This window comes from Bacillus rossius, chromosome 5, assembly GCF_032445375.1.
Source record: "Bacillus rossius redtenbacheri isolate Brsri chromosome 5, Brsri_v3, whole genome shotgun sequence".
NCBI classification, from domain to species: Eukaryota; Metazoa; Arthropoda; class Insecta; order Phasmatodea; family Bacillidae; genus Bacillus; species Bacillus rossius.
This window is the reverse complement of record NC_086333.1, coordinates 79,978,901-80,267,258: the sequence shown is the minus strand read 5'-3', so window position 1 is coordinate 80,267,258 and position 288,358 is coordinate 79,978,901. Positions and strand designations below refer to the sequence as shown.

General features: G+C 40.9%; 6 protein-coding genes across 34 annotated transcripts; 3 read left to right on the top strand and 3 right to left on the bottom strand.

Annotated features, from left to right (window-relative positions):
* Positions 1–80,613: 80,613 nt before the first annotated feature.
* Positions 80,614–118,592, bottom strand: LOC134532099 (tetratricopeptide repeat protein 17). Of its 2 annotated transcripts, none has more exons than XM_063368383.1 (20): positions 118,404–118,592; positions 116,923–117,197; positions 115,374–115,482; positions 113,293–113,522; positions 110,621–110,788; positions 108,744–108,863; positions 106,659–106,795; positions 105,637–105,779; positions 102,548–102,774; positions 101,423–101,639; positions 98,281–98,505; positions 96,747–96,947; positions 92,814–92,958; positions 90,822–90,994; positions 89,345–89,399; positions 87,081–87,219; positions 86,423–86,642; positions 84,906–85,063; positions 83,839–83,944; positions 80,614–80,926 (listed from the first exon to the last, which is right to left on the bottom strand). In XM_063368383.1, the coding sequence occupies exons 1-20, from the start codon at positions 118,506–118,508 to the stop codon at positions 80,789–80,791; spliced, it is 3,291 nt and encodes a 1,096-aa protein (XP_063224453.1). In that variant the 5' UTR covers positions 118,509–118,592; the 3' UTR covers positions 80,614–80,788. The 2 variants fall into 2 exon arrangements, with proteins under 2 accessions (XP_063224453.1, XP_063224454.1); XM_063368384.1 differs by having other exon boundaries at positions 89,345–89,396.
* Positions 118,593–118,965: 373 nt separating this feature from the next.
* LOC134532097 (zinc finger protein 143-like) lies at positions 118,966–152,054 on the top strand. Of its 20 annotated transcripts, none has more exons than XM_063368369.1 (10): positions 118,966–119,157; positions 121,829–121,914; positions 125,617–125,811; positions 129,788–129,937; positions 130,812–131,071; positions 136,731–136,932; positions 138,833–139,041; positions 142,105–142,356; positions 143,652–143,780; positions 151,807–151,991. In XM_063368369.1, the coding sequence occupies exons 2-10, from the start codon at positions 121,833–121,835 to the stop codon at positions 151,852–151,854; spliced, it is 1,527 nt and encodes a 508-aa protein (XP_063224439.1). In that variant the 5' UTR covers positions 118,966–119,157; positions 121,829–121,832; the 3' UTR covers positions 151,855–151,991. The 20 variants fall into 20 exon arrangements, with proteins under 20 accessions (XP_063224439.1, XP_063224428.1, XP_063224421.1 ...); XM_063368358.1 differs by having other exon boundaries at positions 119,074–119,157; positions 151,758–152,054; XM_063368351.1 differs by having other exon boundaries at positions 119,074–119,157; positions 136,677–136,932; positions 151,758–152,054.
* Positions 152,055–152,906: 852 nt separating this feature from the next.
* On the bottom strand, positions 152,907–167,935 carry LOC134532098 (uncharacterized). Of its 9 annotated transcripts, none has more exons than XM_063368382.1 (7): positions 167,754–167,934; positions 167,552–167,580; positions 166,926–167,158; positions 166,294–166,532; positions 156,727–156,854; positions 155,986–156,163; positions 152,907–153,222 (listed from the first exon to the last, which is right to left on the bottom strand). In XM_063368382.1, the coding sequence occupies exons 3-7, from the start codon at positions 167,134–167,136 to the stop codon at positions 153,091–153,093; spliced, it is 888 nt and encodes a 295-aa protein (XP_063224452.1). In that variant the 5' UTR covers positions 167,137–167,158; positions 167,552–167,580; positions 167,754–167,934; the 3' UTR covers positions 152,907–153,090. The 9 variants fall into 9 exon arrangements, with proteins under 9 accessions (XP_063224452.1, XP_063224444.1, XP_063224451.1 ...); XM_063368374.1 differs by having other exon boundaries at positions 167,358–167,580; positions 167,754–167,933; XM_063368381.1 differs by having other exon boundaries at positions 166,926–167,169; positions 167,754–167,933.
* Positions 167,936–190,586: 22,651 nt separating this feature from the next.
* Positions 190,587–201,089, top strand: LOC134532096 (transcriptional adapter 2-alpha). Its single transcript, XM_063368350.1, has 2 exons — positions 190,587–190,824; positions 197,596–201,089. The coding sequence occupies exons 1-2, from the start codon at positions 190,761–190,763 to the stop codon at positions 198,867–198,869; spliced, it is 1,338 nt and encodes a 445-aa protein (XP_063224420.1). The 5' UTR covers positions 190,587–190,760; the 3' UTR covers positions 198,870–201,089.
* LOC134532315 (DNA-directed RNA polymerase II subunit Rpb4) lies at positions 200,011–207,923 on the top strand. The gene is made up of 4 exons (XM_063368733.1): positions 200,011–200,059; positions 202,020–202,200; positions 205,316–205,441; positions 207,845–207,923. Exons 1-4 carry the CDS (start codon positions 200,011–200,013, stop codon positions 207,921–207,923), a joined length of 435 nt encoding a protein of 144 aa, XP_063224803.1.
* An 11,281-nt stretch (positions 207,924–219,204) lies between these two features.
* Positions 219,205–279,939, bottom strand: LOC134532313 (neuroligin-2-like). The gene is made up of 8 exons (XM_063368732.1): positions 279,612–279,939; positions 248,844–248,990; positions 245,086–245,286; positions 239,288–239,475; positions 237,781–238,203; positions 231,637–231,776; positions 223,712–223,827; positions 219,205–219,614 (listed from the first exon to the last, which is right to left on the bottom strand). Exons 1-8 carry the CDS (start codon positions 279,937–279,939, stop codon positions 219,205–219,207), a joined length of 1,953 nt encoding a protein of 650 aa, XP_063224802.1.
* Positions 279,940–288,358: the final 8,419 nt, after the last annotated feature.

The following is a 288,358-nucleotide window of genomic DNA, read 5'->3' as shown; positions in this document are numbered from 1 at the left end:
ACGAAAAAAATGATTTATTGGAAGTTTTATTTTACTTCACATCTACATCGCATTTTCACATATTCACCATTCAGTTCCAGGCACTTTACACAAAGCTCTACCAGTTTATTTTACCCCTCTGCATAGGAGTTCGCTGCCTGGATATTAAACCAGTTGACAATCGTAATTTTGTACATTTTGCTATAATTTTTTACTCACGTTTTATTAAATCAACCAAAATGAAGCCGTTTTCGTCCCAATAAATGGTAGCCATCATTTTTCGAATCGAGTACGGAGATCGCTTAAAAGTTTTCCGGAGATGTTTACTGAGCGCCTGTACTTAGGCTACACGCATTGCGTATTAGAAGTCCATGATGCCTATGGCCGAGGCATCCAGGGGGCGGACTCCTATGTAGAGAGGTTAAAGAAACTGGTAGAGCATTGTGTAAAGTGCTTGGAACTGAATAGCAGCTATGTGAAAATGTGAAGTAGATATGTAGTTCACCAAAACTCTCAATAGAACCTTTTTTCATTAGTTTATTTTTTTTTGTAATCACCAAACGGTACTTACTTTCCGGACACGCCGTATAAGTGACTTTCAGTGTGGGATACGAAAAGTAAAGTATCTGACCACACTCCACTGAACTCCTCTAACGTGTTTCATTCTCAGTTTTCAGTTTACTGTCTCTTTCCGATCCACTGTTTATTTTAATAGCGCTGTCCTTGTTTCGGTGTGTTCTGTTACTAAATTTACGCTATAGAGCACTACAGTTATAAATTAACCTTTATAATATATGAATTTCTTTAATCGATCTTAAAAATGAAATTTTTTTAAAGGAAAATTTGGAATGGAATTTTTGTAAATACTTTTTTTTTTTTACTTCTAAGGAGACGCAACTGCAATACGCCACATTCGTTTCAAACGTTTTTTTAAACGAACATTTTTATATTATTTATTATTAAATATGTTGTTTCTGTTGGAGTATGGCACCTAATTTAACGGAATGCCTTGTTTATCATAGTGATCTACGGCTAAAAATAGTAATAATAATAGGCTTTTAAGATTGATATTTATTTTCTTCCTTCAGGAGGACTATTTTCTTAGAGAAACTATATAAATGCAAAATTAAAAAATATATATACTGTAAACTTTAATTAAAATAAATGACGGTATGTAAATAATATTTGTAAATTTAACAAGTAGGATAGTATGAATGCCATTTACTCAGGAAAGCGTGAGACACACTATAGCTAGAGACCGGAAAAATTCGCGAATACATTTCGCGATAGGCTAAAATTTAAATAGTTATACCTCAATGCTGCCTCTGCTATTGGCTCACAACTCACCTGGATGACTGTGGGCCAATTAGAAACACCCAACCAAAACTTTAAAGAATTACATGCTGCTACGTTGGGAGTCTCACAAGACAGCATCCAATGAGTGGGTGACATTTGACAGAGTGTACGCATAACTATGGAGTTCATCCTGCAGGTCATTGAAACCGCGAATTTTTCCGGTCCCTACTAATGGGCAGGGAATGGAAAAATTCGCGGTTCGGTGACTTCTACGATAGACTCCACAGTCATCTATGCACTCGGGAAGATTACACCCCTATTCATTGGCTACTGAATCGTGACACCTTTTGAAAGGAATGATTTTGATTCGATACTTCTTTTTTTGAGGGTTTTTCATTAGCCCTGTGTCCTTCAGATAAATTCTGACCCAATAACTGAAGCAGAAAACCAGTAACCAGTTTAGTCTATGATTAGAGACATGTAAAATTCGCGGATTCATTCGGTGATAGGCTAGAATTCAAACACATATACCTCTTAGATAATTTTTCTATTGGCTTACTGTTCATCTGGACGAATCTCAACCAGTTAAAAACCCTCAACCAAAGAAGGATCGAATCACAGACAAACCAGCTGAGACGACTTACAAGTCAGCAGCCAATGAACTTGCGTTATTTGCCCGAGTGTACAGGGGTATGTGCAGTCTATCCTGAAGGCCATCGAAACCGCGAATTTTGCAGGTCTCTATCTATGATTAAATTAATCCGAGAATTTATTCGGTCTCTACGCGTGGGTCATGGGTACATGCATATTTTGCGAAAAGATTCCGAGACCAGCTGAAAGTTAAAACACTTTGGTATTGTCTTTGTTTCGTGATTGGGTGAGTTTCAGGTGCATGTCTACTGTTGTAAAACCAATCACAGTGATTCCCTTCGGTCTAATAAGAATAAGACAACGACTTCTCTCGCAGACGGCCGCCAATCACAAGGGAGAAACCGCTGATGCGGGTATGCCTTGTCGCAGTCTGATAGGCGTTTCTACGGCTTTTATTTTTTCTCTGTTGACTGGTCCTCTGAGAAGGAATTTGGCGTATTTTTAAACTTCTTGCGATAAATCTTTGTCTTTACAAGCAAAAATTAAATTGGGTAACTCACATATTAGAGTAAATGCTATATTTGTTCATTGGCTGCTGACGAGAAGTCTTAAATGTAACATGTGATTGTGATTTGGTTATTTTATCAGTGGTTTACCAATGGCTGGAAGCTCACTAGGAAAAGTGACACAGCCCAATTTCTGACTTCCCACAGTCGTATCAATAAATTAATAAATGCTCCTTTTTAAGTGATTTGACATTACCGAAAATTTTCGTTCTATTATAATGAGGGGATCAGAAATCACGCTGTAAGCTAGACTACTATCATCTATACACATGGATGATATGTACATGTTCATTGCCTGTTCACGAAAATACTTTGTTTCTCTTGGCAAGTTTTCTGATTGCTCAAACAATCTTAATTCCAGCATAGCCTCATTAATGTCAAATGAAGTCTAGTGAAGTTAATTATTTCTTAGCGAAAAGCCTACATCTTAATCATTGTACACACCAAACAGTTTTGTAAAATTCACAAACTTATTTAGGATATGGCCTACCACATAAAAAAAACTCAATTTTTTTGTTCTTTTTTTTTTAAAATAATTTTTGTTTTCAATTAATAGGGGCAGGCAAATTTTGAAGTTCTCATTTATGTTTTTTAGACAAAAAGGCTTAGATTGTTTTTTTTTAACGAAGTGTCACTTTATCAGTAAGGGTTTGTCGCATAAAAATCTGTTACAGACAACCTTTTTAGGTAGTATTTAGTTTTATCAATCACAATATATATTTTTTACTTCCTAGAAGAAATAATTTTCTTTAATTAAAATATATTACTTCCTTTTAAGTGATATCTTAAATTTGACGTTTACATTTGTCTTAAAATATTAATTTACAGTATTACGACAATTCATAGTCATAATACAGCTTATCGCCAGTGAAATCTCGTGTATTCAAAATAGAGAATACAAATATAATTAATTAAACATTTATTTTAACAATATAATATGATAAATGAAAAATAATTTACGTTTTATCAACAGAATAGTTGCGGAGCGGGGGAGAAAACTATCTGGAACTGTCATATTATTTCATATTAAGCTAAGCTCCTTATGTTTCCATGATATTTTTGCTTTTAAGTAGCTAGCTAAGTAGAATTTCCCCAGATACTGAAACGAAGATGTTTATCAAAATATTTCCATTAATAATTAATGTTTTCTCCATTTACTTTATAGTTTATTTCTCGAGAATGTTCTATTTTCCAGGCATTTCATTACAAACACTATAAAAGTATGGAGCTGTAATAATGAAGTTTAAAGCTCGTTCATATTTCGTACACAACTCTGTTAATGACAAATGACTTTCTTTGTTAGCGTAGGGTACATATATGTAGTTCATCGGCATTGATACGAAATCGTTTTGATGAACTGGTTCTGTGTGAGACCTATGTGCGTGTAAAACTCTTAAAAAGTTTATTATAACTATTATTTGCAATCTATTTGGAGGAATTTAGTTTGTCATGTTAATTTACTAAGTAGCTAAGACATCGTTTGTGAATAAACTTTGAAACTGTAATTTTCTTAAAATAAACACATTTTAAAAATCTTATGTTTAGACGTTCTTAAATTATTGCTTAACATTTCGTGTACTAATAGCACCTACAGAAAAAAATCGGTATTGATATATACTTGTTTTGGTGAATTTCATTGTTGCATTTGCGAATTATATTTAAGAACGAATAATATAACATATTTAATGCTAAAATCGTATAGTGGACATTTTTATCTACCTTTTAAAAGATTGCTTTAAGATTTATTATTTAGAAGGAAACGATGAAAATAATTTTGACACTATTCTATGAAGCTTAAGCTACATTAAAATAAAAACCGTTGGAAATTAAAAAGCCATTATAACTTAAATGTTTGGCTATTGGTGGACCTTCAAGATTTAATGCAAATAATGTTTGTCTATTTAACACTACAAATATAGGTCATTGGGTATTTTTACGCTCGATTTACTGGAATGTTTATTAGGTTAAAAAATTATAATAAAAGAAACAATTCCCTATGTTTATTCTAAAATATTATTTAATATAATATAATATTAGTTATTCGTGTACTTACATAATGTGAAACTATATAAATAGCTTCACATGGTATAGAATATAATTCTTGCAAAGAAAGCAGAGAAAATTGTAAAGAAAATTATATCTTGGTTTAGATGTGAAATTACATATAAAACCAAATTAATATTATAAGAGTATATTATTAATATACATCTAAATCCCCAGAATATTATATATACTGAAATTTGTAAAGTTGTTTGTATTTTTTAATACACAGGTATAAATTTAAGTGCCACTAAATAATTTTTTTTTATAAAAATTAACTATAAACTATTCTAGTATCTTCAAATTTTGCAAGCTTATAGCTTTTAGCCTGTAACCGACGAAAAAATTTCTAAAACTTTAAAATTGATTGTTTTAGAAGCAATTGCATCACCATATTGATTTAGTGGGATATATAATTTTGGCGCTGTTATTTTTGTCGCATCTTCATTGAGCTAGAAATTAAATTTTAGTGTAATTTTTGCACATGTTTTACAGATTCCTTTGATTTTCCTAAGGTATTTCATACAATTTTGATACTAGTAGGCCTACTCATGATAATGTGTTTACATAGGCATTCCAACTAATGATAAAAAACTAGTGTTTTAAATTGATACTAACTCTTTTACCTTTAATTGTGTATGATAAATAAATTGATTTGTAGCTTTGAAGCCTGATAACCAATATAATCACATACTTCAACCACGCTGCTTGAAACCAACCAACCCTGCTTGAAACATCAATCCCACACTCCTCTAGTTTTTTCACACTCGTAGTGAAACTAGAATGATAAAATTATGCACTCTTATGGCAGTAGCACTGTAAAATTTTTTTTGTAAATGTAACTAAATTATTCATCTAAAATTACACATGAAATTGTACATTTACATTGAAGCAACTGTACTACTACAAAAATATGTTATACTCTTTCCCGGGAATATATGCTTTGTGTTGTCCCAGTACCTCCAGTGGTTAAAGACTATTATCTGAAAAGCTTTCCAGTATTAACTGAGAATAATGAAACAAAATATAACCCAATAGTTGAATATTCGTTTAACTTTTCAATGGTTTCAATCATTTATGCTTGAATAAAACATCAGTCTTAATTTAATAGTATGCGCAAATTTCGTAAGCACGACAAGAAACATTCAGCATTGTTTCAGGAAAGTATATCACATATGCAAAAATACCCATAGCAATTTGTTTCGTCTTTTCGTTTTGCTGTGTTTTTGACTCGTTTCAACTGTTGTGCTGAATTTTTTGGGTTCGGTATTTTTGTTCTGTCATCATTTGTGATTTTTTTTCGTTCCGTTAGTCCATTTTTCTTTTTTTTCTTTGTTTGTTGACCATATTCCTGTTGTGGAGTATTGTGTGGCGTTAAATCCTGACAACAGCAATTTTTTGCTTAATTTTTGTTTTTTGTCATTTGTGTTTTTTTGTAGTTTTCTTCTACAGACATACATGTGCTAAGCAATGGCATATGTCCAAAAGCTTATATCAAGTTAAAATACACTGCTGTATTCAGAACTGTTTTTGACAAGTCTAAGGAATACACGGAATTTTAAACTTGGATTATAATATAGGTAATGTATGTAAATCAAAGTTTCAACCAAAAATATCATAATCACCCTGTGATTTGGTTGCGAATAAAATAATCTGTTGCAAAGAACTTAAGTTAAAATATTTTACATTATTTGATACTTGTATGGCATTATTTATAAGACATACAAATTTAACGTAACTAGCATGCCAAATTATCAACCACTGTAAATCTCTCATCCGTGTTAGCGCCAAACCAAAGTTTCAAATTCGACAGTCAGGAAGTCAGTTACTTCTGCACAGACATAAATGACAATTGACCTCAAACACGACACAGCCAATGATATGGATATCAAGTTTATATTGTTTTGAACAGCAAAATTTCAAATTAAATACTTATTGATGTCTGAGTTATCGTGTTTTATACGTATAGTGAATTTTGGTAACAAACATTCCGTGTGAAGCACAAATTGTCAAAGTGAACCTTTGCATGAGCATGTGGGAATGTTGCAACTCGGGCAAATGAGTTTGAACATTAGGGAATATATATTTATTTATGTACCCCTGCAAGATATTTTAAGCGAAAACGTATAGTGTTGTCGGGACATGACTGAAGCAGACAGCACTGAAACTCGCTGGTCTGTAAGGAAGTTCTCGAGCCAAACGGTATTCTGGATCGACATAGAGGTGATACTGCATAATTCATTGTTTGTAACTGCTAGAGACCGGAAAAATTCGCGGGTTCAATGACCTCCAGGATAGACTCCACTATCCTCTACACACTCGCGCAAATGCCAACTGTTCATTGGCTGTTGACTTGTGAGTCGTCTCGACTGGTCAGCCTGTGATTCGACACTTCTATGAGTGAGGGTCTCTAATTGGCCCTCATTACTCCAGATTAACAGTGAACCAATGTCGGAAGCAGCACTAAGGTATAATTATTTGAATTGTAGCATTTCACTTAATGTATCCGCGAATTTTTCAGGTCTCTAATAACTGCATAATGGAGTTGTCAGTATGGTCATGTTTGTTTTCTACATTAAAAGAACGTTACATTTGAAATTTTAACACACACTACAATTTTACTTATGTTCATGGAATGATACCATTGAAATACGTGGATAATACTAAAGTGAGTATATTGCTATGCAATCTACACCTGAGAATAGGTCGTTTTGATCTTCAGTGTATCCTCATATACTCAATATATGTTGAAAATAATTAGTTTCATAAAGAGACATAATCATATCACCAAAAACTTATACATAATGACAGGAAAACTTGGGAAAAATAATCAGGTCACTCTATCCCATAGTAAACCTACCGATGCAACAAGATTCAATTGAAACTACAAACTATTATACTCTACTGCATTACTATTGAACCGGGTCTACCTTGCTGCATACCAATTCACTATCATGCAACTTGCAATGAATATATACTCGATCGTTAATATAAATGAATTTCGTAGTTTCAACTAAGTGACACCCACTTTGTTTATCGACATAAAAAGATATTGTTTCTGTGTGAAAATGCGAATTATTTAAATTCATTAATCATAAAAACTACAATAAATTCAGCCTAAGTTGTATATATAAGAATGTTGGTGGAAGTAGTTCGTGGTATAGAAATGGGAGACCAGCTTATATTGGTTGCACTTGTTTGTAGAAACAAAATGTGGTTTAGTTGTTATATCTCCGGCTACCTTCATCGTAGCGAGATAATATATATATATAAGTTTTTAAGTCTTATCACAAGCCTTTAAACACAAAATGTTTCATAAAAATCAGTTCAGTAGTTTTTTTGCGTGATACTCGAACAAACAAGAAGGTAAACAGGCAAATATTCAATAATAACATGGACATTCAATAATAAACTATTTAATACAAATTATTTTAATTAAATAATAATGAAAAATATCGATATAATGACATCAAATTTATGTGGTTTAACAGCGTGGTTTTTGCTAAAAAGAGATAACTACATTTGAGTTATTATTGTATTAATATATATGATTGTATGCTGAACAAGGGAAGTTGTTGTTCGAAATATAGGCCTATATATCAATACTATGTTTTCACTTCTTTCTCTTTCCTTATTCGTAGATTATAATTCCTGTCCGAGGTAACTCCTTTTGGTGTTACCGCGTATTTCCAAGAACCACACTGTCGGATCTGACTGGCCTTGTCTGAAAATGCAATGATTTATCACGCTGATAACAAACAATGGCAACAGAAACTCTGTCGTTGAACGCATTTCTGCGCGTAAAATATTTAAATATTCCGATACTCGGAAAATTTTGTAAAAAAAAATTCGGTGAACAAGAAATACCGTTCTATTATGAACTAGAAATACATCTTCGCCTCTACAGACCCTGCATTCTTTTGATAGCGGGAGTAGTTAGGCCGTCCACATGCAGCGCATAGACTCTGCACACAAAGTACTTTACATTCCTTTAATGATCCCTGCAATGGAGAAGATTATTTTGGACAGACGCCATTGCTAGGAACCAGAAAAATTCGCGGGTTCAATGACCTGCAGAATTAACTCCATAGTTCTGCGTACACTCGGTCAAATATCACCCACTCATTGGCTGCTGTCTGTAAGACGTCCCAACGTAGCAGCTTGTGATTCGATAAAGGTTTGGTCGGGTGTTTCTCGTTGGCCCAGCGTCATCCAGGTGAGTTGTGAGCCAATAGCAGAGGCAGCGCTGAGGTATAACTATTTGTATTTTAGCCTATCGCGAAATCAATTCGCGAATTTTTCCGATCTCTAATAATAATCAATACATTAACTCTTCGGCGTGCTTCTGATCGCAGAGACAGCGACATGATTCACTTAGACCATTGACTTCGAGAGAACATGTCGTGTTCTGTTCACTTTGCGTGACATCCTATGAATGGTTTGTTTCAGAGCGGTCGGGTTGAGGGCGCGTGCGTGTGTTGTCCGAAGATGCTGACAGCTCGCACACTCGAGTGACACTGTGTCCCTGATGAAGTCCTCGAAGTCACACGTCACGTCACACTCGCGAACAGCTTCGAAACGAACCATCAGCGATGGAGTGACGCTGCTGTGTCGAAGTGCGAACATGTGGGTGTTGTTCAAAAAGTCAGTGCGAAGTGACGTGGAGTGACCATGAAGATCTTCCATCGAGTGAGTGAGTCAAGATCAAAGCCCAGCTGTTCGTGTCCTGCGCGTTCTCGCTTTTGGAGAATTTCCCGAACTGGTATGTGCGACGAACAGATACAGCCTGCATGCAAACGGCCTTGCCTTATTCAAACAATCTGCAACTTAAAGTAAAAGCCACTTTAGATTTATTTCCAACCACTTAATCCATACCAAGAACGAGACGCATTCTAGTACTATAAGTCTATTGTTGCAAAGCTACAACGCTGAATGGTCAGACAGGACGTTAAAAAACAGCCATGCTGTGTTACGAATACTTTAAATAAACAAGAAGAGTAAAGAATTCTTTGGAAATATGTAGGCCTACAATGAAGAATTTTCGTACTGCATAATAAAAATTTTACATATATCGGGAATAAGTGTATCACATATCTCAGTGGCACATAGTTGATTATTTAGTTTTGCCACTGTGATGAAAACGTAAACTTTTAATTGACTGCACAATTTATATATGTATATGTATATGTATATATACCAATCTAAATACCTGTATATAATGCAATAGTATAGCTTCCGTTTTTAAAACTGAGGTGCTTTGGAAGATGACTTCTATTATGTCTCAAATAAGCTACAATAAAAGTAAACTTTATTAAGGATTTGTTTTTGGTTTGAAGATTATCTAAAAATGATTTAAACAATAAACACATTGGAAATAATAAAAACAGATTATAAAACAACTAGATTTTTAAAATTCCATTCTTCGATTATCATTTTACGCAAATGAAAGTTATAGCCATCGAAGTTTCAGGCACACATCTCAAATTCCTACCATTGTGTTCCGACTGACAAAACCCGACTCATGTTTGAAATATTTCTTAAAATAAGTTTGAGGGTTTTACTAATTGATTTGGCGCCACAATTTCTCGTTTATTATGTAGCAATAAGTAAGAGCCATTTATATTTTAATATCGTTAGTGACTGCCGTGTGAACGACAATTATCTAACAGTAACTAGACCGTTTCTGAAACATAAGCTCTAACGCAGCCACATAAATCAGGAGGTACTTTTACGTTTTAAAGACACTGTGAATTAACAATTTATCGCCATTAATCAAGACGAAAGTTAAACATGGTTCCTGGAATAAACTAAATCCCTAAGCATAGGGTATCTGTTTAAATATTTTATTTAATTCTATGGCCGAAATGTATATGAAAGTTGAATCTCATAACAATTTCCTAATTTTCTCCATTTTGAAAATCATTTTAAGTTTACATATAACAATTCTTATAATAATTATTCAATCTAAATTCTTCTTAGGTGCCAGATGTTTCTTAGGTCTATTTGTCACGTTAAAACACTATAAAGTACTACTTTCTTATTAAATTGCATTCCGTAAATATCCGTCCTTCACTAGCACGAAACTAATGTCGTGTGTCAGTTAGCGTTTACCATTGCGCCAATCAAAAAAAAAAAATTCAAGCTCATTTGGAGGTTAAAAAGTAATATTTTTTTCTTAAAATTAAATATAAGATGGTTTGAGTTTTCCCTATTATCAACTTTGGACTGTTTATAAAACTTTAAGACTAGGAAACACCTTATCTAGTTTGCTGCCAACTTAACAGCAAAAACTGTTTGCGTGAATCCAATCGCAGTTGTGCGTATAACACTTAATTTAAAATTGTATCCGTGTAATTGTAAATGATTGTTGGCCGGGAGGAGTCACGCGCAGGCGCGCATGCGCGGTGGCGCGAGCCCACGACAAGATGGCCGCCGCGCGCAGGGCAGCGTCCGGCCCCGGCTGATCCTCGTCTGTCGGGGGCGGCGTCCGGGGGCAGTCGGCGCCGCGGGGCCGGCGTCGAGGCCAGACGCCGCCGGTCCGCCCCCGGGCCCCGACAGTCGCGCGACGAGGGGCGGGCGCGCGTCAGAAGCGCCGCCGCTGTCGGCCCGCGCGCCGCCGAGTTGAGGTTATGTGCGGCCTCGCGGCAGTGCGCCAACTTGAGAACTTTCAAGCTCGGCCGTCTTGGACGTCTTTCCGAACGGAATTTGTTTTAACTCTCCGGCGCCGAAACCCGAGCTGTATCTCAACGGTGAGTCACTCATGCGCAGTCGAATTATAGTAATTATAAAAAATTACAAACTCCCTACAAAATTACTAAACGCAACAAAAAAAAACCCCTTAACGAGTAAAACTCGTCTGAAACTTCGAAATAACAATTATTTGTTTAAAGTTCAACAACAGATATCATATAACTCTCGATATAGGTTATTAAGTTATGTTATAAACAAAAATTTAATATCTAGGTGGAGAGGGATATTCAAATGAACAATCAGCATACCTAATTTACAATTTCGAGGGAATATTATGAGATTTATAAAATTATTAAAAAATTAAAAGTTTTAAAATTAAACGCATTAATTATGATAAATAGGCCTAAGGAACATTTACCACTTATGTGATTTAATGGCACAAAATTTTCAAATAAAAATCTATTAAAAGATACTGAAAGCTCAAGAAACATTTAACATTTTAACTAATAATTATTTTATATGTCTATAAAAAAATTTTCTTTAGAAGTTTTAATGCAGTTTAACATTCTTAAACTTTTTTACATTAAAAAATTTTTCCGAACATTTAAATAGTTACTTTTATAGGTCTATCACAGGTAAGAGCTTTGGAAATTTCTTTTTTATGTGAATATCATTTAAAAAGTTTTAAAAAATTCCTGACTTATCAAATTTTAGTTCACAGATTTCTGAGATTTACCTAAAGTGTTAAATAACTTTTATTCAAATTTTTATACCTGTACACAAAAACGTGTTAGTTGTTTGAAGTTTAATCAAAGTTAATCTGAATTCATTTTTCAAACAATAGTTATTTGAGACTTAGACATGAAAATTGTCGTGCACAGTTTGAAGGTAGGCCTACTGTTTTATTCCTACACGAACGATAATATCTCATTTGTTTTATGCGACCCTGTGATTAGCTGGAAGCAGGTCTCAAGTATCACGAACAGTGTCGATGTAGCAATGCAGACGATCATCTTTCGTTTATTGCACTCAGTATCTGTTAATAATCTGGTATAATTAAAAACAATTTATTTCTAGGGTTTTACAAATGTTAATATCATAATGGACCTCAAAATACAACACATTCAAAGCATTATTTTAAAACGCTACCTGCGAATATATGTATAAACCTATTAATTTCTGTATTAGCAGTTTTCATAAAATGCGATCACAGAGAAACGCAAAAGATGTTTTAAGTACACAACTCTGGTGGATTTTGTGGACAGTTGTGTTTTTTTATTCCATAAAATTACCACGAGTAAAAAGCTTTTGAACAAATGTGTATTACCTCTATTTAATAAGTACTGGAATTGTTATTTTATTTTCGAATTCGAAACTGATTTTAAAGAATGCTTCAGAGAAAAACAAAAGGCTGACATCAACGCAAGACAACAGCCGACATTGTGACTGAGAATCACAAGAGGTGAAGAAAAACGTTGGACTGGCACAATCAGGACGAAAGATGTTAAGAAATAGATCTTATCGTTGTGGGAACATCGGTTTAAATAATGTTAATGAATGCACAAAGTCCAGTTTCTCACATCATTTAAAATATACGTGTATTTGAATTTGACTTTTCGTCTCATCGAAAGGTCATAATATGCGGAACTATGTAAAAACGTTCAGGGTCTAGCGGGTAATGGAAGGAATCAGTCCGCCATTTGCTTCAACTGAACTCTGGAGACCGTTGGAAGTGGCAAATTCAAATTAACAACACACAATTGAAAACATAGTATCGGACCTGACACCTCTGTACACACTCGATCATTCATTGGTTGCCCATACAGCTGGAATACATCTCTAAGCCCAAACTGGCTACAGTGAATTCAATGAAGAATGAGAAAATGTGAGAGATGTGGTTCTTATAAAAGATCACAAAAATATACAATGTATAAGTTAATTAAAACAAAACAACTGAAGATTCAACATTTTGAAATAAGAGAAGAAATAGAGAATGTATAAATAGCCTAAAGAAGAAGAGCCAGTGAAGTTTTATTGGTTTCAAAAAAAATTAAAATGTTTATGATAGCATTGTGGATAGTTTAAATACTATGATATGATATAATATTTTATGATAGATGGAATATATGTATAGTAATAAACACCGCTTGCCCCAGAAAACTAAATTACTTTGAGATAAGCTCGCACAAAAATAATAACTACAAGTAGCAAGAACGGAGGACATCAAAATTCCTAGTATATTCTCACCAAGGTGATTCTATGTGGTTCTAGAAAACCCGATTGTATTATTTACCTTAATAATTATTGAAACAATATGACTGAAGTGAATTCAAGCCCTCTATCCATTAAATAATTGCAACTTGTTGAAGAATCTCAAATACGTGTCAAATCAACGGTGGTATCAATAAACCAGACTGAGAAAAGTAAATATATTTTTTTTTTACTTAGCACAACTTAGGTATAAACCATTTGCCTCCAGCTGCAGATATTAGATCAAACACTTCACATGGAATGTCGAACGAGTTCAAATGGCTGCCAGTTGAGTGTTGCCCACGAACTGATTCAGCGAGAATACATAATCTCTCTTAGGCTGCAAGCGAGGAAGGACCACAGACACGAAAAAGTGCTCTACAGAGCCCTGAGGGAAGTAGTTGGGCACCCAGTCGGTGATCAGGCAAGGCTGCCAACTGCAGAGGTGTCAGAAAGAGGAACAGCCGCCAGTCCAGAACAATCACGAAACCCTCCGAATGTCCGAGACGCTCTGTTGTTAGTAAGTTATTCATTAACGGACCATTCCTGCAAAGAGTTAAAAATTGAAAATGGTTTCTATTTTGAAAGATTCACTATAAAAATAATGTTCTCCTGGGTTTATTCTTATTTACTACAGGTGAAGGTTTGAAATGGACTGAGCTATCATTGCAACCCCAGAAACGTTTTCCAATAACTAGTACTGAAGTTGGAAATTTTTTGAAATGGTTAATTTCTGATAAAATTTTCTGATATTTATCTTGCTGGCTCATGTAAGGAGACACACTAAACTTGGAGAGAACCAGCTTTGATTTATTTGTAATATAGTTTATTGTAACTACAGTAAAAAATTGTATTTGTTATGAATTGTATATATTTTCGAAACAAGTTGTTGAAATGTTTATATTTATTTGAAAACAAGTTATTCTGAATTTACAATACAATCTGTATGTAAGCCATGTTGGCTCTCAAGGTTTAGCTGCATCGCAGAGGCAGAATGCCATGTGATAGAGAGAGCTACTCAACCTACCACTTTGAAGGGGGTTAACCAGAAACCAAAGACAGCATAGGACTACATAGAACTACATAGTACCACATAGGAACACATATGGCTACATAGGCTTACATATGATTACATATGACGTAAGCCTTCTTAACTCTATGTATGACTACATATGCCTAAATAGGACTACAAAGGATTACATAGAACTCCATAGGCATAAATAGGACTATTTAGGACTACATGTAAGCACAAATTAACACATAGGACTACATATGACTTCATATGAATACATAGATCTACTTTAGACTACATATACCTACATATGTCTACATAGGCCTACATAGCTCTACATATGACTACATATGTCTAAATAGGACTACATAGAACTATATAGAAATATAAAGGACTATGTAGGACTATATGTAACCACAAATTACTACATAGTACTACATATGAATACATAAACCTAAATATGACTACGTAGGCTTACAAAGATCTACGTATGACTACATAGGCCTACACAGAACCGAATAGGTTTACATAGGACTACAAGTGTTTAATAATGACCACACATGAATGTATAGGCAAACATATGACTAAATATGGCTTAATATTACTACATATGACTGCATAGAACTACAAGAAATAAATATGCCTGCATAGGAATACATAGGCCTATGCTTAAATAGGATTACATATAACTACGTAGGACTACATGTAACTAAAAATGGCTTCCTTTGAATACATATTACTACATATGAATACATAAACCTAAATATGGCTACGTAGGTTTTAATAGATCTACGTATGACATAAGCATAAATATAACTAAATATGGCTATATAGGATCAAATATGACCATATAAAATTACATAGGCTTATATATATAGGAGTACATAGAACTACCTAGGACTACATAGTACTACATAGAACTACGAGAGACCAAATAGGCCTATATAGGACTAAATAGGCCTATGTAGGACTACATTACCCTACATATCGCTATATAGGACTACAAATGATTACATAAGACTTCATAGAACTATATGGGATTACATATGACTACACAAAACTGCTTATGACTAGATAGTACTACATGTAACTACACAGGACTATAGAGGCTTACATAGGATTGCAGGACCACATAGGTCTATACGCCTTTGATCGTGAAAGCATACCTTCTGTAATGTTAGTAATATGTATTCGAAACACTTAAGTTTCTGCTGAAACGCTAATGATTTAACTGGGAAAACTATTTTTTGTGGCAAAACATCTGTAACAGTTATAAAAATTTGAGACGAAATATTGTATCTTAATAGATTAAAATTTTACAAAATTGCAAACTTGCGAACTTTCTAAAAATGTCACATATTTACGCTTGAAATAGAATATCTATGACAGCAGTCCACCATGTGACTCCTCACGTCCGGACAACTGAAACAAGTGTCACGAAGGCGTGAGATTCTCCGCCAATCACAGCCCAGGGCTGCGGTCCCTCGGCATGTCGGCGGGAGCGCTTGTGCGACGCCTCGCGACCACCCATTGGCGCTGAGATGTTGTTCCAAAAGTAATCTGGTGACTAGCATCGAGTAGACACACTGTGGCGGAGGTTAGAAAACCTTTCAGTGGACAATAGATGAGTAGAGACCGGAAGAATTCGCGAATTCATTTCGCGATAGGCTAAAATACAAATAGTTATACCTCAGTGCTGCCTCTGCTATTGGCTCACAACTCACCTGGGCCAATGAAAAACACTCAACCAAAGCTTTATCTAATCACAGGCTGCTACGTTGGGACGTCTCACAAGACAGCAGCCTATGAGTGGGTGGCATTTGACCGAGTGTACGCAGAACTATGGAGTTCATCCTGCAGGTCAAGGAACCCGCGAATTTTTCCGGTCCCTAACAATAGATGAGGACAAGACTGTATTGTAGGTTGCGATTAAACCGAAATAACACAGCAAAGCATGTCAACGCAGCGTGTAACATCGAAATGCAAGACTACGCACCATTGAGCACTGAAATGTAACGAAAAACCTTAAATCAATAAGAAATTTGACAACACGAAACTCAAATTATACAAATGACGTATTTTATTACTGTGGAACTACTTAATGTAAATTATATAGCATAATTTTTGTACCAAAAGGTTCAACGAAATGGTTTGGAAAAAATTATTACTATAACGTTGTTTTAATCTTGCATCGCTTATTAGTGACATGTTTTACATTAATGTCGTTGGAACATTTGACAAACACACAAAAATTTGCAAATTTATTTTTATTTTCCTAGGTATTTCAGTTTTATACAGGATTATCAGTAAAGTTTTTATTGAATAAACGCATTATGTGTCAGTCAAAATCAAACTATTTTGGTAAAAATTAGTACTAAGAAATAAATTAAATGAATAAAGAGAATATACATAAATTAAAACAATAACACCGAAATGTCATGTTTTAAAAACGAATTGATCTTATAATTAAGCATTATAATTTTGTTTCTATAAATTAGTAATTTTATGATCTGTGACAATTCTTACCAACACATGTAATTAACTTGTGAATCTTGAATACTTTAATTTTTCATGTACAGTTTACTTGCCGACACAAACACTGACCATCCCTCGGAGCAGTCGTGCATGTTGAGCAGTGCTCTAAGTTCCAAGCTCTAAGCGCTAAGCTCTAAGACGAGTACTGCAGTGGCCAGTACAGGTGCTCTCAGAGACAGACAAGTGTCGAGTCTGAACAGTCCGAGCTGGAGTCCTTAATCAGTGACAGTTTAGAGTTGTTTGTCCATGTCTGGTGCGACTGGCCGCGTGGTCGTGCATGGACACGATTGTCACAGAGCGACAATCATTTTTAGAGACAGGGTTTTTTTTTGTCTCGGAGAAGACAAATAGGGACCGGAAAAATTCGCGGGTTCAATGACCTCCAGGATGAACTCCATAGTTCTGCGTACACTCGGTCAAATGTCACCCACTCATTGGCTGCTGTCTTGTGAGACGTCCCAACGTAGCAGCCTATGATTCGATAAAGTTTTGGTCGGGTGTTTCTCATTGGCCCAGCGGCATCCAGGTGAGTTGTGAGCCAATAGCAGAGGCAGCACTATTTGTATTTTAGCCTATCGCGAAATGAATTCGCGAATTATTCCGGTCTCTAGTATTACCATTTACTATGCTCGAAAAGATTTCCATACAAGCTGTGTGCTAAAACTCTGTAGCATTGTATGTGTTTCGTGGTTGGCTGGGTTTATTCCAGGTGCATGCCTACTGTCAGCGCACCAATCACAGCCATACAGTGCGGAAACAAACGCGTCCTGAGTGACCCGGTCAAACAGGGCAATGGCTTCTCTTGCAGATGGCCGCCAATTGCAAGGGAACAATCGCTAGCGAGGGCGTTTCTAATTAGAGTTCATATTATGTCGCGCAAACTACTTGCTTGCCCCTACCAAACAACAATCACTTAAGAAGAAAAATCGCAAAGCTATTTAAATGCACAAATCACGACATGTCAGGCTCACTATTGATATTGCAGTTTGTAGCGTCAAAACACTTATTTTCTTATGTTTTTTTAATTGAAGTTGTGGTATACAGCGATAACAAAAAAAATTACTTACGGAAACCCTACTGTTTTGCGTTACGTTCATCAAGTGACTAGAATTTACGTCTTTGTGTGCTCTTGGGTACCAGTAAAACATTCACATTCAATTGGATACTTTTTTTTGTTAGAATACGTATCCAGGTTTGATTTGGTTCTATAGAATTTTGCCATTCAATTCACAACTATGTTCCATTACAAGAAGACAATATCTATTGTGTTTGTTTTCGTGAAATAAAGAGCTATGTAAAACGCGAGAAGAGAAACCAACATAAATAAAATTCTAGTATGTCAAACCGTATTAAACTAAACAATTTTTTTCGTATGAAAAAGATTGGTAATGTTTTCAGAAAAATAACGATTTGAATGAATACTGTAACATTTTGGTAGGGTAAATCAGTACACTTACCTTTGAATGTATTGCTGCTGAAATTTTGTCACTTGTTTAAATACCTACCAAAACATGGCGTTTCCGTTTATACAAACTTTCATTTAAAAGGATAATTTAGAAAGGAAACAAACATTATCCACTACACAAAACATTTTTTTGTACTTTTAAAAATATTTCTTTGGAAACCAGTTTGTAATAATACATACAGTGAATTTTTGGACGAATGTTTCTCTTACAAAACTTGGGGTATAATTTTAAAATTTGATTGGTGTTTTGTACAAGCATTTATTTTTTTAAAACATATGAAAGATAATGGAATATTCAACAATTTTACTTTATTATTTTATCATGTTTATTAATGTCCGCAGTTAATACCGGAAAGCTATTCAGAGAAAGGTTTGCAAACAACTTTAACTCATGTAGGTACTGAGGCAACACAAAGCATATATTTCCGGACACGAATCCGAACCCAGTACTTATTACTGCGAACAATTTTTGTAGCGATAGAGTTTCTTTCATGTAAATGTAAAAAAAATTACAGATAATTTGATTTTACGTGATTAATTCAGTTCAATTTACAAAAACAAAATTACAGTGTAGTCTAATTTTTACTGACTTTATTTTCTCTTTCCGAACTAATACAGTTTATTACAGCTGAGACTAGCGTGTGTGACCTTGAGGTAGCCAGTACTTCTCCAGCAACACGCACATTGCTGTGTGCCGAGCTCGCCTGTTTAATAAACTGGGACGAATATGTTACTTATGTCACGAGCTAAACTTGTAAAATGGCTCCTAAATCGGTCGAACTTAGATCGGTATTAGCTGTTGAAGGTATCATAATGGTTTTCTTAGCAATTATTTATTCTCTTTGTCTTGGGGAGGAATGAAACCATTTATTACAAAATAAAACAAAAAAAAGGCGCGTGTACTTAGTTTTCGTTTCACGGCAAGGGTTGATGTAAAAATAATATAATAATAACTTGTTTAGGTGGTATACTATAAAAACCGTTATAATTTATTGTAAAAATTATAATCATTATCTAAAAACTTTGGCTAAAACAGTTTTCGGTTAAATGAAATATTACCGCTAAAAAAAGGGTTGAAATAATAATAAAACAAACCAATACTTCATTACCATCAAATTCGTTCGGAATTATTTTAAACCAGCTTAATATTATTTAAACCTTGGTCTAAAGCAAAATTTAATATGACTATGTATTAGTATTAGTAGTGCAAGGGATAAAAATAGTAATTGAAGGTCAAAAATTCATAACTACCTTCGTAGGCATAATAAAAAAAATTCGTTTTAATCTGTCTAATGATGCATGCATTGGTTAGAAGCATTCTAAACAATTTCGTTGCATGGAATATGATAAAACGTTTTATGAATTATTTTTGAATTTTGAAAAACATATGTGATGTCTAGTAAATTAAGTTCTTAAATTTTTTCCAGAAGTTTATAGAAGTTCCTGAACGTTTTCAGAAGAAATAGGTACTTCGAAATATACCTACAACTATAGGGTATGCCAAAGTGATTTTTTTTGTTGTTTTAAGACACTGAACTATTTTTAAATTTATTGTAAAATAGTTAATTAAATAAATACTGAGTCTTTTATATTAATGTAAACATGTGTATGAAATTAATTATTTTTAGACAAGTAATTTTATCAAAATTCTTCCCACCTTGTTTAAATTCATTTGTAAGTTAATACCTAATACGATATAGTTTCCGCGAATGTTAAATGGCTTTAAATTATTAAAATCAAATGATAGTTGTACTATGGTAAAGTTATATTTTTATTACCTACACAAATTCATTAAAACTCATTTCTTATTTAGATGTAATTAATTTATTACTACTTTAAGTAAAAATATATTGTATAGGCCTTCCTAGTATGAAATAATCAATCCAATGGACTGAGCTATGTTTAATAATATTATAGCAATACGATAAACAAATAATATTAATTTATTAATATTTTCTCAAAGCACCTTTTGTATAATAAATAATCTGTAATATAAAAAAGTTAAAAAAATTCCATTATCGAGCTTTGAACACGGTCTTCTAACTTTTTAACTCCCCACAATAACTACTGCGTTAGGATGCTTGACAGAAGAATATGAAGAGAAAATATATTATAATTGTAGTAATACCAGTAGCCTTAAGTTTATTGAAACTTGAAATTACTCGTTACTATACTATTTTAGTTTACCAAATATATTCCAGAGTAGTTTCACTATCATAAAGTTTTATTTGGCACACCAAGACGTTTGGTATGCCTCCTAATTATTTATGAAAGTAACTATATATGGGTTTATTTTACGGAAAATTTTCAAAGCAGTTTTTACTTATCTATCCAAGGATATTTGGAAAATTCTAAAAGTGTTATATTAAAATATTGTACATTAGAGACGCAGTAATTGTTTCGTATAGGAGTAAAATCAAAAACAGTTAATTTACACAGTTCACAATAATCCCTCGGCCTCTACAGATAGTTTCACCCGTTTATTTGTTTCACAAAATATTTAATATTTCACAAAAAAAAAAATTAGAATTTTTGCCTCCAAAAATGGCTTAAATTCCTCAAAAAAATCAAATAAATAATTATTCAATTTATGTTGCGTTTACTTTAATATTTAAGTGGGGTTTTCTTGTAGCATTTGTAGATTTATTTTTATTTTTATTGTATATATGTTTATTCAACGAATTATAATGTGCAAATCTTGCATTAAAAACTATTAAAAAAAATTTCTTATTATTTCATATAAAGGTACATAAAATATACCACACACATACACGAGCTAGCTTTATAACTGCTATATTTCCTGTAAAACTAGTTGTAGGTGAAAATGGTGTGTAAAATGTGAAAATGATGTATAAAAAGGAATAGTACAAACATCAAAATTAAATTTGAAATAATTTATCTGACATCAAATACAAATTTGAATTTTGTTACCTTTTTAATTATTTATTTACTGACAATTCAAACCATACTTTTGTTTTCGCCACATAAATAATACTTTCACTTTAATTTTTAGTTTGTATACACATTTTCTTTGAACAAAAATATGGATATGTTGTCTCTAAGATGTCGTTAATTTTTCAGTTTCTCTATGAATGGGAACACATTTATTCTCTTCTAGCGAAATGCCCATTGCGAACTTCGTGGTTTCCAAATGTTCCATTCATTCCGGAAGTTGATGGACTGTGAAAATAAAACAAACAACAATCAAGAACGCTAGAGTTTCTGAAATGTTTGTACGTGCACGGGGGACGACAAAATGCAGTAAAAATAGAACGTATGTCCGCTGAATTCCAGATTATCGTTACACTGAGTAACCAATGAAAATATTTCCGACTGCATACGAGGACATAATACATTGAAATTTAACCTGATGTTTAAACTTTTGTTGTGTAAGTCACTGCAGGCTTTGTCTGCAGAATGAACTCGGAGCATATAAACGTTCATTGTGGTCGTCTGCCTAAGCTAGCACTCATTGCAGTTGCCTGAGTAGACCTGAGACTTAGTAGACTTGAGCCTGGGTATACTGGAGCCTGTGTAGACTTCAGCCTGAGTAGACTTGAGCCTGGGCAAACATTTGATGTCCAAGTGTCTCGGGGTTGCAAGTTATGGCTGCTAACGCAAGTTGTAGATGAACAGTTCACTTGTTTGCGGTTGCTACACAGCGTTTAAAGAATGAGCTTGCGATCATGCATAACGCATAAGGTGAAATATATGCAGCTTCAAATATTATAACTTTGTATTATTGAATTAAAATTTATTATTATGTGATTAATACACTTCGTATTTGTGACGCAAACAATTGACAAGTGGACGAAGATAATATGTGAAGACATTTAAAGAAACCTCGTTAGGGAAGTTCACAGCACAAAATTTTTGAACTATTAAAACAATTGATGTAAAAACCTTTTACCAAAATAATTTTAAAACACGCGAAGTAAAGTATCTAGTGTAAATTTTTACAATAGATTAATAATCATTATATCAACTAATGTATTAGTTATGTGTGTAACGAATTAGGCGACTGCTATCGCCAAATTCATTATAAACACAAAGCACAAATAAGATATTATTTACTAAAAAAATACAAAATTATTTGCTTCCAGTGTTGCAATAAATATATTTAGCTGCTAGTTTCCGAAGAACTATTTTCTAACACGTCAATTATTGCGTTATATTTGGGTGACTAACTGAACAACCATTCATGGTATTATCTTTGAAAGATTTGTACAATGGGAGTTCATGACTTGATGTAAGCTTTTGGACATTCGCCATTGCTAAGCTCATGTATGTCTGTCTGTATGTATGTTTGTTGACCATATTCCTGTTATGGAATATTATGTGGTGTTTATGTCCTATTGACAACAGCAATTGTTTGCTTAATTTGTGTTTTTTGTTTTTTCTTTTAGGTTTTTTGTAGCTTTCTTCTACAGACATACATGAGCTTAGCAATGGCATATGTCCATAAGCTTACATCAAGTCATTCATGGTAGTTATGAAAAGAGAATCATGGTAAGTTATTATGTGAATAAATTATCTCTGATTGGTGAAAGAAACTCGCTCTGCAGGCTACTGGCCCAGTGAGAACAAGAGTGACCAGGGCTCACCTGGAGATGACTAATCCATGTTAAAATATTTATTCTAATAATAAGAATAAGAAGTTACACTGGTATTTTGCCGTTTATCTTTGAGCAAAACTATTTGTGATGAACCATCGTCTAAAATTGACAACGTTTCTACAAGAACTACTTAAGCGTAAAATAATTTTAAGGATAATGTAAATTTCATGGTCATTATTACTTTGTGTATTATTTTTTTATATTTAAGGTAGACTTCACTGCCCATTTTTTTTTCTTTTCTAGTCACTTGGGGGAGCTCATTACCAGGACCGTGTGTTGTTGCTCGGTCTACCGAGGTGAGTCGCACTAACGTTACTCTATTTGCACCAGATTAACAAACAATAAACAAGCAACAATGGTGCATCAATTTCTCTGCTTCCACACAGTATACTCTCTGTAACAGAATACAATCTTTCGTTAAGTTCCGATTCCTGTTCCTTCCGAAACACATTTCTGTCCAGATGTATGCTTGGAAAACAATATCTTTAAAAAAATGCATTAAAATAGCTGCCATTTAATACCATGATCATTAATACCCATAAATAATCAAAGCAAGTAATATTAAAAGGTTTGAATTATGGAAAATGACACAAATAAGCAACAATAAAGGCCACAAATTAAAAAAGGGAATGTAAATGAAACATTAAATTACATTTAATTACAAACTGAAAAAACACAGTAATTAGGAAACGACTAATAACTAGAGACCGGAAATATTCGCGAATTCATTTCGCGATAGGCCAAAATACAAATAGTTATACCTCAGTGCTGCCTCTGCTATTGGCTCACAACTCACCCGCGAATTTTTACAGTCTCTACTAATAACTAGGGACCGGAAAAATTCGCGGGTTCAATGACCTCCAGGATGAACTCCATAGTTCTGCGTACACTCGGTCAAATGTCACCCACTCATTGGCTGTTGTCTTGTGAGACGTCCCAACGTAGCAGCATGTGATTCTATAAAGCTTTGGTCGGGTGTTTCTCATTGGCCCAGCGTCATCCAGGTTAGTTGTGAGCTAATAGCAGAGGCAGCACTGAGGTATAACTATTTGTATTTTAGCCTATCGTGAAATTAATTCGCGAATTTTTCCTGTCTCTATATATCACCAAAGTGGATTCTTTCATGAATTATTCCAAGTCGAACTTCTGCTGGAAATATTCCATCGCCAATTTGGCTTTTCTCAGAAATATGGCTAAGTATTGTTACTTGACTGATGGAAGTTTACTTAAACGTGGACTCACCGATGTCTTCACGACAACATGACCTGGACTGGGGTAGCGGCGTCAACTATTCCACTCGGAGGAGGACTGCGCCTGAGCGATTTTTTTATTTATTTCCTAACCTAACTAAAATAAAAGTGTATTTGGGAAGACTCCGGGTTAGGGAGAGACTATAAGTGCGTCTCAGGTCGAAGCCTATGCGCTCTAATAATGCAGGTTGTGAACCATGCAGGATAGGTAGCATGCATCATGTGCTAGGAAGGGATTGGCCAGCCATGGCTTCGATTGGCGCCATGACCAACTCCCCTCACTTCTTGACTCTAGACTAAAGACTAGATGAGTTGGGCCCAGGTAAAACCTGCATATAGACACAGGGCCCTTTCATGCGGGATGCAAAACTTCAAGCAGGTTGGTTACGGGAAACAGAGGGATGGTTCTGGAAGAAGAGTTGGACAGAGTAGAAAAGAGTCTACCATGCGGGGGGGTTTGGGCACTTGGACTTTATGTCCGCATTGGGTTTGGAGGGCGCTGGTTCTTTCGAGAGTGACTTTGTGTTGTTTCCCGCCAGGCTGCCAGCCAGCCTATACTAAGCTAGGAGGGTAAATATATTTGTGTACGCCTATAAATTAGTTTATACAACTAAACATTTAAATTAAGAAATGTTTTTGTTTGGTAACATTAACAATTCGCAAGCTACGAGTTATTTAATTAATACGTTTGACGCCAGCTGGTGGGTCGGGCTACACTCAGGAGTGGATAGAGCCGCAGGTTGACCGAGGTCGGTTAGAGAAATTGTCCATTTTTTATACAGGCAGTAACACTGGTAGCCTACCTGTCAGGAGCAATACCTGGTCACATAGGAGAGTATCAACAATAGCCTAGCTTCAGGCGTCAAAACAAACACATTAAAGTTACAAAGAGACCAAAATAGGGAAAGAATACATTGGGCTATCGGGCGCAACAAAATAAATGTACAAATTTGCAAATCTCTGTAATTTTACATGTGTATATTTATGTTCCATTTACAAAAAAAATCAGAGAATCGTGTTGTACTCCCAAGGTCATTGAAGCTGCGAAATTTATCCCACCCCTGTTTTTTCTAGAAACAGTGGTTAATCGCGAGAATCTTTCGCACCACATAGGCATATTATCTTATTCTTACGCTTGTTTTTAGGAGAAATAGTTTTTATTACGTCATGGTTTGTGCAGGCTAGTCTTGTATGTTCTATAGTTTGAAGCCTCGTCCTTATTGGTTAAAAACATTTGTATGGACATAGTTTCATCGCTGGGTTCACCTGAGTGTCGCCGTGTTGTCATTGTGCTGTCCAGATTATCTGTTCTTGTTTCATCGTTGGGTCAGTCTGTTTTGTTGCTGTGTTGCCCCAGGTTTTTGTTTGTCTGAATTTTCTGTTTTAATACCTTTCACGGAATTATTTGCGTTATGTACATCCACACATTTTACATAAACTAATTTTGACTTTTTTTCTCCCATGTGATTGTGTGTTCATGACTAGGAAAAAATTGCGTTTTCAGTTACCTCCAGGATAGACTCCACAGTCCTCTGTACACTCGGGCAAATACCGCCTGTTCATTGGCTGCCGACTGGTGAGACGTCTCGACTGTGCAGCCCGCGATTCGGTGATTCTTTACTTGAGGGTTTCTCATTAACCAGAAGTATGCCCTATGAACTGTGTGTCAACAGTGGAAACAGCGAATAGGTGTACATATTTGAATTTCATCCTATCACGAAATTAATCCGCTAATTTTCGCGGCCCCTGTGCATGCCATGTAGTGAAAACCAGCAGTGAGGTATGTCCATTAAAATGTTTTAAATGAATCTTCCCTATCGCAAGAATCATTCAAAGATCGTAGCCTGATTGGCTAGCCTCTTGCGAAGCGAGTTTCTTCCCAGTAGAGTCTAACTAGGAGGTAAATGCTCGTTCAGACAATTCTATTTCATGAATACGTTTCGGGCAATGATTGATTACTAATATGTAGAGACCTGCAAAATTCGCGGATTCATTCGATGATAGGCTAGAATTCAAACACATACACCTCTTAGATAATTTTGCTATTGGCTTACTGTTCATCTGGACAAATCTCAACCAGTTATAAACCCTCAACCAAAAAAGGATCGAATCACAGACAAACCAGCTGAGACGACTTACAGTCGGCAGCCAATGAACTTGCGTTATTTGCCCGAATGTACAGGGGTATGTGCAGTCTATCCTGAAGGCCATCGAAACCGCGAATTTTGCAGGTCTCTACTGATATGGTTGGTAGAGTAGGTAATGTTTATCTTAGGGACCCAGAAATTTCTTGGTTTAATTTGGCGTCAGGCTAAAATTTACAGTCCTACATATACTATGCCCACAATTTTTTTTTTTATTGGCTGATTTCTCACTGCGAAAACGTTCTTTCTTTTAAATAGGTTAACTAACTTCGGACAGTCTCATGCTACCTGGGAGATAACTGGTCTACAGTTGTGGAGGGAAGTGTCGAAAGAAAAATAATTGCAGCCCAATCATCGAAGCAATGCAAAGATGTGTATGTTTTTAAGCCTGCTTTGGGACGAAAAATAATCCGGGAAATTTCCGTATCTCTGGTTCAGCATGATGTAGCTTTATTCAGACGAGTCATGGACGTTTTATAGAACAGTAACCGCTTTCTCATTGACCAAGTCAAGTGCGTAAAAGCGAAACCTGTAATGGCCTTAGAGACCCGGAAATTTCGCGGATTCTTCTGGCCTCAGGATAGAATTCAAAGTTATAGGTGTGCTGGACCCATGTTTACTTTCCCATTGGTTGATTTCTTAGCGAGAACATTTTTATCCTTGTTATTTGGCACTACCTGATTCGCTTACTTCTCTCCTAGCTGGGCATCATTGGCTCACGGTCGTAGAGGGGCGTGTCCAGATAACTGCGGTCCAATCATGAACACAGTGCGAGAGTGTGAACGTTTGCATTCTAGCTTGCGACTAAATGAATCCGCGAAATTTCCGGGTCTCTACCTATAATAAAACATAACAGGCAAAAATTAAGATAATTTTTGGGACTCTAATTAATGGTCACATTTCCCCGCCATGTAGAGATGTATATAACTATACAGTAGAACAAATTGTGTTGAACTACTACAACAGTTACATTTAGATAGTTATTTTGGACATATGCCATTGGGTTAGCATACAGCTCACAGGGATGAAAGCCACAAGCACAACCCGAATAGTTCCGAAGTTTACCGAAGTAAAAGGTTAGTTCCCGAAACGTCGAAACTTTTGTCACTGTTAAATCTTCTGTGTTCGTCAGTGCTATAGTCGTTCTCTTGTCCATAATACTTGTTTATTTCATCGTTGGTTCCGTTTGTCTGACATCAGCTGAGTCAGTCTTGTTTTCTGTCGGGGTTTTATCTTAATATTTTTATTTATTTTTGATTTTCGGAATTTTTCCATTACAAACAGAGTAAAACTGCAATGGCGAATGTCCAAAAAAGATGTATTAAATTAATAAATAATAATAGCTCTTTATTTTCTTCCGGAAGGATAAGTTAGGTTAGGTAACTAAAATGAAAGTTTGTTTTGGTTAGGTAGGCGTTATTTAAAATATTCTATGACAGTAAAATATATAAACTCTTGCTATATGTTGTTTTTCCACGAGCAATCGGCGAAATTCGGAGAACTTCCTTCGGAACGGTTCGGGCGTGTCTCTAATCCCTGAGAACTGTGGGCTTCCAGGTGTCACTGCTAGTTTACATTGCATGTCACTGCCCGAAGCACGGACAGAGAAAGATGAATACAAAAGCCTACAATGTTGACCAGTGCTGTAATAATTGTGTTGTCAGAATACCTGCTTAATTTCATCTCTGGGTTCGCATTGCGTCCCTGTATTGTCGGTGTGTAGCCCAGATTATCTGTTCGTTACCACCACTGTATTCCTCTGTCTGTCGCTGGGTTGCCCAAAGTTGTTGTTTGCCTGTGTTAACTGTCTCGTCGTTGTCAGCCTACCGTAAGATGTGATATTGTTCTGATTCCTTTCACGGAAGTCTTTGCGCTATCTTCACATTTAACATCGGTTAATAAAGGCTTGGTCACTGTGTGTTTGTGTTTCCATATTTATTTTTGAGTTATTCGGGTTTCCTCCACGACAACGGATGAACATTGGGCTAGCATACAGTTCACATGGATGAAAGCTATAAGCACAACCCGAATAGTTCCAAAGTTTACCGAAGTAAAAGGTTAGGTTAGGTTTTGTTAGTGTAAGAAATAATAGTTCTTTATTTTCTTGCGGAAAGGTAAGTTAGGTTAGGTTAGGTTAACGTTATTTAAAATACTCTGTTACCGTAATTCGGGTTTTCTCCACGAAGGCGTATAAACAAAAGAAAATTTAAATCGATCTCCCGACCGCATTGCAAGAATCGTTCAAAGAACGAAACACTCACGTTTTCTTCGCGATGAATCAGTATAGACCGGAAAAATTCGCGAATTCATTTCGCGATAGGCTAAAATACAAATAGTTATACCTCAGTGCTGCCTCTGCTATTGGCTCACAACTCACCTGGTTGACTCTGGGCCAATGAGAAACACTCAACCGAATCACAGGCCACTACATTGGGACACCTTCACAAGACAGTAGCCAATGAGAGGGTGACATTTGACCGAGTGTACGCAGAACTATGGAGTTCATCCTGGAGGTCATTGAACCCGCGAATTTTTCCGGTCCCTATGAATCAGCACTGAAGTGCCGTCCGCTGGTGCGCATGTGCGGGGCAGGGCGGCAGGCCGCCATGTTGGACCGGCGGCGTGACGTCACCAGCCGCTGGCGGCGCGGGCGGACCAGTTCTCACGGAGAGACACACTGTGGCGACCAGTGGACCAATGACGTGGCTCCGTGGACGGAGCGGTTCTCGTCAGCCACGCTGCACATCCAAGATGCCGTGCTCTACAAGTCGCCACGAGTCAACACGCCATGTCGTTCCGAGACGAGTTTGCAACATCGTGCAGACATTTTAGCGATTATTAATCGCCGATTAACCACGTACGCTTCAATATCGTGAGTCAAGCGAATGTTGCAATGCAGTTTGATATTCAGTTCTAATAATTTTAATTTAATAATTTTTTTGTTTATTACGTTAAGAATCAAGCAATTTATTTTTATAATAAAGTTTTAAAAACATAGACAAAATATTTCAGGAAACTGCATATTTTCTACCGAGGGAAAATTGTCGCTATGTTATTTCTAATAAAAACCTTTGTTTGTAGCGCGGTCAGTGGGCCGACCAAGTTTCTTACTTGGATGTTGAGTCCAGGGAATACAATTGGAGCTTAAAGGGTACTGCATTTCGTAAGTCAACTTTGTACCAGTTTTACACCAGCAGATTATTACATGTTTAATTTTTTAATTTCCCTTAAAATTATGTTGGGAATTATCATTGATGATTAGTGTAAATGTTTCATGTGATTGTGGTTTTGTTTTTTTAGTCACTGTTCTCCGTGTATGGCCTTTCCGAAAGTTTTTCGCAATCGCAGAGAGATCACCAACCATCTTACCACTAAGGCTGATCAAGGGAATGGTTCTGAAAATTTATTTCATAATTTTTTCAAATATACAAAATATTTTAGTTAGTGATTTTAATGTATTACTTATATAGTTTTTAGCCACTATTAATGTATAATATAAAAGTTAACTTAAGTTGGGTAAAATGAATATTTTGAACAGTTTTTTAACGATTGCTATTTTTAAAGCTTGTGAAGATGAACTTACGTTTGGTTATTGTATAAAATATTATTTTAACCATTTTGGTTACTGGAATATAGTTTTTCGTAGTCAAACGAATTTACGTATATAGAGGAGAGAGATAGAGAGATTTAGAGGGAGATAGATACATAGAGAGATAGAGAGATATAAAGAGGGCTTGTGAGAAGTAAATATATATGTAAATATAATTATAGAGTGAAAGAGCAAGATATCGATAGATATAATATAGCGAGAGATAAAGAAATAGGCTTTGTATCTAATTCAAAAAAATTACAAAAAATAACTGATTGAGGAATTGCAATGCATTCCGGGCTTCAGCTTGTTTGTTATAAAACCGTGCAATTTTATGGCTCCCGCGTCAAGATCTATAGCTAGGGACCGGAAAAAATCGCGGGTTCAATGACCTTCAGGATTAACTCCATAGTTCTACATACACTCGGTCAAATGCCACCCACTAATTGGCTGCTGTCGTGTGAGACATCCCAACGTAGCAGCCTGTGATTTGATGAAACTTTGGTCGGGTGTTTCTCATTGGCCCAGAGTCATTCAGGTGAGTTGTAAGCCAATAGCAGAAGCAGCACTGAGGTATAACTATTTGTATTTTAGTCTATCGCGAAATTAAATCGCGAATTTTTCCGGTCTCTATCTATAGCAATATTTGCGAATAGTAGGACAGAATGCGCCGTCAGGTTAGTCCACCCGCCTCACAGCGGCGTCGTGAGGGAGAGGGAGTCCAGGCGCTGGCCCTGTGTCTACTCACTGGCGGCTGACTGCTTCGAAGAAGGCGTCGAGAAGCTCGTGTTTCGATATGACAAATCCCTTGATCGTTTTGGCGATTATGTAGAAAATTATGTAAGAGCTGCTGAACTTTAAATGATAAAATTATTATGTTATGTAAATAATTATTTTTATAGCACATCGGCGTTTAAAAAAACAGTCCTCGTATATATATAAATTAAATTATAAAATTTATATATATATATATATTTATATATATTGGCATCTGTTATATTTACCGATAATTTTAGCAGCAATAAATTAATTGACCACAAAAGAATAATATAATATAAAAATTCAAAAGGGCGTATCTACGAAAATGCATATCTGTCAAAAAAAAACTTTCGTGCATACAAGCATACATTTTATACATAAGAGACAAAAACTACAGTGTTTTTTTAATAAAATTTTTATCTTCAAAGATATAAGCGTATTTAAAAAAAAGTATTTTAGAAAGGGCATAACGCATAAGTACAAAATTCAAAATACCATCAAAAGATTCCCAATGACGCAAACTGAGATTTCCAATAAGAGAAAAAAATTTTCACCGTTTTTCGTTTAAAGCTAGTCTTTCTAAGATATAAGTTATTTTTAGTAATTATAAGCATAGTTATTCGTAAGGCGCCTAAGTCACCAATTGAAAAATGATAAATCCAACAAACACTATTTGAATAACTAAGGCGCCTTCTACTTATGTAGCTGTATTTAAAATGTTTCTCTATCGTTGCACTTTCATTTTATATTTTATACACATCTCTATGGAGTATTATGTACACATCTCTATGGAGTAGGCTAATATTTGTGCGTCATGATACGCTTGTCTCCAAGGTATACATATGTCTTTTTAGTTACAGAGTCAGTGAGTCAGTGATGAACATAACGATATAGATAGAGACCTGAAAAATTCGAGGGTTCATTTCGCGATAGGCTAAAATCCAAATAATTTTGTCTTTCTTGCTGTTTCAGTGATTGGGCCACAGTTTATCTGAAGGACTCTGGACCAATGAAAAACGTTCGACAGAAGAAGTATCGAATCACAAGCTTCCCAGTTAACACATGTCACGAGTTATTAGCCAATCAGCAGGTGTAATTTGCACAAGTACATAGAGGATCATGGAGTCTATCCTAGAGGTCATTGAAAACGCGCATTTTTCCGGTCCCTAGATATAGAGGATACTGTGTTATGCTTCGAGACGGTAAAATTTCGCTAGTTCATTTCGCGATTGGTTAGAATCCATACTGCTACTTTAGTTGTTGGACAGCAATATATCTGAGGACCCTGAGTCATTGAAACACCCGCAACAAAAGAAGTATCGAACCACAAGCATCCCAGTTTGTAAGGGCCACGAGTCAGTGGCCAATGAGCAGGTGTCATTTGTTAGAGTACATATAGAATCGTGGAGTCTACCCTGAAACCGCGAATGTTTCCAGTTCCTAGATAGGTTTAACTTCAATTCATTATTATTTTTGGCGAAATTTCTGATTTTCTAGTAATGAAACAAATATCTGCTTGCTTCGTGCATTTAAAGCGATAGTGGGCCTAGCTGATGCTTAGAGGTAATGATGTTTCACGAATAGCGACCTGAAATATTTGCGGATTTATTGACCTCTAGTATATCTTCCATTATCCTCTGCATTTCTCAAGCAAACACGCGTGTTCATTGGGTGCTAACTTGTGAGGCGTTTTCACTGGGTAGCTTGTGATTCGACGCTTCTTTGGTCAATAGTCTGCCATTGGCCCAGAGAACTCCAGTTAAAATGCGAGCCAATAGCAGAACCAGCAGAATTTCTCAGATGTTTGAATTTTAGCCTATCACGAAATGAATCCGCGAATTTTTCCGGTCTCTATTCACCAAACAATACTAACGCTCTTTAAGGCGACAATGCGGCATGTCCGCGTCGGAAGTTGATCCTTGTGGTTGGCGGCTGTTTGTGAGTCCCAGAAGGGCACGTTAAACGGAATTTTGCTGCAACAAAAAAAAACACTGAGCATTAACACCAAGTGGCTATTAAACTTTCACGTGTTGTGTGCGCAGTATCCATCCTTTAAATGATTCATGCAGCCCGATATTCAGACATGAGTGCACCATGCAATGTCAACAACTGTTTGTACTTGATGACTATTTGTGCATAATTCCCGAAACTTCGCAACTTTTGTCCATAATATCTGTTTGTATTCATTGTTGTGTTCGCATATTTTCTGCGTTTTACAGGTTTTGTTGACTTCCTGCATTCACAGTTATTTTTGAAACTGCCTCGTCGTTGTTAGACTAGTGATTTTTCATGTCTCAATTCCCTCCACGGAATGCTAGTTCTGTCTGATATTTAATTTTGGATGTGTTCGTGTGTGCTGTCGCCGTTGTGACGTCCACAATTAGAGACCGGAACAATTCGCTGGTTCAATGACCTCCAGGATACACTCCAATATCCTCTACACACTCGGGCAAATGCCAACTGTTCATTGGCTGTTGACTTGTGAGTCGTCTCAACTGGGTAGCCTGTGATTCGACACTTCTATGAGTGAGGGTCTCTAATTGGCCCTCATTACTCCAGATTAACAGTGAACCAATGTCGGAAGTAGCACTAAGGTATAATTATTTGAATTGTAGTGTTTCACGTAATGTATCCGCAAATTTTTCAGATCTCTATCCATAATGCCTGGTTAGGTTGATCTTCGGGTCTAATTTTTTTTTTTGGGATTTATATTTTTAATTTTTTTTTACATTTATGAATTTTTACCATGACAAAAACAGTACAAAAATGCAATGGCGTATGTCTAGAGTCCCGGAAATTTCGAGGATTCCTCTGGACTCAGGCTATAATTCAAACTTATAGGTCTTCTCGACCCATGTTTACTTTCCCATTGATTGATTTCTTAGCGAGAACATTTTTATCCTTGTTATTTGGCACTACCTGATTCGCTTACTTCTCTCCTAGCTGGACATCGTTGGCTCACGGTCGTAGAGAGGCGTGTCCAGATAAATGCGGTCCAATCATGAACACAGTGCGACAGTGTGGAGGTTTGCATTCTAGCTTGCGACTAAATGAATGCGCAGAAAATTCCGTGGCTCTACGTATGTCCGATAAATTGTAATGAACAGCAATACAAGTAATGGAGATGTTCATAGAGTCAGTGTTGAAGTACACGAGGCGAGCTGGCTCGTAGTCGGCATGGAGCGACGGGTAAGAGTGTAGGACGGGTGGGGGAGGGGTAGTCCCCAGCAGGGGTGACGTGCGAGCTGACGTCACGGAGGTGACGTGGCGGCGATCCATACCGGGCGCGCTCCGACACTGCACTGCCAGCGACCCGACTGCAGTCCGCGGGCCCTGAGGGAGGTTCATCCAGACATTGCCTCCTCCATGCCCACGCGACCGGCCGGGACGAACACCCCCGTCTGTATCTTCTGGATCGTGTGTCATCGGTAGACCTGTAAAATTCGCGGATTCATTTCGCGATAGGATGGAGTCCAAATATTTTTGACATTATTTTGCTTCAGTGATTGGGCCACAGTTTATCTGAAGGACTCTGGAACAATGAGGATGAACTCCATAGTTCTGCGTACACTCGGTCAAATATCACCCCTCTCATTGGCTGCTGTCTTGTGAGGCGTCCCAACGTGGCAGCCTGTGATTCGATAAAGCTTTGGCTGGGTGTTTCTCATTGTCCCATCATCATCCAGGTGAGTTGTGAGCCAATAGCAGAGGCAGCACTGAGGTATAACTATTTGTATTTCAGCCTATCGCGAAATTAATTCGCGAATTTTTCCGGTCTCTAGGTACAGTAAACACAGGACCGTAATGTTTAGCCTGACATGGAAATGAATCCGCGATATGAATCTCGGGCTGGGTTTCAGGGATACAGCCGGTCTGCACGTAGTTCCACAAGCATCCGCGGCGCGCAGTGCGACTCGGTCGGTCGAGCGCCAAGATGGCGGCCTCGAGTCAGCGTCCAGTGACGTCACGCGGACGGCGGCAGCCGCTATCTTTAGTTTTGGGGTCGCGGAACAAGGAAGCCGGCCGCTGGAGCGACCTCGATGTCTGCGAGGGGCGAGGCGACAGTGGCGCGGCGCGGCCGCGTGCGGCGCGCGGCGGAACCACCACCGCCGCCGCGCCTGACGGCCAGAGCGATCTAGCGGGCGTGCTCTCAACCTCGTCTCTCGAGCCTGTCGGTGACATTGCTGGTTCCCGCTGTACGTCAGCACACAAACTCACATAACTAGGGGCATGCAGATTTCGCGAAAAGATTTGGAGACTAGATGAAAGTTAAGAGACTATAGCATCGTCTGTGTTTCCTGATTTGGTGAGTTTCTCCCATGTACATATCGGTTGTAACAACACCAATAAAAGTGATTCATCGCGGAAGTAAACGCCTCCTGAGTGGCATGGTAAAAAAATTCAACGAAGTCTCTCGCAGACGGCCGCCAATCACAAGGAAGAAACCACGGGTGCGGGTGTACCTTGTTGCAGTCTAATAAGTGTACAGATTTTTTCGCGAAAAATGCCTGCCCTACACATAACGCAAGAAGAGAGAATTTTGTGCAAAGAAATAGTCGGAAATATATCACTGTACAGACTCACTGTAGGCTGAAAAAAACAACATAAAAAGGGGCTTGTCTGTAAAGTCGGTTTACGGACGATAACTTTACGTGATAACGTCATAAGAAAAAATTGATGAAAAATTGCATACTTTTTTTAAATTTGAAATATTATTTACAGTTTTTGCAAATTTAATTTAAACAATTTTTTTTAAATATAATCACGAACAATTAGTTAAAAAGTACGCCTTAACCTGTTTGATATCATAGAAGATTTCCTCGCACGGTGGTTGGCCGTTTCTTGCACGCTCGGCTCAGGCGGAACGTGACAATTTTTCTTGCGTGCAACCGGTGTTAATCGATTTAATCGCGTTCAAAAACAAACACCAGCCTTGGTCTCACAGGCGAACCCAGCGATGAAACCAAACAGATGTTCTGGACGACACGTCGGTAGACTTACCAAGACCAACAGTTCTCCTCATCGGTAGGGACCGGAAAAATTCGCGGGTTCAATGACCTCCAGGATGAACTCCATAGTTCTGCGTACACTCGGTCAAATATCACCCACTCATTGGCTGCTGTCTTGTGAGACGTCCCAACGTAGCAGCCTGTGATTAGATAAAGCTTTGGTTGGGTGTTTCTCATTGTCCCATCGTCATCCAGGTGAGTTGTGAGCCAATAGCAGAGGCAGCACTGAGGTATAACTATTTGTATTTTAGCCTATCGCGAAATTAATTCGCGAATTTTTCCGGTCTCTACTCATCAGGTAAGGCACGGCAGCATGTCTGCAAGGCTGGACTGTAGACAGAGGGAAGAGGGAAGTTGCCCGTGTCTGGCAGGGGCGGCGGATGCAACCCGGCGGACCGGCGTGTCCCGCGCGGCTGCCTGCATCCCAGGGGCGGCACCGCGGACGGCCGGAGGGTAAGAAATAGCCGTGGAAAGTGGCACAGCGCGCTATTCCCGGAGCCCGGAGGAACAAGAGGCGTGGCTAAGTGCGTGAAGGGAGGGGGAGGGGGTGCTAGGGTCGCATCCGGGAGCTGGGCCTTGCTTGTCCGAGGGCTACTTCTGTCCATCATTTGTTTACGGCGGCCTCGCGGTAAACACGCGCGAACTGGGACGCGAGCGTACACTGACCTAGTGAGCGTGTGAGTGGGGTGTGTCCTCCCTGGCTGACTGCCGTCCGTCGATACGGAGAAACACCACAGCCTGAAATTAATAACACATTTATAATGTATTATTACTAGAGACTTGTAAAATTCGCGATTTCAAATCCCTAAAGGATAGACTCTATGCACTCGTGCAAATTACATCTGCTGATTGGTTACCGACTCGTAACACCTGTTGACTGGAATTATCGTGATTAGCTAATTCTTCTGTTAAAGATTTTTCATTGGCCCAGAGTAAATCAGATAAACTGTGGCCCAATCAGTGAAGCAAAATAATGTCAAAAGTATTTGGACTCTATCCTATCGCGAAATGAATCCACGAATTTTACAGGTCTCTAATTATTACTAGAGACCTGAAAAAATTCGCGGATTAATTTCGTGAAACGCTACAATTCAAATAATTATACCTTAGTGCTGCTTCCGACATTGGTTCACTGTTAATATGGAGTAATGAGGGCCAATTAGAGACCCTCACTCATAGAAGTGTCGAATCACAGGCCACCCAGTCGAGAAGACTACCAAGTCAGCAGCCAATGAACAGTTGGCATTTTCCCGGGTGTGTAGAGTGTAGTGGAGTCTATCCTGGAGGTCATTGGACCCACGAATTTTTCCGGTCTCTAATTATTACTTACAAAATAATTTATTTTCCAGTATGTGTTACATCACACTGCTGCCATATTGAAAACATTGTGAACATTAAAATTATTATTTTTTACGTCAACGCTAACTGTAATTATTTTTAATATTTTTTTATTTTAATTTTTATTTTATTTTTCTAAAACCATAAAATGACGTATTTTAACGTATTATTACATTTCCCGTATTATTGATTTCATTCTGAAAGAAATCAGCATTTTACATCAATTATTAATTCACAGGCGAAACTATTGGCTTTTCATTTTATTATGTGCTATGTTCAAACAGTGACAAAAAATTGAATATTAAACTATATACAAATTTGTTGAAAAAAGCTGTCTTAAAAAAGGTGGCGTCTTTAAGTTAAGCCTTTAGAATAAAAAAAAATGCATTTAAAATTATTTTCTTAGTAAAATACAACACGATAATGTTGTTTCCGAAAATTCTCATTCCAAATTTTATTTTGAATATTACAATTAAAATACATTTAGAAAATAATTATTACATGAAGCTGTGTCTAAAACTTTTGTGCTCTTTGGGTGTATCTGGCGGCATATACAAGGACAGCGCTAATGGCGCAGATCGTGCGTCGGAGAGAGAGGAAATGCCCAACATGGAGGCACACTGCAGTCTGAGGACGAGAAGGACAAGACAGGCGAGAGAGCACACAGTGTACGCAGTGCATGCTGGTCCATCTACGCCCACCCGAGTATCGCTGGCTCGGTTATAACCGAGCACGTCGAAGTATCGTGGTTCGATAAGTGTAAGCAGCTCATGAGATCTGTCCTGGCCATGTACAGTCGTTTGCAGTCTTGCCGAGACAGGCACGTGAGCAGTACTGGAGGCTAGGTGGGAAACATCGCCCATTGTCTCGCTTCATTAGCGCCAATCCTTTCTGCTTAGTTTCATCGGGAATGACACACGATATGAACCATATGTGTCTAGGACAAGGTAGTCACTCCTTTGCGCCTATACGGCCAGTAAAATTAGCAGGCCTACAGTTCTTCAAGCCAAAATATTCTTTCTTGGGTTAAATATTTCTGTCGAAGTAAAAATAGATCATTCCGTTAAATTATTTTTTTTCTTAATGAACCTAATTTTTGTATTAATTTAGGCCCCAAAAGTTTAGCGCAAGGCTCGATGTCTTGTCAGACTTTGTAGTTCCTAGCGTACTTGGGAAAATGCTCGACTCTGATACGTCTGTGTTCTACTGAACCACTCGGAACTAACCCGCCCGAGTGGCTGTTAATCTGACGGCGAGTGTGGGAGGAGCCAGCGGCAGCCGGCGCTCAGTGATTGGCTCTACGCGCGTGTGGGTCGTGCTTGACCGCGAGACTGCCCTCACGCGTTTGTTCGCCCTCCAGAAACTGTGAAGACTCCGCCCACACACGGAGCAGAGCTTCAGAACAAACCACGTGATTTGAAACTGCTTAAGCTGACTGTTTACAAAAAAAAACATTAAATAATGCGCTGAAAGTGGATGAGTAGGTGTGTTTCCATACTGCGTTCATAAAGTGTATTTTTAAAATAATAAAAAATGCTAAAACGCGTGTTTTCAGAATAATTTTTAGTCTTGAAACATCCGGTATAGATACTTGAAATCACTCAAGGGACTTGAACTATATCTGTATCTTAATTTTTGTCTGGCACATAAGGTTAAGGTTGCCGCAGATATATCATGGTTGCCCTGTGCACTGCGCGCCAGTTCAGAGGCGATACCGCCCTTGAAACACCAGCAAGCATCGCCAACGCAGACACGCCCCTTAACGCACGGCTTGACTCGGAGACAGCGACTCTGTAACTACAGTTATAACTCCCAGCTCTGACCGCCGCGCCTCGAGAGATGCGTCCTGATGGCACTGGGCTGTTTCTCAGCTCGCCTGGGCTGCTCTGCGCTTTCATGGGTCGTTACCACAACGCCGAAATACCATAACGCCGAATGTCAAAGTTCACCACAACGCCGATAGCTAGAAAACTGCTGTGTACCACAACGCCGAAATAACAACAATGAATTTGTGTGTGTTCCTTAAATGTACCTTAACGCCGAAAACCACAATCAAACCTAACCTTACCTAACCTAACCTAACCTAGCGTAAATTAACCTAACCTAACATAACATAGCCTATCCTAGCCTAGCCTAACCTAACCTAGCCTAACCTATCCTAGCCTAACCTAACCTAGCCTAACCTAACCTAGCCTAATTTAGCCTAGCCTAACCTAGCCTAACCTAACCTAGTCGAACCTAACCTAACCTTTATGGCAATCCTGCAATGATATTTTTCGGCATTAGTGCATTTCGGCGTTGTGGTACACAGCAGTTTTCTAGCTGTCGGCGTTGTGGTCAATTTGGCATTTCGGCGTTGTGGTGCGTCCCCCGCTTTCATTTGCAAACTGCCCCACGTCAACAATTACTTATATCAACCAGAAACGTTTAGAAGTGTTTGACACGAGGATATCTGTTCCTGATCGTCTTCCTAGTCCGTGTCCGTGCTTGAGTGCAGTTCAGCGATACAACGTGAGGATAATCACTAATGTTTCGATGCATTATAAACATTTAGAACACTAATGTTACATTCTTTAATGATTTTTTTTCAATGGGCCTCAAAACGGGAAATATCTCAGTTCCCGAAACGTAGTAACTGTTTTGTTTTAGGTAGCATGCTGTGTCATTCTGCGCTTCTAACTAATTCCTTGTGCGGAATTCTGTGTGCAGGCTATGCATTTAAATTTTGACATCGGCTGGTTTTCGTTTGTTTTCTTATAATTAGGGATAATTTTCTTCATAAATATGGATAAGCCAAATTATAACTTACCACATCTACCTGAATCCATATAATTTCTGGTTGCATTCTAGTGCATTCTGAGTGTTGTCTATTGCATTAAGTTACATAGTTTTTTTACTAAATCTTATGTTATTTACAACCAAAGTAAACCTTAAATACTCATTTAATAAGTGTGCTGTCATGGTGCAACACTGTGCTGATACTTATTTATGATACATAATTATGTTAGCATATTCATCTTTTTTTGTCCATTACTGAGGTTTGTTATGATATACGGTGTAACAAGCAATGGTGTACGTTTTAAGTTAACAATAATTTGTATTTAACTGTAATGCGGTTCTACTTTCTCAAGAACTACGCCTACTTTTGTTGCTCCACTTGTTAGTTTTATCGCTCGCATGGATATTAATAGAGGGAGGACGGGCTATATTTAGCTGCCACCCCTCCTCCCCCGCGCAGCCCCCTCCATAACGCAGCGAGCCACTGATGGGTGGGGGAGGGGAGGGGAGAGGATCTGGCCACTGCGCATGCGCGCAGCAGGTAGGGACGCCGTGTACAATCTTACAACACTGCCCACCAGATCTGGCGACATTTCCTCGCCTGTGGTGAGGCCCCGCGTTCTTACGCCCTTACACCGCGCGGCCCCAAGGGAAAGTGCGACGTTGCCTGATCGCCCATCGCAACTTACTTACCTTGACGAAACCTTCCGTATCCTTAGCGACCTTTTCGGAGTCGACCAGCTGCGTTGTTGCCACATGAGAGGTATCTTGGCAAGGTTCACCGCTTCCTTGCGAGATATCGTGAGCGCTAATGTCCGTAAATAATAAACAAATTAAAAAAATTGGTTGTCTGTAAAGTCGTTTTACGGACGATAGTTTAACGTGACAACGTCATAACAAAACATCGATGAAATGATTGCATACTTTTATGAATAAAATTGAATCATTTTTATTGAATTATCACTATTTTGTATGGATACAAAGAAGGAGTGTAATGAAATCTACAATTTAATTGATAAATTTACTTTTATTTGCACTCATTAATTCAAATAGGCCTGTGTTTATTACTTTAACGAAGAGATTATTTTAATTATAACGTTTATACAAGTTTGCTATTTAACTTCTTCCAATCTGTGTTATTCTTTTAAGGATAGGACGATGATAGGAAAAGTAGGAAACTAATGGGAGTGTTTCAAGTTTAATGTGCCTCGAAAATGTCAAATCGATGGTTGTTCCAATCAAGTAGAAGATAGATAGATGCGGCACAAGCGTACAATGAGCGCAACGGGACACAGTGTAACGGGAAAATGTGCGTAACGTGACAATGAGTCATCCTTTTTCGTGCGTGCAGCCGGAGTTCATCGATTTATAAGACGTTATCACGTCAAAACAGTAGAAAAACGTAAGCGATATAAGACTAATATAGAAATAGCTAATATAGCATTTTGTACAAATGCATATACTATTGTGTGATTTACCAAGATTTAAAAAGAGTGAATTATAAAATAAATATAAAAAACGTTTTAAATGTTGCGAGACACGGACTTCAGTGAGAACTGAACTCAAACGGCTATAAAGTCTCGCTAGTTGGCTATGGAGAATAGGCTTGAAACAAAATGGCCACGATGGATACAGACAGGGGGAGAGATCTCAGAATGCTGGATATCGTCACAAGCAATCCCTCGCGCCTGATCGCCAGGCAGCACGCGGTGCGTGCGAGCTCTGCCCGCGGCCGGCCTCGCCGTCACAGGGGCAACTCGCGCAGCCGGGCCATAGATCCTCGTGACTACGGCAGCCGCACTGTTCACATTGACTCAGTGACAGGCCGACCAATGCAACCAGGGAAGCCTTCCTTTCACAGATGAGATAGCCAAAACCCGAAGTTCCCCGAAGTTCATGCTTTTTTTTTCCGTATTTTTGATGTAGCTATACTAACAAAATCAACCGTCCACAATGTCTTAAAGTATTTTTAATGTAGCTAACCTAACCTAATTGACCATTAGTATCATTTTATCAACACCGCCATATTTATTTACATTGAACAAAAAAAAACCGAAGATGCACGATCGGACGTTTGGCTCTCTCGTCTGTGAAAAGAAGGCTTCCCATGCACCCAGGCCTGTGCCCACGGATGGAACTCCATCTACAACTTCGTATATCAATGTGAAAAAAATAATATTTTCGAAATCTATAATAAGAATGCAAATGTTCGTTCAAAATATTAAATCTCCGAAAGTTATTCGCTGAATGTTTTGAAATTTTTACACAACGTTCAATTTGAATACGCGCGTGTTTTTATGTACCTATGTCACACCTGAGACAGGTAAAAAGAAAGATATAAAGTAAAGATAGTTAAAAACAAAGATTTCTTTTTATATTTTCATTGCTATGCAGTAACGTATATAGAAATATAGAGATATATTTAAATAAGTATATAGAGAAGAGATATAGAGTTGTATAAGATGATATAGATACACACACATATATAGAGAGGTGTAGTTTAGTGTATATAGAGATATAGAGATAGAGATATAGAGAGATAAACATACACACACACATATATATATAATTAGAAATAAAGCAAGAGAAATGCTTTATATGTGTGTACCTACTTAACAAAAATTACAAAAAAAAATATTGAATCATTGCAATGCATCCCGGACATTAGCTAGTTAATAATAAATAAATATTTCCATAACTGAAGGCTGTAATATTTCATGTTGTGTTATGTGTGATGGATTCGGGACTCAAAACATCTGCTGGAAAATCAAGAGCATGTCGTTTACTGATAAATTTTACACAATACCAAGTTGTTCCTTCCGTTATTGTGGATATTCTTGTGACATATATTATTCTCCAATGCGTGCCGATTGCATTTGTCCGAAGTGCAACAGAGTAGAGTAGGGACAATCGGCGCCGCAGCGCGCATACAGAGCGCTGGCAACACGGGCCGAGGTACAGTCACCTCGAGTTACTCATCTACAGGCAGGAGAAGCCTTAGGTCCGGCACACACGCAGTGCGTGTGGTCTGCAAGCACTTACACGCACTGTCTGCTGCTGCGCGATGCACGGACTCACTAGCGACGAACAGTTCCCGACCCGCCTGCGGGCAATGCGGTCGGGCGTAACTGCATCTCGGCCCGTCGTGGAGATTCTCATTGCACATTGGCTGCTGGGCTTGTGAGAGTTGCTGAGTGGGACTGACTAATGTCGCACTTCCTCTCAACGCTAGTCTCCCGCCGGCTCAACAAGGAGTGCTGGGAAGACTATAAACATATACAAGAATATAAATATACTAGACTATAAACTGTATACAAGACTATAAACCATATACAAGACTATAGACAATATAAAACACTATAAACGTCAAACAATCATGACATTGTCCGGCTGTAGAACATCCACAAGACTATAAACGTACAACAATCATGACTTCTTGTCCGCCTGTAGAACATCTACAAGAATATAAACGTCAAACAATCATGACTTCTTATCCCGCTGTAGAACATCTACAAGACTATAAAGTCCAACAATCATTACTTGGCCTAATCAGCTCACGAAATCTTGCGGCCTTTACGCGTGACCATTTTGTGTCAGGATAGATTTCAAATGGGCGTGCACCTTCTTTGCTTTAAGACACACTTTGGTGGACCCTGATATAGAAGCGAATAATTATTACAATTAAAGCAACATATAAACAACGTAGATACAAACCCTATTGGTGTATACTAAAGCTTTTAGTTTTCCAACAATTTTTTTTTAAATTTTTGTTTTTTGACTTGATAATGTCTAATAAATCGATGAACGCCGGCTGCACGCACGAAAAAGAGTCCCGTCACGCACATTGTCCCGTTACGCTGTGTCCAGTTACGCTCATTGTACGCTTGCGCCGCATCTATCTCTCTTCCATTCGATTGGAACAACCATCGATTTGACTTTTTCGAGGCACATTAAACTTGAAACACTCCCATTCGTTTCCTACTTTTCCTATCATCGTCCTATCCTTAACAGAATAACACAGATTGGAAGAAGTTAAATAGCAAACATGTATAAAAGTTACAGTTAAAATAATCTCTTCGTTAAAGTAATAAACATATTTGAATTGAGTGCAAATAAAAGTAAATTTATCAATTAAATTGTAGATTTCATTTCGCTCCTTCTTTGTATCCACACAAAATAGTGATAATTCAATAAAAATGGTTCAATTTTATTCATAAAAGTATGCAATCATTTCATCGATGTTTTGTTATGGCGTTGTCACGTTAAACTATCGTCCGTAAACCGGCTTTACAGAAAACAAATTTTTTTTTTCATTAGATCTTCCCTTTCATCTTCTTTATATGAGGTTTTCTGGGGGCCTCTGTCTTCATTCTCAGTGTGTGTTTTATTTGTGTATCGAACTATTCTCTTTAAATTTAAACTTCTAATACTTGTTCATAGTTATAATTCATAAAGAAGAGAACAGGGAAACTATGACGGACCACGTGAGCCTGCCATTGAACTCGCGGCTCTCTGTCTTGCGCAGGGCGGTGAAGGTTATACCGTGTCCCATCCTTAGTTGGCAGTGTGCGTTGTAATGGGCATTATCTCGCTTTACAATGCACGATTTATGCCATTAGCGTTATCCTGTTTTCAGATTTTTCCGTTTCCATATACACGTAAAAAGTACAAAAAAAAATTGGAATCAGCTTTATAATGTAATCAAAAAACTTTAAAATATTAAAAGACCATGCGTGTCCGGAAAGAAAGTGCCGTTTGGCCATTGAAAGAATAAACTCATGAAACGAGTTTTTTTATTGAAAATTTTAGTTTGCTACATATCTACATCACATTTTCACATAGTCGCCATTCATTTCCAAGCACTTTACACAAAGCTCTAAAAGTTTCTTTAACCCCTCTACATAGGAGTTCGCCCCCTGGATGCCTCGGCCATAGGTATCATGTACTTCGAATACGCAATGCGTGTAGCCTAAGTACAGGCGCTCAGTAAACATCTCCGGAAAACTTTTAAGCAATCTCCGTGCTGAAGTCGAAAAATGATGGCTACCGTTTTTTTTTTTACGAAAAGGGCTACATTTTGATTGATTTAATGAAACGTGAGTCAAAAAATTACATAAATGTACAAAACTACGATTGTCAACTTTTTTAATGTCCAGGCGGCGAACTCATATGCAGAGGGGTGTAATAAACTGGTAGAGCTTTGTGTAAAGTGATTGCAACTGAATGGCGACTATGTGATAATGTGATAATGTGATGTAGATATGTAGTAAACTAAAACTTACAATAAAACCTTTTTGTAATGAGTTAATTTTTTTAATGATCAAACGGTACTTACGTTCCGGTCACGCCTCGTGTGAGTTTATATACATAAACACACACATATATATGTGTTTATATATTTATTCTGACAGGAAAAAATTGAATGAGAATTTTAAATACAATTTTTTCTATTCATCAAGAGCATCATCTAATAATATTCCATTTTAATATAAATAAAAAAAAACTTAAAGACGTCATCTTGGTTTCAAACATTTATGCCTAAATCTTTTTCCATATAGGCCTAATTTAATATTAAATTTTGTTGGCTCTGTTTAACCATGGTACAGGATTAATTTAAATTTCTTGTTATTAACAGTTACCGACTGCTGAAAATATTTTCTCTTGTGAAATAATAATATATGTATTTATGACTGAAAACTTTTCTTTCAGAATGTGTGCAGCTGTAATGATAATGTCAACAAATAGGAAATTCGAAAATATTTAAAGAGCTTATTGTAATAAACGATGGTATTGGAAACAGTATTCTTAATGCTGACGAGCCAGTCGCTCTGTGCTGCACTCCGAGCGTGGCACAGCCTGTAGCAGGGTTCGCTCTGAGCACAGGCGTGCAAGGGGGGGGGGAGAGGGGGTAACCCCCCACCCCCTCCACACAGGCTACAACTACTAGAAAATATCGATTCCGTCTGCTCTGCCGCGAGGCGCATCTAGCCTTGGCGCGCTGGCAGAGGCGATGAGCAGACCCCCCTTCCCCCCCACCCGGCCAACAACACCCCCGTTAATGCCATGCCCAGCAATATCTGTAATTGTAAATATCTGCAAATATAATTATTTTTTTTTCCTAACCTAAATTAAAACTAAGTGTGTTTGGGAGGGGTCTGGGTTAGGGAGAGACTCTAAGTGCGTCTCAGGCCGAAGCCTGTACGCTCTAAACATGCAGGGTTTAAGCCATGCGGGAGAGGAAGCATGCATCGTGTGCTAGGAGGGGGATTGGCCAGCCATGGCAACGTTTTAGTCATGACTAACTCCCCTCAACCTGCATAGACACAGGGAAAACCTTGGGCACTTACATGCGGGATGCAAAAATTCATGCATTATTGGCAAGCAGGTTGAATTCGGGTATGGAAACCCACTCTTTATAAATCCTCAAAACATAGCTCCACAGCCAACATCAGACAGATCGCCCCCTTATTGGCAAAACGAGCCCGGCCAACCAGGTGAAAGGAAGGCTCTTGATTGGCCCACAGCAGCAGCCAGTCAGGAAACATCCTTCCCCTCAGGCGAGAGCATATAAAGGTCAGGACAACTGGTAAGAACCTCAGTTGGTTAGCTGCTCCCTGATGATGGCGACTGCTATGTCGACCAGAAACGTCGGTGAATTATTCGCCAAGGACACGCGGCTACAACCCAGAAGCCAAGCTACTTCCAGACAATGGCCGTGAAAGCCTGCGAACATTATTAATATTTGTAAATGAATTGACTTGAATATTTCTGTTCCATTGACGGAAAGGAGCGTGGAGGAATCCGCGGTCCAAGGATCTTGGAGCGCGGGCAACCGCTGCAAGACCTCAAGGAAGGACTTTGTTGTCCCAGGCGCTTGGACAGTACTGTTTCAGTCACCGCCATTCCCAGACACGAACTCAGTACTGACCGCCCGTGAACTCACGAGGATACCTTCCGATAGCAGCCCAGTCGCTACAAACGTCGGACACTTCTTATTAATTATACACACTGTGCACTAACTAAGTCAACATTTCGTTATGAAACGATAAAAAAAAAATGTATAGGTGCGTGTACTTATGTAGGCGCATTACTTGGCGTAGTAAAATATTTACTTTAATTTTGCATGCAAATAATTAATTGAAATGAAATAATATAAATGATCTGGAGTGATATTTTAAATACTGTTTTGTAACGTATAAATTCATTCAAATTAAAAAAAGTAAAAAAAAGGCTCATTATCAAATATTAATATAAACACGTGTATATTTAGTAACACAATTTAGATCAATTTTAGTTAATGATGAAAATCAATAAATATGAAGAATGTCTGTTCTTATTTATTAATTTTAAGTATTTATTAAATAGTAATGTAATATTTTTAATGCAAATGAACACATGTAACTAACCCAGTTTCCGATAGCAGCAAAGGCCTTGGGTGAGGTCCCGTGTGCAGGTGAGTGTAAGCGTTTCCCCGCGCTTAACTGAATCCATCAACACATTTTCTCGATGAGATTCTTCATTAGAATTTCCCATTAGTAATTGGCCACGATTCAATAATTTACCTTTTTTTTAAATTATGGTATTCGAACACTTCAACTTAACAAATTAACATAAAATATTTTTATTTAAACACATTTTATAATACCGATTTTCGCAAATAAAAATCAGTTTATGCAAACACTCGTTAAAATTTTATTTTCTAAAATTTTTGGTAACATTAATTTGTTTTTACCTTTATATAGTGGGAATATAAAATTATCTTTGAAATATTTGTGCAATGGGAGTGCGTGACTTGATGTAAGCTTATGGACACTGGCACACTCGCGGACTGTGCATTGGTTACGTAGATCCACCCGAGATGCAAACACGACCTCAAATCCTGAAGGAGGGGGAGGGCACATAGTGAAAACCATTCTTACATACGTAATATTTTACTGCGCGTGGAAGACTGTTTCAAATATTACCTTTAATCGTAATACGCATTTTACAAAATACTAAAAATATTTTTTTTAGTGTAACTGAACCTTTTATAACGGAATTGAACTATTTAACGCTTCTCAGGGTAACTCTGAGTGGAATCTCATGCAATAACAGAAAGAGGGGTCCGGGAATTCTCACGTGTCCTCACATTTTGGTGCTGGTGGTCGGTGGGAGGGATGTCAAAAATAGCAAAAACCGTCATTACTTAATTAATGAGCGGCGCCTAAGACCCCCGCCTACCCGGGCACACACACGGTGCGCAGAGCTTCAGGAAAAAAACAACGCGTTTTAAAAAAATACTATAAAATATTCTAGTCTGTTTACAAAAATCATTTAAGTATTCTCCGAGGGCCGATGAGTACGGATTAAGTTTTTAAATTTTATTTTCAGAAGAGTTAAAATGGCTAAAAGGCGTATTTTTTTTCAGAGTTATTTCAGAGTAAGAAAAGAACTTGAGGGACTAGCATTAGACCTTTAGCTTCATTTCTTACGGTAACCGCTCAAAGCTCTTAGTTGTCCTGTGCACTGGGAGAAGACTGCGCGCCAGTCCAGAGGAGACACCGCGCTAGAAGCACCAACGAGCGTCGCGCTTATCATCCCGCCTCGCTGACATAGGCGGGCCCCTTAAACATTCGGAAGCATAGTTACGCACGATAGACTAAGGGTGTATTGATTCCAATATGGCGCCTGGAGGCATGGCGGTGCTGGCCAGCTGCACCGGGCATCCACAGTTGGCACTCCTGCTGCAAGAAGACAGGCGGGCAGGCCGCTGCTATCAAAACCCCTGAGCAATCAAGGAAAGCGAATTAAAACCGTATTACGGACACTTGAATACCCTGTCGCGAGGCCGCCGGGCGAAGGGGAGGGGGGGTAGCGGGGCGGGAGCGCTGGAGGGGGGAAACTGGGGCGCGCGAGCTAAAAATAGCCGGCGGAACAGCGGAGGGTGGGAGGGGCGATGGCGTCACAGTGACGTCACACCACGTCATTGCCTCCCCTCCCCGCTCCAAGGGGTGCAGCGGGCGACACGTGTGGCGGCCCGTGACGTCATAGCGGCGGCTCGGGGTCACCGCAGGGCTGCCAACCTGCCCGTGTCGCCGGAGATCCTGGCAGGGTCGCCAACCTCAATGACTTGCATCTGGAGCTGTTTTAGGAGCGTGCTGTGCATTCCTGGTCGCTTCAGTGCTGCCAACCCTCTTTAGACGTCTGTCATGTTGCGACTGAAGCTATCCTTTCTGGGTACTGTACCAATGATACTGGCAGGAACATTAACCGCCTTGAGTTTCATCTGGAACTGTTTTAGGAGAGTGTTGTACATTCCTGGTCGCTGCAGTGCTGACAACCCTCTTTAGACGTCTGTCATGTTGCGACTGAAGCTATCCTTTCTGGGTACTGTACCAATGATACTGGCAGGAACATTAACCGCCTTGAGTTTCATCTGGAACTGTTTTAGGAGAGTGTTGTACATTCCTGGTCGCTGCAGTGCTAACAACCCTCTTTAGACGTCTGTCATGTTGCGACTGAAGCTATCTTTTCTGAGTGCTTTACACTGCTAGCAATCACTTTGCTGCCCACACTACTTATGTGGCTAAATTGTTAAGATCAGTTACATTGTTTTTGCTGCTATAACGCTCGACATGAATGTATAGGGCACAGTTCTGACTGGAAAGCGCAGTAGATATTTATCATGGTCAATACCAATGTACTGCGCTGGCTTGGTCAATCAGCATCAATATTCGTCGGATTGATTCACAGGAATCACGTGTTACCTCAACATCTTCAAAAGCTGTTGCATCGTGCAGCACGACAAGAAGCAGTATTTTCCTCGCGTAAATGAAACTACTTTCTTCGCAACAAGGACGCGTGGACTACATCTATACGCACGGCTGTGCATTTGAACTACTCTAGATCATTATATCTGAGCGTTTGTACGTTTTTTTTACCGCCAGGCGTCAGGAACTTATGGCGGCGGAGAAATAAAACTTGGGACAGGAAGATGCAGAGGAGGAGATCAACGTAATTCTGCTGGTGTTTCCTGAGAAAACAATCGTTGCGTGCATTTTTAAAAAAAATATATATGAGTAGAGACCTGCAAAGTTCGCGGATTCATTGACCTCTAGGATAGACTCCACAGTCATTTAAATACTCGTGGAAATGACACCTGTTCATTGGCTACTGACGCGTGAGACGTCTCAACTAGGCTGTCCGTGATTCGGCACTTTCTTGGTTTAGTGTTTCCCATTGGCTCACAGATCCCCGGATAAAATGTGGGCCAATCGCAGAAGCGGTACGAATAGTTGTTTTGATGCTAGCCTGTCGCGAAATGAGTCCGCGAATTTTGCATGTCTCTATATATGAGACATGCAATTATGTTCAGAGTTTCGTTTATTGGTTAATTCCTGTTACCTGATTAAAATTTATAATATTTTATGTTAATCAGGTTAAATTAAAACATTCCTTATTCAGGCGATTGCTATGCCATGAAACTGCTGAGAAACACTAACGTTGAAGACGATTTCCCTTCCCTTGAGGTCTATCGAAGCCCTCCTTGTGTTGCAACCGTGAGAGAGCATCCCGCACCTAAAAAAAAAAAACATGTGGTGACATCTGTTGGTAAAAACGCAGCACTACTTGGCCATGAATCTTTCAAAGTGGGTAATTAACTCTCTTGATAGATGACTGAAATTCGTATTTAAGTTATTGTTTCAATTTAATAACTCTCAGTATTCATATGGTGTTTGTCGCAAAGCTAATATGGCTTCCGGACGATGCCTGCAATGTTATCGAAAGGACACAGGTGTAATTTCTGTAGCAAAGGATTTCCATCGAGAAAAAATACCAAGCATCATGAGAAGACCGAATGTAGTTTGTGTCCTCACCAAAAATCATTTCTTTACAATCAGTGCAAAAAATCCTTTGGTCGAAGATGTATCTTAAATAAACATCTCAAGATCTGTGACTATAATGATATCGAAGAATTTAAAAACGCTGGTGCCAATTTGGAATTGAAAGCTAACGAAGGGAGTATCATCTCATGGGAAATGAAATAACATTTACGTCAAATTCTAGTCGTCTCCGCGAATTTGAGAACAATGTAGAAGCGTCTGAAGCTGACAAGATATTAGACTGTATTGAAACACCTGAAACTGACAAGATAGTAGGCTGTACTGAAACACCTGAAGCTGACAAGATAGTAGACTGTTTTGAAGCACCTGAAACTGACAAGATAGTAGGCTGTACTGAAACACCTGAAGCTGACAAGATAGTAGACTGTATTGAAGCACCTGAAGCTGACAAGATAGTAGACTGTACTGAAACACCTGAAACTGACAAGATAGTAGACTACTGAAACACCTGAAGCTGACAAGATAGTAGACTGTACTGAAATACCTGAAACTGACAAGATAGTAGACTGTATTGAAGCACCTGAAACTGACAAGATAGTAGGCTGTACTGAAACACCTGAAGCTGACAAGATAGTAGACTGTATTGAAGCACCTGAAACTGACAAGATAGTAGACTGTACTGAAACACCTGAAACTGAGAAGATAGTAGACTGTACTGAAACACCCGAAGCTGACAAGATAGTAGACTGTATTGAAGCACCTGAAACTGACAAGATAGTAGGCTGTACTGAAACACCTGAAGCTGACAAGATAGTAGACTGTACTGAAGCACCTGAAACTGACAAGATAGTAGGCTGTACTGAAACACCTGAAGCTGACAAGATAGTAGACTGTACTGAAGCACCTGAAACTGACAAGATATTAGACTGTACTGAAGCACCTGCAGCTGACAATATATTAGACTATACTGAAACACCTGAAGCTGACAATATATTAGACTATACTGAAACACCTGAAGCTGACAAGATCGGGGACAGTGATAAAGTACTGAGACCAAAACGTTAGAAATGGCGCGTTAAAATAAATTATTCTAATCAAGATTATTCTGATAAAGATTTTAATGACTTTGAGGTTCGTCTTAAAACAGAAGAGTTCAGAGATCTTCAAAAAACATTAATAAACTTTTAAGGAAGACGACAGCAGTAGAAGAGATTGATTACGTGTAATGGGAAGGCCCTAACATATTGTTCGACAGGTTAAGACTTCTTCTTGCTTCGCAAAATGCTGAAAATTTATCCATCACCAAAGAAGCATGGACTATACTTCAAGAACTGAAAAAAATGCGAGTTACATATAATACTTAATTATATAACCCGCTTGATGCTGTTAAAAGTGAGCCAGATGGAGCCAAACCCAGATGGAGGTAATGTAGCAAGGTGGAGCCAAATGTCGTTACTGTGGCGAGATTTTTTCAAGCAACGGTAATGCACTCCGACTCGAGAAGAGAGAATGTGCTAGGAATACATCTTGCAAGAAATTCAGCTGTGATAAATGCTATAAGCGGTTTGCCAGAAAAAAAATTGCCAGTCATAGGGACTGTCAACAGAAGTGGAAACTTAAAACTTTGTTTTTAAATATGTAATATGACATCATTTCTACGTCAAATGTACGTAAGAAAATGATTTTGGTATTATATCAGTACGATGTCACCATGATATAATTATTTATCCTTGCATCATTTTTTAGTCACAACAGATGTCAGTGGTATGTAAAAATTACGTAAAAATTCACTACCCAGCTATGACTTACCAGTGATGTCAGACCTAGTTAATGTATTCACGTGGTCAATTTAACTTCACTTACTGCTACTGCAGCATGTCGGTGACCCGAACTCACAAGATTTTACCCATACAAAAAATTAGTCCAACACGCACCTGATACAGTCGAGTATATACAATGTATTAGTGTATATATGCGTATACATGCACACAGGCCGCTGCGCGTCGCCAATCTGGCGCAAAACGTCACTAGCATGTCGGTGACGCAAACGCGGCCAAAGAAGTTTTCACTTCACTAATATGAAAACATGCAAAGGCCGTGTTGGGTGGCAGAAAGAAAAGATTTCGCTGCTACTGCGATATTTCGACGTGCTTAAGAGTACACCGGGAGTTGGTATACCACAGCAGTAACATCAGCATCTGGTCCAGGCCTGAAAGGTTCGTCTTCATCGACTAGATATCCATGTAGCTACTGTGATACGTCGTTCGCATCTTCCCATGACGCACGAAAACATGAGCGGAGTAAATGTACGAAGAATCCTTCACATATGAAGCAGGGCCGCAACTAGGGGGGGGGGGGGAAGTGGGGCATACGCCCCGGGCGCAAAGCTGTGGGGGCGCCGAAATCGCTTGCATTGTAATTCCTACTACAACTGGTAACTGGTAAAAAGTTTTTGCATGGAAGTTACAGTAGCACAGAAACTGTTACATGTAGGTATGGAAAATGCTTAAATATCACCATTTTTCCGTGGGAGGGCCCCCGGACATCCGCTTTATTGGTGTGGTATGTACAAAAACAGAGTGGGGGGCGCATGAATCCATTCATACCCCGGTTGCCAGAGACTCTAGTTGCGGCCCTGGTATGAAGGTTCGCTGCGATAAGTTCCATGTTTGGTTTACACATATTGATAATCTGAGACGACCTGCTGAAAACGGTTTAACGATGGAGTTCGATTATCTACTGTGGAACTTCCTGCGGAAATATCATCACCTCGGTTTAGTTCAGAGACTCGCATTCGTACGAGCACACAAACATATGTACAACCACCGATTGCGACGATGTCTGGACATGACCCAAAACCTAAGACTGTCGTTGATGCATTGCAGGTAAATGATAATGGATTATACCTAACTAAATCCGCATTTCGTGGAACACTGAAATACTACTATTCTTTAAATAACTTGGGTGAATAATAATACATTTGTACTTTTACAGATGATATCATCTTACTGATGAAGTAGCGACACACGAAGCTTTAAAAAATTATTTATGGTTGGACTGCTTCTCAAAATGGCCGACAAGATGGTGGTTGCCATGGTGGTCTGGTAATAAATTCTACTACTGCACTCTAACGAGTAAAAAAAAAACAATATGGCAGGTGCACACACTAGCAGATGCAAACAAGATGGTAGATCCAAGATAGCTGTCATGACATAAATGCGTTTTTAATTAAAAGTGTTCAAAAAATATTTCTGATATTTTTATATTTTTATTAAAATTTTATTAATTTTCTCTTGGCGAGATCGAACCGAGGACCACCCGGAATAGATGGAGTAAGAGGTTTTATTTTTCATTTTTTATAATTTTCTGAAATTTTTTTAATAAAGTTTTTTTTTCTAGTTTTAAGGTAAAAATTGAATCGTGGTGTCGAATTTCACTTGAGGTATTATATTTCATTCGCATGAGGGTCAAAGTTCACGATCCTGGCTTAGATGCTTATTTATTTTTAATTTTCTAGAGTCTAAAGCCTCTTATAGGAATTTTAAAGCCTCCGGAATTTCGGAGGATTAAAACGGGAATTTTTTCCTTAAAAATTAAAATTTTTCCTTAGAAATAAGCGAATTTTTAGGGATTTTGTGTCATTTTTGAGGAATTTTGAAGAATCTTTCTCTATAAAATCCAATATGGCGGTCAGTCATTGGCCTGCATCACGCACCACAGCCTGAAGCCTGCACCAGACTTCCCATTACCCGACTACTCGCGTAGTGTAAGTTAGTAGTAGTTGCCATAGTAAACTTAAATAAGAAGTGAATGAAAACCATCTCGCATTTTCATTTAAGAAGTTGGGAGTTTCTATGAAGTGTTAGTTTATGTAAAAATTTATAATTCATGGGTATTCATTTTCTAATAAACGTAGGTTTTAATCAGAGAATTTCTAATTACAAGTAAACATATATTTTTGAGTAAAAATAAAGGAATGAGGCCAACCTAGTATGAAATATTCAAACCGATGTACTGAGTTTAGTTATGTATTTAATTTTACTATAGCAACTAAACAAAACATTTTAAATGGTTAATTCATAATGACTTAAAGCACAACTTTTATAATCCAATAATTTGTTATTAAAAAAATCAATAATATTTCCGGATATAAGGTTCGAATCCCGTCCCACGCTCTTCCGTTGTCATTAAAACCACACGCACTGTCGCCGCGCTACCAAGACTGTGGTGAAATTGAAGGAGACTAGCGTCTTTTAATAGAGTAATGCCAGTTTTTTTTTCTCGCGTGTTTTAAAACTTGTGGCTACTTCTTTTCATGAATATTTAAGTTTTCCAAACATACTCCAGGATAGTTTCACTATCACAAAGTTTTATTTGTCACACCAATACGTTTGGTGCGTCCCCTAGTGACTACGAAAGTGAATATGTACGGATGTATGTTGCTACACGTGTGTCCGTCCATCTTGACTACTTCGACTCGTGGGTAAAGTAGAAAAATATAACAAGTTCTAGTACAGTTTTGGCTTAGACTTCGGATATGAAAACTTTTATACCCAGAACCAGACCTCTTGGAAGGGGTACTAACAGGAGATGGGATGAAAACTGTTAAGGAAGTGTGTATCGAGTGGGGCTGGCTTTATCACCTGGCCCCGTGACCTGGCTTAGGACGTGAAGAATCCGGCTGTAGCGATGTCACACGCTTAGACTGCAGTGCAGATCACGTGATGAGCACTGTTGCCAGATCGAGGTCAGTGGACACTCACTACGATGTACCTCAGCTAAGGGAATGCAGTCTGCGCTAAATCAAACAACGCGTGTTTATCGGCTTGGGTAAACGCGACATTTTTTAGGCGCGCTCGTCTTCACTGACTAATTACACACAAAAAAATATAATTATACATCTTCCTTGATATCCACGCTTACTTAATACTTCCTAAACTCCAACATTTTCTCTGCACGTATTTGAATTACTGTGCAGTTGTTTACGCGACAAAAGACGATCGAAAATGACAGGGTGTTTTCCTATACTCATTTGAAGTGCTATTGGTAAGTACGAATATGTGCTGTGTGGCCATGTTTACATATGAGGTGGATGTGGAAGTGCTTTCAGCTGGCAGTCATCCGGAAAAAAAATTTGGTTGTCTGTCAAGTCTGTTTACTGACGATAGTTTAACGTGACAACGTCATAACAAAACATTGATGAAATGATTGCATACTTTTATGAATAAAATTGAATCATTTTTATTTTAATAATAAAAGAATAAATACTTGAAATTATACTAGTAATCAGATTTTTTAAATGCAAGAATAATTAACCTTTATTGCCGAAATTGTTGTTTTAATAAGCAATGAAAACCACATTAACTTTTCACTTCACTTTATAAACAGTCGACGAAAACAGTTCACGTGTAGATGGCTTGTAATTAATTTTAAAAACTGGCGTTTAGCTATAAAGTTTAAATATAATTATGAACAAGTTTTCATATAAATAAACTGTAGTCAAATATCTATCATAAATTATATGAATCACCATAATTTTTTAGTCAATTGTAACATAACCTATTATTACTGCACTCGCCGACAGCGTAACGGAACACAGCGTAACGGAACAATGAGCGTAACGGGACACAGCGTAACGGAAAAATGTGCGTAACGGGACACTTTTTCATGCGTGCAGCCGGCGTTCATCAATTTATTAGACGTTTTCGTCAAAAATTAACCAGTGTATTAAAAAAACTCGTTACTAATAATTGCTATAGACCCTAACACACTGGACATATGAGGCCGTAGGTATCGAGGCTTCTCGCACGCACAGCAACACAGTGTCTTCATTACGGGTGTTGGAGAGGGGGGAGTATATCCTCCCTCCTGTCAAACAACGCCCCTGCCAGGCTGGGAACACCCATTGGCGGGAACGATGAACGGATCAGGTGATGAAAGGCTGAACGGACGAAGGCGGAATGAATGGATGAATGAATGAATGAAGAATGAATGGGTACTGGAAGTGTCTCAGCCAAGTCAATGCCTGCGGATGTGGGCTGACTCATATTATTCAGACTCTTTGCGGCGTTGTTTGACCAGACTTTCTCTCTGTCCTCCTGGATCAGAACTCTGGTGTGGGTACGCCAGGAGCTTGCAATAATCTCGCAATTAAATTGTCTAGGTTTCTTCTGCCGTGGCTTGAAATGACGGTTGTCACAGGGACGGGACTTAGGCCGGAGAACCCCGAGAAAAAAAATAACACCTAGGGATTAGAAACGTCCGCTGCGTTCTCCACTTGGAGTTACCCGACAGCAAGTGCAAGAGAGCTCTGCTGTGAGGAATGTATGCGAAATAAACATATTTTGTTAATTCAAACAAATATTTTGTAGTAGGAAAGATACTGTTGACCCAACAAAATGATTTTGTCAACTCAAATGTATATTTGGTTAGGTGTAACAAATTATTTTTGTTACTTACCGAGTTTGGTTAAACTAACAAAAAATTTTGTTCCACCAAGTAAATATTTATTTCGCCATATATAAACAAATATTTGTTTGATTCAAACAAACCTTTTTCTCTGTTTTTACAGTAGTAATGAAGTAGAATTGATATAGCCAACTCCGTGCGTGTAACAGAGCTTAAAGAAGTAACCTTTGTGATAACTTTACGAAGTTTCATTTTGCCTGTATTTGACTCCCGTTAAGGTACTTCATTCAGAATTATTGACATTTTCAAAATACCTGAACATATCAATGTTCGCAGGCGGCTTTCGCGGCCAATTGTCTGAAGCAGCTCGGCTTCCGTGGGTTGTGACCGCCTACTCTGGCGAACAAATTCACCGACGTTTCGGTCTCCACATTGCATGCAGTCGCCATCGTCAGGGAGCAGTTACCTACTGAGATAGGTTCCTACCTACGTCGGTGGATTATTCGCCGTGGACGCGGCTGCCTGAACGTATAAATGTAACGATTGCGACCGAAACTGCGGGACGTGAAAGTTGGGGGTCGCAGTGTCGTGTCTCGCCGTCGGGAACAGCTGGGCTGAAGACCCTGCGAGGACTCGCGGACGGCAGGTGGTCTCTGGGCGACTCCCGGGGACAGGCCGCGGTGCGGCTCCAGGGACGTCGCCCCACGCCGGAGTTGTGAATGCCGCCTCTCCCGGCGCTGCGCCCCCCAGGCTGCAGGTATCGCCACGTGCCGGGCCGACCCCACCATTGACGTCAGCGGGGTGAGGTGACGTCAGAGCCCTCCACCCCCACCCCTCCACCCCCGGCGGCACGGCCTATTTTCTTTTCCGAATCCGTTTTGCGAGGCAGGGTCGGTCGAGTGGAGGGGGGAGGGGGGGCGGGCATATAGGTCACAGCCTCGGCGCCCAGGAGCTGGGAGGCCGTTCATTCACGGGCGGGAGGGGCGGGAGGGGCGGCCGGGTTCCATTGACCTAACGGCGGCGGCACGTGTGCTGCTGGCGCATGCGCAGAGCTGCGCGGGGTGGTCCCTGGGCCGGCAGGCCTGCCCCCGCGCCCCCCGCGCCCGCAAACCCGGCACCATTCATACTGCAGGCTCTCCCGATGTGGGTCGCCGAACTGGGTCAACCCCCTTCCTCCCCCCTCTCCCCTCTCCTGGGTTCGAGTCCAGCCCTGGTTGCCTCCGCTTCCAGAGGGATGCCGCAAGAGTCGGGATAACATGTGCGTGCGAGACATCGCACTGTGGTCAATTCATCGTTCATTCATTCATTCATTCATTCCGCCTTCGTTCATTCCGTTATCCGTTCAATGGGTGTCCCGAGCATGGAACTGGCGCTGTTGTTTAGCACTATGGTTGATCTATCCACCCTTCTGACCGAGGCGCATTCCTCCGGACGTGGCTGGTACGTCTCCCCAGCTGCAGCTGAGTGCATCGCCGAGTGCACCCGGCTGTGGATGCACTTCCCCACCCCCAACCCCCCCCCTCCCTCCGGGACAGTGCAGGGAATGCATCACGCGACTCGCCTGACGAGGCGCGAGTCTCATTATTTTATCAGCCCGAGGTGTTCCAGAAGTCTGGCCGCCCAGCGCCGCGTTTATCCACTGCCGTCTCTACTGAGACATTTTTAAAGGATTATTATTGGGAAAATCTTAAGACTTTTTTAAGAGTCCTTATTCAATTAAATATCTACTAATGAAGGAATTATTTTTGAAAGATTTGTGCAATGGGAGTGCATGACTTGGCGTAAGCTTTTGGCAAGCAATGGCGTATGTCCCAAAAGCTTACATCAAGTCACGAATGAAGGACTTTTCAAAGGACGTCGCAGGAGCTCGACGGCCCAGCTCACGACAGCTGGAGGACTCTCGTGTTGACGACACGACAAGTGGAAGCAGGTCGGCCCCTGTCTCGCGTGTCCTGCCGGGGAAGGACGCTGGACGTGTCCTCGCGCTAGGCATAGTGCGGTGACGACGTGACGGCGGCTTGTGCGGGAGTCCTCGCCAGCGCCGAGCGCTGATAGCGCTTATCAATCGCCGCGCTATCAATGACGGCGCCGATCAATGGTTGCTCCCTCCTCCGCTCCCCCCCCCCCCCCCACCCCCCCTTCCGCCCCGACTAGGCGCTCCCGTCTCAGCGCGCTGCAGGCCAGCCAACAACGCCGGTTCAAACGTCGCCACAAGCATCCCGTAAAGGTGTCCACTAAGTTGCTAAAAACATCACTGAATCGTGACTATTTACTTGTATTTATAATGATTCTTTCTACAAAAAATCTTCATTCTAATGACATTTGCCTAGCAACTAACATAATCATTATCTTCTACTGAGCTCATTTAATATTATTATAAAATTTTTCTAAAAGCTCAAATAATTACTCTCAGCACAGGCAAGAGACACGCTTTGTACCGAACGGCTGGTGTTGAGATATTTCCCTTCAAATGTAGGTTTTTATTACTGAAAATAAAGCTTGATAAATTATAGTATTTTTAAGAAAATGTTAAATTTGTTTGAAACAACATTATGATTTGAAAATATTAACTTATAGCCACATGTTCTTCAATCCTTTAAAAGTCGGAATGGTCCTAGAATTATAGTTTTTCTTGGGAAATCGGGGAAATGTGCTTGAATTTTCACACGTGTCCTTGAAATTTTGTGTTTCATAAAGTTATTTTGCCTATAGAGTGAATACATATTATAATAAATCTACGTTTCAGTCTGGATCACGTTTCCGTAGTAAGAGAGAAAATAAACGAGGTATTGGTACGTAAGCGATGTGAGCTTCTTTTTTTCAGTATCAGTCAGTGTCCACATATCACTGGGTTTACAACCGTGTTAAGGGTAATCGTTTCTTTTGAAACTTTTAGTGCCTGTTAATTGTTTGATACATGGTTATGCTTTGGATTATTTTCATCGTTTTTCTTTTATTTACTGAACCTCTAAAACCCAATATTGGTCTTTGATATCTTTGGAATGCTCTTGAAGTTATTATTATATATATATATCTTTGTGGCCATCCTGTACATTAAATTGTTAGACTTTAATAACAAACGCAGGCAGTTGTGAGGAAGTAATGGCCAAACAAGTTGGTATTGCGTTTTGAGAGCGATAAGTTATGAACCAGCACAGGCTAAACCGGGGACTGGGGTGTTCGCCTGAACATATAGACTTCCCGCAACACGTACTCGTCTTGCGTGATGCGTCCACCGCCTGACCCATGACTTTTTTTCATGGCAACCTGCACGTGTTGGGACGGGTACTATGTTTGAGCTTGGATTAATCTGGAAACTTTATGCTGAAAAAATATATATGTAAAGTCTCAACTTTTCATAAGCAGTTGAATATTTAGTAATATCGATGACGTCTTATCCAAGAGCAGTGCAATGAAATTATATCGTGCACAAAATTATTTTTAAGTAGTCTATTATCTGGGGGAAAAAAGTAAATACAATACGCAACACGTGGTGAAATAAAGAAAAATAATATTTTAAATATTTAAAAAAAAATTAAAATCTAAAAATATTAACATGATTACAAAAAATATATTTTATATATTTCAATAGTTCTGTAAAAGTATTGTAGCTTCTGAGCACAATTATCCTACATATATGAAAACAAAAACGGCTCATGCATTATAGTACACTTGATAATATGTCTTAGTTGAAATGCTCGTTAGACGGGCCGTCGTTGACTTCTGTGTACTTGAGTGTATCTTGCGTCTAGTGCTATCTCCACTTGATGACTCCGTAGTCAAGCACAGATAAGTAGAAACCCATCTGTCTGCTCTGAGACAATACGTACATACAATATAATTCATTAGTCCAATGTTTAGGGACCGGAAAAATTCGCGGGTTCAATGACCTCCAGGATGAACTCCATAGTTCTGCGTACACTCGGTCAAATGTCACCCACTCATTGGCTGCTGTCTTGTGAGACGTCCCAACGTAGCAGCCTGTGATTAGATAAAGCTTTGATCGGGTGTTTCTCATCGGCCCAGAATCATCCAGGTGAGTTGTGAGCCAATAGCAGAGGCAGCACTGAGGTATAACTATTTGTATTTTAGCCTATCGCGAAATGAATTCGCGAATTTTTCCGGTCTCTACCAATGTTCAAGGGGCACGCATAGTCAGGAGTGTATTTATGTCAGTGAGGCGGGATGATAAGGGCGACGCTCGCCGGTGCTTCTAGCACGGTGTCGCCTCTAAGCGCAAGGCTGTGAACTGGCGCGCAGTCCTCCGTCGTGCGTAGGACAACTGTGAGATCTCAGGGGTAACCATGACATTTAATGGCCCTTGAGTGCTTTCAAGAATCTCTACCGGGTGTTTCAAACCTAAAAAATTATTCTGAATACACAAGTTCAAGCGCTTTTTACTCTTCTAAAAATGCAGTTTGAAAACGAAATGCGGAAACAGAACTACTCATTCGCGTTCAGACTAGGCGTGAGCGCAACTGTGCGATGTAAAACCATTGTCATCAGCGTTCTCATTGTTCGGGTTTCTGTGTTTCTTAGTTGCTATGGTCACCGCTCAAGTATAATAGTCTCCCTGTGCGCGACGAGAAGACTGCGCGCCAGTCCAGAGGAGACACCTCGCTGACACACAAACACCCCTGAGTAGTCGGACCACTTGAATACTCCTGGTTGTATGCCCGCACGCATGTTTTATATGACCTCATTACCACAGCCTGAAACTACCGTTCGTAATCAGCTGTTAGTTGAGCGAATCAACAGAGGAGTTCTAGTTGGGAGTTGAGAACTCCGTCATTCCTTTGAAAACAGCTCAGCTGTGAATACATAACAACTTCTCGCGGCTTTTTCGTTTTTTGTTTTGATCGCAGCACTGAAAGCAAAACCTAAAAATAGTTACTCTTTTTTTTTTTTTGATACGGCCCTTCACCTGCGCCGACCTCGAACCAGATTGTGAGCGTTTTCTCCTGTAAATGTAGGCTGCGATGCGGCAAATTTCCCACTGTTTTCGGTCGGTAATTAATGGCCGCCGCCCCCCCCCCCCCCCGCAAGCTGCGGAACAAACCGCACGTGACGTCAATCGGCGAGCGGTGACGCCACAGTGACGTCACAGAGCCGCGCATGCGCACGTGCCGTTGGATGACCCCAGATCCCCGCGGCCCGCGACGCGATCAGTGGAGTCGAGGATCTAGGTCACTTTAACCTGCGCGACCGAGTGCACGCATGCGCCGTGTGCCGCGTGGCGTTCCGTTCCGTTTCCCTGCCCCGCGCGCACCACCTCGCACCTGTGCGTCCAGTGAGCGTTATCGTTCACGGGATGTGCGGTGTTAGTCGAAGTTTCATGGCAATGGTCCAAAAAATAAATAAAACTATAAATACATTAAAAAACAGTAAGACACAAATGCAGGCCCCGAACCTTGTGAACTCTTGTGTTGTGCCCTCTCTGCTCAGTTCATTACCCTGCGACTGCTATTTTGTATTTCTGGTAAAACACCTTTTTTTAATCAATTTTTTTTCTCTCGGTAGTATTTCCTTTTACAAGTCCCCTGAGAGTTTTCAAGACTATGCGCCGTATGTTTCATGCCTAAAATTATTCTGAAATTACGCGCGTTTTAACCATTTCCACTCTTTCAAAAATACAGTAAAAAATGATTAATGGAAACACAACTACTCATCCACCCTCAGCGTATTCTTAAACGCTTTTCGTGAACTGCACCATTCGGATATGTTGAGCTTTTTTTTTTTGTTTATATCGCGTGTGAAAGAAAGTTTAACGCAGGGACAGAACACAATCTCTCTGTGGAGCGTGGCCCTCGTGAGGGGAAGCCTTCTTTTCACAGACGAGAGAGCCAAACTCCCGATCGTGCATCTTCGGGTTTTTTTTATTTTATTTTTGACAACTCATGATAACTAATGGTAAATTAGGTTAGGTTAGCTACATTATAAATACTTGAAAACATTGTGGATGGTTGGTTATATTAGGTAAGTATAGGTACATTAAAGATACTGTGAAATCATGTAAACGGTTTCATAGCCCTGGATAACTACATATTAAAAAGTTATTTGCTAAGCAAACATAAAATGATTTTACAGTATTTTTAATGTAGCTATACTTACTTAATATAACCAACCATCCTGAATATTTTTAAGTATGTATAATGAAGCTAACCTATCCTAATCGATTGCAAAATTTAATGCCACGCCGGTTTATACAATGAGATAGAACGGGGGGGAAAAAGCGAGCAGTAACTTCGGGGAACTTCGGGTGTGGCTCTCTCGTCTGTGAAATGAAGGCTTCCCCCCTCGTGAGCCTCAGTCAATGGCGGCGAACTGTACTACCGGGGTCAAAGATATTGGCGTGGCACTGACCCCGGAGCCGTCGCAGCGCTCGGCCAGGGGGACTTCCTGCGTCCGCGGGCGAAACTAGGTGTCATTTTATTTCCCTAACCTTACTAAAAAAAAAAAACTAAGTGTGTTTGGGAGGGGCCCGGATTAGGGAGAGACTCTAAGTGCGTCTCAGGCCGAAGCCCATACGCTCTAATCATGCAGGGTTTAAGCCATGCGGGAGAGGGAGCATGCATCATGTGCTAGGACAGGGATTGGCCAGCCATGGCAGTGATTGGCGCCATGACTAACTCCCCTTACTGAATATTCTAGATTATAAACTAGATAAGTTGGGCCCCAGGTAAAACGTTCATAGACACAGGGAAAACCCTGGGCACTGACATGCGGGATGCAAAAATGTCATGCATTAATTACAAGCAGGTTGGTAACAGGAAACAGAAGGATGGTTCCGGAAGAATAGTTGGACAGAGGAGAAATAAACTACTAAGCAAAGGATGGGAACTTTGCACTTTGGGTGGCGCTGGTTGTTTCGGGGGCGACAGCCAGCCTATCTGTAGAGACCGGAAAAATTCGCGGGTTCAATGACCTGCAGGATGAACTCCATAGTTCTACATACACTCGGTAAAATGCCACCCACTCATTGGCTGCTGTCTTGTGAGACGTCCCAACGTAGCAGCCTGTGATTCGATAAAGCTTTGGTTGGGTGTTTCTCATTGGCTCAGCGTCATCCCGGTGAGTTGTGAGCCAATAGCAGAGGCAGCACTGAGGTATAACGGTTTGTATTTTAGCCTGTCGCGAAATTAATTCGCGAATTTTTCCGGTCTCTGCCTATCGGTGTCAGTCACAGTCCAGCAGGAGCGACTCCAAGACCGGACAACGGCCCAGGGCAACACGGCCCTGTGACTAGCAGGGCCCCGCACCAGCTCTCTTCATTTGTCTTCGTTTTCCTTGTTTGTATGGCTTTACGTGAAACATTACTGCCGTTAATGGGGAAGGGAGGTACTGAACTGTTATTACTATGTATTTCAAAGCGTTGGCAGATACGTTTCGATTTCAATTCAGTTTCCATGGATTTCGTATTATAAAAAAAAATTCCAAATATGTTACTGCCTCAAGTAATGACGCGAATTCACCGAATTTTAACATTAGTATTTATAAAACTTGCCCATTAATAATTTATCAGGAAACATTACCAAACATCATCTTCGAAATTTAAGTTCCATGTTGTTTTCAAAAAAAAAAAATTTTTTTTTCTAATTATCCGGGAGAGTTTTCACTAACCACACTATTCTCTGGAGGGACTGTCCCATAACCTCGCAGACCCAATGAGACCCCTCACCAACATATTAAGGCACCGCAGCAGTAAGTATCCCAGTGAAGGGCCGCCTCTGGAGTGAGATGTCTTACCACTGCACCGCTAATCCACGACTTGGTTTTTCCACAGCTTCTTTGAATGATCCTGCGATGGGGGAGACCGATTTTAAACATTTTACCGGGCATGCGCCACTGCTTGTTAACACTGTACGTCATAGGAAAACCTCAAGAACTTGTGCCTTATGAACGGGAGCAGATGTCATTTCCCGAGTCGTCGAAACTGTTCTGTGTTCGTCTGTGCTGTCGTCATTAAACTATCAAGAATATCTGTTTGAATTCTTTCATGGGTTAGTCTGTGCTTCGCTGCGTTGTCAAAGGTGGTTGTTTTTCTGTGTTTATTGTTCTTGCTGAAATTTTCTCGTTGTTGTCAGGCCTCTGTGTTCATCTTTGCTGTAATATTTTTGTGACTTATTCCTAATTCTCTGTGCTGTCTAAGCATTCAACATTTGGTATCAGCTGTTTTCGGCCTGTTCACCATGTGTTCTTCTTACGTTCATCTTATATCGTCCGTTCTTGGGGTTTCTTCTATCACAAACCAGTGTGAACCTGCAATGGCGAACGTCCTTAATTTTTTTTTATAAATAATGAGCTTATATCAGGAGAAATGAACTGCAACCAGGTAAAGCACGACCCTCCCCACTCGAAACTCCAAAGAGTCTTGGCTCTTTAAGATAAAGTTTCGCTCAAACTTCTCACCACGACCGCCAGTATGTGGTGTGTGGTGTGTTATCTCTGGTAGGATGTACATCGCAGAATAATTCTTCGGTTGAAAAATTAATTTACACACATATTCTGTGTTTATAGTTATGAAAACAAGGGGAAAAATATTATAAAATTTATTTAAGACTTTAAAAGAATGAACTTATGTAAAACATGAAACGTATAAGTAACCTTCAGTGATCATAGACGTATTTAAAAAAAAAAAAACTGAAGTTTTACAATGATTTCAAGATTCAAAATATTGGATTTTTTTTTCCAGGTAGCAATTTTCTAGGAAGAATTATGTCAACTTACTAACACAATGAAAAACCTAAATAAAGTGGGAAAACAAGTTACATCCCTACTAATATTATAAATGCGAAAGTGTGTTTGTATTTTTGTCCTTCTTTCACGCAGTAACAAAGCAACGGATCGACATGATTTTTGCATACAGATAGTTTATGGGCCGGAGAGTGATGTAGACTACATATAATTTTGTAATTCCATCTTTAAGGGAGTGAAAAAGGGGCAAACTCAGTTTTATTTTAGAAAAACCAAAGGGGTTAGGTCATAGACACTACCGCCACCAAAAGTATGAAAGGTAGCCTTTCCGAGGGGATACAATTCTGCCAAAAGTATGAAAGGTAGCCATTCCAAGGGGATACAATTCTACCAAAAGTATGAAAGGTAGCCTTTCCAAGGGGATACAATCCTACCAAAAGTATGAAAGGTAACCTTTCCAAGGGGATACAATTCTACCAAAAGTATGAAAGGTACGGGTCGTTACCACAACGCCGAAATACCATAACGCCGAATGTCAAATTTGTCCACAACCACGACAGCTGGAAAACTGCTGTGTACCACAACGCCGAAATAACAATTGAATGAACTTGTGTGTCTTAAATGTATCTTAACGCCGAAATATCACAATCAATCCTAACCTAACCTAGTCTAACCTAACCTAGTCTAACCTAACCTAACCTTTGTGGCAGTCCTGCAAGGACATTTTTCGGCGTTGTGGTATTCCGGCGTTGTGGTACACAGCAGTTTTCTAGCTGTCGGAGTTGTGGTCAATTTGGCATTTCGGCGTTGTGGTGCGTCCCCTGGTCAGCGACGGGGCGACGGGTGCAGCGGGGACAGAAGACCCGGACGGGACTGAGCGGGTCTGACCCCAGGCTGGTGTCACGTGGGTCTCCCGGCACGTGCAGGCCACGTGCAGGCCATGGCGAGGCGGCGGGCGGTAATGCGATAGCGGACCCTGAGGGGTCACCGACGCGGAAGCCAGGCAAGTCAGACTGCAGGCTAACACGACTATACCGCATTCCCCACCAGCTCAGCTACCCTCGCGCCCGGGTGTGGCATTTCTAGAGACCGGAAAAATTTCGCGAATTCATTTCGCGACAGGCTAAAATACAAATAGTTATACCTCAGTGCTGCCTCTGCTATTGGCTCACAACTCACCAGGACGACTCTGGGCCAATGAGAAACACCCGACCGAAGCTTTATCGAATCACCGGCTGCTACGTTGGGACGTCCCACAAGACAGCAGCCAATGAGTGGGTGACATTTGCCCGAGTGTACGTAGAACTATGGAGTTCATCCTGGAGGTCATTGAACCCGCGAATTTTTCCGGTCCCTAGGCATTTCCTTTTTTCCCGTGAGTTTGTGTGATCTCCTGAGTATGAACTGTCGTCCGTTCGTTCCCCAACTTACCGGCATTGTGTTGTTCGCGTCGCGTCGGTCTGACACGACCTCGTCGTAGCTGCCATGTGTGTTTCTGCCAAGCAACTTGTGAACAAAACATGATACATAAATTCGTGATTAGTGGGGTTGTTTTTTTTTTTTTTTTGACGTGATAACGTCTTGCAAATCGATGAACGCCGGCTGCACGCACGGAAAAATTGTCACGTTCCGCCTGAGCCGAGCGTGCAAGAACCGGCCAACCACCGTGCGAGAAAATCTTCTATAGTATCATACAGGTTAATGCGGGCTTTTTAACTAACTGTTCGGGATTATAAATTAAACAATTTTTTTGAAATTAAATTTGCAGAAACTGTAAATAAAATTTGAAAGTTAAAAAAGTATGCAATTTTCCCATCAATGTTTTCTTGTGACGTTATCACGTAAAATTATCGTCCGTAAACCGACTTTATAGACAAACCCCCCCTTTTTTTTCGAGGGCTAAAACAACGGGAAGAAACAAAGGATTGGTGTTGAGAGTATGTCCGTTGCAGCCAGGCGGCTGTGTTAAACGCCTCGTGAGTTTGGCGCTTGATGAGTTACACCTGGCGCTGACCGCCGCTCCTATTGGTCGCGGCCCGCCGGGAGGGGGGGTGTATGGAACAGCTTTGCCTGCTGTTTTATTTCAAATCCTTCCCCTGTTGTTGGTGGGAATGATAGATGTTGACAGATGTTCAGGGTCACTGCTCTCAGCTGTACTTCAAGGATGTGGATCCTAGCACCCCCCCCCCCCTCCATCCAGGAGTTAGGAAGCCACTCTCTCCTGGGTGGAGGGGGGTCGCAGAGACACTGCGCCTGAGCCGCCCCCAGCGCCGCCCCCAGCGCCGCCCCCGCCGCCTCCCTCCGAGCCGGTCTGGTTACCGCTTCCGGCGGAAGCGTGGCGGACGTTGCCGTCAACTGGCGGGTTTTCTCGGGTTACTCCCGTCCTCCCCCCCGCATCACACCTCGTCGACTCTGCCGCCCTCGGTGTTGACGGGGCGTCGACCAAGGGCGCATCCAAGAGCGACCATTGGTTAGGGGTTTATGTGCAAACCCCCCCTCTTCCCCGCTCAAGACTGTCGGAACTAGAGGCAAGGGAGCTCTGCAGTTACAACATTTGTAACTGAACTTATACTCAAGTTATACTTCTTTAGGCGCGTTGTGAATAAAAATACATTAATTTTTTACAATGCGTGCGTACCTTGCATCGTAATATTCACAAGATAAAAAAAGAAGCTACAAACAAATAAAAATTATTTGTGCTTTTAAATCTTATACTTTAGTGAATGATATCGAATAGTGGCCCATATCATTAAAAACATTTATTTGTTGTGAATATTAGTGATAGAAATTGTGTTTATAAACTTGTAAAGTGTATTTATATAAGTGAGGTGCTGTTCACGTTTTTATAATTTATTTGCATTCAGCATATTACGTTATTTTAATTATTAATTAAAATTTAATTATTCAATTTTACTAATTTATTTAATTATTTTTCACGTGTTTGTATTAATATAAAATACCGAGTGTTTATTAAAAAAAATTATATGATTGAATTTATACTTTACCAACCGTATTTAAAATTTCACTCCAGTCCTTTTATTATATATATATATATATATATATATATATATATATATATATATAGCTATATATATAAATTATTTGCATGCAAAATTAAAGTTAGTTGTTTAAATATTACGCCAAGTAAATGTAACTTCTAACACGCGTGCCTAAGTACACGCACCCATTTTTTTATTTTTTAATAAATGATGTCCTTTCTTTTGTTATTGTGTATTGTTATTGTGCGCCAAGGAGCCTCCCCTCCTTCCTCCGTGAGCTGCTTATGCCCTTGCGACAATCCCTGATTCTTTAACTCATGCCCTCGTCATCACAGTTGTGATTGTCATGTCCAGTAGTTGTTCGACAAGGGCCGGCGAAGCCCCATGCCCCCTGGCGGAGAGCTGCCATAAGGACTACTGCAGCACGCGCGACGAGCACCCCGTGGCCCCTATGCGCGAGCGGCGAGCTGGCGCAGTGGTAACACGCTGGCCCCGCGCTCCGGAGGACATTGTTGGCGCGTGCTAGCACTTGCACGACGCAGAACTAGCCACTCGCAGTCGCTCCGCCCTGCCCGGAGCAGGGGCGGTCTCCTGGGAGGGGCGAAGGGGGCAGTTAGCCAACCATTCTCCCCCCCCCCCCCCCCAATCACGCGCCAACCTTGTAGCTACCTGACATTTGAAGTAAGTTCCATTATTTTTCCTTCTGAAAACGTTTAATTCTCTCTTCTTTTTTTTTTTACCGTGCATACGACTTTTTTTAAAAAAAAAAAAACATTAATTTTTTTAAAGACTCAGAAATGCATTTTAAATAGCCTTAAAAATAAAACTGGCTATTTTCTTGGTGTGTAAAATCTAAGCTCTCTGATGTATACGGTATTTGGTAGGAGTAACTTCGCGACAGGCAACGGAAGTCGCACGGAACGGAAATGTGTAACCACGCTGCTGCCATCGGTGGCGGATGGCACCAAAACCAGAGTTCACAAAGCCAAAGGGAAAACTTTAAATGTATTAGCTGTTTAGTGAACATTAACAAAATGGTCAGTATTTAAATTAAATTACTTTTCGAATCAGGTCCGAAGCCGGGGATTTAGAAATTTTTTCAAGTCTTTTTGAAGTGCTTTTATCGGAGCAGTTTGATTATGTCGTTTAAAATATTGGTCTGCAAATAGAATGACCCGATAGTCGACGTATCTGCTCCGGTAGCGAACTTTATTCGCGTCGATAAATGCAGTTGAAGACACAATTTGCGTGTATTTATCACGCTCGGCACTATTTTAAAGAATTCCACGCTAAATTTTATTTTCCGGGTTTCGTATTATAATTAGGAACCGGAAAAATTCGCGGGTTTAATGACCTCCAGGATGAACTCCACAGTTCTACGTAAACTCAGTCAAATGCCACCCAATCATTGGCTGTTGTCTTGTGAGACGTTCCAGCGTAGCAGCCTGTGATTCGATAAAGCTTTGGTCGGGTATTTCTCATTGGCCCAGAGTCATCCAGGTGAGTTGTGAGCCAATAGCAGAGGCAGCACTGAGGTATAACTATTTGTATTTTAGACTATCGCGAAATGAATTCGCGAATTTTTCCGGTCCCTAATAATTAGCCTGGGGCGGTCAGAACTCTTGATCACGTAGAAACCTGTAAAATAAGCGGATTCATTACGTGATATGATAGAGTCCAAATACTTTTGACATTATTTTACTTCAGTGATTGAGCCACAGTTTATTTGAATGACTCTGGGCCAATGAAAAATCTTTAACAGAAGAATTAGCGAATCACGATCATTCCAGTCAACAGGTGTTACGAGTTGGTAACCAATCAGCAGATGTAATTTGCACGAGTGCATAGAGGATCATGGAGTCTATCCTATAGGGATTTGTAGAGACCGGAAAAATTCGCGAATTCATTTTGCGATAGGCTAAAATACAAATAGTTATACCTCAGTGCTGCCTCTGCTATTGGCTGACAACTCACCTGGATGACGCTGGGCCAATGAGAAACACCCAACCAAAGCTTTATCGAATCACAGGCTGCTACGTTGGGACGTCTTACAAGACAGCAGCCAATGAGTGGGTGACATTTGACCGAGTGTACGCAGAACTACGGAGTTCATCCTGGAGGTCATTGAACCCGCGAATTTTTCCGGTCCCTACTAATTGACCATTAGTCCATTAGTTATCATTAGAGCCACGGAATTTTCGCGCATTCATGTAGTCGCAAGCTATAACGCAAACCTCCACACTGTCGCACTGTGTTAATGATTGGCACGCAGTTATCTGGACACGCCCCTCTACGACCGTGAGCCAATGATGCCCAGCTAGGAGAGAAGTAAGCGAATCAGGTAGTGCCAAATAACAAGGATAAAAATGTTCTCGCTAAGAAATCAACCAATGGGAAAGTAAACATGGGTCGAGCACACCTATAACTTTGAATTCTATCCTGAGGCCAGAGGAATCCGCGAAAAATTTCCGGGACTGTAGTTATCATGAGTTACAATTAACAATAAAAAAAAACCCGAAGATGCACGATCGGGCGTGTGACTCTCTCGCCTGTGAGAAGAAGGCTTGCCTGGCGACACGCGAGCTACTCGACACTCGACACCAGGCACCGCGGGGCCGGGAAGACGTAGAGGGCGCCGCGTCGCTCTGGCTTCCGGCGGGCATTACCCGTAACCCGAGCGCGGCATTAGCGCAGCCACCTAAATGTCCCGCGCCGCATATAACCGGAACAGCGGCGGCGGGGCGGCCGCAGTTGTCTCGCGCGCGCGCCACTTCCGGTCCCCCGCGGCGGCGGGACACCTGGCGCGCCCGATGGTGAGTACCTGCTCGCGTGCCTGCCCGTGCCTGCACGTGCCTGCACGTGCCTCTCGCGGTGCTCACGCAGCCAAACTGTCCGGTCAGCCGAGTGCGGCGGTGACTTGGGTGGAGCTGAGGCTACAACACCTTCTGTCCAATGGCGGCTTCAGGATGACTTTTCGGGAGGGGGCTATCGCACAAAGAAAGGTCGTGGTTGCAAAAAAAAAATGAAAATTGTCAGATATTGGTAGGGACACCTGTATTTCGCGATTTCATTTCATGTCAAGGTATTTCACAAAAAAAAAAAAAAAAAAAACTGTAGCTTTTTCTAAGAGTCATGGCAAATTGTGAGGGTGCAGCAGTACGGTGACCACATTCTCATTGGCCCCGTCAAGAGCGGGACGACACCTCTCACCGACCTCAGCCAATAACCATAGGAGAAAAGCTACAGTATTTTGTGAAACACCTTGACACGAAATGTATTCGCGAAATACAGGTGTCCCTAGATATTGGCCTTGGAATATTATTTACAAATTACAGGTTTCAAATACATACAGAACCTTAGTAGCTCCATGCAACTTTTGATGAGATAAAAGTTTAACATACAAAATTAAATATTTAATGTAAACATAAATATACACTAATCAATGAAATTGGTCTCGGGAGGGGCTATCGCCCCCACCGCCCCCCTTATGGAGCCGCGCTTGCTTCCCGATCAAAGTCGGAGAGTCATCCCTTGACACCCCTGTCGTAATTTTACTTGCTCTGGAATGAAAAAGGAGGGTTGTCTGTAAAGTCGGTTTACGGACGATAATTTTACGTGATAAACGTCATAAGGAAACATTGATGAAAAATTGCATACAAACCACATTAACTTTTCACTTCACTTTACAAACAGTTGACAAAACAGTTCACGTGTAGGTTGTGTGCTGCCGCTGTCTCTCTTCCACTCGGACGCATCGTCCGATGGAGTGGAAGAGAGAGAGATGCGTCACAAGCCGATCGTGCCTTTCTGTCGCTTGTTCCGCGCTCTCGCTTGTACGCTCGGCTCAGGCGGAACGTGGCAATGAGTCATACTTTTTCGTGCGTGCAGCTGGCGTTCATCGATTTATAAGACGTTACCACGTGAAAAATGGATCTGCAAGCCACTCCCATTCTACCCTTATAGGGCGCACATATGGGAGGAGTGGTGGAGGATGCCGACATAAAGGTTGTAATATAGCTGTCCGCACCGAGCCGTGTTTGCTGTGTTGGCGATGTTTGCTTCTCGGCTGTTTTTTTTTTCTGAACGTCGCCGACTTCGCGCTTGCGCAGATGATCAAACCCAACATCTGTTTCCGCGTGGTATTAGTAGGATCTCTAAAATTTAGCATCTATTATTTTGTAAATGAGCACATATTAAAGGTGAAATTAGCATTTTTAATGCAACTGATCCAAAACTTTTAAGGTTTATTCCTCAATGTTTTTAAAATAAATATCCATACATACAAATAACACTCTATTTCAGTTTTGTACAAAAATCTTTTTTTTCTATGCCATTTTCAATCAAAACAACAAAAAAAAAATTGAATGCTTTCCATACTTCAAAAATGGGTAGCGCGATATGCTAGCAAATCATTTAAGTCACAGGTTTAATTCATTGAATAATTAATACAAAATTAAACTGGATTAAGTGGGGCTTATATATTTAAGTTATTTCTGATGCATGTAACTTGGCTGCATCACGAAGTCATGGAAATATCATGTATCATGATGGTAATGAATACGTGTTGAGAACAGATACCAGAAAATCACCACAGGGTTAAGTGTGACATTTGGGGGAACGCCAGTAGGTACCTGTAATACTGCTGTGGTTTACTTCATGCTCCCGATAAGGCCAAATGTGAGTGTGGCCTGTTGTTTTCGTCTGCGAGTTCAGAAAATTTGGGGGAAAGATGGTGAACGTGGTATGTTTGTGTATTAATTGAAGTGCTAAGTCTTACATGAAAGACATTAATTAAAATAATTTAATTATACAATCACATGTGTTCCAGACAAACTGAAAAGTACGAATATAAGGAGAGTCAGGTCTGAACCGTAGCTCTGTGTCGTGTCTAAACTCGCCACAGATGAGGCAGATGTCATTAGCTGATCCAACAGTCTTCTCTCTCGATACTGCTGTAGAGGTAGCAAAGCTGAAGGGTTCCACATCATCCATTTCTTTGTCGTCACAAAAGTTCAAATTATCATTTCCATTATCTTCATAAGACAAACTGAAAAAAAATATTTCTATGCCATCCTTTTTTATTAATCTTCCCAGGATCAACTTTTGGTACAGAAAGGCATTTAGAAATTGTTTTTCTAAATCTTTGTCCTTTTGGTTTCATGTTGTCATTTTCTTATCTTTTTTTTTAAGACTTTTTTTTTCTTGTTTCTCGTTTTTCTAGAGAACAGCTAACTCTAATGCGATTTTATTAGGTGTAAGTGTAAAAACTGTAGTGTGTTGCTTTCTTGGATGTATAGTTTTTTTTAGGTTGTGGAACAGGAGAAAATTTAGAAAAATGTTCATGGTTTAACTTCTCTGCTGCTGGATTTTTACTTGCACTATGCAAAGAAGAACTGGTTGTAGACACGTTCTGGTGAGAAGAAGACGGCTGGGGTTCAACATTTGGGTTGCTTTGTTGTAAAACTACTTTAGTCACCTCTGCAGTGAAAGTTGAGCAGTAGTTAGCGTCTGTTGTTTTCGTCAATTTTTTTTTGTTTTTATGATGGTTTCCTTATAATTTTTGCTGTTAACACTTAAATTCAATATGGACGGAGATTGACCTGTACGGAACAGTGCCGGGAGGGAGGGAGGGTTTACCGACATACGCCCCCCTCCCCCCCGAACACTGAATAATTTTTAAATTTTCTCATTCCTTATCATAATTTATCAAACTTAGGGGAGAGCGGGGTATTGCAGTACCATATCATCACATCCTTAGTAGTCGATACTCGAGGAAAAAAAATCCTAACAAAAATATTAGAGGAAATAAAGTAAATTAAAATAATTTAACAATGATAACCTTCAAATTTTATTACGTCGACTTTTTTTTCATTCCTATCCTAATACCATTCTACAAGATATTATATCTTAACATATAATGGTAAACATAAAATTACAATTATTTATTGATTCCGGAAACTTGGTGAAACAAACTACTACCAGGTTGAAAATTTAAATACTAATGATAACATTTTTTTTTCTTAGGCATTATTTTATTTTTGAACTTTGAGACCTAGATTCAGAATCGAGTGGTATATTCAATTGGGTTTCAAATTCAAGATTCGGCATAGAGAAAATTGGGATACGACTCATCACTATTGGTTGTGCTACTGAATGACATAGTGGAGTCTTACAAATGTGGACTAGAATAAGCCGGACCCTGTCCGGATCACAGATAGTTTGGATTAAAATTAATTCACCTTAAATTGCACGTAATACAAGTTTTTTTTATGAGCAAAACTATAATAATCATGTTTTTTGACGTGATAACGTCTTATAAATCGATGAACGCCGGTTGCACGCACGAAAAAGCATGACTCATTGTCACGTTCCGCCTGAGCCGAGCGTGCAAGAACCGGCCAACCACCGTGCGAGAAAATCTTCTATAATATAAACAGTTTAAAGGCGGACTTTTTAAAAGCAGCAATTTTAAAATTTTTTATTTATTTGTCCAATTTCGTCATTTCAAATTAACAATTTATTGACATTGATTTGATTTCAGTTTATTTCTATCACTAATTGTTCGTGATTATATTTAAACAAATTATATAAAATTAAATTTGCTAAAAAACTGTAAATAATATTTGAAGATAAAAAAAGTATGCAATTTTTCATCAATGTTTTCTTATGACGTTATCACGTAAAATTATCGTCCGTAAACCGACTTTACAGAACACCCACTTTTTTTTTACCTACATTAACACAACTTTACCAACAGCTGTAATATTAGTTTTAATACTACTCTATACGTAGACCTAAGTATTAATCTAGGAAATGATGTAGACCAACAAAAGAAAGCATCTCGCTGCTGGGATTGGCCGGAGGTGCGGACGAGCGGGACCAGCTGTTTGACTGAGGGGCGTGTGTTCCAGGGACCGCCGAGAGGGGAGAGGAGAGGCCAGGGCAGGTCAGGTGCGACAGTTGACCCCCACTGCAGCTGCTGGACACTGCACAAGATTAGAGACTGGAGAACTCTTGTGCGTGTGACAGCGGCTATTGTGGGCGGCTCAGCGAGCTGCGTGCCGTGCCTCAGCGCCGTGCCGTGCCGTGCCGTGCCGTGTCGACCGCACGAGCTCAACCGCCCCGTGCACCTCACAGGCGACAACTCTCCAGTTGCAGCATGAATTAAGTATAAAAACCATTAAGTATTCCTACTCACGGTATGCACAGTTTGCAGTTGCTCTCAATAAAACAAATGAAATACCAACAGTACGGAACTGCCAGTTACCAATTTTATCTTAGTCAGGGTGTTTACTCAGTGTGTATTAAATTCTCCCCCCCCCCCCCCCCCCGACTTTATCTGACCAAAATTTTGATTTTCCCAAACAATTTTTTTTTTTAAATTTTGTTCCACTATGCAAACTTACAGTTGAATTGATTACAATCGTTATACTTAATTTTAAACTACAATAACTTAAGAAAAAAATGAAAATGAAAAAAGAGAAATCTTGCGTACACTATTTTATAGTGTGTTCTGAAACTGCAATAAAACAATTTGGAAAAAAAAAAACATTGCTTCCAGTGTTTGGGAGATGACAGACTGCACAAGGTATTTCCCCTTCATATTACTGACAACCGCTGTGATATTTCCATAACTTTTCCATGATTCTGATTAAATTACCCGACTTTCCCGGACCAAAACAAACGTCCTTGACTTTTCCCTAACTTTCCAGATAACAGACACCTTATTAGACTATAAATTTAATAAATGAATTATATTATTAACTAACTCAAAAAAGTAAAATTCTGTACGAGTACTTTTCTACCACTATGTCTTTATTTACTATTGATAGAGACCGGAAAAATTCGCGAATTCATTTCACGATAGGCTAAAATACAAATACGTAGTTATACCTCAGTGCTACCTCTGCTATTGGCTCACAACTCACCTGGATGACGCTGGGCCAATGAGAAACACCCAACCAAAGCTTTATCTAATCACAGGGTGCTACGTTGGGACGTCTCACATGACAGCAGCCAATGAGTGGGTGACATTTGTCCGAGTGTACGCAGAACTATGGAGTTCATCCTGCAGGTCATTCAACCCGCGAATTTTTCCGGTCCATAACTATTGATAATTGTGGTATTTCAGAACCATGCACTTCACTATGGTTAACAAAGCTTCATGTCATCAAGGTTAGTAACTCCTCACCGGCGCCAAGGTCCTCTAGGACCGAAGGACGCGGCCCAAGGACTTGGCTTCGACCTAAGGCCAGGACTTGAACCCAGGTCCTGCAGCGCTGCACACCTCGCTACGTGGTTTCCCCGGAACACCATCACCTGCCTCCGGGCCAGGTTCTGACCGGAACTTCGGCCGGATGAAAGTGTACATTTATACTGTGTTTGTGATTATTGTACTTAATGTTATTAAAAATAAATACTAAAAATTAGAATAATTAAGGGTCAAATCCAATTTTTCTTGAATCTGAATCTCAAATTTGTATCCCAAAGAGTGCTTCAAATACATCCCTGATATACCAATTTAGATCTCAATGGTCCAAAATACAATAATGTACAAGAAATTAAATATATTAAGTATTCAGGTTGGTTTCGATGCAATAAGAGTCAAGGAAAAAATGCACGAAGTAATATTTTATTGATTCGGTCACACACATTGTTTACAGCACTTCCCAGCTGTGAAGACATCACATCAACGTGGGATAAAACACAGATAAGGATGCCTCATAAACACACATCTGTGGGTAATTATTTTCAAGCGTATGGGTGCAACGACCTTCACTTTCAGAAACGTGCAATTTGAGCGAAGCACTTCGCTTGCTATCCACATCTAGAGTTTGAAGGACACGTACAATACATCATCAATCTTGACTGATGGAGAATTTCTCCAGGAGTGTTTGATTTAAGCGTAATAAGCAAAATTTGCAAGTCCACCCCGACAACTGTGATTTTAAGTACACGCTGCCATTTGTTCACAAATGTAAACAGCTAAACACATGCTTGATGAACATCCACACAAAATACAATGGATCCATGTTAATGTCAAACAGTTTAAATCATTTAAGCAAATATGACAATTTCAAGACACAAGGTTTACAAACTGAAATAAAAAGGATGGTGCAAAAAAAAATTAAAACTCTATCACTGCAACACAATGTGTACTTCAATATAAAAATAATTAAAAACATCTTTCACAATCTAAAATTTTTTTTTTAAAAAAATGCAAAATTTTTATTGATAAAGAAATGGAATGTGATTTTGACTTGGTACTAGCATTAGCAAGCTTCAAGTCATATGAGCCAGTGCGCTTTCACACTAAAATGAGAATATCATTTATAAAATATATATTCAAAACACTGTCGACAAAGGAAGACAGGTCAACATCAAATGTTGCACATGAACTTGAATCGATGGGACTTTCATTACAACTTGGCAGCCTGAAGCATTAGTTTCTGTCCCATTCACTATTTCTTTAAAGTTCACACATGTACTATTTATTTGGAGGGAGTGAAGAACTTTAATTCACAAACTATTTTCTTTTTTAAAGAAAAACGAATGAATAAACTAAACGCTGTACTACTAGCTCGCTGTAGGAAAGGTTTTGATGGAGATTAAAAACTGACGAAAACTAGCTTCTACTGCGCAGCTTAGGTTCCCCCTTCCCTTCTTTGCGACAGAGAGGGGAGTGACGGAAATTCTCTGTCGCAAAGAAGGGAGGGGGGAACCTAAGCTGCGCAGTAGAAGCTAGTTTTCGTCAGTTTTTAATCTCCATCAAAACCTTTCCTACAGCGAGCTAGTAGTACTGAAGTATTACACACCTGAATCGTCATCGTAAAAGCACAGCCAAAGTACAGATGAACTTGTTTAACTCTTTACAGTGAATCCCTTCGACAAAAACTGCAGTCCGACAAGTTTTCTGCCTAGCAAGCTTAATAACTTCGCTTGTTAGTAATTTAATGATTTTTAATAAACCTTTTTTGGTGACATATTAAGTGTCTCAAAGGGCTTAACTTTTTAACTGAAATATATGTTTTGGACATGGTGCATTGATTAGCTTCATTTAGGACAGTACAATCAGTGTCAAGTGCCCTGTTACAACATTCCTGATGGACACATCGATTTATTGTTAGTATAATTACGTGGCTATGCAGAGTTTGCTGCCATCTTCCACAATACTGCTTCCACACACTGCCAAGAGAAGAACTTACTATGTAAAAATCTTTAGGGGGAAGTTATTAAGATTTCTGTCTATTGTTTCCAACATTTAACACATTTAACACATTGAAAAATATTTAGAAACACAAACCTACAGTAAATTTCTTTAATACTCTTTGAAAAACATCGAGTTGGCATTACACATTATGGATTGTGTTTGACAGCGATATTGTGAGGTTGGCTGAATGGCCTCGCGAAGGTAACTACAGTAGAACCCTGTTAAAATGTTCCAGCTTAAAACCTTTTTCCTGTTTATCACACCATATTTTTTTTTAAGTCCCACCATTTCCCCCTATAAGGATAATGTATTTATTTCCTGCGCATAACATTTCACGAATGATGCATTTCCTGTTTATAAATGTTTTCTTTCTTAAATTCAATAAATGCCAAAAAAAAAATGTTTAAAAAACCTATATATTCCCAATTATCTATCTGTAAGTTTAACATGTTAAAAGGATTAATTTACACTTTGTACATTTTTGTTTGCAATTGCTGTTGCACCATAGATGTAGATTGTTCAAACAGGATTGTATGCAAAAACAAAATGTGTGCTATAACACTAGCGCGTACACATTAGTATGGGCTAACGCTGTGTATTCAATATATCGAAGGTGCATAACGTTCCCAGTTACGTTTCTGTTGGCACCCTTGTCGTGAAGGGAAAACAAACAAATCATTCCCTTCCTTGCCATTCTAGTGTGTTTTCAGATGTACCTAGGTAGTACAACAATATTTTAGTTTGCAAACTATTCTGCGATGGCAAAAAAAAAAGTTTTCTATTGCTAATAAAGAGATTAATTTATTTCATTCATAGGTAGAAATCCCAAAATTACAAATTTTCAAGTAGCCAAGGAATTGGAAAAAGGCATCCCCGCTCTTAAAAACGTCATCATTGTGAATCAGGAGACAATTTTTACAGAAATGTGGAAGTGCGTCTTCAAAGACAAATAAAATACAAGCTGGAAGCACGACAAAGTGAAGAAAAAAATTGTTCGCTTGGTTCGCCCACATTCCAGCATCGAGTGTATCCAGCAGTGGTTTTTAACATTAAATTTGTTTACCTAGCTTGATGAGGCCTCTGGCAAAAGGTTCAAACATCCGAGGCATGCTAAATTGCTATTTCCAGCTTATAAATTTTTTGATGTGATAACGTCTTATAAATCTATGAACGCCGGTTGTACGCACGAAAAAGCACGACTCATTGTCACGTTCCGCCTGAGCCGAGCGTGCAAGAACCGGCCAACCACAGTGCGAGAAAATCTTCTATAATATCAAACAGGTTAAGGCGGGCCTTTTAAAAGCAGCCATTTAAAAAAATTAGATTTATTTGTTCAATTTTGTCATTTCAAATTAACATTTTATTGACATTGATTTGATTTCAGTTTATATCTATAACTAATTGTCCGAGATTATATTTAAACAAATTATTTAAATTAATTTTGCAAAAACTGTAAATAATATTAGAAAATTAAAAAAGTATGCAATTTTTCATCAATGTTTTCTTATGACGTTTTCAGGTAAACTGACTTTACAGACAAACCAACCCCCCCCCCCCCCCCCACCCTCTTGGCTTTTTTTTTTCCTTATGCTCCCTTGAAAAAACGTTGTAACAGGGTTCTACTGCAGCAAAGTGAACCCCCGCCTCAATGCCTGGCAGGCAGGTGAGCTGAGGAAGGTTCACACTTCTGGCCACAGCTCTGCACCTTCACTCTCGAGCGAGGCAGACGACCGTCGGGCACGGCGAGTCACGGGCCCGTCCTGACGGCGTGCTCCTCGAACATGAGCGAGCACAGGATGGACTGCAGGCGGCGGCGGGCGGGCTCGAAGCCGGGCCGCAGCTGCAACGACACGTGGTGGTGCGCGATGGCCTTCTCCAGGTCCCCCTGCAACCACGCAGCCCGTCACGCTCGCACGCCCGGCGACGCTTCCCAGCTCCCACACCCTAGTACCCTCTTTATGAGGCGTTGGTGTGCATGTCACCACTGTAGTAATAATCATCATCATCATCAATCCATCATCATCCATCATCATCATCAATCCATCATCATCCATCATCAATCCATCATCGAATACATACGGGTACACATTTTTTCGTTACTTTTACACCTCTAGTAGGCACTACCGTATTTATTTCCAAATCGCTAGGACAGTTTTCTTGTAACTTTTGTTTCAGTCAGTTGTTGGAGTATCTGTCCGGGAAAGGGGTGGTGATAGTTTGAGTTTAATCCCAAATTTATTTTCTAAAAAAGTTGACAGGTTTCTTTAAATGAAAAAAGTATAGTTTTCCAGCGACTATTTCGTTTGAGGCGTACGTGCGTTGCCGCAGCCGCACTCCTGCGTTTTGTAAGGAATTAAATCGTCGCGCTACACTAGCACCACCTGTTTGCAAAATCCCGAACCAACATGGCCGCCAGCAGACAGCCTGCGTCGACAATAGATAGCAGGACAATGCTGCGTCGGCCGCGGGCTGAGATGCTATACTTACGTGGCATGGTAGGGTATTCTGGTTATTTTGACGCAATCGGTGATCGCATCCGTACTTATGGGGTATCGTTTTAAAGAGAATTCACACATATGCTCACAGAAATTAAGATTTCGTTAATATAACCTGTTATTTTCCAATTATACAGGTTTAAACACAATTTTTATTTTATTTTCGGTTAATTTTTATTTTTTGGGGGCCAAAATTTGTCCAATTCGGTTATAGTGAGGACACGGTTATAGCGAGGATCAAACCCGGAACCGAGACACCTCGCTAAAAAGGGACTCTAGTGTATTTATATAAGTGAGGTCATGTTCCAGTATGTATAATTTATATTAAACCTTCAGCATATTTATTGAGTTTCATTATTTATTCAAATTAATCACTATTATTTTACTATATGAAATAATTAAATTTATACAGATGTTTATATTAATATTAAATAGAGTAATTACAGTGAAACTCCGTTGTAGTGAATACGGTCTATAAGGTAAAGTCCGCTATAACGATAATTCCCATCGGCACCGTCAGTTTTGCATATGCTGCGTAGAATAAAAATTTCGGAAATAACGAATGCAGCATGGGCTCATTTTCGCTACAGCGATAGATTACACACCTGTAATTTTGCTCTAAAACAATGAGAAAACATCTACAACGTCCTTAATAAATGAAAAACAGCTTCGCACAATTCCATGCGTCCGGCAAATGAAACAACGCCCATGAAGTGGTCGTCTTGGCAACACCGCACAAGGTGGTGCCCCACAGCAAGCATAGCTTGCCTCGCGGCGACGATAGCAAGACAGGGCCCCTCTGCGAGCATTGTTTATTTAGAATCACGCCGACTGTAGCCCGTAAATGAGCATAACTCGTCACACACTTGCATCGTAAGCGTGCGGGGAGTTGACGAACACGGAACTTGTCGAGCTCGTCTCTTCTAATCAAAACGAAGCGGCGTCAGAAGATGATGACAATAATGACGACGAACCAAATGACGTATCTGTTCCGTCGAAAACGTCGATGGAGGCACTTGACACAATCAGTCGTTTTTATCAGCATACAAATGCTTCGATGAAAGATTTGATGAACTTCCAAGAGGTCCAGTCGTTTATTTTGTTCGAAAGTCTAGTGAAATCATGGCAAACGAAAATTGATTCGTTTTTTAAAAAGTGATTTTTAATTTTGTGTTATTTTCCAAGGGTCTGTACGAGTGATTATTTTTGTGTTACTGACCAATTGTCGGAAAAATTATTTAATATAATTTGTATGTTGTCCAACGTAGTTAGTGATTTTTTAAATTTTTTTTGTATTCAAAACTACGCAAATATGCACCCGATATCATCAGCTTAGAGTACGTCTCCAGCAAACCAGCTGCAGTCAAAGCGGCAGGAAGCAGCTGGCATGACCTTGCGTGACCCCGCCCGCCCGTCTCCACATAAACAAACAGCTGTGCGCTTAGCCACGATGTGCGTGACGGCCTTATCACAGCCACGCGGTCTCATATTTTGCAGTCTGCAAGTGCTGATATAGCTTAAAAATGTTATTTTAGTAAGTTTTATGTATATTTCCTTTACTTTTGTTGTGAATTTGCATAGTAAAAACAAGCGAGAAAATAATATATTTTAAAAATGCTACAAAAATAAGATTTTTTTTTAAAATTTAGGCTATAACGGAAATTCGCAATTACATAAACTTTTGGCACCGTTATAAATTTACGTTATAACGAACTTTTACTGTATTTCAATGATTTTAAATAGAATTAATTTATACTTTGCCAACCGTATTTATATACCACTCCAGTACTTTTATTAATTTATTTGCATTCATTATTTGCATGCAAAAATAGTTAAGTTTTTTTATTACGCCAAGTAAGTATAACTTCTAATGCACATACATTAGTACATGCACCCTTTTTTTTTATAGCAACGGGATAAGGATTTACCGATATTTGTTAGACAGCTTAACTCTTGAGAGATGTCTCAAACTGTTCACATTTAACATGCAACTATAAACAACTGAAGAGAGGTGTGATAAAATACATAACGCAAGTTAGCAAAACGCTGCTGGTAAATACATATACATATGTATATAGTCTTGTGGCTTCCAGCAGCACTGCTGATTATTCAAGGACTTCAAGACTTTCGTGACTAGTTTTTTCAGTTTCCTTAAATTTTTTTCCTTCATTTTTTGAGACTTTTGTAACCTGTACAATCTAGTTTTTTGTTACTGTTCTACATCATCAAAAGGACCCCCTCCCCCCTACGCGATGACAGTTTCCAAGCCCGCCGGTGAGGAAAGGTCGTCAGCCCCGCTCACCATGGAGGTGTGTATGTTGGCTACGGTGAAGTGGGTGACCTCCGACCTCGGAGCAGCCTCCAGCGCCAGGTTGGCCACGACGAGGGCGTCGCTGTAGAAGCCGGCCCTGCAACACCCGGCCGGCAGTTGGCACCACTGTGCAGGTAAGGGGTTTCTACTGCTGTCTGTCGAGTTACGCAGGCCGCTAGTACATTCATGCCAAATTAACTAGGAAGAAGGAACACTGGTAATATGGTAATCTACAAACACTGCTCAACGTTTCTGAAGAGTTGCTTGCAGGCTTCTGTGAATCCTGAATTTCGAATCACGTATATAATTATCCACAATTGCTGAATAATTTCCAAATCAAATTTGAACATAAAAGAATTTTTTTTCTCTCTCATAATTTAGAGGAGTCCAGGAAAAATTAATTCAATATAAACAAAATACAGTAATCTCAAAATGAAATTAATTTTCTTAAATCAGTAAAGTATTCAATTTCAAAATTTTTTATTGATCCGCTGACATCATATAGTACGTACATAACAAGAGTATTTTATATAATTTTTAATCAAAATCTAAGTATAGTTATTGCATTTAAAAATTATATAATGTACTAGGAAAAAAATCTTAATTTCTCAATAAATCTTAACTTCAATAATTTACAATCTTTTCGTATATTTTTTTTTGTGTATGAGTCTCACTTGCTATATTTATTGAATAATTAAAAACGTTTTCAAAAGAATATATATATATATATATATATATATATATATATATATATATATATATATATATATATATTTATTGAATAATTAAAAACGTTTTCAAAAGAATATATATATATATATATATATATATACACACACACACACACACACACACACACACACACACACACACACCACACACACACACACACACACACACACACACGGTATTAGATGATTTCAACTGATAAAATAACTTCACAAAACAAAATGAACTATTGTTGGACACTCACATAAAGTTTTAATGTGAGAGGTAATTTTTAAACCCAAGTCTGAATACTGTGTATTCCAACAAGTCCAGCTCGCAGGTGAAGCTACCTGTGCAGCAGGCTCGCCAGCCCGACCAGGGGAATGTCTCGCTCCGCGCCGGGCACGTACTGCAGCGCCTGGCGCAGGCACGCCACCGCGCGGTCCGTGTCGCCCACGGCCCTCCAGTAGAGCGCCGCCGCCGTCGCCAGCACCCACGACGTGGCGTTCTGCGCAACCCACACGCCCACAGTCAGCGCCCGGGCGGTCCATGCGTTTAATTTTATATAAAAAAATGCAATAAAAATATGAAAACGTTCAGGTAAACAATTATACATAAACTTCAGTATGATTGTTTTTACATGCTTTATATTAGCTTCACCTGTATGTTTGTCTGTCCGTCTGTAACTCTTTCGACTAAGAGTGAGTGGCTCATCACTGTAAAATGTCCCACCAATTTCATTACGTTCGTTAGCCGAGCGGTCTAAGGCGCGCGATTTCTGTGACATCAGCTTTCGGATTCAGCGATCGTGGGTTCTACTCCCGGCCACACCGAAAGAAAAAAAGTTTTTTTTTTTTTTTTCCGGTAAATTCTAAGATTATATCCATACATCTAACTGTAAATGATTCGGAGAGACTTTACCATTTCTTTGTGACGTTGCAACTCCAAATAGTTATCTCAGATGGTAAAAGGTAGTGTCGGTAACTCATTTCCCTATGATAATTATACATAAATATAGTTTAAAAAACTAAAAAAACATGCTTTAAAAGAATATCAAACTCAAAAGTTAAAAATAAATATAGTTTAAAAAACTAAAGAAACATGCTTTTAAAGATTATCAAACTAAAAAGTAAAAAATAATTTTAAAATTTAATTTATGACAATAGTATATAAGCAATACTAGTATAAATGAGAAAAAAGCATGGGGCGCTTAATATACAAAAAATATGGCACAAAGCGCCTCAAGCTTTTTTCTCATTTATACTAGTATTGCTTATATACTATTGTCATAAATTAAATTTTAAAATTATATTTTACTTTTTAGTTTGATAATCTTTAAAAGCATGTTTCTTTAGTTTTTTAAACTATATTTATTTAAAATTGCTAATTTCATGTAACTTGCAGTGTTTTAATAATTCCTATTTTAATTTTTTTGTTTTCTAGGAAATGGAATAATATTTTAAAAGATAAATTAAATTTTAATGATAAAGAAGGCATACAGTATAGAAATAAAAAGTTAAAAAAGTAGTTTGGAGTTTACTCATAAAATAATTTATCTAATACAATTTCTTGGACATACATTTCATTAAAATAGCATATGTCCAAGAAATTATATTAAATCAAAATCCCCCATTGCTTGAATCACTTAAAGTATGTATAATAATTCAGTTGTGACCAATATCCTATGGTAGGACTTAAGGATTAGTGTGAAAAGACATTTGTGAGTTATAATTTCAAGTTGTGGCAATTTTTATGTAATGTTGAAGACCTCCGTATGTCTCCTATTTCTGACGTGTACACACATTTCCATGGTTAAATGTCCATGTGCAATGTGCATGTGTCGGCGCAGCGAAGCGCGGCCACCGACCTCCAGCAGCGCGGCGGCGACGCGCGTGCCCAGCTCGCGCGTGCCGGAGCCGCGCAGGCCGGCGATGGCGGCCAGGCACTCGGCCGCGCCGCGCTCCGCCTCCAGCCGGGGGCCGTGTCCCGGGCGCAGGCCGGCCAGGCGGTCCAGCGCGAGGGACGGGGGCGGCCGCTGGCGGCACAGCGGCTCCTCGTCGCCGTCCCGCGCGGCCGGCAGCTCCACGCTGCGCACAGACACCGGCGCGTCCACACAGGCGAACCAGGCAACCGCCCAGGGCGCCGAGTGGCCGGGGGCGGCGCAGCACGACACACAACAGCTGATACAACATGTTTAACCATTATTGAAACTAGATGAAAAATGGATTTTTGTTAACAGTTTGGAATGTTTACATTGATATAAATAATTATTTTAAAGTCCACGGTGACCTGTTTGTGATTTTTGATGAGTAAAAAAAAAGTAAAAAAAAAAAAACACAAGCCTGCTTACATTTGATTGCTGACAAAATCTTAGGGGATTACGTGATGTATTTTGAAGGCAAGGAAAATTTTTTTTTGTGGTGTCCCGGGGGGGAGAGGGGGGGGGGAGGAGCATTAGGGGTTTTCGCCTAGGGCACCAGTTTACCCTGCACCGGCCCTGGGCGCACGTCGCGGCGGGGGCTCACCTGACGTCCCTCAGGGCGGAGCGCTGGCCCGCGGCAGCCACCTCCTCCCAGTCCGTCGCGCCGACGCGCTCGCACTCCGCAAGGGACAGCGGGTACGTGTCGCCGCGCGGCCTGCCCTCCGGCGCGGCGTCACCCGGCACTGCGCACGTCACCATCGCGCCGGCTCGCCCAAGGTCTTCCCTCGAGAGGACACTCACTTCCATTCCGCTTATAGCGATCAAAATTAGAACACCAGAGGACAGCTACGTACTGAGAAGGACGTGTTAAAAGGTTGCCGAGGCTGGAAAAACTCGAGCTAAGTCGAGGACCTTCAGTTAAGACTCGACCACAGAGACGAGTCTTTTGTGTACTCGACAAAACGAAGTAGGTTTATCACGGCTTGATACATATATTTGACATGTGCAATGAGCATGTAAAGCACATACCATACTACTACTTTGCAACTTTTTTTCCATAAAGTGTATTATCGTACATAACTACACTGCCTATAAATATTGTACATCACGCTATTACAGTTTCAAAATGCTGGAAAGCAAACACCACATTGCAGTGAAAGACCCACAATACCTGATAGATTTGGAACACCGAAAAAAAAAAATAGTGATACAAATTAATTGATTTAATATCCAGAATGTCAATTTCGATTGATAGTATCAATGTTAGGCACACATACATCAACATGAAAGTTATAAATTTTGCATCTTCATATATATTACGATCTGGTCATAACCCAGGACCACTAGGTTGTGTTTAGTTTTTAAATTTAGTTTAATGCCCCCATTTTATAAAAATATGTGACGTGACTTTTGAAAATGCTAAGTAGTGTCACTTTTCTTAAATGGGAAAATAGTTGAAATCCTATAATCGCAGAAAAAAAATAAAAATTAAGATTTAAGTTTTTGTTCTTTAAATTTAATTTTGGTAATTTTATAGTTTATATACAGTTTTTCAAAATCTTCATGAATGGCAATAATTACATTACAAACATAACTTGATTACTATGTATACTGTAAGGTTAGTGATCATCAAATATTTAATACCACATGCTTAAATAATTTAGCTTTTAGCATGAAAAAAACTATGATAGTTTACCACTAACATATATTAGCTCATAAGACTAACCAAAACTACATTCCAACCATTTAACAGTATTTTCACTGTACTGAACCAAAACCAAACTAATCAACCATTGAAATGATTTTCATTAGTTCAATTTTTTAATGTTCCTAGTTTAAAGCAACAAACTGTCCATTGAGCAACTAAAATACTTTGAAAACTTATAAGCAGTGAAAAATACAATTTTGATTTTTTTTTATGAATTAATTTGCATAAGTCTATAATTTAAAAAAAAAAACTTAACTTCTCAAGCTCAATTGATTAAGGACTGAAAAATTATGAAAGCTGGCCTTGTCTCATTTTTAAGTTATTATTAGCGATCTCTGATGAACTCAACTCAAAAAAATTTTTTTTGGCTCCTCTATTTCTAGTTAATTTTACACGTATCATTGATTAAACTCTTGATTTTTTTTTCAATGTGAAAAACTCACTGATATACTGTATTTACCTGAAAATAATGCTATGATATTTATCAAAACCTTTTTAAACAAAGAGTGTGTGGGGAGGGGGATTACATTATATGCGCAAACTTGTATCTTACCATTAGAAAACAGCTTAGTTGAAAAACTTAAGACTCTACATCTTAAACGTTGCCACTTCTGCCACTTTGGTTCGGGGCATCCTGAACTTCTGCACAGGCTGACAAGAAGAGGTGTAAATGGAGTGTCACTGGGTTCTTCCTGCTTCTCTTTGCTGTGGCTGTTGGGGAAGGCACCCCCTCCTTTATGCTTCCACCCCCTCAGCTGACCACCCACAGCATATCCCCTTTCAACTAGTCTTAAAATACAATTATTTTTCCCATTGTAGCTAGGTGTTTCAATAGAGGTCATGTAGATCACTCTACTGGCGAAAGTGGTACCAGAAAAAAGAGTCCAGTAACTATGGAACAAATTCAATAATTTTCATGTGCTATGTACTTGAATTGCAACAGCCTATCCATAATTTCTTTTTCACAAACTCACAATCAAAAAGGTTTGGGGTAGCATTACATTAGGAGTCGCATCATTTTCATGTAAATACGGTAGTCACTACTTCGCGAGCTGAGAGACGCTGAGGCAATGAACCCCTACAGTTGTAAGAGGAAAGTCTGAGCAGGGCACTTGAACTGACTCAATGGGAATGTTCACGACCTGCGCGTGATGACTCACCAATCACGTGCTCCTGGGAGTCCTCATCGGTTAGCGATATGTGCACGTCGAACTGCTGCAAAACAAGGGCACATCGACATTACCAAGTAACTGTATTCCCCCGAATCTTGGACACCTTGAATGTCAAATGGATCCCTGTTTCGATCCTGAAGTTGATCTAAAAGTAAAGTTACTATCTACGTATATAAGATGCACTTTCTTTATCACTTTTAGGTTTTTAAGTTGTGTGCAATCACTGAACTGGTTGATCTTGATTTGTTTGGCTGCTTAAACCTTATATAAGGAAATAATGGTATTTTAGTGTGCAAAATTCTCCGGTTGTTTCTGAAATAAACAGCAGCCTTGCTTACACAGTGGTGCAACCACTTGTGATTATGGCAACATGGTTGTTACAAGCTTGTGATTCCAAAATTCCCTTGACTTTTCAAGGTTTTCCAGACCTGAATTAACAAATTTCTCTGACCTTTCCAACACAAACAAGCCTGCAGCACCAATCGATGTTGACGATATTTCTGCAGGAAAAGAAGGTTGTATCAGCCGTTCAAATGTCCCATTTTCATCTTAAGACGTATTCATACCAAAATAAATTAATAATTACATTATAAAACCTCTTTTATCAGAAGAAAACACTAGCAAAGGACTTTGACTGCACTAATATGTTTTTACTCTGTAAAACTTACCACATTCAAATTAATTATTGATAATTCTGAAGGAAAGCTTTTTTTTTACAAATTCATACAATTGAGTAAATTATCAAACTATTTACTTTGCCTGAATATTAAGTGCAAATGTTTCTAAATTTCTAATAAAAAAACTAAACCTTACCCAAAACTTTGTGGATAAATAATGTATAACATTTTCGTAAAAATACTTTGTAACTACTGTATTGTATTGATAATAAAACTCTAAAAGTAATTTATAATTTGTACATCTGCTACAATTTTATTTACAATCGCAATGCTTACGTGACAAACAAGAAAAGCTACGATTTTATGTCAATTATGAGTGTATTCAGTTCAGAGAATAAAAATTTATTTTGCTGAGCTCTTATACAGTGAGAACAGCACCAATAACAACAATAATAAAAAGGTACGAAATTAAAATTAGTAATACAGTTTCATTATATTAAGTGTTGCATTAAGTAATTAAAAACCTTTAACTGAAACAGAAATTCAACTGTCTCAAGGTTTTTTTTATTTTACAAATTCTGATAAGTTTTTTATAAAAATCAATTTTTTTTAATAAAATGATTTGACCTACATGCAAGCCCACATATTCGAGCCAGTAAGAAGATATCATCGAAACATTTGGGCCATTACGTTGTTACTGAACGACAACAACATCGGGCCAGCACAGTATCATTGAACCCCTATTTAGGACATGCAAGATGTCACTGAACAACCAACGGGCATGCGCGGCAGTCAGGCTTCGCGCTGGGGGGGAGGGGGGGGGGGGGGGGTCCAGAGACGGCACGCACCTCGGGCAGGCCGCTCTCGTCCGTCATGCGCTCCAGCTCCGTCTCATCCGTCTCCTCTGTATCGTCTGTTCCGGTCCAGGCGGGCTCGGGCAGCACCATGCGGCCCGCGCAGCGCTCCACGCCACGGCTCAGCAGGCACGATACGGCTTCTCGCGCCTGCGAGCCCGCGCTCCCTGCGGCACGGGGCACACACGGTCTTGTCGTGGCGACTAGGGACAACTGCGACACTCGAGCGACACATGCTGGGATGGGTAGCCTCAGCCCCTGTGTACAGCCGAAGCTCCAACGCCCTTCCCGGTTGCGAATGCGGCGTATCAGCATCCATGCCCATGGGGGCCCCAGGGCGGAAGGGTCTAACGGCTAAGAGCGCTGGGTCAAAAAGATAAGGGGGAGGGGGGGGGGGGGAGAAACCCCTTGTACGGAGTGATGTGATACTTAAGCGGTAATAATATTATACGGAGGAGAAATGAAGATGGAGGAATAACGCAACAGCCTGGAGTGTTTTACCGTGTTGTATCGCATGATCGTCGCACATTTTATATTGAAATAAAGTTCGAAAAGTACAGGTGCGACGTTTATACGGAAAAAAAAAAAATTTTTTGTTAGATAATGTTATTCATGAAAACAAAAACCCATTCGTGGAAAGTACATTTATTTAATAAAAAAAGTGGAGTATATAAAAGCAAGCCGAACAATTTAAATTAATAAGTCATGCAACGAAAACCTTTCTTCAACTTTGAATGGAAAAACAAAATGCGAATGCGAGCCTGAACTAACGCAGTAACTAACGTAGTACACAACACGGAAGAGTGCGGGCCAACAAATGTAGTTGCTCTCGACGGAGAGCGTGCGTTGCATGCAGTCGGCGAGATATAATTATCGATATTCGACTACGTGTGCGCACTCTATACAGGAAGCAACATAACCAAACATGAATGATGCCAACTAGCGCTGGATTACAATTTTATAAGCGGTACACCGCAGAAACGCAGACGAACAGATAAAGGTTAAAATGTTTCAAAATGTCTTTAAAAGAAAATTTACACATCAGACAACTTCGTACTTCCGTTAATTAAATAAATTATTGGTAATGTCCGAATAAATATTAGCTTTCTACTTTAAAACACATAGTTTTATATAGAAAAGATACACACACAAAGTGCTCGGAATCTAATAGCGGGACCAAAAACATCATGTGATGCTTGCGTGAGATGTTTTTTTTTGACGTGACGTCTAATAAATCGATGAACGCCAGCTGCATGCACGAAAAAGAGTCCAGTTACACACATTTTCCCGTTATGCTGTGTCCCGTTACTCTCATTGTACGCTTGCGCCGCATCTATCTCTCTTCCACTCGATTGGAACAATCATCAATTTGACTTTTTCGAGACACATTAAACTTGAAACATTCCCATTCGTTTCCTACTTTTCCTATCATCGTCCTATCCTTAACAGAATAACACAGATTGGAAGAAGTTAAATAGCAAACATGTATAAAAGTTATAGATAAAATAATCTGTTCGTTAAAGTAATAAACATATTTGAATTAATGAGTGCAAATAAAAGTAAATTTATCAATTAAATTGTAGATTTCATTTCACTCCTTTGTATCCATACAAAATAGTGATAATTCAATAAAAATGATTCAATTTTATTCATAAAAGTATGCAATAATTTCATCAATGTTTTGTTATGACATTGTCACGTTAAACTATCGTCCGTAAACCGACTTTACAGACAACCAATTTTTTTTTTATCCAAATTTTGACGCCCTAAAATATAGGTGCGACGATTATGCGCGTGCGACGATCATGCAATAAAACAGGGTAACCACTTTCAATCTTCTTGAATTACAGTTTAAAAACAAAATTTGGAATCAGAACTACTCATCCACCGTCAGCAGCATATTCTTAAACAGACAGCAATCACATAGCTCCGGTGCCCGTCGCGAACGTGCGCGGACAGTGGTAAGTAGGGAGCAGCGCGCTGTACCTGTGACGGGGTCGTCGCCAGCGGAGAAGCACTGCACGGCGCGGCACTGCTCGCCGTCGGGGCTGCAGACCAGCGCCTCCCCCTCTCCCAGCCCCTCCACCACCGTGCTGCTGGGGTCGGGCGCAGGCGGGGCCCCACAGGTGTTCTGGACACACGGCCCGCGCTCACACGCACACCCGTGCCTCCGTCGCGCGGTCACGGCGGAGGACGGGGAGCCATAGCAAAACTTAACTTAATCATGACCTTTTTCAAAAATTTATGCTTGTTTTCACACTGTTCACACACAGACATTTCTAACTGCTTAATTTTTTAAAAAAAAAAAAGTGTGTTGGGAATTTATGCGTGACAGAAGTGAAACTGCTTGTTTATTAGGTATAGATATAGATAAATTATTAGCATTTTTTTTATCGAACAAGAATAGAAAAGGATGCGGGTCCAATGTCAAGTGGAAAAAATCCCTTTTTTCCGCAGCCTGTACACTTGCACTTTTTAGCGCCTCTTTTGGCGGTTTATTCCCACGTTGCTTTTGATAATACTTACCTGCTTCCGCCTTTTTTATTATTTATACGCACGATGTTAAATTACGTTCTGCAGCTGAATAAAGTTAAAGTACAAAAAACACTCCGATCGAACATTTATTACAATTATAAAGTTTATATCACGAGTCTTCGTCCATTTGACATTTCAAATACAATGTTCACATACCAAAAATAAATTACACTCATGAATATAACCTCTTCAGATTATAGTATTTTTTTACATCTTTCAATCACACTATTCACATAAAAATTAATTATGCTTATAAAGTTAATTGCACAAATTTATAAAAACTCTATTCCACACAAATAAATCAATTGTAAATATGTACTTTAAATAAAATAAAAGAAATATGGTAGCATTAATTAATCGTTAGCCGTTACGAAATTGAGGAGTAGACAAACACAAGCAGCATTACAATAATTCCGTAGCATTACTCCTGCGTAACATTTCTGTCCCCTGCCCTTTCCCCTCACGGACGTTACAACTATAGCCCGTCCCACTCTTAGATTGCAGTACACGGCTTATGGCGCGCGCTGTTGCCAAATCTCTAACATATTACGAATTTCAGGAGATGCGTGTCTTTGTAATTTGGATCGAACAAGAAGCATTTTAAGAAATCATATCGTAATTTATAATAATGTATTTTATACTATTACACATATAAATTTGTAATAATGCCACTTTTATGTAAATTTCAAATAAAAACTACCTATTGTAGACGAAAATTTCTTATAGTTTTATTTTCTGTTATATTTTCTGATATATATATATATATATCACATTTTCATGGGCCTGATAAATGCCGTATTTTTGGACAAGTCATGTCCAAAATGATAAATAAAATATGGTAATGGAAATTCTCGGTCGAGTAAGTTATGGGAAAAATCTGAACAATTGGTTCGAAATGGGGAAGATTTTTTGAAAAACAGAAAAATCGCAACAACTCCCATAATATGAATAATATCGAATCCGTTTTAACGTATGATGACTCTGATTACCTAATTCCGAAAAATGTTTTCTAAATACATTTTTGATACGACCAGCCATAACTGCATGGGTTCGAAAAAAATTTTCAGCGGACAAAAAAAACGTAACTGCCTTAGTAGACACCTTATCAAATCTGTTTAAATTGTTTGTAATAATATCATAATTATTTTCCAAAACTTAGTCTAAAACAATGTTTGATAAGATGCTTGGTGTTGAGAAGGATAGAAAAATAATTCAAAATTTTGTACCATGATCGCTATTGAATTCCTTCGTATTTATTTCATACATTTTACATATTATGTTCAAGAATCGATTATAATATTTTTTGTTGACTAAGGAAGCCATGTATTTGAAATTGCTTGTAGGACAGAACCCCACTTATCTAAACACACGACCCTGTTTCCTCTTACGACGGCAGCGCGCGCTCTTGTACTGATAAGACACATCTTTAACAGCTATTTCCACGGAAACTGTAGAAGCAATTGAGATGGGGCTGCTTTTAAAAACAAATTCAATTCATTGTGAACATTTTTCTCGCTTTCGTCCCCCATCTATCTTTAATAGAAAAAAAATTTTCCACGGGTCGACTTTTTGATGTGTCAGTTTGTGAGAAAATGCATTTCAATATATAAAAAAAATTATTTAAGTGAAACCTGTACAGTTTTTGTCTTAACATTTGTTCGGTGGCGTCCTAAGGCATTAATTTACTAATAAAAAAAATCTAAATGAAATACACATGTAGGTTTTCTTTTTTTGATGTGAAACATATAGGAATACTTCAAAACAGTTCGCAGCGAATAAGTTATGTTTTTTAATTTTTTCGGACACTTAAAATATTGTTAAGTATTCAAAATAAGCATTGCCTGATGCGTATTTTGATTCTATACAATATGAAAAAAAGCTTGGTCCAAAAATTAAAATTTTTAATTTCGTTTGATATTTGGCAACAACGCACGAAGAAACAAGGACAGTGCTAACGGCAATGGCGTGTGATAGAGAGAGAGAGAATGCGCCCATTTACTTCCACACTGCAATCTAGGAGTGGGATGCTCTATAGCATATAGCATGCTATGTTACGTACTTGTACCCCTCCCCTTTTTTGCAGTGTTCCCATTCGACTGCTAGTGCCTGCATTGGAGTGTCATTGCTGCTGATTCAATCTCCTCGTCTAACGGTTCCTCTCATGCGATCAGAATTTTCGTAATGCTCAACTATTTTAGCCCCATCAGCAAACAAGTTTCACTTCAACAAAAATAAACCCAACATACCTTGCATTTTTTTTAAACTAAATAAAATATACCAAGAAAAACAGAATAAGTACGTACTAAGAAGCAAAGTGCAATTCAATCAACAAAGGTAGTGCAATTGTTCGTGCATTCAATATGTATTCGAGAATTCAAAACATTCATTTTCAATTTGGAAGAGTAATTATCTTAATGGAAGTCAATGAAACAAAATATTTTCGAGTGCCTAATAAACACTGCTCTATGAAATAAATGAAATATTATGTGAATATTAAGCTTCATATATAGCCAGCTATACAGGATGAGCTGAACAGTAAGATGCCCTTGAGTTTATTTAGTAGGTATACGTTAATACAAGATACACTTGAATATAGGAAGAACTCGAATGTAAGATGAAGCAAAATTTTTAATGAAAAAAACTTAAATATACGATAATCGCGACCTCCACTGGAAAATGACAAATAATAAGATATCTTGAATACAAGAAAACCCAAAATTCTAAATTAAAAACAAAATTAATGAAAATTTTACTTAAACTAACATTCAAAATAGTCTTTACTTTTAATTTTATTGTCACAAAATGTCCATATTTCTTTATAACATTTTTTTAAAAAATAAAAGTTCCTTTATATACAACCAATAAAATTTAAATTTTAAGTTTGATTAGCTTATTTTGTACTGTAAGTGTTTGATAAGTTTACATAGAAGTGAACGTGCATTTCAAATACATTTTAAAATTTTTTAACTTTATTTTAAAAGAACTAACAAACTTTTATAATTTGAAGACCTTGAGCGTAAATATTGGTACCACTTTAAAAAAAAATTCCAGTTTAAGGTGTCCATCATAAATCTTTCTATTTTCTGAAGTTAATTTTAGGGTGTAGGAATTTTTGGAAAATACAAAGAAAGATTTATAAAGATAAAATTAAAAAATTATTTGGTTCTCACTGATTTCATGAATAACTTGTCTGGCCACAATTCACAAGAATGTTGGTTATCACTATTTACACCTGATGTTTTTGATCATCATTAGGAGGTGAGCCATGAGCCGATAGGTGAGAAGCGAGACATGAGCCATGAGCCGGGAGGCGAGCCATGAGGCGGGAGGCGAGCCATGAGGCGGGAGGCGAGCCATGAGCCGGGAGACGGGAGGCGGACCGACCTCTAGGCTGGGGTCGCCTGCGCCGGACTCGGCGTCCCGCCCGAAGTGCAGGCGGCAGGAGACGCCCAGCAGGAGGCGAGCGGCGAGGCCGTCCGAGATGTAGCCGGGCTCCAAGCGCAGCACGTGCCTGAGGTGGTGCGCGGCCCCCGACCAGTTGCCCCGTGCGCTCAGCACGGCCGCCGCCAGGAAGTGCGTGGACGGCTGGGGCAACGACAGGCTGGTCAACGCGACACTGGACACGGGCACGCGCCTGTACTGCCTACCAGACTCGCGCGGTGCACACACCAGGGCACGCTCGTGCCTTGCTGCGAACACGCTCGAAAGTTACCCTCATGCTACACCCACAGACGAAATCACGTCGAGGGTTAGATGCTGCTGTGAAATAATGTTTAGTTCGGAGCAGTATGATAAAGTGAGTATGTCTGACGCTCCTTTTTACAAAACATCAACACACATGAGTATTCACACATGCAGGCATATGAGACAATGTCTGAGATTCTTTGTTCAACGTCTGAGATTCTTTGTTCAACAGTGGTCTTCAAAACCAGCCAATACGTATAAATAATTTGTATTAACATAGACCTAATATTTGTGTGTCAATCTTAATGCTTACACGTAACTGGTGGAAACCTCTGTACAGTTACTTGTGATGAAACAAGATAAACTTATGTAGGAAACAGTTGAAAAGTGGACAAATTACGTACATTTATTGTATCCTGTTACCATTCTTCAAGATACGTATTGAACTTTTAATTTGTAATTATATAATTAAAATTGCAATATATATTGATTCTGGAAATTAAATTTTCGAAACAACCATTTCAAGGGTACAATATTTCAGCACCATAATTATTATTTGTAATTTTTTTTTTTTTAGCCTTGACACCTATTTTCAGATTTTAGGTGTACATTCGAGGTACTATCCTGTATTCGTCTGTGCTGTTATATTTTCATGACAAAATTCCTTCCACAGAATTCTCGAGCTGTCTGATATTTAACTCTGAACGTGTTCGTCGGGTTGTCCATAAAATCTGTACAGGTTTATTATTGTGTTTATCTGTATGACATCAGCTGATTTAGACTTGCTTATTTTCTATGGGTTCATTTTGATGTGATAACGTCTTATAAACAACGCCGGCTGCACGCACAAAAAAGCATGACTCATTGTCACGTTCCGCCTGAGCCGAGCGTGCAAGCGAGAGCGCGGAACAAGCGATAGAGAGAGGCACGATCGGCTTGTGACGCATCTCTCTCTCTTCCACTCCATCGGACGATGCGTCCGAGTGGAAGAGAGACAGCGGCAGCACACAACCTACACGTGAACTGTTTTGTCAACTGTTTGTAAAGTGAAGTGTAAAGTTAATGTGATTTGTATGCAATTTTTTCATCAATGTTTTCTTACGACGTGATCACGTAAAATTATCGTCCGTAAACCGACTTTACAGACAACCCCCTTTTTTTTATATCTTATTTTGCATTTATGAATTTTTTCCCATGGCGCACGCCCGAGGAACTGCGTTGAACCACGACTGACCTCAAAGCTGCTCGCGGCCAGGGCCTCCTCGGCGAGCCGTGCCGCCTCCTCCAGGCGTCCCAGCCGCGCCAGCAGCGAGCCCAGCGACACCAGCGGCACGTCGCGGTGCTCGCGCGGCGCGGAGCCCAGCGCTGCCCCCAGGCACGCCTCCGCGTGGCGCGGGTGTCCGTGCACACGCCAGTAGAGCGACGCGAGCGTCTGCAGCAGCCAGGCGGGCCCCACCTCCTGCACAGGCCACCGTCAACGTGCTAGCAGCCAGGGCCGGCGCGTCCACACAGGCGAACTAGGCAACCGCCTAGGGCGCCAAGTAACTGGGGGCGGCGCAGCACGACACACAACAGCTGATACAACATGTTCAACGATTACTGAAACTAGATGAAAATGGATTTTTGTAACAGTTTGGAATGTTTTACATTGATATAAGTAATTACTTAAAGTCCATGGTGACCTGTTTATGATTTGTAATAAGTAAAAAAAAAAAAAAAAAGCCTGCTTACATTGACAAAATCTTAGGCTTACGTGATCTATTTTGAGGCAAGGAAAATAATTTTTTTGGGGTGTTCGGCCGGGTGGGGGGATTAAAGTTTTTTTGCCTAGGGCGCCAATTTACCTTGCACCGGCCCTGCTAGCAGCAACACCAACCAATGTCAATCACATAATTTAACACCCAGTTTGCTAGAAAAAAAAACCGCTCGCAGAGTAGGTTAAAGTTAAAATAAAAGTCACATCATTAAGTAATTACAAGAAATTTTACTGTGAAAACCAAATTTCGTTGTGTTATTACGTCATGATAGGCGGTCCGTCAATATAGGCGGAGTCATAATAAACGGATTCTACTGTACATGCATACGATTAATATTTAATTATTCATGTTCCAGGAAGGTATTCCTACCTGAATATAACAATTAAAATATGTACAGTGACCTCATGAGTCATAAAGCGGGTATGAAACGTGCACGGCTGCACTGTAAATTTCTCGTTTCTGGGAAGGCCAGGTATGTTTAACATAAAAGGGAATCAGACGGGTCAATATTTTTGTTCTTCTGTAACTGAAAAATATTCGAGGACACTTTTGAAACATGTAGACACAAACATGCCTATATATTTGTTCTTAAATTGTTTGTCTGTGAATCAGAGTAAGTTTCAGTTTGTCGTTGCATTGACGCATGCCACGCACCACAACTGACGGGAGACATCAATTCCTTCTCTTCAACACCGCACCCCGGTTGCTCATTTCTATTGGTGCCCCGTTGGAAGCTACTGCTATGTCCTTTTATCGACAAGTGTCATGCTTGCTCCGCATGGAGAAGAAAACCGCAACAGAGCAGCCAGACAGAACCAAATTGCACGTGTATTTCCAGGATTTTTAAGGTTGTCCAAGAAACTTCATAAAACTTTACAGCGTTAATAAAAATATATGAAACTTAGCTAATTATGTTGAACGCGTCAGAGCTGAAACCACATTAACCTTTAATATTAAATACAAACTACTTATTCAATAGTATGTAAAATATAAAGTAATCCTGTAAGACTAGACCTTTTACTTTTGAGATGATAAAAGTTTATTTCCTAAACATAATTTAGTAGCTCTTGAATGTTGCTTTGCGGTCTATTAAACCGAACCACAAACAATTCATGTGCCTTTCATTCCCAATGGCATCTCGAGCGGCTAACAGCTGGCCCAATGTAGTAAGCCACATGGTGAGGACCCTTATAATCCCTGAGTTTCATGCTAGCCAGCGCTCATGTCACGATACAGAACCATTCATTCCACGTGTTGTCAACCTTCATCTTTTCGTCTTCATCGCTGCTGTGTATTGCGTATAAAAATATAGCCACCGCTAGTTGGCATCATTCATGTTTGGTTACGCTGATGCTCGTATAGAGAGTGTGCATAGTCTAATATCAATATTGATAGTTCTCCCATTAAGCAGGCTCTGTCTAGTTCACAGTAAACTACATTTGACAGCCAGCACTCTTTGATGATTAGTGTGTACTATGACGATAGTTATGCTTTCCAGCTCACGTTCGGGTCACAGTTTTCGTTTTTCTATTTAAAGTTGAATGAAATATATTTTTGATGCAAGACTTATTAACTTTAATTGTTTGGCGTTCTTTTGTATGCTCTACTTTTTAATTAAAAGTATTTTCCATGTAATAGTTTTAGTTTTTATGAAGAACTTTACCTCAAAAAAATTCCCTTTTTTTTTGCATAAAAATTAGGTACACCCCTACTTGATTGTAGCATAGAATGTGAAACAATTATACGATAAAATACTGTAATCTGTTAAGTATTTCTGTGTGGAACCATGTATTAATGATCTAATGTACAGTTATAAGATTAAAAAAAAAATTAACTTTTCCAATCTTTTTTTTCACATAAATTGTGGTGCAAACTTCAATCTAAATCAATTACTTTCATTCAATTCACAATTTGTAAACTATTATGTATTTGTCAATACAGTTAAATTTTAATCGAATATTCTTGTCGGTTTCATTATTTTAATTGCATTTCGGTGCTTTGTGGTGTACAACTATGCATTACCGTACGGTGTTACATGGTCTATTGACGTGCTTATCACAATGCACCGCGGAACCCTGTCCCTGGCCACTGCGCGCCGGGCTCGAGGGGACGGACGGGGACGCACCTTGGTGAGACATGAAGTAAGTTTTTGGACATATTCCATTGCAAAACACTTTTTCTGTTTAAGAAAAATTAAAAAATAAAAAAATAAATAAATAAAACCCAAAAAAGACCAAAAAAAAAACACAATACATATTAAGCAAAAAAATTGCTGTTGTCAACAAGGATATAAACACCACAAAATATCATGTAACAGGAATACGGTCAACAAAACAAAGAAAAACAAAATGTACTAAGAGAACCAAAAAAACCCACAAATGATGACGACACAGAAATATTGAACCCCAAAAAAATTCAGCACAACGGTTGCAATGGCATATGTCCGAAAACTTGCTTCATGTCATGCACTCCCATTGCACAAATCTTTTAAAGATAACACCTTGGCGAGAGCGGGGTGGATGCGCTGGCCTACCTCGGCGACCTCGTTGTGGCCGTCCTGGTCACTGCGCGCGGGGCACGAGGGGACGGACGGGAACGGACGGGGACGGAACTACGCACCTTGGCGAGAGCGGTGCGGATGCGCTGGCCGACCTCGGCGACCTCGTTGCGGCCGTCGTTGACGTAGGCGAGCAGGCGCGCGCGCAGGTGGGGCTCCGAGGACAGCTCCTCGCCGCGCGGGCCGGGCCGAGCGTCGCCGCACAGCGGGGGCGACCACGGCAGCTCGTGCTCCGCCCCGAACGGCAGCCCCAGCAGCTCCCCGAGGTACAGCTGCACCCTGCCACACGCCACCGCCAAGCTCGCTCAGCCCACGTCCAGCCGAGTCTTGCACCGTCGCAGGTACCCCCGCCGTTACGTTGGCACTGCTACCAACCTCAAAAATTTTTAATTTGTTCAATTTACAAAAGGCATACTATACTTACTACAGGTAGCTAGGTCTAGTCAGGTACACTTCAAGAATGCGGAGGTTAAGTTGGAATAATAATAATAATAATAATAATACATAATAATAATAATAATAATAATAATAATAATAATAATACTGTTGGCAATGTAACAGTCTTTGCCTGACCGAAAGACCACGGGATGAACCCGGAAATTGAGAAATAAAAGAGAGAGACTTTTACTCGAGACATTTTATATGGTAACCACCGTATTCTTCACTGTTAAACATAAAAGAATTAAAAAATATATATATATATTTTTCCATGAAGATCCAACACGACACAAACAAAGACGACACTGATACTGAAACACTGAGCAACTAACTACAGATTCAAAAGTAATTTTTTAGGCTGCACAAACATTACATACATAGCGTGTTTTCGAGAGGTGTGAATATCACTCTCGAGTGAAAAACAACAAACAGATTAATATTATTATGAGAACCTGATGCCAACATGAATACAGAGGCTGCACGGGCGCAGCTACTACCAGAAAACACAAACAATGTAACCAATTGGTCATCGTTTCATTGATATGTGTACATTCGTTCATGCACTTGAAAAAAAAAAAACACTATCATATTTTGGGGGGGGGGAAAAATTATGACAATTTTAAAATTTCACAAAAGTATATATGATCTGTAAAAGAATATAAATGATGAAGAAGTACTCTAAAATCAGAACAAATTGGCGGGTATGCTTCAGGGAGTGAATCAGCGACGGGCATTGAGGGCGCGCTCACTGGAAGCCCTTGCTCTCCGGCGGCAGGAACGCAGAGGGGAAGTGCGCCAGGTCGGGGAAGCCGCCCGCCAGCGCCGCGCACTCCTCGCGCGACGGCCAGTCCCCGCCCCCGCGCCGCTCCGGGGGGTCGGCGCGGTCGTCGTCGTCTTCGTCCCCGGCCCACGGCTCCTTCGGCACGGCGCGCAGCTTCTGCACCACCGACGACAGCTGCTTGCTGATCTCCTTGGCCTGCGCATGCCAGGCCGCGCCGTGCCTCACAAACATCCCGCGCGAAACCAGCTCTCGCGTGGCTGGGCCACTCTCACACACCACACCACCAGGAACAACCAGAGTCGGCATCGCAGACACCAACTATTAACATGAATACCCTCAATACTCTCTGGCTCTGTAACGTACATGAATTCCGTTTTCATGCGCTTGCAGCGCAATATTTTCATTTCTCTTTGCTAACACTGCTGCAGTGACCGTGGCATAGCACTGTATTTCGACGAAGCAAATAGTTTCGGCATTTTTCAGTGATAAAGTAGCCAGCCGTGGCAGAGTTTGCCACGTTTTTGGCCGCGTATATCTGCTTAATATAGTTCAAGTTATTTTGCCCTCCACTTGCAATTATGAATCTACCTACGACTGTTGTGCCAAATTTTCAGCGCTAATGATACGATTAAACTGATCGCGAATAGATTTTAAGGCACATTTGATTTGTAGCACGCTAATGTTGTTGCAGACTCTATTCAATTGAGCACCATCATAAGAATAGCACTGCCGATGTGGTTGCCATCCTGGTGGATTATAAATAAAATTCACAGCAAGGAAGATTATTGAATGACCGGAGACAATCAAGATGCAATGTAGTTTTTCAAGAGATTATTCATTAAAAATAATTTCTTTATGACATTTTTTTTGACGTGATAATGTCTTATAAATCGATGAATGCCGGCTGCACGCACGAAAAAGCATGACTCATTGTCACATTCCGCCTGAGCCGAGCGTGCAAGCGAGAGGTTCGGCTTGTAACGCATCTATCTCTTCCACTCCATCTGCCGATGCGTCCAAGTAGAAGAGAGACAGCGGCAGCACACAAACTACACATGAATTGCTTTGTCCACTGTTTATAAAGTGAAGTGAAAAGGTAACGTGGTTTTCATTGTTTATTACAACAATTGCGGAAAAAAAAGGTAATTAATTCTTGCATATTAAGAATTTGATTAGCTATATAATCTCATATATTTGTTCTTTGATTATTAAAAAAAAAGTAGCATCGGTCAGCGAGTGCAGTAATAATAGGTTATGTTACAATTTTGACTAAAAAATTATTATCTTATACAAACGATCGTATAAAAAGTCAACTGCTTTAATTTAGTATCCAATGAAAAAAATTATTGTGCGTAGCTTTAAATGTAAGATTAAAAATTAATGTTTAACCTCACACATGTCATAACAAAGTGTCTAAAATGACAAGTTGAACCGGCCAACCACCGTGCAAGAAAATCTTCTATAATATCAAACAGTTAAGGCTGGCTTTTTTAAAAGCAGCAATTTAAAAATTTTGATTTATTTGTCCAATTTTGTCATTTCAAATTAACAATTTATTGACATTGATTTGATTTCAGTTTGTTTCTATAACTAATTGTTCGTGATTATATTTAAACAAATTATTTAAATTAAATTTGCAAAAACTGTAAATAATATTTGAAAATTAATAAGTATGCAATTTTTCATCAATGTTTTCTTATGACATTATCACGTAAAATTATCGTCCGTAAACCGACTTTACAGACAACCCACTTTTTTTATCATCTTATATTCATACATATATACATTCAGAAATATATATGTGTGTCTATATATATATATACACACACACACATGCACATACACACACATGACACAACTTTACAGAAATGTGACAATGTCTCTTTAAAGACAAATAAAATAGAACCTGGAAGTATGACGAATTTGAAAAATTGTTGTCTTAGTTTAAAAATATTCGAGCATTGAGTGTACATATCAGTGGTTTTAGCTTGAAATTTGTTTGAATAGCTTGAGGAGTCCACTTGTACAAAATTGTATCACTGACAAGTGATAAATTTGTGTTTCCTGCTTATGTTTTTTCTTTCTTTTCTTCTTCTTCTGCCTCCATGAGACTCCTTATGTCAAAGGACTTTCTTTAGGGAGGACACTCTTTGGAATCCCGGTCCGTCCTTTCTAATTTCAAGTTTTTTTTTCTTCCTGTTTTTGATGCGAAGCGAATATCAAATTGAATGTTTTAAATATTTGCTTAGTTGAATCAAACTGAGAATATTGTTCTCAGCAAAGCTGCATCAAACTTATTTCACAAAATACAGATGAAAGTAAAAAAAAATAATGTTTTTAAAGTTTGTGATGTTTGAACTGATATAAAGTAACCAACCGATTGGGCCCTATTTATAAAATCCTTCAAAAAAATTTATAAAAATACCATAAATAATATTAGTATTGGCCAGTCTTAGAAACAAATGGGAGTGCCACATTTTGATTTTTTACATGCAACCAATTTTATTCAAGCAAAACATATAAGATGCAAAACAAAACCAAAAGCTAAATATTTTGAAGAGCGAAAGGCTTCCAGTGTTTTAAGCGCTCCGCCTACCCGGGCACACACACGGTGCGCAGAACTTCAGGAAAAACAACGCGATTTCAAAACTACTCAAGATATCCGAGTGGGGTGTGCTTACGAAAAGCATTTAAGAGTTCGCTGAGGGCCGTAAAGTACTTTTGATATTGAATTAAATTTTTAAAATGTTTTTTTAGAAGAGTTAAAATGGCTAAAATGCATGTTTTCAGAGTAATTTTTAGGCGTAAAACAACCAGAACAGATTCTTGAAAGCACTTAAGGGACTTGCATTACACCTTTATCTTCATTTCTCAGCCATATAATGTTGCCGTCACCGCTCAATATTTACAGTTATCCTGTGACGACGAGAAGACTGCGTGCCAGTTCAGAGCCTTGCGCTTAGAGGCTATGCCACGCTAGAAGCACCAGCCAGTCCCGCCTCACTAACACACATACACCTATGACGCACCAGACGCGAAGCTAGCACGGGACGTCACCTGGGCCTCGACATTGCGCAGCAGCAGCTGCAGGCTCTGCGTGGCGTCCATCTGCAGCGAGAGCGCGAGGCGCTGCGTGTCGCTGCCCAGGTGGCAGCTGAGCACCGAGCGCCCGTCCTTCACCTTCTGCCGACAGCTCTGGACTGCAACACCCAGCCACCACGACCTCTGCCACGAGTCACTTCCCACCTTCAAAACTATACAACAAACCGACTACGGGAAGGTTTCTTTACTACGGTATTATCACACAGGAAAAAAAAAAATAAGGGAGTCATGGTGACTGTCGAAAGAAGTGAAAACTTAAAACTTTGCTCCTAAATGTGTAATATGACATCATCTCTAACGTCAAATGCACGTGAGAAAATGATTTCGGTATTGTATATCGTAAGCATTTCGGTGAAAGCGAACCCATTAGTTTTGCCCCTACCAAAAATCGCTCAACGCGGCTAGAGAAGTTTCCACTTCAAAAAATTTCGACAGATAAACTTAATTAGTTTATTAATTTATGAAACTGCATACTGAAACACAAGTAAGCATTTAAGTACTAAAAGTTACCAGTTAATAAATGAAAACACGGTCAACTCTCCCACTGGCTTATCCTTACTACCTCAAGGGCTTATCTGATTCCCAAGAAATCCCAGCAGTAATGTTAGGAATAGCAATGATAGTTGATCGAAAACATTACTAAGAAGTGATAAATTAATGGTTTCCCGGTTATAATGTTTTTTATTATTATTATTATTATTATTATTATAACATTTGGCCTAGTGAGACATGTTGTATTAGAGTTCTAGGGTAATTAAATTCAATAATTTGACCCAGTCACATTCTAACACATCCAGAGTCCTTCCATCAAGCGCCGCTGTGGTGAGATAACTTGGACGTCACATGTTGTATCAGAATTCTAGGGTAATTAAATTCAATAATTTGACCCAGTCGCATTGTAACGAGTCCAGAGTCCTTCGACCGGGCGCCGCTGCGGGGAGGGTAACTCGGGCGTCGGCTGACGAGGGGGCACTGACCTCGGGCGGCCAGCACGGCAGTCAGCGTGTTGTGGTCGGGCGGGGCCTTCTCCCTGGCAATGCGCTCCTGCAGTCGCAACCACTGCTCCTGCTGGACGTGGTAGCCGTGCAGCTCCGACAGCACGCCCTGCAGCGCCCTGCAAGGCCCCCACAGCACGTCACGCCCTGCCGTGCCCCCCACGACACGCTATCCACCGCCAGCCACCGCCAGCCACCGCCATCCACCGCCAGCCACCGCCATCCACCGTCATCCACCGTCAGCCACCGCCATCCACCGTCATCCACCGTCATCCACCGCCATCCACCGTCATCCACCGCCATCCACCGTCATCCACCGCCATCCACCGTCAGCCACCGCCATCCACCGTCATCCACCGTCAGCCACCGTCATCCACCGCCATCCACCGCCATCCACCGCCAGCCACCGCCATCCACCGTCATCCACCGCCATCCACCGCCATCCACCGTCATCCACCGCCATCCACCGTCAGCCACCGTCATCCACCGCCATCCACCGTCATCCACCGCCATCCACCGCCATCCACCGTCAGCCACCGCCATCCACCGTCATCCACCGCCATCCACCGTCATCCACCGCCATCCACCGTCAGCCACCGTCATCCACCGCCATCCACCGTCAGCCACCGCCATCCACCGCCATCCACCGGCGAAGCTACCATCAAATATTAATAAACATGGTTGCTATGTCTCTCCATCAAAAAATAATTTAAATATAAAACAATTTTTCGTATCTTAATTTAATTTGAATATGTTTAAGGTTAATGATGCTACCATATTTTTTTTTTTTATGATCAGGGTTCTGGATTATCTTTACTGTTGTTATAGAATTATGAAACTTGTTCTTGTTTATCTGTTAAGTTGCTTGCTGTGTTGTCTTGTGTATGTGTTATTATAGTATTGTCCTCAATGTTATTCGTTTTGTTTCATGTATTTGTTTTGTCTAAATATTTTTTTATGTTTATCGTGCCTACCACCCATGGCCTTATGCCGTTGGTAGGCATGTAACAAATTGATAAAATAAAATAAAATAAAATAAAATAAAAAGACAAGGTAGTTGCCATCGTCCACGTACGGCTCTCCGTGATTAACGACTAGAGAAAAGAATTGATGGTTTCATTTTCAGTCCACTTTCGAATTTTGAAAAAGGTTTCGGTGTCATTTTTACAAAAAGCTGTTTTGCGATACTTTTTCTAACAAAATAGTGATGAAAGTTAAATTCCTCGTCATTACATTTGTAATAGTAAATCGGTCTGAAACAGATGCATTCAAAACGATAAAAAAAAATTTTTTTAGTGAGTATTTGCTTTTTAAAAGTGAATCAATAAGAGATGCACAAAAAAAAATTAAATAATATTTTTCTTATCCATGCACTTTGGTACAATTTTTTATCCAAAATAACGTTCTTTGAATTTCAAACATTAAAAAATACCTTTTTAAATGATTTGAACAAAGTTTTGGTTAAACGGTACTAAATACCATGATTTTACTTGCATTTTGGTGCTATATAGTGTTTTAACTAGCATTTCAGTGCTATGCGGTGTTTTGACATGATTCTCGGTGTTATTTCAGTTTTATCGCAATTCACTATATGATCTTCCTATTAATGACGCAGAGTAAATGGGAACTACAATGTCGAGGATCGTTGTATTCGTAATTGGAAGAAAAAATTATTTGTTTTTGAGCAATGGTGGTGGTGTTAAACATTTTCTTGGAAAGCTGAGAATTAGTTGCATGTATTATCTCTGCAATTTTACAATTTATTTAGTTTATAACACAGTATTGCATTCCACCGTTAATGATTAATGGCACTTCATTGCATTAAAACCTGTTCTAGATGTGACACAAGCAGACATTGATCACGTAAATGAATACGTAAATTACCATTGTACATGCTTATGGACACGAAAGTGTACACAGATTTGCTGGGCAATGACCATCTCTACATTTATGGTACTATTTGAGACCAATAGAAGCGGGGTATTTGGCAATGGTGAACGCCATGTTTGTTCATATTTTGAATACTTATAACTGCTCACCCATACAGCCACAGAGTCGAATACGCACCTTTGCTGCTGCAGCAACCCCTGCTCCAACTTGCGATGGCACAGCAGGACGTTCTTGGTGCGAGACACATGTTCCCAGTCAGGCCGCAGACTCTCCGCGTTCTCGTAGCACACCACCGACCTGCGCACCCAGACACCATACTGTGCGAGGCATCGAGGCATGAGTCGTACCTCATACACCTCATACACCAAATGTACCAGAATTTTGATAGATACTGCTTTCCTTTACTTTAATTCAGATCACCTAAATTAAAAAAAAAAATACATCAACATATATAAACTATCAATTATTTTAATAAAGCTACTTAAAAGCCTGTATTATATTTAAGAAACATAAAAAACACTTGAATAATAATTTACTCATTTATAAAAAACACTTAATTGAAAATTATGAGCTCCGAAGAAAAACGGGAAAGTATTAAAAATTTTGGTGTTGTGGAACATTTGCCAAAAATATTTTGTTCCAAGATGTACTTATTTATTCACATTTTAAGATAGGAAAATGTTATAAGACTTAAGGTATTAAAATCTTTCATTTACAAGTAAACTCTTCAATATTAGTAGTAATTATAAATAGAACAGGTTATTTAATAAGATCAAAGGTGTCTCATTGTGAAAGAAATGCTCTGAGTCTAGCTTATTTCAGAAACACATAGGTAGACTCTTTAAATGTCAAAGAACATATTGTTTGAGGTAGCTAAATAAAAGCAAGTTCGACCAATATAATATAGTCTGCGCACGAAATCTGCTGGGCAGCACTATGGACCTAATAAACCGTTCAAGAGATTTTTATAAAAAATAAATAAATAAATAAATAATAATAATATAAGTTATTTAAATTTAAGTCCATATATGTGTAAGTTAACTTATTCTTTTAGAGAGACTAAGGATATAAAGAGTTTTACATCATAGAATTGATGCAAAACATCAACATGATTCTAGTAAATACAGTCATGGGCTTAGCCAGAATTTCATTTCGCGGGAATGAAATTTCTTGGCATTGCCTTACCATGGATTTATAACAGCATTGAATGTTGTAACTAACCCATTTTTTCTTATCATGATGACTCTTAAAGTGATATTTTGCAAATTGTATAAGGGGAGCGAGTGTGACTGCAACAGACTTTTGGGACAGACACCCCCGGATATCTCTCTTCTCTGGCTGCACCACCCAAAGCGGTGTCGCTTAAAAGCAAGAGGATTACATCGATGAAACGGAATCTCAAGGAACACACATCACCACTAAACAAATATTTAATGTAGAGAAGAACCTGCTGCTCCCCAGAGCGGGGTTCACCCAGGACAGGACTTGGCTTGTATTGGTTCGACGACTCGTCGACAACAAAGTTGATTACTGAGTAGGTAACACAACACAGGCACACATCAGGAATAAGACCAAGACACACACGGCCATACCGCGCCCGCACCGTGTGACTCCAGTGCGTTGGAAGTCGCGAGAGAATCACGCAATGGAAAAGTACCGCGCAGTCCCTACCTTACCGCAAAACGACGCCACGCCGAGGTTGAAACGCGCCCAACTGGTTTAGCTTACCTTATGACGAGCACGAACACTGCGCGGTGTACAAAGTTTCAATCTTCATACATTTACGCTTTAAAATTTTATTTTAAATATTAAATTACTATGATACTCATATATTATGCTAATAATAAATATTATTATTTATAAGGATGTAGAAATATTAAGCAAATAGATAAGACAGTGTCCTGTTCAACTCTTTCTTCTTCAACAAGTGCTACCATCGCTAATTCACCATATTTGCCAAACCTTTTCAAAATTTTAGTCTCCGCGGAGCAGCTCCGCGAGCTCCCGAACGAACACACTGAACCGCCACACAGCGGTGCGGGTGTGACGCGCACCTGTTGGTGTCCCCCAGCACGGCGTACACGTTGCCCAGCAGGAAGTGGCTGGGGGCGCTCAGGGGCTGGTGGTCCACGGCAGCGTGCAGCACGATGGCCGCCTCCTTGGGCAGGCGCGCCTGGTGGAAGATGCTGCCCAGGTTGAGGAGCGCCGAGCCGCGGTGCTCCCTGCGGGCACCAGAGACCCCTCAGCGCTGCACGAAGCACGCTCGCGATTCGCTGAATCCAGGAAGACATGGAGCACAGCTTCGCGCACGTCCCCAACAGGGGCCAAGCCAGGGGAGGGGGGGGGGGGGGGTTGGGGGTTTTAGGGGTTCAACCCCCCCCCCCCCCCCCCACCCCCTCAGCACCAAATCTTTAATTAATTTCTTATTCATCACTCAAACAAATTTCATATTAAAATTAATAAAAATTTTACCATAACAATATTTCAATTTAAGAACCGAAAACTGCTAAAATATTATTATTATTATTATTATTACTATTTTACACCTTAAAAATAAAATAATGTATAAATGTAAAATATTACGGTAACTATGTATGGTGTTGAAACATTCCACCCTTTAATTGGTTGTTTCACAAATCAAGTTTCCAGAATCAATACATATTGTCATTTTATGTTAAAAGTAAAATATCCCTGGGAATGGTAACAGTAGAGGTAAGAAGAAAAAAACTGACCTGATAAACTTCAGAGGTTATCAGTGTTGAATTTTTTTTTTTTCAATTACTTTATTTCCTTTAACATTTTTCTTCAAATCTTTTTCCTTGAATATAGAATCCTTCAAATACCAATGTTATTAGGGTATTTGAGGATTTGACTGGCCCAAAAACTATTAATAGTATACCAATTGTGTGTTATTCAAATATAAATTAACACATAAATTTATTTAAAAATGCTAGGGTCGGTTGGAACATCAACTTGGAACAAAACTACGTAGGTATCGTATGTGTTTGCACATCATACTGTCCGTGTGGGGATCGTTTTAAAGGAGCGAAGGAGAACGAGATGGTGCAGTAAAGGAGAAGAGCGAGAGGAAAGTAGGGTGAAAGCGTGCCACTGGGCTCGTCTTCAAATTAAAATTCAGGGAATGACAGCGCCAGCAGGGTGTCCACAAGGATAAAAAAATATTTCGTACCAATTTAGGCGAGAAAAAAAGTACCAGATTTTGAAAAAAAAAAAAAAAAAAGTACTAAATTATAATTTGTTATGGTTTCGACAATTCAGGAAGTTATTACGACATTGCAACGCTCCAACTTAAACATCACACCACACACACACATACATACCATAGTTTTTTTTAAAAATATTACGGTTAATAATAAAACATTTTGGAGTTACTGTAATATTATTGTATTAAAGAAAAAAGTACTAGATCTGAGCGTAAATGTTCTCGACCAGGGATGCCACCAAGAATGGTTATAAAATCCTGTATTAGACCATAAAAAATCCTGTAAAATCCTGTAAGAAGAAAATTTCTGTAAACAGGTTTTCCTTTCGCGCCAAATTTTTTTGTATCTAAGACACAGGAGAAAACAAAGTATTATAAGCATATTTCTTCAAAAATCAGCTTTTCCTTCATTCCAGTTGCATAAACCTACTTAAAAATAATAATAATGACTGTAAATAAATAACTTATAAGTTTACATGTAAAGAGTTAAGTACCAGTATGAGGTTCTCACAAAAATCACTTTAAAAATATACACACAGACACAAATATAATTCGCCTACATAAGCTCTGCATCTACAATTTTGCTGTCTGGTTTGCTGATGAAAGATGTGAGAGAAGTACTTTGTTCAGCAGCCCTCTGATTTCTCTGGTGTATCTGTGTGCTTTCGTGACGCCTAAGATCTTTCAGACCACCTTTTTGAATGTTAAAAGTCCGACAGACGCAATGAACACACTGCAGTAAAGTCCGTTTTACCAGGTTTCAGCCACTTTAATTCTATTTCCCACTCACGTTTATATCGTTTTTTATACAGCGTTCGATCTGGAGATGCCTTTCATTTTCTTTCCATTTCTTTCAATTACTATCTCCACAAAGATGCGAACCGAATTTTTTGTACGTAACAATTACTTTAAAATTAATAACAAACAGTAAACACTCCGTCAAACCATCATAGAAATCGTTATTGCATGGTATAACAACACAAACTGTAAAAACACCATCACAGATATCACATCGCACCAATATTACTGGGCGTGTTCCATTACACGCACGAACGCACCATCGCACAGAAGAGAGAAACAGAACACTGTGTCTAAAACAACTGTCATAGATATTACGATGCACTGTATACTTTCATCCGTAAAATAAAAAAAATGCTTCCAGAAATAAAAGGTAGAGCGTGAATTGTTATCATCTTAGAAAAACTGAAACGACGTAGCAAAGTGAAGTGTCTCATTATGACATGTTATCTATGAAGTGGAGCGGGAGCTGTAAGTAAATATTTATGTTTGTGCGTTCGTCAATTAAAATATCCGTGATTCGAAGTGCTTATCCGTTAATTCGGTGTAACTCCAAAATATCCGTGAAAACGGATAAAATCAGTAAAAATGGCAACCCTGTTCTAGACCACTGAAACACTTATAAAAGTACTAGATCTGGTAGGAAAGTACCAACACGAGCGGACCGGTGCAGGGGGAGGAGAAGGAAGGGGAGGGGAGCGTCACCTGGGCGCGAGGTGCACGGCGCGGCGCGCGCACTCCAAGGCGTTGGGGGCGTGGCCCACGATCTGCCAGTACAAGGAGGCGAGGTTGTAGAGCTCCCAGGACGAGGCGTTGGCCCGCAGGCCGGACGACACCCGGCCCCCGAACTGCTGCAGCGACATCACTCCTTGCCCGAACAGCGACGCCAGCTTCGTGTTGGCGCTGAGGTTCAGCTCGGAGCGCCTCGCCATGCCCTGGCACAATACACCAGCGACCCCCCCCCCATCGCTATCGGACCTCACAAACCAACACGAGTCGAGGCAAGGGTCGGGAGAAACCCGAAAATACAAGCACAACCAGGGGCGTAGCCTGGGGGGGGGGGGGAAGGTTAGGGGTTCAACCCCCCCCCCCCTTAGCACCAAATCTTTAATTAATTTCTTATTCATCACTCAAACAAATTTCATATTAAAATTAATAAAATTTTTACCATTACAATATTTAAATTTAAGTACTGAAAACTGCTAAAATAGCACTATTTTAACCCTTAAAATCCAAATTTTCCCGGGGGAGGACGCCCGGACCCCCCCCCCCCCCCTTTAATACGGGGGGGCCATGCTTCTTAACACCCCCCATACACAAATACTGGCTATGCCACTGAGCACAACACCCAGCTGATTAAGAACGGATTACGTTACGTCACTGACACAGACTCTCTCGCATATTCTCACAGATTTTCAAGTGTTTTTCAAGTGTCTTTCAGAGTCCATCAACATAACTTTAATACAACACAACTATCATAAAAATACATATGGACATTTTAAGCATAGCTTAGCATCTGTTAGAATTTTAAAAAAACTCACCAAAGTATACTAACACTAAATGCATAGGTTATTTCACAGCACGAGTAGATGTTCCGAATCCGTACAAATTTAAGAAAAAAAAGATTTCATACAACTGCAACCAAGTACGCAATGCAGCAATGAAAAACCATCATTATTTCTTCTTTATCTGTAAATGCATTGTGTATATTACGTTACAATATGTTCTGATGAATTGTAGAGGTAGTATTGCCAGTCATACCTGAATAGTTATAGTAATAACAACAAAATTTAGATAGAAAATAAGTGTGCATCCATAAATTAGAAAGTTTGTTTAAGCTACTGGTGTTTGTTGGAAAGTGTACTTATATGAACAACCCATAGAAAAGAGAGGGAGGGATAGAAAGGCCACTCTCTGAATAACAGCTAGAACGCTATTTGCAGCGCTGTTGTGGCCGTGCACAGTACTAACCGTATAAACATTGGTGAAAGAATGACCTAAGTAGCTATTTATGCTAAAACCACCTATGTCACAAGCTAGCATTACTATTGAAGTTTGCAATCACATCTACAGCATTAAGAGGGTGGAGAGTTTTCAGCTTCTCGACATTTATTCTCTGTATCCATTCAATGTATACCGTTTCTTCGTAAACTGGGAAGCGGTGTCTAACAGCAAATTTATCATCGCAACCAGGCACACAGTATTTTCGTACACGTGGCGGCATTGTATTTTACTTAATACGTAATTTTATAATCAATTTAACAATCTTACCTCAATGAAAATTATGACCACTAAATAATTGAATAAATAAACGCCAGATATTTTCCAGTTTCCACCTACGAAGCAATAAGCAAGTAGCACGCAAATAACCTAAAGTCCTAAACAAAAATACGAAAGAAAAATTGCCGCCATTACAAATGAGCCTTGGCAACGAATCGTAAACAAACATTGAGCAGTGAGCACACTAGCGCTCTTACAGCCGTGCACACAAACAAAACGTTGTTCAAGCATCTCTCTCTAATGAGTGCACATCCTGTGGAACAACCTCTTTGGATATATCAATGATTGTCAATAGCTTTACTCGCTTCAACTATTTTGTTTCTCTTGTACCTACGTATGTCGGCCATTGTTCATGCTCTCATATATTTCAGATTGCATGCGTTTATCTTAAGTGTATTATGGCCTTTATCTGTTTCCGCTGTTGCCCTAAATCTCCATCGGTGCTGCCTGCAGAGCGCGGAGGCAGCTCGCCGGCTGGGGACCAGGGGACCGCGTGGCGCGCTCACCGGCAGGTGCTCGAAGGCCTGCATGCTGAACTGGAGCTCCACGGCCGAGCTGCAGTCCGGCGCGTCCTGCTCGTCCTCCCGGCCGTCCTCGCGAAGGACCTCCTCCAAGCTGCAAGCAGTCGGCGCGGCCCGCCTCTCGCAACTGCCTCCACTCAACCTTCCAGCACCCGCCTCAAACCAGAAGGATTTCCCACCGGTAAACGGACCTCATCAGAACAAACGAATGAACACCTGTTCAATTCATAGGACAAATGTCGGCCACATCTTAAGTCCAGACCGACCTACACATCCAAACGATTGAATCAACCGCTTAGGAAGTGATATCTGGTATCCACTTTCCCCATCATTGTGCAGATACGTACGCAGGGGGAGAGATGGAGTTGATGTACCCCCCCCCCCCCCCCACTCCGCCAAAAAACTTAAATAAAAATCTATAGTTAGAAAGCAAACAGTGGAAAGGGTGTTCCTAATATTGCCTCACTCCCCCCACTCCCCAAAAAAAAGCAAGGGCTTATATGCCCTTCCTGCTTTAGATGAATCACTAACTCAAGTGCAGGATAACTAGACTAATTTCCACTCCCTCCCCCCCACTTTTTCTTTAAACCAACCAAACCAAAACCTTTCTTGACAACACCTCTAATTGCCACCACATATTAATTCCACTTTTCCCTTTATTTTTGATCCAACTTACTTGGTAAATAAATAGATTACAAAATATTAAATATTTTGAAGATAAACATGTATGTATCTATCAATACAATTAATTCAATTCATCTACCCTTCAACATCCATAGTAAATATCACTCTGCCGGTTTAGCGCACCCCAAAATGTGGCGCTCAGGGCATAATCCCAGTCTGCCCCTTTCTAGTAACATCCCTGGATCCAAGTTAGTAAACATCTTTCAAAAACACGTTGTAGGTTACAGTTATGCCAAGTCTGTAAGTTGCGGATCTAAAATGAATATCTGGACATCATATATCAAGGGGTTGAAAGTGTGGGTTACAAGCAGTAACACAGTGAGCTTGTGCAGAATCACATACACATTAAACCTTGAATACAGGGTCCTTGAAATAATCAGTGTTAAGATAACAGTAAACTCTTTTCAGGTTTATGGACGATAGTTTAACGTGACGTCATAACAAAACATTGATGAAATGATTGCAAACTTTTATGAATAAAATTGAATCATTTTTATTGAATTATCACTATTTTGTATGGATACAAAGGAGTGAAATGAAATCTACAATTTAATTGATAAATTTACTTTTATTTGCACTCATTAATTCAAATATGTTTATTACTTTAACGAAGAGATTATTTTAACTATAACTTTTATACATGTTTGCTATTTAACTTCTTCCAATCTGTGTTATTCTGTTAAGGATAGGACGATGATAGGAAAAGTAGGAAATGAATGGGAGTGTTTCAAGGATGATGTGCCTCGAAAAAGTCAAATCGATGGTTGTTCCAATCGAGTGGAAGAGAGAAAGATGCGACGGAAGCGTACAATGAGTGTAACGGGACACTACACAAACACAGCGCACGCACCTGTCCCACAGGCCGTGCTCCTCCTCTCCCGGCAGCACGCCCCCGTACAGGTCGTGGTCGGCAAGCGGCCGGCCGGCCCGCAGGCAGTCCTCGTCCTGGGCGCGCAGGCGGGCCTCCAGGTCGCCCGCCCCCTCCAGCCCCGCCCACTGCTTGTCGATGGCCGCCTTCTGGCGCGTCAGCTCCTTGTACATGAGCGCCACGTCGCGCACGCGGTCCTCCTGCTCCAGCAGCGCCAGCAGGTCGTCGGGCCGGCGCATGTTGTAGGGCGAGTCCTCCTGCGAACATGGCCACACGCATTGTCGCGACCGACGATAGCACCTGTTCAGTGGCGCAGCTAAAGCCCACCGCACACGGTACAATATCTTCTACTAGTTTGCTTACTAGAATGCTTACTGGTTTCTGTACTGTGTAGGCTACAAGCTGAAACACTAGGCGCGCTACAAGTTTCTGCTACACACGATTCTAGCTGCCTTACTAGTTTTTGTTAAGAGAATATTCTCCACAACAAATTTTTATTATGATAATTCACATTTTTTACTGCATACAAACAAGGCTCTTCCTTGTATGCATTTTTTAAAACGAGGAGTTGGTCACTAGTCCACTTCTTTCCGTCCATGTTTATCACGACATGCGCGCTTAAAAGTGTAAACAACCCCTCGTGCTGTTTTCGTGAGTTCTGATTGGCCACTCCTTAAATATTGCAACGAAAATAGGACGCTGTCTATTTCACAAAACCAGTAGCCCAGCTCATACAGCTACTAGTATCCAGTTTGAATTCGAGTGAAGAAACTAGTAGTAGAGCCAGTACGACTCCTAGCTTACAATATTGTAAGGAATATGGTACCGTGTGCGGCTGGCTTAAGGTGACTGGCGCCCCTGGCCAGACTTGAAAATGGCGCCCCCTCTTGGATTAAAACAGAAGGTGGGGAGCGTTCAGTAATCGCGAAACCGTCGCAGCAGCCCCCCCCCCCCCCCCTCACTGCTCCGGCGCTACCTTGCGGGGGCCATCCCTGCCACCCGCCTGCTACGCCACTACGACCTGCTGTGCTCTCTGTGGGCAAAATTTGTCACGTGGACCACCCAGCTGGAGTTTGTGTGCGTGACGACAATTCTCAAGACAAATCAAGGGCTAAATATTTCATTCTTTGCTAAGCAAGATTTTAAAAGAAAAAATGTTCAAACCAGAAGTAAACGAACACATGCAACACTGTATATACGAGTTCGACATTAAAAATTTAAAATCATAAGATGGATAAGTAACTGTTAATATACACCATTTCACAACCTCGGTACAATGAAATGGGTCAAACTAGTCTATACATAAAACAGAGTTCGAGATGTGTAAATGAAATCAAAATGCTTGTTCTGCAAACAAATACTTTTTTAATAAAATTATTAAAAAATTTATTTACATTTTTAATTCACGTTAGATATCAATTGTACATAATCCATACAATAATACTGGGAACCTGCGCACACACCTGTGCATGTATACGCCCATTTTCTGTCACAAACCAGAGAGATGTGGCAAAAGTACTTGAGAGTAGTTCACATGAAATAAATAACGCTTTCCAGAAGTTCAACATCGTTATTTCAATGTGAGACTACACTCAACAAAACTGCTCCACAATTACCATCGCGCACACAAACACAACAACCAATAACAACAATAGCTGCTATCCATAGAATAAAGTAGTGCGTGCGCTCGTAGAACTGCAAATTTAACTCAACCATTGGCACCATTCAAGATTAGCCAGAAATCTTTAGGTGACTATACATAACACCAGCCACTTAAACGAAAAAGATAAAGCTAATAGACGTTGGGTGAAAATATAAATGGGTTGCATTAAAATGATACTGACGATGTAATTGCTAGCATTAGCATTATTATAAGTATTATGTACATGTAATTATCCAAAACTAATCTTAATTTATAAACAAATTTTACAGTCGCAATACTTGGAGGTTTTTACTATTGGAAAGAACATTTGCATAAGTTTTTAAAATAAAGAATTTAGTAAGATACTTAGAACTAAATAAATGTAAAAATCCTATATTTTTAATTGGATGACAAAGGCTTCAAAACTACTTTTGAAAATTAAATTTAAATCATTTCTTTATATGATTTTATGATTGTTTTCAGTATTTATCAACATTAGTTTAGATTGATTTTTATGTACAGAAGGCAACAATCGCCATTTTGTTCCTGAAATTCAAGAGATTTCGCAGTGAATGGTGGGTGAATGTGAGTTCATGGGTAATTTCCCAGGATTCGTGAAATAAATTTATGAGCGTTTTGTCGTCTGGTTTGATATTTAAATTTGCCGTAAATTGCATGAAAAGTTTTCACGGTAGCTTTCTTGAATTGCGTTTATTTGAATAGTAAATGAAATTTATTTTATAAACGCACGTATATTATGTTTAAAGGGACTTCAAACACAAGTTTTAAAAATGCAGACACAAATCCGAATACATTTCAAAACAAAGGCGCAGACTTAATATTTTTAAATATACGCCTGGTTGTATGGTTACATGGAATGTTATTTTCTTTTTGGGGGGTGATGCCTCTTTTCTAGTTCTTAATATGCGTAATTGCAACTACGAAACAGCGGTGGCGGTGATTGTTGTGGGAGCTCGTGTGCGAGATGTAAATGTGCAAATAACGGATAATGTGTGAAGTATACATTGGGACGTGCGCGTTGGTTAGTATAATTGGGGGAAGATATTTTTTTGGTGGCTGAGAATGATTGATAGGCGTGTGCAGAAAACACGTGGTTGATATGACTTCTAAGTTATGTTGCGGGGGGTGTAAGAAAGTAGGGCGGGGAAAGAGCAGGGAGTGAAATGTGATGGGTGCAGTGGCGTAGCCAGGATTTGTGTATGGGGGGTGTTAAGAAGCATGGCCCCCCGTATTAAAGCGGGGGATCCGGGGGTCCTTCCCCGGGAAAATTTGGATTTTAAGGTGTAAAATAGTGCTATTTTAGCAGTTTTCAGTACTTAAATTTAAATATTGTAATGGTAAAAATTTTATTAATTTTGATATGAAATTTGTTTGAGTGATGAATAAGAAATTAATTAAAGATTTGGTGCTAAGGGGAGGGTTTGAACCCCTAACCCCCCTTCCCCCCTGGCTACGCCCCTGAATGGGTGTGGGTAAATATTTACAATCGCGGTAGATGCCAAAAATAATGCTAAAAATCTGAAAATACTTTTATTCTGTGCCCTTTCACTTCCTCTTTTCAAAACAACCGGCGGAGGTAATAAATTCCAAATACTTTAGGAGATATCAAATTTTTTAATTTCATCATATGTAGAGTCGCGGTATATGCCAAAAAAAAAATGCTAAACATCTGAAAATACCTTTATTATATGCTCTTCAACTTCCTCTTTTCATTAAAAGCGGCGGAGATTAGAAATTCCAAATACTTTAGGAGATATAGAATTTTTAAATTTCAGCAGAAAACCAGCGCATTCCTGTGGCGTGCGTGCACCATTGTTTCTTGTTTACGTACGAGTATCTATTTTTTTATTGGATAATGATGTCACGTGATTGTTCGTGATAGGCCAGAATTCAAATGAACTAATACGTGATTATTTAGTTCAATTATTGTTTAAAACGGTGTTTAATTACCGCCTCCAACTTACGTGAGTTTTTAACGTTTCTAATTTTAAAGTCTTATTTGTTATTTTGATATTGTTGCGCAAGTAATAAGTAACAAAAAAAATTACGTGAGTTGTTACTGTACATCCTTTGTTACGGGTTTGTTAGGTAAGGTCAGTTACATTATAAATAATTTAAAACTAAAGAATAATTAAAATTAATTCACATTATTTTTAATATCACCTTAGTTTGAAAGTATTTATAATGTAACTGACCTGACCTAATCGACCATTTTAGTTTACTGTTCACCCTCTGTCCGGGTTTGTTTGGTCAGGTCAGTTACATTATAAATATTTTAAAACTAAACAGCCATTAAAATTAATTCACAAAATAATTTTTAATATCGGCTTAGTTTGAAAGTATTAATAATGTAACTGACCTGACCTAATCAACCATTTTATTAATTACGCATTCACGATTCACGTATTCACGAACACGGCAAAATAACAAAAATGGCGCCGCTCGAATGGTTCCACAGGTCTTGTATTGCAAAATTAAAAAATTCGATATCTCCTAAAGTATTTGGAATTTCTTATCTCCGCCGCTTTTAATGAAAAGAGGAAGTTGAAGAGCATATGATAAAGGTATTTTAGGATTTTTTACATTTTTTTTGGCATCTACCGCGACTCTACATATCATGAAATTAAAAAATTCGATATCTCCTAAAGTATTTGGAATTTCTTATCTCCGCCGGTTGATTTGAAAAGAGGAAGTGAAAGTGCATAGAATAAAAGTATTTTCGGATTTTTAGCATTATTTTTGGCATCTACCGCGATTGTAAATATTTACCTGGGTGTGGAGTTTGGTTTCACACAAAATGTAGAGGAATCAGTAGAGCTGAGTACAAGCAGTTAGGAAAGGATACGGGCGAGTGTAAATGTAGGAAATGTTATGGTGAGATAGAGAAGGAGGAGGACGAAAGGAACACACAAATAAATAGGCTTGTCAGGGAAGAGGGTGCTATGCAAGGGCAGGAGATAGTGAGGTTACGGGAAGTAGTGAAAACCAGCTGGAGGGAGTTTGACTGGCTAAGAGATATTATAATTGGAGAAAATATGTAGTAACCTGGGAGGGAGAGAGACCTTGAAGGGCTGATAAATGGCAACAGAAGGGAAGTGGACTTAGGTGTGATTGCACAGCTAGCTCACATCTGCACTGCTGTCTCTTCCTCTGTAACACTACCGAGTATGATGACTCTTCAGCTTTGAATAATTAAATGTGTGTACTACCGTTGTGTGTTGCTAGAGTGATGGCGGATGAGAGCGAGGCGGATGGAGCCGATAGGAAAGAGCAGATTTTCTTCCTCAATTCCTATGGGGCTCTGCAAACAGGCGAGTAATCATCTGTAGCATTTAATTTGGAGTATTTCTAAATCATTCACAATACATTACATTGAGCGATTTCAGCATCCTGCAAGGACGTTTTGAGGTATCATATTTTTTTTTTTTCCTTCAGCACATAATTTAAATAATTTGCTCTTTGCTGTCCCTGCTGTTCCGTCAACAGAGATGAACCATTGTTGTGTTGCCAACTTACAGGCATAACCATCAGTATTCTCATTTTCATGCATACAATCAAACACGTGTAAAACAAACACGATAAACTTTACACCTAATACTAGACTACATAATAATTAATGCTTCTTCTATCCAGCAATGAGCTAATTCATTTCAAAAGTTACAGAGGTAAAGAATTATGGGTAAATATTTACTTGGGCGGTATTTCCGGAAAAAAATGTAAAAAATCCGAAAATACCTTTATTTAATGCTCTTCAACTTCCTCTTTTCATTAAAAGTGGCGGAGGTAAGAAATTCCAAATACTTTAGGAGATATCAAATTTTTAAATTTCATCATTATGTAGTTGAGCGGTATTTGCAAAAAAAAATGTTAAAAATCCGAAAATACCTTTATCATATGCTCTTCTACTTCCTCTTTTCATTAAAAGCGGCGGAGATAAGAAATTCCAAATACTTTAGGAGATATCGAATTTTTTAATTTTGCAATACAAGACCTGTGGAACCATTCGAGCGGCGCCATTTTTGTTATTTTGCCGTGTGTTCGTGAATATGTGAATCGTGAATGCGTAATTAATATAATGGTTGATTAGGTCAGGTCAGTTACATTATTAATACTTTCAAACTAAGCCGACATTAAAAATTATTTTGTGAATTAATTTTAATGGCTGTTTAGTTTTAAAATATTTATAATGTAACTGACCTGACCAAACAAACCCGGACAGAGGGTGAACAGTAAACTAAAATGTTCGATTAGGTCAGGTCAGTTACATTATAAATACTTTCAAACTAAGGTGATATTAAAAATAATGTGAATTAATTTTAATTATTCTTTAGTTTTAAATTATTTATAATGTAACTGACCTTACCTAACAAACCCGTAACAAAGGATGTACAGTAACAACTCACGTAAATTTTTTTGTTACTTATTACTTGCGCAACAATATCAAAATAACAAATAAGACTTTAAAATTAGAAACGTTAAAAACTCACCTAAGTTGGAGGCGGTAATTAAACACCTTTTAAACAATAATTGAACTAAATAATCACGTATTAGTTCATTTGAATTCTGGCCTATCACGAACAATCACGTGACATCATTATCCAATAAAAAAATAGATACTCGTACGTAAACAAGAAACAATGGTGCACGCACGCCACAGGAATGCGCTGGTTTTCTGCTGAAATTTAAAAATTCTATATCTCCTAAAGTATTTGGAATTTCTAATCTCCGCCGCTTTTAATGAAAAGAGGAAGTTGAAGAGCATATAATAAAGGTATTTTCGGATTTTTAACATTTTTTTTTCGCAAATACCGCTCAACTACATATGAAGAAATTAAAAAATTCGATATCTCCTAAAGTATTTGGAATTTCTAATCTCCGCCGCTTTTAATGAAAAGAGGAAGTTGAAGAGCATTAAATAAAGGTATTTTCGGATTTTTAACATTTTTTTTCGGAAATACCGCCCAAGTAAATATTTACCGAATTATGTAACATTTAAAAAGATAAAATAAATTTCAAAATAAATTTTTATGTTAACGACTTAATGTTTACAGTCTTATTGCATGGGCTACGTGAGTTATTTTATCCTACAAAAAGCTGATGCACACAATATTAAAGACACACGAATGAGTTTCTTGTTTGTATAGTTAATAAATAACACTCCTTAGTTCCATAGCTGCATGTACAAAACAGTAATATTTATTAGAAGTATTACTGGGCAGCTTGCACATTGCTTCCTTTTGTTAAGGTAACTAGCAAATCATTTCATGGCAGTTCTGTTTATTCCACACTCCTCCGGTTTTTGTAACAAGTTTTGACGTACGGTATCAAATTCTTTTTTGAGATATAAATATTGGATCCACAACCTAACCATCATTCAAGGCTCTTTCCAACTTTTAATATTATGTTTGCTATTGCATTAGGTGGATAGGATTTATCTATGAATCCGTATGAGGAATGATGGAACATTTTTTATTTAATGTCTGAAATTTATTTGTTGATTCACAAAAGCAGGGAGTTTTCACCAAGTGAAGTATTGATTAAGGGGACAGTAGCTTGTTTGAATTGAAGAATATTGAGCTCTCAGATTACGATTAGTAATGGGAACCGGTTTTGTAAACGTATATTTTTACCTACATTTACATAGAACAGATAAAAAACATTTGCCACTTCACTTACTGGAATACTGTTGTTATCAATAAAGAAATAAATATTTGTGGTTCTCATATACATACCTTGTTTAATAATGTTATATATAGTTTACTATAAATAATTTCATTTATGATTTATCATGTTTCTTTAGTATATTTTGCATTTATATTAATATTTATTGAATTTATTGAGGTAGTAAACTTTTTTTTTACATTTCAAGTTGTTTACACTTACACACAGGGGTACAACAACAGGGGGGGGGAAGGTTATTTTGCCCCTCCCCCCTCCCCCACTGAAACCTTGAAGTGGGGGCAAACGGGGGCAAATAAAGTGCTGTGTAATCAATTTTTAGATAATAAAACTTCTTAAATAGCACCATTTTCCACCTTGAAATACAAATTTTCCCGGGGAGGATTCCCGGAACCCCCGCTTCAATAGGGGGGGGGGATCGATGATTCTTTATAAAAAGGTATATTGCCCGCCCCTTTGGAAATTTAGTTGTTACGCCCCTGCTTATACAGTCCCTGCTATTAAAGTTATTTCCAAATATTAGTGTAATGATTTCCACAAAATATTTTTTCTTTTATGCAATTCAAAGAAGTCTTCAGTTATTTATGCTGCTCTAGCTGTAGTCTTGAGTATAGTATTAATAGGGACAAAAAGCAAGGTTTTATTTTTAAGACAGTTCCATTAAAAAAAAAAGATTTCAATGTTATTGTTTTATTTTGACATATTGTCTTTATTCAACAAATATGAAACTAAAATATTTCTTAGTACTTATTTCACCAAAATAGTCCTATTTTGATTGACACCTGATGCACATATACAGTAAAATCATTTGTAATAATAATAATAAGCATGTCTAGAACAGAACAACTCAGATAATTATATAAATCTTGTGCATTTGAAACATGTGCCGTTATTAATGTAAAACCGTGTTATTAATGTAAAGGGATGCAAGATCAAACCGTATAATAATTTAAATTCCAATCAACTTAGGTCATACATTCTGGTACAAAATTCATGTTACATAAATTATATTCAATGAATTAAACATCATTGTATTTTTTTTTGTAATGGTTTTTAAATTGCTAATTGATTTTGTGTTTTTAGTTACATTTTGGTGCTAAATGGTGTATTAACTTGCATTTCGATGTTAAATGTTGTATTGGTATGTTTTGCTGTGTTATTTCGGTTTTATCGTAGTTCACAATATAATTTTATCCCCGAGTATTAAATAAATTGCCCTTATATGTGTATCAATATTATTTTTCCTCGTACTGAACATGGGTTTTCGTAAGGATGTTAAGACATTGAAAGGGAGCGGGCCCAGGTGGACTGACGGAACCGGCTTGTCCGCGCAGAGACGGGCGACGGGCTGGTGGGGGACTGCTTCGCGGTGCTGACGAGCGACCTGCAGCTGGGCGACGCCGGGGACTCTCCGGAGCAGCACCCCGCCGTCCTGAGCGTGGAGACCGCTGCCGGGACCACCCTGCGCTCCGTCACCCTGCCCGACGGCTCCCAGGCCTTCCTGTCCGAGGGCCCCGCCCCCAAGCCAGGTGACTGTCAGCACCCCCTTGCTTTTTCAGGCTTTAAACCACCCCGCAGGGTGGGCCTCAACTTCATCGGGTGTAGACCAGCTGTAATCTCACAACACCCACGCAAACAAGCTGAGTAAAACAAACATTAGCGGAGAATATTATGAAAATAATTCGCGCAACGTTAGGCCCTACAGGGTGTACAAACAACTTACAATGACTTGTTCTTGGATTCCGACTGCAATACATTTATTTTCAAACAAAAAGCTTGACTTCATAAAAAGCAGTGGTTTTACACGTCTGAAAACAAAAATATTTACAACAGTAACACAAAAAAAAACAAACAAAGATATTACAGTACGTTACACGCATTAGAGTGGTACGAGTGTAATAAATATTTGCCCACGTCTCTGTGCAAATTAGATAACCCAAATGAATATGAACACAGTATAATAAAAAAAACAGTCCAAACACAAACGACTGCTCAGTAGGCAGTGCAACTAAAGGGCAACTAGAGCTAAAGAAAGAAATACGTCCTAAATGACAGTAACAGAATTATAGAAAAACAAGGTTCACCTCACACGAGGTGGGGCTCACGAAATGGCTGCCTTATCCGAGGGGACAGACCCATCGTTCCAGGCAGCGTGAGGAGCACGTGAGATGGGTGTGGATCTGCGTGAGGTACGGGAGCACCCCGAGGAAACCCACAAGTAACAGCGATGTCCACCACGCTTCCCGCACGCCGAAGAATCCGGGTTTGGCCTCGCTGGGAGTCGAACCCGCGTGGGCTTGGTGAGTCGAGTGTTCCAGCCACTCGACCACCCCACGTCTTGTTAGATCTAGTGATGGGTCAGATCCAAAATTTCTCGAATTTCAATCGCAAAGAGTACCTGTAATCTACCCATTTGAATCCGAATCTAGGATTAACGGTTAAATATAAAATTTTGTACAAAAAAAATAAAATATTTTATAATGCCCATTTAAACTATAAACCAACCAGTAGTTTATAGTAATTAATAATGTTATTTAATTTCAAAATTTGTATATATTTATTTGTGAAGTATTGCCACAACTTGTGTTTTGGGGAACTTTCTTCTTTTTCTTTGCATTATACTTCATAGTAACTTTTAACAACAATATCTTTGGATTTAAAAATATTTATTTGCCTACTTCCTCTATTCTTGCTTTTGAACTACAAGTTCGATGTAGAATTTTTATTAGGAATGGTGAATTCGAACGGCGAGCATGAAAGAAGAAAATGATAAGCAGCAAACTTGACTGAGACTTTGAGAAATGTACGAATCTAAAATTTATATAAAACTTAAAGTTCATCGCTGCCAATATTCGACCAGAACTACATAATCATCATCGAAGGTATTCAAGAACTACATAGTCGTCATCGAAGATAGACCAGAACTACATAGTCGTCGTCAAAGATAGTCAAGAACTACATATGCGTCATCGAGGATAGTAAATCGCTGCATCTTTGTCAAGAATATGAACAACTGCCCTTCGTAGTCATCAAGAATCGCCGGTTTGGAGACCCATCAACTAACAGTCGCTGTCCACATCGGTACCTGTACCACATCCAGCTGTACACACCGAGAAGCCGCTGTTCCTGTGGAGTCATCATCAGGAAGATCGAGAAGCCGCTGTTCCTGTGGAGTTATCATCAGGAAGATCGAGAAGTCGCTGTTCCTGTGGAGTCATCATCAGGAAGATCGAGAAGCCGCTGTTCCTGTGGAGTTATCATCAGGAAGATCGAGAAGTCGCTGTTCCTGTGGAGTCATCATCAGGAAGATCGAGAAGTTGCTGTTCCTGTGGAGTTATCATCAGGAAGATCGAGAAGCCGCTGTTCCTGTGGAGTTATCATCAGGAAGATCGAGAAGTCGCTGTTCCTGTGGAGTCATCATCAGGAAGATCGAGAAGTTGCTGTTCCTGTGGAGTCATCATCAGGAAGATCGAGAACTAGGACATCACTACGTCAGTACGAATGTAGTTACTGAGATCCGCAGTTCACGGTATAGTTGAAATACCATATCTTAAGGTGGTATTGTCCTTAACTTGCGGCATATTCTGAGGTAACTATGAACTATAAGAAAATTTTACATCTTTCCAACTCCACAAGCTTATAATTAATAGCAGTACATAACCCGACAGCAGTGTATCAATCTTATGTCTGATTCACCTACTTACACATATATACCCTGAGATACTAATCGAAGAGTCCCGATTGAGCTAAAATAAATTAAAATATTACTACATTTGAATATAGCAATATTTGTAATATCAAGTTTCAGATGATATTGCAATATAAATATTAAATTTTTATTTGAAGAGGTGTCCTATTACACAGGTTGTGCAATATTAATCTTTTAAACCATTCTACTGAATATAGTTATTCTTGTAAAAATTCCAATTAGCATGTTGTAATGTGAAAACAATATATCATTTCCAGTAATATAACTATGAATATCACAACAGTGAATCGTTTGCGTTATCATTGAAATTGGATTAAAACTTAAGATTAATGATAAGTATAATTTTGTGTTTATAAATAACACAGTGGATCACATATACAATAACATATACTCAGAAATCATATATGTTCTTCAGAGTTTCCCAAATTTGGTATTAACCAAATTACTTTCTTTGTTGGTCAGCCAATAACCGGGCTAGTCAGATTGAAATAGGCGATCACAAAACATACAACCATTTAAATGTTCATTTCTTGAAACATGTTTCCCGAATCAATAAATATAATAATTTTATGTACAAATAAAATACAAAAAAAAATTTGGGGAATAGTAATAGGACTTGAAAGAGTAATTATATAAATATTAGGACAAGATTATATGGTGAATTATGATAAAGCTGAAATATCATCGAAAAGCATGTCAAATACTGCATAACACCGAAATGCAAGTTAATTCACCATATAACATCGAAATATAAGTTATATCATGGAATTAAGTAGCATTTAACCCAAACCTAATTCATATCATTAAATCAAAAAATTAATGTTGGAAATTCAAGGAATGTAGTTATTTCTGGACAAAATAAATGTACTGAAGTGCATGTATCAGAAAAAAACTAATTTTTTTTTTTATTCTGAATTGTTTTACTGTAAAAATGCAGCATATAAATTTTACCCCTATTTTGGTGGAGTAAGTATTAAAAACAACTTTTATAAAAATTAAAACAATAACACCAAAATTCTGTTTTAAAAAGGAAATTAAACAAAAAATATAACCATTAAATCTTGAGTAGTTATTAGTGTCGAATATATAGATTTATGCATTTCCCCCAATATTAGATTGAAATTTATTTTTTCTGGTGTATGTATATATAATCAATTGGCTACTAAAGATTTGATGGTATTTGAGGATTTGATTGGTCCATCACTAGTTATTTCTGTTGGAATGTATGGATGCCTGTCTCCGCGGTGCAGTTACCTGAGGCGTGTGGGTTCACACAGCAAGCCAATGTTACATGCCGTTGTAATGCTTCGGGATCGTTCCAAGTCGAGCCTCGGGTCGGTGGTGTTCTTTGTTTCAGCCCAACCGCAAACGCAAACAAAGAAACGGTTGCGAGTCCTAGCATCGCCATAGTACCAGCTCCTTGACGCCGTTTTCCTTTTACTTCCTTTTTGTCATTTCGTTGCTCTCGGTAACACCTTAACGATACCACTCACAAATAAAAAAAATGCTCAGGTTTTAAATTCCACAGACCTTTTTTTTTATTTTCGTTCGCAACGGAACACAAACCCAAGCTTCTTCATCACTCTGCACCACCATTGTTATATAGTTTTTCAACCGACCCAAAAAAAAAAAAAAAAAAAAAACATCTGGCCACACCAACCTTCTCAAATCTATATTCTCTTGCACCACATCTTATTCCGCCAAATTTCCCCAACACAAATAAAAACACCTTCCAGGTACAAAGAAAACCCTTGGCCCGGGAGTGCAGACACTTTACGCCGTGTGTGGGCCCGCAGGTGCGGAGGAGGAGATGGTGGCACAGACCTTGCAGCTGGAGCACGGCAGTGCCGTGCTGGTGCAGCACCTGCCCAAGATCCTCCAGGGACACGAGATCAAGCTGGAGGACGGTTCCTGCGCGTTCGTGCCCTCCGAGTCCGGCGAGCAAGGTGCGCTCCCACGCGGTCACACCGCCGGCCGACCTATCGGGCCGTCTCTTACGAACGTTGTGACCGGTACACCATGTGGCACCAAAAAGCCAATCAAGTCGTGAAACAAAGCAAGCGTTTAAACCAAAACGCAGTGCAGAATCACGAAGAAAGTTTACTTTTGATGTTTGGTACTCTAGGATTATCATTATTTCAATATGGAGATTGTGCCAAAGTGCATACGTTGGTCAGATAATTGATTTAATTTTTGATTGTGCGACTATTAAGAATCACTTTTAAACTACAAATTATTGCCAATTTGTTTTTTATTTATCTGAATGTGTCTGTTTTGAACGAACTTATTACAAATTATTTTATCTGAAAAATGAATGTGTCACTGTTTTGGTTGAATAAGATGATAAAACAGAATTTATTTAAAAATAAAAACAATAACACAGGAATGTTCCGTTTTAAAAATGAAATTGGACTAAAAATAAAATTCATAAAATCTTGCAGCAGGATGAACTAGGGGAAACAGTTAAACTGAAATCTTTGCGTTAAGGGCAGGAAACGTGTCTTGTGCAAGAGGAATTCAACTGACGTTGAAGCCTGGTGGTTCTGTCTGCTTGTTTCCTTGCAAGTAGCTGTTGCACCTGCAATACAGTAAACTTTAGATGGGCAGTCATTTGAGTTAACTCTGCTATCTTGAACTGGTAAATAATAGGCAGACTATTAGGATCTTGTGGTTTGAAAATGTCTGTTGGGAAGAAGTCCAAATTAATACATAGTTGGCCAGGTGTGAAGTATGAAAGTAAATTTGAGAGGTTTGTTGAAATGTTATTGCGGTTGATGTGTGTTGCAGTGCAGTGCAGATAGTCGTGCGTGCGTGTTGCAGTGGAGACGTTCCAGCCGGTGGAGCTGGAGGACGGCACGGTGGCCTACATCACGCTGACGGCGGGCTCCGTCGTGGACCCGGGCGAGGTGGCCTCGCTGCTGGGGGAGGGGGAGCAGGCCCCGGCCTCGGACCCCGCCGACGAGGACGAAGACGACCGCGACGAGGATGACGACGAGCTGTGCGTGAGGGACCGCAACAAGAACTACGTGTGCCCGTACCGCGGCTGCCGCAAGAGCTACTACACGCTGCACCACCTCAAGGTCGGCCGTGAGCCCATCCGGCGTCTGTAATCTACCGCTCGTCTTGCGTGACAGTGCTTACGTTGCTGTTCCGTGCACTTGATGGTCTCTTTAAGCATTTTTACATGCTTTATATTAGCTCTACCTGTATGTTTGTAACCAACTCCTTTGGGTGGGATTTCATTCAAACTTTGTAGATTTATCGAGGACCGAAGACAATTCACTAATTTGATAAGATTATTCCATTATTTTTTAATCCTTGTATTTACATTTACAAACTTCAATCTGTCGTGCTTTCTATTTTATAACGAGGTCGCTTTTTCAATGTGTCAAAATTAATTGCAAGCTAGTTTAAACTAGTGACGGGCAGATTGAATCCTCAAATCCCACCGAATTTCTAGTATTCTAAAGATTCACGTTTCAAATAAAATATTTAGATAGAAATTTTGGAGTATGTTTAGTAAATTGAAACTTCAAAATTGGCAACACATAAGTTTACTGTGTGTTTGTTTGTCTTTGTACTTATTCTATTACCGTTCCCCAAGATATTAAGACTTTTAATATGTAACTATGTAAATAAAATTTACAGTACAAATCATGAACTGAACTGTAAAACTTGGATCATAAAACTAGTATAGATAGAGGTACTCGAATTTCGTTAATGACAAAATTGCGAAATTTTACAAACAATTTTGGAACTTCATTTTAAGCACTTACAAATGTGTTTCCAAACGCCTATTTTGATTTTACAGCATTTCGTTTTCACGAAATAACTGGCAATGCCGCGAAATTCATTACTATTCGCGATATTCTTGTTGTTTCACAAAATATCCGCGAAATGTCACAATTTTAACGCAATATAAATATTAAGTTTCACAATAATACTTTTGCCGCAAAACGTATTTGTTTAGTAAACAAAAACATAGTAAACCATCTTTATTATGAGACGCGCCATAGATAAGTTGAAGCAAAATAAATACCAAACACTCGACCTGAAAGCGGCAACCATTTATCAGCGTTCCTAGCGGGATGTGGATGAAGTTAACCGTTTGACCATATTTGTTTCCTTTGCAGAGATACTTATCTCTGTTCGGTTGTTGTATTGTTTGTAAATACAGTAAAACCTCCATTAACGAATATTCTATTTAACGAAAAACCCCATACAACGAAATAAAATTTTGGTCCCGCCGAACCGCCATAAGATCAATGCTGTTTTAACCTCTAAATACCGAATTTTATTTGTTCCGAAATAGTGAAATTCCCTTTACAACGAACTGCCGCTATTGAAAAAACACGCAAAAATAAACATCTCCTACAAGACATCCACTAATTTTTTTGCATTCACTGCTTAAAAATACGTGCGTATAACCTTAAAATAATAAGCAACATCGCGGAAGGCAATAAATAAACAAAGCATCATGGATAACACACGTCGTGTATACATGCCACACTTTGTTCAAAATGGCGGGTACATTTAGCGCTAGTGGCGGAAACCTCTCGTACCATCGCTCTGGCAAAACGAACAACTAGTGTATTTTGCGTTTCTATGGTTAAAGATGCACACACGCAAATATTTTTAACTATGATGTAGTACAATTTCCGTTTTTTCAGTTTACACTGTTGTTTATTTATTTCCACACGTAGTTACGGAAAACAACACGTTACTACTGTAAAATGAATTCTAATCCTAAAAAGCGGCGACAGATTTTTTTATTTTATTTATTTATTTATTTATTCATTTCATTCCGTAGACCCCTTACAAACTGCTGGAGTTCTGGGATATGGAACATGTCAGTTTTATATACATTAAAAAATAACATATCTAAGATCAGCGCTTACACATAAACCCACAGCAATACATAAATACAGTAATCTATGTACAAAAGAATAACAAAAGTATGTATAGTATTTGATTACATATTTAGACACCATTTCACATATACATTTAGCTTGAGACTTTATTATATTTGACAGATTTATTAATGTTTTAATAGTGGATCTTCTTATTATATTATACAATACTAAATATCAAATGTGAGATAAAAATTATTGTATTACAAGAAGTAGAATAAAATGTCAAACAGTTAGTATGTGAGAAATTCATCCACTGTATAGAATGTCTGAGATAAAAGAAATATTTTAAGGTTCTTCTGGAATTTTTTATTATTTTGTTTGCTTAGCTCTTTCAGACCCTCAGGTAACTTATTAAATAGTTTTATGCCTGAGAAAATTGCACCCTTCTGACTTAGCTTGAGTCTGTTAAGTGGCAAGTGGAGGTCATTTCTATTTCTGGTATTGTATGTGTGCACATCTGAGCTTTTTAAAAAGTAGTCAAAATTCTTTACTACAAATTTAATTGTAGAATATATATATTGTGAAGGAAAAGTAAGAATGTTAAGTTTTTTGAATAATGGTCTGCAAGAGTCCAGTTTTTTTGCTCCCGTCATAATTCTGATGACTCTCTTCTGTATAATGAAAATGTGCTTGCTATGGGAAGATTGTGCCCAGAAAATTATACCAAATGACATTATTGAATGAAAGTATGCATAGTATACTTGCTTAAGTGACTCTAGGTTCATATAATGAGCCAAAGTACGTAATGAAAAGCAGGCTGCATTTAGTTTAGGTATAATGTTGTGTATGTGTGTGTTCCCATTCAAACAACTATCTAAATGAAGACCTAAGAATTTGGTATTCATGCATCCCTTTATGACTGTAGCTCCGTAATTAACTTGCAAGTCATTATTCTGCACGTAGCTTGTGTTAAATTTAAGAAATGCTGTTTTTTCTAGATTTAATGTTAATTTGTTTGCTTCGAACCATATTTTTAAGTTGCGAAGCGTTTCATGTATATTGTTAGTTAGAGTCTGATGGTTAGCTTGAGTGAAAAGTATGCTGGTATCATCAGCAAAGAGAACTGCATTAGCTTTATCAGCTATATAACAAGGCAAGTCATTTATATACAAGATAAAAAGCAATGGACCAAGAATAGACCCTTGTGGGACACCACATTTGTTTACACCTACTTCCGAGAATATTTCACCGTTGTCTTGATCCGTTATGGCTACTTGTTGATATCGTTGAGTTAGATAGGATGTGAACCATTGTAATTCAGTGCCTTGAATACCATAATGATACAGTTTGTCTAGAAGTATCTTGTGGTCCACACAGTCGAAAGCTTTGGTTAAGTCGCAAAAAAGACCCACAGCCTTCTCTCTCTTATCTAGGGATTTTAGTACTATTGATGTTAATTTAAACGCTGCGTCATCAATGGATTTACCACTGCGAAATCCATACTGATCTTTAGTCAATAGGTTATTTGACTCAAGGTATTTAGACAGTCTTTTATGTACTAATTTCTCCATTATCTTAGCAAATGTTGATATAAGTGAAATGGGTCTGTAGTTTGACATTAAATTCGCATCATTCTTTTTATGGAGAGGTTTAACAATGGTAAATTTTAATCGTTCTGGAAAGATACCTGTTGAAAATGATTTATTAAATATGTTACTAAGAGGGGCACTGATCTTGTTGATACATTTCTTGAGTAGTACACTTGATATTTGATCATAGCCTGTAGAAGTTTTAGGAGCTAAAGAGTGTACAATTTCACAAATTAACGTTAAAATAAAATTAGAAATTTTAAATGCAGTTGATGAAAGTGGAAAAAAAAGTGATATAGCTAAACGTTTCGACATCCCGGCGTCTACACTTTCGACCATATTATCCAACCGGGAACAGATCGAAAACAACGCTTCTCTGGTAGGGACAAATCGAAAACGTGTGAAAGTATGTAAAAATGATGATTTGGACAAGATACTTTTTGACTTGTTAATGGAGGCTAGGGCATCAAACATCAACAAAGGCATGCCAGGAAGCACTGGGGATGGGAATTGATAATTTCTAAGCAATGGTTGGCCATTAAACAAGTGTATTCTATGTACTTTTTCATGTTTAATTCCTCATATCGTATTAAACAGTCAGAAAGACAGTTCTAGCCATTTATGTGAAGCTTTATGGTGACTAGAAATATATCGTGCGAAACCTCCATTTAACAAACCCCTTTACAACAAACACTACAAATTTTGGTCCCTTGAGATTTGTTAAATAGAGGTTTCACTGTAATAACAGAGAGGTTATGGGATTTTAACGTCGCAATACGCCGGTCATGTGAAATGACCAAATGAGGTTTGGAAAGATCCTACGTTCCATGTAAATAGTTAAATGTGAACGAAAATAGGTAGTTGCGGTTTGTTTTGTTTGAAGTTTACTCTGTTTACTTGATACTTCACAATGCCTAAGGTCGTATCAGTGTTTGAAGGAGCTAAATAATACGAGCATGAAGGATTCATTGTTTTTAATAAAGGAAAGAGGATAATGATGTGTAAATTTTTCAATACGGTAGTAGGGAAAGGTAATGGAAAAGGAAAGATACTTGTGAAAAACACTGCAAACAGTGAGCATCTCATTTAGGGAAGAAAAAAAGTTAAACATCACCATCAGGTTGTGGAGTCAAAAGGCAAGTGACACTCGAGGATAATATTGTTCTCCATAAACGAGCAAAGGAAAATAAAGTCAAATTTGCAAGCTATACAGTGCGTGCATTTGTTTCTGCAAATATTCCCCTAGAGAAGCTAGATCACCCAGCTATGAGGGAATGGTTAAATGAATACATGAAAGGTTAGTCAAGGAAATGTGTTAAGGTTCTAAACATCCTAACAAACACAATTTGATGGGAAAGAGGCCGGAAAATGTGTAGTAAAACAAAATTATAGTAAATTTAAAAAAAAACCTTTGAGCCTGAAATTTTACATGTACTATAATCATTGTAATTAACTAATTTTTTAGGGAACCCTTTCTTACATGTTTACCAAACTATTTGGCCAAAGTGGCCAATTCTCCTGACAGGAAAAAATTAATTCTATAAAGTTTTGTGCAGGAACATAGCATAGGCCTATTTAATACTCAAAATGTTTAAATACATAAACACAGACTGTAAAATTCTAGACACTATTTGTGATGTAATATTTAAGTAATGTGTATATAATCTATGCACTAGATAACATTTCCATTTCTGTAAGGCTTACGCAGGAATATCGTGATTGCGGTATCAAGTATCATGTACAGCTTTGTGTGTGTATCATACAATTAAATAATTAGTAGAACAAATGCACTCATTTAACAAAAAAAAAAAATTTACCGAAATATACCACGGAAATTTTTTTTTTTTACCAAAATATAGCACCGAAATTCTATAATTTATTTACCGAAATCAGGCAGTTTTATTTACCATTTTTCATGGGCTCTAAGTATAGATGTATATTAGCCATGTGGACACACACAAAGTTTGGCGCATAATATAACGGTTACCACAGGTTTTGTGCAAGTTTATAAACGTCATTTCTGAAAAGTAAATGAACGTTTCTCATGGTGGCACGAGCTGTACGACAAAAACTACGAAGCAGCATCTGCCGTTGGTTAACATTATTTTATTTTGTTTGCATTTATTATTATTATTATCATTATTATATACATACCCCTGAGACCAGCTTTAGATTCGAGGCATTTTTTGATTCGAAGCAATTGGGATTCGGCCCACCACTGTATAAAGCTGCCGGTTGACCAGTTTGGCTGTGACGGTGGAGCGCTGGAGACACGGGTCCTCGCGTGCGTGCGCCAGGTCCACGAGAGGACGCACACCGGCGACCGGCCGTTCCGCTGCACGCAGAGCGGCTGCGACAAGGCCTTCGCGACGGGGTACGGGCGCAAGGCGCACGTGCGCACCCACACCGGGGAGAAGCCCTACAAGTGTCCCGAGGACACGTGCGGGAAGCGCTTCAAGACGTCCGGGGACCTGCAGAAGCACGTCCGCACGCACACAGGTCAGGGTGTATTCTTGTGTCGTCGTCATTCGTGGGGGGTTTTATCCTTATGTTCTGTTTCGTCTTTTCCTTTTGTCGTATTTTTGTTTCGTTTCGACCGTGGGTGCTGAATTTTTTTTTTTTTTTTTTTTTTTTGTTCAATATTTCTTTGTTGTCATCATTTGTGGGGTTTTTTTTTCTTTCTCTTAGTACATTTTTCTTTGTTTTTCTTTGTTTGTTGACCATATTCCTGTTACGGAATATTTTGTGGTGTTTATATATCCTTGTTGACAACGGCAATTTTTTGCTTAATTTTGTGTGTTTTGTCCTTTTTTTTATTATTTATTTATTTCTTTCTTTATTTTTTAATTTCTTAGTTTTTTTAGTTTTTCTTCAACAGAAAAAGTTCTTAGCAATGGCGTTTGTCCACAAACTTACATCAAGACAGGTCAGGGTGCGCCCCGGGCCTTCTCTGCCGTCTCCTACGTACGGGATCAGCAATTTTCCCAGATCATCAATTGTCAGTATAGTTTTAACGAGAACAAAATTAATCATCCACATGCGATAAAAGAGCCTAAAAAAAAAGCACATAAACTCACAACTAAAATATTTATTATGATCATTAAATAGATTCTTCTGAAATGTTGGGTGAATTGATATTGAAACGTCAGTTTGTTTGAATACACTACTTTTTACCAAGTAAATCAATACTTGGGTAGCTAGAAGACAACACGGTCAATAATTAGCAGCTTATTGCAAGGATGTTAGCGACATCACTGTTTAAAATTGTATTTTTAACCCCCTATTCAAACAGAGGGTTGTTGTAAGTTTTATCATGTGTATCTGTGTGTCTGTGGCATCGTAGCCTCCCGAATGAACGACCCGATTATGATTTAGTTTTTCTTTTTTTATGTTTAAAAAGTGACTTGATCGAGAGAGTTCTTAGCTATGATTCAAGAAAATCTGTTCAACCGTTTTGAAGATCATCAGATCTTTTTTAGTTGATGAAGGGATGTTAGCAACTTCCACAGGTCTGATCGAATCAAAATTTGGTATCCTTTTAATTCAATGATATTGGAAGAACATGGTAACCTTGACGTGATGCAGTATGGTATGGATAGTGTAGTATGGTACATACTACAAAAACAAAACAATGGTAAAATACGATGATAGTGTTTAATGCAATTTTATTACTAATAGTAGCTTAAACTGAGAATTGCAAAGTTCGGTGTATTTTATATTTAAGTTTTGTATTATGAGTCACACATCCACAAGTTATTGAACAAAATGATACCACAGAAGGGCATTTGCAGTGTGTTGTTGCAAAAAAAAAAACTCTGCACATACCTACTCTGAATGATTCCACTTTAGTAAAATTGGTGCGTAATTTTTTTTTTTTCAAATGTTTTATCATTTAAACTCTAAAAACTTTTTATTGAAAATTAAATTTACTTATGTAGTAAGGCTTATCCTAAACAAAACAGTACCGTGCAAGGGAAAATACGACCCAAACGATTGGAGTACGAGTCTGCGTTCGTAAATCTGAGTACCACACATTTGCAATCACAACTGCTTGCGAAACTGTTTTTGAATTGAAGTTCACATTTGAAGTACCCTAGCCGTATTCCTAGTGCACGATATGGGACATATTTCGGTGTTCCATCCGTTGCCGGTTTGTTGCCCTAATAATTTCGCGCATGCGCAGAGCTCACTTTTTTTCGTTCATTTCGTCCAGACCGACCCATGATTTGTGATCATTGGGAGACGTACCAAGTACGTTGGTGTTCCATTTGAAACTTGATTTGAGTACCACGCGTTTGCGACCACAGCTGCTCGCGAAACTGTTTTCGGATTGAAGTTCACGAGAAGTGAGTTGTGCGGAGGTGTGAACCGTGAGCGCGACGGCGGGGACTGGTTCCAGGAGAGCGGCCCTTCCGCTGCCCCGTGGCGGGCTGCGACCGCTCCTTCACCACGTCCAACATCCGCAAGGTGCACGTGCGCACGCACACGGGCGAGCGGCCGTACGCGTGCCCGCAGGAGGGCTGCACGCGCGCCTTCGCCTCGGCCACCAACTACAAGAACCACCTGCGCATCCACTCGGGGGAGAAGCCCTACGTGTGCACCATGCAGGTGCGGCCTTCCGCGGCGCGCCTTGTCCGCTCGTTCCCGGCGAGGTGTTGCTGCCGTAGTGAGCAGTTTGTTCCTGCGTGTGGCGGCATTGTCACCGTGGTTTTATAGCTTGATGGTCGCACGCGCGTAATAGTCGCAACCATATCTTAGGCCGTCAAAATTGGGTTAAAAACGTCGCATGATGTTTTTGGTCCTGCTAGTAGATGCCCAGCGCTTTGCGTAGGCGTCTCTTCCGTATAAAACGATGTATCTTAAAGTAGAAATCTGATATTCATTCGGTCATTACCACTCACTTGATAAATTAACGTAAAAAATACGAAGTTGTTTTGACGTGTAAATTTTCTTACAAAGACTTTTTTAAACGTCATTTCCTTTATCTGATCGTCTGCGTCGCTGCGGTGTAGGTATAATCTAACATTTGTTTCGGTCATTACCACTTATTTGGAAATACAAATTTGTCTGACGTGTAAGTTTTCTTTTAAAGACGTTTTCAAACGGTATTTCCTTTATCTGAATCGTTACAGTAAATAACACACGATGCCCTTTCCTGCCGTGTCGCTCCCGGCCGCTTCTGACATCAAGCTGTGATATCGACTCCTCCCCAGCCAGATCACTGAGGCGAAGCAGTACATAGAGCACCAGTTAATATTCTGATTAGATTATTATTTTATAATTTCTAAGTATTCAGTGATAGCTTGAGTCAAGATTTTTTTGGTTTTATTTTCAGGCCAATCTCACTTTTAAAACAGGAGATAATTATGTTATTGTTTTTTTTGTGAAAATCTGTTTATCAAAAAACTTAAAAATAATGATACTTAAATGATCAATGATACTAATTTCTCCAACACAGTGACCTTTTGACTGAAACATGTTGCACTTTTTCAGTACAAATTAAATAAATATGTCAAGTATTACTGTGTTTGAAAAAGTTTCTAAAGTCGTAATGTAAAAATGAGTGATTAATAACAGACGCAAGATTAAAAAATTAAAACTTTTCCTAATATTTTTATATTAGATTGTGGTACAAACATCATGCTTAGGGATGGTGATTTTTCGTTTTCGCGAAATAGATGCGAAAATATGCTAAATTATATTTTTTCCGCTATAAAATGCGAAATCTAGACTATTCCGAGATAAATGCGAAATCAAGGTAAAAAACAGAGATTCGTCTACACTCTACACAATTTATTTACCGATTGTATTTTGTTTCAGTTCAGTATCAAAAGAAACAATCATTTTATGGCGTATTCAGCACAAGTATCTTATTGTCACGTCATTCACAACTATGGTTCGTAAATATTGAATGAAGAACGGCCATCATTGCCTCGCGATTGTAAACAAAGCAAAGAACAACTAGCTGGAAGATTGTCCGTCATCTTGCAGAGTACAAGTTTTTAGGCCGCCATATTGCGACATCTCTGCTTCGCCGCGCTAACAATTGTAAGTCTTATTTTCTGGCTGTGTTTCACGTGAAAGCCGCGTTGTTGTGTAGTCCGTGGAAGGTGGTGTGTTTACAAATACGCGCATACTCGTGAATGTGTTGTATACTGTTATTTCTCGTGGTAAAAATGGGACAAAACGTAATTTCCATTCGCGATCGCATAAATGAATACAAAAGTGAACAGTTCTACGAAAGTGATACGAATATTTTAATGTGCAATTTATGTAATCGCTGACTGGAGTGGAAAAAAAAAGATGTACTTGAAAAGCACATTAAATCTGAGGGACATCAGGCTGCAAAAAAAAAATAAAAGAAGGCGAAAATTGAAAAAACGAAAGAAAAAAAAAATTGAAAAAACGAGTTTCAATAACATTATTTGTGCACTCTACATCAACTATGGCCATGAACACGGCTAAAAAATATTTATTGTAATTTTAAGTATTCAATTTATTGCACTCATAAGTGCTAAAAAGTTGTTTGGAAACCTGCCAAGATAGGCTATCTTTGTAGTTGTGCTTGATCTTTATTTCTGTGGTTGTGAATAATTAATATGATTATTATTTACTGCTTTTTAAAAATATACTTTTCTTCAGTAATGTAAAATGAGAGCATTCGCTAAATCTTGTTTTTAAAAATTCTACAAAATGCTAAATTTCAAATTCAAAATGCTAAATGTTATTATTTTAAATGCTATAAATTACCATCTCTAATCATGCTAAATAAATTACTTTAATTGAATCTTACATATTTAAAACATAAGGTATTTGATATTAGTTAAGTTTTGATTGAAAACACTGATAGGATTCGTGATTTTAGGTGCATTTCGGTGGTTTGTGGTGTAACTTGAATTTGGGTTTCATATCGTGTAATTTCAGTTTTATCGCATATGATCTTGTCCCAAGGGATAGTATGGCTCATTCCTGAGTCTCACACACAGAGTTGGTTATTTTGTTTTATTCTCATTATTATTAAGATTTTTTCTTGTAAATTTATTCCAATAACTGTTTTGCATTTGTTTTTCAGTTATAATTTGGCCTCCAGACATTTACTAAACATTATTTTCAAGCTGTAAAATGTCTCGCAAGAGATAACTGTAAATTATGAACATTTTCGTGACATTTACTGCTATTAGATAATTTTTGATAAACAAAGTTTTAACATGTAAATATGAGCTCATTTTATTTGGGAATACAGCATTTTTTAAAAAAAAAAAAAAAATTGTGAAATTGATTTCATTGGATTTCACTGTATTTTGCAGTTCACAAAAATTTTCTGGATTAACATGTTGAGTAGCATAGCAACTGAAATGAAAGGTTGGTTAGGTTTGCTGCATATTTAAAAACACTTTATTTTATTTCATTATTTAAATATTTTTAACAAAATTTTCCCAAATATTAATGCAGCTGACTTACCTAATCAACCTTTTAATTTATATTATTTGTCTTAATTTTCCATGAGTTGTTACATAACGTGAAAAAAAAAAAACATTTTTGTGGGATCCTTGCTATCATTCTTACTTTTCAAATCCTATTTGTATTCACGAATAATTTGGTATTTTTTATTCAATTTGAACTTCTAAACTGATACTCGCCCAGGTCTGTGTGAGGCGTGTCCGTGCGCAGGGCTGCGGCAAGCGCTTCACGGAGTACTCGAGCCTGTACAAGCACCACATGGTGCACACGCAGCACAAGCCGTACTTCTGCGTGAAGTGCGCGCGCCACTACCGCCAGGCGTCCACCCTCACCATGCACAAGCGCACGGTGCACGGCATCGTGGAGGCAGACGACGGCTCGGAGATCGTGTTCGGGGACACCGTCTTCACGCTTGCCAACAGCTTCGCCGGCTCCAAGAAGCTCAAGAAGCTGGGCGGCAACGTGAGCGCTTCTTTCACGTGTCTTTCGACTACCCTCTTTCCATCGTATCATCGTCGCACCCATATTTTACGGTGCCGAAATCTGGATAAAAAATAACTTCTCGCGTAATCGTCGCATCAATTTTTTGGTCCCACTATTAGATTCCGAGCGCCTTGTGTAGGCATCTTTTCCGTATAAAACGATGTATTTGAAAGTGGAAATCTAATATTTATTCGGAAATTAATGATTTTACTCATTTAATTAACGGGAATACGGAGCTGTCTGATGTGTAAATTTTCTTTTATAAAGACGTTTTTAAAAAGTTATAACCATTATCTGCTCGTCTGCATCGCCGCGGTGTACCGCTTGTAAGATTGTAGCCAGCGCTAGTTGGCGTCATTCATGTTTGGTTATGTTGCTTCCCGTGTAGAGCGCGCACACGTAGTCGAATATCGATATCTCGCCAAATGGATGCAACGCACGCTATCTGTCGAGTGCCGAGTTAACTACATTTGATGGCCCGCACTCTTTTGTGGTAAATGTGTACTATGACGATACTTGTGTTAGTTCACGTCACATATGCAAGTGGCTTGCGTTAGGATCACAGATTTTTTTTTTCTATTTAAAGTTGAAGAAAGGTTTTTGTTGCATGAATTATTAATATAAATTGTTTGGCGTGCTCTTGTATACACCACCTTTTTTTTTAATAAACGTTCTTTCCATATCCGGGTTTTGTTTTTATGAATAACTTTACCTAACAAAAAAAAAATTTTCCACATAATCGTTGCACCCCTACTTTTAAAACTTGATTTTAGTATAAAATGTGCGATGATTATGCGAGAAAACACTGTACTTCTCGTGTGCATGCGTCGATCACGTGGAAAGTCAAATTGACTAGAACATAAACATGTGACATTAACACCATAACTTACTGCATAATGTTAATAAAAGAAAAAGATAATATTTCAGTGTCTAGCCATGATTAACATCGCGTATTCAAAAACTACACAAAGTCTTATACGTAATTGCTGTTCTTGTTTGCAGCCTATTCTACAGATATGTAATAAGCTTGGCTGATTTTGAATTTAATTTAATTTAGTCGTGGGCATTATTTGTTTTTCAGAGGTTGATTTTAAAAGTATTCAATTAAGGCTGTTCCACTGTGGCCGTATATTGAGATAAAATAAGGAATGACACACATACTGCAGACTAAAGTAACGTGCATTTCGGTGTTATTTTGTTTTTTGCGCAAGTATAATCTCATCTTCTCTGTTGCGCCACGGATGCGTGTGCGAGTGAAGCGACGTGGTGCGCAGGTGCTGGGGTTCAGCAAGGACGGCAGCACCTTCCTCGCGCTGGACACCTCGGAGGACTCGAGCGACCCTCACAACTCCCACAGCCAGTTCCTGGTGGTGTCCGACCCCACACAGCTCGCCACTCTCGAGGTGAGGTAGGGATGTGCGAAAGTGACTTCATCCACACGAAATGAAAGTGAAAGAAAATTTATCAAGTTTCGCGAAAGTGAAACGAAAATGAATTTTTCTATGAGATAAATATATTCTTAACGAAAGTTAAGCGAAATTTTTTAATTAACAAAGAAAAAAAGTGCCCCAAAATTTGCTCTTCAGTAATAAATTCTATTACATAAATCATTTTGGTACCTTTTGATGTATATATAAATATTACTATTTAATAAAATCAACATCCGCCCTAGACCACACAACACAGCCCCATGTCACTCGTAAATTTCAAGAATCAATCCAGATCTTTCAGCGCACAGACTATTTCCTTTACAGTCGTAATGTCGCAGTCTATGATAATATATTTATCACGTGCATGGTGCTGATGAAAAAATACGTGAATACTGCGGAACGGCCGCCATCTTGCACCACTGTCACACATGGCTAGCTCAGGAAGCTGTAAACTAGGCAATGGACATGGTCAAAACAAAACATAACAAATGGTTGCTGCCAAGTGGTCATTACATGCAGTGACTTGTTGACCTTTTTGTCTAATTGGCTGTATATTATGAGGATTTTATATGCCAGTCAGAGTATGTAAAATTTAAATAAAGCAGACGACAATGTTTTTGTTTGGCTGTGCACGAATAAAAGTAGGTACGTTCTTTGTTTATGTGTATACGGTAAATACTAAATAGTGTACTAACAGTTCTGGAATGTATGTTTTACGAATATAGTACCTACACTACTGTTTGAAAGCAAATGAATCAGGTAATTTTTCAAATATTGCATGATTTTGTTTTGATACCTAGGCCTACTGTAATCACGGTTGAATTTTGTTTACTTTATCTGCCATGTTTGTTCAAATTATGATTTTACCGTATTTTCATTAACGTGAGTTTTTTTCATCACCACGTAAATTAATCTTAATGGAAATCTTTTTTCTAATTAATGTCTTTATATGATTTGCATATGTTATTACATTATTAGTAATAACAAGCAAATCATATAAAGACATTACAGTAGAATCTCAGTGCTAAGTACTTACAGGTACCTCAAGTTTTTGTACTTAGCACTGAAACATGCATACATATCTTTACAAAGAGAAAAAAATATATAAAAAATAGCTACAGGAGAGCCGCAATGCCATATGTATTCGCAACTGCGACTTGCTTTTTTCCCCGTGTCTAGTTCTCTGAGTATATCCACTTTTTCCTTAAGCGTGAATTGCTTTCGTTTCTTTTTATCTCCAGAATCATTCATATTGTAGCACAAATACAATGCGGTGTTTAAATAACGTAACCTGAAAATAAACTCAACAATAACAATAAACAATCCCGGCACAGGCATCAAACAGTATTTTTAGCGTAGCGTAACACTTTTGTCTAAATAATTAATACTTCTCTCAAACCTCCGTCTTTCGATGTATCGAATGGTGTTGTGTTGCTCACGTCGCATACTACGTACGGTATAATCTATGGTTGTGCGCGCAACTGTTTGTTAACTTTGTTTTGAGAATTTAGAGGTTAGAAAATACGTTGCGTTGGTATTTGTGTATCTTTGTTCTACTACATTAATCATTTAGCTGGAAATTTATTTACCAGTTTAAGTAAATTTTGGTGTAGTAATGCTACGCTACTAGTAGAATTTATACGTTATAGTGAAAATGATACTTTAAACTGAAACCGTTTTGCATGGCGAAGATAAGATTTTTGGCGGGGACTTAAAAAAAATTCGTTAAGTGAAATATATTTTATAATAAGGAACGTTATTGTACCGGTATTATACTGTACATTTTTATTAAATTACGATTTCTTTTTCAACTAGAACAAACGAACTTCGGTAAGCTATTGAACTTTCGTTTGGCTCGAAATATTTCGCTAAAAACGAACTTCGACAGATGAAATTCTTACCGAAATCGAAAATGAAAGTAGCAAAATTTCGATTTCGGTATCGGTATACCGAACATTCGCACAACCCTAAGGTGAGGCCGTGCCTGCAGTCTTCAGCTGTGAGCGCTACAGACCGCCTCACGCTCTTAACACCGCTGAACAAGTCTTTCGCGCCGTTTCAAAAAGGCACAAGTTACAATACATGAAAATCTTTAACGTATTTTTCCAGTAAAAATAAACTGTCTTTTGACATATTTTCTTTAGAGGTGGCCTGTAGGGCGACGGACTTGTCATGAAGGTTGAAGTGGGTTTAAAGCAAAGCCGTCTAGCATTGTGAGTGACAGCATCCTGCCATTGTACGGCTGGTTTCTTAGCGAGTAGCGGTTTGGAAAGGTGAGGGGGGGGGGGGGGTGGTAATGAAATCAACTGAAAATCTCGGAAAACATCTATTACGACCCTATTCCTGGGAACCGTGAGGGGTCGTTTCCGAGAAGTTTGACTGTACTTATTTAATTAACGGAAATACAAAGTTGCCTGACGTGTAAATTTTTCTTTTAAAGACGTTTTTAAACGTTATTACCTTTATCTATTTGTTTGCATCGTCGCGATGTACCATTTACAATAATGCAGAAAGCGCTAGTTGGTATCGTTCGTGTTTGTTTATGTTGCTTCCCGGATAGAGCGTGCACACGTAGTCGAATATCAATATCTCGCCGATTCCTGCAACGCGCGCTCTTTGTCAACAGCCGAGTTCACTACATTTGATGGCCCGCATTCTTTCGTGGCAAGTGTGTACTACGACACGTTAGTCACGTCACAGATTCAAGTGGCTTGCGTTCGCATCAGTTTTGAAAAATTTTCTCGCATAATTGTTGCACCCCTACTTTTCAAATTTGATTTTAGAATAAAATGTGCGACAATTGTGCGAGAAAACACGGTACATCATCCAAATGTCTTAGAACATTCTATAATCATCTAGGTACCCATGCCATGGTTAATGAAGGAAATATAATAAATAAATTACAGTCAAACCTCATTATTACAAACCTGAAGGGACCATAATTTTAGCACTTTGTAATAACGAGGGTTTGTATTAACCAAACTATTGGGATATCATGACAAAAAAAATTGATTGAACTTTAAATTCCTATATTTACAACCATAAAGGAAATTATATACACTGTTGGCAGTATAAGCTAGCTTCACTTCATGCATAACAAAAAAGTAAACACTGAAGAAAACAAACACAATGCAACACTTACAGAATAAATCATAATACAAACTTCAATTTCAGTTTTCATTCTCTCTCCATTATCTACTTCTTCGATAATTTTAACTTTAACTTGCAATGTAAGGTCGTTGCGTTTACGTTTCGCAGTCATATTACAAAACAACTCATACCCAAAATTGAGGTTAAGACACACGTGCGTGAACAATGGAAAATATCATAACTTTTTTTTTTTTCATAGATTGTTTAAACTTCTACGTATGTACACTTCCGACGACTAATATTAATAAGGTATAAAGTAATTTCCTTTTTCGTTTTCCGTTTACAACATGGCATCTTTTCTAGTTTAGTTACTAACATCGCCACTAGAGTTGAACTTTTCATCTTGTTTTTCGACCATTTTGCGCTATAGGATACATACATATATTTTTTGGAGAAACGTTTGTTTACCTGACGGTTATGAAGACGTTATTTACTTTAGACTTCGGTGGTGAAATTTGTATTAACCATTTACTTATACACGTTAACAGCTACTTGAGGGATCAAAACAACTTCGTAATTCATATTAACCATATTTCGTATTAAAAGTACTGAATAACATAGGAAAGCATACTTTATTTTCTGGGACTGTGAAATTACTTCGCATAAACGGGAATTTCGTACTAAGCGGATTCGTATTAATGAGATTTGACTGTATTTAAAAAAAGACTATGAGAATACACATTTAAACTTCGACTAGGTGGTTTCAAGTTAATTGACTTTAAATTTAAAACAAGTAAACAGTCGATATTTTATCATATTACCTAATGCAAAATGTTATTAACATACATCGCCATGTGGATGAAAAAATTCTAAACTGCTAAAGAACTGATACTTATAAAATAACAGAAAATACCTAAATATTGAAACTTAAAAATAAAAAACAATACCTCTTTAAATTATAAAAAGATAGTAGAGGTATTGTGATGTTACATAGATATTAATAATTGACCTCTGAGTTAATAATGTATATATTATAGCTCAACAAGGCATAGGACCCATCTTAGGGTACAAAATGATGTCATTCGTTGATTGGAATAATTATTATGACCAGAATTCTGTAGTTCAATAATTATACTGCAGAGACTTGAACAGCTGAGTGTAACTTGAGTAGTTCCAGAAGTTATTATTTATAGTATAATAAAATTAATCGTATTAGAATGGATTATGCTATGAGCTAAGGTATTAATACAGTGAAAGTCCGTTGTAGCGAATATGGTCTATAACGTAAAGTCCGCTATAACGATAGTTTTCATCGCCACCGTCAGTTTTGCATATGCTGCTTAGGATAAAAATTTCTGAAATAACGAATGCAGCGTAGGCTCATTTTCGCTATAGCGATAGATTACACACCTGTAATTTTGCTCTAAAACAATGAGACAACATCTACAATTTCCTTAATAAATGAGAAACAGCTTCGCACAATTCCATGCGTCCGGCAAATGAAACAACGCGCATGATGTGGCCGTCTTCCGTCTTGGCAACACCGCACAAGGTGGGGCCCCACAGCGAGCATAGCTTGCCTCGCGGCGACGAAACCAAGTGTCATTAACCCACTGTGACAGGGCCCGCAGCGAGCATTACTTATTTAGAAACACGCCACACTGACTAGCCCGTAAATGAGCAGAACTCGTCTCACTTGCATTGTAAGCGTTGCGTATGGTGTAGTTTCAGTGTACGGCACTACGCGCATTGTTGTTTACGTCAATCAGTCCTTTTTATCAGCATACAATGCTTCGACGAAAGATTTGATGAACTTCCAAGCGGTCCAGTCGTTTATTTTGTCCTAAAGTCTAGTGAAATCAAGGCAAATGAAAATTGATTCGTTTTTTAAAAAGTGATTTTTAATTTTGTGTTATTTTCCAAGGGTCTGTACGAGTGATTATTTTGGTGTTACTGCCCTATTGTCGGAAAAATTATTTTATATAATTTGTGTGGTTGTCCAACGTAATTAGAGATTTCTTTAAAAAAATTTTGTGTTTGACATTTTTCATAGGTGTCAACGTGAGTAATAATGTGACAAATTTTAAAATAAATTTCACTACATCTTTGAGTTTACATATTGTTAGTAAGTATTCAAAACTCCGCAAATATGCACCCGATATCATTAGCTTAGCGCACACGTCTCCAGCAAACCAGCTGCGGCCAAAGCGACAGGAAGCGGCCGGCATGACCTTGCGTGACCCCGCCCGCCCGTCTCCATGTAAACAAACAGCTGTGCGCTTAGCCACGATGTGCGTGACGGCCTTATCACTGCCACGCGGTATCATATTTTGCAGTCGGCAAGTGCTGATATAGCTTAAAAATGTTATTTTAGTAAGTTTTATGTATATTTCCTTTACTTTCCTTGTGAATTTCTATAGTAAAAACAAGCGAGAAAATATTTTTTAAAAATGCTACAAAAATAAGATTTTTTTTTTTAAATTTTGGCTATAACGAAAATTTGCTATAGTGTATTTGCTAGATAATAATGCAACTCTGAATATAATGGGACCCAAAATTTTTGATTGAGTTCATGGAAAAGACTTTATAGATTATAAATCACAAAGTACGTTGAAAATTATTAAATTTATTCCATAATTACTTGACTCTCGTTGGTGTCACTTTCATCAGCACTTTCGTCGTCTCTTGAAACACCATGCCGCAGGAAAAACAAGCTTGTTTTATGGCTGGTTCAGATATGCGGCGCTGTGCAGAAAGCAAGGACTGTGGTGATATACAATGGTCTCTGGGAGGGCGAAAGAAGTGTTGGGGGGGAGAGCAGTATGAAATGGTTCTAGGACTGGTGCCATTTTTGTTATGGCAGTGTGGGACCACATGGCAAGGGTGGTTGTCATAGAGGTGGGTTGTTACAGCAATTTTCGGTATCTGTTCTAACCTGATACTGATACAGTAATGTACCTAGTTACAAGTCTCTGATACTTTTGTATCAGAGCAGTAGCGGTGTCAGGAAGCTACAAGGTATCAGCATTCTCGTTACAGGGTACACATCCTCCGTGCCGTCATCACCAGCGTATAAAGGTATCGGTGTCTCTGATACATTATTTATCACGCCCGGTAATTCTCTACCTCTGTTACTCTCATGCCCGCTTGATACAGCCAGTATCAATCAGTTCAACATTCACTGCAGTTCGTCCTGGCCGTGTTTAATTACTACCATGTACATTGTTGCGGGCTGTCATGCTATCTTTATAGTGAAATAAGGAATGGATAAGTGCAGGAAAAAGACTTCATTTGTGTGGAATTTTTTTACGGAAAATAATGAGTTTGCTAATTGTGATTTGTGTAAACAAAAACTGAGTTATAAATCATCATCGACTAACCTGAAGAAACATTTGAAACGTAAACATTGATATAGTATGCTCACTCATGTACGTATCTGTTTTTTTATTTTTAATTTTTGATAAAATCGTAATCTTTTAATGTATGAAAACACTAGTTACTAATTGTTTTCGAAAAAAAAAGTCCATATGTTGATTACATCTGTTATTAGTGTCAACTGAGAATTTATTTGCATTTTCATAGCTGTTAGGTGCACAAATATAAATATTATATCTTGTATCAATGTACTTTTTAATATTAAAATTTCATTAGTTTTGTTATTGAATGAGACTGTGCACGCACTGCGCACTGAGCGTATTTTGATGTGGGACAATAACCAAACGACTCGTAACAATTTCGCTTTGCGCCTCTCCTTCAACGCCTTCCCCTGCGCTTCCTCCCCTACATTATTTCCCTTCTTTATCCCTTATTCGTCGTTCCTGCTCCCTCCCCTTTCACAAGCTCCGCCCAAGTGACCGTCATCTGCGATCGGGTTCTGCGCACATTGGCCGTGGAGTTGTTCCAGGCGAATTCTGAACTGATACTAAAGTTCTTGATACTTTTCAAGTGTACTCGTTTGCCGTTCCTGATACAGGTGCGTTTCAGTGACAAAGTATCAGGTTGATACTTTTCGACCCACCTCTAGGTTGTCATTTCCTGGTGACATCACAAGCAGATGGCCATCTTGGTTTATTTTTCCAAAGCTAGGGAGCGCTTGTGTGATGTTCCTTTTAAGAATAAAAATCTTTTATGACTGCGACCGTGCTTCGAACCCAGGGACACTGATCTGTAGTCAGCAATGCTAGCCACTAGTTTATCTAGTGTTCCAGAACCATCACATTCTCCCTACTGGAGTGGGGTGCCTTTCCTAGCAGCCCCAATGACACCCCATGTTCACCTCTCCTTCATCCTGCATTGCTCATCTGTCACGCCTGGTCAGAGGTTCAGGAAGCCCCGGATTAAAGTGGCATGAGTGACACATTTGGGAGGTAGGTAGGGGGTGTGTGTGTGTGTGTGTGTGTGTGTGTGTGTGTATATATATATATTAAATCTGCGATCTTAGTAGCTATAATCATCTCACTTTGAAACTGATATTACCTAAATATTTTCAAATATTTACTTGAAATACATAAATTTCAGCATTTGTTTTCTGTTTTAACCATCCATACGTAACTTTGGCATTTAATTCTAAAATGACAATGAGTTAAATCCTGTTGCTTGCGTATCGAATGACCTTTTAACAGTGTAATCTCGGTGTGTCAAGCATTACAGTGAGGATCAATTATCCTAAAGTGTTTCAGTCTTGTAAATTCAAATTTATGTGCCGTAGGGTTCCTTCGACGTTCTATCAGCTATCAAAAAAAAATTTTATGTGAAAACCCCCATTCCTGGAATGTTTGAGGTAATCAATGCTCTACTGTATTTAAATGTATGAACGTAGTTTAGAGTGAGTTGCAGGAAAATGTAATTATTAGGACAAAGTGTGTACAGGTGGTAAGAATCGGCAGCGTGCGGCGCATGTTGTCGGCAGGAGCTGGGCGTGACGGGCCGCACGGGAGGTGCGGAGCCAGGCGAGTGACACGACGCGGGCGACGCACGGCTATCTGCGCTCATCTAGTCCCAGCCAGCGCGCTCGCTCATGCCGCTGGTCGCACACTGTACATAGCTCTCTGTTTGGAACCGACACCTTCAATAAACTTACCTTCGCTGTGTAAATGCGATGTTTTTCTCTTCACCCAACACGTTGTTCTTAACAGACGTTGACAAAGATTTAATACCTGAAATGTACATAGTATGTAATCCTGAATGTGTAAGTTTGTGATGAACAGTGGGAATCCTATAAACTGTCGCGTGCTGACATTTTCTCTAAGCCTGCCTTTATTAGGCCAGTGTTGACAGCCTGTCAGTACCTTTTTGAATGAAAAATTCATGAGCTACAGTGCTAGTGTTCACAACAGCATTTTTGATGTGGTATTTGAAAGTTTGTTTCACAAGAACTCATCTTTTTCATGGGTAATAATGTAGCCACAACTAATTCTAACCATTACCAGTATACCACTGACAACGATGACATGCACCTAACCCTAGAAATAATGCCTATGTTCATTACATGAAATTAAAGTGCTAATCAATTATGGCTTTGCTCATAAATTCAGTGTTAATTATATGTATGTGTAGACATATTTATACTACATCTGTATAAACTTTTGAATAATATTTAGAGGATAAAATTTCTAAAATAAATTCATTAACACATTATTCACATTGTAAGCCTTGGACATTATATTTCCTTATTGTGTAAGCACTAACATCACTTATGAGCCATGACATAATTTTATTAAACCTGTTTAAATGAATCCAAACACTACAGTTTACTAAACGCAAGTCTGCCATCTACAACTCTAAAGTCACTTAACCACGTGGCTTTTGGCCTTTGTCAACACAGCTGCGAGACAGCGTACTACAGCCATCAACTTAAAAAACATTCGCATATCCCAGAAAAATGTAAAGAAACAAATAAAACCTATGCCTTTGCTTTAGTCCAATGTACGTTGGAAAAATAATTAGAAATTATTTTGTGTACGTTTCCTTGGGGCATATTCTATTTCTTTAGGTGTGCTTTGCATGTACTACATGAGAAAATATTTTTTATTTGATTTGAATTTTATTTAGTGATTATGTAAAAATTGTTATATAAAATGTTTTAAAAGTTTGGTTGGCACAAACCTCATTATTGCAACTCGACAAAACTACGGTCCCTTCAGGTTAGAATGATGATTGGTAATCGAGGTAGTAAAGAAGTGCGACCGGAGCACTACAGGGCGGCCAAGTGGTCGCTCAGCAGGTCCCGCGCAGGTGCCAGCACCACCAGCGCCCAGCCCAGCACGCCCCCTGCGCAGCGGCACGCGTTGAGAACATACCACTGGCCCAGCTCCGTCTGCAACTCCTGCCACACACGCCTCTAGTGGAGCACTGGCAAGACAAACTGTGCAAGCTTCAGGCTGTCTACCCACCCTCGAACACCTGGACAAATCAGGGGATATTTGCTTGGTAGGTTTTAGTTGGCAATACGTTTATTGTTTACTGGTCAGCTCACATTCACGTAGCGTCAAGTGTGTATCCCCTCCTGGTTTTATTTTTGAATGGCAAATAAACAGTTCCCACGTAATTTTCTTTTGTTTCCCATCGGATTAGGAAGAGGCGTCAAATCGCGTGATGAAAACTAGTTTAAGCTGGTTTGTTATCCTGCTGATGTGACGTGCTGCGGCATGTGCCCCCCGCTCTTGGATAAGACCAAGTTGTTTCAGCTTACTCAGCATCAATGTTCTTGGGGCATACCACAACTCAGTGTTTACTGCAAGCATTTATGGGAGCTCTCTCCTCTGTTGGCATTCGAAATATTCTGCAGGTATCTATGGATGGCCCCAATGTAAACTGGGCAAATTTGTTAGCTTTGAAAATACATATCACAGACACTTTTGGTGAATATTCGCCATCATTGCTATAATTTGGTAGCTGTGGGCTTCATACGGTCCATGGTGCTTTCAAAACTGGAATTTATGCTACACCATAGGACGTTGTTAGTTTTTTGAGGCACAGTTACTATTTGTTTAAGCATGTACCTGCAAGGAGGGCAGATTACATTAGAATAACTGGATCAAAGTTTTTTCCCAAGAAATTTGGTGCAATCAGATGGTTAGAAAATATTGCAGTTGCTGAGCGTGCCATGAAAACGTTACCCCACCTAAAGAAATTTGTTAGTGAACTTTCTATTTCATCAAGCATCAGAGCTGCAATTGTTTCTTACAATGTTCCAAAGTAAAACACCCATGGCACCTTTTCTCTACGATTCACTGGTAGACATTTTATTAGCTTTGGCAGGAAAGTTTGTGAAATCAGAGGTACTGAAGAGCTTTAGGGAGAAACACAATGTATCTCGATTGGATGTAGATAACCAGGAAAATCTATTGACTGCTAACAATATCAAGTTGGGTTATGCAGTACGCCATGCCATCAAGAAATAGAAAGTACCAGAAAAGTGTCCTGTTACTGAAAAATGATGTTAGGACTTGTCTAAAGGTTATGGTAAAAAAAACTTCGTCCCCTCAAGTACAAAATACCAAGGGAATTTCCTGCTTATGTCCATCTGTGGCTTTAAATTCGGGTATGAGGAAACAGCATGTGAAGTACAGTTTAGAATGTTGTCTTCAAAACAGGTGGCTATCAGGACAAGAAGCTGATAACATTGAGCGATCATATCAGTTTGTATGTTCCTCGCAAGATTCAAAGGCACTGTTCTAGACTTTTTCTTGAGAAGACGGGCGCCTTGATCACTTGTGGTATGCTCATTCTTAAGGCACATACAGTAGCTGCAAAAACAGGCCTTCTAAAGTTTGTGAGGATTATGTTGGTACTTTCCCATGGAAATGCATCAATGGAAAGAGGATTTTCAGTGAATTCTAATCTGCTGACTGAAAACATGCAGGAAGAAACACTGATTGCACAAAGACAAGTGTACGACTTTGTTCAACGTTCTGGAGGTGTAGAGCATGTTGATATCACCAAGTCCATGTTACAGTATGTAAGAAATGCTAGTTGTAGGCGTAAGGAAGCCCTGCAAACAAAACAAAAATGAAAAGAAGCTACAGACAAGAAGAAGGCAGAAAAAAGAATAGTTGAAGAGGAGATCAAGGCATTGCAGTTAAAGAAGGCTCCAGTGTTGGATTTGGCTCGTTCTGAAGCAAGTGCAATAGATGCAAAAGTTGAGTCACTGTGAAATTGATGGGAGCTTCCTTTTACTAATGTTTTTGCAAAAGTAAGTGTGTGAAATATTTGTAGCAGCATGTTTTATTTGCCATCAACTAAGTCACTTTGGCCATGTCTGGAAGAAGGTAATTTTTTTTACTAATTTAAGTGAGTTTAAATACTTTAAAAACCCGCCAATATTGTGTTATGCAGTTTTTTCAGTTTTGTGGAATGTCATAGTTGTGTTAAAGAAAACCTGGAAATATTCAGTTATAGACCTGGAAAAATCAGAGAATTTCATTTACTAGATGTGGTAGACACCCTGAAACTTGTTAGTCTTGTTTTGACCAACATCTTTATAACAAACACACAAAATTTTGGTCTCTTCAATTCTGTTAAAAAAAAAGTTTTACGTACTGCTTAGTTCCTGGGGTTTGTGAATATTTAAAAAAATTACTGATATTGGTAAATAATTTGATGTTCAATTCAAAATTTCAAATCAGTAATAGATACACAAAACATTTCATCTTTATGAAGCCAAGAAATATTGACAAATTTTGACTTGTTTTCTGCAACATACAGAGTGAGTGTGTGTGTGTAACAAATGATCTGTTTCTATGGTTAAAAATTATTATTAATACTTTTTAAATGTATATTATCGAAACAGTATATGTATATTGACGAAACAGTTTTAAAAATATTTGTTACCAGTTTTTATTTCTCACATTTTTCAACGCACTATAATGGTTACATAAATATTTCTCTTTCATTTTACTTTAGTTGGCATCAATTTTTCTTGGCCTTCATTAAAGAAAAGAGTTGCACTGCATGATTAAATACATTAGAAAATCCATTTAAAAAAAAAAAACAGGATTGAGAGGAGCCTACTTAGTTTCACCCTAACTTGCCATTCTTATCTTTGTTGAGAAGTACCTGTAATCAGTGACACACTATCGGTACGCACCTGGCGATCGCCCCAGTGGGACGCATTGCGCTGGTACAGAGCCACGCCGTCATCCCAGCGCGCGCACACGAGCGTGCTCGCCAGCGTGAAGACGTGCACGGCGAGCACGGCCAGCCCCAGACTCTGGTGCCTCAGCGTGTCCGCCACTCCGCTGCAGTGCGTGCTCAACACGTCGAACCTGCGCGCACAGTTCAGAGACCACGCCTCTTGCCAGGGAACCACAACAGAATGTCGCAACACAAAGGAGAGAGTTAAACAAATTTAATTCTGTATTAATGCTACTTCGGGTCAGAGAAAAATATTCTTAAAATAGGTGGGAAATGCACGTTTCGTCTTTCTAACTACAGTGATTATAGGTGAAAAACAGACAGGAAAAGAAGATACGCTCGGGCTAGTACATTCAGCAAACACATTCATGATCAAACAACATAAGACACTATTCTCACGGTGGTCCTGTAAGACTTTAGTTAACGTTGGGCAAACTTAACTTGTAAGTCAAACGAGTTTTGAACATTGAGATAGGAAAAAAAACCTTTAATGTGTTACAAGTGTATTTACAAGTTAATTTCTATACTCTTAAGGCACATTGCCTGGTTTGTGTTCAGTCTTGCTGATAATGTAACTTTAAACAGTAAAAAAGAAACTACAAAAGAGCAATGAACTATTCTGACTGCAAGTTTTCGAGCCTTGCCCTCGACCACAGCTCTGCCCATGAGCGAGGTACAACTGCTGTGAGCGCACCTGTCGAGCACAGACACGGTGCAGGCAGCGGCCAGGAAGAAGAACAGCGGTCCCGCGACGCGCACGAAAGGAGACAGCGTCGCCACGAACCTCTCCTCGTCGTCCTCCGAGCCTCCGGAAGTGTGCGACTAGAAACACACACACGTCCTATGTCGGTGCGTCATCAACTGCAGAGTGTTGGTTGGCTTGTTTGACGTGCGACGTGCCGTGCACGTCTATAATCACGAAGCCGTCAGCCCCTTCCTTCCTAAACACGTGTGCGCGCCGCCGCCACTGACGGCCGCGACAGCTGTCACCGTCCGGCAACCACCGCGTCGCCCGTTGCCAGGGCGACCGTGCCGCGTATTTGGTTGCCATGCCAACCAGCTGGGTGCGCGCGCACACTCCTACCGGCCGCCACCCCTCGCCTACCCCTCTCTCGCCAGGCCAGCCGAGTGCGCGCGCAGCTTCCCCCTCCTCACCCAGCACCGCCTACTGGCCGCCACCCCTCGCCTACCCTTCTCTCGCCAGGCCGAGCGGGTGCGCGCGCATCCTCCCCATCCTCACCCACCTCCGCCTGCCCAGCCGCCTCCCCCCGCCTTCCCCTCACCCTCCAAGCCGAGGTCCGTCCAAGTCACGTAGGCCGGCTGGAATTCCTGGAAGCGCCCGTGATTCTTGGAACCCTCGGCCCTTCCTACGTCACGCCCTGGCCCTCAGGAGGGGTATATAAGGCCGGCCCTTGGGCCAGGAAGTCAGTCGGTGCCCTCGTGGCACCACTGGCAGCCGAGCCTCGCTCACCGCGCCTTCAACCGCTCACCGCGCCTTTGCTGGCAGCCGAGCCTGCCAGCCAAGGGCAGAAGACCGACAACCGAATCCGCGAGTTAGTGTGTATCGGGAGGCTGTCGGTACCAACCGCGAGTACTCGTAATAAATCTCGTACCGCATATCTGAGAGTGTCCTTTCGGGGTGAGGGAGCTCCACGGGGACCTATCCCGCCGCCAGCCAGCCAACCGCCCGCCTGCCAGCCAGCCAGCCAGCCAGCCGCCCGCCTGCCAGCCAGCCAGCCCGCCAGCCAGCCAACCGCCCGCCTGCCAGCCCGCCAGCCAGCCAGCCAGCCAGCCAGCCAGCCGCCCGCCAGCCAGCCAGCCAGCCTGCCAGCCAGCCAGCCAGCCAGCCAGCCAGCCAGCCAGCCAGCCAGCCAGCCCGCCAGCCAGCCAACCGCCCGCCTGCCAGCCCGCCAGCCAGCCAGCCAGCCAGCCAGCCAGCCGCCCGCCTGCCAGCCAGCCAGCCAACCGCCCGCCTGCCAGCCAGCCAGCCAGCCGCCCGCCTGCCTGCCAGCCAGCCAGCCAGCCAGCCGCCCGCCTGCCTGCCAGCCAGCCAGCCAGCCAACCGCCCGCCAGCCAGCCAGCCAGCCGCCCGCCTGCCAGCCAGCCAGCCAACCGCCCGCCAGCCAGCCAGCCAGCAAGCAGGTCAGCCCTACTACTGGGAGACCGCAGAGCCAAACCAGCCGCAGCCCGTAAGTAGGCATCAGAGAGGGACACTGGGAGCTACTTTCAGGGCATCCCAAGGTGGGGGAGAATCCTACCTACCCCTCTTAGGAACCTCCAGCCAGAAGTTACTCGCGCCAGTCAGGCCACTCCCTTCTCACTCAGGCAGCGAACGAAAAGATTGACGCTTAAGGCCATTCTGGAGGAGCCAGAGAAGAGCCAACACGCGACAATTAGTGGCGCCCAACGTGGGGCCACTTCTAGGACTTGTCAGTAGACGGCCACCCACAGCTGCCCCCTGAGATAACTTACTCATCAGCCAGTTCTGAGACTGCCCAAAACTCAGTGGCGCCCAGAAAACCTATCTTGAAAACACCATGGCTACTGCCAGCCCACAGGGAGATAGCCACTATTCCCCCCAGGCCCTAGAGGCCTCCCAAAAGTGCCCCGCTCCCAGCTGCACAGGAGAGGGGTTGTATTACCTAGAATGCAACACCTGTACAAAGAAATTTCATGGCAGATGCCTAGGCTGGACAGACGAAGCCAGAGACTGGGAGGGGATGGAGTTCAAGTGCGCAGACTGTAGAATACAGGCCCGGAAATGCTCCCACCCCAGCTGCAGAGGCGACGGTCAGGAACGCGTGACCTGCCGAAACTGTGCTAGGCCCTACCACATGACCTGTCTAGGATGGAGGGAAGAAGTGCTGAATATTGAAGGGTTGGAATACACGTGCACCACTTGCAGGACCCAACCACTGGCTAACTCCAGAATTCCGCCCCACCCTGCCATCACAAATGGGAGCGGCATAATGCTTCCAGAGTTTGCAGGAAGATCTCATGAGGACCCAACCGAGTTCCTTGATCAGTGCGAGGGCCAACTAATAGAAGCGGGAATCCCTCATGGGCATTGGCTCCAACATGGGCGACGCCAACTCAGAGGGAATGCGGCCACCTGGTGGAACACTTACGGGGACTTTGTGTCCACTTGGGCAGAGCTACGATCCCGACTAGTAGCTCGATATGCAGGAACAGAGCTAGTAGCAGACCTGAGTCGCCAATTCTATAGCCAGGAACAATCCCCGCACGAAGAAACAGAAATCTTCATACGAAAGAAGATACAAATATATCGGAGATTGCACCCCAACGAACCGGAAGGGACAGGGATCCCCTTCATCATCGAACTTTTACTGCCGAACCTCCGCTCGTTTCTGCGGGCCCCCCGAGCAGAAACAATTGAGGAGCTCGTCGATCGAGCCCGAGCACTTGAGAGGGACCGAATATGCAGACAGCCTCCCGAGAAACCGCCTCCCCGACCACTGCCTGCAAACACAGGACCAGTCCAGAGGGGAGTAATGCAAACCAAGCCACCCGAGCATGTCAGCCAGAATAGGCCACCCAGATGTTGGTACTGCCCCGGATACCACCTAAACAGAGACTGCCCCACACGCAGGGACAACCAAGGGCCAATAGCCGGCGATGGATCCAGGGGACAGCTGCAGAGGCAGGGAAACGAGAAGGCGGGAAGGAACGAGAGGCCGACCGACCCGAGCAAGGCATAAAGGTCTCAACTCTCCACTGCACTGAGCTGGGAGATACCAGGACAGTCACCCCGAGACTTATCGTGGGCATCGGAGAAAAGGAGGTAATGGCCCTCCTCGACTCAGCAGCCTCTGCCAACTTTATTCAGACAGACCAAATCCCTCTAACCTTAAGGGACAGACTTCAACCCTCGTCAGTCAGAGTCTCCCTAGCGGACCCCACGCAGAAAATACATGTTGAGGGAAGCATCGAACTACCCCTCCAAACAAGGATAGGGACACAGCCCGTCAAATTCCTTGTAACTGGACAGATTGAGGAAGAGATGATCCTGGGCCAGCCCTGGCTACACACACAGGAATGCATTTTGGACTTTGGGACCGGGCGTGTGCATTTCGGCACAAAGACTCGGATAACAGAACAGTGGTCAGAAGACCAGCCATCGGGGAGTTCAACAGAAATAGACAAGGAAGGTGTTAAGCACCAATTGAAACCCTCCCAGGTCATACAGCTCCTGGATACCTTAAACCAGCACAGGGGGCTATTTGAGGACAACGGGCCCCTGCGGCAAACCAGAACCACAGCGCATGAAATTCACCTCAGCTCGGAACAGCCTGTGTATGAAAGGCCAGGAAAGCCCTCCCCAGGGAAACGGAAAATCATTCTCGAACAATTGAAGGAAATGAAGCAGCAGCGGATAGTGGAGCCTACCAACTCCCCTTACAATGCACGTATAGTTCTTGCCCCGAAGGGCAGTAACGGAATGCGCTTCTGTGTCGACTATCGACCCCTAAATAAACTAACCTATAGCGCGGCCCCACCCATGGCCGATATTGGCCACACCCTGAGGGAGTTGGGAGACGCTCACATTTTCTCAAGACTAGATCTAAGGGCCGGCTACTGGCAGATTCCAGTGGCCCCGGAGCACAGGAAATATACAGCCTTTACCAGTCCAAATGGTGAAAGCTTGCAGTTCAGGGTGATGCCCTTTGGGCTAAAAAATGCACCATGTACCTTCCAACGCCTCATGTCAACAGAGGTGTTGACAGGAGACATGGCAACCTTCTGTGTCGCCTACATGGATGACATCATTATTTTCTCCAAGACTTGGGAAGAACACCAGACACACCTGAAGAGAGCCCTAGAACGATTAGAGATGCACAACCTCACCTGCCGCATGGAAAAATGTGAGTTTGGGATGAGTCAGATTAAATACCTGGGGCACCTAATTACGCCAAAAGGGAACAAGCCCCTGCCGGAGAAGATCCGGGCTATCCAGGAGGCTGAGGTACCTAAAACCCCCAAGCAGCTAAAAAGCTTCCTAGGGACATGCGGCTGGCTAAGGGACTATGTACCGAGGATGGCAACAGTGACAGCGCCACTACTACCCCTCTTGCGAAAAGGTCAGAGGTGGGCATGGACAGCAGAGAAGGAGCAAGCATTCCAGGCAACAAAGGAACTGTTCGCCCAGTTGCCCACCCTGCACCGGCCCACGCCAGACAAGCGAATGATTCTGCAGACAGATGCCAGCCTCAAAGGATTAGGGGCAGTGCTGTACCAACGAGGAGAAGACGGACAGAAGCTGATCATCAGCTACGCCTCAGCCACCTTGCATGAAACAGAAACGAGGTACCACAGTAACGAATTGGAATGTCTAGCCATAGTCTGGGCGATTAAGCGTTACCGGTATTACCTAGAGGATGCCCCCTTTACAGTCCGGACAGACAACCAGGCCCTCACATGGCTCCATAGGGTCAAGGACACCAAGGCAAAACTAGCCAGATGGGCTATTTTGCTAAGTGAGTTTGATTTCGACGTGGAACACTGTCCCGGGAAGGAGAACGAGCTCCCAGATGCACTGTCAAGGTTTCCAAACCACTCCCCAAGGGAGGACACCGGTGAAGACGATACAGGAAAAATATTTCCACCAGCCCTCACACCCCGACCTAGAGCTGACACAATAGTGCTCCTCCAAGCCATCACGACCAAAACAGAAAAAGAACGGTTTCTGAGGGCTCAACAAGGAGATCCCCAAGTTAGGAACCTCCTCAGTCAGTACCCAGACCACTACCAAGAGAAGGACGGGATAATTTGGACCCGCACCTCACCCCGAAGACAGACATGGAAACTATGGGTGCCCCCATCCTACAGGGAATCACTACTCTACCACATGCACGACCACGATCAGGCAGGGCATCCAGGCACTCAGGGAACCCTGGAAGCAATAACAGAAAGATACTGGTGGCACGGAGTCACACGAGATGTTAAGGACCACGTCCAGAAGTGCCCAACCTGTGCCCAAGCAAAGGCACACTCAACCCCAAAGCCACAAATGTACCCAAGACGACCAAAGGTAGCATGGGATACTGTAGCGCTGGACTTAATGGGGCCATATCCACGCACCAAACGGGGAAGGCAGTACTTACTGGTAGTCACCGATCTCTTCTCAAGATGGGTCGAGGGATTCCCCATAGCAAAGTCAGAGGCGAAGCACATAATAACCCTGATGGAGAACGAAGTCTTTGCTAGGTGGGGATATCCCAGAAAAATACTCACTGACAATGGTGCCCAGTTTACAGGGAAAGCATGGGAGAAGGCATGTCGAAAGTGGGATGTGGAAAAATGGACCACCCCCACGTACCACCCGCAGGCAAATCCGACCGAACGTCGGAACCAGGAGATCAAGAAAGGAATCAGGGTTCGGATCAAAGATGACCACTCCTCCTGGGACACCCACATCCCCACCATTCTGTTCACTCTAAGGAGGCGGAGGAACGAGGCCACAGGGATGTCCCCAAGTGAACTATTGTTCGGAGAAGGTCTGAAACGGCCAGGGGAATGGAGGTGGACCGAGACACCACCAGAGGACCAACCCCGATGGGGGAACCCGCAAGCAAGGCAAGAGCAGGCGCAGAAAAATCAGGAGGAATACATCCAAAAGAAATACGCACAACCAGAAAGAAAGTCACCACCCTTGAAGGAGGGGGACCAGGTCTGGGTACGAAACCACCCCCTCAGCAGCAAGGGCAAGCGGTTCTGTGCATCATTTGCGCCTAGATGGGAAGGCCCCACAACTCTCCACCGCATCCAGAACAATACTGGGTGGATCATAGACGAGGTGGGTAAAATGAGGAAAGTGCCTTTAAGTCAAATCAAGAAAGTTATGGATCCCGATGGCAGCCAAGGTCCCATCACACCTGCAGAAGAGGAAGACGAGGGAGATTTCAGGGGCTTCGAACCAACGCATCAGGCAAAACCTAACGTAACAACCCACTCAGAGGAGTTGCCCCATCCCCAGAAGCTCCGGGTCGACTTAGTGGAAGACCCAGCCACAGAAATCAACCTCAGGGTCTCCGATACTAGTGAAGCCACGGCCACCCGAATGCCGTTCGTCCCGGTGACCTCGACCTGCCCATCACCAGGAACCCAGAAAGGGCAGGCATGGTCGCCGGAACCCGAGGAGATCCCTTCCCAGGCTGACCAGTCAGCTAAGGACCTCCTAAACCCGTCCGGCCCAGCAGCCAAGGAGAAGGCTGTGGAGCAGACGACTCCACCAGCCAGGACTGCGGACCAACAGGACAACAACACACCTCTCCCGGGTATGCCAGTCCAAACCCTGGACCAGTTACCCCGACTAGATACCCCGAACCAGCAGTCTACCCAGAGGACTGACCCAGAGCCAGCCGCCTGCCTGCCAGCCAGCCAGCCAGCCAGCCTGCCAGCCAGCCAGCCAGCCAGCCAGCAAGCAGGTCAGCCCTACTACTGGGAGACCGCAGAGCCAAACCAGCCGCAGCCCGTAAGTAGGCATTCGACGAGGGACACTGGGAGCCACTTTCAGGGCATCCCAAGGTGGGGGAGAATCCTACCTAACCCTCTTAGGAACCTCCAGCCAGAAGTTACTCGCGCCAGTCAGGCCGATCCCTTCTCACCCAGGCAGGAAACAGGATTGACGCTTAAGGCCATTCTGGGAGAGCCAGAGATAAGAGCCTCGCGACATGGAGGCTTAATCACCGCACCACACCACACTACACAGAACAACATTACACTACAGTGCAGCTTTAACGTAACAAGTCATGCTTGCAGACTGAAAGAAGTTCCCGCGTTTCAGCATTGAAAATATAAGTAGTAGTAGTTGTAGCTATACATTAAAATTAAAAAAAAAATACATATATGAGCATACATTATTCTATTTACTTGAAAACCACGTGCTATGTAGTATATATTGCAGTTGAAAACAAGTGGAAGAAATAAGCATGTGCATTGTGCTTAATCCTGTTATATTTCCATGTGCCAAAAGAAGTCAACTTTAATTACATTATATTTATGTTACTTTTAAAATTGCAATGTTAAGCAAGTTGGTTCATTTGATAAACGTGTATAGGTACAATATTGCCTTATAATTGCGATAGAAATGAAATAACACTGAAAACCATATCACTACAACATATAGCACAGAAATGCAACTAAAATCATGATATCAACCAACAATTTGTCTAAAGTAACTCAAATTACAAAATTGTAAATTATTATTATATTAAATTCAATTAATAAAATTTATTTACCATGAAGAGTTTGCCAAAAAAAGAGAGAGAGAATTATGTCAATTGAATGCAAAATAAATTAATTTCATTTTGTTTGATATTGCATCTCTAATTAGAAACACTATTTTTTCATTAATGACATTGGCACATTTTTTGAATACATAAAAATTTGCCTACATTCTTATTTTCCTTAGTATTTGTCCCAGATCTGCTTTCTGAAAATTATTTTACTGTAAATTTACATCACATATCAGTGAAAATGTGATACATATTTTTGTTGACGTAAGTATTGAGGAACATTAATTTTTTCATATTTGTTAAATAATAAACTATCATCATGAATAAAGACAAAAATCTCAATTTTAAAAAACAAATATGGCCTTAAAATTAAAAAAAATAAAATCTTATCCTTAAATATGTAGCATCACCCCTTTAGTGATATAAGAAGAGATGGGCCACGATAAACTGTAGTTGCATTCAGTTGCACTGAGACCTGCTGCAAACCAAGCTGTAGACATGAGCTACGGACACAAGGCACATACGGTAGCAACTACCACAGTCAGTGCTCTAGCAAAAATTGTATATATGCTCAATCTCTGAAACCTTTGCTTGTTACTTAAGAGTTCAATATGATTTGAATACCTAATTTAAGAGTAATTAGTCTGTGAAAACCTTTTTTTTTTCTTTTTTTTTTTTAAATTTTGGGTTTGTCACTGGTATAAAACACAGTTAAAATTATGGGTTAGACAAAGTTTTTTTTTTTTTAAATATATCTTAATTTTTTAAATAAAGGTCTAATTCTATTCTAATAACAACAAAATATTGGTTATTAATGTTTCTTGTGATTCACTGAAACAAAAAAATTATATACACTAATCAAAACTTAATCATTTAAATTATCTAAACAGGTTGTAAATCATACCCAGCTAAATACTCCTCTAAAATTAAAAAAATATTAAATAGCTAATCCTTATTCTGCGGGAAATTGCCAATTTTTGTATAAATCCACCTCCAGTGAGGAAATTCCCTCCCTGCCAAGTTTTTTACTGTTTATTAAAGGTATTGTGTGTGTAGACAAAGTTTGAGATTGGAACAGAAACAATGTAAGAAAGTATTTTTTACAAATTAGAAATATGTATGTTTTTGTTTTTTTATTATCGCATATTTTCACGTTTTTTTGTTCTTATCGTAAAAGAGATAATATAAAAAAGCCTCTCTAATGTGGTTTTATTGTTTCTTGGTTAACAAAAACAGTTAACTATCAAATATTGTTAATGGTTTATATTCTATTTATTATTATTTACGCGACGTCATACTGTACGCGGCGTACAGTACGCGTACGCAATACGACTCGAATGGTTGCTGCAACATAACATAGCATATGCGGTATCAGAAGTAACGAGTAACGCAACGATACGATAATAACGAGTATAAATTGTTATAGTAACGAATACATACGGGTACGCTTTTTTTCGTTACTTTTGCACTTCTATATAGATCACAGACACAAGATGGCCAACATAATTTAACAACACAAACATTAAAAACATATTTATGTAATTGTAAATTCGTTTTTAATACATGTTCATATTTTTGTTATTCAAGTTCACTATCAAATAAAGTATAAATATCATCTTACGTATTAATTTCATTATTTTAATCGCATATATGGTTTGAAACGTGGGCATTTTTATTTTCAAACAGGTAAACTATGTATTTACAGCAGTATATTTGCTTGCGTTACGTTGGCACAAAATTCGTCCTTTACTTTTTGAGATACTTCATGAAGTACAGCATGGCCAATATAAGTAGTGCTGGTTCAAGTATTACTTCGTCAAGTATAGGTTTATGAATTCATTGCTGGAATAAGTACTACTTGAAGAATAAGCACTACTTTATAAAGTATTACTTATTCGCCAAACAAGCCTTCGACTATGAATCCCGCCCTTAGAGTATTTATCATCTTCAGAAATAGATTGATGACTGCCATCATCAAAGAGGTGTGCGTGCGCGTGTTGTGTTACCAGGATGAGCACGGCAAGGGCCAGTCCGCCCAGCAAACCGTGGCACAGCCTGTACGCGGGCCACAGCCGCTCCTGCGCGGCTACGGCCGTGCTGAGGGCCGCTGCCTCGCGCGTTCCCCCTCCGCCGCGCTCCCGGGCCTCGTCGCGCCTGGAGCGTGAGAACCCCCGCGCGCGCTGCACGTACACCTGAACTCCGCGCGGCCTCCCGGGCGCAGGAGTGTCCCCTCCCTCTCCCGGCCCTGCAACACTTTCCTTTCAGACACACCATGGTTGTCGAGACAAGATTGTATGGTTTCATTTTCTGACCAATTTGGCTTTTAAAAAACAGGAGATTGCAGTGTTATTGTTTTTATTTTTTATAAAATCTGTTATTTAAAAAGGGATAGCATTTTACTGAGCAAATATGACACTTGATTGTTCCATGATACTTATTTCACCAACACAGTGTCATTTCGACTGACACATGATGCACTTTTACAAATACAAAAATTCAAAAAATAATATTATTAATTAAAAAGATTATTTTGGTATAACAGGAAAAGATGCCAAAGATGACTCTCTCTGGTGAGTGAACACTGAAGTGACGTGGATAGCTCAACACCCTAGACCGGTGAGCCCAGGCAGCTACGCACCTCCCAGGCTGGCGCTCGCGGCCGGCCCGCCCACCACGTCGTCCCGCAGGTCGCTCAGCACGGCCATTATCACGGTCTCCGACCGCACGGCGGGCACCGAGGGCTCTGCACCGGGACCCTCGGCACGCCTCCTCCTGCGCTCGCTCACAGCCCGCCTCTTCCTCGGGCGGGGCGCGGGGGCGCGAGCCCGGGGCTGCACGCTCTCCGCCATCCCGCGACCTTCTGATCGCCACCTACACTGGGACTAGTGCACGATACACAATCTCTCACATAATGAATTTATTGAATATTATGTTTGACAGGTATCGTAAACTGTGCTATAATTCCCCCATCCCCGCCCCGGGCCCACAGCACGTTTTTTTAACTTATTACTTGCGCAACAATATCCAAATAACAAATAAAACATTAAAGTTTGAAACGTTAAAAACTCACCTGTTATTATCGGAAGTCAATGTTTTTGAGATAAAAAAAAAATTGTTTGTACACATTAAACACGTCCCTAAATTTACTCCCAAGGGATGGTTTCATAATTCCCGCTATATACATTCCTGAATTAACCCTGCAAGGTAGATTTCATAATTACTAGGTGGTCGTTTGCAGGGATGTTAGACAGTGGCTCAACGGACCTGGTACAGATGTCACTAAAAGCTGGTATCTGAAAAAAAAAACTGGTACACTCCAAGATCTTACACTGACAAAGATCTAGTAGATTTTGTTTCATAGATTTTATATATATATATATATATATATATATATATATATATATAATATTTATATAAACTGCTTTAATACGATATAAATACTATGATAACACAAAAGGTTACACACTTGATGACGCCATGACGGCAATGCGGCATGGCGCTGTGATCAATTTATAGAGAACTAGCTTCTGAAATTGAATACTTTCAATTAAATTAGCACATAAAAATTTCTCTTAAAATGCCGTTTTATTATTAGTATACAGATGGAATTATTAAAACGCAACTATTCGAATTATTCGTCCATGCCTAATGTTAATTGTTAATTCATGGCGCATCGCGCATGGTCGATGTTCAAAGTTGGTATTTCTGCATACCAGCACAATTTCTACTTGGTACATGGTACAAGACCCTGAAAAATGGTATGTGTACCAACAAGTTGGTACGTCTAAAGCTGGGTTTACGATTGATTTTCTTAAGAATTATAACTTAACATCGAGCACACGATTAAGTCAAAACTACAATTTCCAGTTTATGATTGACATAGAAGTAGAGGTGGGTTGTGACAGCAATTTTCGGTATCTGTAACAACCTGATACTGATACAGCATTGTACCATGTTACAAGTCTCTGATACTTCTGTATCAGACGGTCCCAGGAGGCAACAAAGCTCCGCGTACGCAGACCGTGCGACCTGAAGGAGAATCTGATACATTATTTATCACGCCTGGTAATTCTCTACCTCTGATACTCTCATGCCCGCCTGATACAACCAGTATCAATCAGTTCAACATTCACTGCAGTTCGTCCTGGTCGTGAATCACCATGTTGCGGGCTGTCATGCTTTGTAGTTAGTATCTTTATAGTGAAATAAGGAATGGATAAGTGCACGAAAAAGACTTCATTTGTGTGGAATTTTTTCACGGAAAATAATGAGTTTGCTAATTGTAATTTGTGTAAACAAAAACTGAGTTATAAATCATCGACTAATCTGAAGAAACATTTGAAAAAACATTGATATAGTATGCTCACTAATGTACCTATCTGTTTTTTTATTTTTTATTTTTGATAAAATCGTGAATTTTTAATGTATAAAAACACTAGTTATTAATTGTTTTCGAAAAAAGAAAGTCCATATGTTGATTACATCTGTTATTAGTGTCAACTGAGAATTTATTTGCATTTTCATAGCTGTTAGGTGCACAAATATAAATATTATATCTTGTATTAATGTACTTTTTAATATTAAAATTTCATTAGTTTTATCATTGAACGAGACTGTGCACGCACTGGGCACTGAGCGTACTTTGAAGTAGGACAATAAACAAAACGACTTGTAACCAGGGCTGCCACTCTGATATTCATGAAAAACCTAGATAACCTACAAAAAAACCCCGACACATGGGTAAAAAACCCAGATGCGTCTAAAATGCTATCGTTGAAAATGTTTGCGTACTAATTCAAAAATATAAACATAACTGGTTTTAATATAAAACAATTAGTTACCTTACAAGACTGAAAACGGTTAAATACAACCAATACAAGAAAATTACACTGCAGCAAAATGGCTGTATAAGTAATTCTTGGACCAGCACATATCATAAAAAAACCTACAAATATATACATGACAAAACAAACACCATCACTGCATTCTTTAAACCGGTAATTGTTTTTATAAAACTGCATCATGTACGTTAGTCTTTATTCAGAGTCTGATTCTACAAGATTGGTTTGAAGGTTAATTGTTGCATTGGTTTTGTGTTCTGCAAGCCTCTTTGAAGAATGTGTCTAATTTAATATTCGACTTAGCTTCTTGAAAACTAGTTTTGTGTTTATATGTATTTTTGTGTGTGAAACACAGAGACTTGTTTGCATTTATCAAACAGATATTGCAACAGATACAGTAGCTACTACCTTTATTATTGATTTAGGTATAAAAATAATTAAAATTATAAAAAACCTAGAATTGTTGGAATGCATTATTTAAAAACCCAGAAACCCAAACACCATTGGAAAAACCCAGATCTGGGTGGAAAAACCCATGAGTGGCAGCCCTGCTTGTAACAATGTCGCTTTGCGCCTCTCCTTCAAGGCTTCAACGCCTTCCCCTGCGCTTCCTCCCCTACATTCTTTCCCTTCTTTATCCCTTATTCGTCGTTCCTGCTCCCTCCCCTTTCACAAGCTCCGCCCAAGTGACCGTCATTTGCGATCGGGTACTGAGCTCATTGGCCGTGGTGTTGTTCCAGGTGAATTCTGTACTGATACTAAAGTCTCTGATACTTTTCAAGTGTACTCGTTTGCCGTTCCTGATACAGGCGCGTATCAGTGACAAAGTATCAAGTTGATACTTTTCGACCCACCTCTACATAGAAGTCGTTAATTCTAACCAATCACAGCACAAAACACATGGTCGGCCATTGTTCGAAACGGAGAAGCAGGTTTGAAATAGGTTATTGACAAATGGAATATCTATTTTTCGAAATGGATGATGATTACAAATGACAAATATACGAATTATAACCCAAAATACTGCCTATCTCGGTCGAATAATAAGACATAAACTTCCGGTTGAAAGGTTCCGGTTTGTTGTGAATGGTCGCTTCCTTAAGTCTTAACGAAAAATATGAAATATAACCATTTCTGTTAAGTCTTAAGTAATCATATGGTTCGCACACGACCCGTCAAAATTCACACACGACAATCATAAACCATGCCACTAGTTTACATAGAGTCATATGGTAAGTACACGACTAAGTCATAAGTCTTAATTCTTAATTTTCAATCGTAAACCCACCTTAACATCCCTGCTCGTTTGTGAAAAAATAACAAATTCACAGATAAAATCTCTGCTTAGGGCGCGGTTACACGGGAGTCTGAACTACTTCAGGTGAACATGTTCAGCTGTTGAGTGCGGTTACACACAGTCTGAACATGTTTCGTTCGAGGCCATTTCTCATTTAACTTAAACAGGTTGGCAAAGTAGTTCAGATCGACATATCTTCTACATTAGCCTCTGATAGGCTGGTTAGAATATAAACAGTCTTTTGCAGAAATTCTAAATGGAAAGTGTTTCTGGCACAAGTTCGAGTAATATTTTACCGAATGCAACAAAAAAACCAACAGATAATTATACATATTTTTTAATTTATCCTGACCTTAATTTTCTTAAAACTGAGATAGGTACTCTCGCTCAAAAAATAATAAAAAATAAGTTTAAAAATTTTACTGTGCATGTTTGAATTCCCGATTTGTAAAAAAATATTGAGTAATATGTAAACACATTTCATTTCTGCTGATAATGCTGTATAAACAAGTGAGAAAATCCCGCGTTTTCTGGATGCAATTAAAAAATAGAGATCAACAACACAGTCATTCGTTGACAGTAGACAATCGGTTTTAGAGCTAAACACACTTTTCAGCAACTACCGTGTAACCGCACACTTTCGCGTTTGTAAACGTGTTTACTTAAACATGTTCACCTGAAGTAGTTCAGGGTCCCGTGTAACCGCGCCCTTACATTACAATCCCATGTATTCACGAAATAGCCGACATTCTTTATGTTTTACCAGTAAAGGTTTTTTTTTTTTTTTAGAACTTTTGACTTTATTTATCTAAACTGCTAATCTGGCCAAAAAATTTCTTACCTCAAGTGTGTGAGCATAATATTAAGTAATTATCAATTCATGCTGTAAATAATTTACCGTCAACACTTTTGCAGCGAAAAAAAATTAGCTAACATTGAGAGTTTTTGGAAAAACACCCAATAGGAAATATAAAACTTTAAGGTGATAGTAGCAAAAGTAAACCAAATATTACAAAACTTGAGTAAACTGAGTTAACGAGGATGTTAAGAGGAAAGTAAAATTGACGTCCGACCGAAGGCCACCCTACAGCCCGACCTGCAACCGCCAGTATCCGACCCCGCTAACGGAACGCGCCCCTAGCCAAGGCCCACCCAAGTCAGGCAAGCGCCGCGGAACAAAGGTATAATTAACGCCCATGACTTAATTGACCAGACAACCCGAGTCCCGTACATTGTAAATTCAACACACATCAAAGAATATATCGCTTTTAATTAACAACCCCGTGTAAGGGAAGTGCGACGTAGGAGTGCCCGGGTCACTCACGTGTGGTTTTTTAATAATACAGTTGTGAGTGCTCCCATTGCAGCCTTCCGCCTAATTTCAATAACGTAGTATGTGACTTAATTAAAACAGCCCCAAATTTCCGTGTATCATTCGCCACTGGAGCAGTCATCAAGCGACCTACAGTCTCCAGTGTAACTCTGATAATTCAAACTTATTTTATACAAACTTATTAAAACTAATTTTCAAAAAGTATATAGGTATATATTAAGCTAATTGTTAATTTTTAATGTATAGATTTAGAGCCACTTACATTTTGTTATTAATATAATATTTTACGAATAACGGAACTTTAGAAACCTTTGCGCGAGAGGTTGCTCACCCCTCCCCTCGCGGCAGGGCCAGACGCCAGTACCGAGCGACTCGTGGACAGGGACGGACGTGCGTCCCATGGGGAGCCATCAACCATAGTCGACACTGAATTCATTCTGGTAAATATAGTCACGCATCAAAACCTTTTTTAATCAACTCCCCATGTGCGCCCGGTCCTTTTACGGTGTAGGGCCTATCCCAGCCGCGTAAACATAACACTCCCCGCACAAAGCATTACGCGGGACAGTGCAATATACGGCACGGGCCGACTCCCGCCATAACAGAATTTCCGTTAACTGCCGAAGTGCACAGGCACTGGCCACATCTAATTGAAGACTTTGATTAATTTCATAGCGAGCCGCGGTCCACATAGGTGGGCCCGCGCGTCGCCGTTCGCAAATTACGGGATTGGCCGACTCCAATCAAACTCTCCCCCTCAACCTCGACTGGCGTGAGGGCGTAATTTTAGTGACGGCGCGTCAGAGCGCCCAGTGTATAATGATAGTGTACTTTGTGTAGGTAAATCGTGTGACTGTAAATGCAAGTGTAATTGCCAACATTAATTAAACGTCCACTCCGCACAACTCCGCGCGCGACGTGCAAACGACAATGTAAAACCATGTACGTTATTAGTGAACCTCCCCAACCCAGTTAGGGATCAGCGTCCTATGCTGTGTAGGGCCAGGAGTGCAGCAGGCATTAGGGACCCCTAACATCACGACCACCGCCGCCGTTCCTAGTGGGCCATGCAGGGGCCTTCGTACCCCACGATCCACTTTGTGGTTAACCACCGAGTTGGTCTGGCGCCCTCCTGGACAAGTTTCTCCGCAAGAAATCAGCCTTCCCGCTAGGAACTCCGCCGGATCTCGAACACGAGAACCCGGGCGACGGCAAAGTTGTTTTATGCTACCATGCTTGTGCCAAACAGCAGCATGATAAATTAACAATCAAATGACAGTGACAAATATTTTGCCATCACCCGGCTTCTGTAGAAGGCCCGGGAGGTACCTGATGGGCGCTATGGGCATCGCGTTGCTGCTGTGGTCCGGTTGGAACGAGGGGGGGGGGCAGGCTAGTGGAACACACTAGGCAATTTGTGGTGGGTCGTGGGTATTCTGCCTCCGTGTACCCCACCAGGTACGCGGCTTAAAATTTATCCTGAACTTCCCTACTTGGTCGTGAGTCCGCTCGACCGTGTGGAGGACGGAGTGGTGCGAAATAATCGTAAGCGACACCGTTTATGTTAATTTGCGTTTAATTCACGTACTTCTCCGGTGATACGCATGGGTACGCAGTACTCCCTATGCATACACTATGTGGTGTCAGAACCTCTACAAAAACAATGCGAATGCGCTATGTGAATTCTGAGCCGATGTACAGTTACATTAACACACGCTGATTACAGAACAAAACACGACATTAACATAACACTGTGAATTTGCCGCGGCAGTCTCGCAGGGGTGCGGTTAATATTGCTCTGGAGACGGCCAGCACCGAAAGTTCAATTTCTTAGGAGGGCTTAGTGAGCGTGATCCTAAATTACACTTTACACTTACTTGAAGTTGCAGCCGGCGATCTTAGCGAAAGCGAGTTGGCTGGAGTCGGCCAGTGCCATAACTTGAGTGGTCGCGACGTGTTGCGGAACCACTTAGGAAAACGGTCGAGATAAGCCCGGGTCCGCGAAATACACGCCGAGTTGACATGAGCAGTAATGAAGTAAAAAGGTTTGGATATTAAGTCAAGTACAGAGTGTATGATCGGTGGAACAAAATTGAAGGCTTCTCACGAACACACATCTTGACCCAGCGCGGAGTGGTTGGAGACTGCCGAACATGACCCCCAAGCAAGGGAGGGAAACTTTCACCTCTTTTGTGAGTCGGCGCCAAAAAACTTACATTAACTTAATTTGCTCTATTATAAGCTAAAAACACGTTCGAGGTGTCCAATTAAAAGGTAGCACCTTAAGGCTTAACAATTGTTTTAGAGTATTTATTATTTGAATTGTGGCAGAAAGTTGGCGACTGTAAATTTAACAACATATTGCCTCCCTGTGAACTGTATTAGTGGGATTTCTCCTAATCCGACTTCATCATTGTCACCGGCACTTTAATTAAAGCCAGTGGCAGTGTTGACTGTTAATGAGGTTCGTTGGCTACGTCACACATGTTTAATGCCTGTGAATTAATAATTATGTCCTAGTGTCTTGTTCCTTAATTGTTTTATGGGGTGGAGCCCACGGGGTTTCGTACCCTTAAGTTTTTTCGAGTCTAGTGGGGTCACGCACGAGGCGCTCGCCTGACTCATTCCCGCTGGGCTAGGGGTGTGCTCCGAAAACGGGATCTGGTACTAGTGGTGCGGAGCAGTTGACGCCGACCGCCAATGCTCCTCTATGTCGCATAGACCGCTATGCCTCATCAACGTCTCGCAAAAGCGTGTGCACCGAACACGCCCGCTAGCGCAGCTAAGTGTAGTGCGTGCGACGAGGCGAACGCCATGCAACGAGTGCTGCGCCGGCGGAAGGATCCGGCCGGGTGTGGCATATCCCTCCGCCGCACTACAACAAATTATTTTAATTATATTTTCCACAGGGTTTTATTAAACATTATGTTTCAATAATTAATAATTCAGTCCTGTCAAAATTATGTCTCACTGTGCGATTTGTCCCGAACCTGGCCGGTTCAGTTTCCCGCGAAATTCACACGTTTCCGCGGGTGGGCTGGCGGGGGAGGGGGGTCGCGCGCGGCGACACCGGCAGTGTCCTTCGAGAGCTCAAACAGGCCGGCTGCCTGCGCGCAACGCGGAACCATCAACCTTTGCTTTCACCGACATGTAGTTTTCTATAGTGTAATATATTTTCAAACATTTACGTACAGTTCCGCGGTCGGCCTCAATCTGCCATGAGGTATTTAACTTAGTGAAATAGTTGCTCGTCAAAGTGTTATCTGTCACGTCAGGGTTTATGTATCACCGTTGAACGGCATTGTGCCGCCAAAAGTATTAACGATTCAGTCCCTGTGACACATCTAGGTATCACGTAGAGTCGCCGGAGACACGGGCCTACGTGTCACTAGCCCAGTTTAGTAAATGTTAGTAGTGAAGTGTTTTGTTCGTCAAGAGATCGTTCGTCATGTTAGAGTGTATTTTTGTAACTGTCGCGTCACGTGTACAAGTCCGCCCCTCACGCGCATTAAAATCGTGAGCCGCCCTTGAGGAAGTGAGCTGCGCGTGTGACTAGTCGCGTCGGGCAAACCGTTACGGCCAGAACGGGCAGCACCGTGTATTGGGCTGTGCTGTATTAAATTCACCAAATATCTTCCAGGAACTTTGTGTTATTATTCAGGCGTCCCGAGTGGCCATAACAGCTCGGGGGGCCCTACTGCGTTAACCCCTACCTCTAGCCACTAGGCCGAATCTTCCCTGAGATCACGAGCCCAAGCAAAAAATCACGTCTAAATAGTCAGAGGTAGCGGGGACGGCGTCACAGTGGCTAAGAGCCGTATTTCAAGACACAAACATAAGGGTTTAGGTGTTGAATATGCAATACCTGTACCCTAACCATATTCCAAGTGCACGATAGGACACAGCCAGTCCCTTATTTTTAGGGCACTGATTTTTGGTGTCCTATCTGTTGCCGATTTGATCCATAACTGTATATATATTTTTTCCTTTTTAATGAACTTTAACGGAATTTCTACGATTACAATTCCCCCCCCTAATATCTTAAAAAACAGCAAACATAAATACGGTCAAAAATTCATCGTTTATTCTTGTACAACCAAAATTAAATATTTTATTTCACATTATAATTCCATATTTTTTAAAAAATAAGCTAATATTACGATGGATTCCACGAAGTAAAACTGTTTACAGCCTCGCACAAGTCCTCGTATATTAAAACGGCTGCCGATCTGATACTTTACAAGGGTTCAGTTAGGACACGTTTTGAAATATGACCCGAGAGTTAGGGTATGGCAGTTGCCTAACAAGGCAGTGCGTATTCGCTACCTTACTGAAATGTCTTGGAATACTGCCCTTAGAGGCCATGGTCGGGACGATGTCAGTTTACACTAAAAATTTTAATTTATTTACTCTTTTAAAGTTATCTGTAACTATCAGTTGTAACAGATAAGGAATAATTTGTTTTCAAATTACACCATTATTAAATTAGCAGTAGTTTCACTAATGAAGACCAAAGGCATTTACATGTAAGTTTGTCACGTTCACCATTATGGCCTCGGTCGGTTTCAAGGCATAGAAACAATTTTGATACCAACATGGCCGCTTCTCCAAAGCAAATAGTGTCCCATGGGCTTCTCTACACAAGTCTTTTGGTCTAGGCGACAATTGGTACCACAATATTGCCTAGATGGCACTAATTATTATTGCCATTTGTTACCATATGTATACATTGTATAGTTGATGTACGATGTGAAATGCTTGACAGTGCTATGTTAATCTAATTGTTAAATAATGACTTTGATTTCTGGTTATTGGGTGACAGATGATGGCCTGTGTTTGTAATGTGTGCCTCTTGTATAAGTAATCATTATATGGGGGAATTAAATTTAAGTTTAGTAAAAAAAAACATTGTGTATTGGGGTCTCATAAAATATTAATTGTTTACAATTGTATAACGTGAATTAAAGATATCATGTCTCATGTGGCTTTACCATTAGGGATGCAACATCGCTCTTAAAAACATCGATATCACGAACATCGTTGTTTAAACGAAAAAGCATCGTTCTGAAAACCGATACATCGATGTTTTAACCGATGTTTTTAAATATCAGGAAAAACATGCCAAAATGATTTAAATTATTGTATGTAGCCACAATATCTACAACCCATTTACAGTCGTGTCTCATGCAGAACAAACACATGCATTAAAAGCAATTTAAAAAAAAAGAAGGAAAAAGCATGAAGTGTATGTGCAGGTTTTAAATGTAACATTAATTTTCTCGATAGAGCTAGCGAGACCGTATCGGTACCAATCAAAAGCTTGTATGTACAACAAGCTATGAAATTGTCTATAAAGTCTCACTGCTTTTTCCCTATATTTATCAAAATTGAAAAGAAAATTCTTATGTAAACCAATTTTTTTAATGGTATTTATTTTTTCCAAATGATCAGGGCCGGCGCGTCCATATAGGCGCACTAGGCAACCGCCTAGGGCGCCAAGTAGCTGGGGGCGGCACAGCACGACACATAACAACTGATATAATATGTTTAACGATTATTGAAACTAGATGAAAATGGATTTTTGTAACAGTTTGGAAGGTTTATAATGATATAAGTAATTATTTAAAGTCCACGGTGACCTGCTTATGATTTGTAATAAGTAAAAAATAAAAAAAAAAACACAAGCCTGCTTACATTTGATTGTTGACAAAATCTTAGGCTTACGTGATGTATTTTGAGGCAAGGAAAAAATTTTTTTGGGGAGATTGATGAGGGGGGGGGGGGGGAGGGAATTAAGGTTTTTCGCCTAGGGCGCTAATTTACCTTGCACCAGCCCTGCAAATGATTTTACACATTTTAAAGTACTGTAAAAAAAAATTGATACTGAAATCAACCAAATAGTTCAGTATTTACAACATTTTTGATACCTACTTAAAAATGTAGGTTTTTATAGTAAGTATAGACAGTTAAAAAAATTGTATCTTAAAAACTAAATATCGTATCGTAATGTTTTTTTTATATATTCAATAAATATTCATGAAATGATAGCCAAAATATTAATAAAAACTAGGGTAATTTTAATGATGAACGATGTCGATGTTTTTGGACTTTTTCATCGATGCATCGGCGATGTATCGCTCTTCAAAACATCGATGCTAACATCGATGTTTCATGAACGATACATCGAATTTTTGAAAACATCGATGTATCGTTTGCATCCCTAGCTTTAGCTAGAGGTTGGTAGTTACAGTAATTGTCGGTATCTGCTCCAACCGAATACTGAATCAGTAATGGACGTAGTTACAAGTATCTGGTACTTTTGTATCAGAGCAGTAGTGGTCCCATAAAGCGAAAAGGTATCAGCATTCACGTTACAGGGTACACATTCTCCGTGCTGTCATCACCAGCGTAAAAAGGTATCGGTGTCTCTAATACATTATTTATCACGCCCGGTAATTCTCTACCTCTGTTACTCTCATGCCCGCCTGATACAGCCAGTATCAATCAGTTCAACATTCACTGCAGTTCGTCCTGGCCGTGTATCACCATGTACATTGTTGCGGGCTGTCATGCTTTGTAGTTAGTATCTTTATAGTGAAATAAGGAATGGATAAGTGCAGGAAAAAGACTTCATTTGTGTGGAATTTTTTTACGGAAAATAATGAGTTTGCTAATTGTAATTTGTGTAAACAAAAACTGAGTTATAAATCATCATCGACTAATCTGAAGAAACATTTGAAAAGTAAACATTGATATAGTATGCTCACTAATGTACGTATCTGTTTTTTTTATTTATAATTTTTGATAAAATCGTAATCTTTTAATGTATGAAAACACTAGTTACTAATTGTTTTCGGAAAAAAAAGTCCATCTGTTGATTACATCTGTTATTAGTGTCAACTGAGAATTTATTTGCATTTTCATAGCTGTTAGGTGCACAAATATAAATATTATATCTTGTATTAATGTACTTTTTAATATTAAAATTTCATTAGTTTTATTATTGAACGAGACTGTGCACGCACTGCGCACTGAGCGTACTTTGATGTGGGACAATAACCAAACGACTCGTAACAATTTCGCTTTGCGCCTCTCCTTCAACGCCTTCCCCTGCGCTTCCTCCCCTACATTATTTCCCTTCTTTATCCCTTATTCGTCGTTCCTGCTCCCTCCCCTTTCACAAGCTCCGCCCAAGTGACCGTCATCTTCTGCGATCGGGTTCTGCGCACGCGCACATTGGCCGTGGTGTTGTTCCAGGCGAATTCTGAACTGATACTAAAGTACTTGATACTTTTCAAGTGTACTCGTATGCCATACCTGATACAGGCGTGTATCAGTGCCAAAGTATCAGGTTGATACATTTCGACCCACCTCTACCTTCACCTCAGCCATCAGCAACTCCCTGTCCTCAGACTCCTCAGACGACGAATCCTCCCCCCTCTCCCACCACGTCACTCTCCTACCTCTCCCTGACACCCTGACCTTCCTACTGGTTACCCCCAGAGAAATCCAAAAAATCATCTCACACTTCCGCCTCTCTGCAGCCCCTGGCTCAGACTCAATCCCAACTCCAATCCTACGCCACCTCCCCCGGAAAGCCGTCGTCTTCCTCACCAGACTACTCAATGCCATGTTCCACCACTGCCACTTCCCCTCCTCATGGAAGACAGCCATTGTCTGCCCCATCCCCAAACCAGGTAAACCACCGACCCTACCCTCATCTTACAGACCAATCTCCCTCCTCCCAATCCTATCCAAGGTCGCGGAGAGGGCCATCCTACAACGTCTCCTTCCAGTCATCTCTGCCCACAACCTCCTCCCTAACCACCATTTCGGATTTCGGCCCCACCACTCCACCTCCCATGCCATCGCCCGGGTGAAACTGCTGGTGGTACAGGGTTTCTCCCGGCGGCAACACACGGGCATGGTACTCCTCGACCTTGCACGAGCCTTTGACTCCACCCCACATGCACAGCTCCTCCACCAACTATCTGCCACTGCAATCCCGCCACACCTGACCCGCCTTCTCTGCTCCTTCCTGGAGGATCGCTCCTTCCAGGTGAGAGTGGAGAACATCCTCTCCGACCCCCGACCCATCCAGGCTGGCGTCTCCCAGGGCGCCATCCTGAGCCCCCTCCTCTTCACTCTACACATCGCCAATCCCACCCCCCCCTCCCGGCACCTACGTCGTTCAGTACGCTGACGACACCTGCCTCATCGCCTCCTCCATCTCTGAGCAGCTGCTCAGGGACCGTCTCAGCAGAGCACTTACCTCCCTAAACACACAATTCCTTGCACACGGCATCGGACTAAACCATACCAACCTGCGAGACTGGCGCGGAGATTAGGGTAGTTTGAGTAACGTAATCATGTAGTGCTATGTAGTGATATGTCATAAACGTGTACCAGTGCTGTGTGTCAATCGTGCATAACGGCGCATTATTAAAGTAATTCAGTCCAAATCGTGTGTAATTTCAGTGTCACATTTATAGGTATGCAGTCTCCTACACTGCCTAGGGCGCATCCTGTATTCACTCAGTAAGCCAATCACCACCGTAAGCCGACGTACCTAGCAGGACACGCTGGGGCAGCGAACCCACGAACCTCCTCACGGTCTAGTTCTTCCAAGCTAGCCTGGCGCCCACCGGACAACGAATCTAAAGCTACGCCCTTAGCCCGCTAGGCATCCCCCGTAACTAGTCCATAGGGACGGGTGGCGGCACTACTCTAGAGTTTAATTATTATTTTTAAGAAGCTGCTAAGCCTAATATACCACCCTACTGTACCTACCATTGCTGCAGCATTCCACTCGTTGGCAAGGTCAGCTTCAACGGTGTCTATTTGCACTGACAGCTGGCAGGCACAGCAGAGTAGCACCTAATCTGCTATTATTTAAATTAATCAAGCCCCCCGATTATTTAAATAAATTTTAAATTAAGTTTCGAGCTACCTTGTGTGGGTTTAAATAATTAAATTATTTAAATAAGCAATGAATTGAAGTGAAACCTCGCAGGTTAAATGCCTATGCGAAAGCAGTAGCCAGTAATACAAAATCTCATGTCTTTCAGAAACACAACCAGTCGGGCCATGCCCATCAGTCATAGATAGTCAGCCTTAACACGACAGGCAGTGAACTCCCGGAAGCCGAACCTACACCTGCATGCTTCGGACCATTTTGAATTCGCATTCAAACAGGTTGGTCGTGCGTGTAATTGTGTGTTGACTGTTGGGGGCCGTGTAAGCCTAGTGGGAAGGGTCTACTCATAACATGTTCTATGAGCTGCTTGGGTGGCATGGGCTCCGCGCGCGGGGATGCACGCGCGGAGCTGGAGAGGTACTGCGCTGCTCCGATAATTTTTTTTTTTATATAGGCAACAGCCCCGTCACGCTGAAGTCAGTCCCACCAACCGAAATGAATTGTGGGTCCTTCTACACAAAATGGGATTGATTTTACGGGAGGTTCTTAATACGTTCCAGGCCGAGGCCTATACGCGTTTCGTAGTAATGTAAAATAAGGCTTGAGCCCTCCCTCACTTGTGTGTGGGAGGGCGCAACTGCCCGCGTGCGTCTATGAGCTGGCAATACTGCAGGGGCCCTGCAAATTAGCGCCCCGGCAGCTGTGGGGAATAACTAGTGGGGTGGCTACAGTAAACCAGCGTCGCACTGGAGGAAACCTGTAGCCCAAAATTAGTCGTAGATCGCGCCCGACAGACCGGAGAAGGCGGGAGCAAGGATTTAGAGGGGGGAAAAAAATGTTGGTGCACCTGCGATGTGGAATTAATAGCAGGTGCAGTTTGTTGAGCCCTTAGGCTTGTGGGTGGCAGGTGCGCCGAGCGTCGTGTTATTTCCCCCGTGATTCACGGGGCTGTGGAGATTCACCGCGACCTGCAACAAAAAGCTCTTAAATCTAGATTTGTATTAGTTGGTGGGGATATAGGAGGCCAAGAGATACCCTATGTAGCAGCTGCTACCGAGGCCAGGCACTGTGGGCGGTGTCTCTGGGCGGGAGCTATCTATCACTAGGAGACAGCGCGGGCTGTCTCTGAATGCCTCCGGGTGAATGGGGGGTGGGGAAGGCGATTTAGGTTGTAAAAGAAGAAATTATTCACTAAAAGGGAGTAGTTGTGTGAGAATAGCACTGAAACACTTTCTATTGCTGCCAGAGGGGCTGAAAAGGGGAGGGGGGGAAAGAGAAAATTCTAGTCTAATTATGTCTCTGTAGGTTGGGAGCGCGCACTATGGTCGGTGTCCTCGCTGATTTTGTAGCAGGGAAATATATGCATAAATTATGCATGAATTTAGTATCGAAGAGTTCAGTTTCGGCTCATCTGAACATGGTACGCCGACAGCATCGGCGAGCGTGTCCAGCCTTTAGATGGGTGGCTGGGATGTCGCCTCGTGATTGGCTGAGAGCATCGCCAATCAGCCGCGAGGGGATTTTATTTTTTATTTTTTTTCCTAACCTAAATTAAAACTAAGTGTGTTTGGGAGGGGTCTGGATTAGGGACAGACTCTAAGTGTGTCTCAGTCCGAAGCCTATACACTCCAATCATGCAGGTGTTAGCCATGCGGGAGAGGGTGCATGCATCGTGTGGTAGGAGGGGATTGGCCAGCCATGGCAGCGATTGGCACCATGACTAACTCCCCTCACTGACTATTCTAGACTATAACTAGATAAGTTGGGCCCAGGTAAAACCTGCATAGACACAGGGAAAACCCTGGGCACATACATGCGGGATGCAAAAATTCATGCATTAATTACATGTGGGTTGGCTACGGGAATAGAAGGATGGCTCAGGAAGAAGATTTGGTAGAGTAGAAAATGTCTACTAAGCAAGGGCGGGTACTTGGACATTTCTGTCCGCATTTGGGGTTTTGGGCATGACTGGTTTTTAGGGGGCGACTTTCGTCGTTTCCCGCCAGGCTGCCAGCCAGCCAGGTTAGCTGAAAGAGAATTATAATTATAATTATTATTGAGATTTTAAGGAATGGACTGGGTTATCGCTTTGTATCACTTTATTCGTTCAGTAATCAACATTTCGTCACCTTACGCCATTGATGGTTATTCTACCAGTGAGGAAGAAAGAAACGAAAACGAAAAACAAAATAACAAAACTATTGCATAGTGAATAGTGTTGCCACAGGGCATAACATAAAGGTCAAACAATCGATATATAATAATGGTGACGCCGACCGCCAATGCTCCTCTGTCGCATAGACCGCTATGCCTCATCAACGTCTCGCAAAAGCGTGTGCACCGAACGCGCCCGTGCGCGCAGCAAAGTGCTGTTCGTGCGACGAGGCGAACGCCATACAACGAGTGCTACACCGGCGCAAGGATCCGGCCGGGTGTGGCATATCCTTCCGCCGCACTACAACAAATCGTTATAATTATGTTTTTCCACAGGATTTTATTAAACATTATTTTTTATTAATTAATAATTAAGTCTTTGCAAAATCATGTTTCAATGTGCGATTTGTCCCGAACCTGGCCGGTTCAGTTTCCCGCGAAATTCACACGTTTCCGCGGGAGGGCCGGCGGGGGAGGGGGGTCGTGCGCGGCGACACCGCCAGTGTCCTTCGAGAGCTCAACCAGGCCGGCAGCCTGCGCGCAACGCGGAACCTTCAAACTTTGCATTCACCGACATGTAGTTTTCCATAGTGTAATTTCTTTTCAACCTTTTGTACAGTTCCGCGGTCGGCCTAAATTTACCATGAGATACTTAACTTAATTCAATCAGTGCTCCGAGATGAGTGTTCCACATCATACGTAAGTACTGTGGGGAGAGTATGTGGTTTTACGTCGGCGCTTCACGCCCAACCTAGCCTACAGGCTACTTAGTTTTGGCCCGCACGGGGCAGCCAGCAGGCGACACGTGCCATCAAACTTAATAACGATTCAGTCCCTGGGACACACCTAGACACCACGTAGAGTCGCCGGAGACACGGGCCTACGTGCTGCTAGCCCAGTTTATCAAGTGTAATGTATTAGTGGAATAGTTGTTCGCCTAAGTGTAATTCGTCATGTCAGGGCTTATGTATCACCGTCGTACGGCAGTGCGCCACCAAACTTAATCCAGAGCTAGGTATTAGTGTAGTGTATTGTGCTTCAAAATATCGTGTGCCATGTCAGAGTGTCTTTTGTAACTTTCGCATCACGTAAACGAGTCTGCCCCTCACGCGCATAAGAATCGTGAGCCGCCACTGAGGAAGTGAGCTGCGCGTGTGACTAGTCGCGTCAGGCAAACCGTTACGGCCAGAACGGGCAGCACCATGTATTGGGCTGTGCTGTATTAAATTCACCAACTATCTGAAGAAGTTTTGTGTTATTATTCAGGCGTCCCGAGTGGCCTCAACAGCTCGGGGGGCCCTACTGCGTTGACCCCTACCTCTAGCCACAAGGCCGAACCTTCCCTGAGATCACGAACTGAACAAAATCACGTCTAAGTAATCAGGGGTAGTGGGGACGGCGTCAATGGTAATAATAATATAGAGTGCAAGAGTTCAATGTCTCAATACTCTCCCTCATTGAAGAGTGCACTTTAGTCGTCATCACTTTAGTCCAATTCCATCCATGTGGTTTGATAGCTTCGGTCTGTGAAGTGGTTTTGTTAACATGTCCGCTAATTGGTTGTCCGTTGATATAGGTTGAATGTCAATTAGTCCTTCCTGTACGACTTCTCTGACGAAAAAGTGCCGGATCCGTATGTGTTTTGTTCGTCGGTGCATTTCCGGGTTCTTGGCTAGTTTGATAGCGGATTCATTATCGACGTAGAGGCTCGGAGTCTCACGAAGGCTGCCGAGCTCTGTTAGAAGTCCTCTCAGCCAGACCAATTCCCTTGCGGCCTCATTAGCGGCCACGAGCTCTGCCTCAGTAGTGGATATTGCAACGCTGGTCTGTCTCTGACTGAACCATGAAATTGCTCCTCCAGCATACTTGGATATTATCCCTGATGTGGACCGTTTGGTGCTGGGGTCTCCACCAAGATCCGCATCACTGTAGCATTTGAGGAAACTTGGGTCCTTTCCTGATTGGTATACGATTCCAAGTTCCTCAGTTCCTTTCAGGTATCGGAATATTCTTTTGAAACGAACTATGTCTTCAGCAGTTGGTTTTTCCAGTGCACGCGAGGCAACGCCTACAGCGAACGCGATGTCCGGTCTTGTTGCTACCATTAAGTACATCAGTGCGCCTACCGCTTGACGATATGGGTAGTTTTCGATTTCTCTCCCTGATTCAGAATTCCCTTGTGGATTACTTACAATGGGTGTCGACACGCTCCTACAGTTTTCCATGCCGAATCTCTTCAAAATCTTCCTAGTGTAGTTCCTTTGGTCTACTTTGATTGTACCATCGTCTTGATGGGTTACTTCCAGTCCGAGGAAGTAGGACAGCTTCTTATGGCTGACTTTGAACTCAGATTTCAGCGCTTCCAAAAAATTGTCCAACTCCCTTTTGCTGGTTGATGCAATGAGCCCATCGTCAACGTACAGTGCTAGGATGAGTTGATCTTCACCTATTTTTCTTGCAAATAGACAGGGGTCAGTGCTACAAGTAGTGAAATCTAGGGTTTTCAGAAAATCAACGAATCTCTTGTGCCAACATCGTGCTGCTTGTTTCAGTCCGTACAAGCTCTTTTTGAGTCTGCAGACTTGATTTGTGTCGTAATTGTATCCTTCGGGTTGTTGTATGTAAATTTCTTCGCTATCATAGAGCTCACCACAGAGAAAGGCAGTGGACACATCAAATTGGGCGAGTGACATCTTCTTGCTTGCTGCGATGCTTAGGATGGTTCTTATAGTACTCATCTTCGCAACAGGACTAAATGTTTCATTGTAATCTACCCCTTTCTCTTGTGAGAACCCTTTGACGACTAATCTGGCCTTGTATTTTTCAATGTTTCCATCTGGGTTTTCCTTGATCTTGTATGTCCACTTGCAAGCCAGTGCCTTCTTGTCTTTGGGTAAGCTCTGAAGCGTCCATGTTTCGTTTTCTGTCAATGCCTTCATTTCTGTGTTCATAGCTTGTCGCCAGCTCTCGGAGTTTTTCGAATTTATTGCTTCCTGGTAAGTACCTGGGGTGTCGGGATTTTCTGTCTTAATGAGTGAAACGTATTCTTCGTATCGCTGGGGGGGTCTTATTTTGTCCCTGTCTCTCAGTGCCATCTTCTGGTTTTTGACATTCTCTGGGTCGCTGAATTCTAGGAAATCTTCCAGATCACTTGATTCTTCTTGACATTTTTCGGGAGTATTTTGGCTATTGAACTGTTCTTCGTACTCTGATTCGATTTCCTTTTCTTGACCCTCTTGTGACTGAGATTCCTCACACTTGTTGGGAAGGGAAATTGCCATTTTTGTTGTTAATGGTTTTTCGTTGAAGACTACGTCTCTGGATCTTATAATCCGTCTTCCGTTGTTCCATATTCTGTATCCGCAGAAGTCGTATCCGACTAGGATACTTTTGATGGCTTTTTTGTCCAGTTTACCCCTTCTTTGCTTTGGTATGTGAGCGTAGCATTCGCTTCCTATTATCTTAAGGTGCTTGAGGCTTTCTTTCTTCCCAAACCAAAGTTCAAATGGAGTCTTGTCTTCTATTGTGGTTGGACCAGTTCTATTTAGAATGTAGACAGCTGTATTGGTCAATTCAGCCCACAATGCTTGAGGTAGGTTGTCATGAGCGTGTAACATAGCTCGAGCAGCTTCCACGACTACTCGGTTGTCTCTTTCTATTTATCCGTTCATCTCGCTGCAGTAGGGCATCGTGAGAATCTGTTGGATACCTTGGTCATCTAATAATCTCTTCATTTTGGAGTTGTCATATTCTCCGCCGTTATCACTCAGAAATGACTGTGCCTTGTGACCAGCACGTTCACATTCTTTCAGCACTAGGAGGAATTTTTCATTGACCTCAGATTTTTCCTTTATGAAATATATGAATCGAAATCTCGTGAAATCGTCTTTGAATAATACATAATAATGGGAACCTGAACATGATGGTTCGAATGGGCCGCATACATCGGCGTGGATGATTTCACCGGGTGCTGTGGCTCTTTTCCTTCTGCCAAACTTGAGTCTGTGTGCTTTGCCATAAACACAGCCTTCGCAAACTTCAGAATCTATCTTGACAGTTATGCCTAGTTCTCGTTCGATGAATGCCTTGACATGCTTCTTATTTTGATGTGCTAAGCGTTCATGATAGAGCTGCAGAAGATCTTCGTCGCTGGATACAGAGTTTACATGATTAGCACTGGATAGATGCAGTTGATACAGTCCACCATTCCGCATTCGGGAGCCGGTCAATATGTTCTTGTTATTGACTTGGAAACAGCATTTCTCGGCTGTGGAAACGAACTTGCTGCCAGGGTTTTTGTCCTGAGCAGACAAGACAGAAAATAGGTTTTTGCTCATTTCTGGCACGTACCAAACATTAGAAAATGTTAATTCTCTCTGTGTACCGTCAATGTAGGTGTGGAAAACAATATCGCCTGTACCGATGGCTGGCACACTTATGCCATTTGCTGTTGTAACCTTATGGGGAGAACTGAATTCTTTAACAGACATAAAAAGAGACTTGTTGTTGCAAACATGGTTTGTGGCGCCATTATCTACAAACCAATTTTCATTATCACAGTTGGCGGAAAATACATCATTGTTGGTAGCATATAACACCATGTTGCTGTCAGAAAGGTCTTGAGATTTATTTTTAGGTGGCCTACCATCCCTTTTCCATTTTATGCAATTCTTAATAACGTGACCTTCTTTATGGCATTAGTAACAGGTTACTTTGGACTTGAAATTATGTTTGAATGCAACAAGTGCCTCTTGTGAGTCTAAACATTTGGCCTGAGAGCCTTTGATTGCTAATTCTCTTTTGTGGGTACAGAGCTGACTGGTTAAATTCTCAACCGTCCTTTCACTTTTAGGCATTAGAAGCCAGCTGGATTTGAAAGAGAAATACTCAGGGGGCAGAGTCTCCAGAACCTTACAAATGAGTAACATATCTGGCAGAGTTTTAATATCCATGCTTTCAGACAACTGTATGTTGAGGTTATTCCAAATATTTTTAATCTTTGACAGGTGACTAGCCATGTCGTCATTGGAATCTAACTTGTACGTGAAAAATTGCATACATAGACAGAAAGCTTTATCTTCAGTAACACCTTCATATAATCTATGTAACTCTTGCCAGACTTCCTTTGAAGTGTTGTACCTCATTACTTGCGTTAAAGTTTCTTCTGTCATGTTACTTGTCAGAATCAATAAAGCTTTCGTGTCCGCATTTTGGTAGAAGTCTAATTTGGTATCATGAGCTGTTACCTGTTGAGCAGAAGCCGTTGGATCGGGTGGGACAGGCTTGGTCAACTTGCCGATGACAACGTCCTCACCCCCGGGAATACTTCTGAGTAGGATAAGTACCTTGTACTTCCACTTGCCCAGTTGTTCTTTCCTTCGAGATTGCCAATGTTTACCTTCAGATACATTTCGAAAAAATTCGACCGACTAATGGTTTGACGCCGACCGCCAATGCTCCTCTATGTCGCATAGACCGCTATGCCTCATCAACGTCTCCTAGAAACGTGTGCACCGAACGCGCTCGTGCGCGCAGCAAAGTGCAGTGCGTGCGACGAGGCGAACGCCGTACAACGAGTGCTACACCGGCGCAAGGATCCGGCCGGGTGTGGCATATCCTTCCGCCGCACTACAACAAATCGTTATAATTATGTTTTTCCACAGGATTTTATTAAACATTATTTTTTATTAATTAATAATTAAGTCTTTGCAAAATCATGTTTCAATGTGCGATTTGTCCCGAACCTGGCCGGTTCAGTTTCCCGCGAAATTCACACGTTTCCGCGGGAGGGCTGGCGGGGAGGGGGGTCGTGCGCGGCGACACCGCCAGTGTCCTTCGAGAGCTCAACCAGGCCGGCAGCCTGCGCGCAACGCGGAACCTTCAAACTTTGCATTCACCGACATGTAGTTTTCCATAGTGTAATTTCTTTTCAACCTTTTGTACAGTTCCGCGGTCGGCCTAAATTTACCATGAGGTACTTAACTTAATTCGATCAGTGCTCCGAGATGAGTGTTTTACGTCATACGTAAGTACTGTGGGGAGAGTATGTGGTTTTACGTCGGCGCTTCACGCCCAACCTAGCCTACAGGCTACTTAGTTTTGGCCCGCACGGGGCAGCCAGCAGGCGACACGTGCCATCCAACTTAATAACGATTCAGTCCCTGGGACACGCCTAGACACCACGTAGAGTCGCCGGAGACACGGGCCTACGTGTTGCTAGCCCAGTTTATCAAGTGTAATGTGTTAGTGGAATAGTTGTTCGCCTAAGTGTAATTCGTCATGTCAGGGCTTATGTATCACCGTCGTACGGCAGTGCGCCACCAAACTTAATAACGATTCAGTCCCTGGGACACACCTAGACACCACGTAGAGTCGCCGGAGACACGGGCCTACGTGTTGCTAGCCCAGTTTATCCAGAGCTAGGTATTAATGTAGTGTATTGTGCTTCAAAATATCGTGTGCCATGTCAGAGTGTCTTTTGTAACTTTCGTGTCACGTATACGAGTCTGCCCCTCACGCGCATAAGAATCGTGAGCTGCCACTGAGGAAGTGAGCTGCGCGTGTGACTAGTCGCGTCGGGCAAACCGTTACGGCCAGAACGGGCAGCACCATGTATTGGGCTGTGCTGTATTAAATTCACCAACTATCTGAAGAGGTTTTGTGTTATTATTCAGGCGTCCCGAGTGGCCTCAACAGCTCGGGGGGCCCTACTGCGTTGACCCCTACCTCTAGCCACAAGGCCGAACCTTCCCTGAGAACACGAACCTAACAAAATCACGTCTAAATAATCGGAGGAAGTGGGGACGGCGTCAGGATCAAGAACTTGAAACGGGTTAACACACGCGCAACGAAAAGATAAAGTCGATAAAAACAGTCCTGCGATCCTGGGCCCATAACCTATTGAGATTTTAAGGAATGGACTGGGTTATCGCTTTGTATCACTTTATTCGTTCAGTAATCAACATTTCGTCACCTTACGCCATTGATGGTTATTCTACCAGTGAGAAAGAAAGAAACGAAAACGGGAAAAAAAAACAAAACAAAACAATTGCATAGTGAATAGTGTTGCCACAGGGCATAACATAAAGGTCAAACAATCGATATATAATAATGGTAATAATAATATAGAGTGCAAGAGTTCAATGTCTCAATAATTATATGACCGCAGCACCCAGGTTGCCCCAGCTACCACAGCTATGTATGCCCGACAAAATGCCAGCCTGGGCATGTCAATCATCGGCTAGTCTGGTAACAATTATTTCAAAATATTTTTATTTAAATGCGATTAACTGCTGCTACACACCACCAGAAAACATTTCTTATAATTTTATACGTTGTGCGCTCACGAACATAAGATGAAATCTCCACACGCTACCTAAAATTTAAAAAAAAATAAGCTCATAGTGTACAAAAATTTATATAAGAAATGATTACTTGCCAAGAATAACACAAGCAATGTTAAGTTGGAAAGGGACAAAACTAATCTCCTAACATATCAAACAGAAATTGCTCAATACCTTACCTGAAAATCTTATAATTAGTAACAAGGCAATATTATTGTACATGTGTTTTACTCTTAAAAAATATAAAATAACATTAGTCTACAATTCTTTGATCAATAATGCAATGTTTGTTTTGAACGTACAGATAAAAAAATAATAAAACCAAACCCGAACATGTACGAATCAGCCCGAAGGGCATGTCGATCTAAGGGGGTGAATCTTCGGCTGTCCCACTCTTAGCGCCGCGACATGCGCTGTCACCATGGAGGTAATAGTCACATTTCGTAGTCCTTGCATTTCTTTGTTTGATTTTCATTTGAATGGTTTCTTTCATTTCTCTATGGTGTAATTTTATATACATCGTGTAAATGGAGGGGTTTAGTTTACAATGATTTAGTTTGTTTACTTGTGAAGTTCAACGTTGGAAATATGTCTAACTTGAACCCAACTGATCTCATTGATGAAGACGCTGCGGATTTACAGTTTCCTAAAGGTATTAAGTATTCTTAGTTCTGTATTTTACAAGCGGGGAAGGGAAATTGGGTTGACTGCAGACAGGGCTACACAATGGGTTTGAATTGAATTGATTATTACTTACGCTTACGGTAAATATTTACTTGGGCGGTATTTCCGAAAAAAAATGTTAAAAATCCGAAAATACCTTTATTTTATGCTCTTCAACTTCCTCTTTTCATTAAAAGTGGCGGAGGTAAGAAATTCCAAATACTTTAGAAGATATCGAATTTTTAAATTTCTTCATATGTAGTTGAGCGGTATTTGCGAAAATAAATGTTAAAACTCCGAAAATACCTTTATCATATGCTCTTCAACTTCCTCTTTTCATTAAAAGCGGCGGAGATAAGAAATTCCAAATACTTTAGGAGATATCGAATTTTTAAATTTCTTCATATGTAGTTGAGCGGTATTTGCGAAAATAAATGTTAAAACTCCGAAAATACCTTTATCATATGCTCTTCAACTTCCTCTTTTCATTAAAAGCGGCGGAGATAAGAAATTCCAAATACTTTAGGAGATATTGAATTTTTTAATTTTGCAATACAAGACCTGTGGAACCATTCGAGCGGCGCCATTTTTGTTATTTTGCCGTGTGTTCGTTGAATACGTGAATCGTGAATGCGTAATTAATAAAATGGTTGATTAGGTCAGGTCAGTTACATTATTAATACTTTCAAACTAAGCCGACATTAAAAATTATTTTGTGAATTAATTTTAATGGCTGTTTAGTTTTAAAATATTAATAATGTAACTGACCTGACCAAACAAACCCCGATAGAGGGTGAACAGTAAACTAAAATGGTCGATTAGGTCAGGTCAGTTACATTATAAATACTTTCAAACTAAGGTGATATTAAAAATAATGTGAATTAATTTTAATTATTCTTTAGTTTTAAATTATTTATAATGTAACTGACCTTACCTAACAAACCCGTAACAAAGGATGTACAGTAGCAACTCACGTAAATTTTTTTGTTACTTATTACTTGCGCAACAATATCAAAATAACAAATAAGACTTTAAAATTAGAAATGTTAAAAACTCACCTAATTTGGAGGCGGTAATTAAACACCGTTTTAAACAATAATTGAACTAAATAATCACGTATTAGTTCATTTGAATTCTGGCCTATCACGAACAATCACGTGACGACATTATCCAATAAAAAAAATAGATACTCGTACGTAAACAAGAAACAATGGTGCACGCACGCCACAGGAATGCGCTGGTTTTGTGCTGAGATTTAAAAATTCGATATCTCCTAAAGTATTTGGAATTTCTAATCTCTGCCGCTTTTAATGAAAAGAGGAATTTGAATAGCATATAATAAAGGTATTTTCGGATTTTTAACATTTTTTTTCGCAAATACCGCTCAACTACATATGAAGAAATTTAAAAATTCGATATCTCCTAAAGTATTTGGAATTTATAATCTCCGCCGATTTTAATGAAAAGAGGAAGTTGAAGAGCATAAAATAAAGGTATTTTCGGATTTTTAACATTTTTTTTCGGAAATACCGCCCAAGTAAATATTTACCACGCTTACCAGTGGGGTTTCACCCGGTGGCAAGGAGACTTCTCTTTTCACTGATGTCCCCCCCCCCCCCCCCCCCTTCAACTTACCATTCTCCTCATATCCTTTGCATTTTTAACCCAATCCATTTCACTTCCATCCTGTCCTCCCAAGAAAAGCGTTCCTACTCCTTTCCGTTCGCCTTCAGTCCCCGTGGAGCTACCATCGCCGCATCTATCTCTCTTCCACTCGATTGGAACAACCATTGATTTGACTTTTTCGAGGCACATTAAACTTGAAACACTCCCATTCGTTTCCTACTTTTCCTATCGTCGACCTATCCTTAACAGAATAACACAGATTGGAAGAAGTTAAATAGCAAACATGTATACAAGTTATAGTTAAAATAATGGTAAATATGTACAGTCGCGGTAGATGCCAAAAAAAATGCTAAAAATCTGAAAATACTTTTATTCTGTGCCCTTTCACTTCCTCTTTTCAAATCAACCGGCGGAGGTAAGAAATTCCAAATACTTTAGGAGATATCGAATTTTTAAATTTCATCATATGTAGAGTCGCGGTAGATGCCGAAAAAAATGCTAAAAATCTGAAAATACTTTTATTCTGTGCTCTTTCACTTCCTCTTTTCAAATCAACCGGCGGAGGTAAGAAATTCCAAATACTTTAGGAGATATCAAATTTTTTAATTTTCATCACAGTACCTGCGTAGTATGCGGCGATTACCATTGTTTCTTGAAATAGGTAATAAGGTTTCTTGTTTACGCGTATCATGTTTCTTATTGGACAATTTTGTCACGTGACTGTTCCGTGATTGGCCAGTATTCAAATGAACCAATAGGTGATTATTTATTCCGTGATTGGTCAGTATTCAAATGAACCAATACGTAATTATTTATTCATTTTTATTATTGTTCAATACGATGTTTAATTAATTGGTCAACTTCTGCCGTGAACGACTACATCATTTCCTTATAGTGGCAAAGGAAATGTACCCGCCTTCAACTTTTTAACGTTTCTAATTTTAAAGTATTATTTTTTTATTTAGTTATTGTTGCGCAAGTAATACGTAAAAAAAAATTACATGAGTTGTTAATGTTCATCATTTGTCCGGGTTTTGTTAGGTCAGGTCAGTTACATTATAAATAATTTAAAACTAAAGAACCATTAAATTTAATTAACATTAATTTTAATGTCCGCTTAGTTTGAAAGTATTTATAATGTAACTGACCTGACCTAATTGACCATTTTATTTATTACGCATTCACTAAGACACGTCAAAATAAAAAATGGCGACGTTCGAAGGGTTAAACGGGCGTTGTATTGCTGAATTAAAAAATTCAATATCTCATAAAGTATTTGGAATTTCTTATCTCCGCCGGTTGATTTGAAAAGAGGAAGTGAAAGAGCATAGAATAAAAGTATTTTCGGATTGTTAGCATTTTTTTCCGCATGAATACGCAGGTATTGTGATGAAAATTAAAAAATTCGATATCTCCGAAAGTAGTTGGAATTTCTTATCTCCGCCGGTTGATTTGAAAAGAGGAAGTGACAGAGCACAGAATAAAAGTGTTTTCAGATTTTTGGCATTTTTTTTGGCATCTACCGCGACTGTACATATTTACCAAAATAATGTCTTCGTTAAAGTAATAAACATATTTGAATTAATGATTGCAAATAAAAGTAAATTTATCAATTAAATTGTAGATTTCATTTCACTCCTCCTTTATATCCATACAAAATAGTGATAATTCAAAAAAAAATGATACAATTTTATTCATAAAAGTATGCAATCATTTCATCAATGTTTTGTTATGACGTTACGTTAAACTATCGTCCATAAACCGACTTTACAGACAACCAATTTTTTTCATGAATCGTATCAGTACATAGGTTATTATTAGAATTCTTCGGGGACAGGATCTAGGTCTCTTTAATACTTTTCTATGTAGGGCCTATTAATAAAATATTGTCTAATTTTTATTTGAGGGTCGTGATATTTATGACAAATATTAAGGTTGTTTTGTGTGCGATACGTAACCTGATGTATGAAAAGAATTATTACATATGTTTGATACATGCAAAGACAATTCGTATTGCATGTAACAAGTTGGTGCTTTGCATGTTCATACCTACTGCTAAAATGAAAAATCCTTTTATGGGTTTTAAGCTTGGGTTTGGCTGCACAGTAGTGAATTATGTAATTTTTTTTAAAGACATTATTAACGTTACATAGCGTTAAAATATCCAAATCAAAATATTCATGTCATGTATGAAAAACCACAGGATCGGCAACGCAATTAAAACACAACATGGCATCGACCACTTCACTGTATTATGTATTATATAGGCCTACCTATATATATATAAATTAATACTTATTAACATATTATGGTATTTTAAATGTTTCTGACCAACCTAGGTAACCAATATTTTACTTTACTTTCATTACTATCACCTATACCTGCAAACATTGAGATTTACAATAAACTTACCTTTTTCCAGGCTTTATCTTTTACATATGTCACTCACATATCAGCATGTGTCTAAAAAAATACTGCGCACCTTGAATACAGTGGAATGTACCAAATCACATAGTTAATTCACTCAAAAATTTATGTCAGGGTAGATGTTCGTTCTTTGTAATTTGGAGTGCTGTTGCTGAGTATGATAATTATTGAATTTTAAGGTATTGTTTATTGTTCATTTATTTATCAAGTGAACATTACAAAGTTTGTATGATGATGTATCAGTAAATGTGTGTGAATAGTTTCTTATTTCAAGTTTAAAATAGGCTATTTATTACAGATTTACAAGTGTGATAGTAGTTGTAGGCCTAAACCATTATAAATTATAAAAAAATGAATTGTAAAAATGTTTCTCGTGCACCCAGATACATCCCTCTGAACTTCTTCGTAACGTGTGAGAGATCTGGAAACAGCCCGCGTCATAAGCTATGTACTGCAATCTAAGAGTGAGACAGTCTGTAGGCTTGATTCGTCCCCCAGTATATCAGACCATGGAACCTCATCCACTGTCAGTGTTGGGTTCACTACAGTACTGACAAATGATAGCAGTTATTTGCTGATGGACTCTTACGGTAGGCTAGACACCTCAGTCTACATAGCGCACACGCAGGGTCGGTTAAAAGATACTACTGGAGATTTGGTGGATGTATTAAAATAATTACTTTACGTGTTAATTGTCGGAAAACACAATTAATAATAAAGTTGCTTATAATGTCAACCGCAGAGAATCGGTTTATGTGGAGTTTGGGGCACCTCGTGGCCTGATCGAGAAATTGTTTTCGTAGTTAATTTGAAAAATACGCAATGGAATTAAAATTCTTAGACCTTGAAGAAAGTGTTTAAAATTACTTACCCGAATGGAGGATGCCAACAGATCAGAAATGCAAAATGGTTGAAGTCAATTAGTTGCAGAGGCTACTTCCTATTCTGAGCAGCAATGATTCCTATTGTTTCAAATGATAAGCCATATTTAATTTGAAATGTTTACATGTTATTGGATAGATTCTTTATTAATCGAACAAAACCTTTGTTTATCAAACACAACTCCTTTATAATTAAATAATATTACTATCAAACTGGCCAAATACCCTGGTTAATGAAAATTTCCAATTAATCAACAATTCATGATTAATTAAAAGCTCTGAGTATATGTGTGCATATATAGCACCCAGTAGGGATCCTGTAATAAGTCACATAGTTGTCAACCCTCCACACTTTTCTGAAGGGAAAAAAAGGAAGCGAACTATGAAATGCAGATGATACAGAATTGGTATTCAAATTCAAAACAGAAAAACTTAAGACATTCAGCCGGGCCCCTTTTAACTTCTCAGGGCTTCAGTGATAATTTAGAAACTGGCCTCTGGGTTTCTTCTTATTTCTTTCAGTTAAATATCATTTTTCAAAATTTGTTTGTCTAGATGCAAGAAATTTTTACTAAATCTGTGACAGATGGAACGTCAATAATAATTTTTCTTTTGTATGATTGTATTTGTGCCTAGTGTTTTGATGATTGTAAGGTTGTTGCCCTGCCAAATAGTGATCCAGTGTTATTTGTCTGGACACAATGGAGAACCAAAATCAGGATGGACGGACGGGGGTTATAATCCTTGCCTGCCCGAATGTGAGTCCGCTGTTTTTGCCACCACGCCACTTCATTGAAAGAGGAGTGGCAGAGAAGAAAAAAAATAAACAGTACCAATCAAAGCCCTAAGTGCAGAATTATTAACATTGAAAGTTAGCTTGAAAAAAACCTATGAATCATGCAGGAAGACACTTCTAAAAGTGTTGTATCTACAAATTTCTTAACATTATTAACATAATTATTTTAGTAATTGGTTGGTGTCAAGCAGTATGACAAAAAGACTTAGACAATACATTCCAGCAAAAGGTTCTTTAAAATTAGAACCAATATTGCACCCATATTCCGTTTTCAGTCTTTCATGTGGTAAATTTCGATTGATGACAAACTAAAGTTTTTATATTTTATTGAATCAATTAAATTCACCTAAACACCTATAAAAAGTAAGAACATGCATGTAGAGCAAGGACTAGAGAGTTTGGTAGGTGAAGGTACCATAATTGTACTGCTTTCTGGAATGTACTGAAGATACTGACATCATTTTTACTATAATTATTCAATTGAAAATTAAACTTGCCTGGAAATCAAAATCAAGAGGAAAAAAAGGAAATGTCCGAACCAGTCAAAAAATGCAAATGCGAAACAAATTTACTTTACAGAAAAGCAATTTTTGATGGTTTCATTATTCAAGGAAAAATTTTTTTTTGGAAAAGTGTTAAGTTTTGAAAGGAAGTAAAACTAGAAAATTTTAGCAGTGATAATATGATAATGAAGTATCAGTAACTGGAGGCTGTGAAATACTTGCACTTTGGAACTGAAGGAAAACAAGTGTTTATGGGTTATGTAATAGGCTATTTGTGTTGGGACGTGGCAAGAGAGAGGAGGTCATCTACAGTCACTGAGAACTCGTGGACGAGAGAAACTATACTGGAGTCGCTATGAGCTGTTGCTCAAACTGCACAGCAAGTAGCAGGCGACATACGCGCCAGTCAGCAAGGCTGATGCTCGCTGTAACATGTTCAGAGTGCTGCTGTTCAGTACGTGCTGTGCACGTCTCGAGGCCCAGGTGGCGACGGTAAAGTGACAGCTGTGGGGGTTTTTTGTTCGTAGGCATCGCGTGGGCGGAAGAGTCCGGTGGCGCGGCAGGCCCTGACATGTGTTTGACGTGCAGAACCGTGCTGAGGGAACCGTACATCCGCTGCGCGGAGTGCGCGGGGGGTGTGGGCGTGTGTGTCGAGTGCTTCTCGCGCGGGGCGGAGCTGCCTCCGCACGAGAACAGCCACGCCTACAGCGTGGTGAGGAACGAGTTCCCGCTGTTCGAGGACCGTGCGTGGAGGGCGTGCGAGGAGCTGCGGCTGCTGGACGTGGTGCTGGACTGCGGCTTCGGCAACTGGTCGGAGGTGGCACGGCGCGTCCCGGGCCACTCGCGCAAGGACTGCGAGGAGCACTTCCTGTCCACATACGTAGAGAACCCGGAGCTCGGCACGCCCGGCCCGGAGCGGTGCACCGCAGCAGAGCCCCCGGCTGCGTGGTACTGCCAGAGCTTGGCCGGCTACAACGCACGGCGCGGGGACTTCGACATGGAGTACGACGAGCACGCGGAGCTGGCCGTGGCGCAGATAGACGCGCGCGCGTGCGAGCCGGACGACCCGGACTACGAGCTGTGTCGCGCGCTGCAAGTGGAGCTGGTGGACGGCTACAACGGCCGGCTGAGGGAGCGCCGGCGACGCAGGGAGATAATCCGCGAGCACGGCCTGGTGTTGACTCGCAGGACTGTCTCCTGGCTGCAGCGCTACGAGGGCACGGTCCCCCGGAGAGCCGTGGAGCGCCTCGTGCTGTGCATGCAGCTGACGAGCGGCCAGGACCTGGACTACGTGATGGAGGGACTGCACCGCGCAGGGGAGCTGCGCCAGTGCATCCTGCGCCTGCAGGCACTGCGCGAGAACGGCCTCACTCGCTTCCACAGTTGCCGCCTGTACCACCGGCTGAAGTGGCTGCGCGATGCCCAGCGCAAGGAGCGGCGCGCGTACACGTCCGACCCCGCGCTGTGCTGGCGCGGCCTGCGCGACGCGGCTCCCCACGACGGCACCTTGGACAGGCTGCCGCCCGTCGGCGTGCTGAGGCGAGCCGCCCAGCCGCTCGAGATCGTGGGGCTGCCCGGCTACGAGTGCCTGACGTCCGCGGAGCGCGATCTGTGCTCCAACACGCGTCTCGTGCCCGAGTCGTATCTCGAATTCAAGAGGATCCTGGTCTCGGAGTGCAAGCGACAGCATGGCTTGAAGCTGGCCCAGGCGCGCGTGCTCATCAAGATTGACGTGAACAAGACGAGGAAGCTGTTTGACTTCCTGCAGCAGGAGGGCTACATCACCCTGCCCCGCTCCTGACTGGGTGACGACACGGCGCGGCCTCTCCGTCTGTGAGAGCGTCACCTCACGTCAGGAGCTCTCGTATCCGTTCAGGGACAGTGCAGTCGTGACTGAGCAGAGTCAGCAAGATATTGGTGGCATCCAAGTTGTTTTGTTACGACAACCACTGTGAATTACTTACTATGTTATTAGCTTTGCCTCAGTTTTACCTAGTAGAGTACTACCAGTAAGAGTTATGCTCGATTGGCATTTCAGTTTAAAATAATTAATGTTTTTCAAAATGTTCAGTGTGAAATGCTTTTTTTTTTGTCGGTTCATATTGTATATTTCTACTAAAAGTATATGCAAATATTGTCATTAGTTGTGTGTATGTTTTGTATAACCAACACTCTTGGCTATACAGAGTATTATGGATACAAATAACTACTAAAAAAAACATGACTTGACATGACTTACGATTAGTCGTGTGGCAACTTTAGGAAGCAACCAGATGTAAAGTATCATCATTAAATGCTGCATCCTTCAAAAGGAATTGTATGTGTTTAATACTGATCACTGTTTATTGTATATTTTTTTGAAGTAACTAACTTTAATTTCTGCTGTTGATTTATGCTACACAGTTATTTTCAATAAATACTTGGTGCTTAGTGTTGCTAAATGTATTTAACATATTATGTAAATAAAATATTTTAATTAAACATAATGTTAGATAGGTTCTTATATTATACCTTCTTATAAGTTTCCTATCAAGTAACAAAGAAACTAATATCTGAATTGAGTACGGTTATTCAGATTGTGAGGTGTGTGTACCTAGGCAAATTTTTCATTTAATGTTATAAAACTAGACTCCAAAAGCCTGTGTTAAATTTGAGTTGAATATCTACTCTGTGCATATACTTATACGTGTATTGTCATGTTAAAACTGAAATTCTGCAGTTATTTTTCTAATCATAGGTAGTTTTTATAATCAAATAAAAATATTAAACATTTGCTAGTAAAAATTTTGCCTCTAATATATACAGCCATTTAGAGAAAACTTTTTAAAGTGATACTTTTTTACACACGTTAGCATAAGGGACTCAATGAGTAATCTGAGCATGATGTAAATTAAAATGCTCAGGAGTGGGGTGTTCGATGAGGGAGAGGCAGAGAGAGGATAATGAATAAAGCAGAGAGTCGGACAAATGATAGGGGCCACTTGCTGTCAGGTAAGTAAAATCCTAGCAAAACTGTGTAGGTTAACTATGTAGATAAATTTTTTATTTTGCATCAAGTCAACGACTGTCTATGAATCATTGTAGGTTTTTCATTGCCATGTATACAGCACATAACTTGTGCACTTCTTTTCTTGTACACTTGCAGTTTTGCACGCCTTGTAATTCCATACTTGCATATCCATATATCTGTGAAGTTTTCACTTATGACAAGTGTGGTGACAGTGCAGTCATTATATTAAAACATACTGTAACCAGTGGCAGGTGCAGGGGGGGGGGGGGGGATATATCCCCCACCCCCCAAAATTATGAAAAAATTCTCAAAGTATCGGTGAAGATAGTATGTTACTATGTGAGAAGCTACATTACCTGCGGCTCTTACTGTATGCCCTTATGTTAATTTTTTAGTGTCAATAGTAACGTAATTTTTTGTATACGAATATGTAATCAAATTTAATTTTTTCAGTTTTTTTTCTTTAAAATCCTTCCCCTGAAAAAATTTATATGTCCGACACCAACGATAACATTTGTAAAAGTTGTGCTACATATAGTAGTTACTATAAGGCATTTAAAAGATCAAAAGTACGTAGTTAGATCTTAAGTTAATTTTGTTCTAGTAAAATCAGTTTTCCCGTCATATCCAAAATCTTATTTTAAATTGACTAAACGATTTCTACAACTATTTAAGGTGTGATGCAATTAGAGTTTTACGTTGTAAAAGCTTGTAGCTTATATGGTGGGAAGTCTAAGATCTCCACGTCTTCAGTTCGACACCCAAAATATCATGTCCGTGCAACTTGTGAGTTTTGTGTTTAGAAAGAAAAAAATTTATTTCATGGTGATAATGTGACATTCATTCATTCATTTATTCATTCATTCATTTCTTCATTCGTTCGCCCATCCATTAATTTTAGTTACAATCATTTATACTTGCGAAGTGAACAATTAAGGTCAATAGAGATTGCGAAGTTCAGGTGTGTAGCTGAGGATGAGTGAATCTAAGTCTGCTGTTATTTTATGATCTTTAAAATCATAGGCAATTTTAACAATGAAAGCTAATTGGTATTTTGTTTTACATTTTAATTTAGTTTATTTTTAATAATTTTTCATAATAGTACTTTGAATTATCTTTCACAGTGTTATTAGTCAGAAAATAATGCATTACAATTCTGACTTTTTTCTACACTAATACAAGTCAAATCAGGATCTGTAATTAATGTTTTGATGAATATAATGAAGAACTTTCAGTATGCTTTTACTCTAAATCGACAGGTGAGTTTGAGAAGAGTTTTTTTTATGAGACCATTACGAGATTTGCAATGGGCATTGTGATTCAAAAAAAAGGGGGGGGGGGGGATCAAAAGAGCAGGCCTACCTGAACGATTACCTGGGCGATTCACAGTAAGGCTCAGACGTTTATTTGCATGTGGAGAAATCCAAAACAGAAAGTGCAAGGCCCTTAACAGTTAGGCTGTAATATTAGTGTGGCCAGGTGTTGGGTTAGAAGCAACATGTTTGTTTACATAACCTTAAAACGTCGTGCTGACGTGAACTCCGTGTTAGTTTTAACCGTACTTTCTTCAATTTAATATTTGTGGCAAGAGATGGCATATTTGTCCTTGAGTCTAGCCTTTCCTATGCTCTTAAATTATACCGTAGTAGTAACCGACATTAACTTGTCTTTTACTGTCTACATGCTGTCAGGTTACTACTGTTGTGACGATGATGGTCACATGGACACGTAGCATGATCTCTGAAAATACTTATTTAATGATAGTGCCATCAAATCAGTTTTTTTTCTCAAACCGACTGCTGGTAGCGAGAGAAGGAACCTCGGCCAATGTGCGGACGACTTACTTGGAGGAAACCGGCGGGCATGATAACACGTACTTGAGTACAGTACGTACGTGAGGCACGACGAGCACACGGGTGAAGGCGTGCGCGGCTGTTGCAGAGTTCGAGAGCGCGGAGACGCTGCTCATCTCGGAGGTGCACATGCTGCTGGAGCACCGCAAGGCACAGAACGAGAGCGCGGAGGAGGAGCAGGAGTTCTCGGAGGTGTTCATGAAGACCCTGACCTACACCAACCGCTTCCGCAAGTTCAAGAACAAGGAGACCATCGCGGCCATTCGCAGGTAGCGTCTCTGCCTCCGTAGCTGAGCATGTTCATGGCAGGGCACACCGTGTGCAGTTATTTTTTTTTATGGATTTCAGTTTAGCCAATAAAAAATTTAATTTCTAAGGACCGTGAAAGCTTCCTGTCTATCTATCTCCGATTTTACCATAAATTTTAGTACTGAATCTTCCAAAATTAATTTTTAACTAGACTGCAGAGATTTAATATTTATCTATGGGATATTTTTTCATGGGTAGCCATGGGCGTAGATCCCAGGGGTGACAGGGCGGGGGGGGGGGGGGGAGACAGTGTCCCCTTGAAACGGGATTGATAAGTGTAAATGTCAAAACAATATTTTATGGAAAACTTTCTGTATATTTAAAAAATTTCTGCTTGTTGCATGCATATAGGTCAAAATATGGGCAGTATACAACATACAAGCACCCTATTCAGAGATGACTCGTGTAGATTAAAACCCACGTGCAAAACTCTTGTCATACAGCCCCCCCCCCCCCCACCCCCCCCTTTTGCAAAATTCCATGTCCAACCCCTCCGCCCCCTGATAATTCTGCAGATTCATGCCCCTGTTAGCTATAAAACGTGATGATTTGCTTATTTTCTTAATATAAATGTAAATTTTTTTTAACCATTTAGAAGCAATAATAGTTTTTTGTGCTTAACATTTTAAATAGTGGCTTTAATATTCTTTGGAGTTTTTCTTGCATTGAGTTTTAGTGGTAAGAGGGGCACTGTCCCTTTTTGTTACGGCAGTAGGCAAGTTACCACGTGCCTGCATTCTTGGTCACGTCACTTTCTGACCGACAAAACCATAGAAACAAGTATATTAGACATGGGTTTTTATGGTGTATATACTGCAGGAGAAAGGAAGGAACCTACTTATAACATGGTTAATTCTTTTAATTAGGAACTAGCGACCCACCCCGGCTTCGCACGGGTGCAATGCTGATACTAAATATACTGCAGAATGTCTTTATATACAACGTTCACAGCTTGTCATTAGACGCGCTATTTATAGGCATGCGCTGCCAGCCCCACGGCCGGTACCGCTGCAACCGCTATGTCCCTGCATTTTAAATCTGTAATATCTTCCAAAATATTCATTTAAATTACATTCTGTAAAGGGCCAGATTGATCTATATTAAATGCACAATGAATTTAAGTTACTTAATTGGATAAGGATTAATGCTGTATTGCTTAAAATCGATTCGTAAATAAGCCATTATTTCTTGTAAAAAGTAAAGGATAAAAATGGTTATTGTGGGTTATCCCTAAGAGATAGATATATACCATCGCGGACTTTTTTGTAGACCTTTTTAAGGTGTACAATACTGTAGTACATTATTTTGATCTATCTCGTAGGGTACAGCCAGATTTTGCAATGTAAGCGCAAAAAAATGTGTTTATTTACACATCACATTAGAAACCTCTAAAATTATCAGTGTTTCTCTACAATATTATGCATGTATCCTACTTCCTACTAATATTATAAACGCGAAAGTTTGTAAGTATGGATGAATGTTTGTTACTCTTTCACGTAAAAACTACTGAATGGATTTGAATGAAATTTGGCCTACAGCTAGCTTATAACCTGGATTAACACTTAGACCCCATATTAATATGAAATTCCATCCCTAAGGGAGTGAAAAAGTGATAATTTCATTTTATAACAGAAAAAATGATAGATCATAGACATACAAATAGTGAGTGAGTGTCATTTCTCTATGTCTGACACAGGATCATACATATAGTAATGTCTGGCAAATTAATATTTTTCTCCTTGGTGAGACCAGTCCACTTAGTGGAGCTCGCAGCGGCTAGCAAAATAAGGGCGCTAATAACAGTTTTGTTCTTAACTTCGTCAATAGATAGAGTTGCCTTGAATTTTAAACACACCATCGTTTCATGCGTTTGTCAAGTCTTTAATTTTCGTTTGTTTGTACCGTATGCGTTCCTATACCATTCATCCGATTGCGATGAAATTTTCGTGATTTGTTATGCGCATGCTCATGAAGGTTACTGAGATGCTATAACTATTTTTCAATAGTTGGAGCATGAATCGTGTCAAAAAATGTGTTTATTTCATTTTATATAGCGGCTTTTAATCTGCTTTTGTTGTATAAGTGCGCACGCATGACACAATTTATTTAAATATAAAAGAGAGACAGAGATAGAGTGATATATATATATATATATATATATATATATATATATATATATATATATATATATATATATCGAGTGAGATAGAGACAGAGAGATAAGTTGAGATAGAACGAGGTATAGAGAATGAAATGGGTTAGATAAAGAGATATACCTATAGTCTATAGATGTATAGAGCTATATAGAGACATATATAGAAGATATAGAGATAGTGGGAAGTATATATGTAGATATAAAGAGATAGAGATAGAGAGATACATAGATGTAGATAGAGATAAATATAGATGGATAGATGATTTGTATATGTGGAACTACTTCAAACATATTACAAAACAAAACTGAATGAGGCATTGCAATGCAGGCCGAGCATTAGCTAGATAATGTAATCTTTTCAATATTAGTCATCTCTTATTTTTCAGTTTTTTTCTATACTGCTTTATAAAGTCTAAATTACATACAGACCAGGTAAATAACTGTAAACTGGCAGAACAACGTCTGTCGGGATCTGAAAGTGATGTAAATTAATTTTTACACTTGACATTCAAAATAAGAAGACAATTACTAACTACATCTGATTTCGAAAAAGTTTCCCTTTACCCTGTGTTCAGCCCGGGCAACGCCGGGTATTGCAGCTAGTTATACATGTAAACCTTCCTCTTGAATCACTCTATCTACTTAAGAAAAACCGCATCAAAATCCGTTGCGCAGTTTTAAAGATCTAAGCGTACATAGGGACAGACAGACAGCGGGAAGCGACTTTGTTTTATATACGATGTAGTGATAGTGATAAGTGATGATAGTTTAAAGGTAACCGATATCTGATCACTTTGCCAGACTCTCAGTGGTTCCTGGCAGGGTGACGCTCGTGGTTGAGCGAGTGCGTGTCGAGTGTGCCGTGTGAGGGTGACGTGTCTCCCGCTGTGGAGTCATTGAGGGGGGTTCTGGCTGCGCAGCCTCCTGATGCAGAAGAAGCTGCACAAGTTTGAGCTGGCCGCGCTCGCCAACCTGTGTCCCGAGACGCCGGAGGAGGCCAAGTCGCTGATCCCCAGGTACGCACGCCCCTGCGCGGCCGTGCCGTGGTGAGCACCGAGGCAGCGCCTGGCCGGTCCATCTTGTTCCTTGCAGGCAGCACGAAGCCGCCTGCCCAGTTGGCATCTTATATCCGTGCTTGTTGCGTAAAAGGGGTTAGGTCCAAAATAACAGTTTCGAGAAAATCGCAATTGAAAATTATCAGGTTTCTTGAAGTCGGTTTTATTTAGCTTTATTAACCTGCTTTAGAATTTTTGGAATCTCATTAATTGTTTTAAAATAATGTCTCTAATCTCACATATCAATTTTAAAAGTAAATAATTAAATAACACAATTTTTGACTTAACCACCTTTACGCAACAAGCACAAATGTAAAAATTATCAAATCTATTGTAAAATAGCACAAGAATATATGCTGTCCACTCTCACCCTATCAATGTCATTAAAATAAGCTTGGAACGAATTTATTATCTGGCTGTACTAAAACAAATATTTTGGTAAGGGTTTTTAAAATACATTAATGGCTAAGCTAGCCTCTTTATTTATGCTTGGGTGTTATTTTCACAGGAATGTAAACCTTAAAAAAGAAAGTAATCGTTCTCTAGAAGTTCATTAAAAAAAATTGCAGAGATGAATACATTCGTAAAATTATGGAGCATTTAATTTTATATAAAATTCTGCAGCTGCATACAAGTACATGGTTGCTACAGGACTAGAAAACCGGGGAAACCGGGAAATGTCAGGGAAATTAAAATGGTCAGGGAATTCCGGGAAATGTCAGGGAAAATTCTACGAATTCTGGAAATTTTAAAGTTGCTTATAATTCAAACAAAGCTTTGTTTTGATGCGCTCGTACCGCTACCGAACGACTCCGCTAAAAGGCTGCTGCTTAAGGCACACGACAACTGCAACTTTTTTTTTACTTGGTCTACGATTGTCCGTTGCAATAGGCTGTTACAACCACCCACCATAACTTCTGGCCAATCCAGGCACTCGTTTGTTCACTAGCGAACCCGGCCTTCATTTTTTCGTGTTTTGATCCTTTTTAATTTGCCCTTGAGACTTTGTTTTGTTCCGTTCCATGCAGTGAACTACAGAACGGGCATGGCATCGTTTATCTTTTGAAGGCTATTTTCACGTGGAATAAGATGAGTACAAAGTTTATTACGTGAATTTAAAGGCGTTTCAGGTGAAGTTAGTTTTTGATGCGATCATAAGAAAATAAAGTGCATTTTGATAAAGAAGCAATACCAATTCTCATTTTGAAAACTACCAAACTGATACGAAAACACGTGGCTTTTGTGTGCAGTTATGTTTTTGCATTTTTTCTAACTATTTTTTAAATTTTTTTTTCAACCGTTATAATCCGTGAGTTCTGTTGCGTGACACTTACATTGTGTATAAAAAAATATGCATAACTGAACATGTTTTTCCCCAGAATCATTAGTTAACATTGTAAGAATGTAAGAGTAGGCCCTATTGCATGTTGTAATGCTGCTATTGTAATTCTCTAAATAGGCCCGTTATATTGCTAGGTGTGAATTTGTAATAGTTTTTGTATTTGTGTAGTAATATTTTTTTTAAGAATTCATAAACAATAATTTTTTAACCTAACCTGAAAATATTATGTACTTTTTTTTTTTAGCTTAGAGATGTCGAAGAAAACTACTTTTAAGGAGAATTGGCTCAAGGAGTCACAGTTTCAGCATTTCAAACCCTCTGCTAAAAACATAAATTCTGCGTACTGCACTTTGTGCTACAAAAGTATTCACAGCAATATGGGCCGAAGAGCTCTCACCTGCCATGTCGAAGGAAAAAAACACATTCGCAATTCTGCCGTCAAAATAACACAATAAAAAAACCTTATTTTACCTCATGTTGAAATTTTTATATTACATTTAATCATATGCACGTTAATATTTATGGTATGTACTTCATAAGAAAGTCAGGGAATTTTTCTCTTAAATTTCTGGAAAACAGGGAATTCTAAGATTATATTTCTGTAGCAACCATGAAGTATGATATTCAGTCTGAAAATAATGTAATCACACTGGCCGGTGGTTCTGTGTGGCCCTTGCTGCTTCATGCTTCGCCAGTGCCAGCTTCCGTTGTGAGGTTGTGGCCATCGCAAGCGCTGGAAACAAGACTCGGTTGCCTGGTGGCCTTAAAGTATTAGTCTTGGGGACAACTTCCCTCTTCACATTGTTGCAGATATTTAATTAAAAAAATTTAAACTTTTAAATATTGCTATAAATTATAAATTAAAGCTCCATTGATTTCAGTATGAATTGTTTCTCTTCCATGTGAGGGAAGCAGACACATGGAGTGTTCAGTGTTTCCTGTCGTTCATCTCGTAAACTCGACTGTGTTTGCCTTATTCAGTTCCGTGTGTGTAATTGTTAGTATGTTGTTCGAGTGAGTTTTTTTTTGTTTTCCCTCTGCCACTCCCGTAGCTTGGAAGGCAGGTTCGAAGATGAGGAGCTGAGGCAGATCTTGGACGACATCCAGACCAAGAGGAGTCTGCAGTACTAGCGGCGCGCAGAGCCGTGTCACAGCACGCCGCGTAATGTCACACTTGAATTGTATATTATTTTAACTTTTGTACACCCTCCGTGGAAGGAACATGATTAAAAATTATTTTCAATTTTTTTTTATAAATACTGTACGTATTTGTCATAGCTGTACAGGTTCGGTGAACTGCAAGATGTTCCAGATTAATAATACATGTGTGTATGTAATTTTTTTTTTTGGTTGGAAAGTTTTTTACACAATACATATTTATTTAATCTGTAGGTTTCATTTGAAACTGCTCCATTTACCATTTTAAGTATGTACTTGCGAACTGGTAAAGGTGGAAGGACACACGGTGAATCATCTGCAGGGCGTCTCGTGAAGAACCCGTAGACCATCTGCGAATATCCACCATGTTCACCTTCTGTGGCCATCTCGGTGAGGCGTCTGTTGCGTCACCGTGTCGCTCGACTCCATGAACTGAGTTATTGCTCGTAGGACTAAATGGATGAGGCCTTATCTTACATGCTAGGGAACCAGAGCCTAGGCTAACCGTCATCGTTAGTATCCTTTGAAACCTGGTGTCCCCTGCCAAGTTTACAAAATTCTTAATGTCGTGTTGGCTTCTTTCTATTTACATATGTACATTATGACTACCTGAGCTCTAATACATGTGTCTTATGATTTACCTGAATAACAAAATTAAAATCAGATGTTGCAAACGAATGTAATAAGCCAATACTGAGAACTGCTTATGGTGTGTGTTATTAAAAATAATAATTCTGGGCATCCATTTTTGTGGAACATGCTTCATCACTATAGGGACAAGACTATATGGTGAATTGCGATAAAAAAAAATACAGAAAACCCAAGTCAATACACCTCATAACTAGAGCCAAGATTTTATGGTGTTATGAAAAAGGACTTTTCGTCATTAAGAATTGTGGATTTCGTCTTTATCGTCATAAAAAATTAAAACACATGTAATAACATGTACACACCTAGCAGAGCTGCCTTGATCAAATGCTTCAATAATTCGTGGTTAGAGACTTAAAATATGCACATTAAACAATACTATGTTGAGAGTACATAAAAAATTAACAACTAAAATATTTAGTATTCTTATGCAGGTAATTACTGTTCCTGAGTTCAGGAGAGAGTCTAAATTAATTAAAATAGAAACTACAGTTAAACTTTTGTTCTATAAATGCAATATAATTAAGCTCAGGAAAAAGCCACCATTGTCAGCAGTTCAGCATTCTCTGGTTTTAGAGATCATCTTCTGTCACAACTACAGAATACTTAGAAAAAGATCTTTCTGAGTCCACATTCGTTGCAGGTATCCATATTAACTTTAAAGCAGCAGCTGCAAATTCAGGATAATCCGCTTTCATTTTGTTTACTTTATGGGCCCAACATTGTATGTGGTACATGTGGTCACCAAATACACCTTCGAGGGTACCAGCAGATTTTGTCATGTACCTGGCACTATCTGTAACATACGCAATTATGTTTTCTTCCTTGACTTCATATTTGGAGCATACATCAATCACTGCCCGAGAACAACAAACAGCATTTGTTGCATCAAGGACACAAGAAGCCCCTAAGATAACATCTTGTTCAGCACCTGGTTTCAGAATTTTAAACAAGATGTTGAAAACACAATTATTACTCTTGTCAGTGGTTTCATCTGCGAGTATGACCACATCTTGCCCCAAGAGCTGCTGCTTGATTTCCACTTCTTTTTTCTCTCTAAGTAGGGGAATGTACTTTTTCCTCATCCAATCCGCTGTTGGAAGATCACCAGCACCACTTACATGCTTCTGCATCCATGCAGTCAGCTTGCTGTTGTCAAGTTTCTCAAGAGGAATACCTGCAGCTACAAAGGCTTGAACAGTTTCGAGAACAAAATCTTCATTTTGTTTTTTTGCGCATATTTGCGCCACTCCTGCTTCTGGGATAGAAAGCTGTCGTTTCAAAGTGCATGGGGATCGTTTAGCTTTTACATGTTTGTCGCTAATTATGTGCTTGTTTACCGTGTCCTTACGTTCATGCTCCAAACGGCAATTACAATATTTACAGAAAAGTATTTTTCCGTCACTGACATATAATCCCTCATTCTTAAACTCGTCAGCACGTGATGCCGCAGTAGCTTTATTTTTCGGCATGATTAAGAAATTTAGCTTTCATTTATGCACGTCATTTGTAAACAAAGCCCGGAGGTACCAAAAACTAGTATTTACTGAAGTGTTAGCGAAAAAATAAACCGCGGGAAGCCTACTTTTTACAGGCGAGAGAGCCATATACTCAACCCGAAGTAAAAGGTTAGGTTATGTCAGGTCAGTGAAATAAATGTTTTTATTTATTTTCCGGGAGGGTTGGGTAGGTAAGCGTTATTTAAAATATTTAATGACCGTAAAATAAATAAATCCTTGCAATATGGTGCTTTTTCATTAGCGATCGGAAAACTTCGATTATGTTACGATTTTGGCACTCTCGCCTGTGAAGTGTGAAATGAAAATGAAGGCTTCACGGTAAACTGCTTGCTTATTCAACAAGCACACAAAATTGCGTTACAGTGAAATTTCATCAAATATTAAGTGATCATTAAATATCAATGTTCGCTTTTATTTTATTTTCATACGTATTTATTTAATGAATGCAGTTTTTTTTTCACGTGTATTTTTCAAATGATACAGCAAACAAGGCGCTGAGATTTTTCACGTTGTGTTTGTTAACTTGATAATTTTAAGTTTACGATTGTCATTTGTTAATATTGCGTGATCTCTAGTGGCTAGATGCGTTTAAAAACCCTAACCTAACTCCGATAACGATCTTTTTTTGTTCGTGAAATCGTCAATTTTTGTGATATCTTGTAATTTTTTAAGATGAATAATTAACGCATTAAATAACCACCACACTGCAGTTGGATGACGACCATTTCTTCTACAAACAGATACGGAATTTTTGTCAATCAACCAATAGTCGGTAGTTAACGATTTAAATCAATATTGAGGTGTTTATTTGTGGTTAGAAAACATTTCGCATTTTTCGCGGTTTGGGATGAATTTCGCGTGAAAATTCGCGATTTCGCATAAAACCATATAATCTTGGCTCTACTCATAACATCAAAATGCGAGTTAATACACCATAATAGCAATGAAACACAGTTATATCAGGAATTAAGCAGCATTTAACTAAAACTTAGTTCAAATCTCAAGAAAAAAAAGTAATCTTTTAATGTTTCAAATTCAAGGAATGTCATTTTTTTCTGGACAAGTTGTACCAAAGTGCATAAATCAGAAAAGTTAGTTGAATTTTATTTATTGTGAATCTCTTTTTGAATCACTTTTAAATCACCAATTTATTTTTATTGTTAATAATGTATCTGTTTTAGACCAATTTATTACACATTATTTTATCGTATTAATGCAACATAGAACTACACTATATTCGTAGAATAAGTATTACAAAACAGTATTTGTCAAAACCAAAACGATAACACCAAAATCTTCTGTTTTAAAAACGAAATTGGACTAAAAATAAAACAATAAAAATCTTGTCCATATTTATTACAATTATGTATGTTCCAGGATTTGTGCCAAGAACACTTGAGTGGCGAACAGTCCAAGCGTGGCTGTGGCTAAAGTTACAGAAATACAGCAGTGCTTGAGCGCTGTGTGCCACTTGAGGCGGTGCTGTAAGGGTGGGATTGCCTTGTACGGGATGTCCCTTCCACCGAGGGCACATGCCGTAGCCCTTCCTGGCTCCCGAGCTTTATTTCACGCTCTTCTGTTTATTTGCACCAGTTTGTGCGTCGTTTCTTGAAATCCGCCGCTGTTGTAACAGCGTTTGGCAGTGCTGAAGTACCAACATTTTTGCATTGTTTTCCAGAGCACTGTAAAAATACTTGTACTCCACACAAAACAACACATTTTTTTTAATGCTCGATCATATTAAGTTCCAAATACTAAAGATTTGCTTGAAGGCTGAAATAATGTACCGATTTTTGATGCGTAACAGCTTAGCTCTCAGTAGGTATATGGTATATGGTATTTGGTGGGAGTAATTGCTTGGGGTAACTTGGCTTCTGGGTTGTAGCCGTGTCCTTGGCAAATAATTCATCGATGTTTCAGTCGACATTGCAGTCACCATCATCAGGGAGCAGTTACCAACTGCTACTACTAGGTAACTGCTCCCTGATGATGGCGACTGCAATGACGACCGAAACGTCAGTGAATTATTCGCCAAGGACATGGCTACAACCCAGAAGCCAAGCTACTTCAGACAATGGCCGTGAAAGCCTGCGAACATTATTAAGTGATTGCTTGAATTAAAGGAAGTCGATTGGAACGTAAATGTGTAAATATGGTGCTGCCATCTGTGAAGTCTCCTAAATCTTGAAAAGATAGCGGACCCGCATGGTTCATCCGTATATGTTGTTTTCGTGAACATCCCAGAATATGCACCGCACATGTGTATTAAAAAAAAAACTTTACAATAGTACAACTATCCTTTAATACTTTATGTTATCATTTATAGTCAAAAGAAATAATTACAACTTAATAAATACTTAACAATCCTGGCATTACAATTTCGACAACCCTTAGTTAACTTTGAAATGTAGAGATGGAACACCGCTACATCGTATTGTAGAGACGCAATAAATTGTTAGCATACCTATATTCGGAACCATCAAAATAAAAGAATTTTGTGCTGAATTTTTTACTGTTAAATCTTAAATATTGAAACATCAATTAGGTTAAGGTTTTATTTGTCGAAAGTATTTACAGATTTCATATGTTCAAGAAAAAACAAACAAATCACAAACTTATGTGCTTCAAAATGTTTCAGGGTAATATTTTAGTAAAGCCATAGAAGTGTACCTACAACGTTTGTACATAAGTACACACTCCCCTTTTTGTATATGAAATAGTTTAACTAAACACATTCTTTTCAATTTTATTTTAAAATTAGTAATGGACGAAATTTCTCTACATGTAACATTTGTATAACTCAGGGACATGCCAACTATTCTGATTGTTGGTGTCGTTCAAAAGGAGTGGTAGGGGGGGGGGGGGGAAGTGCAGAGAATGAATTGTGATATCATTGAATAATGTTTCCAGTGGGCTTAAGTTCACTTAGTGGTGGAAGGGGGACTTCCCCCCCCTCCCCTCTCATGTTGGCTCAGCCTTGTTGAAACTTCACCTTGTATAATTTGTGATGTGTAACATCTTACGTCTCGATGTACGGCATCTGGTGGCAGTAATTTTGTGAATGTGACGGAAGTCAAGGAATGGAAAAGTGTGACAACCATCCGCCATCTGCGGCAGAAGGCCAAAGGGAAACTGTTTAATGATTTTTAACAAGTGGAAGTATTTTAGTAAAATTACTTGTCAAAAATCAGGTCCAAGGCTGGGGTATTTTGTCAAGTCTTTTTCATTTTTATTGGAGCTGTTTCAACATACAGCTTAAAATTTTGCTCTGCAAATCAAATGATTCAATAGTAGATGTAGCTGCTCCAGCAGCAAAAATTCTAGCAGCGGGTGGGGAAATTCGCGCCCAGAAATGTATTTGAAAACACAGTTTGCGTATGTTTATGGTGCTTGGCAATTTTGTAAAGAAATCTACGTATTTTGTGCCAGAGGTCACAGTTTTGCATTATAAGAGTATTTTCAACACGAGAACACATGAATTTGCTCGTTACCAAGGTTAGATGTTACACAACACATCTCTGGCAAGTACTGAAAGACTAACTCACTTTTTCTTTTTAAATCAAATAAATTGCAGAGATTATAAAATAAACTAGTCAACAGTGAACAGGTATCCAAAAAAAAAGCCCCACAAGTATTTAACATTAGACACAAAAGTATCCACAACAGTTACTGAGAAACAGAGTTACAAGTGTGAACACTTGTAGTGGTTAAATACAAAGAAATAAAGCCCACTATAATTCCCTGCATTTTTTGTCTTGTTTGGTTCAATCACTTATTCCAGTGCCAAATCCTAGGTTTTCTGCAACAGAGTACAACATACTTGTGTTGCAATATTAATTCATTCACTAGTGCTGATGCAGTTCAACGCTTGCACCTGCTAGAGTGTCTAGAGTCAAGTAAGTGCTTGTCGTACAAGCTCACAACGTATGTTACAGGAAGGTCCACACGAGCTACAACGCTGCCTTGAGTCTCGCATCACTCAGCACATCACTTCTTGTTGCTTCGTTGTTCGGTGACAGTCACTCGAAGGGTCTTGACTGCAGTAGACGTCTTCTTGGACAGTATCATTGACCTACCAACATCACATTGACAACAACAATCAAAATGTTGTTGGGTACATTTAATAAAGTTTCTAGGAACACATTTGATGGTTTGTTTTGCATCACTTTGAATGATCACAAATTGTGCCACTTGCCATTTTTCAGTATCGTGTAAAGAGTGATAATCTGAAAACAAAAACAGAATATAGACACTAATGAGTATAATTAAGGGCGTTAGGTTGCCTTGTTTGCTAAGGCATCACACTTTTATGTCGGCGTAATTCCTACCTGCCAGTATGTCAATGCATGATTGTAAGCACCAAGTCGATATCTTGGTGGTTTTGATCCTACAGTAAGCCCTCAATTAACAGGTATTTGTTGTAATGGATGCTATATTTTGTTGCCTTTGCTTTAATTTGATTAACTCATGCCAAACTCATTCCTGCAAACTTTTTCGCATCTCTACTTATGAAGGTGCGGGGTTGGAACCTTATGGTGTAACATTTTTTGATTCACATCTTTATCATAAAAATTTTTTTTTCATGGTTTTGTCAACATTAAAATGTTCAAGTCAAATTAAACCTATTAAGAAAGAAAAATTACAATTTATTCAGAAGTCACATTTTTAAAAAATTATTTTTATGTAGCTCTGAGTGTGAATGACATTCTGATGTTGGTACAGATGAATCGTTAGTGTACAGCAAGCACATCGTAGTCACTATCTAGTAAGAGCCTCCTACACACACCAGTGTCGTCTTGTCGCGACACGTGAGCCCACCAGCCGCTGTAAGCAATCTTGGATGTTCCATCACTAAGCTCATGTGCATAACGGCACGATTTTATGTGAAATGTCCATTCACTACATGAAAGCTCTAAGTTTGCCTAAGGGTAGGTACTGTTACAACTTCTGATTTCTTGATGCACATTCTGAGCATGTACCATCAACATCAAGGCTTTCTTCCCAATTTATACAACATAACTGCAAAAAAATTCTGAGCGGAAGCTTTGAAGGCCTGGGCCTCTGAATTGCTTAAAAAAAAAAAAATGGCCGCCCTGAACCTGAGGTTGGGAAGGGCAGTTAGCTAGTGTGGTTGGGACCAAGCTTAAAACAATCCAAAGAAGTTCAGCATCATACCGAATAACCAATTCTTGAAATATACAAAAAAAGATTAAATATATATTTCAAGGTTACAAAATTTTTTAAAATTCCAAAGAGACGTTTGGTTGCAAATAAGGCTCATGCCTCTTGGTTTTGATGCCAGGCTTGCCAGTAATAAGAATGTTGTGTTCACACAAATATTTAAAGGACGTTAAATTCAAATTGCTGCCTGGGCACGATCTCGAAAGGCGCGGTACGAAGGCCGCGAGAGGCAGAAGATGGAGGTCAGGCGGGCGACCCAACAGCATCGCATCGGAGACAGGATGATCCTCTTCGCTGCATCGCAGAGGCAAGGAAGCTGCATCGGCTACGGAAAGGAGCAGTTATTCTGGAGACGTGAAGATATGGAAGGTGCAACTGGTCTCCCAAAATTCAAGCCACCCACCTTTGATGGCCAATCGTCGTGGGGCTGTCTACAGGCGACAGTTTGAGGCAGCTGCTGAAGTCAATGGGTGGGACGATGAAGAAAAGGCTACGGCACTCGTCTTGGTGCTGCGAGGATCTCCACTAGACCATACCAGTTACAGACCAGAAAGACTATGGACCACTAGTAGAGGCCCCTGAGCTGAGGTATGGCGACCGACACATGGGCGAGGTGTACAGAACAGCCCTGAAGACACGTCAACGGAGATCGTCGGAAACCCTCCAAGAGTTCGAAGCCGACGTCTAGCGACTCGACCTGCAGGCCTTGCTTGTAGGTCTGCCGTGCGCCTCGACACGGTTTGGGTCTTTGTCCGTGCCACACATCCTTCACTCGCACTGCCCTATGGACGAGATGAGCACCATCTGTCTGAACCGGAGCTCCGTGGCTGATGGGGTGACGTTGAGCGATGACTTCCTGCAATCCAGAAAACATTATAAGAGACCTGAGACCCCGTTATAGCACAGTGTTGTGAACACTTAAGAAACAACCTTAGACAACTACTTATATTATATATTACAAATTAAATGCTGCCAATCAACTGGACATCATATCATGTTTAATTGTTCCATTATATTCTCTAAATATTTCATGCAACTGGGATTTTTGATTTAATGCGATTTGTTGGAGATAGATACATCATTGCAGTATTACAGTATGTTTACTATTCTGTCTAGGTTGTCGTCTTCATTGTTATTGTTGAAGTCGTTAGCCACTGTGTTCTTCTGTGCTGTTGTTTTTTTTTTTCAGGACTATATTCCACAGAATTCTTGTGCCATCTGATATTTAAGTTTGAATGTGTTCATCTGTGCTGTCTTCGTTTTGTCATCCATAATACCTGGTTAGGTATATAGTTTTTTTATTTTTTATTTTGACATAGATGATTTAGACTTGTTCTCTGTGGGTTATGTTTACATTTTTATTTCTTAGTTGGTGTTCTTGAATTGTTTTTTTCATGGCTAACAGTGCAAAATTGCAATGGCGTATGTCCAAAAAATTGTATTAAATCATCTCATTACAATTAAATTTTATAACAGAAGGTCAAACATGTTTTGAATGAACAATGAAAAGTAAAAATTATGAAAACTGACTTTTATCAACACAAAATTTCTAGACAGAATTTAAACTGTTGCAGACTTGTGAATTATCAAAGTCAACTTTTCCATAAATAAGGGATTTTTGCGAGCTGCGGAATCTAAATTTAATGGTCTGTACAGAATGCCAAAACAAGCATTTTTTTTCTTTTTAGCAACATGTGTCCGGAATCGCAACACTGTTTAGTTACAGGCGTAAAAATTTGAATTTCATCCGCATTATGTGCCACTCCGGTGGCTGAGTGTATGAGCGATCGCAGTGCCGTGACGCTCAAACTGGTACAGACCTCTAGAACCAGTTGGCCATGTGCTAGCAGCCAGCATTCAGTGGAGAACCAAGGAGTGTAGGCAGGATTCTGTGAAGGAAGGGGTCTAGTTTAACCATTATATCATTTTTTTGACGTGATAACGTCTTATAAATCGATGAATGCCGGCTGCATGCACGAAAAAGAATGACTCATTGTCACTTTCCGCCTGAGCCGAGCGTGCAAGAACCGGCCAACCACAGTGCGAGAAAATCTTCGATAATATCAAACAGGTTAAGGCGGGCTTTTTAAAAGCAGCAATTTAAAATTTTTTGATTTATTTGTCCAATTTTGTCATTTCAAACTAACAATTTATTGAAATTGATTTGATTTCAGTTTATTTCTACAACTAATTGTTCGTGATTATATTTAAACAAATTATTTAATTTAATTTGCAAAAACTGTAAATAATATTTGAAAATTAAAAAGTATGCAATTTTTCTCATCAACTTTTTCTTATAAAGTTATCACGTAAAATTATCGCCTGTAAACCGACTTAACAGACAACCCCACATCCTTTTTTTTTTTTTTTAGGATTAAGTATTCTTTATAATGGAATTTTGAAGAGAAAATTGTATCACCAAAATATCAAGGGATAATAGAATTTTACTACTCCAACTTTTACACACAGAATTTTTAAGTAAGAGTAGCTGAATTGCTGTTATTTTCTCGTTCTTTTAGAATGTTGGTGAGTATAGCAATGCAATTACAGAATATAATGAAGAACAGCCTTATGACAGACTTTAAATTTGCAGAGACGGCTAATGTGCACGTGGTGTAAAGGAAGACGAGAGAAATTGCAGCAGAAACAATGAGCATTTACCCAGGTTGTGCTTTCACGACAGAAAAGTACAGAATGGGAAATTCCTCTCACGTCTTAACCAGAACTGGGAGATTCATACCAACGAAGGTGATGTACACAAAACAAGTGCTTAGAGTCTGCTCCCCGTGCAACATTCAAACACTACGGCGCTGCCGTTTCATGCATCTAAACCATCGGATGCGCGGGAAATTCAAATTGAAGTGGTAATGTGCACGTCTGCTTCTTAAGGCCCCTGTGCACCCGGACACACACACGGTGTGCAGAGGTAAGCAGAAACCAGGCGATTAGAAAACTTCAAGATATCCGAGTGGGGTCTGCTTACAAAAAGCATTTAAGAATTCACTGAGGATCGATAAGCAGTTTCGTTTCCGGATGATTTTTTTAAACTGTATTTATATAAGAGTTAAAATGGCTAAAAGGTGTGTTAAATGAGTAATTTTTTGGCATAAAACAACGTATACAGATTCTTGAAAGCACTTAAGCGCCTTGCAATACAACTTTTATCATTTCTCCCCAAATATCATTGTTACCCTATGCACGACGAGAAGACTGCGCGCCAGTTCGGAGCCCTGTGCTAGAAGCACCTGCGAGCCGCTAACACGGACACTCCCCTGACCAGCGCGGGTGTTGCGATTCTGGACGAAACGTTCGCAACAAAGAAATTGGTTGTCTGTAAAGTCGGTTTACGGACGATAGTTTAACGTGACAACGTCATAACAAAACATTGATGAAATGATTGCATTCTTTTATGAATAAAATTTAATAATTTTTATTGAATTATCACTATTTTGTATGGATACAAAGAAGTAGTGAAATGATATCTACAATTTAATTGATAAATTTACTTTTATTTACACTCAATTCAAATATGTTTGTTACTTTAACGAAGAGATTATTTTAACCATAACTTTTATACATGTTTGCTATTTAACTTCTTCCAATCTGTGTTATTCCGTTAAGGATAGGACGATGATAGAAAAAGTAGGGAACGAATGGGAGTGTTTTCAAGTTTAATGTGCCTCGAAAAAAGTCAAACCGATGGTTGTTCCAATCGAGTGGAAAAGAGAGATAGATGCGGAGCAAGCGTACAATGAGCGTAACGGGACACTTTTTCGTGCGTGCAGCCGGCGTTCATCGATTTATTAGACGTTGTCACGTCGAAAAACGTTTTCCTTGGCATTCCCTACAAGCCAAGCGAACATGCAGTGAAGTGCAGGTGGTGGCGGGGGCGGGCGCTACCTGCGTCACGCGCGCACGTCGCACAGCCGCACGACGGCCACGACGCCCTGGCGCGCCGGAGCGGCGGCGGCGGGGGCGGCGCGCGGGCGGCGGCGGCACGCGCCGGCGCACACCAGCAGGTTGAGCGCGAGCAGGCCGCAGCCGGCGGCGACGGCCAGGCCCAGGGGGGCGGCCGGCGGCGGCGGGGGCGGCGGGTCCAGGGCGCCGAGCGCGGCGGGCGCGCAGGTGGGCGCCGCCCCCGGGCCCGGGCTGCTGGGGGCGGGGCTCACGCCGCCCTCCGGCTCGGGGGCGGGGTCCGCCAGCCGGCCGTGGGGCGGCGCCGCCTCCAGGCCCGCTCGCTCCAGCTCGGGCACCAGGCGCAGCCACACGGACAGCTGGTGCGCGCGGTAGTGGGTCTTCACGCGCGGCTTCAGGCCTGCACACCACCCCCCCCCTCTCTCTCTCAATGTTCGAGTCCCTCCACCGATCCCGCCATTTCAACACCGCCTTATAGGTAGAGGCCTGAAAAATTTGCGGATTCATTTCGTGAAACGCTACAATTTAAATAATTATACCTTAGTGCTGCTTCCGACATTGGTTCACTGTTAATCTGGAGTAATGAGGGCCAATTAGAGACCCTCACTCATAGAAGTGTCGAATCACAGGTCAACCAGTCGAGACGACTCACAAGTCAACAGCCAATGAACAGTTGGCATTTTCCCGGGTGTGTAGAGGAAATTGGAGTCTATCCTGTAGGTCATTGAACCCGCGAATTTTTCCGGTCTCTACTTATAAGTAACCCACTATAATCCTCTTCACAGACATCCACACATGAACAAGCAGTAGCAGGCAGCACTCCGCGGGCCCCTGGTTCGATGCCCGGCACTGGCACACGGACCACGTGGCCCGCAGTGGCTGTGGTGACAATACAGTTCGCGGCACACTGTGTCGCGGTGTTGTCTGATCAAGCAAACAGTCTGAGCGAGCTCAACCGGGCATCTCCCCCCCCCCCTCCTAACCTAACTAAAACTAAGTGTAAGTAAAGGTCTGGGTCAGAGAGATACTCTCAAGTGCGTCTCAGGCCGAAGCCTGTACGCTGTAATCATGCAGGGTTTAAGCCATGCGGGAGAGGAAGCATGCATCATGTGCTAGGAGGGGGATTGGCCAGCCATGGCAGTGATTGGCGCCATGACTAACTCCCCTCACTGACTGGTACTCTAAGCCGTGATCGCCGACACATCGCACTCGTGTCTCAAGGGTCATGAGTTCGATCTCAGCGCCCGGATTGACTTGGTACGTGATTGTTTTCGGAGTGAACTGTAATCTTGGAGGCCCCATTGTCTCAAGCTTCTGTCAATAAGTGTGTCGCATAATGCTAAATAACAGACAAACACCAGTGGTGGCCAAACCTCGGCGCATACTGAGTGGCCAATGGGGGAAGGAGCATTTCTTGTTCGACTGTAGTTGTACAAGCACAGAGCTGCAGCACGTACTGACGTGAGCGCCAGCCACAGTTGTTGAGATGTCTTTTGGGGCTCCGTGTTGCACTGCGGTCTCTCAGATCTCCACATGCAATGCCGTAGAGACCTGTAAAATTCGCGGATTCATTGACCTCTAGGATAGACTCCACAGTCCTCTAAATACTCGCGGAAATGACACCTGTTCATTGGCTACTGACGCGTGAGATGTCTCAACTAGGCTGTCCGCAATTCGGCACTTTCTTGGTTTAGTGTTTCCCATTGGCTCACAGTTCCCCGGATAAAATGTGGGCCAATCGCAGAAGCGGTACGAAGGTATAGTTGTTTTGATGCTAGCCTATCGCGAAAATGAATCCGCGAATTTTGCATGTCTCTGAAATGCGTCAAGAAAGTTGTCCCTCTGCCGACTCGGTCCAGCCGGCCGGTCCTAGCTGACTGGTAGTTGTCGTGTGTGCTGTCTTCTCTGACTAGCTTTTACTTTGTGATGTAGATGGGGCATGTTTGCTTTCAGAGACGATGGTTAATATGTCTTGGGCGAAGTGCACTAATAGAAAATGCTAAGTGTGGCAGTCATTTTAGTCCAAGTGTTAATTTAATATAAGTAGAGTCCCGGAAATTTCGCGGATTCCTATGGCCTCAGAATAGAATTCAAAGTTATAGGTGTGCTCGTATCATGTTTACTTTCCCATTGGTTGATTTCTTAGCGAGAACATTATTATCCTTGTTATTTGGCACTACCTGATTCGCTTACTTTTCTCCTAGCTGGAAATCGTTGGCTCACGATCGTAGAGGGGCGTGTCCAGATAACTGCGGTCCAATCATGAACACAGTGCGACAGTGTGGAGGTTTGCATTCTAACTTGCGACTAAATGAATGCGCTAAAATTCCGTGGCTCTAAATATAAGACATAAAGACTCGGGATGTTAATTTTGTTGTGTCTAGTGAGAAAAAAAAGTAATTGTATTTTTGTGTGTAACTGGTAATATGGCACCTCACTTGAAGAACACGACAAGTGCACCTTGTGTGCGTGGAGAGGCCAGTGCATGCAATGTGCCCGCGGCTCCTGCAGGCCGGAGTGGACTCCTGGGGCGCCGGAGGAACTGTGGACGGGACACCCCGCGGGCAGGCGCCTGCTGCGCCTCTCCCTCGCCCGCAGAACAAGGAGGGAGCTGCACCACCATGTACTCGCATGGTGGTTTGCGGTCAAGGGCGTACAAAAAAAAACCCTGTCAAAATATATAAAAATATATTATTCCCTCCAAAAAAAAAGGGGGGGGGGGGGTTTGTCTGTAAAGTCGGTTTACGGACAATAATTTTACGTGATAACGTCATAGGAAAATATTGATGAAAAATTGCTTACTTTTTAATTTTCAAATATTATTTACAGTTTTTTGCAAAATTTAATTTAAATAATTTGTTTGAATATAATCACGAACAATTAGTTTAAAAGCCCTGCCTTAACCTGTTTGATATTGTAGAAGATTTTCTCGCACGGTGCGGTTGGCCGGTTCTTGCACGCTCGGCTCAGGCGGAACGTGACAATGTCATGCCTTTTTCGTGCGTGCAGCCCCGGCGTTCATCGATTTATAAGACGTTATCACGTCAAAAAAAAAAAGATAAGAAATCACGTGAAAGCAAACAGCGGGCAAAGTGGTTCCACGCCCCAACTCCGACACACGCTTCTCGCTTGCAGTCTCCGCTAGACGCGCCAGTCAAGTGGAACCTCGTGACGGCAGCCAGTTGGCCCGAGCGGCTCGCCTTTCCGTCTGCTTCCTTTATGCTTCAAGGAGTGGGCGAGGCTCAAGTGAGATAATTGCTGCCAACCTCCCCTCCCCCTCCACACCCCCTACGCAAGCCCTCGCGCTATTTCTGGGCTCGTGAAGTTGGCGGGAGTTCGCCAGAGGTCGAAAATTCCGTTACGAGAACTGCTTTCCGTGGGAACGCGCAACTTGGGAGGGAACGAAGACTTAGAGCCTCGCAACTTCGCTAAGTCCTTCCAGCCCGCGACTGCCAACTTGCCGCGAGGAGATGGGAAGGAGGGGGGGGGGGAAGGTGCGTCTGCGGAGTCAGTCCTTCAAGTCGCCCATCGCGAGAACGCTGTGATCAATTACATTCCCAGCAAAAAAAATTCCGGTTTGAAACATATAACTAAATTAGGAAATCAGTAATGTCAACAAATTTACCGAGACGCCATGCGCTGGTGACGAAAGGTTAAGGTGTGCACGCCTACAAACATAACCACCGAGTACTGCTAACGACTTACGAGATAGAGGAAACCAGACGGTCAACGCCAGATTCAGAATGTTGCCAACGGGGACAGTTAGATGTGCCTTGAACCCAGTATGGCGCGTAGGTAGTGCGTCACAGGTATCTCTCCGAGTGCATTGTTCCGCCAATATGTGTCAGACGTCCTGGATGCCCAGCAGGTTATCGCAAAACGCGTGTAATCGTTTCTCGTGACACGTCTCAGAGGATCTGCCAGTGGCATCCTGACGGACACGAATGTCAAAGGGATTACACCCCTGTTTATTTGCTAACCCAGCCCTCCTAGCCGTGTGGGCCCCCACGGGGCGGTGATACGGATACGCCGTATACGCGAGACAGGAGAGGTGTTAGAGATCCAGCTATGTCCAGAGGCTGAGGCTACCCATCCCAGTATAGACACCCAGTGGCGAAGCTAAGGTGACTGGCGCCCCTGGCCAGAACTGAAAATGGCAACCCCCCCCCCCCCCCTGCTCCGGCGCCCCTGGCGGGGGCTATCCCTGCCACCCGCTTGCTACTCCACTGTAAGACACCACTGTCACCCCCTGCCTCACTCAGCTAGTCAGACAACCGGCTGCGTCCTAAGCTCTCAGACGTCATCCTGAGGCTGTGAGCCGCGCCAGACGAGCCCCTGGGATGAGAGCGAGTGGTCTGCGGCTGGTGCTACACCACAGGAGCGGTCGCCACTCGAACACCTACTGGTGTTGTCCTTGCCGACACAGTTGGACGCAGAGCCAGAGTCCCCTGCTCGCCTCCTGCTGGGGTCCCGGGAGACAGCTGGCTCTACACTCACCCAGCTCCAGGTAGCGCTGATGCACTCCCTCGTAGAGCTGCCACTGCAGGCCCCTGGAGCGACTCCTCTCCCGGGACACTGGGAGGACCGCGTCCTGCTCTGCTGGGTTGGGGTCCCTGCCACACACACACTCCACTTGCCCCGGCTCCACAGGGTTATATATAACTACTACTTCTAATACCGGCTTTAGGTAACAATACAACAATAACATTCTTCTGGATCGTTTCATGTATTGTATTGTATTGTTAATTGTTAAGATCTTAATTTCTTAAAATATAAAATTTGAAAGGTGCAAGTGTTGTTAATAAGAGAGAAATATTATTAAGATACAACACTGAAGATCTACAATATAATTAATTGGTTGGAGTTCTATACAACCACCGCGGATTTTGTTATTGTAGGATATTTGTTCCATTGAATGAATTGGGAGAAATACCTTTATTTCCCACATATTTTTGGTATCGTGTTACAACCCCAAATTATTTCAATGAAATAATTTTTTGCCAGAATTAGCGGTGGTTGTATAGAAATTCGTACCATTAAACATAATTCGGACGCTCAGTGTTCTGTATTAAATACTTTCTCTATTATTTAGAATGAAAATGGTGTTCAGCTCAAACTCAAAACACGTGTACCGGTGTTGGGAAGCACATTAGACCATAAGCAACATAGACCAATTTCTCAGGGGGGGGGGGGGGGGGGACTGGAGTCATGTGCGTGGGTTTTAACCGACATAAGTCATCTCTGGTTATACGGTTCTCGTATGTCGTACACTGCCCATATTTTGGCATTTAAGCATATAATTAGCCGAAAACCTTAAAAAATGTACAGAAAGTTTTCCATTAAACATAGTTTTGACGTTTACTTTTATCAACACCGTTTCACAGTCACGATTTTGTAGGCTTAAGCGCCCCCCTCCCCCTTGTGAGGGTCTGCTTGATTCCAGGGGGAGGGGGGGGGGGAAACTGACCCCCTGGCCCCCTGGCCCCCTGTCCCTGCTCTTGGGTATATGTGTTTTCAACTTTATTTTGTTGGGATCAACCTGCAACACAAGCTTGTAGGTCGAACTCAGACTCAACCTCTATAGCATTTACATATAGTGTTTAGTCGCTGTATAGCATTTTTTCCTTCACGGCCACGTGTCCACCTTGCAGCGATGGGGAGGTGTTGGGGAAGAGAGAGAGAGAGAGAGAGAGAGAGAGAGAGAGAGAGAGAGAGAGAGAGAGACGACCCAGGTGTCGCGACATAAAGCCAGCCCCCTCCCCCTCGTCTGCGCCAGACAGCGCGGCTATCCGTCACGCCTTATTGCCCGCGCGACACATGACGAGACCTGCTGGCAGCTCCGCCCAGCAGCGCAGAGCAGAGCAGAGCAGAGGGCCGCGTGCAGCGACAGACATATTCCGACCTTGCGGCCGGCATTTCTCAACGTTCCCCTCCCAATATGCGCCCTTTAAGGGTAGTGTGGGAGTATCTTCCAGTTCTCTTTAATCATTCCAGAGCTTTTAGGAAAACAGAACTGTTAGGGATCGCTCCCTGTTGTAGATCGGGAGGGTATTAGACCAGCGGCTGGGGCCACCAACCCAGCATAGTCGCCGCCTCAGCCCCTCTACCGCACTCAGCTGACCAGACAGTTGGCTGTGTCCTGAGCCCTGAGACTTTATCAGCACTGCTGGCGCCTACCCCGATATCCCACATCACGCTGGGACTCCTCAAAACACCCCAGTGAACCCGTGGTCCGGTGGAGGCCTACCCAACCTCTGCCAGCTGTCCGGGCTAGCACCGGAGCTGTGTCGTCGCTCACCACGTCGACTCCTCAAAGGGCTAGGGAACCCTTGGAGCCTGCTCCAAGCGATCGGAGCACCACCAACAAGTACGAGGCCTGCCCAATCAGAATCCAGGGCCTTGGAGGAAACCTCAGCGGGACACTGTTCAGCGACAGGCATCAGCTAGTTCCACTGGTCCCAGGTTATGCCATGTGCTGCGACTGGTCATTCTCGACCATCCACGGGACCCGCCTAGCGCGACGCTCGCCGGTGCTTCTAGCGCGGCGTCGCCTCTGAGCTGGCGCGCAGTCTTCTCCCAGTGCACAGTTTAAAGCATGTAATGCAAGTACCTTGAGTGCTTTCAACAATCTCTAACAGGATGGTTCATCTAAAAAAAATTTGTTGTCTGTATAGTCGGTTTACGGACGATAGTTTAACGTGAAACGTCATAACAAAACATTTATGAAATGATTGCATACTTTTATGAATAAAATTGAATCATTTTTATTTTAATAATAAAAGAATAACTACTTGAAATTATACTAGTAATCAGATTTTTAAAATGCAAGAATAATTAACCTTTATTGCCGAAATTGTTGTTGTAATAAGCAATGAAAACCACATTAACGTTTCACTTCACTTTATAAACAGTCGACGAAACAGTTCACGTGTAGATGACTTGTAATTAATTTAAAAAACTGGCGTTTAGCTATAAAGTTTAAATATAATTATGAACAAGTTTTCATATAAATAAAGTGTAAACAAATATCTATCATCAATTATATGAATCACCATAATTTTTTAGTCAATTGTAACATAACCTATTATTACTGCACTCGCCGACAGCGTAACGGAACACAGCGTAACGGAACAATGAGCGCAATGGGACACAGCGTAATAGAACACTTTTTCGTGCGTGCAGCCGGCGTTCATCGATTTATTAGACGTCACGTAAAAAAAAAAAATCAGAAAACACTCGTCTTAGCCATTTTCACTGTCTTATAATTACAGTTTAAAAACTAAATAAGGAAACAGAACTACTCATCCGCCCTCAGAAAAATTCTTACATGCTTTTCGTAAACAGACACCAGTGGGATCACGTGTGCGCGGGTAGGCGGGCCCATTGAGAGCGCTGTAAGACTGTGTGTGTTGTAAGCTATCGTCCAGATTGTACGGCCCCTGCTTCTTACTGGCAACCCTACACTCGCGCGAGATATTTACTTCAAGCACCTGCCCTATGTTTCAACCTGCTGATGAGGTTAAACCTTTTGTTCACTGGGCACGCAATAGAGGTGGGTCGAAAAGTATCAACCTGATACTTAAGAACTGATACACGCCTGTATCAGGTACGGCAAACGAGTACACTTGAAAAGTATCAGAGACTTTAGTATCAGTTCAGAATTCAGCTGGAACAACACCACGGCCAATGAGCTCAGTACCCGATCGCAGATGACGGTCACTTGGGCGGAGCTTGTGAAAGGGGAGGGAGCAGGAACGACGAATAAGGGATAAAGAAGGGAAAGAATGTAGGGGAAGGCGTTGAAGCCTTGAAGGAGAGGCGCAAAGCGATATTGTTACAAGCAGGGCTGCCACTCATGGGTTTTTCCACCCAGATCTGGGTTTTTCCAATGGTGTTTGGGTTTCTGGGTTTTTAAATAATGAATTCCAACAATTCTAGGTTTTTTATAATTTTAATTATTTTTATACCTAAAACAATAATAAAGGTAGTAGCTACTGTATCTGTTGCAATATCTGTTTGATAAATGCAAACAAGTCTATGTGTTTCACACACAAAAATACATATAAACACAAAACTAGTTTTCAAGAAGCTAAGTCGAATATTAAATTAGACACATTCTTCAAAGAGGCTTGCAGAACACAAAACCAATGCAACAATTAACCTTCAAACCAATCTTGTAGAATCAGACTCTGAATAAAGACTAACGTACATGATGCAGTTTTATAAAAACAATTACCGGTTTAAAGGATGCAGTGATGGTGTTTGTTTTGTCATGTATATATTTGTAGGTTTTTTTATGATATGTACTGGTCCAAGAATTACTTATACAGCCATTTTGCTGCAGTGTAATTTTCTTGTATTGGTTGTATTTAACCGTTTTCAGTCTTGTAAGGTAATTAATTGTTTTATATTAAAACCAGTTATGTTTATATTTTTGAATTAGTACGCAAACATTTTCAACGATAGCATTTTAGACGCATCTGGGTTGTTTACCCATGTGTCTGGGTTTTTTTGTAGGTTATCTAGGTTTTTCATGAATATCAGAGTGGCAGCCCTGGTTACAAGTCGTTTTGTTTATTGTCCTACTTCAAAGTATGCTCAGTGCGCAGTGCGTGCACCGTCTCGTTCAATAATAAAACTAATGAAATTTTAATATTAAAAAGTACATTAATACAAGATATAATATTTATATTTGTGCACCTAACAGCTATGAAAATGCAAATAAATTCTCAGTTGACATTAATCAATGTATGTAATCAACATATGGACTTTCTTTTTTCGAAAACAATTAGTAACTAGTGTTTTTATACATTAAAAATTCACGATTTTATCAAAAATAAAAAATAAAAAAACAGAGAGGTACATTAGTGAGCATACTATATCAATGTTTACGTTTCAAATGTTTCTTCAGATTAGTCGATGATTTATAACTCAGTTTTTGTTTACACAAATTACAATTAGCAAACTCATTATTTTCCGTGAAAAAATTCCACACAAATGAAGTCTTTTTCGTGCACTTATCCATTCCTTATTTCACTATAAAGATACTAACTACAAAGCATGACAGCCCGCAAAATGGTGATACACGGCCAGGACGAACTGCAGTGAATGTTGAACTGATTGATACTGGCTGTATCAGGCGGGCATGAGAGTAACAGAGGTAGAGAATTACCGGGCGTGATAAATAATGTATCAGATTCTCCTTCTGGTCGCACGGTCTGCGTACGCGGAGCTTTGTTGCCTCCTGGGACCGTCTGATACAGAAGTATCAGAGACTTGTACCTAGGTACATTACTGTATCTGTATCAGGTTGGGACTGATACCGAAAATTGCTGTCCCAACCCACCTCTAGCACGCAATAACGCTACGGAAAACTTTCAGGTTTTGCTGTACTGGGAATATCTAAACAAGCATAACATTTTGTTTTTATTAAAATAAGATTTAGAGGGGACACGTGTAGCATTAAGAAAACCAAACGTTTTTTCCAATATAAAATAAAAATAACATTCGTATTACAAAAAAATGTTAAAATAAAAAGATTAATAATACATTTAGTTCAAACTTGAGCTCCTTTTAAAACAAATTGGTGATACATCGAATACAATACTCAGTTATCTGTTGTGCCTATCATTTAAGGCTAGATTTTTATTTCGTGGAAAATAATTCTAATGGAATGAGCAGCGTAAACGATAGTAAGATTTTCGATATCCACCATTTAATTTTAGGAGGAAAAAAACTGTAATACTTAAACGTATAAACATTTGTTTTTACAAATTATAATTTTTACTGTAGTTTTCTATGAAAAAAATGTCAGAGGAAGGATTGTAAATTTTAAACGGAGCGTTTCAGGACGATATAGGTACGTGTACAAAATGTTATTCATTTACATATTTGTTAAGGAAGCAACACTGAATAAACTCGCATGTCGCTGTTCTAATAATCCTAACGTGAAAGAATGAAATTAATAAATTGAATCGGGCGTTTCTTTATGAGGATGAGAATTTTTTTTTGTTTGATCACTTCCACTGCTCTTGTGTGCAGAAACGAACGCAGAATTTAATTTAGGTTCTTTTAATTGGGGGGGGGGGGGGGGGGGGGAGGGAAACATCATTTCCCGCTGTTTACTTTCAAATTGTTTCCATTTGTTGGTGGGAATGATTGATTTTTTTTTATAATATCGTGGGAAAAGGGCGTGTGTGTGTCCGTGCAGGACGGCCATGTCGCCGCAGGTGTAGGGGAAGGGGGGGGGGGGAAGTATGCTTTTGCGTTATCGCCTCACTGAGCCGTGCGTGCGCCGATAAGACCTATAAAAAAGAAGTATGGTTGTTCGAGATGCATTCTGCGAGAGGTCACGTGGTCAACTGCCCCTAATGGCGCCGGCCACTGCAGATGAATGTATTCTCAGAAAAAGAAATTGGTTGTCTGTAAAGTCGGTTTACGTGACAACATCATAACAAAACATTGATGAAATGATTGCAAACTTTTATGAATAAAATTGAATCATTTTTATTGAATTATCACTATTTTGTATGGATACAAAGAAGGAGTGAAATGAAATCTACAATTTAATTGATAAATTTACTGTTATTTGCACTAATTAATTCAAACATGTTTATTACTTTAACGAAGAGATTATTTTAACTATAACTTTTATACATGTTTGCTATTTAACTTCTTCCAATCTGTGTTATTCTGTTAAGGATAGGACGATGATAGGAAAAGTAGGAAACGAATGGGAGTGTTTCAAGTTTAATGTGCCTCGAAAAAGTCAAATCGATGGTTGTTCCAATCGAGTGGAAGAGATATAGATGCAGCGCAAGCGTATAATGAGCGTAACGGGACACCGCGTAACGGGACAATGTGCGTAACGGGACACTTTTTCGTGCGTGCAGCCGGCGTTCATCGATTTATTAGACGTTGTCACGTCAATAAATAAATTTATGTGCTGTTACTTTAGATTCCTTTGGAGACCAGTTGACAAGAAATAATTCGTAATACAACCAAAAATATGTAAAATCGTACAACACATGGCTATGGTTAGTTTTCAATACATGAAATACGTTTTTCGAGATAATACTCAATAAAAAAAACTAACACACACATACAATTGTATGAATACTGGAGAATTTTTTTATGGATATAGTGTGATGTTAAGCCACCCATACACCACACTGACTACAGACAGATTAAGGATTAGTTTCACACTGATTATTATTATTTTATCTTATTGTTGCGCAAATTTAAATTTTTACTATCAAACATAACTTACATTATAAATGTTTGAGAATAAATATTACACCATTATCAAGCATAACATTATTTTAAATCGTTTTAAGAATAAAGAATAATAATACATCAATAACCATAGAATCATTCTTATTAGCATCTGTACAATTCGATTGTTTTTGTTTGCTATTTTAATGCTTTTTACGCAGCAAAGTTTTGAATATTTAGATAACTCGTGAAGTTTGTGGGGGTTCTATAACAATATTTATTTATTCTGTAAGGTAAAAGTAAACTCTAATAAGTGTCCGGTATTTTCTATTTACCTTTAGAAACGAAAACAGGAAACAGAAAATATCAAGAGTGTACATTTTTTAAGCTACCAAAGGACATAGATTGGGACAAAAAGTTCAAGTTTACCAGGGAGATTCGAACCATCGCCCACAACACGCATGACGTCAGAGGGTCACGTGGGCCAATCAGTGATCAGTGTCCGTCGAGCACTGTTTAGGACATTGAAATTGTAAACGGGCTTTTAGCTTGACTCGTTGTCTGCCCGCCGCTCTGCATGTTCGGGCAGCTGTCAGCAGGAGATGCTCGCTTCGGGGCCTCCCTGGCAGTGCGCCTTGCGGGGCCCTGACATCTCACCAGGGGCCTGGCAGGAGGAAGGAACAGCCCTCGGAGGAAAGGACGTTCGGGGGGTCCACATTGGAAAATTTGAAAGTTAAACTCTATGAAACAACATTTTAAAGCCAACATGGCACTAAAAATTAAATTATAGTTATCATAATTTGGCTTAAGAATTTTAAATATTCCTTCCTGATTAATTATACTGGGATAACATTTGGTTATAAAAAGTGTTAATGCTAAAAATCCGTTGAAATCGTGTCATTACACGAGGCAATACAATTTTTTAAAGTTTTTTCTAATACGTAATCATGAAAACCTAATTGCAACCGAAAGGCATTGACCAGAAATTTAAATTAAACGGAAGTTGCAATTGAATTGTTCCTTTTCAAATTAATTCCCATTATTTTTCACAGACACCCAGACAGACCAGCGATGGCGAACTGTGCTTCACTTCTGCCACGTCAGCTGGTGTCTGGCTACTGCCGGCGCAGCCTGCTTGTTCCGTCCTGGACCCGGTGGACGGGGACCAAGCCAACTGCAGGCGTCCCTCCGGAGAGAGCTGCACTCACCCCGAGGCGGCGAACGAGGCCAGGTAGGCAATCAGGCTCTCCGACAACCCAGCCTCAGCCCGGGTGTAGTTGGCGGGGCCGTCCGCCAGGGGCGCCCCTAGCGCGAACCGCAGCAGCTGCCCGCGCGCATCTGCCGGCCGCTGCAACACAGCGCATGTCCTGTTGCATCCTCGCCTGTCTCGCAGAGTAGGCACGACTACCTACTAGTTGCAACCTCGCCTGTCTCGCAGAGTAGGCACATCTACCTCCTAGTTGCATCCTCGCCTGTCTCGCAGAGTAGGCACGACTACCTCCTAGTTGCATCCTCGCCTGCCTCGCAGAGTAGGCACGACTACATCCTAGCTGCAACCTCGCCTGTCTCGCAGAGTAGGCGCGACTACCTCCTAGTTGCATCCTCGCCTGTCTCGCAGAGTAGGCGCGACTACCTCCTAGTTGCAACCTCGCCTGTCTCGCAGAGTAGGCACATCTACCTCCTAGTTGCATCCTCGCCTGTCTCGCAGAGTAGGCACGACTACCTCCTAGTTGCATCCTCGCCTGTCTCGCAGAGTAGACACGACTACATCCTAGCTGCAACCTCGCCTGTCTCTCAGAGTAGCACGACTACCTCCTAGTTGCAACCTCGCCTGTCACGCAGAGTAGGCACGACTACCTCCTAGTTGCATCCTCGCCTTTCTCGCAGAGTAGGCGCGACTACCTCCTAGTTGCATCCTCGCCTGTCTCGCAGAGTAGGCGCGACTACCTCCTAGTTGCAACCTCGCCTGTCTCGCAGAGTAGGCACATCTACCTCCTAGTTGCATCCTCGCCTGTCTCGCAGAGTAGGCACGACTACCTCCTAGTTGCATCCTCGCCTGTCTCGCAGAGTAGGCACGACTACATCCTAGCTGCAACCTCGCCTGTATCTCAGAGTAGCACGACTACCTCCTAGTTGCAACCTCGCCTGTCACGCAGAGTAGGCACGACTACCTCCTAGTTGCATCCTCGCCTGTCTCTCAGAGTAGCACGACTACCTCCTAGTTGCAACCTCGCCTGTCACGCAGAGTAGGCACGACTACCTCCTATTTGCATCCCCGCCTGTCTCTCAGAGTAGCACGACTACCTCCTAGTTGCAACCTCGCCTGTCACGCAGAGTAGGCACGACTACCTCCTAGTTGCAACCTCGCCTGTCTCGCAGAGTAGGCACGACTACCTCCTAGTTGCAACCTCGCCTGTCTCTCAGAGTAGCACGACTACCTCCTAGTTGCAACCTCGCCTGTCACGCAGAGTAGGCACGACTACCTCCTAGTTGCATCCTCGCCTGTCTCTCAGAGTAGCACGACTACCTCCTAGTTGCAACCTCGCCTGTCACGCAGAGTAGGCACGACTACCTCCTAGTTGCATCCCCGCCTGTCTCTCAGAGTAGCACGACTACCTCCTAGTTGCAACCTCGCCTGTCACGCAGAGTAGGCACGACTACCTCCTAGTTGCATCCCCGCCTGTCTCTCAGAGTAGCACGACTACCTCCTAGTTGCAACCTCGCCTGTCACGCAGAGTAGGCACGACTACCTCCTAGTTGCATCCCCGCCTGTCTCTCAGAGTAGCACGACTACTTCCTAGTTGCAACCTCGCCTGTCACGCAGAGTAGGCACGACTACCTCCTAGTTGCATCCTCGCCTGCCTCGCAGAGTAGCACGACTACCTCCTAGTTGCAACCTCGCCTGTCACGCAGAGTAGGCACGACTACCTCCTAGTTGCATCCCCGCCTGTCTCTCAGAGTAGCACGACTACCTCCTAGTTGCAACCTCGCCTGTCACGCAGAGTAGGCACGACTACCTCCTAGTTGCAACCTCGCCTGTCTCGCAGAGTAGGCACGACTACCTCCTAGTTGCAACCTCGCCTGTCTCTCAGAGTAGCACGACTACCTCCTAGTTGCAACCTCGCCTGTCACGCAGAGTAGGCACGACTACCTCCAAGTGCAACCTCGCCTGTCACACGCAGTAGTCAGAGCCCCGCCTAATTAAAATCCGTGTGCAGCAGGCATTTATAAAAATAAATAGTGTTTTATTCTAAAATAATATGTCAAGATTTTTTTAAGTTAATGATATTAAAAAAAAGTTGTAATCACAAGTATTCGTGTATCTTCAAATCATAGCTGCAACAATATTTGGGGATTAAATTACTTTATGAAGGTTTTTGTGACAGTTTGTAACTTTAGTCTTCATAATAATTTGAATGATGTTTCCGGCATTGTTTCCGTATGCCGCACATGCACGGGAATAATGGCGACATGCATGGATCACGCCGAGGCCCAGCAGTCACGGCGATAACCAGCGCTCAGTCACGCGCCGACTGATCGCGGCCCGGATATTTTACAAATGTGCGCTCTCGCGGCGCGCATGCTAATTAGCGGCGCCTGCAACTTCCACAGCCCGGCTTCAAGCGGACACGCCACTGTTTTTTCCTCACAGCGAGCCTGCTTCGTTCCAGGACATGCGCAACGGTGTTTACGCGAAAAAAAAAAAAAAAAAAATTAATTAAAAGAGTCTTTCAGTTTTCTTCAGAGATGTGTAAACGTCTAATCTCGGTAACGAGCCAATTCACGTGTTCTCATTTTGCAAAGACACTAATAATACGAAACTTGGACACGAAATTCAAATAGAATTCTTTTAACAATGCAGAGCGTGATATTTTTTTTTTCAACTAAATTTTTTTGACGCAAATCACACGTAGTTTCGGCGCCCACCGCTAGAATTCGCAGCCGGAGCGCTACGTCGTCCATAGAATCGTTCGATTTGCAGAGCGAAAGTTTAAAGTATATGATGTAACGTCCCCGATAAATGTGAAAAAGACTTGAAAAAATTACTTAAACCTGGTTCTGGACCTGATTTACGAGATAAAAATTTATTAAAATACTGTCCATATTTTTTAAAACTCACTAACCAGTTAATACTATAAATATTTCCCTTCTCTTTGTGAACTTCCGATTCGTGTCATCCGCCAGAGATGGCAGCACCGTGGTATTCACGAGACCACTGTTACCAACCGCCGCGCGGGAAGTCTTCTTTTCACAGACGAGAGAGCCAAACGCTAGATCGTGCATCTTCGGTTTTTTTATTTTTATTTTGGATAACTCATGGTCACTAATGGTCAATTTTAGGTTAGGTTAGCTACATTACAAATACTTTAAAACATTGTGGACGGTTGATTTGATTAGGATAGCTACATTTAAGATACTGTGAAATCATGTAAATGGTTCCCTAGCCCTGGATAGCGACATATTAAAAAGTTATTTGCTTAGCAACCTTCGGGGAACTTCGGGTGTGGCTCTCTCGTCTTTGAAATGAAGGCTTCCCCCGCCGCGCACCGGGAGCCGGGATGTTGACACGCCAGAAGCCCACGGCCTTCACAGCGCTCCCCTGTCGCGTCCCGGGACACCTCGGCGACTGCGAGCTGGTGACCCACATGGGCGTCGCAAGAATATATTTTTTGGGGGGACTCCAATTTGTTTATTTGTTGAGGAATATCCATCCCCTGGAAAAAAAAAAAGAGCGGGGAGTCTGGGGGTCCTCCCCCGGGAAAATTTGGGGTTTGAAGGTGCAAAAAGGTGGTTTTTAGGTATTTTTCTTTCCTAAATATTGTAATTATAGTTGGTTGCAATATATAATTTATTTTTTCTAAAAAAATATTTTCAGAGAACAAATTTGTAAAAACACAGTTAACATATTTGTATTCGGTATCGGACCTGATTTTGATTTTACATGAAGATCGAATTAAAAAGTGCTCACATTACCACGATTGGACTAATACACCATACGCAACATATGGGTTATATCACAGAAATCATATTTTTAATATAACTACGAAACTAAATATATTATTGGAGGGGACGTAATTGAAGACTTTTATTATTGGGGGGGACGTGTCCCCCCCGTCCCCCCCCCCCCCGGTTGCGACGCCCATGCATATTCAGTGACAAACAGCCACCCTACTTTCCTCTTACCAACCTCCTGAACTGTACCACAAACCTTAAGGCTGGGTTTACAATTTAAAAACAGACCCAGGGTTGCCCTCTGCGACTGCACCAGACAACCCTCTACTAACTACACGGCGATATAGCAAGAGGTGTGACCACAAAATCATTTCACAAAAAAATATTTATGTTTTATATCACACTAACGAATGCCCGGCGTGCGTTGCAATGCCTCAATATAGTATATTGTTTGGTAATTTGTTTGAAGTAGTTAAGCATATACAGAGCATCTCTCTTTCTCTCTAATTCTCTATCCCTCTTTCTATCTCTATATTTATATTTATATATCTCTATATCTACATCTCTCTATCTCGCTCTATCTATATATTTATACATCCATACCGCCCTCTAAATTTTTAATCTTGCCTCACATTTTTGTAAGTAACATCACTGCGGAGTTTCAAGTATGTAGGACATATGGTTACTTGAGAAATATGATTTTTTATCTTAAAATCACTGCAACTCCCTTTGGGAGCTGATTTTCGCATGACATCCGTTCTTAGAAGATGCCTGTGCCTGTGTAGAAAAAAAGAATATTATAAGCGCCAAATTCCAAGTATGTAGTATTATATTTCCGGAGAATTTGTAATGATTGAGTCAGTGAGTGGAATTTCGCTTATACACACAGACACAAACACACACACACTCATGGACTATATGGTGTCAGACATGATTAACTTTTATTTTTAATTTGAATCACTGGTGGTTTATTTTACCCAATAAATCAGCATAATGTTTGAAATGTGTGTTACTTAAAGAAGATAAGGTTATTTTCGTTGGTACCATATGTGTAATAAAGGTACATAGATCATGCTGGGCATACCGTCTGCCATCTGTCGGACTGACGCGACAACAATAACTGGGGTGCCAGCCGGGGCAAGGAGCAGTGCAGGCACCATTACCAGATGAAACTGCTGAAGCCAGTTCATGGAGCGCCGAGGATTTATCGCCCCGGTCGGCGGGGGAGGGGCGCTAGGTCGCCGCTCATCGGGGCATAACGTCGGCGAGGATCGAGATTTATATTCCGTGCCCGAGCGCTCCTCAGTCGTAGCACGTAGCGCCGGAGGAGCTGGCGAGGCCACACTACGAGAGAGTCGCGTTCAAACAAACTTCCCCGGGAGATGCATTTGCATCAACAAATTATTGGCTTAGTAGATAGAAATAGTTTCTCCGGGCACAGCACCAAAGTGTGGATGTCCAAACATTGATTGCGAGGTTCCTCGGCGTACATGATTGCTAATACGTCATACTCATGTGGCGACACCCTGGAATGACTCAATTTTGAGCACTAAGGTGGTAACCAAGTTGTTTGTATCCCATAATTATCTTAGAAATCCAAATGCCATAAGCCCCTGTGCATACATATGAAACTTAATTCCCTGTCAAATCATTACTCAAACCAAATTTTTTGCTGCAATTAGATTTCACTGCCTCAAAGTATAAATTCCATTAACTGTCTTTTGTACTAAATTGACAGGGTAAGTTTTCTTTCACTTTCAACAGTTTGTACCCAGTTGTCACTATAGTTTGTAAAATCCAAGTATTAAATCGTATTCCTTAAGCAAACATTTTGTAGATAATTATTTCCCCCCTGAGAATATTAAGGATAAACATTGCAGCTTCTTTCATGCACAAATATTTATTATGTCAAGTTCATGACATACTTATAACTTTCATCAGATTATAAAGTCTGAGTCCTGTATGTATTAGGATACATACCTTCACAAATGATGAGCCCTCACATAAGATATATAATTCGTAAAGGGCACTAACCCAGCTTAGATAACATTTTATACTTATATAGAACTAGTTCCGATGTAACACACACTAGAAATGGGGTGCAAGTAAAATAGAGTTATAAAATTTTATCTTGGCTAATTTCTACAATACATGCTAATATAGTTTTTTTTATGAATCCATGGTTAAATAAAGAAGCATAAATGGAAATAGTAGATTAAGGCTTCATGCTTGAAGTAAGAAGGCCAGAAGAAGCAATATCAGTTCTATACCAAACTTTGCGATTCATGACCACTTGTGTGGTTTTCTTTTCACTTTAGTGTTGTATCCATTTTAGTCTTTCTCATCACTTTAAGTTAAGCCACCAAGCACGCTACAAGACTCTTCTCAGCACAGCGCACCTGGGGGTGGTCGAAGACACAGAAGTAGGCCGGGCCACCGGCGAAGAGGTCGGCAGCCGCGACCACGGGCGCCACGTAGCGGGCGTCGCTGAGCGCCGCGATAGTGGCATCGCGGGTGTTGGCGGGATGCAGCGCTGTGCGCTCCCACTCCGTGTACTCGTTGCTCACGGTGTAGAAGATCTCGGCGAGGTGGTACGAGTAGGCAGCGCGCACATATGCTCTCAGCAGCTGGTCGCGATGGTCTGCATCGAAACCCACGCGCAGCTCGTGCTCTGAGAACAGGTGCGTGTCCTCGGCAGTGGTTACGCCCAGCAGCACGGCGAGCTGACCACGGGGTGGCGGCCACTCCTCCAGGGGCTGTACCACCACGCCGTCAACGCTGGGCCCCCAGGCGCTCACGAACATCGCCGTCTCCACGTCCACCTGCCGCCAACACCTGCACTCAGTTCAAATGCTCCTGCATCTCCGTGGTTGTGGCCACGCCCAGAAACACAGAGAGCTGACCACGAGGCAGCAGTCACCCCTTAACTGGTTGTACCATCACACCGAACACACTGGGACCCCAGGCGCTCACGAACATCGCCGTCTTCACGTCCACCTGCCGCCAACCACTGCACTCAGTTCAGGTGTGCCTGAAGCTCTATGGTCGTGGCTGATATCTCAGAAATTTATCAACGAACAGTATGCTGCGGAGGATAATTAGCAGAGTATCATCTATAATTTAATAAAATTCTATAACTATTCTATTACCATTTAAAGTTACAATAGGAAGCATCAATCTAAATGTGGTCTTTATAGATGTTGCCGAATATGTCACGGGTATGGACACTACGTTATTATGTGAACTCAACAAGTAAAAAAAAAATATTTGTCAATAAATTATTTTATAAAACAAGTAAAAAGTTGTACGACCTATATTTTTACCTAAAACTATGTGATATTTTTGTAACCACAAATTTCCTTAAATCCCATAAGTATGTAGTCTGAAGGTTTTAGGTAAATTTATTTTGTTCCTTTGGTATCATTTATATTTAGGTTGGACAGGAAAACTCCACTAAGAAAATAAAAATTTTATTCCACGTTTTAACTACAAAGTCGGCATGTGGTAAAAGTAGTAGTACCTATAATGGTAGAATTCCAAAATACTTTAGCTCAATACATATAAATCCCAGTTATCTCATCTCTGGTCCTTCAAGACTCCTCTGAAATCAGAAATTAAGTTGACCTTGAGGCTGTTGTCATTATTTAGTTATCCCTTAAAACTATTTTGCTACTTTGCTACTCAAGAAGCGAAAATCATGATTATAATACGATTTGAAGATCTGGTCTGTGTTTCTCGAGCTGTTGCATAAAAAGGAAAATCAACTAGCTAACCTCTTAACCACCATTAACGTTACTGGTATGGGAACAGATTATAAACTTGCATGGCTTCTATGGGAGATGAATTAACATTTTTCCTATCCCCGGGCTGGCAAAAGCACCAAGCATTGACGATGTAGGTGTGTACCTGCAGCAGTTTCTCCAGAGGCACATCCCTGATGCAGTCGACAATGTCTTCGTGGTCACGCTCCAGGTCCTCTGGCACAGAGCAGTTAAGCTGCCTTGCCAGGCTGACAGCATGTTCCGAGGGGTTGTGCACAAGTGCCCAGCTACTGAAGGCTGATCCCGACAGTAGCACGGCCCTGTGGAACAAGCCTGCAACACACATTCACCTACGTTCTTCGAACGATTATTGCAATGGGGAAAACTGATTTAAAACATTATTTTGGACATAAACCATTGCTGATGTCATAAACCACCATTTTCCAATGTCCTTTATCAGTCGGGAACAGACCAGTTCATGAAACATGTGTGTGTCTGTTCTGTTGTTGTGTTGCGAGAATATCTGTTTAATTTAATTGCTGGGTTAGTTATTTAGTATCATCATTGGGTTTCTCTGTTTGTCCCTGTGTTGTCGGAAGTTGTGATTGTATTTATTGTTCTTGTTGCAAATGTCTCATTGCTTCAGTTCACTGTATTCGTCTATGCTGGAATATTGTTCTGACTTATTCCTTCCTCTGAATTCCCTGTGCTGTCAATGTATCTAACATATGACAGTGTAATATTTTCAATACTATAAGACTGTGATTAGTTTGTAATTAGGAAATGTTTGTTTTGATATATTTTGAAGTGAATTTTTTGCAATGTCTTATATTGTAAACCACCTTAAATTTATATGTTCATATGTTAAAACTGAATTTTTTTATTTGCAACATATTACATAATAGTTGGGCTTTTAGCCGACTGTATTTCAGAAATAACTGGAATAATATGTGCCAACTTAAGAATTTGAGATACTCATCGCTTGACTCTGAACTTATAAGTAGGGTTGTACATTATGCCAGAAGCTTGGGAAGGAACCCAAGCCCAGGTCCTTGGTGTCCATGTTTTGCCAAGTGTTATTCTCATGAAATACCTAAAACCACTTAGCACAACCATGTGATATAAAAACTCTAAAAATAAAATTTCTAAATGAGCATTTCAACCAAAGTCTTTGCGCATAAATGTGGAATGTAAAACTTTACTCTTAGGCTAGATTTGAGCCCAATCCTTAGTACGACCTCTGGTTTGTTGGCCCCTAAATGATAATAAAGTTATTCAGAAGCAAAAAATAACTGGTCTCTCAGTGAAAAACTAATGGTTGAAACCAACCTCAAAACGAACCTTTATAAATACCTCTCAATTACTGAGCACTACTAAACTTAAGTGATTACTTCATTATGCGAAGTGGAGATGTTATATATTGCTGCTATCACGAGGTTCTAGTAAGTAAGTAGTTCAGCGGGTAAGAGCATGTAGCTCCTCAAGTGCAGTGAGACAACAGCTCCCCGCTCACAGCGAGGAGAAAAATCGCGGACGGACTCCCTGTCGGTTCGGCGGTCGTGCTCGTGCTCAGACGTGAGCCGCCGCTCGCCGCGCGAGCCTTAATCTCGCTGCGGATGTCGCGGGCGGGCGTGACTGCGAGTAATCCCGCCCCGCGCCGGGTGGCGCTGCCAGCGGCGGCTAATCTGCCCGGCGGCGGGCTGCGGGGAGGTATTTGCTTCTTCCCTCTCCAGTTAGCTGTGTTTACGGCAGGCATGAGTCTGTCTGTAGGTGGTGGGGGGAGGGGGTTGGAAGGGAGGGGGAAGAAACTTTCCAGAACCGGCTTGCTCCTCCTACTTACTCTCCAAGAGCGTCGTCCGGGCGACAACACAGGCGGTTGCCTCCTCCTGTTCACCCTCCATCACCATGCTCTGCACACAACACACCACTCCTTCCCGTGGAAGACTCCTCTTTCAACTACCCCCTTCCCCTCCCCCCCACACCATCCTCCCGATACATTTCCCGTTAAAAGAAGCGCGCAGCTTCGTTACAGCAAGTTTCTGTTTTTATCCCCTCTTGACAGGCATCTGCTTCGATGGGATTAAACTCCAACGTCAGAGATTTTTTTTTCTATCTTACCTTAACACAGAATTTTTTTTTGCGTGCGAGTAATTAGCCAACTATAGCATATCCAGCTCCCCCCCCCCCCTTCAAGTTGCTCCAGTATTAAAAAAAAACACTCTCCTCGCTGTTATCCTCGTGATGCAGAAATAAAACTTGGTTAAAATATAGATAAAAACTCTGTACCAACAAACAAAATATAAATTTAATTTAATTTCAAAGAATTTTACTTTGTAACGAGTTCATGCAATAAAAGCAATATTTAAGTGGTTCTTTAGGTTAATTATGACAAATATTTTATTGGTAACGCAATATTTGGCAAAAAATTACGTAAGTGTATTCTTAGATCTTGTTTCCTTTCTACAGGACTTACGTGGCATGTGATGTCAGCAGGTAGCACTGCAGCCTGGTAATGGTGAACATGTTATCTTAAATATCTAATTGTGTAACAATGCTATGCACTTTCCATACCTATACTTTTATTCCCGTGTTTAGTCTCAGTAAATAAATTTAAGAAGCATTTCGACAGCCTTTTAGTCATATTGAACTGGGACTTGTGCCGAAACACACCACGTGTATCCCCCCTTGCGCTCAAAAAAATTATTAAAGCACACGAGGAAAATTTAGAAATACATTCGATACTGATTACATGGCAAGAAACTCCAGTTCTTGATATAAGAAAAAAATTGGTTGTCTGTAAAGTCGGTTTACGGACGATAGTTTAACGTGACAACGTCATAACAAAACATTGATGAAATGAGTGCATACTTTTATGAATAAAATTGAATCAATTTTATTTAATTATCACTATTTGGTATGGATACAAAGAAGGAGTTAAAAGAAATCTACAATTTAATTGATAAATTTACTTTTATTTGCACTCATTAATTCAAATATGTTTATTACTTTAACGAAGAGATTATTTTAACTATAATTTTTATACATGTTTGCTATTTAACTTCTTCCAATCTGTGTTATTCTGTTAAGGATAGAACGATGATAGGAAAAGTAGGAAACGAATGGGAGTGTTTCAAGTTTAATGTGCCTCGAAAAAGTCAAATCGATGGTTGTTCCAATCGAGTGTAAGAGAGATAGATGCGGCGCGAGCGTACAATGAGCGTAACGGGACAGAGCGTAACGGGTCAATGTGCATAACGGGACAATGAGTCATCCTTTTTCGTGCGTGCAGCCGGCGTTCATCGATGTTGACGTTGTCACGTCAAAAAATCTGGATGTTATATTGTTTTAGTTCACAGGAAAAACTACTTTTAGCAACGATGGCCTGGTTTACTTACAGATTTTAACTTATCAGCTGCAATTGCGACTGTATTTCAAACGAACATCCTCAAGTAAACAGTCTACAAGCTATAGAAATGAGGACTAGGAGAAGACGAGTGGGGAGAAGCGTCCCACCAGACTCCTCCGGGAGCTACGCCCCTTGTTTGCGACCGAGAGCAGGGTGTTGCACGTCGAACTGTACTGCGGTGTTTCCAGTCAGGTGCTAGTGTGCTGGGGTACGAGAGTCCCCGGCCGCAGACGTCGCGGATGTCGGTGTGTGTGTGTGGAGGGAAGGACGCTCACCTCCTCCCTCGAGCACCCTTTGTGTTGAATAATGCAGCCACACGGTTGGGGGGGGGGGGGAGTGTCCGGGCTCCAGGGGCGATCTTCCCGTCGTCTGTCTCCGCGCGGCACCCGTGGGAACACAGCTGGCGCCACACCTGCGGGGGGGGGGGGGGGGGGGCGAGACTAACGCCCGGATGAACGGCGCCATTAGTGGCCGACAGCCACCAAACCTCCGAGGCGACTGTGCCGTCGGCAAGGGTGCGACGAGAGAGAAAGACACTGCCGGGCTCACACTCGCTGCGGAGGAACAGAGACACGGGTGCTTTCCGAAGTAACCACGTAGATAAACACTGATCTTGTCAAAACCAATACAGCTGATTCCAGTGTTTGAATGCCAATTTTAGTGTCCTTTCTCAACACCTACTCTCTCCTAATTGTGTTTCCTCCACCGCATTATTACACAAATATGAACCCTAACACTAACATACACACATTGCCCAAAAGTATCTTGGAAATTGTCAGGAATATATATATTTTTTAACATTGCACTAATTTTTTATTCAGTTAGGACTACCAACACACAGCCACCAATTGAAATATTATTCCTCAAATAAAACAGTAAACTTACTATACAAATACTAGTCATTGTATGTTCATGGCTTCGTTCATTCTTAACAAATGAGGCTGATGTTCTTTAAATGGTCAGTTTTATAGGCGTGTGTATAATAACGTAGTTAGAGTTTCCTTGTTGAAAAGCTTGAGTCCACATCTGCAATAATTCCTCCCTCAAGCAGGAAATTAACATGTCAATTTCGATCTGCTGGAATATCCACAGCTAATAGTAAAGAAGGTTGATCACTAAGTCAAACTGTCGAACATTGAACCAATAACTTTTACAAAGTTATCATGATTTCACTACATAATATCGTAATAGTAAGGATTTCTCCACTTCCTTACATCGTGCGCCTCCAAAAGTAATCTACAGTTTAAGTTACAGGCAACTACATTGTCGCGTAATTTGGCCAGGATTACTGGAATTCAACCACGTTAAGCCCAGAACGAAGTAAAAACCAATGAGAGGAAGAAGTACCCAACCGGCATTAAGTCCTGGACGAAGTAGAAAGCAGATTAAGGAGCAGCTACCTACACGGTGTTGATTCCAGGATGAGGCAGGAAGCAGAGTAAGGATCAGCTACCACTCGGTGTTAGTTCCAGGACGAGGCAGGAAGCGGAGTAAGGATCAGCTACAACTCGGTGTTAGTTCCAGGACGAGGCAGGAAGCGGAGTAAGGAGCAGCTACAACTCGGTGTTGGTTCCAGGACGAGGCAGGAAGCGGAGTAAGGAGCAGCTACTACTCGGTGTTGGTTCCAGGACGAGGCAGGAAGCGGAGTAAGGAGCAGCTACTACTCGGTGTTAGTTCCAGGACGAGGCAGGAAGCGGAGTAAGGAGCAGCTACTACTCGGTGTTGGTTCCAGGACGAGGCAGGAAGCGGAATAAGGAGCAGCTACAACTCGGTGTTGGTTCCAGGACGAGGCAGGAAGCGGAGTAAGGAGCAGCTACTACTCGGTGTTGGTTCCAGGACGAGGCAGGAAGCGGAATAAGGAGCAGCTACTACTCGGTGTTGGTTCCAGGACGAGGCAGGAAGCGGAGTAAGGAGCAGCTACTACTCGGTGTTAGTTCCAGGATGAGGCAGGAAGCGGAGTAAGGAGCAGCTACTACTCGGTGTTAGTTCCAGGACGAGGCAGGAAGCGGAATAAGGAGCAGCTACAACTCGGTGTTGGTTCCAGGACGAGGCAGGAAGCGGAGTAAGGAGCAGCTACTACTCGGTGTTAGTTCCAGGATGAGGCAGGAAGCGGAGTAAGGAGCAGCTACTACTCGGTGTTGGTTCCAGGACGAGGCAGGAAGCGGAATAAGGAGCAGCTACAACTCGGTGTTGGTTCCAGGACGAGGCAGGAAGCGGAGTAAGGAGCAGCTACTACTCGGTGTTAGTTCCAGGACGAGGCAGGAAGCGGAGTAAGGAGCAGCTACTACTCGGTGTTAGTTCCAGGACGAGGCAGGAAGCGGAGTAAGGAGCAGCTACTACTCGGTGTTAGTTCCAGGACGAGGCAGGAAGCGGAGTAAGGAGCAGCTACTACTCGGTGTTAGTTCCAGGACGAGGCAGGAAGCGGAATAAGGAGCAGCTACAACTCGGTGTTGGTTCCAGGACGAGGCAGGAAGCAGAGTAAGGCTCGGTGTTGGTTCCAGGACGAGGCAGGGAGCGGAGGAAGTGAAGACACCCACCCGGCGTGACGGCGGGCGAGGAGATCAGGAAGTGCACGCAGGCGGCGCCCGCACCGTGGCCCATCAGCGTCACGTTGTCTGGGTCTCCGCCGAACTGCGCGATGTTGTCCTGCACCCAGTGCAGCGCCGCCATCTGGTCCATGAGACCGTAGTTGGCGACCCGCGCCCTCCGCCGCGGTGCTGGGTTGGCGTTCAGGAAGCCTGCAGCACACCGCGCAACAGACACGCTGCAACACTGTGCGAGCGTGGCGAAGACCTCCATGGTCTTTGTTACTTAATTCATGATGGCTGGATCTGGTTCACCCCAGGGACAGCTGCAGGAAGACCTTTTGGGAAGGGCCATCGTATAAAGAAATTATGCAGTTGCGTAACTTGACATTAATTCATGGTCTCTAATACTAAATATTTTAATAGTTCAATACAACTTTTGATAAAATAAATATTTAACACAATGCGTTTAAGTATTTAAGTAAAGACAAAACACTCCCAAAAAAAATTAAAACAATTCGCGCTCCTAGGGCTGTGGCCCACAAACAAAAACCTTTCCTCCCTGAAGATGCGTTTGATTTACAATGGATTATAAGCGGAGCATATCGCCCCTTCTGATTCTCAGAACAGGCGATCCTTGTCGCGAGTGCTAATGTTGTACGCCTAGGCAACAACAAACATAGGGCCAGTTCCGGAGGTTCTCTGAGAATTTTATCATAGAAATAGGAGTTATTTAATCTCGCACCACCTATCTCACAGAAAATTTTCGGCCAGTCTGTATCTTGCACAGTCGAATTTGGGCCATTTAGAAGTGAGCGCTTTTGAATCCATTCGAAAAATAATCCAAGAGTTGTTTGAGTTCAGCCTGCTTGTCGAACACGACCAAGAGGCAGGATGTTAAATTGTATAATCTTTTCTTGGGTCTAGATTTGATTGTTGTCTACACGTATGAGCTACTGTAGTGGACTTTTGACCAGTTAGATTATGACACCGAGGTCGTCCAGGGCATGCCAAAAGAAATGCAGTCGCGTCATGAACGTAAGTTAACATACGAGCGGTTGAAGAGTATCCCGGCATCGAGCTGCAATCACACGTGGTTGCGGGCAGCAGCACCCGGACTGCCCGTTGGAGGCTGCTCGCGACCCACGGAGACCCGGCGACGACGCAAACAGCGAAACGCACTCCCGCGACGATTCTGCGAACTGCCTCCTCACCGCTTCGATACCCCCGAGTGGTCCCCCTCCACCCCACCTCCCGGGAGGCTACTCTTCGAGCCTTCTCTGTGGGCACCCGCTTCCTCCAGTGATAGTTCAGGCTTCACGGGTCTTGAATACCTGCATCTGTTCACCAGTGGCCTTCTTCAGTCATCACAGGTAGGAGTCCATATTATTCAGTCGTCACAGGTAGGAGTCCATATTCTTCAGTCGTCACAGGTAGGAGTCCATCTTCTTCAGTCGTCACAGGTAGGAGTCCATCTTCAGTAGTCACAGGTAGGAGTCCATATTCTTCAGTTGTCATGGGTGGGAGTCCATCTTCTTCAGTTGTCACAGGTAGGAGTCCATATTCTTTAGTCGTCACAGGTAGGAGTCCATATTCTTCAGTCGTCACAGGTAGGAGTCCATATTCTTCAGTCGTCACAGGTAGGAGTCCATCTTCTTCAGTCGTCACAGGTAGGAGTCCATCTTCTTCAGTCGTCACAGGTAGGAGTCCATCTTCAGTAGTCACAGGTAGGAGTCAATATTCTTCAGTTGTCATGGGTGGGAGTCTATCTTCTTCAGTCGTCACAGGTAGGAGTCCATCTTCTTCAGTCGTCACGGGTAGGAGTCAATCTTCTTCAGTCGTCACAGGTAGGAGTCCATCTTCAGTAGTCACAGGTAGGAGTCAATATTCTTCAGTTGTCATGGGTGGGAGTCCATCTTCTTCAGTTGTCACAGGTGGGAGTCCATATTCTTCAGTCGTCACAGGTAGGAGTCCATCTTCTTCATTCGAACTTCATGCCGTTCCACCATTACTGCATATTCAGCTATTCATCATTTTTTTTTACTGGTGTTTCCCATGGCATTTCAAACATTCTGAGCTCTAAACACAACAGCAGGAGGCCCTAGGGCACACTTACACCTAACTTACCTCAGTGAATGAAGAACAGTTCTCAAGACACACCCTGGTCGACCGCAGACCTGGAAGTATATTAGGGGGGGGGGGGAATTTAGCAACTCTGTCCAAAGGGTCGCAACCCCAAGGCTGTAGTGCACACTAGGAAACAGATTTATTTTTCCACGCCTGAAACGAGACTCGATCGACAGTTCCTATGAAGTCTTCAGAAGGGGTGTAGCCCTACTCCCAGCCGTCCCCGGCCAGGCAGACCGGGGGAACACCTGTCGTGCCCGGAGCTGGGCACACCCTCCGGTGATCTCCGCCTCCGAGAACCCAGGGTGGCAGCTGATCAGAGGGGTTGGTAGGGAGCACATGGTTGGGAGGTTCTTCGCGTGGAGTGGGGATGAGGCAACAGGCGCGCTACCTCGGAGGTGAGCGACCACGATTCCGGGGAACGGGGCGGCAGGGACAAGTGGTGTTCGGGTCGTTTATCCCGTGTCCGGTGCAGCGCTGCAGTCGCCAGCTCTCCCCTCGCCCTCGACTAGGATCTGGCCCGGGAAGAAGGCCGCAGGAAGAGGGTTGGTATTCAGGGGCGCACGTCCCTTACTAGTCATTGTTTTATTTTTAAGTTTAACACAGTGAAACTTGTAGACCCTATAAGTGGCCAAACTTCAATAAAACAAACACTATATATATATTATAAAGTGCGTTTTTTTGGCATAATTATCTTGCATAAGTTGAGTTTTTAACACTTTTGTGCAGCATGAATAAGAAGAACCAAATAGAATACATAAATGAGTCTTTATGGGTTGAAATTTAAAGCTGGTGGATGCAGTGTGGTTTGGTTTAAATTTATTTCATTTTATTTAGCCATTTAAAATAATAAAATTCTGTATATTTTAAAATTGTAGGTAAAATAAAAAAATTGAAAAATTTAACCATATCATATATTAGCAAGTAAAAGTGACTTTAACCCTAAAAAATTCTAAAAAAAATTCAATTTCATGTCATTGTTCTTATGAAAACTTCACAAAAATTAAAAAAAATTCACTTTGCCATTTAATTATGCAAAAAGTATGCGATATATATATATATATATATAAATTTTGTGAAAGTTCAGCCACTCGAAAATACGGAGGGTTTTATCCATGTGGAACGTAAATATAAAATGATGTGGAACTGGACATACCCCCTAAAGATAGCATTACAGATGGCCAATACATTAGCATTTATTTTGGAAGTGAAAGCCTTGAATATCAGTTTTCTGTGGTGGACGAATTTAATTGTTGTATTGGGTTATTACCCCTGGTACCACGAGGAGGTAGCGAGTTGCCTTGGGGCACCATTTCCTTGGTCCTGATGGAGTCTGCCTCGGAAGTGCACACAGGCAGATTATTCCGACCTTACGGCCGGCGTTCTCGCGTTCCGCTCTCACATATGCGCCCTAATAGGGTAGGGTGGGAGTAACATTCCATTTCTCTTTGATTAAACATTCCAGAGCTTTTAAATAAACAGAACTGTGAGGGATCGCTCCCTGTTGTTGATCGGGAGGGTATTAGAACCAGCGGCTGGGGCATAGTAGCGCCTCAGCCCCTCTACCGCACTCAGCTGACCAGACAGTTGGCGGACAGGCAGTGGGCACAAGTGCGGTGACGTCACGGGGGCAGCAGACTCACCCAGGGGGCCGAGGCGGTAGTCGAGCGTCACGACGACCAGGCCGCCCACGCTGGCGAGCACGGAGCCGTCCAGGGCCGCGGCGGAGCCCCGGGTGAAGTCCTCGCCGTGCAGCAGCACCAGCACCGGGTACACAACCCGCTCAGCGCCTGCACGGCACAGGCACAGCACATGCACAACACAGGCACAGCACATGCACAGCACAGGCATAGCTGCAGCTCTACACACACAGTGCCTGCACAGCACATGCACAGCACAGGCACAGCACAGGCACAGCACAGGCACAGCACATGCACAGCACATACATAGCTGCAGCTCCACACACACAGCACAGCACATGCACAGCAAAGGCACAGCACAGGCACAGCATATGCACACACAGGCATAGTTGGAGCTCTACACACACAGCACATGCACAGCACAGGCACAGCACATGCACAGCACAGGCATAGCTGCAGCTCCAAACACAGCACATGCACAGCACAGGAATAGCTGCAGCTCTACATACACAGCACCTGCACAGCACAGGCATAGCTGCAGCTCTACATACACAGCACCTGCATAGCACAGTCACAGCACAGGCACAGCCCATGCACAGCACAGGCATAGCTGCAGCTCCAAACACAGCACATGCACAGCACAGGAATAGCTGCAGCTCCACATACACAGCACCTGCACAGCACAGGCACAGCACAGGCACAGCGCATGCACAGAACAGGCATAGCTGCAGCTCCACACACAGCACCTGCACAGCACATGCACAGCACAGGCATAGCTGCAGCTCCACACTCAACACAGGCACGGCCTGGTCAGCTCTTACTGTGAGCTGGTGATACCATTTATACCAACAATGAGTCGTTCACACCCAAAGTTGATGATTTATTCTTGTAAGTAAATTTTAATGTCACTTCATAATTTATTCTTATATATTTGACTCGTAAAACATTTAAGTGTCGGGGAAACTATTTTTAATTTGTTTTTAAATAAAGGTTAAAATTACCAAATGTTACACTGTCAGGTACGTGCCCTTGAGTTTTTAAATCACTTTAAACAAAAGTCGTAAAGTTTTACACGTGTCTGTCCACCTTCCTTGCTTTGTGTGTCCATCTCGTGTATTATACATTATAAATAGATACACGCCGATTGATTACTGCGTAGGGCCTCGAATTTGAAGGTATCTGGAGACCTCGGTAAATGTATTGTTACGAACGTAAGCAGGACCGCGGGCGTGCAGGTGCAGAGCTGGCTGGCGGCTCCCCACGGCCACTGACGTCACGCTGCCGCCGAAACGTGAGACGTGCTGCGCGCACCTGGTGGATATCAAGGGTCGCCGCTTCCCCTCCCTCCAGCCCTCCACTCCCCGCGCGGAGCTGATAGCTTGACATCTGACCCCTGAAGGCTGGGGGAGTTCCGCGTGCCACCTGGCAGCTGCCGACGCGTGTCTAGAGATTTCTCGCTTCGGGTCGGCACGGAATGACGCGACTGGCTCCAGCCGCGCTCGTGAATTCTAGAAGTGGCGCCTGTGATATATAAGCCTAGGACGCAGGCCTCGGAGTCAGTTCAGCTGGGAGCTGGGAGTTTTCCCGCGGCGGAGTTTCCGGTACGATAGTGCGGCGGGTGCGGCAGAGCGGCGAAGTCCTTGGACGAAGGTTCCAGGGCAGGGAACGAGTCAGTTCAGTGGAGTCGGGAGTTTTCCCACGGCAGATTTTCCGAGCGATAGAGCGGCGAAGTCCCTGGACGAAGGTTCCAGGGCGGAGAGTTCAATTCCGGGCGATAGTGTCGCGGGCGCAGCGGAGTCCCGAGCGATGTTCCGAGCGAAGCGTGGAGTGGATCCTCGGCGAAGGGTAGTGCGACGGCAGCGGTGGAGTGCGGCGTAGGAGTCCTGAAACGGAGGACCACGAGGGGTGCTGCGGCGAGAGTTGCGCCAGAGGTGCGGCTCAGCGAGGTGTGCGGTGTGTAGAAACCGAGTGACTGGGGAGTAAACATTTTAAAGGGTAATTAATTATTAAGCATTTTAGAAGATTATTTGTTAGTGATGTAAATAGAGCCGATAAATAAAACTGTTTAGTAAAATAATTAATTGGGCTGTCCATTTACGAACCCGATCGCAACATTATGTTCTACAACAAACATTTAATATCCCTTTTTGTGTGCCCATGTGTGTTGGGATATAACAGTGTATATTTTAGACGCAATTTCATCAAAAATTCAACACACACACACATTAATATTTGCGGTATTTACAGTTGCTATTTTAAAATAAGCCGATTTGTGTGAATGGTTTATAAGGGCATTTACTCAAGTACATATATAGATTTTTGTAGTCAAATATGGTTATTGTGGAACAAATAAGTTAAACCTGACATCAGATTTTAACAAAATTAATGATCACAACCCTTAGTATGTAATAAAACATTATACATGTCTTTAATTATTTTTCATAAATATCCATAAACTGAATTAAATATGCACAATATATTAATTTAACTTAAAATAAATATATTATGAATTGCCTATAACCTCATTTCAAATGATTTTGAAAACCCTTGATCCTGATGGGAGAGAGAAAACAAAATTTCCTTTTGGTTTTATGCAGTTTGGTTGGAAGCGTCAGAATCTTTAGTGTAAAATTCCAGAGAGAGAGAGAGAGAGAGAGAGAGAGAGAGAAAGAGAGAGAGAGAGAGAGAGAGAAAGAGAGAGAGAGAGAGAGAGAAAGAGAGAGAGAGTAAAAGAATGATGTTTAACCAGGGAGTGAGATCTCTGCTAACTTGAACGCCACATGCGCACACAGCGCCTGCGCAGCACGGCCGCTTGGGGGTCAAAGGTCTCGGCGTCAGGACTGGGTTAGAGTTGTCCATCTTCATGCCGCGGAAGGCAATGAACGACCTCAGCAGTTTCACCATTTCAACAGAGTTTGAGCGTTAGCAGTTTAAAAAAAAAAAAACTAACCAGAGTACAATTTAATCCGGAAAGAATATTTCAAGTTCAGTAGACAAATAAGCAAAACCATTATCGACATTTATGTTCCAGCTTGGGTTAAAAATGTTGTATCGAAGGGTTTAGTTTTCAATTGTTTCCAGGATTGAGCCCCCGAATGTGTATAACCTCTCCCTCCATGGCCCCGTTAAGGCCCCTGCTGGTAAGATATTAAGGCCCCTCGAAAGTGAATAGCGGGCAGCATGTCCAAACAGCGCCTCGCCTCGGTCAGTATTTATGCGTCGCGTCGATGTATTGACGCCGGGGAGGTGAAGTGTTCACCGCAGCGCGGCGGAACGAACGGAATTCCGAAGCGAATCGCTCTAATTTCGCTCGTCTCTTCACCCGCGAGCTCGTGCGGTCGGGCGGGACGGACGAAACAACCCCGCCTCGCGCGCGCGCTCCGAGACGAGCAATAATTCAGCCCGCGCCCGTTCAAACTGCGATCGATCACAGCCGCTGATCACCCATGACTCTTGTCCGTCGCCGAGAGTGGCGGCGGTGCGACGGACAGCCGCGTCCAGAGTGTCCGGTGGCTGGACGCCTCGTGTCCAGTCCTGGAAGACGGGATGAGAGGATGAACGTAAGGCGAACTTCCCAGAGTAAGAACTCTTTTAATCTAAAAAAAAATAATAATAAATAAATGGGGTGTTGCTGTGTCATGGACACGACCGTGTTTTGTACGTGAATACGTGTACGTAACAGGTAATTTTTTCTATACAAAATATAAAAACTTTTTTTTAAATATATATATTTTGATACCATATAGTATGTAGGTAACAGGTAATATTCTCTATACAAAATATAAAATCCTTTTTTTTTATATTTTTACAGCATATATATTCGCTGTAATTATTTTACACGAATGTATTATGTATGCATCGATAGATTTTGACGAGTGCTGACGATTGAAACTCAAACGAACGTCGTAGCTTCTCCGGGTCGAAAGTTACACTAAATTGAAATCTCGAAACGCAGCGAAATGACCTCAAAATGGCGGCGCTTCCCCCCTCCACCACGCGCGATGCTTCACGGTCCTCACTTAGCGTAACGAATTATTTGATCCTTTTAGCTATCCAGTGGTATAGTTAAATTTTGGATGGAGATGATAGATATGTAGCTGTAACACCAAACTGTAGCCCTCGATTTTGTTATCATTCGTTTTTTTGAATTGCCTCCTACTGTGGAAGCAACTTTAAAGACGTAGTCACGTCAAAAAAAAAAATATTCACGCGTTAAAGACCCCGGCTACCCGTGCACACATTCGCTGTGCAGATCTTCAGAAGAAACCTCGCGGTAGGAAAAATGCTCAAGTTGTCCGAGTGGTGCCTGTTTACGAAACACATTTAGGAACATGATGAGTTCCGGTTGTTTTCTTTTTTAAACTGTATTATTACGAGAGTTAGAATGGCTGAAACGAGTGGTGTATTCAGGGTAATATTAAGTCATGAAACGCCCCGTTCAGATTCTTGAAAGCACTCCAGGGACTTGTATTACACCTTTATCCTCGTTTCTCCGCCGTGCAATGTTATGGTCGCCGCTCGACTCTCACGGTTGTCCTGTGCACGATGAGAAGACCGCGCGCCAGTTCAGAGTTTTGCGCTTAGAGGCGATACCGCGCTAGAAGCACCAGCGAGCGGCGCACTTATCATCCCGCGTTACTAACGTAGGTACATCCCCCGACAACTCCAGCCCTTTAATATCAGTTCCTTATCAACTACAAGGAGAGTTAATCCTGTTATCGAATGTTCCAATACTATTGTCCTAGTGTCTCCCGTCAGTGAGGCTTCGTTCTTCTGAACAACTGTTGAGTGTACATTGAATCAAAGTGTTTGCTATATACATAATTGTTGAACGGGCGCTGTACAACTAGTTGTTTATAATTGTTAAGCCATTGGAGGGGTGAAGAAGGAAGGGGAGGGGTACTGGTGACGTGGCGCACACGGCTGCCAACTGCGGCGACGAGGAACTAGGCTCGCTCTGGAGACGAGCGAGCGACCCCGGCATTGAGCCTGTTCGCGGGCACAATGGTCTCGCTCGCTAACACGGCGGGAAAAACAGCGGATTAATTAACGGAAATTGATTGCGAGCGCGTGAAGTGTAGCTGGTACAGAACGGAGGAAACAGGAAAGAGACATACACAAAAAAGGGCGGGGGGAATAATTAATTTTGTCAGTACAAAAAACCATGAACGCTAGGCCACCACGCTCGTTAAAAGTGAAACTTCACACATAAGAGGCATCGGAAATTTTTTCAGGGTACTCTAATATTTGAAACACACGTAATCATGTGTTGAAAATATACCTTTATTTAGTATTGTCGGTCCATGTCTGCAATGGAATATAAGAATGAATTAATGTGTTTAGGTTACATATCTAAAATATGATACACAACCCTATTGGATATGTCTATACAAACTGTCACAATTCTAAAGCTAAAAACCGGATCAAACCTGAGAGTTCAGAGTTAAGATTTGCGAATTACGAGCTGCGAAAGTATGCAAAACTAGGCAAAGGTAGTCAAAAAGTATGGAAACGTATGAGAAAGTATGAGAATATATATAGACGTTTACGTTAAGTGTTGAAACATATACGAAATTATGCTATGCTGCTGCCACCTGTAACTGACAGTAAGATGTTTAAATTCAAAACCTTTTTAACTCCGCGTGTTTGAGCAATGTTCTCTAACAGCGCCACTCGCTGGTCACCGCGACTCGCTCTCCACCGCGACTTACTGGTCACCGCGACTTACTGGTCACCGCGACTTGTTGCTCGCCGTGACTCGCTGCTCGCCGCAACTTGCTGCTCGCCGCTATTCGCTGGTCATCGCGACTTACTGGTCACCGTGACTTGCTAGTCGCCGCGACTCGCTGATCGCCGCGACTCGCTGGTCGCCGCGACTTGCTGTGCGACGCCTCCGCCACGCAGTAAGCGCCCTGGACGATGACTCCAGCCTCGAGCACCCGGGTGACATCTTGGAGCCGGCTCAGAGGCCGCAGGGTGAGCTGCAGCTGTACTGTCATCACAGACACTGCGGGCCTCGGACCACAGACCGCACTGCCTCCAGTTGTGGAAATACTAACTAGGTTTTAATGGCGATGTAAATAACGGGTGTTTGGCGAACCCTGAGATAATTTTGCGGGTTTCCGTTGAGGACTCGAACCCGCGTTGTGCTGAGGACCATTCCAAGAGCATGGTGGGAGGATGTAGGTGAATGTGATTCGGGATCGTGGATTTAAATCTCAATGGAAACAGTTTGAGTGGCGCTGCCTGTCCAGGAGGTCTGTATGCCAAGTGCGTAGGTTGTTTGCTGGCTGGGGTGTCTAAGCCGTGTTGGCGCGAACGAGCGGCTATTGGGCAGCTCGACCAGTCAGGAAGAAGCACGGAGCGCCGTCAGGGACCGAGAGCTCCCCAGGAGCGACGCAGGCCTCACCTGCCCCGGGCGTCACCGCGACGACCGGAGAAGAAGGTTTTGAGAAGAAGGTTTTTAATTACCTCGACTCTGCGTTTTTCCTCTCCGAGAAGAAAAAAAAAAGTTTCCAGCAGAAACTTTTACACGGCGACGTCAGAGGAAGAGAGAACTTTTTATAAAATTCACAGAAATATCCTTCCGCTTCCAAAGTCTCGAATAAATTATTCCAACGAAAAAAAAAGAGAGAGCTCTTAGTAACAGATAAAAGAAACACAACAAAGAATTGTACTTTTTTTTGTTCTTTGTATTTTATATTCAGGCGACTAAGCGAGGCGCGTAGAACGCTAACTTGCCCAATTTCTCTGTTTTATACACACATACATGTATATACTCGCTGGAGAAGGAAGTTCCCAGCTCCCGTGAATATTTATGTTCGGGAGGCCGCACGGCCGGACTAGCCAGAGGACGGGGGAGGAGCGGAGGGTTGCCGAGACCATCAGTCGCCGCGGTTGGCAGGCCTGCACCGCTCCGCTAAAGCCGCGCTCCCACGGGGCGTGGGAACGCCGCGAGGGCCGAGGTCTCACGGGGCGTGCTGTCTGTCGCCAGCCAATCGCCGGCCGCGGGCGGTTCGCGAGGTCTGCGGCGCCGACGAGGTACGTGACTCTAGTTGCTCGCGGAGAGCTGACCGTCGAGGATCTCCTCATTGGGAGCTGTTCCGCGTGCGGGTTCGGTGTTCTGCTCGGACTGTCTGCTCGATCACACATCACCGCGACACAGTGTGCCACAAACTGTGTTGTCACCACAGCCACTGCGGGCCACGTGGTCCGTGTGCCAGAGCCGGGCATCGAACCAAGGACCCCGCGAGGAGTCCCAGGCTTCAGGGTTCGGCGGTCCTTCAGTGGAGAAGATGCCTCTGTTGCGCGAACCGCAAGGAAACCGGAAGAAAAGACGATGGTGGGTTAGAAAGTGGATACTTGAAAGAAAATCGCGGGCACAAAAATGGGTTTGACGTGGAGCTAAGAAACATTACGAGTGTCTGAAGGCCAGTTTGATTACCTTCAAGAACACGTTACAACCACTGATTTCCAAATTAAATAGAAATATGAGCCAAGTAGTAAGTATAAAAACAAAACTACGAGTGAATTTACGCCATCTAGCCACAGAAGAATTTTTTGGCAAATATATTAAACTAGTTGCAGTACCCGGCGTTGCCCGGGCTGAACACAGGGTAATATATTGTCCGCGAGTTAAAAAAAAAACAAAAACAAAACTGTGTGGTGGACACAGAAAAATGACACACAAATGCTGTTTGTATGTGTATGACCTATGCGTTTCTGTTTACCCATGGCAATCGGTTAAACGAGTCAGAAGTTGATGCGCTGCAGCGCCATCTAGTGATGAGTTATAGCAAAATGAATTTCGCTAAAATATTCTCAGTGTTCAAATATCTACGTATACCATTTTCCATGGCGATTGGTTGAACGGTTTATAAGTTGATGTGATGTAGCGCCACCTAACGGCGAGTTACAAAAAAAAACGGATAGCATAAAAATCTTCTCCATAAAAAAAAAACCACTTTGGTGTGCCAATTTTCATAGCGATCGGTCAAATGGTGTCGGAGTTTATCAACATCTTACATACCAACATCCTATTTTATATATATATATATATATATATATATATATATATATATATATATATATATATATATATGGTAGCATGACAGTGATGTATATCTTTGAAACTTTATCTTGTTAAAATTGTAATTTTGTACAATATACTATTATGTATAATGTTATATTAATGTATTTTAGAGGCAAGAAGCCAATGCGAAAATAAATGCATTATTTTTAGCGAAAATATGAACTTTTATATCTCAACCTGACTTGCTTGTGTTGTTGCTGCACGGATGGGCAGGTGAAATAATGGATCTCCTCACACCTAAAGACTTCTGGCTTACATGCGTCATCAGAGAGGCTTCTGGCCGCTCGCCATTAGCTGTTTCCTTCAACTCCTGACAGTATGAAATATTAATTTTTTTTTAAATTATGAAATATCTCCTGCCTGTCCAAATCCAGGAATTTTGAGCATTACAGAAATTTATTCTTTCTCAAATTTCGGTCTATGCATTCTTATAAGTTGGAACCATACAAAACCGTGTTTAATATAGCTTACAATAAAAAAAAAACAGCAAATTTTCAGTCTTGAAATTTTATTGCACGAATTTTCGGCGTACTACCTTGTTGCCATGTTACATTGGACGAGACTAACTCACTACTGAAAATCAAACACGTTTTATTTAAGGCGTGAGCCTCCCTCCTCCCCCCCCCCAACCCAATTTCCCTGGCTTGCCTATGGTGTCAGCACAAACCCAAGACTCTTCATTCACAAGGGTACAGGTCCAAGAGCGTGCTTCACTCTAGAGTTTCAATCCCTCGAAAAAAATACGTTCCGCCAGCGAAGGAGACTTCAGTGGTTTGTGTTACGTCAACAACTAGCGAGCATCAATGTCGGTACTGCGACAAGATTTTCTCAAATAACAGTAATGCTCGACGACACGAGTAAAGAGAATGTGATAAAAATCCTCCTCGCAAATTGTTTAGCTGTAAAAAATGTCACAAGCAATTCTCAAGAAATGATAAGTTGAAAAGACACTTGAAGACGTGCAATTATGGCCGCCGCGAAACACAATCCAATATGGCGGAACAACAATCCAATCTTTACCCAGAACCCAGGCGCAGGACATACTATTATAGGCTACGAACGACTTCCTTATCGACACATAAAACTATCTTTATTGGTGGTCTTATATCTTTTATTATTATTATTACAAAGTATTGTAACAGTCCAATTAGGGACAGAGGGCAGGGTGAGTCATGCCGTAGCCAGGACCTGGACAGTCAACACTCCAGACTTGACAGGCATGGTGGTGGTATTTTCACTCTCTAATTAAAATAGACCCCATTGTAATTTGAAAGTCATGCATAGTATTTATAAGGGCTAAACACATGTTTTCATTGCAATTTTTAAACATGAAACGGCCAGTATATATTCTTGGAAGCACTCCAGGGCCTTGCCTTTATCTTCATTTCTCAGTCATATAATGTTATGGTTACAGCTCAGATCTCATTGTTGGCCTATGCACGATGAGAAGATTGCGCGCCAGTTAAAAACCACGCACTTAGAGGTGACACCGCGTTACAAGCACCGGCCAGCGTCGCACTTATCAACTCGCACTGCAGTGGCCACGAAAGCGGCAGGTAATGAATGCGAGGAATGCGATATTCTGGTGACCCTCGAAAGGTCATAGCGAGCCTCAACTCATCTGGTGCACGTCTGCTACGGTCAGCGTCCCAGCGTGTCCGCCATATTGCCTGGTCCGGTCGCTAGGAGCGCTCTCAGCACGAGGCAGGGAGGCGGCGGCAACAACGCCTGACCGCACGCCAGGCCTCGAGTCGCTTATTTCCCCGGAGACTACAGCGCTTCTGGCGGAGGAGCGAGGCACTCCAGGCAACTGGACTGCAACAAGTGCCCGCCCGGCGCTGCACGCTAGCTTCACCTGTGCAACCATGAGCTCCCGAGTTGCTCCTGCTGTGCGGCGCACGTGGAGTCGGTTTCAGTTTGCGAACTGCACTGAAGGAGAGAGAATGTCTGTCTTCTGTCCGTCCGTCTGCTTAGCGCGGAGACGACATCTGACACATTCATCTTCCAGGGTGAGTCCTTTTGCACCCAAAAGATATTTTTTTTCGCAACATATCTTAAATTTTTAATTTCTTTTTTTAAAATCTATTTTGGAACACGTTTCCTCGATGTCTTCATGATATCCATGGTAACGACCGTTTCATTGTTGATGCTTCCTATGTCTCCATAGTAACGGCCGTGGCAATTTTTTTTGTTTTCTTCGTAACTCGGCAACGACTACTGCATTGTTGATGTCTAGTTCTCTATCGGATCTTAATCCAGTATTTCTGTAATCATTATTGCCATTATACTAACACTGTATTGTTGGCGAATTTAAGGGCCCCGGGAAACTGCTGATCCAATATGGCGTCTGATTCATATTTATTCCCATTAAACTTAATTCTAAAGATATTTCTATTTCCTAAATTGATTTTTAAAAACTATGTTTGGATCTTTTTTTTTTTCATAAAAGACACGGAAATGGTATACAAACAAGGTGGTGAGTCCATGCGTATTCTACCTGAAGACTTCCAAAACAAAGCGCGGGTACATGAGCTAGTACTTGACATGAAAACTTACTGTTCCCTTAATTTCACAAACACAGCTTGCAACTTCCCCAAAAGTTGTTCTGCCACTTCGATACTCTATGACAGTACAGTTCACAACATCTACTATGGTTGTTCTGCCACTTAGATGCTCTATGAGAGCACAGTTCACAACAACTACAACGGTTGTTCTACCACTTAGATGCTCTATGACAGAACAGTTCACATCTCCCACAGTTGTTCTGCCACTTCGATGCTCTATGACAGAACAGTTCACATCTCCCACAGTTGTTCTGTCACTTCGATGCTCTATGACAGAACAGTTCACATCTCCCACAGTTGTTCTGTCACTTCGATGCTCTATGACAGAACAGTTCACATCTCCCACAGTTGTTCTGTCACTTCGATGCTCTATGACAGAACAGTTCACATCTCCCACAGTTGTTCTGCCACTTCGATGCTCTATGACAGAACAGTTCACATCTCCCACAGTTGTTCTGCCACTTCGATGCTCTATGACAGAACAGTTCACATCTCCCACAGTTGTTCTGTCACTTCGATGCTCTATGACAGAACAGTTCACATCTCCCACAGTTGTTCTGCCACTTCGATGCTCTATGACAGCACAGTTCACATCTCCCACGTTGTTCTGCCAGTTCGATGTTCTATGTTAGCGCACACAGTGTTTTTTTTTTCGCCCGCGATTATTAGGTTAGCGCTGCTGCCCCGCGCTCGCGGTGACGGCTGGTCGACGGGGATAGAGGGGTGGAGGGCTTAGCCGGTCCTGGTTGTTTGTCAGCCAACTGACAACTTGAAAAACATTTGTGCAGGGACTAACGGGCTAGATTTTACGTGAGTGGTAGCGGGAGAAAAAAAAAACAGCAAGCTTTTTACATTGGACGACATTTTCATTACGAATTCAGTCTGATGTACTACAAGCAGGGTAGTTGTGTCACAGCAGCACAGCACGTTAAGTAATTACTGCTGGAAGAAAAAAAACCAACAAAGCAACATCCGTTGCGGAACCCACACATCTGGTAACTAACAGCTGACAAAGCTACGCCTAACTGGGCATACATAGGTGTGCAGAGCTTCATAAGAAACCACTTTAAGAATAATACCCAAGATATCCCAACAGTGTCTGTTTACAAAAAATTGGTTGTCTGTAAAGTCGGTTTACGGACGATAGTTTAACGTGACAACGTCATAACAAAACATTGATGAAATTATTGCATACTTTATGAATAAAATTGAATCATTTTTTTTAATAATAAAAGAATAAATACTTGAAATTATACTAGTAATCAGATTTTTAAAATGCAAGAATAATTAACCTTTATTGCCGAAATTGTTGTTGTAATAAGCAATGAAAACCACATTAACTTTTCACTTCACTTTATAAACAGTCGAGTGGAAGAGAGATAGATGCGGCGCAAGCGTACAATGAGCGTAACGGGACACAGCGTAACGGAACAATGCGCGTAACGGGACAGTTTTTCGTGTGTGCAGCCGGCGTTCATCGATTTAGTAGACGTCACGTCAAAAAGTATGAGAGAATACGCTGACGGCGGATGAGTAGTTCTTGTTCCATTTTTTGTTCTTGAACTGTATTTATAAGACAGTGGAAATGGCTAAATCGCGTGTTTCAGCGTATTTTTTGACATTTAAACCTGGTACGGATTTTTTAAGCACTCAAGGAACTTGCATATCACTTAAACATTCGTTTCTACGCCATACACTGTAATGGATACCGATCGCATTTCATAGTTGTCCTATTCACGCCTTGAGCTTATGTAGAGGCGACACCGCGCTAGAAGCACCAGCGAGCGTCGCACTTATCATCCCTCCTCACAAACGCAGATACATCCCTGTGAGGCCGGATGATAAGAGCGACGCTCGCTGGTGCTTCCAGCGCGGTGTCGCCTCTAAGCGCAAGGCGTACACAAGGCAACTGTGAAACTTGAGCGATAAACATTACATTTTATGTAGAGACCGGAAAAATTCGCGAATTCATTTCGCGATAGGCTAAAATACAAATAGTTATACCTCAGTGCTACCTCTGCTATTGGCTCACAACTCACCTGGATGACTCTGGGCCAATGAGAAACACCCAACCAAAGCTTTATCGAAATCACAGGCTGCTACGTTGGGACGTCTCACAAGACAGCAGCCAATGAGTGGGTGGCATTTGACCGAGTGTACGCAGAACTATGGAGTTCATCCTGGAGGTCATTGAACCCGCGAATTTTTCCGGTCCCTAATTACCTATATGGCGGGAAAACGAAGATAGAGGTGTAATGCAAGAACCTTGAGTGTTTTCAGAATTTGTACTGGTTGTTTTTCAGCCGTTTGACACCTTTTCTAAACAACATACAAGTCAAAAACTATTCGCGGGACCCTCGGCGCAATATTAAAATTCTTTTCGTAAGCAGACACCACTCGGGTACCTTTCTTCCTGAAGAGCTTCGCATCGTGTGTGTCCCCCGGTGGCGGGTTGGGGGGGGGGGGGGGCATATCAACATCTTGTAATCAGGCGAGTAGCAGTTCTTCTCCGACGCGAGGACAGGCAGCGCTTCTTACTCCGCTGCAAAGTTAACTAACGGGCTGTGTTCTCGGAAGTGATCTCACTCATCACTCGCAGCTGTGTTCCTCGAGTGTCAGAGGAGGGGGGGGGGGATGTGGATGGGGAAAGGAGGAGTTGATTATGCGAGGGTCGATTTCAAGAGCGCTGAACTCCTCGCCCAAGCTACTGCGCCCTACATCCAGTTAATTACTTCCGCTCTTCTCCGGGACGTGGGCCTGCCCGTGACTTAGTTAAATCACCTGCCGGTAGAGTTCCCGAGTGTCGCGGGCAATATGGCCGGTCCGCGTGGGCGCCTGCCAGGTGTTCACTCTGCGCTGCAGCAGCAGCTTTGAGATGCGCATTTAACTGCAAAATACTATAGGTATTATAACAAATTGGTTGTCTGTAAAGTCAGTTTACGGACGATAGTTTAACGTGACAACGTCATAACAAAACGTTGATAAAATGATTGCATACTTTTATGAATAAAATTGAATCATTTTTATTGAATTATCACTATTTTATATGGATAGGAACAAGGAGTGAAATGAAGTCTACAATTTAATTGATAAATTTACTTTTATTTGCATTCATTAATTCAAATAAGTTTATTACTTTAACGAAGAGATTATTTTAACTATAACTTGTATACATGTTTGCTGTTTATCTTCTTCCAATCTGTGTTATTCTGTTAAGGATAGGACGATGATAGGAAAAGTAGGAAACGAATGGGAGTGTTTCAAGTTTAATGTGCTTCGAAAAAGTCAAATCGCTGGTTGTTCCAGTCGAGTGGAACAGAGATAGATGCGGCGCAAGCGTACAATGAGCGTAACGGGACACAGCGTAACGGGACAATGTGTGTAACGGGACACATTTTCGTGCTTACAGCCGCCGTTCATCGATTTATTAGACGTTGTCACGTCAAAAAAAAACGCGTGGGTTAAGAGCGCGACACAAAAGTTACCAAGTGGCGTAATAAACATACGGAAGCTGTTGAAAAAATAACAACATTGATTTGGAAATTGAAACAAGTGTGTTTGTTAACGTCACTTGACAGGTTCTTGTGTCAAGATACCTGTCGCTAATCAGGCGCTGTGCTACTGCACATGTGAACGTTTGAGTCCCGCCTACACGGTGCGCAGAGCTGCACATCAAACCACGCGATACAACTGCTCGAGATGTCAGAGCGGTGTTTGCTTTTCAAAATAATTTAACAACACGCTGAGGGTAAATGATATGTTATATTTCCGGATTTCGTTTTAAAACTTTTATATTTTTAGAAGAGTGGAAAAAAAAAATTCAAACATGTATTTTTAGAGCACTCAAGAATCTTGCATTATACTTTAATTATTAATTATCCCCGTAAAATTTTATGATTATCATCCGAATACCGCAGTGGCCCCATGCACAACGTGAAGACTGCGTGCTAGTCCGAAGTCTCGCGCTTAGAGGCGACACCGCGCTAGAAGCACCAGCGGGCGTCGCCCTTATCATCCCGCCTCGCTGACACTGATACACTCCTGACTAGGCGGGCCCCTTAATGCGGTTAACTACAGTGGCGGATCCAGAGGTTCACTTCGGAGGGGGCACTCTAGGATTTCAGAACAGCCAAAGAAAAAATGTCTTAAAATTACTAAATTTGTATTTATTCTACTCACACTAAACATAACATCCAACCACCAGATTTTATGATTCTACAAGAAATTCATTAATTATATTAAAATATTTTATTGGTTTCAGAAACAATAATTTTTGTCGGCAATATTAATCTAGCAGACTACTGGTTTTCCGTGGGGGGGGGGGGGAACACTTGCCCCTGGTGCCCCCCCTTGGATCCATGGTGGTTAATTACACGTGAAGTTCAAACAAATCCAGTATTTACAGGCAGGCCAGTGTTGGGGCGTGTGCGGAAGGATTTGCGGATCACAGGTTCCCCCCCACAGGTCACTGGACACGCGGCTATGTTTCAGCGGCTCTCGATGCGGCAGTTCCGCTGTTAGTCGTCCTGCGAAATGGCCACTCGCCGTAAATTTTAACCGAGCTGAAAATTTTCGCACCATGCGCTCGTGCTGTATAGTCTCGTTTGAATAAATAAAAAAAGCCTATACTTCATACTCGACGGGGGCAAAAAATAATAATGATACTTCCTTTCCAGCCGCGCGGGTGTACGGGGCGATTTACTGTGCATATAATGGGAGTTACACACGTGAATTCATTTCAGTTAAGCTTCGCACTTCTGCCTCTTCTTTATTACCTCTCGCTGTGCCGATGTTCGGCCGGCGCTTTTTTTTTTGTGCGGCCTTCCGGGTCGCCGACTAGCAGCAGCGACAGTGTTGCCAACTGAGCGCGTGTCCAGGTCTCGTCTTGTCGCGACGACCCGTCTCCCGCCAGAAACACGGGCAGGCGACATCACGATCCCCGCCATGTCGATGACGACTTACGTGAATTAACTCCCTATACAAACCTTCCCATAGACGTTTTCACTTCAAAAAAAAAATTAAAAAGTTTAAGTTATCATCCTAAGCGTAGTCTCAGGCACCAACAATAGGCATGACGTGCTAGGAAACGGAGGAGGTGGCATCCGCCGGCCGTACTGCATAGTGCACACTATATCAGTCATGTGCCTTGTTTACAAGTCCTTCCCCAGTGTCCAGGTGCTGCTGGTGGGGGGGGGGGGGGGTAAGCGAGGGCCTCACCGGGGACGCACCACAACGCCGAAATACACTAACGCCGAAAAATGTCATTGCAGGACTGCCACAAAAGTTAGGTTAGGTTAGACTAGGTTAGGTTAGGCTAGGTTAGGTTATGCTAGGCTAGGATAGGCTACGTTAAGTTAGGTTAGGTTATATTACGCTAGGTTAGGTTAGGTTAGGTAAGGTTAGCTTTGATTGTGGTATTTCGGCGTTAAGGTACATTTAAGAAACACACACAAATTCATTCAGTTATTTCGGTGTTGTGGTACACAGCAGTGTTCCAGCTGTCGGCGTTGTGGTCAATTTTGACATTCGGCGTTATGGTATTTCGGCGTTGTGGTAACGACCCGGCGGCACCCACCTCCTGGGGCGCGCGCCCCTGGTCGCGAAGAGGACCTGGCAGGAGTGCCTACCGCCGCCAGGCCCTCCTCCGTGTCCTGTGCACTCCGCATGTCCGTGTCCAGGGTTCTCCCTGTGTCCGTGCATAGTTCCAAGCTAGTTTAAGATAGGAGAGTTAGTGACCGCTAGGGACCGGAAAAATTCGCGGGTTCAATGGCCTCCTGGATGAACTCCACAGTTCTACGTACACTCGATCAAATGCCACCCACTCATTGGCTGCTGTCTTGTGAGACGTCTCGACGTAGCAGCCTGTGATTCGATGAAGCTTCGGTTGGGTGTTTCTCACTGGCCCAGCGTCATCCAGGGGAGTTGTGAGCCAATAGCAGAGGCAGCACTGAGGTATAATTATTTGTATTTTAGCCTATCGCGAAATGAATTCGCGAATTTTTCCAGTCTCTAGTCATGGCGCCCATCGCTGCCATGGCTGGCCAATCCCCCTCCTAGCACACGATGCATCATGCGACCCTCTCCCTGCATGGCTGATCCCAGCATGACCAGGCGTATAGGCACACATAGGTCCCTCCCTAACCCGGAACCCCTCCTACAAATACACTTAGTTTGAGTTAGGTTAGGAAAAAAATCTTGATGTTACAGCGAACTGACAGAAATGTTTTTATTTTATTTTCATAATATTATATTTTCTACTCAGTCTGTCTCGTAAAATCGATCTGAAATGACGGTGAAATAGTTCTAAAACTACAGAGATCACGGGAAAAAAAATTCTCGTTACTTCAAATAAATCTTGGCAAAATCCAATATTGGCTAGTTTCCTACTTCGTTGCTGTAGGTAAAATCACGGGTGTCGCTTGACGTACAATGGAGGTAAGCAGTGACGCGTTTTCAAAATTTCTCGTCTAACTTACGCAGCTTTACGGATAACTGACCAGCCAATTTTTTTATAGCTAGCAATTAGGTTTAAAACAGACCCCTGGAAGCTGGGTGGCGGAGGAACACATGGCTGCCAACCGCGCAATGCTAACTGCAGGTCAGATTCACGCAGACTCCACGCAGCACGGATCCGAGCATCGCAACATGATACATCTTAATATGCATAGATATTGATTCCAATATTTGCGATGTCTTTATACTTTTTTTTGAGTTGATGACATTTTATTTACACAACTGAGGACGTGCAATAGATTCTGTCGTATATAATACTAGTAATAAGTACAGTGTGTTACGCTACACTGTCTTCCGGAGAATTTTAAACTCTAATTGTCCTGGGATCGGCCTTTTATATCTACTAACACTTCGAAAGAAGACGTTGTTAACTTGGAGGATCTTAAAAGGAAAGCGCTGAGCTCTGCTTGTGGAACGAACGCTGTTGGAACGCACCTTGCAGCGAGCAGCAAGTGAACATCAGCCGCGTCACTCACTGGCAGGCCTGGGGCTGGTCTCTCATTGCTAGAGACCTGTAAAATTCGCGATTTCAAATCCCTAAAGAATAGACTCCATGGTCCTCTATGCACTCGTGCAAATTACATCTGCTGATTGGTTGCCGACTCGTAACACCTGTTGACTGGAATGATCGTTAGAGACCGGAAGAATTCGCGAATTAATTTCGCGATAGGCTAAAATACAAATAGTTATACCTCAGTGCTGCCTCTGCTATTGGCTCACATCTCACCTGGATGACGCTGGACCAATGAGAAACACCCAACCAAAGCTTTATCGAATCACAGGCTGCTACGTTGGGACGTCTCACAAGACAGCAGCCAATGAGTGGGTGATATTTGACAGAGTGTACGTAGAACTATGGAGTTCATCCTAGAGGTCATTGAACCCGCGAATTTTTCCGGTCTCTAATGATCGTGAATCGCTAATTCTTCTGTTAAAGATTTTTCATTGGCCCCCAGAGTCCTTTAGATAAACTGTGGCCCAATCACTGAAGCAAAATAATGTCAAAAGTATTTGGACTCTAACCTATCGCGAAATGAACCCGCGAATTTTACAGGTCTCTGCCAATGGCTCGAGAACCATCAGGCGGAACCCGAGCTGGTACATCCGGCAGCACTCAGCAGGTCGATAGTTCGACTGGACCTCGACTCGTGAATCAGTCCAGACCCGAGCAGTAACTCCTGTTCCCTTCTCCCTTCCCGCACAAGGGCTGGAGCAACTCCTCAGAGCGCAGGCAGCCACTCTCCATGGAAATGTGTTCGAACCTTCGAACCACCCCTCCTTTTTTTCCGACTGCTCCTCTCTCAAAATGAAACATTAATTTTTCCCTGAAGCCCTCTCTTCGCGGGAGCGTTGAGGCTGGAGAGGGTGTTGGCAGCGAGGGGCAGGTCTGCCCGCGAAGCAAGAGAGAGACAGAGAGAGAGAGAGAAAGGCAGAAATGAGATAAGGAGACGGCCGCAGAAGCAGGAGGATGTAGAAGTGATGATCAAGGTCCCAGGAGGGAGGGTGGAGGCCTCTTGTACGGACGGCACAACCAATAGGGCCACAGGAGACTTATACATATAACGATTTTTTTTTCATGTAGGTCCACTCGATTTTGGACACACAGTGCGACCAACAAAAAAAAAAAGAAGCATGCAAGCATGTACATCCTCTTAATCTAAAAGTACCGTGTTGTTACGTGTGGTTAGGGTAGTGATAAATACAAAATAAAATAGAGATCTGTTTGAAATACAACTAAGTAATTTCGTGTTTAAAGTATTTATTTTTTACTAGCGACCCACCCCGGCTTCGCACGGGTGCAATGCTGATACTAAATATATTACAGAATGTCTTTATGTACAACGTTCACAGCTTGTCATTAGACGCGCCTTTTATAGTCACGCGCTGCCAGCCCCCCGGCCGGTACCGCCGCAACCGCTATGTCCCTGCATTTTAAATCTGTAATATGTTCGAAAATATTCATTTAAATTACATGCTGTAAAGGGCCATATTGATCTATATTAAATGCACAATGTATTTAAGGTACTTAATTGGATAAGTATTAATGCTGTATTGCTTAAAATCTAAAAAGTAAAGGATAAACAATGATTATTGTGGGTTTATCCCTACGAGATAGACATATACAATCGCGGACCTTTTTGTAGACCTTTTTAAGGTGTACAATACTGTAGTACATTATTTTGATCTATCTCGTAGGGTTCAGCCAGCGATATATATTATACATATAAACCTTCCTCTTGAATAACTCATTCTATTAAAAAAAAAACGCACCAAAATCCGTTGCGTAGTTTTGAAGATCTAAGCATACATAGGGACCGACAGGCTTTGGGAAGCGACTTTGTTTTATACTATTTATTATATTATTTATGTACTTAAACTAATAAACATGTTTTCTGGGAATGTTTTTCAATAATTTTAACAGATTTTATCACGAGATATCATGTGTTCAATAACCGAGATGAACTGACTATATCGAACTTGCAAATTCCACCTTATACGAATGTCTGATATACAATTTCCGTATTCTTTAAAAATAGAATCGAGATCTGCAAGCAAAAAAATAATGAGTCTTTGTAATTTTTTTTCTTGGGAAAGAATTCAATTCGTTTTAAGGCCATCTTCAGTTGTTTGTAAAGTGTAATATATGTTTAATTTCTGCTTGTTCCGTCATAATATGCGAGCTATAATTGATACATAATCCAATACTGCAAACATATTTCATTATTTTGATTTTTTAAAATTATTTTGTGGGAGTGAATAAAGGGGATATCATAATTTAGCATTAAAAGTACCTATAATAATTATTTATGTTCATTTGTCACACGACATAAAAATAAAAAATAAATATTATCTTTTAATATTAATTTAAAAGTTTTTTTCCTCGAAAATGAGTGCTTATTCCGTGAGCACAATGCATCTTACTGTGGTTTCGAAATGGGCAGTGGCTTTGCCAGAAGAAAATAAGATAAGAATGGTTGGACATATTCTACAGCATACAAGGATGGTAATTGAGAGGAAGAGGACGAAAACATACGGTTCTAGTAAAATAACAAAGAATGTGAAGCAAAATAAAAAAGATACAGAATATGGTCTTTAGAGAAATATTGAAAGATTATTCAAGGTAATGGAAATTGAAAGATAATTTTGAAACAATAGTATCATTCCTGACATAATGCTAATATTTATCTATTATTATTTATCTACATAACATACTTGGTTGCTCAATAGTTATTATAACAGAGATTTAGTGTTTGAACCACACACAGAAATATATATCTGTAAACATGTTATATTCGGTTTGTTAAAATATGAGACCTTTTTATTAAATATCTGTTTCATTGCAAATATTAATTATTCAAAACGCAATAAAACACTCGGTATAAATAAACAGCACGTACAAACCTAACATAATGTAGGACATTCCTAAAAAAACTTAATAATTTGATAGAATAAATAGTGTAGAAATTAAATTCCATATATCTGAAAGTCTTTCACACCAACTCAAAACTATTCTTCCCTGGACTGAGGCACGAAGTGTGGACGGAGATGACCGAGGCACTGGCACACTCTCACAAACATTCTCACCAACACTGTCACCGACACTCTCACCAACACTTTCACCGACACTCTCACCGACACTCTCACCATTGTCACCGACACTGTCATCGACACTGTCACCGACACTCTCACCAATATTGTCACCGACACTGTAACCGACACACTCGCCAACATTGTCACAGACACTGTCACCGTCAATGTCATCGACACTCTCACTAACATTGTCATCGACAATGTCACCGACATTCACCAACATTGTCACCGACAATGTCACCGACAATGTCACCAACACTGGCATCGACACTGCCACCGACAATGTCACCAACATTGTCACCGACACTGTCATCGACACTGTCGCCGACACTCTCACCAACACTGTCATCGACACTGTCGCCGACACTCTCACCAATATTGTCACCTACACTGTCATCGACACTCTCGCCGACTCTCACCAACAACTCTCCAACACTCAGTGACAGCCAGGTAGTGGATATCTTGCCGACAGGGTAGGAATAGAGACGATGACGTCACTAGAGCGACGTCTCTCACCCAGCATGCAGCGCGCAGTTGTCGATCGGTGGCACCCTTCCCCTCACGTCCTGCCGTATGTTTGTCATTCACGCCAAATATATCACCTCTAGCTTCATTTGCTTCACGAATATTTATATTTTTATGATACTAAGCTTACCCATATTTACCGCCTCAAGAGTGGAATTTCGTGATGATAAATAAGCCTATGTGCTAATCAAGCACATTGGCGTCCTCTGTTCTAAATTTTGCCCAAAACGTATCGGTAGTAAAGACATCATTGAGTACCAAATATTTAAAAATAAAACACATAAAGTTTCAAATTTAATACTAGTGGCTGAATACGTCATTGGCGGGCTCGATTTAAAGTAAGCAACAAATCAATGTAATACGTTGAGTCACGTATATTTTTGTTTTTAATAATATTATTCCCCTATCTTACATTTTTTTTAGCAAAGACTAACATCCGCAGTATAATTTAAAATAGATATAACATAACAACTGTCATGCAGTAAGAAAAAAAGCGAATATCCTGCTAACGACGGACAAGCATAGATGTCGAGTCTCAGTTCACAATATCTTCCCAGATGATTCATGGCCACACGCCAGACAAAAAAAAAAACGGCTGCTACATTTTCGCTACAAAGTAGTCCTGCGGATTTAGCGTGATGTGTGGGCCTATGTGCCTGGAGCACTCCAACATTTTTCTCCTGTAAAAAGAATAGTCGTCGGCAGGTTTAAGTTGTTACTTCAGTGCAGGAAACGGAACGCCGTGATGCCATGTATCACTACTGTGTAGTGCCGTTCCAAGCCGCAAGGTGGAAAGCAGGCAGTGTTACCAGACGTAGCCGAATTCGGGTACACATAAGTAAATTACTATGTCTGTACCAGGTACCCAAAAAGATACACTGGGTTCGCAAATGTACCCGAATTCAGGAAAAAATAAAAAAAAATAGTAAAAAATATTGAACGATATTCACTTGGAATGAAAAACCAACTAAGGTGGTAAACAGTCTTTGCCCTGACCATAACCTACTGATAATAAAAAAACCGCCTTTTGACGTGACAACGTCTAATAAATCGTTGGCCGCCATCTGCACGCAAGAAAAAGTGTCCCGTTACGCACATGGTCCCATAACACTGTGTCCCGTTACGCTCATTGTACGCTTGCGCCGCATCTATCTCTCTTTCAATCGATTGGAACAACCATCGATTTGACTTTTTCGAGGCACATTAAACTTGAAACACATTAACATTCGTTTCCTACTTTTCCTAGCATCGTCCTATCCTTAACAGAATAACACAGATTGGAAGAAGTTAAATAGCAAACATGTATAAAAGCTATAGTTAAAATAATCTCTTCGTTAAAGTAATAAACATATTTGAATTAAAGAGTGCAAATAAAAGTAAATTTATCAATTAAATAGTAGATTTCATTTCACTCCTTCTTTGTATCCATTCAAAAATAGTGATAATTCCATAAAAATGATTCCATTTTATTCATAAAAGTATGCAATCATTTTACCAATGTTTTTTTATGACGTCACGTTAAACTATCGTCCGTAAACCGACTTTACAGACAACAATTTTTTTAAAAAGCCTCGGCTAGGCTTTGTTTCTAAGGGTCTCTGGAGAACCACAGGATCTGGTTTCAGATACTGTCAAGAAAACAGCAGGGCAGTGGCATCTGTATCAGGGATGTGTCTCATTGAAAACAGTCTCGGCTACACTATTAAAGCACAACACAGATTTACGTTACCGTATTTACATCACAGGTAATGTTAACAACCATTCTACACAAACCTTTAGACCTGGAAATTCCATATTTTACACGTGGCCGGAATAGCAGTACATGTTCAGCGTTGACATTATCCCTCCTTCCACCTCCAACAACCCGACAAAATTTTAAAATCCTACGTACGAGCGTTGGCAACAGAGCCAATATCGCATTTAACCTATAATTAGGGGCAGGTATTTTTTCGCGAAAAAATCTGAACAATTATTAGACTGCAACAAGGTATACTCGCACCTATGGTTTCTTCCTTGTGATTGGCGGCCGTCTGCGAGAGAAGTCGTTGCCTTGTCCGACCGAGCCACTCAGTACGCGTTTACTTCTGCACTGAATCACTGTGATTGTTATTGTAACAATCGATATGTACCTGGGAGAAACTCGCCCAATCACGAAACACAGACGATGCTATGTTGTTTTAACTTTCATCTTGTCTCAAAATCTTTTCGCGAAATCTGCATGCCCCTACCTATAGTATTTTCTGTTGGCACGCTATTGTGAGATTTAACAGGACATTGCATTTGATATTGGTGTTGAAGAAGACAGCATTATTTTTTTGTTTCCGTGAAAAATGAGAACATTTGTGTGCCCGAAAGAGCCCGAACGTATGGGTGAGCGGGCCGAAACTGCGTGTGCCACGGTTGGTAGCACTGCAGGCTGTTCTCCTAACGAGCCGGGCAATCAGCGGGCCCGAGAGGCAGTTCCCCGGGCGGGACTCGAACCACGGCCCCCAGGGGGCGTCTGCGCAGCTCGGCCAGCCAATCAGGGCGGAGCTGACTTGCCCCCACGGCGCCATCTGTAGTGCGACCCATCTTCAGATATCAGCGCGCGTTGTGGGTGGGAATCAGCTCTCTCTTCCCAGTGCACTAGCGCTGTGCTTGTTTCGATGTGCTCTTTTGCCAGACATACTTCATAGAGAAAAAAAAATAAAAAATTACACATTTTTTAAAAATTCATTAAATATATTATAATATTTATTTAACAGTGTATTTTGTAAAAAAAAAAATTAATGAGAATTTCGGAAAAAAACATTTTCCTGCTGTCTTTCATGAGCATCATCTAATAGTATTTTATTTTTTTTTTAATTTCTAATAATTCAATCTTCAAAGGCGCCATCTAAATTTTAACTGTTTTTGTCAAAAAAAGTTTATTTTATTCAGTATTAAAAATTATACTATTTTGAGCATTGCACGTAATTTTATGGAATGCCTTGTTATTAAAGTTGACGGAGTACTATAAATAGTTTCTACTGAGTTTCTACTGAGGAGGCAACTGCTCCCTGATGATGGCGACTGCAATGTCGACCGAAACGTCGGTGAATTATTCGCCAAGTACACGGCTACAACCCAGAAGCCAAGCTACACCAATATTTTTTTGTAGGTCATAATGACCAACATTTTAATTATACTGTCAACAGACAATATTTTATGGTTTTTAAATAGAGACCGGAAAAATTCGCGAATTCATTTCGCGATAGGCTAAAATACAAACCGTTATATCTCAGTGCTGCCTCTGCTATTGGCTCACAACTCACCTGGATGACTCTGGGCCAATGAGAAACACACAACCAAAGCTGTATCGAATCTCAGGCTGCTACGTTGGGACGTCTCACAAGACAGCAGCCAATGAGTGGGTGGCATTTGGCCGAGTGTACGTAGAACTATGGAGTTCATCCCACAGGTCATTGAACCCGCGAATTTTTCCGGTCCCTATTTTTGAACAACCAACGAATAGTAACATTTGCGTTATACATGCTGTAAGGGGTCAGGCAGGCAGCCGGGCGCGCAGCCCAGCTGTGCGGGTTGCCTCACTCCGTCACCGCAGGGGCGATGATGGAGCAGTGGCGCGGTCACGCGGGCCTCGGTCGAACCACAGCGGCCAACATCCGGCAACACGGCGCAACAAACACCCGCTCTGGCAACCCGGCACGAACAAGGAAGCTTTCCTGGGTGGCGTGCAAGTTGGAACTACCGGGGAAAATTATTACAAAAATCAACTACAGTTATTATCAAACATATCTTAACAACTTAATGTGGTTTGAGCTTCATTGTCGCAAACCATTGAGAATTGAGTTAAGGTAAAAAAAGTGTTAATTAAAAATAATTTCGTATTATACCGAATCATAGCAGTGAGTCAAGTTTATATTGTTGGTTAATTGAAGTAATTTTCGTAGATCGTATGAGTCTGTTTTTGCGCAACTCAATATCTAAGAGGGCTATCTTTGTACAGATGCCAGTCCAGATTGCGCGAATAAAAAAAATACTTAATTCTTCTTGTTATATTATATATATAATCTATGAATATTAAACTTGTTATTGGGACTTTCGCGGAAATATTTATTGATGAAAGATCGCAAATTGTGGTTTATCTATTCGAAATATATAATATTATTATTTATTAGAATTAATAATACGTACATACACACTCACTGCTTGATTGAAATATAATGTTTTGCAAATATATAAGTTAAAATATAAAAATATTTTATCTTGGTTTTAAAAAAATAAGGGGCTTCTACATCATTGAATTCCGCTATTGTTATTCGATATATTATTCCATTTCTGGCGTTGTCACGCGTGCGACAAACTAGCTCCCCCTTACCCCTTAATACACATTCCTTATCACACAAATTTCCCCTCTCTCTTCCCCCTCATTAGTTCAACTTCTCTCTCCCCCACTCACTAGACACCCCCCCTCTTCACCCCCCATTTCACTAGCTCACGGCACCCCCCCCCCCCTCTTCTTCAGCCTGACCTTACTCACTCTTTCTCTCTCTGTTTCTGTTTCTCTGCCAGGCAAGAGGAATGACACAAGAAAGGACACGAGTATCCAAAATTATAAAATATTAGTCTCACCTCGAAGACTTCTCGTTCATTGCACGCTGATTTCGCTCATGCCTATCTAGGAAGAAACTTGAGAGTTTGTTAGGTGGGCTGTTCAATAACAGGCGAGTTATTACATGTATATATTTTATATCACAATGCTGTATACGCGCTTGACAGAGAAATGGTTTTCGTCAAATTACGCTGCGATGAAGAAGAAGAAAAAATTGCCGTGACAATTGAGTCGTAAGCCTAGGCCGCGGAAATGTACGACCCTTGCCGATTGTAATCGATAGACAGAAGTCGACTGAGTCACCGGGGGTCCGTGCTGCTGCGCCGTGCCGTGCTGCTGGCTGTCCGAGGTTTGCACCGTCAAGGGGCCCCTACATGGACACGGGCTAAACCCTGGGCTCATTCACGTGGGGGTGTGACATGACGTTGCATTAAGTAAGCAGGTTCGGTATAAAACAATAGAGAGTGTGGTCAAAAAGATGAGAGTTGAGCTGGTCGGAGAAGCATATTTCGGGGAGTAGTCCGGACACGAACAACCATTTTTGGTGGAGGCGCCAGGTAAACTGGTACCAGCTGCGGGCGCGAAAGGTGCATGACCGAACAAGTCGACACGGTAAAGGTCGAGAGGCCAGATAAGACAGGGCGAGAGATTATATACTTTACCACACAGAATATAATACAGAGGGCGAGCGATGACGTCTCGGCAACAATGGCGCGCGGCGCGGACAAAGACCCTGCAGAAGCAGCGGGTGTCTCGGCCGCACTGTTTCCTGTCGCCCGCCGAGTTCGCAACTAATTAGTCCCTCCCTCCCTCCCTCCCACGATGGTATCGTGTTTGGTTGGGGGGGGGGGGGGCTGCATGATTTGTGAGGCAATTTGGACTGCACAGGCCGTGCCTTGAAGACCTCCCCTCCTGGAGCGCCTCGTTTATTAATGAATAGCCCTCCCGGGGCCTGAGGCGGGCCCCACGGGGCCCCAGGGAGTTAGGCCCTGCTCGCGGCCAGCTGACGTCTCGCGAGGTAAGGACCACAACACCCAGCTCCAGCAGCAACGAGACACGAGGTGTCTCACTCGGCCTAGCGGAAACTATACTGTGTCGAAACTCCTGCCTCTGCCAGAAACCGATGCCAACTGTTCTAAAACAATAAACCTGCCAAAGGAAAACAAAACAGCGGAAGTATTGATGACGTAGAGACCTGCAAAATTCGCGGATTCACTGACCTCTAGGATAGACTCCACAGTCCTTTAAATACTCGCGGAAATGACACCTGTTCATTGGCTACTGACGCGATGAGACGTCTCGACTAGGCTGTCCGTAATTCGGCACTTTCTTGGTTTAGTGTTTCCCATTGGCTCACAGTTTCCCCGGTTAAAATGTGGGCCAATCGCAGAAGCGGAACGAAGGTATAGTTGTTTTGATGCTAGCCTATCGCGAAATGAATCCGCGAATTTTGCATGTCTCTATTGATGAGAAGTTACTAAGTATGTGGCAAAAACTTGCAGCTATGTGTTTAAACGATTCCATTGTTCAAAGCTGAAATTTTCCCTCGGATGCTCTACGAACCACATTTCCGATAGAACAAGGTGATTTTTATTCAAACGCCCTAAATTAATTAAGTAGTTTGGTCTTTTTTTAAGATACAACTGCAATGCTTTCTGGAACAGGAACTGAAAGGTAACATTAACCTGTGACTACAGCAGAATCACTTTGAGTGTTAATGCATTTAGAATTTTTTGTGAACAATGTTAAGATTTTTTCCTTGTTAGTTTATTCGATCTCTAAAATCAGATTATAACAAGGTTAAATAGGATGTATTTATGTCTCCAATATAAAACAAATTTTTTCAAGGTCAAGGTCATCCAAGGTGGCCGCCGTGACGTCACAAATCCAAAATAAAGGCCGGTGATTGACCCGCTCCCAGCTCCCTCTCTGACTCCTGTGCCAAACCCCCAATCCACACTACTTATAAGTTTTAAAATATTTATAATTTTAAAAATGGGTCAGTGACTCGCAGACGCTTTACAAGTGAAAGTTCACAGATGGAGGGACATGAAACTGTATGGTACAAAATATTTAAATCACTTCAAGTGTACAAGAATACAAGCGTACAGGCGAGTGCGCAAGTATGCGAGTATATAATAACATGTACAAGTATCCAAGTGCGGAAGTACGCAGATGCACCAAGTATCCAAGTGTGCTATAAAAGCAAACATGTCATCGGCACGTAATTTAATAGCTAAAATGTGATACATAAATCTGCCTTCAATAAGTACACACTGGAGGTTCACCATCGTGACAATCATGGCGACGAAATTCTGCAAAGAGTCTTTCAGCTGTTCGACTCTCTACTTTATTACATAAATTCCTTCCACTTTACTGCCATCGAACACCCCACTTCCCAACGCTGCACTTTTCGTTTCTAGTTACGCTTAGGTCTAAACTTACTCAACTGGTATCAAAAAGATAACATTTTTTTTAAATTAATACTTTGCTAGATTGTGCTATTATGCATAAAATAAATTTAAAATTCTCTTGATCTAAATATTTAATTAAAAAGTGTTTTTTTTTTGCAGTTTATTTATTTTTCAATTTTGTAAGGTATCTACCTGATGAATTATTCTAAGAACCTGCAACACGTGGAACTCTCAACACATATCCTCACATACTCACGCGAGAGTCCTCATTGCTGGTAACAATACAAGGTGTATTGCGTCACGACTCCCGTAACAGTTTGCACGCAGCAATAAGAACTCCAAGTTGGAGATCATTTTTTTATTAGTTTTTTTTCACACACACGCACAAAAAAAACATACACACACGATGTCACAAAGCCAGGCTAGCTCTGTCCACCGGCCGTCTCAGTTTAATATCGCCATCTTGCTACGTCCAGGGGGGGGGGGGGTTGGGGGGGGGGGCAGGATACGTATATTTCCTACCTTCTTTTGTTTCCGACTGCAAACACGTCGTTCCCCAAAAGGACCACGACACCCACTGCTTCTCCCTGCGACAGTTTGAACAGACCTCTCTCTCTCTCTCTCTCTCTCTCTCTCTCTCTCTCTCTCTCTCTGCTACTGCTGCTGCTCTTTGCTTGAACGCTGTTTGTTCCATTCACTCGTCTGTTCGGAGTCGCAGACAGGTCTCTGACCTCACAGCAGTTGCTATCGTAATTGGTCTCCAGACTGTAGTTCTATACAGTCTCAAATTCACCTCTCTTCAAGTGTACGTATATTATATATAGTTATATACGTACAGCACACAGTTATCGAGGAAACCCCGATACTGAGTCTTGTTTATTTACCAGTTCTGTTACGCCTTACTTCTAAAAGCTTCATCACGCGTATCCTTGACTAAAAACAAAACTTTTGTCTGTTTTGTGAAGTGAAGTTCCACCATCCAAGACGACAGTTTTAAAAGTAATTAAAGACTCTACTTTATTTTTTTTATTTCATTCATTCCTACCTTCAAACGACACCAGACTCAGAGTGTGGGTAGAAAATAGCCATTTGATTACTACAACTAGTCTTGTCATGCACATGAAAGTTATACTTGAGTATGCAATGTTCTAAAGTCGTGTGCAATATTTTGTTGTTAGTACGATCACACGAAATTTTCAGTGGTAAATTTGGAATACAACTAGATGAGGTTTCTTTTAAATAATCTCTACTATGAAAGAAATAAGTTTTTTTCCGAAAATCTCTTATATATGCTCTCTAGTCGTCCTAATATAGCCAAAAGCCTTTTAAGTGTAACTTCGAACAATTGCAATAATCACCTTCACAATGTTAAACAAGCACGTTTATTAAACATTTGACTGATTTTCAAATTATATAAATACTAGCTGAAATACCCGGCGTTGCCTGGGCTAAACCCATCGTGAAGAGACTTCCTGTAGAAAAATAAAGTCTCACAAATATCACACTGCAATAGCCGTTGCCATGGAGACGAAGCAAGCATCAACATTAAATTGTGTAGAACTTATTTTTGAAAAAAAAAAAAAAAAACTGGAATTTAACACCCTCGTGGACCACCCCTACCCTTCCCCTCCCACCAATTTTTTTTACAACTAATTGGACAGCATATGTTCTCCATGAAAAAAACCTTAGCTGCGTCAACGTACAAGACGATCGGTTAAACAGTGACGGATTTTTTTAACAATCTTATGCACACGTACATATACACCAACATTTATATATTATATAAATTACATATATGAAAACTTCCAACAAATGAACAATATCACAATAAAATATATTTTTTTAACTTTATAGGTTAACCATACAACATACGTAAAATAACAGTAAATATTGACTTCATTGATTAGCTTGGCTTCTGGGTTGTAGCCGTGACCTTTGGCAAATAATCAATCCGACGTTTCGATCGACATCGCAGTCGCCATCATCAGGGAGCAGTTAGTTACCTTTCTGAGGTTCTTACCATGTGACTTTCTTAATCGAGATGTAAAAAAAATTATGTCAATCTATCAAACGTTTAACAGAAATATTTGATATACTCACTAAGTAACTAAGAGTGGACCCAGTACTTTACTCTACCTACCAACATATGAAGTAGTTACATGTAAAAGCTCCTGGATATCACAGTAGCTCCTGGGTAGTACTTTCCTCTACCTACCTACATATGAAGAAGTTACATTTAAAAGCTCCTGGATAGCACAGTAGCTCCTGGGTAGCACAGTAGCCCCTGGGTAGCACAGTAGCCCCTGGGTAGCACAGTAGCTCCTGGGTATCACAGTAGCTCCTGGATATCACAGTAGCTCCTGGGTAGTACTTTACTCTACCTATCTACATATGAAGTAGTTACATGTAAAAGCTCCCGGGTAGCACGGTAGCTCCTGGGTAACACAGTAGCTCCTGGGTAGCACAGTAGCACAGTACCTGCGGCGGGCGCGAACACGTTCAGGTGGAGGCAGTCCTCGCTCTGGCGCCGCGCCGGGGGCGGGCGCTGGGGGCAGGCGGGCCCGGCTCTCGCGGCGGCCCTCACGCCGCCCCACGGCGCCGGTGCCCGCGTGGGGCCGAGGCGCGCCGCCCCCAGCGGCGGCGTGGCGTAGGGCACGCCCAGGTAGCGCTCCACGGCGCGCGGGAGGCGGCCGGAGGCGGCGAGCAGGGTGCCCTGCAGGCCTCCCTGGCGCGTGGGCACCACCCGCCCCCCGCGCGCCGCCGCCGCCGCCTCCAGGCAGCACAGCGCCGCCACCAGGCACAGCATGCTCTAGGGCGTCATGGCGCCCGCGCGCCGCGCCTGCGCACACACGCAGTCACACTCTCTCTTGATGCAAGCCATTGCTAAGCACATGCATGTACAACAGTTGAAACGAGACAAAAAAAAAACACGACAAAACGAAAAGACGAAACAAACGCAATAGTTTTCCAGTGTCTGCCATTGGCTGAGCAAGATGTAGTCCATTCTCTGATAAATACGCCGGGTATTGCAGCTAGTTGTAAATATTTTTAAGATATATGATGTCTGCCGTTTTATCACCGGCCTCATAGTCACTTTTGTCATCGTCCCAGTGACCATCATAAGGTTGAGCAGAATAGTTGATTTTAACGCATAGTTTCCCTTATTTTGGTATCAGCGCTTCATCACACTCTTCGATCTTGTCAGCTCCAGGTCGTTCTCCATGGGTCACAATTTCATGGTTACGACTAGAATTTTATATATATTTCTTTCAATTTCCCACGAAGATGCTATTTTCGTCGTTATTTTTCAAATTTAAATCATTTGCGAGATCTGGGATAGTATTTTTAGCATTACGTATAATTTTTACATTCTTCGTGATCATTATAGTCGTCTAATATTTTGCCTTCATTCCACTTCTTTGGTGTTGTATACCCATCCTCGTTATCTTTAGTAAGCTTAGTTGTACAGGTGTTGAGATGTTTATTCACGAAACATCTTGACCAAAGGATTTCTGACACTGACTGCAACTAAATGGTTTTTTGGCAAGGATCCAAAATAAGTACACTCACTCCTCTCGTGACGTTTAGAATTTTTTTCTCAAGGTAAACTCCTTTCTGCAGTGTATACAGCGGTGTCCTTTAGATACAGCTGCAGACAACGAACCAGGTTACATGTCACCTTCTGCGACTAATACTAGATTCAAACTGAAAGTTTTAAATTGGAACATTTATTTAAATAGAATTTTCAATATTTCGTCAGCGAGAGTTTATTTATCCCATACAAGACACTTGTCCCAAAAGTAGTTCCTATTCCTGCCCAAAACAAATGGTACTACGTGGTGTGTTAGGTATATATATATATATATACACACACACACACATATATATATATATATATATATATATATTGTGGGATGTGGGATGCTCACTCGCGATCGCAAGAGAAGGAGGGCTTCGCTAGACATCAAGGAGAAGGAACTTCATCTTGCATCAGTGTTTCTCAGCCGTCTCAAGACATAGTAACATACGCAGTAATGAATCTTTTGTTTTAAATCCAGAAAAATATATATATTGTAAGTGCTGATTTGGTAAAAGGGTTTCACCAAGTAAGCGAAACTCTGAATAAAATTACTTGTATCATTATGAAAAAAAAAATTACATTCAAGGATTGTTTTCTCAGAAACACTCGGAAAATATCAGCCGAAGTGACCCCCGGAATAATCAGGAACACACGGGAAAAAACCAACGTAAGTCTTGCTAAATCAAGCTCAGTGAAGTCTCGAAAATTATATTAAAAAATAAATAAATGCAAAACAACTTCTATCATCTTGGGAACTTCTCCTTTGTTCAGCAAGGACGGAGTTATAGCACGGCCAGTATTTTTGTTGTATTTGTCCCAGTAGCCGGACTGTTGGGGCGCGCTCCAAGCCAGTGGTTGGAGCTCGCGTGCGGGGGGGAGGGGGGCTGTCTCGCCCGGGGCGGAACCGGAAATCAAGCAGGCGCTCTCGGCGGCAGAGAGCGCCATTGTGCCGCACAAAGCGCGACCCTCCTGCCGCCGCGGGCCGCACTGACGTCGTTAGAGGCCTGCCCCCTGCCCGCTGCCCCCTGCCCGCTGCCCGCTACTCGCGTCTGGCCGCGGCGAGTCAGACACGGGGCATGGGGACGCACCACAACGCCGAATGTCAAAATTGACCACAACGCCGACAGCTAGAAAACTACTGTGTAGCCCAACGCCGAATTACCACAACGCCAAAATACACTAACGCCGAAAAATGTCATTGCAGGACTGCCACAAAGATTAGGTTAGGTTAGACTAGGTTAGGTTAGACTAGGTTAGGTTAGGCTAGGCTAGGATAGGCTAGGTTAAGTTAGGTTAGGTTATATTACGCTAGGTTAGGTTAGGTAAGGTTAGGTTTGATTGTGTTATTTCGGCGTTAAGGTACATTTAAGAAACACACACAAATTCGTTCAGTTGTTATTTCGGCGTTGTGGTACACAGCAGTTTTCTAGCTGTCGGCGTTGTGGTCAATTTTGACATTCGGCGTTATGGTATTTCGGCGTTGCGGTGACGACCCACGGGGCATTCGCCCGTCGCACAAGGGCTCGGCGAGAGGTCTCCAGTCCGGCACCACGCGGCGCGGCACGTCCTGTCATCCGGCACCACTCGTGCATGCTGCCCTCTGCCGCCGCGGCGCTGTCCACGTGTGTAGTTCGTTACTGTCTGCTCTCACCTCAGCACAGTGTCTCCTGTCTTCCAGCCGGGGGCGCAACAACAGGGGGGGCAAGGGTATTAAGCCCCACCCCCCTTCTGAAACCTTCAAGTGGGGGCAAACAGGGGCAAAGAAAGTGCTGTGTAATCAATTTTTAGATAATAAAACTGCTTAAATAGCACCATTTTCCACCTTGAAATACAAATTTTTCCGGGAGAGTACCCCCCCCCACCCCACCCCCCGCTTCAATAGGGTGGATCTATGATTCTTTACAAAAAGTTATATTGCCCCCCCCCCCCCTTTTGGAAATTTAGTTGTTGCACCCCTGCTTCCAGCGGGTTACATTTCCGTAATTCCGTAACCACGGACACTACGTAATATCAGAGACTATTATCTTCGAAAGATTTGTGCAATGGGAGTGCATGACTTGATGTAAGCTTTTGGACATACGCCATTGCTAAGCACATGTATGTCTGTAGAAGAAAACAAACAAAAAAAAAATACCCAAAAGATAAAAACACAAATTAAGCAAAACATTGCTGTTGTCAACATGATATGGTTTACTTCTACAGACATACATGTGCTTAGCAATGGCGTAGGCCTATGTCCAAAAGCTTACATCAAGTCATCAGAGACTATTTTGAACAGGGATGCTCATCTGGATTTTTTCTATGATTAAAAGAGGAAATTAAGGATTAGTGATAAGAATAGGTTTTAAAATGTTATCAATTATGGTTCACACGGCGGTTGTCTTTAAGGGTTAAAACTACCCCCACGCACACATAAATTGTGCACGCGATTTAAAATGTGCTTAAGATATCCAAGTGGTTCGGTTTAAGTAAAAATATGCCGAGGGCGCATGAGTATTTCTGTTTTCGAATTTCTTTTTAAACTGTATTTTTAGAAGAGCGAATGTGGTAAAAACGTGTGTTTTCAGAGTAATTGTAGGCATGAAATACGTATCCGGAAAAGATTATTGAAAACATTCAAGTGTGACTTAAATAACACTTTTATCACTCGAATATCATAATTATCCTTTATATGTAGGACGAGAAGATTGCGTGCCAAAAGCGAAAACACGCTAGAAGCAACAGCGAGTGTCGCACTTGTCTTTCCGCCTCACTGACTCAGACACACCCATCACTGGGCGAGCCTCCTTTAAGGGCGACACTGGCCCGAGCACCGCTCGCCTGTTCGACTCTATGGTCCGGTCGCCCGACGTGCGGCCTCAGAGCACGTGTTCTGAAGTGCTACTGGACTCTTAACCCCGCCACAACACACAACTACTGTCGCCCGACAACAAACACTTGTAAATGAAAAAAAAATTGGTTTTCTGTAAAGTCGGTTTACGGACGATAGTTTAACGTGACAACGTCATAACAAATCTATGAAATGATTGCAACTTTTATGAATAAAATTGAATAATTTTTATTGAATTATCACTATTTTGTATGGATACAAAGAAGGAGTGAAATGAAATGTACCATTTATTTGATAAATTTACTTTTATTTGTACTCATTAATTCAAATATGTTTTTACTTTAACGAACAGATTATTTTAACTATAACTTTTATACATGTTTGCTATTTAACTTCTTCCAATCTGTGTTATTCTGTTAAGGATAGGACGATGATAGGAAAAGCAGGAAACGAATGGGAGTGTTTCAAGTTTAATGTGCCTCGAAAAAGTCAAATCAATGGTTGTTCTAATCGAGTGGAAGAGAGATAGATGTGGCGCAAGCGTACAATGAGCGTAACGGGACAATGAGCGTAACAGGACAATGATCGTAACGGGACAATGAGTCATCCTTTTTCGTGCGTGCAGCCGGCGTTCATCGATTTATTAGTAGTTGTCACGTCAAAAAAATTATGGTTAGAAATCTTTCTCAAGAACTCCAATCCGACATTTACAATAATAATTTGCAGTAAAAATATACGGGTATGTAGGTACTATTCTGGTCCCTTTTTAGCAAATGGCAATGCATTTTATCGTTCTGGTTGTATTCACCTTTCAGCTGTGTTTATCATGATTTTCATATTCAAGCTATGTTTACATTCATAGTTTTTACTTTTTATAGTATTCACGTTAAATTATTTATTCATATCATTGATCTTTAACTATTTCTTAATTTTATTTACCTTTAAGCTTTGTTTACTTTCGTAACTATGATAATAACACGATGTGATTTATTTCAAATACATGCTTATATTTTATAATACAAAATGCTATAAAACTGTTTTGTATTAGTTATATTTTTCTGTTTCAGAAGTGAAAATCTGATTACAAAGTCTTTTGTACCTAAATGAAATTAATAGATTTTTTGTAATAAAAGGTCTGTTTTAAAATAATTATGTATATTTAGACAACCCGGCTAAAAGACTATAATTAGTTTTTCTTGGGTAGTGTTTTAATAAAACACGACTTCAATTGGATTACAACAATCTGTTTCGTGAACATATCAATAGTGACAAAGCTTGCTGGGTATTATAAATTTAGTAATCGTTAGTACTGTTTCATTTGACTGACCCATATACCGCAGAGCTATCATTCCGTGAGATAATTACTTAAAAGCTGTTCGCAAATTGCAAACAAATCGCATTTTCATATAAACTGTGTTACCAGTGGTGTTAACCGGGTGGGGGATGTGTGAGTCGCAAGGCTAAGTGCTTAGTCATCAGTTTGCATCCAATATAACCACAAACGAGTTCTCTTTAATATAAAGGATTTATTTTTCTACTCGTTTCAGGGTTATATTCGTTATGCCAGTCTAACAAAACTCACGAAATAATTGGGTTTTAATTTTGATGTTCTACCTATTAACTACATATTAAATTAAATTAAAAAGACGTAATTATTGTGAAATTGCGATGTGCTAAGAGAGAATACTGCAGTTTAAATATTGTGATTACTTGATTTGTTACATAAACGTAATACACTTTATATACCGTTCAAATAAGTTCTGTAATTTTTATTGAAATGCCAATATTCTAGATATCTGAGATATTTAAATATATCATAATCTTACAATTTATTTGAAAAATTATTTTGAACGTATGTCGTTGCTTGTTTGCACTGAATGTGATGATTAATATTATTGATTTCTGCAACAAATGGGCAAAACACCCTTGTGGCAAGCATTTTCCTTACTTCCCTCTCACTTTTCTCCTAAATTTCGTTACACTCCTAGCCAACACCCACTCCTCAGCCAATACATTCCATTCCACTATCTTCCACACAACCATAGAATTAATTCCCCTTTCCGTCCTTCTTCACTCCTTAAAGAAAGACCTTTCTAGAATTCTCCCTCATAGTTCTAGGCACACTAATAGAGAGAATACAAAGAATGGACAAAGAAAGAGAAATACACGAACACAAATAAAAAAATTGGTTGTCTGTAAAGTCGGTTTACGGACGATAGTTTAACGTGACGTCATAACAAAACATTGATGAAATGATTGCATACTTTTATGAATAAAATTGAATCATTTTTATTGAATTATCACTATTTTTTATGGATACAAAGGAGTGAAATGAAATCTACAATTTAATTGATAAATTTACTTTTATTTGCACTCGTTAATTCAAATATGTTTATTACTTTAACGAAGAGATTATTTTAACTATAACTTTTATACATGTTTGTTATTTAACTTCTTCCAATCTGTGTTATTCTGTTAAGGATAGGACGATGATAGGAAAAGTAGGAAACGAATGTGAGTGTTTCAAGTTTAATGTGCCTCCAAAAAGTCAAATCGATGGTTGTTCCAATCGATTGGAAGAGAGATAGATGCGGCGCAAGCGTACAATGAGCGTAACGGGACACAGCGAAACGGGACAATGTGCGTAACGGGACACTTTTTCGTGCGTGCAGCCGGCGTTCATCGATTTATTAGACGTTGTCACGTCAAAAACATGGTTGCGTGTACTCATGTACGCGCGTTAGAAGTTATATTTACTTGGCGTAATAAAACACTAACTTTAAATGTTGAATGTAAATAATTAGTAAAAATGAAGTAATAAAAAGACTGGAGTGGTATAATAAATACCAAATAAATACTCAGTATTCAATATTAATAAAAGCATGTGTTTGAGATAAAAAATATTATTTAGTAAAATATTCGGGATAAATATAACTAATGAAAATATATAAATATGCTCAATTTTTTTTCTTATTTAATAATTTTGATTAGTATTTATTTGATAATGTAATAAATTTAATACAAATAAATTATACGTACAGGAACATGACCTCAACTATATGAATACACTTCAAAATCACTGCAAAAATATTATAATCAATATTTATGTCACTAATATTCACAAACTAGGGTTCCTTAGGTTATATTTTTATACATTCATTTCTCAGTAATTATACATTTACAAATGTTTACATTCGTCAAAATACCGCATGTAATTTGAAGTGACCAGATGCACTCGCATACGAGCTTGCTTTCGTGAGTGCTAAATTTCCTGGTTAATTAAGTGTTATTGTTAAACAAAGTGTAAAAAAAGGGGGGGAGGAAATAAATTATTATTAAAAAATTATTACGGTTTTAATTATACGGACCGGTAATCAATATTAATCACTGAAGTAAATGATTAGAAAGCATATATTTATTTATTTACATTTGTATGTAGCCTTTTTATTATCCTGTGTAAAATTTCGTTGCATCCAAAAAAATTCACTCTCATAATTATTTTTCCTTCATAGCTAGGAACCGGAAAAACTCGCGGGTTCAATGACCTCCAGGATGAACTCCGTAGCTCTGCGTACACTCGGTCAAATGTCACCCACTCATTGGCTGCTGTCTTGCGAGACGTCCCAACGTAGCAGCCTGTGATTCGATAAGGCTTATGTCGGGTGTTTCCTCATTGGCCCAGCGTCATCCAGTTGAGTCGTGTGAGCCAATAGCAGAGGCAGCACTGAGGTATAACTATATTTGTATTTTAGCCTATCGCGAAATGAATTCGCGAATTTTTCCCGTGTCTCTATTCGTAGCGCGCCTAAAGGAGTGTAAGCTGGAAAACGGGCGCTGGGACGGAACGAGGCGAGGCTGTGTTGTGCTCGGGAGACACCAAGTCGGTAATAAGTACCTAGAGGGTGTCCGGGCGAGTCCTGCCAGCAGGACCGTCCCGCCTGGCGCAAGCTACTGCTCTCTCTCTCTCTCTCTATCTCCGTACCGGCGGGACGAGTAATTAAAACACTACCATCCCCCCCCCACGGGCCATCCGCCGTAACGAACGCACGGCCGGTAATTAGTTTCCCGGGCGCTAACGAATAACGCTGGGTCCTCCCTTGTCCCCGCCGCGACAGTGAGCGCCCACTTGCTAGGGGTGAGCGATGATCCTCCCCAGGCAGGCTGTTAGCTAATGAAATAATGCCGCCGGCTTGTAAGAAGTCTGGCCCCTGTGCGCCCCGGGCTAATGAATGAGCGAGGGGGGGAGGGGGGGCAGCTGGACTAAGCTCCGCCCCTTCCGGCAGTCTGGCACGAGGTCAGGCGGTGCCGGGACTCCTTCCCCCGTTGTTCCCGGAGATCCGAGATACACTCGCTGCCTTGAGCACTGGCGACAATGTCGCGGTCACACGCGGCCTCTTAGTCCCTCGCGATCAGACACGGCCTCTTACAAAGCAACACCAACTCGTATTATTTAAATATATACTTTGAAGTCGAGCGGAAATATTTGTTTCCCGATAGTTAGAGAATGGAAAAAATCGCGAATTCATTTCGCGGTAGGCTAAAATACAAATAGTTATAACTCAGTGCTGCCTCTTCTATTGGCTCACAACTCACCTGGATGACGCTGGGCCAATGAGAAACACCCGACCAAAGCTTTATCGAATCACAGGCTGCTACGTTGGGACGTCTCACAAGACAGCAGCCAATGAGTGGGTGGCATTTGACCGAGTGTACGTAGAACTGTGGAGTCCATCCTGGAGGTCATTGAACCCGCGAATTTTTCCGGTCCCTACCGATAGTTATTTAATGGTTAAAAAAAAACGTGACCGTATGAAA

Bases quoted from the DNA above. Each gene is read 5' to 3' on its own strand.
- LOC134532099 (XM_063368383.1), bottom strand. From the start codon at position 118,508: ATGTTGAACTTCTGGAAAGCGTTATTTATTTCATGTGAACTACTCTCA. The intron at 96,948-98,280 runs GTCAGTCGTGGT...TCGTTGCCCCAG, and splicing joins TGGCCGCGAGCAGCTTTGAG to CCGTCCACGCACTTCCTGGC. The intron at 83,945-84,905 runs GTAGCTTCACCT...CGGGTGTTGCAG, and splicing joins CTGGCGAGCCTGCTGCACAG to GGCCGGCTTCTACAGCGACG.
- LOC134532313 (XM_063368732.1), bottom strand. From the start codon at position 279,939: ATGCTGTGCCTGGTGGCGGCGCTGTGCTGCCTGGAGGCGGCGGCGGCG. The intron at 245,287-248,843 runs GTGAGTCTGCTG...GGTGTGCTGCAG, and splicing joins CTACCGCCTCGGCCCCCTGG to GCTTCCTGAACGCCAACCCA. The intron at 238,204-239,287 runs GTACACACCTAC...TGTTGGCGGCAG, and splicing joins CTCTGGAGAAACTGCTGCAG to GTGGACGTGGAGACGGCGAT.
- LOC134532315 (XM_063368733.1), top strand. From the start codon at position 200,011: ATGAATAAAGCAGAGAGTCGGACAAATGATAGGGGCCACTTGCTGTCA. The intron at 200,060-202,019 runs GTAAGTAAAATC...CGGCTGTTGCAG, and splicing joins TAGGGGCCACTTGCTGTCAG to AGTTCGAGAGCGCGGAGACG. The intron at 202,201-205,315 runs GTAGCGTCTCTG...CTGGCTGCGCAG, and splicing joins ACCATCGCGGCCATTCGCAG to CCTCCTGATGCAGAAGAAGC.
- LOC134532097 (XM_063368351.1), top strand. From the start codon at position 121,833: ATGGCGGATGAGAGCGAGGCGGATGGAGCCGATAGGAAAGAGCAGATT. The intron at 131,072-136,676 runs GTCGGCCGTGAG...CCGGTTGACCAG, and splicing joins ACACGCTGCACCACCTCAAG to TTTGGCTGTGACGGTGGAGC. The intron at 142,357-143,651 runs GTGAGCGCTTCT...CGTGGTGCGCAG, and splicing joins TCAAGAAGCTGGGCGGCAAC to GTGCTGGGGTTCAGCAAGGA.
- LOC134532098 (XM_063368373.1), bottom strand. From the start codon at position 167,646: ATGAAACAAAATCTACTAGATCTTTGTCAGTGTAAGATCTTGGAGTGT. The intron at 156,164-156,726 runs GTGCGCTCACAG...CTGTGCGCGCAG, and splicing joins ACCGTGTCTGTGCTCGACAG to GTTCGACGTGTTGAGCACGC. The intron at 153,223-155,985 runs GTGCGTACCGAT...CGTGTGTGGCAG, and splicing joins CCCACTGGGGCGATCGCCAG to GAGTTGCAGACGGAGCTGGG.
- LOC134532096 (XM_063368350.1), top strand. From the start codon at position 190,761: ATGTCTAACTTGAACCCAACTGATCTCATTGATGAAGACGCTGCGGAT. The intron at 190,825-197,595 runs GTATTAAGTATT...TTTTGTTCGTAG, and splicing joins GGATTTACAGTTTCCTAAAG to GCATCGCGTGGGCGGAAGAG.